General features: G+C 47.6%; 7 protein-coding genes and 1 non-coding gene across 32 annotated transcripts; 4 read left to right on the top strand and 4 right to left on the bottom strand.

Moving 5' to 3' along the window:
- Positions 1 to 4,446: 4,446 nt before the first annotated feature.
- On the top strand, positions 4,447 to 11,183 carry Trmt61a (tRNA methyltransferase 61A). 4 transcript variants are annotated; one of them, XM_026405560.2, is made up of 4 exons: positions 4,447 to 4,520; positions 5,024 to 5,380; positions 7,732 to 7,998; positions 9,814 to 11,183. In XM_026405560.2, exons 2-4 carry the CDS (start codon positions 5,050 to 5,052, stop codon positions 10,098 to 10,100), a joined length of 885 nt encoding a protein of 294 aa, XP_026261345.1. In that variant the 5' UTR covers positions 4,447 to 4,520; positions 5,024 to 5,049; the 3' UTR covers positions 10,101 to 11,183. The 4 variants fall into 4 exon arrangements, with proteins under 4 accessions (XP_026261345.1, XP_026261347.1, XP_077655796.1 ...); XM_026405562.2 differs by having other exon boundaries at positions 4,502 to 4,577; XM_077799670.1 differs by lacking the exon at positions 4,447 to 4,520 and adding an exon at positions 4,527 to 4,536.
- Positions 11,184 to 33,450: 22,267 nt separating this feature from the next.
- Bag5 (BAG cochaperone 5) lies at positions 33,451 to 38,776 on the bottom strand. 4 transcript variants are annotated; one of them, XM_026405499.2, is made up of 2 exons: positions 38,701 to 38,776; positions 33,451 to 37,313 (listed from the first exon to the last, which is right to left on the bottom strand). In XM_026405499.2, the coding sequence occupies exon 2, from the start codon at positions 37,283 to 37,285 to the stop codon at positions 35,942 to 35,944; it is 1,344 nt and encodes a 447-aa protein (XP_026261284.1). In that variant the 5' UTR covers positions 37,286 to 37,313; positions 38,701 to 38,776; the 3' UTR covers positions 33,451 to 35,941. The 4 variants fall into 4 exon arrangements, with proteins under 4 accessions (XP_026261284.1, XP_026261281.1, XP_026261282.1 ...); XM_026405496.2 differs by lacking the exon at positions 38,701 to 38,776 and adding an exon at positions 38,511 to 38,693; XM_026405497.2 differs by lacking the exon at positions 38,701 to 38,776 and adding an exon at positions 38,238 to 38,425.
- Positions 38,732 to 65,952, top strand: Coa8 (cytochrome c oxidase assembly factor 8). The gene is made up of 5 exons (XM_026405500.2): positions 38,732 to 38,908; positions 50,170 to 50,367; positions 51,326 to 51,389; positions 62,015 to 62,105; positions 65,693 to 65,952. Exons 1-5 carry the CDS (start codon positions 38,786 to 38,788, stop codon positions 65,796 to 65,798), a joined length of 582 nt encoding a protein of 193 aa, XP_026261285.1. The 5' UTR covers positions 38,732 to 38,785; the 3' UTR covers positions 65,799 to 65,952.
- Positions 60,403 to 60,473, bottom strand: Trnat-ugu (transfer RNA threonine (anticodon UGU)). Its single transcript has one exon. It is a non-coding gene; the product is annotated as a tRNA-Thr (tRNA).
- A 17,034-nt stretch (positions 65,953 to 82,986) lies between the features above and the next one.
- Klc1 (kinesin light chain 1) lies at positions 82,987 to 139,182 on the top strand. Of its 17 annotated transcripts, none has more exons than XM_026405475.2 (17): positions 82,987 to 83,164; positions 105,618 to 105,879; positions 108,323 to 108,553; positions 111,038 to 111,116; positions 111,588 to 111,813; positions 113,659 to 113,746; positions 114,320 to 114,421; positions 116,618 to 116,791; positions 117,123 to 117,222; positions 119,285 to 119,334; positions 119,410 to 119,477; positions 120,749 to 120,857; positions 123,785 to 123,946; positions 129,601 to 129,731; positions 132,730 to 132,796; positions 138,502 to 138,568; positions 138,812 to 139,182. In XM_026405475.2, the coding sequence occupies exons 2-16, from the start codon at positions 105,619 to 105,621 to the stop codon at positions 138,535 to 138,537; spliced, it is 1,884 nt and encodes a 627-aa protein (XP_026261260.1). In that variant the 5' UTR covers positions 82,987 to 83,164; position 105,618; the 3' UTR covers positions 138,538 to 138,568; positions 138,812 to 139,182. The 17 variants fall into 17 exon arrangements, with proteins under 17 accessions (XP_026261260.1, XP_026261259.1, XP_026261263.1 ...); XM_026405474.2 differs by having other exon boundaries at positions 138,788 to 139,182; XM_026405478.2 differs by lacking the exon at positions 132,730 to 132,796 and having other exon boundaries at positions 123,809 to 123,919.
- Xrcc3 (X-ray repair cross complementing 3) lies at positions 135,870 to 148,021 on the bottom strand. 2 transcript variants are annotated; one of them, XM_026405488.2, is made up of 8 exons: positions 147,944 to 148,021; positions 144,275 to 144,406; positions 142,874 to 143,011; positions 141,502 to 141,714; positions 139,826 to 139,980; positions 137,402 to 137,614; positions 137,190 to 137,236; positions 135,870 to 137,106 (listed from the first exon to the last, which is right to left on the bottom strand). In XM_026405488.2, the coding sequence occupies exons 2-8, from the start codon at positions 144,327 to 144,329 to the stop codon at positions 136,878 to 136,880; spliced, it is 1,050 nt and encodes a 349-aa protein (XP_026261273.2). In that variant the 5' UTR covers positions 144,330 to 144,406; positions 147,944 to 148,021; the 3' UTR covers positions 135,870 to 136,877. The 2 variants fall into 2 exon arrangements, with proteins under 2 accessions (XP_026261273.2, XP_026261272.2); XM_026405487.2 differs by lacking the exon at positions 147,944 to 148,021 and adding an exon at positions 147,515 to 147,934.
- Positions 148,022 to 148,284: 263 nt separating this feature from the next.
- On the top strand, positions 148,285 to 163,045 carry Zfyve21 (zinc finger FYVE-type containing 21). Of its 2 annotated transcripts, XM_026405543.2 has the most exons (8): positions 148,285 to 148,487; positions 158,268 to 158,318; positions 158,756 to 158,924; positions 159,510 to 159,585; positions 159,675 to 159,766; positions 160,210 to 160,260; positions 162,184 to 162,326; positions 162,492 to 163,045. In XM_026405543.2, exons 1-8 carry the CDS (start codon positions 148,350 to 148,352, stop codon positions 162,525 to 162,527), a joined length of 756 nt encoding a protein of 251 aa, XP_026261328.1. In that variant the 5' UTR covers positions 148,285 to 148,349; the 3' UTR covers positions 162,528 to 163,045. The 2 variants fall into 2 exon arrangements, with proteins under 2 accessions (XP_026261328.1, XP_026261329.1); XM_026405544.2 differs by lacking the exon at positions 160,210 to 160,260.
- A 104-nt stretch (positions 163,046 to 163,149) lies between these two features.
- Positions 163,150 to 250,489, bottom strand: Ppp1r13b (protein phosphatase 1 regulatory subunit 13B). The gene is made up of 17 exons (XM_077799405.1): positions 250,303 to 250,489; positions 222,586 to 222,733; positions 207,704 to 207,823; positions 201,478 to 201,554; positions 184,772 to 184,873; positions 181,480 to 181,654; positions 180,344 to 180,540; positions 177,378 to 177,518; positions 175,401 to 175,581; positions 171,692 to 171,861; positions 170,871 to 171,372; positions 169,022 to 169,791; positions 168,252 to 168,389; positions 168,043 to 168,176; positions 166,765 to 166,931; positions 164,984 to 165,183; positions 163,150 to 164,239 (listed from the first exon to the last, which is right to left on the bottom strand). The coding sequence occupies exons 1-17, from the start codon at positions 250,309 to 250,311 to the stop codon at positions 164,198 to 164,200; spliced, it is 3,273 nt and encodes a 1,090-aa protein (XP_077655531.1). The 5' UTR covers positions 250,312 to 250,489; the 3' UTR covers positions 163,150 to 164,197.
- Between the last annotated feature and the right edge of the window lie 8,730 nt (positions 250,490 to 259,219).

Here is a 259,219-nt window from a genome sequence, read left to right as displayed (position 1 = left end):
CAGGACCCTCTTCATCGAGGGGTAAATTCCTACAACCTCAGCCTCAAAGGTAGCCCTGAGACACTAGGCAAAGATGGGAAAAAACGTCATCAATAAGTACATGTGACATTTAAAAAATTATCTCACTAATCAGACTCATGCAAATTAAAACTGAGATGACTATATCTTCCCCCACCCCACACACTCAGATTGGCAAGAATTTAAAAGACTGACCCCTGCCAGTAGAGCAGAGTTGCAATGTGTGGAGACAGGCATTCACACCCTGCCTGCAGCTGAGTTGCTACATACTTTTTTGGAAAGTAATTTGGCAGTAACTATTAAAATTAAAAATGTTCAAACTCCTTGACCCAGCAATCCTACTTCTAGGAATCCAGCCTATAGAAAGAACAGTGTCCATTCTCTCTGCAAATAGACAAAGAGATGTGTACTGGAAAAAACAACAACAGGCAAATCCAGAAAGGAAAGGTCACTTGCCAATCACTGGGGGTGTGGCCATGAATAGAAAGCGATCTCCCTGTTGTGGAACATTATGCAGCCATTTAAAAGAGAGAAGAAGCTAGTGGTTAACTTCATCCACAGCCTCTGGTGTGGGTGAACAAAGCAAGGAGAAGAGAACCTTCATCCCTGCTAATATTCTAAAGAATCCCTCCAGCCATTATATAGGGTGTTCCTCCCAGGCACCAGGCTCTAGGGACATGAAGGAAATCAAGGGGGAAAAGGACCCCAGCCCAGCTGCTGGAGGGAGACAGCATGAGCAAGTGTCCAAGTGAACTAAATAATGGTAGGACATTGCCTCTAGTGGGCAGGGCCCTGAGGGGACAGGAATCCTAGCTTAAAGGGAACACTGTGCTGGTGCCTCTAAGAAGAGGGCACTAGGGCAAAGACCCGAAGGATGAAGCATGTTACCCTCTGCTGTGTTAGCATGGAAGGGTATGGGCCGCCCAGCGTCGTCCTGTCCCTGCGGCTACTGCCAAGGAGACTCTGCCTCTTTCCTCACTCACCTTGGCCTACTTCAACCTCCAAGTCAGCATGTCTTAGACCAATAAAACAAACCAATGTAAAAAAACAAATGGCTCATCCAGCTGGCCAGACGGCAGGTGTCCCTTAATCCTGGGATCCCTGCATTTTGCACTCCCTACAGCCCCTTCCCCCAAATTTAGAATATCTGCAACTGCCCCAGTCTCTAGCCCCAAAGGCTTGAAGTGCTCAAGTTTCTGTAGAAACATAGAGAAGACAGATTTGGCATCTGGGGGTGGGGGGCATTTCGGGGGGCAGGTGTGTGTGTGGGGTGGGCTTGCTCTTTGTCGCTAGCCCTTGAAGCTTCTCAGAGTCACCCCTACCCCAGGCCCCCCGAGGGAAAGGACTCCTTTCCCCCTCTCTCCACTGGCAAGGTCAGGATGGCAGAGGCAAGGTCCAGAGGGTACGGCTGCAGGGTTACCTACCCTTAGAGCACTCCAGGATGGTGCTCCTGCCCGGGGCCTGGGCAGGCCTCAGCCTTCAAAGACGGGTGTTTGGGGCCCCTTTCTCCAGATACACAAAGGAAGTCTGGCAGTCTGGTGACAGAGGTGCAGCCATTCCTCAATGATCCTGAGGCACCTGCCCTTGGGATGCAGGCATACTCCCTGGGCAGGGTGTCAGAAAGCTATGTTGGGGCATAAGCAGCACCAAGGAGGAAAGGGGGCAGGGCCTTTGGAGGCCCTCAGACCCAAGTGTCCAGCTGAGGCCCCCACCAGACAGGAGCTGCTTAGAGCCTTGACAGCCTGCTTCCGTGCCCTGTCCTCCTGGCAGCCTCCCCAGAGGTGCCCATCTGTTCTACCAGGTTGCCCAACCCTCAGCCAGAATCCTTAAGCAAAACCTGCTTCCCCTAGGCCTCAGCTGATTGCCAGGATGGGCCTCCCAAGAAGCCCCTGCCTGGTAGGGATCTCTGCCTGAGGACAAGGGGAGGGTCCTAGACCTCCCCCTTGACAGAAAAACTCTACTCTGTTGATCCAGGCTAGTCTTCCAATGTAGACCCTCTGCCATCCCTGGAGCCCACAGAATCTGGTTTGGCAGCTTCTGGGCAAGAATTTGAGTGACATCACTCTGCCAGTTCATGGTTCAAGTTCCTCAGAAATCACACCTGGTTACACATTAACCACAGGGCCTGGAAGGGGCCTCAAAGGAGTCCTGGGCAAGCGCAGGCGCAGACAGGCATAGGCGAGGCAGGAAGGGTCAGGCTCCAGGCCAGAACTGAGACTACCCTTAAGTCTGCACCCAGGGTGAAATGGCAGCAGGCAAGCTTCCTCCTACTGCTTTTTTTTTTTTTTTTTTAATATTTATTTTTTAGTTTTCGGCAGACACAACATCTTTGTTTGTATGTGGTGCTGAGGATCGAACCCAGGCCGCACGCATGCCAGGCGAGCGTGCTACCGCTTGAGCCACATCCCCAGCCCCCTCCTACTGCTCTTGCCCATGAACTCTGCAGAACCCAAAGGGGAAGTTGGTTAGGTTCAAGAGATAGGGAGGGGCTGCCCTGGGGCCACAGGACAGGACACAGGACACACAGCAGAAGGGTGTTATCCTGATTAGGGAAAGGGTTCCAACCTCCAGCACCAAGTCCCTGCCTGGGGTACAGGTGGAGCAACTTTCCCCAAAAGGCATCCTTAGTTTCCTAAGGGACTCCTCTCTGCCTGTTCCTTCATTTCTTCAAATGTGCCATTGGTTATCTGAAGCTAGGTATACTGGCTTTAATCCCAATTTCACTTTGACCACTTTGGCTATGTGACCTTAACCAAATTATCTAACCTCTAAGTCTATTTCCCCACCTGTAAAATGCCCCCTGCCTAGGATTGTGGGGAGGATTCAATGCACTGACACTTAGCTGGGCACAGATAAGCATCTGTTCTTGTTAGGCAAGTTCCAGTGTACAAACTCTGCTCTGAGAAAGGAGCCCATCCTGGCAATCAATCTGCTGAGGCCTATGGAAAGCTGGTTTTGCTTAAGGGCTCAGGCTGAGGGCTGGGCAGCCTGATGGAACAGATGGGCACCTATGTGGAGGTTACCTAGAGGAGGGGACACTGGAGAAGCTGGCCAGTCAGTACTGGACAGAAAGGAAAGTGGGAAGTTGGGACTGAGGGAAACCACCTCTGAGTCAGAGTCCTAATTCAGCCTTATACCAGGCCTCTCTCCAAGCCAAAGCTGAGAGGCTGGGGAAGAGGAACCCCCAGGGGAAGTGGAAAGTTTAAATCCCCCAGGGGAACAATTAGTGGGTGGTTCCTCCCTCAAGGGAGGGAGACAGAGGTTGCAGAGTTGATGGAGCTGGGTTGTCACAGAGGGACATGGGCCCACAGTGGGAAGTTACTGAAAACCCCTTACCATCTAACCTCTCAGGGCCCTCAGACCCAGGGGCAGCCAAGGCAGAGGTGTGGAGGTATGAGGTGCTGTCAGGCACCTGTGCTTCTATCTTCAACTCTGAGGGGTCATGGCAAAGGTCACACACATTTTGGCCTAGTGCATCCTCAGGAGAGTTCAGCGGTCCCCCACAGGCTGGCAGGACTCTGGGGAAGGGAACAGCCCACTCTATAGGGGCTACCCATCCACTTTTTGCCAGGATAGAGTAGACGGTGGGCTGAGGAGTGTAGCCCAGAGTCAGCTGGTCTGGGTTCCCAGCATAGCTGGGTAGGCTGGGAGGTCTCCAGTCCCCGGGGCTAACAGGATAAGGCCTGGTCCTGGGAGGGGGGGCTGGAGTAAAACACTCCATGCCTGCCCTCCCAGGCGCCCGCCCCTGCTCCAGAGGAACCGGCTCTGACTTCTGAGACAGAACACCACTCCCATTTCCCTTTTCTGCCCAGCCCTCCAGCCATCCCTCCCCTAGCCCCCTGCTCAGGCCCCCAAAGGAACCCAGTTCATCCAGCTTCACGGTGTCTGGGGTCTAACGAGGGGACTCGGACCCCTTTTCCCTCCTTGGAGCAGCCTTCCCCTCAAAGGAATGTGCGTCTGCAGGGTCTGGCCGGGGGCCACCAGACTCCTAATAAGGCACTTCGGGCTGATCCTAGCCAAAGCCTTTGGGGACCCTCTCTGCCCTGCAAAATGCTGGGAGGCCTTTGGGGCCCAGGCAACGTGTTCCCGAGTCGTTGGCCATGACAAGATGTCTGCGGCAGTTTCCTGGCATGCCCGGGTGGGGCCGCCGGGGATGACGGGCTGCGCAAGGGCGCTCCAGAGCCAGGAGGTCCCCCTGTAGGGGCCGCGGGTACGCGGCGAGTCTAAAGGCCTCGCGGAGGTGGCGGCTGGCGGGGAGGGGGACTTATTTAGTCCTGTGCTCGGATCTCTTAGGCAACGCACAAGTATGCAAGGGCGACCGCAGCCGGGAAGACGCCACAGCAAACGTCCTCTGGGAGGGCGCGAAGGGCAGCGCGGCGCTCCCAGCATCCCGCGCGCGGGGACGCGGCGCGACGTCATCCGCGCGCGCGGGCGCCGGAAGTGCGGTGTCGGCAGCTCTGCGCCGCAGGCGCACGTGTGGAGCCCGGTACCTGGTGCGGCGGGTGAGCTCCGCGCAGCGTGAGACTCCTTCCTCGCGTCCCGCATCCCTCCGGCGCCTGGTTGGCGAGCCCCCCCCCTCGCGCCCCGAGCCGCCTTGTAGGTGCTGGGTGTGGGGAGGGGGTGCTCGGAGTCAGGCCAGGCTTTACCCCACTGGTCGCTTTCCGCTCCCCGTCTGGTGGATGCCTTGCAAAGGCCGCCTGCTCATCTCACGGCGGGGGAATGGAGCCAGGTTCCTCCCGGAAAAGGGTGATGAGAAGGGCAGGTCCGTCTTCTGGGAATTCTGGGGTCCCGGCCATGGCTGAGCCTCAGTTTCTCCCGCTTTTTGGCCCTTCTCGTGCCCCAGACCAAGAAGGGCCTCAGATCTCAGTGCATCCCTCTTGAGCCAGCCACTTACCACCCCCATATCTCACTGCTCAGAACTTGGGTCTCATAGGCCTCATGTCCGGACCGCTTGTCCATATCCTGCCTCTTGGCCCTTTGTTCATGCCCATACTCCCCTCTCCAGGTCTAGCACTTGCAGACATCAACACAATGAGCTTCGTGGCCTATGAAGAGCTGATCAAAGAGGGTGACACAGCCATCCTGTCACTGGGTCATGGCTCAATGGTGGCAGTGCGTGTGCAGCGAGGGGCACAGACCCAGACCCGGCACGGTGTCTTGCGGCATTCAGTCGACCTCATTGGCCGTCCCTTTGGCTCCAAAGTGATCTGCAGCCGAGGTGGCTGGGTGTATGTGCTTCACCCCACACCTGAACTCTGGACTCTGAACTTACCACATCGCACACAAATCCTCTACTCCACTGACATCGCCCTGCTCACTATGATGCTGGAGCTGCGGCCTGGCTCTGTGGTCTGCGAGTCTGGTGAGTGCCTCAGGCTGCCTCAGTTCTGAGAAACTGATGGGGAAGTAGAGGTCAGAGCCAAGGTCCGGACATTCTGCAGCCTGCCCTTCGTGTGGACAGGCATGGCTGATCATTTTATTTTAGCAGCCCCTTTAGGGCGTGACTGCAGAGAGTGAGGATAGAAGCAGGGAAGCCTGTTTGGTTGTGTTGTCATCAGATTGAGAAGTGGTGAGGTCTGGACCTGGAAGATCAGGAGGAGTTGGTGTCCTTGAGGGTCCTGCTTGCCTTGGTGGGGCAGGGCTGGTGTTAATTGGCGCTGACCAAGGTGCTAACTGCCTATCTCTATTCCTTTTGCTGCCAGAGAGACAGTATTGCCCCTTCTTGGAGGGAGATGGGGGCTACTCCAGGATCTCATTGTAGTGGGGATCCTGCCCTGTGTTCATTTATAGCCAGGAATTTACCTACCTCCAGTGAAGGCTGGCACCACTGTCACTGAGCCAGGGCCTGGGGGTGATAGAGTGATTGAGAGATGTTATGTATGTGTGCATGTGCATGTTGGAACCACCTGGGGCGGTGATCAAGATATGCCAAGAACAACCCTGGGCCCAGATGCAGCTGGATTCCTGGTGGTATGCTACTCAGGGTCTGGAAGAATCTCTGCTGCTGGTGTTTTGAGGCACCTCTCTGGGGTGTCTGGGACGTGGGGAGCAGGATTCAGAGCCAACTCTGTCAGCTCTCCCTGTGTTTCCTGAGCCAGGCATCAGCCTCTCAGATGCTCATCCTATTTTGTCAGTCTACATACTTCTGCTCTTCTGTGAGGTTCCACAAGAAGGTGGAAATTGAGCCTGTATGACCACTTCAGAGCTGTTGATTGCGGGGAAGCTTGTAAGACAGGGTCTTGTGTTTGAGGGTAACTTAGAGGAACCCTCAGGCTAGAGTAGTCCTGGAAGATTTCTCTGAGGAGGGGATAAGTGAATCAAAAATGATGAGACCAGGCACGGTGGTACACGCCTGAAATCCCAGAGGCTCCGGAGGCTGAGGCAGGAGGATCACAAGTTCCAAGCCAGCCTCAGCAAAAGTAAGACGCTAAGCAACTCAGTGAGACCCTGTCTCTAAATACAAAACAGGGCTGGGGATGTGGCACAGTGGTCCAGTGCCCCTGAGTTCAGTGCCCAGTACCCAGGGAAAAAAAAATGATGAGCCAAGTGAGAACTGTGCAAAGGCCTGAGGTGGGCCTGAGGCGATAGTTGGCAAGGAGGCCAGTATGGTTGGAGCAGGGAGTGAGCTTAGGGAGGTAATGGGATACCTCTCGGAGGATTTTCAGGAGTCTGGCTTTCACCTGAGTGGGAGGGGAGCCCAACTGACTGTGCAGAGGGGAAGTAACTGGATGACTGTAGAAAACGCTGCTGGCTGTGTCAACATAGGACTGAAGGTAGCTGTTGCAGAGAGCTGAGGGCAGTGGGGCATAGGTGAGACATGTGGATGGCAAGTTGGGACTAGCTTCTGGAGAGATTTGGAAGGAGGTGGCAGGAGTCCCTGGTGATTTGCATGTGGGATGGGAGAAGTGGGTTGATGGTGCCACCGTGGCATCTGGCCCTAGCAGTGGGTGTTGTTGCCTGGGTCTGAGAAGCCTCACAGGGAATAGATCTGGGGTTGGATGGGGTCTAGCTTTGCACGTCAGTACTAATGTGGCTGTGTGTTGAGGGGGAGGTAGCAAGTGCAGTGGGTGCTACACCAGGAATCGATGTGTTGCCATCAAGTAGGCACTTGAAGCTGTGGTGGGCCGAAGGCCAGCACAGGCCCTGCAGGACAGAGTTGAGCAGAGGGCAGCTATGAAAGAGGCTGGAGAGGAGTTGGGGAGATGGATGATTTGGGGGGAAAATGTTGCTGTGGGGTAGGTTGACTGCTGTACCATGTACCCAAGGTCAGGGCAGGCTCGGGCAGAGCCACATGGGATGGATTTGGGCAGGGTTGGGGTCGGATGGACCTGAGTGGGCCAAAGAGCTCACAGGAGGGAGGTAGAAAGGAGGTGGGCAGCTATTAACAGAACCCTCAACTTGTGGAAGGTGCCAAGGCTGAAGGTGGGACAGGCCAGTGGGTTGAGGTTGCCACCATGGTATCTGAACCCTTTTTCTGTCAGCCCTGCTGAACCCAGGCCCTGGGCCTACACCTTGCTGGGACAGGGTAGCAGTGTCACTGCCCTCACCTGTACCTGAAACAGACATAGCCCATCTATTGTAGCCTCAGTGGCCCTGGGGTCAGCTGACCTCTTGGGCCCTCTGTAGGTCCCTCCAGGTGAGCATGAAGCTGTTTCCTGGGTGGCTGTGGGCTTTGAGCAACCCCCTGACACCTGTCTGGTCTTGTCTTGCCAGGCACTGGTAGTGGTTCTGTGTCCCATGCCATCATCCGCAGCATTGCCCCCACAGGCCACCTGCACACAGTGGAGTTTCATCAGCAGCGGGCAGACAAAGCCAGGGAGGAGTTCCAGGAGCATCGAGTGGGCCACTGGGTGACAGTGCGCACCCAGGATGTGTGCCGCAGTGGCTTTGGTGTGAGCCACGTGGCTGATGCTGTCTTCTTGGACATCCCATCACCCTGGGAGGCTGTGGGCCATGCCTGGGATGCCCTCAAGGTTGAAGGTGTGTAAGAGATTCTGGGAGGGCTGCAGCCCGTGGGGCTGAGAGTTTGGGGTAGAGCGCTGGGGCCGCCTCAGCTCTGAGTCAGCTGGAGCCCAGGAAAGTGCAGACACCTCCAGGCCATGTAGTGGCAGTGGCTAGGCAAGGGCTCCTTTTTGACCTGGCTAAGGAATCAGGTTGGGGAGGATAGGCCCCTCTCCACTCTTGCAGTGGACATGACAGACCTCTGGGGACTCTTGCAGCTCATCTGAGTGCAGGCAGGCTCTGCATGACAGGATGGGCCTGGCTCATGGGGCAGTCCGGCTGTTTCCTGTAGTCTACCCTCCCCCATGAGACAGAGCCAGGCAGCTGGCCCCTTTTAGGGAAGATGCCGGTGTGGAGGCGGAGCCCTGCAGGAGGCTAGGGAAGGAAGGTCGGGCCCCAAGCCAGGGAGGCGGCTGGTGAGTCCCAGGGATTTTGCCTTTTCTGGAAAAGGAGCTAGCCAGGAGCCAGGGCCACTCCCCTCACACCCCCAGCTAAGGGCTGCAGTGCAGAAGGTGGGGGCTGGACAGCCACTGCCTCCAAGACACAGGCCAAGGTCCTCCTGCTGGCTCAGGCTTGGCCTAGGACCCCTGTGTCCCTGGTCTCTGCTGAGCTGGCCTGGGCTTCAGGAAGGGGCAGCCTGTGGGAGTACATAGGCTCCTGGCATCCCCACACCTGCCCCCTATGGTGTGGCCCTGCCTACATAGGGGTCCTCTGCTTTGGGGTCCCTGGAGGGCCCAGGCCCAGGGATGCCTTCCTCAGGAGGAGCACTGAGGCACTGGTGCCTGTATGTTACCCCTTCCCATGTCCTGTTGAGCTCCTGGCCCCTGCCCTAGATCTGTGGGTTCTGGGTCCTGAAACTGCTCACTTTTTCATGGATCTGGTGTATGTTTTGTTTATTTTGTTTTGTTGTAATGCTGGGATAGAAGCCAGGGCCTCATGTGCTAAGGAAGCCTCCACCACTGAGCTGCACTGCCAGCCCCATTTCAGTTGCAGGCTTGTTTGTGGTGCCAGGCAGGGAAGCATATGGTCTACTCTGCCTCAGAGGTGACATTGCCTGTGGGTTGGTGTCAAGCTGCAGGCACAATGCCTATCCCCAGATCCCCCAGTGCAGGGGTGTGGCTGAGGGAACCCAGCCATGGGATGTTTGTAGACCTGCCTGGGCTTGACACACCTCTTCCCTGCCTCAGCTTCCCCATGACCCCTTGCCAGGATGGGGACCTGGGATGGACTCTCACATACTTCAGGTGGGCTGGGCAACACCCATGGGCTGCCCTGGTGGGAGGTGGTGGAGAGCTCAGACTATCTATCCTCAGGGTAGGCACCTCCTGTTCTCAGGAGCCAGCAACAGCCTCTAATTTCCTATGACAGCAGCAGCCCACATACCGCCCCAGTGCTGCCGTATATTTGGAGCTATTCCTGGCCCAGCTCTGACAGCTGTGCTGGCCTGGCCCCACCCCAACCCCAGCCTTGGCCCTTGGCTGCCTCCTAGAAGGCAGAATAAGCAGTCCCACTGGAGGCCAGTGAGATCCAGACAGTGGATTTGGCCTGGCTTCTAGGCACAGGAGGGGTTGGAGTGGTGGCCAAGCTGGACCAGTGGACTGTAGCTTCTTCCTCATGTTCCCAGGCTCCAGGATAGCTCCTGCCATAAGGCAGGCCAGCAGATGGGGGCTAGACTTCTGCAAGGTCCACGCACAGCCCTTTACCCAGGAGGTCCCTATTCTCTGTGGCCTGAGAGCTCAGAGGCTCTGTGGACTGCCTTAGGCCAATCTCTGACCCACCTCCTGCCTCCTGCAGGTGGGCGTTTCTGTTCCTTCTCACCGTGCATTGAGCAGGTGCAGCGCACATGCCAGGCGCTGGCAGCCCGCGGCTTCACGGAGCTGAGCACCCTGGAGGTGCTGCCACAGGTCTACAATGTGCGCACTGTCAGCCTGCCCCTGCCTGACCTAGGAGCCAACGACCCACAGGCCAGCACAGGCACTCCTGCCAATCCTGATGCCAGCCCCTTCCGCAGCGGCACACCCATGAAGGAGGCTGTCGGCCACACAGGCTACCTGACTTTCGCCACCAAGTCCCCAGGCTAACAGGTCCTGGGGGGAGCGCTAAGGAGCTGGGAGCATCCTGGGGCAAGCAGGAAGGCCAGGGGCCACCTTTTATGGCAGTGGATGCCTGCTGGGGTTTGTGTTTAGAAACGGATGGTGGGGTGGGGCTTGGGGTCTCCTGGGTGGCCAAAGGGGCAGGCAAGGAGGGATGGCCATTATCATCATCTGTGGAAGGAGTACTTCTGCCCGCATCTCTGCCGAGCCCAGGATCTGGTCTGACTGCTCTTTGTAGTCAGTGTGAAACCTCACTGCCATAGGTTCTCCTGGGTGTTGAGGCTAGGGAGTGACAGGGTCTAACTCCTTTCTAAGGTGGACCTATGGGAGAAAGGGGTGGAGGAGGGTCAGAGCTTGCAGTGTCTCATAGGGCTGGGGACCATCCCATCCCTGAGTCACTGGTGGTCCTGGGGCTTGGCCGGAAGCCATGGTGGAACTGACCTGGAGAATGCTGCCCTACCCTGCCCATCTCTGCCTCTCCGGTTGCTGAGAGGACCGTGCTTACCTAGGATGCTGGGGAGGTGACCCTGCTGTCTGGCCTCCAAGTACCCAGGCCTCAGGTTTTCTCACATCCAGGGGCAGGATCTCCTGCCACCAACCCCCAGGAGGTTCATTCTGTAGCCCTGGCCCAGCCAGAGCCCTTTATGAGTTATCTTTGGGGTCATGCCGCAGCCTGACCTGCAGAGGAATTGCCCAGTATGATGGTTATTTGCTTCTGGTGACCTGGTGGCTCCATGTAGGAGCCGGTGCAACCCCAAACCTCTGGTGACCGACCCTGAGCCTTCCTTGGCTTGTGGAGGAGGTCCTCCGTGGGGACAGTACTTCCAGTGGGGAGGAATCTCCAAAGAGGGCACCTTTATCACCACCTCTGGAAGACTTAGGGCATGTTTATCAAGGAAGGGGGGACATGAAGGGTGAGTCACCAGGGCTTTAGTCCCTGGTGGTCACCCCAGTGCATGGCCTTGGGCCTGTGTCCAGCGCTGAGGCCACTGGTGCAGAGCTAGCCGTCAGAGCCTCAGGTGCCAAGCCAGCATGGCTGGCTCCCATGTATGCCTAAAGAATAAATGTGCTCTCCCGCTATGCTGACTGGCCTCTCACTGCCTAATGGTCCACCCTTAGCTAGTTTCCAGGGCAATCTGCCCTGCACTTGGCCCTCCTGGCCCCTGGCCCCTGCCCCCTGCTTCTGCCTCTGTCCCAGGGTAGGCACTGTAGGGGCTCCAAACTCCGGGACAGTGGCATCCTGGGATTCAGTGGACAAATGGGCAAGTGTGTGGCCACCCCTCTCTAGCTGCAAGGGGGGCCCCTCATTTCTAGATCTGGGGGGAGCGTGAGGGTCCAAGAGTGCTAGTCCTCCATGGCCCATGTCCTGTGTGCCCTCCCTCCCCTAAAGAACCCACTGACCTTCCTGGTAGTGGTGTCCTGGCCCCTAGTCCCTGAAGTCTCTCACTGCAAGTCGCCTCTGGGTGGAGCTGACATAGCCCAAGAAGCCTGTGTCCCCTCAGAATTGTTCAGGGTCCCTAGCATGACTGGTCCTGCTCTAGGGATTTTATCCCTCTCTGGGACCTGGCCTGACCTCTAACCTCATGTCCAGCCTAGGGAACAGGCCAGGAGTTCCAGAGGGTCATGAACTGCTTGAGGGCACCCTGAAGATTTCATGCTGTCCCAAACCTGCTCCATTCTGCCTGAACTGGCTTGCTGGCCTTGAGGAAGAGCCTGTGGTGACCCTCAGGGCACAGTACTACACAGTCACAAGCACACAGATCTCAAGGACTGCAGGGCCCAGGTGACTGAGGCTGGCAGCCCAAACTGCTGCCCTGGTTAAGTCACCAAGCCTGCCCTCAGGTAAAAAGACTCAATACCTTTGAGGGGATGAGCAGCAGGAAAGCCAAGGCCACCCATGGTGCCCCATAGGACAGCTGCTGTTTGGATCTGGGCTACTTGTAGCCCTCCTGCCCCGACCAACCATGAATCCTGCCATTTCTTGTCTGGAGCTCCACCTCGTCCAGTGTCAAACTTGTGGGTCCTTCAAGACCCACATAAATGTCCCTTCTTGGTATTGCTTTTCTTTTCTTTCTTTTTTCTTTTCTTTTTTTTTTTTTTTTTAAGAGAGGGAGAAAGAGAGAATTTTTAGTATTTTTTTTTTTTTTTTAGTTTTCGGCGGACACAACATCTGTTTGTATGTGGTGCTGAGGATTGAACCCAGGCCACATGCATGCCAGGCAAGCACGCTACCGCTTGAGCCACATCCCCAGCCCTTGGTATTGCTTTTCTAGACTTGGTCACACCCAGCTGGAGCACCTCATACAGCCGTCTTCTGTCCCCATTTCACCCTGATCACCCTGCAGGGCTGCCTGCATAGCAGGGGAGCAGAGACCAAGTGATGCCCAGGTCTGTAGACCTGGAGCCTGACTCCCAGGGGGCAGTGACAGGCTCACAGCCAGTGAGTGACCAGTCAGCAGGTCCCTGATGTCACCTGAGTCAATAACACAGGGTTTGTCATGGGGCCAGTGTTGGAAACTCCCTGCTCAGCCTGATGCTTGCTCTCCTCAGGCCTCAGTTTTTCCTTGATGAACATCCATCTCCCACTATGTGGCCAAGGAAATGACACACTTGGCTTCCTGCCAGCCTGACTCCCAGCTCCAAGTCCCTCAAGGCCCTGAGCATGTCCCCAAGTCAGACCCTGGCTTACCTGTTCCGAGGCTCATAGATGAGGATCCCACCCTGGGGACAGGAGGAGTCTACCTGTGGGGGCCTGGCTCCAGGAAGCACTAGGGCCTCAAGATGTTCCACCCCTCAACCAGGAACCAGGGCTGGGTCTTGATGGGGCATGGGTGGCAAGAGGGACACTAGGTCACTGGGGGAGGTCATGCTGCCACACTGTCTGCCAGCCTATCAACTTGCCCTCCCCCCCCCTCTGCCTGGCACTCTGCAGAGGCCTCATTCTTTCCTGTGTGCTGGAGAGCTTGCCAGGCCAGGGAGACGATGCCACTGTCAACCCAGCATGGCCTGCTATACAGGTGAAGGGACAGGCCCAGAGTCTCACCTGCCTCTGCCCACCCCACCTCATTAGGGGCTCAAGGGGTTGGGCTGACCCACATCCTGCCGGGTCTGGAGAACTGCTCCAAGCACAGGCTGGGGGCTATGGGCTGCAGGCCAGCCTGGGGGTGCCCTGCCTCTTGGTAGGTAGAGTGGAGGGTCCTCTGGAAGGGGTCTGGCTCCAGGTCTGGGCCTGCAGTGCCCCAGGACAGCATGCAGGAGAGCTGCTTGTGTGTGGCCCTCGAGATTGTCTTCACAAACTTGGGGGGCCTTCATCCAGCAGGTGTGCCTTGGGCACCTGCCCTCTACCAGGCTTTCTAAATATGCTCAGGGTAGCCTGGATCTGCCTCCAGGGACTCCCAAGAACTAGGCACAGGTGGGCACATGGTTCAGGTGAAATGTGGCCAGTGGGCCAGTGGAGGTTGGAAACAGGAGGGTCCAAGGAGTCCCCACAAAGAAGGGGCAGAAATCTGTACTTGATCTTGTGGGCAGTGTAGCTCACATGGATAGCTGCTCTTATCAGGGATAGGCAGGCCTCTGGAGAATGTGGACACTGGGGGGCTCAGCCTTTGGGCTCCCTGGGAGAGCCACTTGGGCTCAAGGTGGGTAGCATCCTGTGGATGAGACAGTGCCTTCTCAGTGGGCTCCTGAGTGAGTCTTATCAGCAGTGGGAGCACAGCTCACGGCTTGCCACGGTTGCTCCTGCCCTAGTGAGACCACACTGCTGCTGCTGAGAAGTCCTCCTTTTTCCATCTGCTTCAGAATTCAAGGCCAGAATTTGGGTCCATGTGAGGTCTTTAGACACTTGCATATCTTTTGCACCTCAGGGCGTTTGCGTGGTTATCAGGATTACAGGAGAGATTTGCAATGGAGACTTATGGAAAATCCAGGTCATCTGCTTATGGGTGCTGTGGACTGGAGCTGGAAGCAATACTGCCTGGGCTGGGCACAGGCAGATGGCACCACATTTGACCTCTACAACCTTCCAGGCAGATGTATTCGTTAGTGGCCACCACACACATCCTGCACACAACCCCCAGAACTCTGCATGGTGTTGAGTTGTGCTCTTGGGCAGCCTCAGCAGGGCTCACTCTTGTGTTGTGCTCTGCTCTCCTCCTGCTGGGACTGGCAGCCAGCATCACATGTTCAGGCACGGCAGGGGCCAGCCCAGATACACAGGTCTTTGCAAGCCTTTGCTCACTCCCCTGTGCTGGTCATGCACATCTCATGCTGAACCCAAGCCCAAAGGTTGGAGAGACCCTGTGTTGCTAGGAGGAGGAGTTGCAGGATCACAGCTAGGCAGGAGGGCTGGAAGGTGAAGGAACAGGACCCTTCTGCCTTTGCTGACCCAAAAGCTGAGCTTCAAGAGATGACTTGGAGCAGGGTGTGTTGGCCCCAGAGCCTTTGTCAGTACAGCTGGCCTGGCCAGTCTGGGAAGCAGGCTTTGTACAGAGGGTCATCAGCAAGCAGGGACTGTGGTGTTGCTGCTGGCCCAGCCCTAGCGTTGGCCTGGACAGCCTACATAGAGTCTCTGTGCCCAGGGGCCTGTGGGTTTCAGCCCGGGACGAGGGCGTTTCAAAGTCAGGCTGCCTCTGAGGCGGGAGGGAATAACTCGGCTCCCACCAGGCTGAGAATAGCTCAGAATTGGGTCACGCTCACCGAGAGCTCCGGTCACAGCCTCCAGCCTTTGACAATAATCAGCTTTCTCCCGACATCTGTCCCTTCCAGGGGGAGGCAAGAGCTGGCATATTTGCTGAAGAAAGTGGTGGGGAGAGGAGGCTATTTTTAACAGGGAGTCTTGCCTCACCTGCACCCCAGTGGCTGGTCCCACACCCTCCATCCCAGAGGCCGGCAGCCTCCCCCTCCTGCCTACCCTGTGCCTCCCTCCACTTCCAGGATCAGCAACCTCCCATGTGAGCCAGGTGGTGAGAGCAAAGCACCTATGGGTGCCCTGAGGATGTCAGGTGGGGTCAGCCAGGAGGCTGGAACCTGGGCCACCCCTCCTGTGCCCTGGTTGGCCTGGTCCTGTCTTCTGAGGGTTGGGTGGCCACATGCTGCCGCCCAAAGTCCCCTATCCTCTGAGCCCTGCTGACCCATCCTGGGCTCTCCCCTCTACTATGGATAAAGGAGACCTTAAGCAGACACCCTCCTCAGACTCTAGGGGCTCAAGTTCCTCAGACCCAGGGTCCTTATCCAAGGTGGCACCTTGCCAGCCCACTCAACCCAAACTCCCTAAGCACATTTCCACAAAGGCTCCAGCTGAACGTGCTACCCTGCAGTAGCAAGCAAAGGCAGCCTTCGTCCCCACCTTGGGTCCTCCAGGGGCCAGGGCCCTCACCAGCCTGTTCTGGTTCCAAACCCTGTGCCCCTCCCCTGCCTCCCAGTCTGGCCCAAGCAGCCCAACTTGAACCTTGGTTTCCAATTGTCCTTCAATCCCTGGCCCTAGGGATGAACCCATGTGTCCCTCCCTGTCTGGACACAGGTATGTGTTTGGGGGGAGGAGTGACACTTCTTAAGAGCTCAGTTCCGGCTGGGGATGTGTCTCAAGCGGTAGCGAGCTCGCCCGGCAGCGAGCTCGCCCGGCATGCGTGCAGCCCGGGTTCGATCCTCAGCACCACATACCAACAAAGATGTTGTGTCCGCCGAGAACTAGAAAATAAATATTAAAAATTCTCTCTCTCTCCTCTCTCATTCTCTCTTTAAAAAATAAATAAATAAATAAATAAAAATTCTCTCTCTCTCCTCTCTCTTTAAAAAAAAAAAAAAAAGCTCAGTTCCTTCCACCTCTGGCACTAATGAGGTGTGTCATGCCCAGGTAGTCTTCAACCCTCCATCGGTGGCCACCCAGCCACCCAGGCTGGGCTCCTGCAGAGGAGGGAACTCTAGCTTTCTCTCCAGATGTGACTGAGTGCAGGTGTACCCAGGCAGCATCTGCATCTCCTGGGAGTTCTGAAGAGACGACTTCAGGTCCACCCCAGACCTCTTCATCTGAAGGTGCATTTCAGCCAGGCTTGGTGGTGTACACCTATAATCCCAGTGGCTCTGGAGGCTAAGGCAGGAGGATTGTGTGTTCAAATCCAGCCTTAGGGGCTGGGGATGTGGCTCAAGCGGTAGCGCGCTCGCCTGGCATGCGTGCGGCCTGGGTTTGATCCTCAGCACCACATTACAAACAAAGATGTTGTGTCCGCGAAAAACTAAAAAATAAATATTAAAAAAATTTTCTCTCTCTCTCTCTATCTATCTATCTATCTATCTTAAAAAAAAAAAAATCCAGCCTCAGCAACTTAGTGAGGCCCTAAGCAACTCAGCAAGACCCGTCTCTAAATAAAATATAAAAAAGGACAGGGGGTATGGTTTAGTAGTTAACCTGGGGTCAATCCCTGGTACCCCCCAAAAATAAAAAGGCACATTTCAGACAGGGTTCTGAGGGACTGGAATAGCATTGAAGTTTGAGAAACACTAGTTTAGGTAATCTTTGTCTTCTCTTTGCTGTAGCAACTAGGAAGCTCAGCCAAATTTGCTGCCCATCTAACAAGAATGAACAAAATTTTATCATTTCTTCTTCTCACCTAGTTTTGCCTGAGTCTTGCCCTCTTCCTCCCAGAGTATCCTTGAGAAGACTGAGATAGGTGATGTCACAGGCCTTCAGAGCCCATGTCCTTGCTGCCACTTGGGTACATGCCAGTGAGTAGTATATTAGGGTGCCAGGCACATTCTTGTGACATAGTAGATGCCCTTCCTAGGTAAATGTTCCTGCTACATGTCAGGCACATGTGTTTTGATTCTTTACAGACCACAAAGCAGTTCTCATGTTCCAGGTGTCTGAACCATTCCTAAGCTTCAGCCATTTCATGTTCAGGAAACATCCATGAACCTGAGGTTCTCAAATGTGGTCCTTGTACCACATTTGGGATTGCTGTCTCTCCAGGTGATTCCACCTCACAGCTGCCCTGGGACCTCCAAAGGCAGAAACTGGAGGCTCAGCACAGTGCTGTGCAAGGACCTCATGGAGTCTCATCGGCAAACCAAATGTTTCATTTTAAAAAATGAGGTAACTGGGAATTGAACCCAAAGCCCTCTTCCATCATTTCAAAGTAAAATAAAAAGGGCTGGGAGTGTGGCTTAGTGGCAGAGTTCAATCCCCAGCACCACAAACAACTTTTACAGATAACTCAGGTGGATGGATGCAGGGGAAGAGCAGAGTTGGTACGATGAAGGGAGGTGGGCCCTTATGCTGCTGGGAGATGGGTGCTGGGCTCCCCAGGCCTCTCTTTGTGTTTTGTTGACCTCTTCCATAATCAGATGTGCCCAGCACCACTGCTCCCAGCCTTGCTTTCACCAGGGTCCCTCCACATAGGTGAACTGTGGGGCTTCTCAGGTTCTCCAGCATTGGGATGGCATCAGAGCCTGGGGAGGAGAGAGCAGTGGGTCATGTACTGTAGAGCAGGTGGGGAGAGAGGGGGTGGCTCTGTCCCTAGCAAGGGTCACTGTGTGTCCATCCTCTGTTCCTCCAGGCGTGGCTGTCAGCCAGGAACAAGTTCACTGTGGGTTAGGATGTGTCTCCAGCATGGCCCAGCACTGGGGCAGGAGGAGAGCAGAAGCTGGAGGCTGAGCTGCCCCCACTTTTGCCCCTCAGGAGGTGCTGGCTTCTTCTGATCGCCCCAATGCCAGAGACCTCCTGTGTCCTCCTTCCAGACCCTCCTGGCAGTTCTGCTCTGCCTTCCCCAGCCCTGCTGTCACCCCAGAAGATAGCTCAGAACCATGTTTCCTTGCACCCTAATCTGTGGACAGTAGGATATGCCCATCTAACAATCCAAGAGTCTTGACCAGCATATACACCCACGAGACCACCTCAGCCCTGCCAACCCTCTCCCAGGCCTGCTTCCTGTTACATCAATCACATTTGCGCAGCGGCTGGTTTGGCACACTGGGGCAAGAGACGGAAATGTGCGGTTTCTGAACAGACTGGCCTGCCCGGAAAGCCCCTCTGTGGCAAGGAACTGGCTCATGGTAGTCAGCAGTGCCCAGCTGCCTGAACTGGTCTCCATGATCCTCAAGAGAACTGGACAGTGTGGGCTGCTGGACATGCAGGGTGAGTGAGGTCCCTGGCCTGGCTTCTGCCCAGAGGCCTGGGGCCTGTGAAGGCCTGGCCTGCTGAGGAATGCAGCCCAACTGTGGGTGGCGGGCAGCTGAGGGGCGGGGACAGTGGGGGCAACAGAGGCATGTTGCTAAGCTACAGGCACAGTGGACGCTCAGAGCACCAGGCAACAGGGAAGGAGGCATTTCTTGGTGGGGGAAAGCTTGACAACTCAGGCCACTGGTGTCCCCAGGAGGTCCAGGTGCACTGGCTGCCTGTCCCCTCAGGTGAAATGTGGTCTGCCTCTAGTGGGCCTTTGACCCAGACCCACCAGCTGGCCCTGCTATCCAGCCTGCTCTCTCACTCCTACCCTGACAAGGAGGCCTGTCCTCTGCCCCTCCTCCCTTCCTTTGACAACTGACCCTCCCACTTGCAGCATGTAGCCCCTCAGGGCAGGGTTTGGAGTTGTAGTGGAACTCAAATCCCCATCCCCAACTCTGGATTCAGTGCCCACCTGAGGCCCCAGGGCTGTCCCAGTGTCCTGCTGGCCACCGCTGGTCTGGGACAGAGACTGGGTTTGTTTTGCTCTGGTAGGGCTCCACTTCCTCCCTCCGTGGAGAGACTGTTAAGGAAGCTCCAGGGCTTTGGTGCTGCCAGCTGGCCCTGGGGGCAGTCATTGAGGGCCTGGAGCCTCCTACTGGCCCACCACAGTTGCTTCCTGAGTTCCTAGGTCCCACCCCCAGGCCTTTGCCCTCACGGTGTTCTGATGCACATCCTCCAGTGCCCCTGGGGACCTCCTGCATTGGGAGTTGGGCCTTCAAAAACCCTAATCCTTCCCCAAGACACCCATCTTGGCATGGTGGGGAGGTGCTGGGTCCCAGCTGAGCTGCATGTTCTTGGTGGTCCAGGATACTGGCCAATTCTAGGTCCTACAGTTGGCGCTCGGTATGGATACACTGTGGCGCATTCGAGGCCACATTCCATCCTCACATGCACATGCAATTGGAGTTCCTGCTACTGTTAGCACAGTTTTTACTACCTGATCTCTGCCACCAGTGCCTGTCCTGCTCCTCACTGACCTGCTGGCTGGGCTTGGGCCCCCCTCAGGGGTGTCAGTGCAGCCCAGGGCAGAGAGGTGACATTTGCTCCTCCACTGCAGACAATGTGGGAGCAGCAAGGCTGAAGAAGGTGGGGCTGGGAGCTTTGAGCCAAGTGCTCACCCTCCAGGAGCCTTAGTCCCCCTCAGTGCCCAGGAGCTGCCCGGAGAAGTGCCCAGGAACATCCCAGGCCCACTGCTCTTCACTCCACCCCTGATGCCCATGGGCACCAAGGGCCTTGGAGACATGGCTTTGACAACTGATCAACACTGTTGGGATGGTCACCTAGCGCCCACCCAGGCCAGGGGACACAAGCTGCCCAGTCCACGTCCTAATGCTTCAGTCCCCCTCTACTGGACCCTACCGTGTCCTGGGAACTTGCCTGCCTGCCTGCCTTGGGGACTGCCTTGGGGACCCAGGCAGACAGCTGGCCCAGCCCTCTGCCAGGCCTTTTGTGATGGGGGTCTGCTCGCAGCAGGTGCTGTCACTTAGGGGGAGGTAGCAGCTCTAGTGCCACTCTGCTTCCCAGGGAGGAAGTCCAGGCCCTCTACTGTTGAGCCGGGGGCCCCTCAGGGTCTCTCCTAGGCCAGGAGCTGGGGACAAAGAGGCAGCTGCCATTCAGGCAGGGTGGGGGCCCACAGTCTTTGTATGTGCCCAGCCCCTCTTGGTGACCTCACCACCGGCCAGAAAAGGGCCCTTTCTTCCCAAAGGCGGCAGTTGGGAATCCGCCTGGGGACAAAGCCGCTGCCAGGCGGGGAACCAGTGAGTGGCCGCCCCCCTTATGGCATAAATTAGGGGTGGGGGAGGGGAAGGCCGGTACAGCTGGTGCCTGAGGGAATTATACATGATCGTGTTTGGGAAGACACCCCTCAATTCATGTGGGGTGCAAGGGGCTGGCCTCTCCAGGCTCATTCATTCACGGCTTTTCCTTCATTCCTCAGATGGATGCCAGGCACTGGCCCCAGCACAAGGGGATGCAGTAGAGGTGATAAGTGGGGGGGCTTTCAGTCCAGAGGAGTTTGGGGACAAATGGATCACTGCTTCTCACTGCCCCAGTACTTGGGCCAGTTGGAGAGACCCTGTAGCCCTAGCAAGCACTGTCACCAGCAGGGAGGGGGGGATGTCACAGCCACCCAGCCTGAGGTCACACAGAGGCCTCTGAGGGGCTTCAGAGAGGCCAAGAAAATATTTGCTTTTCTATGTGTGGTGTCAAGTGACACCTCCACCCCTCATGTGGGGCCAAGGAGAGCTTCCTGTCCCCAGGGTGCTTCACAAAGCCGCCTCACAGTCCTGCTGGCCCTCAGCTTTTCCTGGCCTCTGTGGGGCACTGTCCCCACCCCTGCTGGAGACCCTGGAGGAATGGGCATCAAGGTGGCCAGCAGTGGACAGAACAGACAGGTGGCCTAGAGGGCTGACTGGCTGGGGTCATGCTGAACCCTCAGGCTGCCTCACAAGTGCCCATTTCTCTGTCCAGTGTCTAGTGGAGGCCCACTGCCCAGGATCCCTAAGCCTCTCTCCTCAGCCTCCCCAGGCACTGGACCCTTGTCCCAACCCTGAAGCTCTGAGTGCTGATGACTCAGCAGGAGGAGGCAGTGGGCCCTGGGGGTCAGGCCAGGCTGAGAGGCAGGCCCTGGTGTGCTGGGCCATCAGCTGATGCCCAGGAGGTCTCTCCACTGCCCTAAGCCAAGTTCAGCCCTGGTGTCCTGGCCACACTGAGGACAGAGAGTCAATTGGGTGCCCGGGGGCACGAAAGGTCCTGCCTACAAAAGAGGAAAGCTGCTGGCTCTGGGCTTGACTCAGTCCTGACCTGGGGTCTCAGATTGGCATGGCAGAGGCATTCCAGTCACCAGCAGCACAGAGACCCTGAGATTTCTGGGGCTGGGAGACTTTCAAAGCCCTGCTGGGTCTACAGCCACCCAGAGGCAGGGTGCACCTACTGGGCACTGGACCACCCCACACCCCATCTTTACCCCCGTTCATGGATTAACAGAGTGAGTCTCTGCAGATCTGACCCAGGCCAAGGCTCCCGGGGCACGAAGCCACCAAAGACTGGGGTGTGCAGCCCCACCAGGAGACAGAACAGCCCTCTGCCCCCTCCCCAGCCTAGCAAGCTGGCGGGGGCGGGGCGTAAGTAGGCCAGTGCTTTGTGCAGCCTGCGTTGCCATGGTGCCACTGCAGCCTGTGTGAGCTTCCTTTTGGACCTGTTCCCAGGACACCCCGAGCCAGCCGCAGGCCCTCCCAGCCCCTGCCAAGGCCCCATCCAGTCAGGGGCTGCTCACAGTCTTGGAGCCCTTGGCTGTCCCCAAGCTTCAGGGGCAGTGTCTGAGCCACCAAGCACACACACACACACACACACCTCTGTCACGCACACAATGCTGTCCACACTGGTGCCACATACTTGCAGACATTTGTATACCTCACGTGCACCCATGCATGCACACACGTGCCGCACAGCACACTCACACATCCACACTGCATACCTGCATACAGCTACACAGGCACACACTGAAGCTGTGAAGACCACAAGTCCCTAAGAGCTTGGGCTCTTCAGGTGGCCCTCCACAGAGCTGAGCCTCCAAAGACCCCCAGGGCCCAAGGGACAGCCCAACCCAGAGGCCCAGAGACCTTGGCCCAGACCACCTCACCACATCTGTCAGTTTGCTGAGACTCAGAAGTCATGGTTGAATCTGGGGAGGGGCCTAAGTGGGAGTGTGAGTGCAGGGCATTGCCACCATCAGCCTCAGGGACCCTTACTGAGAGGCATGGGACTTGCGGGGCTGAAGGGACACATATAGGCACCCCTTGCACAATGTTGTGTCACACCTGGCACTAGACATGAGTCACCTCATTTGATCCTCAACCCCACAATGCAGTGGGTGTTGTTGCCCCATTATAAGCAGGACACAGTGGCCCAGAGAGCACTGGTGGCAGGGTGGCAGGACTGTCCAAATGTGAGGGAGGGTGGTCTCTGGGCCTGGCAGAGTACTGGAGCTGAGGCACACAGAGGCCCTGGATGGCCCAACCCAACTTCGTTGTCAGCTGACATCAGTGGCTGGTTTGAGCGGTTGTGGAGGGAATTGGCCCTAAGTGTTCCTGGCCTCCCCAAATCCCTGCTAATGAGGCCCTCACTGAAGGTGGGTGAGGAGAGGGTGGCTTCCCTGTGGTTGGTGCCCTGGAAGGGGCAAGCTGGGGAGGCTAGGGCCCTTTCCTAGGGGGAGAACACACCCAGGTCCTCTTTGAAGACCCTGTCTGGAACCTTTGGTCTGCTGCCTCAGCCTCCCTGTCTGATCACACAGGGTGGATCTGAGGAGCAGGAATGCTCAGCAGGACAGGTGGGAAGAGGAGGGACAGACAGCCCCCACCAACAGTGGGCAGTGTGGTTCCCACCTGCACCTCTCCCCATGAACCTGTCCAGCATGGTCTTCAGGGTCAACACAGGTCTGCTAGACCCCAGGCCCCGGAAAAGTATGGGATTCCCAGACCTGTCAATCCTGTGGAGAGGCCTGAGCAAGGCTGCAGTGCCCAGGCTTTCAGGCATGGTCTCAGGTTGGTCTACCGCAGCACAGGAGGCAGGGCAGAGGAGCTCTTGCAAGGCATGCTGCCCCTGGGCAGGGCAGGGAGGGGCTGAGAGGCCCAGTGGGTTCTTTGGGCAGGGAAACCACTTAGGAGTGAGAAGCAGGAGAGGCTTCATGGACAGCCCATGCTACCTTGTGGTGAGTGGGTCAGTCAGAACTGGGCTTGGGTTCCTGGGTGACTAGGGAGAAAGGGTAAGGCAGGAGTTGGCCAGACTTGGGGATAGGAGATGGCCAGAGGAGGGCCTGGCCTGCTTTTGCAGCTGCAGTGCCTGGCACTAAGCCTTATTTTTGGCAGTAGTGTCTGCTCTGCAAGGCTGGGTTGGGAGACAGGTCAGTCTCCATCACTGTGCCTTGGGACACCCACCAGGCCCCACGGGAGAAAGCGAGGCTGCTGGGGCAATGCTTTTGTCCTATACACCCTGCAGCATCCAGTTGCCTTGGGCAGTGTAGTTGGCCTCACAGGCATGCTGTGGACATGACTCCTTGCCTGTGCACTCTCCCCTGAGCTGCCAAGCCCACTGTGTCATATGGGGACCATGCCTGCACAAAACAGGTCCTTCAAGGCCTGATTGTTCCACATCTGCTGCAGGGGAACTGAGGCCTGCCATACAACAGGGCTCTCTAGGGCCCCTGGAGACCCAGTAGCGCTGGGAGAGGCCTGTGCAGGGTGGAGACCATCCCTTCCTTTCCCTGTCACCTCAGGCAGCCTTCCTGATGCCAGGCTAGACCAGTTCCCAGTCCCTGTACCCCAGGTCTTCAGCCCCTTTCTTCCCTCCAGTTTCATGGACCCTCTCAGCCCTCCAGTTTCAACCCCCAACCCATGGTGCATGACGGGCTCCCTGCCCCAAGGACCCAGGATTGGATAGGATAGTCCAGCTCTGGGGCATCTGTCAGAGGCAGAGCATCACACAGTCGGGTGAGGCTGGCACACAGGGCCAGGGCTGGGGAGGTCATTGAAGTCTTCTTTCAGAGGTGGCATTTGGTTTGGGCAAAGAGCACAAATTACCCAGGAAGGAAAGTCAGAAGCCAGACAAGGGTCCAGCCTGTGCAGAGACGTGGGGCAGACAGGCCCCACCTGGGGAAGGATGTATTCTTGCCCCCCAGGCTTCAGGCCACTGCCACCTATAGCAGTGGTACACGTGGGCCTTCTGGAAGCTGGCGTGGCAGGCCTGAAGTGGTACCCTGTGGCCAAGTGAAGATAGTTCAAAGGGTCAGAACTGCGAGGTCTGTAGGGGCTCCATGCCAACATGAGATTGCAGCAGGTGGTCACCAGAAGCCCAGCTCAAGTGCTATCCACCTCCAGACACAGAAGCTGCAGCACAGGTGGTAACCATGGCCACCTGTCCTCACTAGCTAGGATAGGTGCACCTGGCGGTGGCCCAGGCATGACAGCTGCACCAGCCCTAGCCGTCTGGCTCTTCCAGTGCCCTGGCCTTAGCAAAGCATGGCCTCAGGCGCCACCTGGTGGCTTCCATGAAAGAATGAGGTAGGCAGGTAGGGGCTCAGAGGGGCTATGAGTGCCTTGTTGGGGGCGTTCCAAGGTCAAAGGGCCCCAAATTCTGTGCCAGTGAGCTATCCTGCAGGGCAGGCTGGTGGAGGGTGGTGTGTGGCTAGCTCTGTCTGGAGTCCTCTCTCCCACTGGCCTGACAGAGCTGACACTTGTCACTGCAGGTGCCAGTGGGCAGTGGGGCTCAGGCAGACAGAAGAGGCTGGACTATGGGCCCTACCCCTTACAGGCCCCGGTCCTTGCACCGTCACCTGGAAGGACCCCCTCTACAGGCAGCACTTGTATAAATATTCATGGCAAAAGTCACTGGGTCAGACTAGGAGTGATTTTCCTACCTAAGCCTCCCAAGTAGCTGAGGCCAGAGAGAACCCAGTGCCAGAGGGGTGCCTGTGCCTGGCTGTTCTTGGTAGGGAGCCTCTGGCCTGGGAGGTGACCCTGCCCACACTGTCCCCCCACGCAGAGGCCCCAGGAACCCCTCCCTACAGACTCACCTGACTGTCCACCTGGCTCTGGTCTCAGGATCTTTACAGTTTCTTCTGCTAACCCACTTCCGCTGGCCCTTTATTGGCCCCTGCCCTTCTTTGGGGTGACCTAATCAGGAGTGAGGGCTGGAAGATGCCCTTCCCCATGAAGGTGGAAACTGGAATCCTCAGAGGAAGTGGGGTACATGCACCCAGGGCCTGAGGGCCACTGCTCTGAGTGACCCATACACAGTGCTGAGAGCAGACCTCAGCCCAGGAGAAGGCAGCCAGGCAGCTCGCCGTCCCAGGACCAAGGGCTGCACCCGGATCTGTGCCTTGAGATTCTTTGCACCTTTTGTGTGCATGGGGTGGGGTACTTGGGTGGAAACCCAGGGCCTCACACATGCCAGGCAAGGGTTCTATCACTGAGCTACATCCCCAGCTCTTTATTTTATTTTTTTATTTTTGGGTGTGGCTTCTGAACTCAGGGGCACTTGACCACTGAGCCACATCCCCAGCCCTATTTTGTATTTTATTTAGAGACAGGGCCTCACTTAGTTCCACACTGTTGCTGAGGCTGGCTTTGAACTCAGGATCCTCCTACCTCAGCCTCCAGAGCTGCTGGGATGACAGGCGTGGGCCGCACACCTGGCTATTTTTTTTTAAGAGAGAGAGAAGAGAGAGAATTTTTTTTAATATTTATTTATTTGTTTATTTATTTTAAAAGAGAGACTGAGAGACAGAGGAGAGAAAGAGAGAATTGTTTTTTTTTTTTAATATTTATTTTCGGCAAGCACAACATCTTTGTTGGTATGTGGTGCTGAGGATCGAACCCGGGCCGCACGCATGCCAGGTGAGCGCGCTACCGCTGAGCCACATCCCCAGCCCTTTTTTTTAATATTTATGTTTCAGTTTTCAGTGGACACAACATCTTTATTTTTTTATTTTTATGTGGTGCTGAGGATCGAACCCAGTGCCCCGCGCATGCCAGGCGAGCGCTTTACCGCTTGAGCCACATCTCCAGCCCCAAGCTATTTTTAATTTTATTTTTAGATAGAGTCTCGCTAAGTTGCTGATGCTGACCTCAAATTTGTGATTTTCCTACCTAAGCCTCCCAAGTAGCTGTGATCACAAGTATGTGCCACCACACCTGGCACCCTTCACCTGCTAAGGTGTGACCCTGTCCCCATGACTAGACCCTGTCTGGAAGACCAGACCTTGGGAGGCCGGTCCCAAGGTTCTGTCCCAATGATCCCCAAATCCTCTCCCTTGGGTCTCTGTCCTGCCTCTTGCCACCCTGATCCCCTGGCCTGCTGCTGTGAGAGAAGCTGTGGACATAGTGACCAGTCCTTCCCAAATCCCTGCTGTTCACCGGGGGCAGCACCCTGGGGGCTCTGCCAGCTTCAGTATGCCCCTGCCCTGGGTTCTTCCAGGCCCTCCAGTGTGCTGGCCTGGCTCTTGGCCTTTGCATGGCAGCTACCCCAACTAGAAGGCCTCCCACCCTGCTGGCCTCTGTAGAGGGTCTGCCCCAGGAGGGGCCTTCTCTGACTCCTCTGGGCAGGTGGCCCCTTTGGAAGTCTGTGGCCCATTGCAGGGCACACCTTATCCTCTCCTCTGCACAGCACTTGCTGCACCTCCCTGTGTGGTCAGGACCATGCCTGCCTTGTCTCCAGGTCTGAGGCTGCCATTCCTGCTGGCCCCTGATATCTCCACAGGACAAAGGTCTGTGGGGGTTTGCTGAATGAATGCAGGAGGCTTCTGGTGGTCACCCAGCTCCTGCCCCGTCCCACAGCACTTCCTGTGTGCAGGCATGGGTTCATTCAACAGGTATTTGTTGAGTCAGGTGCTAGGGGTGCAGACAGAAACAAAGCAGTTTCATGTCCTCAGGGTCATGAGGTGACTTAGTCAGCAAAGCCCCACACTCCACCCAGCTGCATCCTCAGCTTCAGTTAATGACTGGCTGAAGCGACTAGCTGAAGTGACTAGCTGAAGCTGAGGATGCAGTGGGGTGGAGTGCAGGGCTCTGCTATCTGAGGCCAGGTGCAGTGGCTTGCTTGGCCTCTGGGCTGCTACTCTGAAGCCCCAACACAGGAGCTGCCCCTTTCAGGGTGTGTCGGCCAGGATCAAGCACCAGCTGTGCCACTTTTCACCCTCCATTGGTGACCAGAGTGTCTGGATACAGCAGTCGTGAGAGTGGCCTCAGGGACCTTTGCTGGCCCTTCATACCAGCCTCCACCCAGTGAGCAAGAGCATGGGGCCCTCACAGTGCAGCCTGCAGAACTGGGGAAAGGCCATGCAAGGAGCAGTGGGGCAGGTGCCTCCCTGTCCTTGCTTTTAGCTGGCCCCACTTGGCCTCTGCCACTTGCCATCTAGACCATGGACACCTTGCTGGGCACCTTCCCTACCTCGGGCTTGTCTGGAAAGAAGAGGTGACAGAGAAGGTCATAGTGTGCATCCCAGGGCTCCTTCCCTTCTCACCTGGCCTGACCCCCCTGACCTTGCCTAGCCCCAGAGTCAGCTCCAGCTCTGCTGGCCTCTTTCCCCAGCACAGCCTCTGTGGGAACAGAGTTGACTGGAGCCTCCATCCTGCCAGACATAGGCCTCCTTAGCTCCTGCTCCCTCTGGAGACTTCCTGACCCCTCCTTGGCCCTGGTGGCTTGGACCTACCTGCACCTGCCTCGCCCCAGACCTATCTCCCCCTCCAGCTCAGCAGTGGCCTCCTGTGTGTCCCACCCACTTGTCCACCAAGCTCAACTGAGCAGGGTGTGGGTGCCCATGTGGCAGCAGCATGGGGTGAACCTGGCCTACCTCCAGCTGTGTTCCATGGGGAAGGAGCTGGGAAGGCATCCCTGAGCCAGGGCATGAAGCTCACACAGGGAATGGCAGGCCCAGGCCAGTTCTGCGGAAACAGAGCAAAGGGACCCGTGGGCTGGTGTCCTGCACTCCTGGAGGAGAGGATGGGCAGCTGGTGTCTCCAGCACCTAGAAAACTGACTACTCATTCAGCAGCCCTTGTGCACTGCCCCCACCTCCAGACAGGTGCGCTGGGTCCTACCAGCTACAAGGGGTGGAGGAACCAACAGGGGGTGGTAAGGAAGACAGCCCAGCCCCCTGTCCTCCTGTCTGGCCACAGTGAGACAAAGGCCTCTCTGTCTCACCCTGGCCACCTGGAGCCTCAGTAAGCACAGCTCTGAGGTGGTTCTAGAGTGGGTGCAGGCAGCACGGTGGGGTATGCCAGGTGCCCTGAGGTGTGGGCGCTGGAGACGCAGGGCTTCTCTGACAGGCACATGCTCACTGGGTGGGGGAAATGATGGAGGTGGATTTGGGAGCAGGGAGCCGAGCACATGGCAGGTGCAGAGTGTGTAAACTTTTCATGAACTTAGTTATGAAAATGTCTTCTTTTCCTAAATTAAATAGAGATGGTTCCTTCTCTCACCAGGCTGGCTGGGAAAGTCAGCACCTAGGTGTTGCCAAAAGCTCAATCCTTGTCCCTGATGCAAATCCAATAATGAAGACATGGTTTTGAGAAAAAGAAAAAAGGTTTATTGCTTTGTTAGTAAAGGAAAAACACAGGGGACTGTCTCACAGGCTGCAATTCTGCCCATCAGCAGGAACAAGGGGTTTTAACAGATGTTTCATTCCATGTGCTCAGTCTGGAGTTGTGATTCACTTGTTTATTTGGGAGAGTCATTTCAGAGATCTTCTGGTGCCATCCCCATAGTCAGTTCCCTATGGTGGGTGCGTGCTCAGGGACAGATAGCTCTGCCTAGGATGGGAAAGAAAGGTAAGATGAGGGAGGGGAGATTAGGGAGGAGCAGGCAGAGAGGAAGAGAAGGAAACATGTCCACTTTAAAATAAGTTGCAGTGGCTGGGCTGGGGAAATGGCTGGGTAGCGGCTCGCCTGGCATGCGTGAGGCCCAGGTTCAATCCTCAGCACCACATACAAACAAAGATGTTGTGTCCGCCAAAAACTAAAAAATAAATATTAAAATTCTCTCTTTCTTTAAAAAAAAAAGTTGCAGTGGTAGAGGAGCAAGGGCTACCTTCAAAGCACAAGGTCACACTGCCACATAGGGATGGGCAGTCTCTGACTGTTATCACTGTCAAGCCACTGGACTCCTGAGACAGACACACTCCCTCCCTCCCTCCAGGCCTAGGGGGACACTGGTTTGTCTGATCCACAGAGCCACCACAGCCCCTCCATCCAGTTCTCAGCCTGGAGTCCTCAGGATGACAGCAAAAGAGGGGACAGGCAGACCCCAGGCCTTCTAGGAGGAAAGTCCAGTGGCAGAGACAGTGTGAGGCCTGGTGGGCTCTGAGGGAAGGAGAAGGGCAGCAGTGGGTTCCAGAGGGTAGGGCCTGGGGGGGGCACATGTCTGAGGCCACATCCTCATGCAGTAGGTGCTCAGCTTGCTGCTGGCTCTCTGCTCAGTCTGGGTTCTCAGGAGCCTGTCCACAGAGCTCACACCTTTCTCCCTCCCACTTGCAGGAGGGTTCTGAGTAAGTCATGTGCTCGCCCCTCCCAGTGGAAGCTCCTCGATCTGTGACTGCCACCTCCAGCCTCCCCCAAGGCAGCGCACGTAGGCGGCTGAGCTCAGCTCTCTGCAGCTGTGGGTGGAGTCGGGACTCCTGAGGACAAGAGCCCATCCACCTGGAGTGTTACACCAGGGCCAGCTGTCAGCCCCAGGCCTGTGGGACCAGCGGTGGGAGCAGTCCTTTGGGGGTTGGGGCTCCCGTGTCACCTGAAGCTGGCACCTGCAGCAAGGCTCAAGGGGTGGAGTGCCCCCTGCTGGTCTGGCTGCTATCATTTGGGAGCAGTGGGTGGGGACTGGGATGAGGCCAGTTGGGGGCATTGTTGATGCTCTTTGGTCCCAAGGGCAGTGTGGCCCCTTCACTCCCTGGGCTAAACCCACTGAGGGCTGCCCTGTCCTCACAGCTGGAGTTCAGCCCACTCTGTTCCCAGGCTCTCAAACCTATTCCTCACTCCATCTTCCCTCCCTCCCCCTAGCCCAGTGAGGAACCTGCTTTCTGTCCTTCTGATCTCTGGGCCTGGCCTTACCCCTGCCCTGGCAGCTCTCGGTGCTGGCTCCCCCTTCCTGGTCCCCAAGCACCCATACCACACAGCACTCTGGTAGCAGCCTTACTGTACCACCCGCTGCCCCTGTTGGGTTGGGCCCTTGGTCATGGACATACTGCCACAGCTGCCCCAGAGGCAGGAGGTGCCCTTATCAGCACCGGGTGGTCACCTCAGGGATGTGTGTGAATTTCGTCTTGACTGCACTGCAATGGACTTGGGGACGCCCTTCTGCAAGGAGTAGCCCTGCACTTTGCACAGTGGCCCACCGTCTGCCAGGAACCTCCCAGACTTCTCAATCAGATGTGGCCTGTGTGGTGGCCCTATGTGGGCATCGTTTGCGCCGTCCCTGCTACAGTGGGTGCGAGTGCTGGCTGTGCTCCCTCTGTGCCCGGCACCTGATGGGCAGACAGAAGGCATTTGTTTGAATGGGTGGAGTTGCCCCAAACTCGGCTGTGCTCCTGCGCTCTGCATTGTCATCTGCGCCACATCCTGTGCTGGGAAGCGTCTGAGTCCAGCAGAGAAAAGGCTCTCTGCATCCTGAGAGCAAAGGCCCTGACTGGAGACTAGGCAAAGCTGTCGGAGCATTGGAGATTCTTTTTTTTTTTTTTTTTTTTTAATATTTTTATTTTTTAGTTCTCGGCGGACACAACATCTTTGTTGGTATGTGGTGCTGAGGATCGAACCCGGGCCGCACGCATGCCAGGCGAGCGCGCTACCACTTGAGCCACATCCCCAGCCCTGGAGATTCTTATTGTCATTATTGTTCTGGGGATTGAACCCAGGGGTGTTCTACCACAGAATCACATTTCCAGCATTTTTTACTTTTGAGACAAGGTCTCACTAAGTTGCTTAGGGCCTCACTCAGCTGCCAAGGCTGGCCTTGAACTTGTGATCCTACCACTTCAGTGAGAATTTGCTGGCAGGGTGGTGCCTATCTGTAATCCCAGCAACTCTGGAGTCTGAGGCAGGAGGATCCCAAATCCAAGGTCTGCCTCAGCTATTTACTGAGACCCTCAGCAATTTAGCAAGAACCTGTCTCAAAAACAAACCAAAATGACAACAACAAAAGGGTTGGAAATGGGACTTGGTGGTTAAGTGCCCCTGGGTTTAATCCCCAGAAACCACAAAAAGAGTTCAGATTTCCACCCGTTTACTTGGCAATATCTTCTAAGTGCCTGTCACGTGCCAGGAGTGGAGGACACCATTTCTAAATGCAGCTCATCCACAGTCATGTGACTGGCCATTCCTGCAGGCCCTGAGGCTACAGGGCCTAGAGGTGAGCTTCTTGCCTTGAAAGGTAGAGAAAGGTGAAGCTCACAGAACACCTGGCCAAGGATGGGTGGGGGCTTGGGGAAAAGCAGTGGGACCCAGGAACAGGAAGGCAGCGGCGACCCTCCCCTCCGCTCACACTTAGGGCCACCAAGTTCCATGTCCTGAGATTCCCCCCCCCCCCCCCCCCAGGATTCAGAAGGAAAACCAGCAACATTCATTTGGAAAGAGGCTTCAGGAAACTACCAAGGAACTCACAGGATTTTTGCTTTTGGTCCCCCACTGCTCTCATACTGGGGTGCTCTGCCACTGAACTAAATCCCCAGCCTTTTTATTTTTTTGAGACAGGGTCTTGCTAAGTTGCCCAGGCTGATCATAACTTGTGCTCCTTCTGCTTCAGCCTCCTGAGTTGCTAGGATTATAGGCAGTGCCTGATCTCATGGGAGTTTTCATATGCCTGACATCCAGGTTGTACCCCAAGCCAATGAAATCACCTCTCTGGGGGGGGGGTGTACCAAGCCTCCCTCAGCTGCTGCGTTAGCCTCTCCATAGCCAGGAGACCTCAGGCAGGCAGTCCCTAGGAACAACTGACCTCCTGGGTCTTGGAATAACCCAGGAACAGAGACAAGACCAGAAAGGCTCTGAGAACTCATGTCTGACACTTCACCAGGCCTGGAAGACACTCAATGGACAAGAGCTTGAAAAAGAGGCGTCTGACCACAACACAGGGATAAATATGCTTCAGAGGCATCCTGACCACAAGGGAGACCTCAAGCCTACACCCAGGGGGCCTGGATTCAGGCCCACCAGGACCCCTCCTAGGCCATCCCCAACCAGCCTGTGGGAGCACTGATTTCTTGGAATTTTACCCACTCCCTTCTGCAACACCCAGAGCAGCCAGCTCCAAAGGACACTGCCATTTCTGTGGGGTATGACTCATGCTGTGGGAATCTCAGCACACTAGGCATAGCAGGTGCTATGACAGGAGCCTGCCCTGCTCCACTCACCTGCATGGCACTTACCAGGAATTCCAACCCCCTACTGGGGATTGAACCCAGGGGTACTAATCACTGGGCCCAACCCTTTTTATTTCATTTAGAGACAGGGCCTTGCTGAGTTGCTCAGGGCCACATTAGATTGCTAATGCTGGCCTTGAACTCAAGATCCCCCTCCTGCCTCAGCCTCTGGAGCTGCTGGGTGGTGCTGTTTGCCACCACACAGGGGTGTATGTGTGTGTGGGGGCAACATTCTTTTGTGCAACTTGCTTTTTAGTTTTGGTCTCTTAGCAATTGCAGGGCCAGACAGGCTGCCTCTGTTGTCTGGACAAGGAGGAAGATTGAGGCAAGGAGACAGAGGCACTGGCAGGAAAATGCTGGATACAGGATGTTCACACTCTCAAGTGAAGGCTCCTGGGAATCAGGCCACCACACAGAGGGACCTGAAAGGTCCTCAGTTCAGGCATGCAGGCACCAGAGTCCAACACTTCCACTTGGGTTGATGTAAGTGCCTTTAAAAGCACAGCTTAAGACTCTTCTTAGGGAGAGGATCTTTCCAGAACCACACTAGAGATGCTTTCTTCAAATACAGTTCATATTGTGCTAAGAATTTGGGCAGTGTTAGGGAGCGGGGAGCAGAGTATGAACCACACCGGCCATACACACACTTCCTGGGCTGTTGAGGTGGGCACCCAGGGACTCTCACCTCTGCCCAGCAGTGCCACCAACTATATGAAAGAACCTACTACCCCCATGCCTCACCCACCCAGGCATTAGAATTCCTCCCCCAGGAGCAACAGAGGTGACATATACAAGGACACGAGGCCAACAGAGAACAGAACACACCTTGGACTCGCATCCTTTCTCCACCACCAAGAGAAGCTAAGAGATTTGTTTTATTTCAGTAATAATTAAGGGAATACTAATTTGTCTATGTCAAGATAATACTGAACTATTTTAGATATACCAATACAACAGTCATACACAGTAACAGGGGCAAGACAGGAACCAGTATACGGGGAGACACACCTGTATACACATCAAAACCATGGGCAAACGTTTCTCCAATTATTAAGGGAAGAATATCCAATAGACAAAAAGCTGCAAAACTTAAAATTTTTCATGTACAGAAGCCTAGACCTTCAAAAACCAGGTAGAAATCTGCAAAATAAAACAAACGAGAAAAAGCGATTGAATTCCACTATAGCAAATATATAGGCATTTTAGCAAAATAAAGCATTGAACTGCACTTAGTAGACTCATTCATTACATTTATTGTAGTAACTGCTTTGTCATAGGGTTGACTTGAATCTATCTGGACAAAGATAATCTGAAAGCAAAGCTCACTGAGTTGGGCAAAGAAAGCAAACATTCCCAGCCGTTTTTTGCATGAACATGGATGACACTGTTTAATGCAGACCCAAGGCCACACATTTTGGGAGAGTAAATTTTACTGGTAGTACATAGTCTCTTCATGAAAGATCATAAAAATACAATACAATGTGATGAGTCCAAATTAAAAATGACATGCAGCAGCCCACATCAACACACATGCTCTTAAGAGAGACGAGAGAAGCTGTCTGGCATCTGCTAGGGCTTGTTATAGAAGATAATTGGGTATAAGGAACTAGAACAGAGTGACACAAAACAAAACCATGCCTGACTATCACACAAGGTCAAATGATCATCTCCATGACCAAAAGAACCCACGTGAAACAGATTCAGCCAGCCCAGGGAGGTGGTCAGCATCCTGTGCTCAGGCAGACTCCAAGCTCAGTGGCAGAAAACATCTCTGCACCTTACAGAACACATCCAAGGGATGGGGAATCTGCTTTCATAGGACCCTTCTAAAGGCTGGCATTTTGACTCTTTAAAATAAAATTAAAAATTAAGCAGAACCTAGTGAAGGATATGCCTGAAGTGATTATAGTATAACCTTGGTTTCCCAGTGGGTATAATCTAAAAACTCAAGATTTAAGAGCATTCCAAAATTATAATACAGAAGAGCAATCCTAAAACAACTTGGCCTAAATGAGAATTCCAATGGCTTGCACTGAGAGCCTGCTGCTGCCTGGAGCTGGCCTGCTGCGGGTGGAGCTCACAACCTGAAGACCCCCACTGCCCTTTGACCCCAGGCTCCAATGCTTCTAGAACACTTCCAGTAGGAAAGGTAAAGGGAGGGTTTCTAATGAGTCAAAGTGAAGATGACTGCTATGCTTCCATCACCTTCAAGGTATTCAAGGTCATTCCTTTTATCTGTCACACTTTAGCTATTTAAAGTGATAATTTCCCTACACAGTTACCCCATAGGGTTCAAAAGATGTGCCCTCACAGGATCATCTAGTTAAAGAAAAAGTGGTCTGTCAGTTATGACTGGGACCCACATTGTCGAGGCACTGCAGAATTTGGGGGGAATTCTTTTGCTCACATTAGCAAGTGACTATAAAACTGGATCCTCAGAAAGTATTTATGGAAATATATATTCCATTTGGCAAAAGAAAAAAACTTCATGCCTGACAGATTCTAATGGTTCTTTCAGGCAACAGAGAAATTCCCACACCAGTAACATGAGCTAAGGAGTCCAGCAGGTACCAGGGCAGCTGTTAAGTCCCACCAGGAGCAGATGGCACTGAGTGTGTTGGTAGCAGCAGTTAACTTCCTCTGACTAGCTACACACACTGGTCCCACTGGGCTACCGAGTTTCTGCTCTGATGTTCCAAGATGACTGGGTGTTTACCAGGTCTGTCTACTTTACAGCCTCAACCAACAGAAGAAATGTCTCATGTTCTACAGATGCTTCTGCTCAGTTTCAGTGTAACCTGATGTTGGTAAACTACTCCAGTTTCATTCTCTACAGGTGCGGGGGGTCGCCTTTTATTTAAAGGCCCACTAGTTTTATTTGTATGTTCCCCTCCTTTCTAATCACTAAGGAAAATTTTAAGTTCAGATCTTACAAACAGAATGACTTGAAGGCCATATGATGCTTTGTCCCTTCTCTGGTGCAGCCTCCAAAGGTTTTTTGGCTTTGGCTTTCATAATTTCCTTGTGCTACACACAAAAATAAGACCCATTCCCTCTAAAATACAGGGTACGGAGGAAAGCAGAGACACTGTTCTTTCAACAAAAATGTTCGTGAAAGGACAGACAATCCAAATAAAAAACCCCACTCCATTAAACTGGGTAGGACCAATCCTGCATTAAAAAACAAAAAACAAAACAAAACAACAACAACAAAAAACCCCTTTGGTTCATTTAGTATAATAAAAATTATTGTTGTACTGCTTTTGTGCTATGACTTTACTCCCACTTAACGAATTCCCCCTTCTCATAATTTCCCTAGTATTATGTAAGGTTCCATCTATTCCTAGATTGTGAAATTTCTGCATTCTATGCTTGTGCCACCCACCTAAAAACTCACAAATGCTGCCTCTATTTCATGTTCTGAGTGAAAACACACAAAACAAAATAAACACAAAAAACACAAACCAAACAAAACACACCACATCGTTTGGATAATGATCCAAATGGAAAAGTTAATGTGCTGTAATGACATTTGTTTTGCAACATCAAGAGCAGCAAAGATACTGAATATAATTTGCTTAAATCATAAATACTGAGATTGAGATATGCACGTATAAATCACATGTAGGCTCCATGAACTGAAAGCTCTCTATAAATACATAGAAGTCTATATAAAGTGCAAAACCAGCAAGATCAATGTGAGATCTCAGGAATTTTAGTACTCCCACTCATCAGATTTCAGGTCGAGATAGCTGAGGATGTTCTGGGCGAGCTTCACAGCCTGTTTCCTGGCAGCCTTACACTTCTCTTCTCCCTGTGGGTCCACAGCATCCAGGGCCAGCAACTGCTTGGTCAGCAGCTCCTCCAGCCTGATGTAGTTCTTATCGGATCGATTTCCATCAAAGGAGAGGACTTCCCCCTGGATCTCCGACAGGTTTCCAAGAACATTCCAGACCGCCTTATGTGATGGGTGCTCCTCACAAGCAAATAGCTTCCTTTTTTCAAGGGCTTCCTTTAGGTCAACATACGTAATCAGAGTTTGCACTTCAATCACCGCTCTTCTCCTGGCTTCCCGGATGCAGGGATTTTTTTCAAGACTCACCTCATCCAGCTGTCCAATCAAACCCTGCAGTTCTGTCTTGGAGCTCAGGTACAATTCAGGAGGACTCTGAGGTTGGAGAAGTTCATTTTTTATTTCTCTCATCCTCTTGAGGACCTTTTCTATTTTCAAAATGGAATGGTTCTGACCCAGGTCAAATGCATACGTAGTATCAGCTTCCTCTTCTAAATCCAAATACTTCAATAATTTGTTGATATCTTCGACTACCTCCCTCCGATAATTTCTGATTTCTGTACGCCCACACACATCTAAAGCATCCAGATCAGCAATCAAGCCTGAGAGCACACATGATAAGTGCCTGCAAGTCTCAGTACTGTCCACTCCCATCAGAAGTGCAATCAGAGTGCCTCTGGCCTTGTTCACTTCGCACATCACAGAGTTGATTTTGGCGACAGAAGGATGTGCATCCTCAGAAAGCGGCAGGGAAGGCTGCTTTTTCATGCAGTCTTCAATAATCTCTTGCACAGCACAGATTTTGGTTAGAGTATGATACCTTGCTTTCCGTAAAGAGATCTTCCCTCCAGTTTTAACATGTGTCAGCCTCAGAATGATATCCTGGAGGCCTTCCTCAAATTCATCAGTCACACAGTTGCCTCCGCTGTAAAAAGGCACGATCTTCTCTTTTACAAGGGCTTGGGCTTCCTTAAAGATGTTCTGTATTTCGATCCGGTGTGGGTGGTTTGCATTCTGCTCCAACTCTTTGAGAAGGCGTTCTGTCTCCTGTGCTGCCCTCTTCCTAGCCTGCTGAATGTCTCCTTTTCCTTCTGTATCCACAGAATCTATTTCAAAGAGTTGTTTTGTTAGAATCCTCTCCAGTTTCTTATAATTCTTGTCATCTGACAGACCACTGAAGCCGATTACTTGCTGTTCTATGCTTTTTACTTCCTTTTGGATTTCCTGAAGCCTAATAATAGAAGGATGTTGGTTTCCCATATCCATACTTTTGTTGTGTTCAGTTTCACAAGCACTAAAAGATAATAAGAAAAATAACATTATAGCACAAAGTCTCTGCAAAATGAAAATCATATTAATTCATTCCACAATTCTCATTTTTAAAGGACACACTTAAGTTGCCTGGTGTGGTGGCTCTTGCCTGTAAATTAAAAAAAGGTCTTGTCACTGCGATCCAATAGACACTCAAGTACAGAAGGGGAAATGACTTACCAAGTCCCTATCCTGAAAATATCTGGTGTGGTTTTGTTTTGGTACCAGGGATTGAACCCAGGGGTGCTTAACCACTGAGTCACCTCCTCAGCCCTTTTTTGTATTTTATTTAGAGACAGGGTCTCTTAAGTTGCTAAGGCTGGCCTTGAGTTTGTTATCCACCGATTTAAAGAACAGCAGTTACTCAGAGTCCAGTCTGAGCTGGGGCTCTGGGTCTGTGAATTTCGAGTTTCTTCAACCATAGAGGCTGCATTCGGACTTCATAAACTCAACTGTCGCCTTAGGACCAGCACAAAGTCTTCAGATCATAAGCTGTTTTGGGAAACGGCAGGGGCCTCCAAACCCCACAGGACCCACCCCGCCAGCCTGCACACGTTTCGGGAGTCACCGGGCAGGAGCAGGCCCAGCCCTGCGCCCTTCCGCGTGTCCAGCCCTCCCCTGGGCTCCTCACGCACCTCCCGCAGAGCGCCGGGCTGCACCGAGGGGCGGCCACGCCGAGCGCACGTCGCGGGCTCCCGGGCGGTCCTCCGGGCCGCGGCCACGCTCCCCCACCCGGCACTGCGCGCTACCGCCACTCGCCGCCCATCAAAAGTCCGCAAAGGCCGGGCGCATCTCCCCCGCTCTTGGTTTCGGCCAAACGACTCACTCGAGGAGGACGGGGAACCGAAGCCCGGCCCGGGGGCGCCGGGCCCGGGCAGCCCCCCCGCCCGTCCCCGCCGCGCTTTACCCCGAGGTCTGGGCGGCGGCGGTCTTGGCTGCCGCGGCGGGCGGCGAGGTGGCAGACGGCCCTTCACGGGGAGCGGCGCCGGAGCGCGGCCCCCAGCTGCATCCCCTCGCCCTTCCCGGCTAGGTCTGACCCGGGCGGCCGGTGAAGGGGCCGGCGGCGGCAGCTACTGGCCGCGGCGGCCGCTCCCCGCGTCTCGGCCGGGCCCGCCGCCCGCTGCCTGACCTCACAATAGGCGCAGCGCGGGAGGCCCGCGCGTCGCCGTACGGCGCTCACCTGTGCCGCCGGCGCCATAGCGCTCCGTCGCCTCCACTTCCGCAGCGCCGCCGCGGCCCGCCCCTCCCCCGGCAGAGCAGCACTCAACCAGAGGAAAGCCCGTGGCACCGCCCCTCAAGCTGCACCACCCTCGCAGCGGGTTCGGGTCTGTCCGCGGGGCGTGCGCATAGTCGGCCGCGCCGCTCCCTACCTAGAGCTCGGCTGACCTGCCGTAAGGCAGCCCCGCGCGCCGTCGCGACTCTGTCGTGCTGCGCGGGAGCCGGCAGGCACGCACCATGGCGGCCGCGCGACGCGCTGTGAGGGCCTTGGGTCCCCCTCTCTGCCGCGCTTTTGCGGGCCACGGCTGGCGGCTTGCCCCGGATCGCGGCGCCGAGCGCGGGGACGTGGCACCGAGCCGGGTAAGCGGGGCGGGGGCGCGAACGGCGCCGCCCGAGGGCCCCGGGCCTGAACCCGCAGCGTTTGTGAGGAGCGCCCCTTAGCGGGAGCCGGCCTGCAGGAGCCCGGTGCGCAGCGAACTAGGCGGGGCTCCTGCAGCTCGGTCACCCGCGGCCAGGGAGTCCGGAAGGCGTGGCCAAACAGTAACTAAGGAAGGACAAAAAGCCATTTAAGGGTTGCAAAACGTGTCCGCCTGGTAAATGGGCGGACTCTTAGCACGCCTTGAAGTTCCGCCCCGTCTGCAGTGGAACCTCGATCGCCAGGGCCACGCACCCCGGCCCCGCCCGGGCCTCTGGCTCCGTTCCCCCGACCGCGTCCAAAGTCGGCCGTCCTCAGGAGGCAGAACCCACCCAGCCCCTGCGCCGTGGCGCGGCCGGGTGCCCCAGCAGCCGGAGCGCGCGCTGGGAGGGCGCAGTGGATTCAGCCAAGAACCTGCCCAAGGTGAAGGTTTCCCTGGTGTCTGTGGTGAACCAGTGCTGGAAAAAACAGCACCCTGGCCGGCACTTGGCGCCCCATAATCCCAGGAGTTCCGGAGGCCGCGGCCGGAGGACCATTTCCAGGCCAGCCTTGCAATTTAGCGAGGCCCTGTCTCAAAATGAAAAATGTTTAAAAGGGCTGGGTGTGTAGCGCAGTGGTAAAGCGCCCCCGGGTTCATTCCCCAGTTTAAACAAACAGAAAGAGAACAGCACCCTAACAAGGATTTCTGCATGATCAGAATGCCCCTTTTAAAGTAAAATAGGTCTTACCAGGGTCTGGTTCTCTGGTAGTCGGATGTGCTGCTCACCTGTTGGACTGCCTGTTCTGTGGAAGGTGAGGGATCATGATGACGCTGGCTGGGGGGCGTCTGGCTGAGTCAGAACTTGCCTGGTTCTACGCTGAAGACTGGAGCCTTGTTTATTTAGGATCTAAATGCTCCATTATGTTGGACGACACTTAAGGGAACAGTTTTTGCCTCAGGGCAGTTTGTATTTCCTCTGTGTTACCAGCTTTGTTGCTTTCTGAGTAATTAAATTTCTGCAGTGCAGAGAGATTGTTGTCTTAGATACTTTGAGTATAAGTATCAAATCTTGAAAGTAACAGGTTGCTTATGTTTTAATCCCTATGTCTAGCTTACTCTGCATGGTTTTTAATTCTTTGCCCTCCACTGCAGTAAAGGAGACCGGCTTTCAGTTCCTACATAATTTACTCCCATCTCTGATCTCTGGACACCAGTTTCTTTCTTTCTTTCTTTTTTTTTTTTTTTTTTAGAAAGAGAGAATTTTTAATATTTATTTTTCAGTTTTTCGGTGGACACAACATCTTTGTTTGTATGTGGTGCTGAGGATCCAACGGGGGCCGCACGCATGCCAGGCTAGCGTATGCATGCCGGGAGAGCGCGCTATGGCTTGAGCCACATCCCCAGCCCCCAGTTTCTTTTTTTGATAGTAGGGATTGAACCCAGGGGTACTTAAACACCAAGCCACATCCCCTGCCCTTCTTAGATTTGAGACAGGATCTCTAGAAGTTGCTTAGAGCCCTAGAGCCTAGGGCCTCTCTAATTTGCTGAGGCTGGCTTTGAACTTGTGATCCCGCTGCCTCAGCCTGTCGAACAAATGGGATTACAAGTGTATGCCACTGTGCCTGGCTTAGGTACCAGTTTAAAAAGACTATAGATCTTAAGGATTAGGCACCACTCTTCCTTTCAAACCCAACTTAAAAACAGCTCTTAAATAAAGTGTTCTTTATTTACTCTGTGCCTGCTTATACTTTTATCCATGTAGTATCTATGTAGTAGTTCTTAAACTTGTCTGCACATTAAAATTAATCTGGAAGACTTTAAGAAGTACTCAGGGCTGCTGGGCAGGTGGTGCAGCCTGCAATCCCAGAGACTCGGGAGGCTGAGGCAGGAGGATTGCATGTTCAAAGTCAAGTGCCCCTGGGTTTAATTTCCAGTACCCAAAAGTAAGTACTTAGGCCTGGGGAGGTGGCTTGGTATTAGAGCGCTTTCCTGGCATGCTTGAGGCTCTGAGTTCCAACTCTAGTACTAAAAAAAAGTAATATTGTAGTATTGGGGCTTGATATGATGGCACACACCTGTGATCAGAGCCACTAGGCTCAAGTATCATGACTTCAAGGCCCTCTGGGCAACTTAATGAAATCCTGTCTCAAAATTTAAAAAAAGGATGGGGATGTGGCACATTGGTAGAGCATTCTAGTATGGGGGGGGAGTACTAGGGCCCACTCCCAGAAGATTCCGAGATGATTGTTCTGGAGTGTGGCCTGCTTATCAGCGTTCTCGAGGATGAGTCTTTTCAGTGGTGCAAGTTTGAGCACCACTGGTTTCATTATGTGCATCAACTGCTTATAGTTCTTTTTTTTAAAATTTTTTTTTAGTTGTAGATGGGCACAATACCTTTATTTCATTTTTATGTGGTGCTGAGGATGGAACCCAGTGCCTCACACATGCCAGGAGAGTGCTCTACCACTGAGCCATAGCCACAGCCCAATACTCGACCGAGTGTTTTCATGCTCTGTTTTAATACCCACAGTTTTATGAAGTAGGTGTTTTTATCATCCCCATTTTATAGATGTGGAAATTCAGGCTCAATAAAGCAGATTGATGTCTTCAGGCCATAGGCCTGTATGTAGAGAATGTGTGTATCCTATATGAGGAGGGTAATTTAAAATGTTCTTCTAGTAATTTTTGGTTGAAAATGAACAAAGAAATAGTCCTTTAGCATGGGGAGGCAGTATTTATAAACAACAGTAATGGAACCACAGTCTCACAAATTTGCTCATGTTTTCATTAAGGAGAATGTTTTTCAAACCCCTACATGCCAATTCAGAATAAGCATCATAGGAAGGAAATGGAACTCAGGATAAACTACTACAGAAATGGATTTTTTTGTGTGTGTGTGTGTGTGTGTGTGTGTGTGTATGTGAGGTGCTGGTGATTGAACCCAGGGCCTTGTGCATGAGAGGCAAGCACTTTGCCAACTTAGCTATATCCCCAGCCCCCTACAGGTATGGATATTCTGATGTTTAAAGACTTTTTTAGTAATAGAGAAAATAAAAGTGGGGTAGGACTGTAAGAAGCATGTAGTTCATAACTAAACTTCCCTCTTTGCCGTTTTCTGGCACCTTCTTTATTGTCATGTAAGCCAGGGTTCCTGCTGGTCCTGAGTCAATTCTTCCTCTCTCTGGAAACTCACTACCTCCTGCTCCGTATTTTTATTATTTTTTTTTTAAATTAAGAGATAGGGTCTGACTATGTTGCCCAGGCTGGTCTCGAACTCCTGGGCTCAAGTGATTTTCCCATCTCAGAATCCTGAGTAGCTGGGAATACAGGTGCATACTACCATGCCTATTGATGTTTTATGGTACTGGAAATTGAACCTCATGAAGCAAACCCTGTACCACTGAGCTGCATTCTCAGCCCTATTGTTGTTTTTTTTTTTTTTTTTTTTTTTTAGTTGTAGTTGAACACACCAGTTTAACATCAGAAAGTTTTATTTATTTTCATGTGGTGCTAAGGATTCAACCCAGGGCCTCGCAATGCTAGGCAAGTGCCCTACCTACTGTGGAACCACAACCCCAGCCCAGCCCTTTTATTTTATAGAAGAAGAAATTGAGGCTCAGAGGAGTAAAGTGACTTGTCTGGTATCACACAGCAGTATAAGCATCATAAAAAGTACTGTTAATCAACCTCCCAATAAATAGATTAAACAAAGAGAGATGACATTTTTTGGGGGGAAGGGGTACCATGGATTGAATCAAAGGGCACTCAACCACTGAGCCACATCCCCAGCCCTATTTTGTATTTTATTTATAGGCAGGACTAAAACATAGGTTTTCACACTCCTGGTCCAGTGTTCTGATGGGATCAAATATTATTTCTTCATTCATTGAATTAATTATATTGTATACCCTTTATTTTTGTTCATGGGGAGGAATACATTGATTTATTACAGTATTTTGTTGTTGTTGTTGTTGTTGTTGTTTAACTTTTGGGACATTGAAGATATGTTAAAACACATAAATAGGGCTGCCCAGCTGTAGAGCACTTGCCTAGTATGTGTGAGGCTCTGGGTTCCATCCCCAGCACCTTCAGGAGCAGGTGATTTTCTGATGTTAAACTGGTATTTCCCTCCAGGATAAACCCTACTTGGGTCTGATAGATCCTCCTTTTTATGTATTGCTGGGTTTGGTTTGCTGATTTGTCTACCATCTGTAATTCATAAGTGACACTGCCTTTACTTTTCCTTTCTGGTGTATCCCCCAACTTTTGCTATCAAATTCACTGTTAGCTTCAAAATGAGCTGCAGCCTGTGCTTTCTTCCTGTCCCAGGAGTTGTTCACTAAGGTTTCAGCTCTTCTGTGACTTGTGAAACCTTCTGGAGCCCTTTGGGCTTGAGCTTTTATAAGAATGGGCCATTTTTAGCCTCTTGATTTTGGATGGCGGTTTAGAATTACTAAATTGGCAGGTAAGGGTGAAGCTTTGCACACTGACTTAAGAAATCTGAGGAAGGGGATTGGGGTTTTGGCTAAGTGGCAGAGCGCTTGCCTAGTATGTGTGAGGCACTGGGTTCAATTCTCAGCACCACATACAAATAAATAAAGGTTCATCAACAAAATATTAAAAAAAAATCTGAGGAAGCCTTTTCTGCACTTCTGAAAACCACATCTGTAGTCTGTGGCTAAAACTTCATAGGAGACACTTGTCCAATGGTAGCTGGTGTTTCCTGCACAAGTTGTTCTTGAGGTTCAGGGGTATAGTCAAAAAATAAGTGCATGGTATCTCACAATTGGCTGTGCAGGCAGGACTGTCATCCTGCTGCCCTCCACCCCACCCATAGATGGCAGGAGGGAAAAGCAGGCTGGCACACGCTAAAGATATCTGAGCCTTTGTTGTGGTGCCAGGTACTGCAACTGAGCCTTTGCCAGGTACTACAACTCTGAGGATGCATTGGGAGCTCACTATGTCTGCAACTGAGACTGGGCCTCTAGCCTTGACCCGGCTCTGAGAGGAGTGGGATTTGGGCAAGCCCACAGGAATTGATGGAATGAAGTCATTGAACAGCTCTGGGGTGTGGGCCTTTAACTAGGACTTGGATCCAGAGCGGGTGGGAAAGAGACTGTTGAGTAGGTCCTTAAAGGTAATAAAAACAGTGAACAGAGTATCACCAGAGAGGACATGCTCCTGTTGTATAGGGTCGTTGCCATGAAGAAGGGAGGTGTTCCTCTGGCCTAGGTGGCTTTCCTTTGCAATTATGAATTGCTAAATTTGGTTTGCTGATTTTTTTCCCTAGAATAGGGAACTGAGGACCATCACCCCCACTGAGGGAAAAGCTTTGAGTTTCTGTCTCAGAGGAGTCTGGAATGATAGGGCAAGAAGTGAGGTAGGGTAGAGGAAATAAACAGATGGGAGACATAAAGGAAGAAGAAGGTAATATGATTTTAATTCAGGAGTTCCACATGCTTTTCCAGACCTGTTTCTCCCAAGTTCCTGAGAAATCTGTAAATTTACCTGTGTACTGTTAATCAACCTTTCAATAAATAGATTAAGCAAAAAGAGATGACATGTTTTTGGGGAAGGGGTACCATGGATTGAATCAAAGGGCACTCAACCACTGAGCCACATCCTCAGCCCTATTTTGTATTTTATTTAAAGACAGGGTCTCACTGAAGGCTTAGCAGCCTTGCTTTTGCTGAGGCTGGCTTTGAACTTGTGATCCTTCTCCCTCAGCCTCCCTAGCTGCTGGGATTACAGGTGTGCATCACAGTGCCCGGCAAGAGATGATAGTTTAAGAAATCGTAATTTAGGGAGTTTTCCTGTGTTATCTACTCATCAGATAGTGAAGACCACATCAGCTTAAGGATCCTGAGAATGACCATAAACCATTGTGAGATCAGACTTAGATAACATCCCTATGTGCCATTCCATACTGTACCCCCCACCCCAACCAAGTTTCACGTAAAAGAAAATCTGGTAACCCTCAAAATGCGCCTCTCACTCCCTAGATGGCCTACAAGAATATGCTTTTTCTAAACTTCCCTCTTTGCTATTTTCTGGCACTTTCTTTATTGTCATGTAAGCCAGGGTACCTGCTGGTCCTGAGTCATTTCTTCCTCTCTGAAAACTCACTACCTCCTGCTCCGAACCCTGGCTGGTAGAGGGAGAGATCCCTGGGTGGGAGTGCTCCTTGGTGGAGAGCCAGGCTGGGGCACAGAGGTGGGTCTGGGGAAGCCCATACCCAGTGTGTGTGGGTGGGAGGGCAATGTCTTGGGGTTGTCCAGCCCAGCAGGTCACTGGTAAAAAATCAAAATGATTCCAACATGGGCTGGGGTTGTGGCTCAGCGGGAGAGTGCTTACCTAGCATGTGCAAGGCCCTGAGTTCAATCCTTAGCACCACATAAAAATAAATAAATAAAATAAAGGTATTGTGTCCAACTACAACTAAAAAATAAATATTTTTTAAAAAAATGATTCCAACAACTGGAAGCTTAGTTTCCCCTCCCTCCCAGGGATGAAATTCAGCTTGACAGGCGAGGACATGTAGGTTCCGCCTCCCCCAAAGGGGCAGGATTGTAAGGCTGCCTGTCCCTGAAGGTCAGGTTCTAGCATGCCTCCCAGGGGCCCACCCACAGGGAGCCTGTCCTGCCCACACACAGCCCTCCTGCCCAAGTTCCAAGACCTGGCATTGTGGCTTATACTGTGCCAGCTGTAAATTACAGTCATTATCTTTGCTACCAGGGAGTCAGCCTTTTACAAAAGCCTCTTGCCTCCCTAATAGCAGCTGCCTGGTGAACAAAGAGATGTATTTATTTATGGGGAAAAATGGAGAAAGAGCCTGCCATGCTTGAAGTCAAAATCTCTCAAAGTACAATGGAAAAAAATGGAGACTGACTGGAAAAGTAAGAAGCAGTAGACAGATGTGACAAAGCACTGCTTGCTTTGTTACCGCAGGCAGCCTGGAAAGGCCCTTCCTGACAGGAGGAGGAGGAGAGGGAAGTAGTGGGAAGATGGGGGAACAGTCCTCTGGAGGGGAGGGCACTTGGTGACAGCACATAGTGGGGTGCTGGCTTGCCTGTCTGTTGGGACTCCTGTCTCTGCCAGTATCTACATACTATAACTGCAGAGGCTTTGGGGAAGTCCAGAAGCCTTTTTTTAAAATATATTTTTTGATTCCAGAAACTTTTTTTTTTTTTCAATGCTGGGGATCAAACCCATTGAGCTGCATCCCAGTTTTAAAATTAATGAAGTAGGGGCTGGGGATGTGGCTCAAGCGGTAGCGCGCTCGCCTGGCATGCATGCCCCCCGGGTTCCATCCTCAGCACCACATACAAACAAAGATGATGTGTCCGCCGAGAACTAAAATAAATAAATAAATAAATAAATTCTAAAAAAAATAAAATAAAATTAATGAAGTAGTTTGTGGAACTCAACTTAATTTCACAGTTCCCACAACCAGTTTGATATCTGCTTTCACACATTTTCTTTTCTGGTCTTCATCTGTAAATGTGTCAAAGCAAAATCCTCTTTTCCATTTGTTCTTATATCCACAGGAAGTTCAATGTTTTCAGTCTCTCCAAAGGCTCCAAAATATTCTTTTTGTTCTTCAGAAGTGTCTGGATCCACAAAAGCCTGCTAGGGCGTTTGTTTCCTTTTAAAGCTTTGTCCTTTTGAGGACTATCAATTTGCTCTCCAGATTTTAATTCCAAGACCTTATCAACATTAGCATTTGAAAAGGACAAATCCAAATCCTCTTGATTGTCCAGTGACTGCATCTGTTTTAATCTTGCACTACAACTTCCCCATATAGAGAGACATAGTCAGATCCTTCTTGCTTGTGTCCCAGCTGGAGCCTCTAATATTTTACTGTTCAATCCTCTTATGCGGGCTAGTGTTATTATTCTGGCCCCCTCTGTGAATTCCTTTCTGTGGGTAAACTCTTTTTCAGCCTCTCCAAGGTGTCGTTGCTGTGGGCACGGGGATCCTTCGGCAGGGGGCGCTGTGTGCACGGGGAGCTGTCAGTAGGGTGAGCTGTCGGTAGGGTCCGCTGTTGGGGTGCGGGTGGGGCTGTGTCCTGCAGCGCATTGTTAGTCCCAGCAATAGAATATGGTGCGTAGCTGGGTTGAAAATATAATTGTTTTGTTTGTTACTGAGGAATGAACCCAGGGGTGGTCTGCCACTGAGCCATACCCCCAGCCCTTTTTATTTTGAGGTAAGGTCTTGCCATATCATCCAGGTTGGCCTTGAACTTGATATTCTCTTACTTCATCCTTAGGAGGCACTGGGGTTACAGGTGCATACCATGCCCAGCTAAATTTTCCCATTTAAAAAATTTACTTTATAGACGGGCACAGTGGCACATGCCTGTATTCCCAGCGACTGGGGAGGCTGAGGCAGGAGGATCTCAAGTTCAAGACTCAGCAACCTAGAGGAGGCCCTAAACAACTTAGTGATACCCTGTCTCAAATACAAATAGGGCTGGGATGTGGTTCAGTGTTTAAGCCCCTCTGGGTTTAATCCCCAGTACCCACTCCTCAACTTTTTTTTTAAACTTTATTGAGGTCTGATTATATATAATAAAATGAATACACTCATTTTTAGTGTATGGTTCACTGACTTTTGAAAAAAGTTTTGATTTATTCAGTTATCTTCACAGAAAATTCCTAATGTTGTACAAGTGGAATCACACAATGTGTGTCTGTGTTGTGCAGTACATCCCTGTTGTATGCCCCAGTGGGTCACTCTTGTTGCTGAGTAGAGTTTAGTTGTTCATGGAGGAAGGGCTCGGAGTGCTCTGTTGGAGGTGGAAGTCACATTGTTGGAGACCAGTGGCATGCATTTGTGTCAAGATGCAGAAGGTTGTCATCACCCACACTCCTTGTTGCCCCTCCTCTCCTGCCACCAGCACCTGTCTGTTCCAAAACAACATCAACAGGATAGTAGAGTGGCTTCTTCGGTTAGTATGCTGTGTTTGCGATTCATCCTGTGGCATGTTGAGTGGTGGCTCCTGTGTGGACCCACTGTACTGGCTTTTCTCTTCACTAGGGGAAGGGTGTTTATGCTGTTTCCAGATTCTGGTCGTTATAAACACAGCCTCTTCCAACAGTTGCATGAAGGTTTTGTATGAACATGTGTGTATCCATTCCTTGGGTGAACACCTGGAAGTGGAGTATGGGGTTGCATGTTATGTATGTCTGTCTTTGTGCTGGCCTTGTTTCAAAAGGGGTTGTCATTTTGCGTACCGAATAGCATGGGATGGGAGCTGAATTGTTTCTAGTCCTTGATGATACTGGTATCACAGTTGTTTTGTTTTAACTATTCTGATAGATACAGGGTATGGCATTTTGGTTTTGGTCTGTATTTCCTTAATGAGTAATGATATTGAGCTTATTTCTTTTTTTGAGAGAGAGAGAATTTTTAATATTTATTTTTTAGTTTTCGGCGGACACAACATCTTTGTATGTGGTGCTGAGGATCGAACCCGGGCCGCATGCATGCCAGGCGAGCGCGCTGCGGCTTGAGCCACATCCCCAGCCCTGAGCTTATTTGTATGTGTTTGTCACCTCCATATCTTCTTTGGTGAAATAATTGTTCAAAAAAACTTTTTTTTTTTCAGTACTAGGGATTGGATCCAGGAGTGTTCTACCTCTGAGCTATAGCATAGCCCCCACCATTTTTATTTTGAGAGAGGGTCTCACTCAGTTGCCCAGGCTGGCCTCAAATTTGTGATGCCCCTGCCTCACCTCCTGAGTAGCTGGAATTATAGGTGTGTACCACCAAGCCCACCTTTACTCAAATATTTTGCCCACTTTAAAGTTGGGTTCTTTTTTTCATTTTTTTTTAATATTCTTTTTTTGTAGTTGGACACAATGCCTTTATTTTATTTACTTATTTTTATGTGGTGCTGAGGATAAAACCCAGTGCCTCTCATGTGCTAGGCGAGTGCTCTGTCACAACCCCAGCCTGGATTCTTTTTTTCTTACTGAGTTTTGAGAGATATTTAGGTATTCTGGGGACAATCCCTATTTCAGATGTGCATATGTTTTCATCCAGTTTATGGCTTATCTTCTCATTTTCTACACAGTGTTTTTAGAAATGCAAAATATCTTTTTAAAAAAATTTGTAGTTGTAGATGGACACAATAACATTATTTATGTATCTATATGTGGTACTGAGGCCTGAACCCAATGCCTCACACATGCTATGCGAGCACTCTACCACTGAGCCACAACCCCAACCCCAGAAAAACAAAATGTCTTAATATAATGAAGTCCAATTTTTGTTTTATGGATTGTGTTTTTGGTATATCTAAGAAGTCTTTGCCTAATCTAAGATTGCAAAATTTTTTTCCTATGATTTCTTTTAGAAGCTCTTATAATTTTAGATTTTACATCTAAGTCTATGAGTTAACTTTTTTCTTTCTTTTTTTTATATATTTTTTTAATATTTACTTAGTTGTAGATGAACACACAGTGGTGCTGAGGATTGAACTTAGTGCCTCATACATGCGAAACAAGCACTTTCCCACTGAGCTACAGTCTCAGTCCTCTTTCTTTTTTTGTGGTACTGGAGACTGAACTTGGGAGTATTCTGCCTCTGAGCTACATCCCCAGTCATTTTTAAATTATATTTTGAGACAGGGTCTCATTAAGTTGCTGAGGCTGACCTTGAACTTGCAGTCCTACTGCTTTAGTAGCCCAAATTGCTGAGATTATAGGTGTGCACCACCATGCCTGGGACTTGAGTTAATTTTTGTATATGGGGCAAGGTACAGGTTGTATAAGATTCTTCTCTTCCCATTCCTCCACTTCTCCCTCTTCCTTTTTTGCACCGGAAGCAGAATTATTCCAGCACCATATGCTGAACATGGTGTAATGATGTTATTATTCATTTTAGTTATTTAACTTCCATCAGGTTGATCACGCACGTCCATAGTCTAAACTATTCCAGAGGCTGAGGCAGGAAGATCTCAATTTCAAGGCCAGCCTAGACAAGTTAGAAAGACCTTGTCTCAAAATAAAAAATAAAAAGGACTGGGGATGTAGCTCAGTGGTAAAGCACCCCTGGGTTCAATTCTTAGTATGTAAATAAATAAATAAATTTGGAAATTCTCTGGGCATACTGTGGTTTTAAAACAAGAAAACCAGGGAGGGAGTTTAGTAAATATGGGTTGCTGATTTCATCATGTCTTGGGTTTGTCTGATTGTGTGTAATGCCATGCATTCTTTCAAGGTGTCAAGATTCTGCCCTCCAAGAAAATCTTGCCATGACTGGATAGGACCCCCAGATAAATATTCAAACCTTCGACCTGTTCACTTTTACGTCCCTGAAAACGAATCACCGTTGGAACAAAAGCTTAGAGAATTAAGACAAGAAACGCAGGAATGGAATCAGCAATTCTGGGCAAACCAGAATTTGACTTTTAGTAAGGTAAGTACAGGTTTCAAATGAGAATAGAGATGATACAGGAGGCCACTGGAGGGTGCTGATTCTTTCATGTCTGTTTAGTGTGTCTTAGTCCTGCCCCCTCCCATTTACTGTGTGTGTGTGTGTGTGTGTGTGTGTGTGTGTAGACCTTTTTATTTTAAATTTTACTTTTTACAATGCCGGGGGTCAAATCCAGGCCTCATACACACTAGGTGATACTCCACCCTGGGTAGACCTTTTAACTTGTAGCTGTACATGAGAAGCACTGGCCATTCATAGATCACAGATCTCAAGATTGAGGAAGGAAAGTTAGCAGTAAAGCCAGAACCAGAAGTACCTGTCTTACCTGTGTGTTCATGTTTATAAAAATTTAGTGTCTGTGACATATTATCATTATTCCTGATATTTCTTTTTTTTCTTTTTGCAGTACTAGGGATTGAATCCAGGGGTGCTCTACCTCTGAGCCATATCTCTAGCCCTTTTTATTTTATTTTATTTTCTGAGACAGGGTCTCCCTAAGTTGCTGAGACTGGACTTGAACTTATCATCTTCCTGCCTCAGCTTCTGAAGTAACTGGGATTATAAGTGTGGGCCACCACACCCAATGAGATTTCAAAATTCTTAACTGCTTACTCAGAAGTAAACTATATGAGAAAAAAGTATAAATATTCTAATTGAGAAGGAAAACATCTGTACTTCGTTTATCCATTTGGATGGACGAAGTCAAATGGAATCTATTCATCATGTTCTTTGGATTTATAAACAAGCTGCTTCCCAGAGTTTATTGAACATCTAGTTTTAAAATCCTGTTTCAAGCATGAAACTTTCAACCAAATTCAGGTGGTTTAAAACAGGCTTGAGGTGAGCCATTCCTCAGCAAACCCACGTCAGACTGCTTCAGAATGTGCTGTGGCCTGAGAGAAGTGGAGACGGAGGGGATTCTGACGGTGTCTTCTTTTAGGAAAAGGAGGAGTTCATTCATTCAAGACTGAAGGCCAAAGGCTTGGGCCTGTGCCCTGGATCAGGTCAGTACATCCGTGCTTCTGGCTGATGTGGTGATGGTATGAGCTGATGGAAAGCTGGGTGTGGAGGGCAGCAGGAGAATCCATGGTAGGCCTCCTACCCACCTCTGCAGCCTCAGGGTCATCTCCTCCCTTCTGTTGCCCCCAAGGGCTTCTTTCCCTTTGTTGCCTCTTACCACTGGGAGTTCCCTTCCAGACCATTGCTCCCTCTTCTCTCTTGGAGTACTGTGGCGCCCTCTCAGGGGACTTCCAGCCTGAGTTCCCAGGGCCTCTGCAACCCCCTCCCAACTCCAGCTCTTCCTCCTGGATTCTTGAGTCAGTTCATAAGTGGGAAAGCGAAAGGAAGAGAAGCTGTTCCTTGCCCTTCCTCTGGTTTCCAGGTTCACCTTTGGAGCATTTCTCAACATTTTTGCTGCTTTCTGCCCTTGAAACATTGCTGAAGTTCAGGTCCTTGTTAATTCTTTGCCTGTTGGAGTAATTTCCTAGTTTTTTTGCCCAACATCCAAGCTTTAAATCAGAGGCAAGGACACTTTTTCTGTAAAGACTAGACAGTGAATAGTTTACCTTTTGTGGGCTCTATGGGATATCCGCCGGAAATATTCCATGCTGCTGTTAAATGAAGTACTGTGTCCCAGTAAAACTTTATTCACACACACATACACACACACACACACACACACACACACACACACACACATATACACACAGCGTATGGGAGTGGATAGGACTAAGACACCCAGAATTTAGCCTGTAAGTGTTTCCCTTTAAGTCCATTTTATGCACCACAAGCAGACTTTCCACCCAATACAGGTATGACAGTTGCCCCCCAGCTTACGTTCCTGGTCTCTCTTCACCACAGCATGACAGCCCCATTTCTCTGAAGGAACCTGCCTAGCATGGCACCCTGTCCCTGCCTCTCTCACCTGTTTCCTGGCCTGTTGCCCCTAACCAGGCATTTTTTTGTGCCAGATTACCTCAGTTCCCTTTATCTACCAATACTGCCATTTTCTTTTTGGCCAAAAAGTCTAGTGCTCAAAATAAGCTTTGACATTTTCTCTAGGTTTTGATATCAGGCCTTAATAACATTTCATGCTGTTTTTTAAGTAGATGTCTACCGTCAAGACATTATGCTCTTGTCAGGCCCAGTGGCAAATACCTGTAATCCCAGAGGCTTGGGAGGCTGAAGCATAAGGATTGTGAATTCAAAGTCAGCCTTAGCAACTTAGCGAGGACTTAAACAATTTAGCGAGACCCTGTCACTAAAATATATATAGAAAAGGGCTGGGAGCCAGGTACGGTGGCCACACCTGCAATCTCAGAGGCTCGGGAGGCTGAGGCAGGAGGATCATGAGTTCAAAGTGAGACACTAAGCAACTCATTGAGAACCTGTCTCTAAATAAAATACAAAATAGGGCTGGGATGTGGCTCAGTGGTTGAGTGCCCCTGAGTTCAATCCCCAGTACCAAGGTGGGGAAAAGAGAGGGGGGGGGGAAGGAAGGAGGGAGGGAGGGAGGGAGGAAGGAAGGAAGGAAGGAAGGCATTATTCTCATGGAAAATCCAGAACCATTGACCCAAAAGCCAAGTCTGTCCTTGGGCTGAAGTACCATTGCCTTCTTGTTTATTCCTAGTCTGGCCAGGATTCATGCAGAAGAATGTGCTGGGGGAGGTGGGGGCAACCTTTCTGTCTCTCTCTTTTGGGCCGTGCTGGGGATTGAACCCAGGCCTCCTCCGTGCCTGCTGGGCAGGTTCTCCATCACTGAACTGCACCCCAGCCCAGCATGAGAAACCTGGCTTCCGCCTCACCTATCTTAGGTATACTGACAGGCCAGATCTGGGAGGGCAGCAGCAGGAAAGTGTACTGTGCCCTGTCAATAACACAAGAATGGCAGCTCAGACTTAATGGGGGTCCTGGCTCTGCAGGCACTGTGCTAAGTCCTTGCATGTATCATCCACAAAGACCAAATGAAGGAGGTGCTGATGATTTTACCATTTTACAGTTGAGGAGCCTGAAGCTTACTGATGGCAGAATCCCCACCCCAGATCCCACAGTGAGAAGGTAGAACCTAGATTCTGCCTGAAGGAGTCAGGTCTCCAGGGCCTGCTGGGTTTCAGCAGCCCTCAATTCATCTTCTTCTTTGTGTATTTGGTGTGTGTGTGTGGTGAGGAGGGGGGTCTGTATCAGGTGGTAGCAGGCTGGCTCCTGCTGCAGAAGTGGGTTGGGAACTAGCTACTCTCCTAGCAGATGGGAGAGGTTGTTTTCAGTCTTATTAATAGCACAGCATCCTATTGATGTTCTGCTAAATGTTGAAAGGCTGGCCTTAAGTGAGATTTTAAAATTAATTTGGTAACAAAACAACAGCATGTATTAGGGAAAGGGAGCATGAACCAAGGCATCCATTTTGGCAGCTGTTCAGTCGTGGGGAGGGAAGCTGCTTGTCAGAGGACAGGAAGTCCCAGCGAGAGGGTGGGTTGAGTACATTCAGCAACCCATTGCACATCATGGTGATTGCAATTAGTAGTGTGCTGTTCCTAAAGGGTGTTGAGAGTAGATGTAGTGTTATTACCACAAAAACAACAGCTCTTTAGGGTGGTGTGTGTCAGCTAGTCATTCTGAAATGTATAATTAAAAGCGTAATGTTGATGAACTGAGGGTGCAGCTGGGTTGAAGAGCACCAAAAAAAAAAACCAGAAGAGAGGGGGCCTGCTCGGCTCACGTTCTGCAGGTTCTAGCTCCAGGTTGGGTGGACCTGTTGCTTCAGGCCTCTGCTTGTATGGTAGTGGCTGGAGCATGTGGCAGAACACACTGCTCATTTCATGCCCAGGAAACAGGAGTGAGAGAAAGTGGCCCTCAGTCCCCTCTGAGAGCATGCCCCTGTGATCCAATGACCTCCCATGGGCCCCACTTCCTAAAGGTTTCTCTGCCTCCTCTTGTGCCACTCTGAGGACCATGTCTTCAACACATGGCCTTTGGGGACATTCTAGAGCCAAACTGTAGCAACATGGGAAGTGAAAACATCCTGTGTCCTTAGGACTCCTGTGATGTCTCCCGTGATGTTGCAGGAGGCTCAGCACCCAGGAGCTGGTGGAGCAGAGCCTCTACCGTGGCCTGTCTTTATTGGAATCAGCAATGCTTGGATTCCTTCCTTTTTCCTTTTCATTTTTAAATTTTTGTCTCCTACTCTTTTACCCTTCTGTAAACTGGCTTCCCATGCCTCCCCCCACCCCGGTTTGTCCTCCCCACAGTCAGTGAAGCCAGCCTGAGGCTGGCCTTTCCCCAGGCAGACTTCCAGCTGCTGAGTCCTGTTAGCCAGGCAGAGGCAGGCTTGTGTTGAATGAACTGGGCTGCTGCCATGGAAATGCAGGATGGAGGCAGCCTGGGGGGCTGGGCAGACAAAGGGGTCAGTGTCCAGACATGTACAGTTAGCCATGAACAGTAGATGGGTGAGCACTGGTGGCAGAGATGACACGGCCCATTTGGACTTTTGAAAAAGCTGCACCAAGTTTTTGTTAGTAACAAAGTGATTGTGAGGAGAAAAAGCTGTCAGACTCCAAACTTTGTAGTGTATCTGAAACAACAAGGTATGGTTTTGTGTTTTCTGCATTCACAGGATGGTTTTCCTGCTGAGAGACTGTGCTGGTGGAGTGAGCTTGATGGTTGGTGCAGCATGAAGTTCACATGAGGGTCTAGCTGCACATGTCACACACATGCCAGAAAGTAGGAGAGTAAAGGCCAGAACTGTCTCGCCAACATCTGTCTCACTGTGGGGAATATACAAGTTTAGCGGGGTGTCCCTTGCAGAATTATCTTTAATTGCAAAGGGCAGAAAGTGTCTCTGAATCCAAAAATAGTGAGATAGATAGGGCTTGGGTGGCCCATTCACTCACTGCATGTTTACTGGATGACTAGCCATGGGGGAAACTCTAGGTCTTCTCCAGGTACAGAAAGCAAAATACGTTGACTTCCATTCTGTTGTCCCTAAATTAAATGTCACTGTAAGGTGGGCAGCACAGTGGGCGAGAGGGTTCCTTCTTGTTTCTTTTATCACTTATGTACTTGTTCTTCAGGAGCTGGGTTCCCTATTAGCTGGTGTCTGAAGCACCCGGTCGGCGCCCCGTCAATGGTGATGGGATGGATTGCTTCCCCTTCCCCACTCCCACTTATGTTCAGTAACAAGCTGCAATGCTGGCAGCTATGGAGATGAGCCATTTGCAAAGATTCCTGGTACCCCTGCTTTCTACAGAGCATCTGCCTAGGGGTGTTGGCACTGAGGTGCCCGCAGGCCTATCCTGAGAGCCCCTTGGGAGTCCTTGGGCATGGCAGTGCTGCTTAGTCTGCGTTCAGTGTCCCTCCTGCCTCGATGACCAGTGCCAGGTCTCAGAGCTGCCTGTGAGGGTGTGCTTTTATGATCACATGCTGGAGATGAGGGAACAGGCACAGGAAGTCATCGTTCAAGGCCACACAGCTAGTTGGGGACAGAAACTGGCTCTGTCAATTCAGTGGAACAGTTCCACTGCTGCTGCTGGGAGGAGCTGCTTTTCCCACCTCTTCAGTTCCTCACGTGGCCATGGAAGGCTAAGAGAGGCCTCAGAAGCTGACTTGGGGGCCACAATTAATTCTCTCTCTTACTCTCTCTCTTTTGGTAATGAGGATTGAATCCAGGGGCACTTAACCACTGAGCCACATTCCAGCTCTTTTTTATTTTCCATTTTGAGATAAGGTCTTGCTAAGTTGCTTAGGGTTTTGCTAAGTTGCTGAGGCTGGCCTCAAACTTGTGATCCTTGTGAGCTGCTGGGATTACAGGCATGTGCTACTACTGCACCCAACTATTGGGAGGCACACAGCTCTAAGGACCATGAAGGCCACCTCCCTCAAAGCTGCTGCTGCTGCTTGCCCTCATCCACCCTGTGCCTACCTCTGGACTCCGCTCTGGTATTCTTCAGCCTGGCACCACTGTCCCTCATTCAGAGCGCCTCCTTGCACCTCCACCTGCCCTCCTGCCTGGCCTGGTCCTTGGCCTGGAATGACCCCCTCTACCCTGCAGGGCCCTGTTCATCTTTCACACCAGCCCACAAGTCATCTTTCCTGCAAGCCTTTGTCACCTCTTGCCCCTCAGTTAACTACTTGCTCCCATCTTTGTTCAAGTAGCTTCCATCCTCCTAGTCAGTCATGGTCCTTGAGTCCCAGCATGGTCCTCCTCACTGGGGACAGGTTGGAGGGGGCAGAGCTGTGAACATGCCAGTGGGGTAGGAGGGGAGTCTGCAGACAGAGGGTACTGGGACACTGCACTGCCAGGTGTGTAGATCCGAGAAAACTAGCAGGAAAGTAGGGAGGAAGTAAGAGGAGAGGGTGCTGAGCAGGAGGGCAGCAGGGGAAGACAGGGTCATAGGAAGACTGGCCAGGAGAGGACTTGTGAATAAACTGCCTTGTGTGCATTGCATAGTAGATAACTGCTGAGCCGTGACCAGAATCTGACACTCACCTTGCTCTGTGTCAGCAGTAGTGCATGGGACGCCGTGGCCATTGCCTGCATTGTGCAATTGAGTAAACAGAGGCACAGATAGGAAGTCACCTGCACTGCCTAGTGAGTGGCAGAGCCGAGGCTGGATACAGCAGTGCTGCGGAGCTGAGCCACCATCTGCTCCAGCCACACACACTACTGCTTGGGCCTGGCGGGTGCCAGAGCAGTATGGCTCCTGGCCTCTGTTGTGAGGGGACAGTGTGCTTGTTTCTGTCTTGGAACATGCACTTGGTCAGCTCCCAGCTGACTGACCTGAGCATCCCAGTGGGCTGTGGCCTCAGCATAGCCATGCTGCCAGGCCATGGCTCTGCTGGAGGTGGATGGCAGGGGATTAGAGCATAACACCCCTACAGGGTGGGAGCAGCAGGCCTGGCTGCTTCTCTGCCCCAGCCCTGAGTGTAGTGCCCAGACTCTTACAGGAGATGGTAGTTCTTGTTCAGGACTTGGGCCTGGAAGCCAGGGTGCACTCTCTCACCCTTTCCCCACCACACAATCTCATTCTCTCACCCACCACTGCTGGTGCAAGAGCCTGGGCCTGAGCTGCTCTGCGGATTTCCGCCAGGGCCTTCTTGGGGCTCATGAATGGGTGATTCCGAGAGTGGCACCACCCAACCATGGGGATGGGCTGTGTCTGTCCCTGCACCAGCCCCCTGCCCAGCACCCTCACTCAGTGTTCTGAGCCCACTGAGCAGGCAGGCTCCTGCCTTTCCCGGGCTGGGAGGCTCCTCACTGCCCCGTCACAGCTCCTTGGTGAGGGTCTGTGCACACTGGCCCAGCATGGCAAGGCAGGCACGTGCCATGGCCTGCATGGGGTGTGGAGTCTCCTGTAATTAGTAGGTCTGATGATACAGCATCTAACTTTTTGGCCCTTAGTCTTTTTTTCCTTTCTGAGTTATAATCCACATACCTTAAAATTGACCCTTTGAGAGTGTGTAATTCTGGGTTTTTAGGGTTCACAGATCATCCGCACATCACTGTCTAATCCCAGGACATTTCCATCTGCAAAGAGGGAAACCTCTACCTGTTAACAGTCAGTTTCAGTTCCCCCCAGACCCCGAAGGCACCAGTCTGCTGTCTATTTCTGGAGTTACCTGTTCTGCACATGGCAGATGATGGATCATGCAGCGTGTATCTGCCTGCTGCCTCCACCTGGGCTTACCCTGCGTCCAGTTCATCCATGTTACAGTGCTTCCGAGACCCTTCCTTATGACCAAATGCTGTTCCATGCTATGGATGGAGTGCGTTTTCTCTGTCCTCAGTTGAAGGATGTTTGTTGTTCCTTCTTTGACTATGACTCATGCAGCTGTGAGCAGATGTGTGCTGTGTAGTATACCTACAGGTGAACTACTGGATCCACAGGTCTCTTCCTCCTGACACCAAGTTCATGGTATTGGTATTGTTTTGTTGTTGTTGTTTTGGTTGTTTCTTTTTCTTTCTTTCTTTTTTGCCTTATAGGGGATGGAACCTGGGGCCTCCATGCTAGATAAGTACTCTTATCATTGAGCCACACCCCATACCCCAGCCCTTTTATTTTATTTTGATAAAGGATCTCACTGATCCCAAGTTGATCTTAAACTTTTGATCCTCCTGCCTCAGCCTCACTAGTAGCTGAGATTACAGGTGTGCCCAGCTACATGGTTATATTTTTCAACCCTATTTGTCCAGTTCTCCATACCAACTAGGTGTCTAGCAATTCAATTCAATTCTGATACATTCTTTCTGGAGTTGCTGTCAAATCCCACAGGTTAAAGGGCTCAGTCCCCAAGACTGCTCCCACTTCAAAGGCCAGTCCCACCTCCCAGACTTGTGACTGATAAGCTATAAGTCAGGGTCTCCCTGACCCCCTTTGAAGGCTTCTGTAATTTGCTGGAACAGAATTTTTAGAAGTGACTTACTTACTGCTACTGGTTTATTACAAAGAATACCAATCAGGAAAAGCTAGAAGAGAGATACTTGGGGGCTAGGTATGGGGCACAGACTACCATGCCTCTTCCTCATGCCACCTCCCAGCACCTGAAGAGTGTGCCAGCCTGGAAGCCCTCTGAACCCCAAGGTGTAAGGGCTTCCTGGAGATTTCATTAGGCAGGCATTGTGGACTAAGTCATTGGGCATCTGTGATCAGCTCCATCTCCAGTCCTGCCCTGCCCTGGAGATTGAGTTAGACTTCTAATCAAGGCTTGGTCTTTTTTTTTTTTTTTTTTTTTTTTTCCTTAATTAGTTATACATGATGGTAGAATGCATCATCATACATAAATGGAGTATAACTTCTCATTCTTCTGATTATACATGATGTGTACATGTAATGTGGAATTATTATTTTTTTAAGAGAGAGAGAGAATTTTTTAATATTTATTTTTTTAGTTTTTGGCGGACACAACATCTTTGTTTGTGTGTGGTGCTGAGGATCAAACCCGGGCCGCACGCATGCCAGGCAAGCGCGCTACCACTTGAGCCACATCCCCAGCCCCTGTAATGTGGAATTAAACCAGTCGCAAAATCATATATGCACGTAGGGTAATAAATTTCGATTCATTCTACTAACCTTCCTACCTCCACACCCCCTCCCCTCCCTTCACTCCCCTTTGTCTAATCTAAAGTACTTCTATTCTTCCCTAGCCCCTTCCCCTTATTGTGAATTAGCATCTGCATTTCAGAGATAACATTCGGCCTTTGCTTCTTTGCAATTGACTTATTTCGCTTAGCCTGATATTCTCCAGCTCCATTCATTTACCAACAAACATGAAAATTTCATTCTTCTTAAAGGTTGGGTAATTTTCTGTTGTGTATATATACCATATTTTCTTTATCCACTCATCTGTTGTAGGGCATCTAGTTTGGTTCCATAGTTTAGGTATTGTGAGTTGAGCTGCTATAAACATTGATGTGGCTGCATCACTGTAGTATGCTGATTTTATGTCCTTCGGATATAAACCACAGAGTGGGATAGTGGTTTTATTCCAAGTTTTCTGAAGAATTTTCACACTGTTTTCCACAATAGTTGCAGTCCCCACAACAGTGTATGAGTGAACCTTTTTCCCCACATCCTCACCAAGACTTGGTCTTTGTGGCACCCAGGCTCCATCCTAAAGTTGTCCAGGAGCCCACCAAAAGTTGCCTCATCTGAGCAGAAGAAGCCATAGTTTGACCAAGATTGCGTTATTATGCATGCTTCTTGCCCCACTTCAGCTCTCCCTTAGTTTAAACCTAGAGCTTCTTGTCAGGGCCACAAAAGGCAGGGCTGTGGACCAGGGTCCCTTGCCTTCCAGTGTAGCTATACTGATTCAAATTTCTTTCCTGCCTTCACACTCGTATTTTCAGTTGGCATCTTGGTTTTCTTTCTTACCATTCTTTTTAATATTTATTTTTTAGTTTTCGCCCGGGCCCCAGTGCCAGGCGAGCATACTACTGCTTGAGCCACATCCCCAGCCCAGTTTTCTTTCTTTCTTTCTTTTCTTTTCTTTCTTTTTTTTTTTTTTTTTTTTTTTTGTGTGTGTGTGTGGTGATGCTGGGGATTGAACCCAGGGCCTTGTGTGTACAAGACAAGCACTCTACCAACCGAGCTACATCCTCGGCCCCAGTGGAGTGTATTTTGACATAGTATACATACATGGAGTATTACTTATTCCAATTTGGATCCCATTCTTGTGGTTGTACACAATGAGCAGTTTCACTGGTCGTGTATTCATATATGAGCAAAGCAAAGTTATGACTGATTCATTCTACTGTCTTTCCTATTTCCATCCCCCCTCCTTCCTTTCATTCCTCTTTGTCTAATCTGGTGAACTTCTATTCTTCCCTCCCAACCCCCTCTTGTTGTGTGTTAGTATCTGCATATCGGAGAGAACCTTTAGCCTTTGGTTTTTTGGGATGGACTTATTTCACTTAGCATGATAGTCTCTAGCTTCATTCATGTCTGTCTTTTTGTGTGTGTGGTACTGGGGGTTGAACCCAGTGTGGTGTGCATGCTAGACAAGTGTTCTTACTCTCTGAACTGCCAAACTACATCCATAGTAATTTTTATTTTTTTTTTTAATTTTTAAATTTTTTTTTAAAGAGAGAGTGAGAGAGGAGAGAGAGTGAGAGAGAGAGAGAGAGAGAATTTTTAATATTTATTTTTTAGTTCTCGGCGGACACAACATCTTTGTTGGTATGTGGTGCTGAGGATCGAACCCGGGCCGCATACATGCCAGGCGAGTGCGCTACCACTTGAGCCACATCCCCAGCCCCCATAGTAATTTTTAAATTTTTACTTTTTGGCAGTACTGGAGATGGAAGCTAGGGCACACTACCCCTGAGCTACATCTCCCAGCCTTTTTTGTTTTTAATTATTATCATGAGACAAGGTCTCACTAAGTTGCCCACTTTGGCCTTGAATTTGCAATCCTTCTGTCTCAGCTTCCTGAGAAGCAGGGATTACAGGTGTGCCCTATCAAGTCTGGTTTTAAGTCTATTATTTTTGATGTTATAGTGAGTGGAGTTGTTTTCTTAATTTTATTTCAGATTATTCATTGCAGTCAGGTGAGTGGCATATGTCTATAATTCCAGCTACTCAGGAGGCTGAGGCAAGAGGATCACAAGATGAAGCCAGCCTGGGCAACTTAGTGAGACACTATGTTTAAGTGAAATTTAAAAAAGGCTGGGAATGTAGCTCAGTGGTAGAATGTTTGCCTAGTGTGTATGAGGCCTGGGTTTAATCCCAAGTGCTACAAAAAACAAACAAAAGGAAATCAACACCAGATTGTTTATTGCTAGTGTGTAGAAATAAAATTGATATTTGTGTGTTGATCTTGTATCCTGTAAGCTTGCTGAATTTGTTTATTAGCTCTAATAGGTTTTTTGGATATCTATTGTCCTGAAGTCTTTTTTTTTTTTTTTTTTTTTGGTGCTAGAGATTGAAGATAGGGAAACTTCCACTGAGCTATATCCCCAGCCTTTTTATTTTTTATTTTGAGGCAGAGTCTTATAAGTTGCTTAGGTCTTTGCTAAGTTGTTAAGGCTGGCTTTGAACTTGCGATCTTCCCGCCTCAGCCTTCTGAGTGACTGGTATTATAGGCAAGCACCACTGTGCCTGACTTGTCCTGAAGTCTTAATGTTGAATTTTACTTTCAGGTCAAAAAGCAACCTTGAATGCAGAAGAAATGGCTGACTTTTATAAGGAATTTTTAAGTAAAAATTTTCAGAAGCACATGTATTATAATAGGTAAGTGTTTCTTTCCTTCCTAAAAGTTGGATTGGGCAAAATTATTTTCTGACCTGAATTTAGCAGTTTTGAGATTTATATCAGAGGTAGAAGTGCATGATTTTGTCCACTTCACTTGCACTTTAAAATAAAATGGCCAGCCACGGATTATTGGCATGATGCCATGGCAGTTCTTGTTCCTAGTCCTTGGACACTAGTTCATTGTGCTTCCTCGAGAAGCCTGTGCAGGGTAGGAAGGGTGCAGGCTGAGTGCAGACATTGACTGGCTGGAAGCAAGGAGGCTGTCAGTCAGCTTCCCAAAGGTGGTGGCATACCTTTGCATTCCAGATGACTGGTCAAAGCTTACAGGTCACCTCAGTATGGCCACACTACCAAGTCGTTAGTCTGGAAATTGATAAACAGAAGGAAAGATTCCAAAGAATGCCCCACTTTTCTGCCTTTCCTGCACCAGCAGTGTATCATGGTGACCACACAAAGCAGCACTGCCTCTGTAGGAGAAAGACAACCAGTACAGAGAGATGACTTAGCAAGTTCCCATTTTCCTAATGAAGTAACAGACCTACGCAACAGTTACCCTGGCAGCCAACACCCCTGGCTGGAAGACTGGTGGGGATGGAATAATTAAGGGTCAGAATGACACACCTGCAGCCCCAGCACACACACCATGGAGCAGGGCAGCCTCTGTGACAGGACGGAAGCACAGACAATGCCCTGTGTAGGGTTCTTACAGAAGATGGAGTTACAATGTGGTTGGGCCTTCAAACAAAATGCTGGTTTGCAAGGAAATACTAAAGGGGCAACGTAGAAGACAGTGTTTGAGGTGAAGCTCGAAGATGCCCAACACTGAGGATTCTGCAAGCCAGTGTGTCAGGCTCTTCAACAAGTAGCCAGGAAGACAACAAAAAAAGGGGCTAGGGTGGTAGAGCATTCCAGCATACTCAAGGGCCTTAGTGTCATCTCTGGCATCAAAAAAGAGGCAGGGAAAGGGGGCAGCTATTGTAGACTAAAAGAAGCTTCATGCAATGTCTAGGCTTGTTTAGGCCCTGATTGACACACAGCAGCTGTAAAGAAATGTTTGGATGAAAGAGAGATTTGGGCAGATGGAGGAGGTTGGGCAGGGACTATATATTAGTTATGGATCATCTTAGATGCAGTGATGGTATGGTGATTATGGGTTTTTTAAAAATATTTTAGTGAGTTATAGATAACATGTAAAACAGGGACACAGTCATATCAATATTTATAGCAGCATAATTCACAATAGCTAAATAGCTAATAATAACCAACCTAGATGCCCTTCAATAGATGAATGGTTAGGGAAACTGTGGTATATATACACACAATGGAACATTACTCAGCATTAAGAGAATAAAATCATGGCATTTGCAGATGATGAAGTTGGAGAATATAAAGCTAAGTGAAGCAAGCCAGTCTCAAAAAAACCAAAGGCCAAATGTTTTCTTTGATATGAGGATGCAGTCACATAATAGTGATTGGGAGGGATCATGGGAGGAATGGAAGAACTTTAGATAGGGCAAGGGGAAGGAGGGGAAAGGAGGGGGCAAAGGGGTAGGAATGATGGTGGAATGAGTGAGATATCATTACCCTAAGGACATGTATAAGACACAAATACTTTGTATACAATCAGTGACTTGAAAAATTGTGCTCTATATGTGTAATATAAAGTGAATTGCAATTCTGCCATCATATATTACAAATCAGAATAAATTTTTAAAAAAGGAAAAAATAATACATGTACATTTAGAGAGGCTAAACACGCATACACCCCCCCACACACACACACCCACACAAACCCCAAAAACCACAACAACAATCAGGTAGGGAGATTACAGAATGTCAAGACATGAGAATGTGTAACAATCTAATATGATCTCAACAGTTAATCCTAAGGACATTAAACAGAAAGAAGGAAACTGAGAAAACAAAGTAAATAAAAACAAAACAGTATATTAATAAATATCAAATCAAAATACTGACATGTATACCAAGATGGAATAAAAAAAAAAAAAACATGTAAAATACCAGTGTATCCAGGTGAAATGATAGATTGGTAGTTTAGATTTGCTTTAAAATATAACAGTGACAGGGGCTGGGGCTGGGGCTCAGTGGTAGCGCATGTGCCTGGTATGTGTGAGGCACTGGGTTCGATTCTCAGCACCACATATTAAAAAAAATAATAAAGATCTATCAGCAACTAAAAAAGTATTTTAAAAATTTTTTAAAGGGCTGGGGATGTGGCTCAAGCTGTAGCGTACTTGTCTGGCATGCGTGCGGCCTGGGTTTGATCCTCAGCATCACATACAAACAAAGATGTTGTGTCGGCCGAAAACTAAAAAATAAATATTAAAATTCTCTCTTTAAAAAAAAAAGGCTTTGTTTAAAAAAAAATTAAAAAATATAAAACAGTGACAGAGTCAGATGGGCAAGTGAGGGAAGACCAAGAGGACACTGATGATAGTTGAAGCTGAATGAGCTCCTGAAAGGAGCCTTGATCAAAGATTAGTCCTGAAACATCTGGGTCCTGCTCCTAAGACTGTGGAGCGTCTCTCTGTACTGGTTAAGCTTTTAGCCAAGTGAGTGTAAGGGCCAAGAGCCTGTCTGCACCAGACCTGCTCCCCACAGGCTTGATGTGGATGGCACAGGGCACCCTTCCCACCCATACATCAGGCAGGTGTCTGCACTAGTGACAAGGGAGTCTGGCTTTTCCTGAACCCCAGACCTTGGTCCTCACGGAACTCCGGTTTTGCCTTCCCCGAGCCATTTGTCTTAAGCACTGTTCCTCACTGCAGCCTCACATCAGCAGGTGGAAACAGATGTCCTCGGTCAGGGAGTGTGGAGGTGGCTCACCTCTTGTGGCTGCCTTAGCATCCTGGGTTGTTCTCCTTCCTTCACACAGAGGTCCCGAAATCACTTGTGTAACTCTGAAATAGAAGCTGCACAGACATGTGTCGTCCTTGTGGCAGCCCCAGCTTGACCCAAGCTTTTGTTGTGCACCTCCCCTCACGTGAGCTCTCCAGGCTCCTCCCATGTATAGGCTTCTGTCAGCTTCTGTCCAGTAACTGTCAGGCAGTGCAGACTCCCCCAGCACAGTATGAACTGTTTCCTTAGAATCAGCTTACGCAGAAGCACAGGTCCCCCACAAGAGGAGCACATGGAACATCACGATGTCAGGCTCGCCAGGAGTTAGCTTCTCACACTGCAGTGCTTCTGCTGTGTGCTGTCATGCAAATAAGGGCCACATCAAGACTGACCCACGATTCCTGCAGAGCCTGCTGGCTGTGGCTCTTTGGTCCTCTTGCTTCCTTCCTCAGTTATCTCTCCAAGAAGGCCACTAGACAGAGGGCAGGCTCTTAGGAGTCCTTTAGCAAGACCAAAGGATGGGGGCAGATGCTTCACCTGCACCTGTCCTGATGGGAGGGCAGGAAAGATGCCTTCTGTGGAGATACAGCTTGGGGCAGGGGAAGACCTGGGGAGGAGGGCAGAGCAAAATTCACCTCTGCTGGAGCTGCTTGCTTGTCAGGCCCCATCCCTGGGGCTCATCCTGGATGCCTCCTGTTTCCCTGCAGAGACTGGTACAAGCGTAATTTTGCCATCACCTTCTTCATGGGGAAGGTGGCCCTGGAGAGGATTTGGAACAGGCTGAGATGGAAACAAGAGAAGAGGAGCAGTTAGGAGCCCATCCTGATGCTGGCCCACCAGAGCCTGGGTTCCACTTACGAGAGCCCTGGGCCTCCGTCTCCTGGCAGGACCACCTGCTCCCTCCTGACCTCGGTCCCAAGCTGGCTTGTCATCACAGAGGCAATGTTAAATAAAGCCTAGCACAGCATGTCTGTTTTCTGAGTCTTGAATTTCACCAATTTAGGATAGAACAGTGTACAAATGTTAATAAAACTCACTTGAAAAAAGTGACTCAGTGATGGGAATATATTTGGAAGCTAGTGGCTGCCAAGTGAAGTGTCCACTGGCTGCAGTGTTACTACCTGAAACCTGTGAGTTAGTAGTGCGTCATTGAGTGTGCAGGGCCCAGGCCCTGACTATAGCATGGTTATCTTGAAACATGAGCAGGTGAGGCAATCTCTGTCCAAGAGACTAGCGATGACAGAGAAATGCCCTCGAGCTCTCCTGCCCTGTCTTAGGGAGGTAGGACCTCAGCTTCCATCCTCATAGTCTGGTGAGGAGAATTGCTGGGTACCTGTAAGGGTAGAGGGGGACACAGTGTTTGTTGTGACCGTGGGACTCTTGGATGACGTATGTTAAGGTTTGGGTCTGGAGTGATTCCCAGCTGATGGTGCTGTTGAGAGAAGGTAGGTCACTGGAGGTGTGCCCTTCAAGGGGCTCTTGGGGCCCACCCCTTCCTCTCTGCTACCTGGCCAGCATAGGGTGAGCAGCTTTGCTCCACCACGTGCTCCTTGCCATGATGCTTTGCCTGACCACAGGTAAAGGAAATGGAGCCCAGCCGGCCATGGATGAAGCCCTGAAGCCAAAATAAACCTTCTTTCCTCAGGTAGTTCCTGTTGTCACAGCAATAGGAAGCTGGCTAGCACACTCCTGGGTAGTGCTTCTGCTGAGGGTCCTCTCAGACCCTGAGTGGTCTGCCTGGTGCAAAGACAGTACAGTCATGAGCAAATGGGCTGTGCCCTTTAGCTCAGCTAGTGGCTGGAGGCTGGTGGCCAGGGCAAATGTTCATATGGTGCAAGGACTGTTGTAACATAGCTTATCTCATCACCAGCTCACCTCCCTAAGGTCCTCAGGGATCCTGGGTCTTTCTTCCTGGGGTTTCCAGAAAGAAAGGTCAAAGAGCTCTGGTCAGAGGTGGGCAGGGAGTGTCAAGACTAGAGTTCTCTGGGGTTTGAACCAAGGCTTGGTGGCTGCTGGGCAAGCACTGTACCACTGAGTTACACTCCCAACCTGAATTGTCCGTCCTCACAGTGAGCAAAGCCCCAAAATAGTGTCAATCCCAGGGACCACCTGCAGAGACACTGGCTTCCAGCCAATGGGTGACTGGTGGGTAGAGCCAGTCCCCATCCAGTAGCAGTGGCTGCAAGCACAAAGTGGAAAGCAGAGCTGTGGGCCAAGCAGAACTCTCACTTGTGCCTCTGGAGCCCCTCAGATCTCAGGCCAAGAGTGCTGTATTCAAGGGTGGCTCACAAGTGAGCCAGAGACGAGCACAGCTGTGTGAAGACAAAGCTGAATTGCTAAGTGCCTCGTTAAGTTGCTGAGGCTAGCATTGAACTTGCATTTTTCTTGCCTCAGCCTCCTGAGCCACAGGGATTAGAGGTGTGTGCCACCGCACCCAGCTCAGAAGTATCCATTCTGTACAGACCCTGTGCATCTCCTGCACTTGTCATCTGACATGAGCCATGTGGTAAATTGGGGTCCAGCATTGGCAGAATAGTTCCGGCTGAAGACCTGCGAGTAGTAGTCGCAGTTACCTGAGTGGTGTTCTGTCTTTGGTGCCAAGAGGTTCGACTTGATTCTTGGTGTTCAGTGTGCTGCTGGATTTTAAGTGCTGTATGCAGAGTGTCAAGAAATGCTTCACTGTGCTACCTTTTTGGATTCTTCAACCTTTTTTATTATTTATTTATTTTTTTATGGTACTTCAGATAGAAGCCAGGGCCTTGGGCTTGCTGGGCTGGTGCAGAACCACCAAGCTGCCCCCAGCCCTTCAGTGGGATTTTATCGTCACTTTACATGTTTGCGCTTGAGATCATGAGGACAAAATTTAACCAGTAATTTACCATGGCAGTGCTTCGTGGCAGTGCTTTTTAAAAAATAAAAAGTACAGTCTTTTTATTTTTTTTTTTTCTGTCAGTACTGGGGATTGAACCCAGGGCTTGGTGCTGCTAAGCAAACACTGTACCACTGAGATATATTCCCAACCTGGATTTTTAAACATTTAAGATTAAATGGCACACCTGTAATCCCAGCAGCTCAGGAGGCTGAGGCAGGAGGATCACAAATTAAAAGCCAGCTTCAGCAACAGTGAGGCACTAAGCAACTCAATGAGACCCTGTCTCTAAAGGAAAAGTCCAAAATAGGACTGGGGGCTGGGGATGTGGCTCAAGCGGTAGCGCGCTCGCCTGGCATGCGTGCGGCCCGGGTTCGATCCTCAGCACCACATACCAACAAAGATGTTGTGTCCGCCGAGAACTAAAATAAATAAATAAATTCTCTCTCTCTCTCTCTCTCTCTCTCTCTCTCTCTCTCTCTCTCTCTCTCTCTCCTCTCTCTCTCCTCTCTCACTGTCTCTTTAAAAAAAAAAAAAATAGGACTGGGGATGTGGCTCAGTGATTGAGTGCCCCTGAGTTCAATTCCCAGTACAAAAAAAAAAAAAAAAAAAAAGAAAGAAAAAGAAAAGAAAGAAAGAAAGAAAAAAAAAAAGGATTAAATGAAGACAGGGGGATGGTAGAGTGGTTGGTGGTGCTTGCCTGTACACATAAGACCCTCGGTTTGATCCCTAGTACCAAAAAAAAAAAAAAAAAAAGTTAATGACTGCAGGTCATAAATAAATGTAGCTAAATTGTAGTTGAGGTTACTTTGATTCTAAACTTTTTACTCTTTTATTTATTTATTTTTTTTGGTTAAGATAATTCTGTCCACAGCCAGAATAGTTCAAATAAAGTGTTTCTGAGAATTTTTTCACTTTGGTACTGGGGATTGAACCCAGAGGCTCTTCACTACTGAGCCATATATCCCTAGCCCTTTTTATTTATTTAAAAATATTTTTATTTATTTACTTATTATTTATTTTTTAAAAAATATTTTTAGGGGCCTGGGATGTGGCTCAAGTGGTAGTGCGCTCCTCTGGCATGTGTGGGGCGCTGGGTTCAATCCTCAGCACCACATAAAAATAAAATAAAGATGTTGTATCCACCAAAAACTAAAAAAATAAATATTGAAAAAATTATCTCTCTCTCTCTTTATGGACTTTTTAATTTATTTTTATGCAGTGCTGAGAATCAAACCCAGTGCCTTACACATGCTAGGCAAGTGCTCTACCACTGAGCTACAACCCCAGCCCTTTATTTTTTATTTTGAGACAGAGTCTCGCTAAGTCACATAGGGCCTCACTAAATTGCTAAAGGCTGGCTTTGAACTTGTGATTCTCCTGCCTCAGCCTCCTAGGTTGCTCTCTGAGCTTTTTAAAATATCTACAAAATAAAGGCTATCTCAGTAATGTATTTTATACCGACTTTTCCACAAAATGTTTGCTTGATAAAATATTTTTTGATATTTATTTTTTTAATTTTTTTTATTGTTGGTTGTTCAAAACATTACATAGTTCTTGATATATCATATTTCACACTTTGATTCAAGTGGGTTATGAACTGCCCTTTTTACCCCGTATACAGATTGCAGAATCACATCAGTTACACTTCCATTGATTTACATATTGCCATACTCATGTCTGTTGTATTCTGCTGCCTTTCCTATCCTCTACTATCCCCCCTCCCCTCCCCTCCCCTCCCCTCTTCTCTCTACATTTTTTGATATTTAGACTATGACTAAAAATGTCTTAAAATGTGGGGCTGAGGCTGTGACTCAGTGGCAGAGCACTTGCAAGTGTGAGGCACTGGGTTCGATCCTTAGCACCGCATAAAAATAAATAAATAAATAAAGGCATGCTGCCTACAACTACCAAAAAAAAAAAAAAAATTAAAAAGGTCTTAAAATTGGCTCTCTGCCCCCCTCTGTGTTGGGTGCTGTCTGTGGACAGTGTCATTCATTTATAGTGTGGCCCTCCAAAGCACCAAGGTCAATAGCAGTAGGGCGTGTGGTCTCCCCCTTGTCCTGATGCTGGGGCAGGAGCCAGTCTGCCCCAGGCCTTGGTATTAACAATGCCCAGTGGAGATGAGACTTCCTGCTTCTGGCAGCAGGGTCCCTGCTCAGAACACCCCCAATGTTTTTCCCTTAGGCCTGGTAAGATTCCTTTTTATACCTATATTTATTTTACACCTATATTTTATTTCTAAGTAATTGCTTTTTCACATATATCTTCTGAATTTGTGCTGGAATGCCTGGGTTTCTCTTCAGAGACTTTTTTTTTTTTTTTTTTTTTTTTAGAGAGAGAGAATTTTAATATTTTTTTTTTAGCTTTTGGCGGACACAATGTTTTTGTATGGGGTGCTGAGGATCGAACCCAGGCCGCATGCATGCCAGGCAAGCGCGCTACTGCTTGAGCCACATCCCCAGCCCTCTTCAAAGACTTTTCATGGTGAGATCCATGTTTTCTGAGGGTCATTATGTCTACCTTCAACTTGAACAGCTGTGCTGTCTGGCTGCATAGACCTGCTCTTGACTGCCACTCTGGCATCTCCCAGGATCCATCCAGGCTCCGGCATTGAAGAGATAGGAGAGGGAACATCTAGAAGCTTGTCCCTTGATCCAGCAAGCACCCAGCCCTGTTCTGTGCTGGATGAGGCTCTGCACCACATCAGTTTATTGCTGCTCCCTGACACACTCAGACCAACAGAGTCTTGGTCGAAAGAAGAGTGTGATGATGGGGAGACTGTGTGGAGTTGGGGGTTGGAGTACATGGGAGCTCTCTATCTTCCGCTCAGTCTTGCTGGGAGCTGAAAACTTCTCTAAAACAGAAAGTTTGTTTAAGAAACAAAACCAGTCATGCTCACTGCCAAGCAGTTCCTCCACCAGGACTGCCCCGGCACCCCTACTTTCCGCCTGAGCCCTCAGCCTCCCCTCCCTGCAAAGACCTCCCTTGGTCCCGTCCTGCACAGCAGAACCCTTCTTCCCTGTTGCCCTATCCCTGTCCACCAACTTTCAGAGGATGAGCTGCTGCCACTGCTGCTGCAGTCCCTATGCCACACAGCTGGTTCCCATTCTCTTCAGGGACTGTCCTCTCCCTACTCCACCCACTGCCATCTGGGTCATCTCTTCTTGTCCTTTTCTTTCTGCTATTTCTAATTACAAATGAAGAAATCTGGATTTTTTCCCTAATGGTTTTTTTTTTTAAGAGAGAGGGAGAGAGGAAGAGAGAGAGAGAGAGAGAGAGAATTTTTAATATTTATTTTTTAGTTATCGTTTGAGCCACATCCCCAGCCCTCCCTAATGGTTTTAACAAGTGTTTCACAAGTGCCAGGCCCCATACTCAACACCATGCTACATAACACTATGGAGGGTGCAGCTGAGGCTTATAGCAGGTCACAGCCAGGAGGGCCTGGCCTAAACTACCCCTGTCAGCCACCAACCTTATCAAGAGCCAGATGGCAGCAGTTACTGTCTCCATCCCTGCTGGACCATTACCCACTTGTGCCTTCCCTCCTCCTGCCCCAAATTGGGACCTGTTCTGCCTCCAAGTCACACTTGGTGGTGAAGTAACCTGTAAAGGAGTCACCAGTTACCTGCAGGGCCAGCTCCTGCACCTTTCCAGCTGCTGAAATCAGCCCCAGTGCCATACTCAAGCTGTATAGGGCAGTCCTGGGGTTTTTGATGCCCAGATGACCCCTTTTCCTGGAGGTTCTCTGTTCCCTGCTCAGGACCCTGCTGTCTGCCTCCTGTGCAAAGTCCTCCTCAGGACCTTGGGCAGCTCAACTGGCCCTACAACTAGGAGAACTCCAGTGGACATCAGGACCAGCACCTTGAAGGCAGGACCCAGCTGGCTGGAGGTGTCTGCTGAAGCCTCCAGAGGCCTGGAGGGTGCCTGGAGGAGTGGCCAAAGCTCCTAGTCCAGGGGGGCAGCCTAACCCTTGGAGAGAGCAAAGGAGAGCAGGTGCTGTGCCCAGCACACCTTGCTGGGAGGTGGGGTGCATCCCTCTTAGGAATCCCTTCCTGACCCTCCTTGGAGGTGTCCCTTCCTCTGAGTCTCCCTTCCTTCCCTCACTGCAGAAAGGCCAAATGAAGACAGCGTCTTTTGGGCAGAGAAACACCACTCTAGCCATCCTCAGCAGCGTGAGGCATGCGCACACTGGTGCAGCCATCGCTGCCCTTTGCAGAACTCTCTCATCTTCCCCAACGGAAACTCTTCCCATTGAACCTGGACTCCCATCCCCCATCCCCTAGTGTCCCACTCTGCCTCCTACCTCTATGAATGTGACTGCTGTGGGGACCTCACCTAAGTGGAATCCTACAGGACTTCTCTGTGACTGGCTGACGTCATGCAGTACAGCGTCTTCAAGGCCACTCTGTTGTAGCCAGGGAATATGTGTTTGCAGCCAGTCACTACACACAAGAGCAGTAGGTCCTCACAGCAGGGTGTGCCTGAAGGCTCTATCAGAACGTGCTTACCCAGCAGGTGCTCAGCAGCACTGATGCCTGCCCCACCTGTCACTGCCCTGGGAATCCAGCTGTGCACTTGACCACCTGGCTCTCAAAGGCCCCTCCCTTCTGGTCCTTTGCCCACCCACTGGATGGCACCCTCCTCATAGGGCAGACACTGCTCACCAGGCTGCCAGGAAAGTTATCTCTTCGCTTTTATACTGTTGAAAATGAATTGATCCATCTCCCAGAAACGTTCCAGCTGCTTCCAGCTGCATTCTGAGCCACTTGCTACTGATCCTCATAATGTTTCCACTTTGTCCTGAGTCAACCCATTGGTGGAAAAGTACAGGGGGAGGAGGGTGAGTTGGGGGAAGGAGGTGAATGGCTGGCCAGAGCAGCTTCCATCCCTGGTTGACTGCACTACTGCCCCAAGCTCCCACTCATCCCCAAGGACAAGTTTGTCATTGAGTGAGGCCCAAGGCTTGGTGCTGGTGGAAAGCCACAGTGGTAGGCAGACAGCCCCAGAGAGGATTGACGGTTCCTTTGCTTTTGCCCCCAGCCCTAGCCATATCTAGCAGAGCAGCACAGCGGCCCAGGCTGGCTGTGAAAGACAGGCAGCAGCTTGGGAACAGTACTGGGCCAACAAACATCTGATTTTATTTATTTATTTTATTTTTTTAATTTTATTTTTTTTTAAAGAGAGAGTGAGAGAGGGGGAGAGAGAGAGAGAGAATTTTTAATATTTATTTTTTAGTTTTCGGCAGATACAACATCTTTTTAGTTTGTATGTGGTGCTGAGGATCGAACCCGGGCGGCACGCATGCCAGGCGAGTGCGCTACCTCTTGAGCCACATCCCCAGCCCACAAACATCTGATTTTAAAAAGTAGTGTCCAGAATGGAGTTGGAAGCTCCTCAAGCGTGGCCTTGTGGTCAGGAAATCCAGCAGCCCTGGCCTGGCTTGGTGTCCCAGGTGGAGGAATGTGGCACGCTACCTGCAAAGACCCAGCCCCATTTGGGAAGATGAAAGAGTTCTCTGGTGATGATTTGAGGGTCGCACAACAGTATGACTGTACATAATGTCACCAACTGCCCAATTAAAGTGGCCAAAGTGAAAATGTTATGTTATTTTGCCACAATTAAATTTTTATTAATTAATTTTGGTACTGGGGATTAAACCCAGGGCACTTAACCACTGAGCCACATCCCCAGACCTTTTTGTTTATTTTTTTATTTTGAGACAGGGTCTCATTAAGTTGCTTAGGGCCTCATTAAGTTGCTGAGGCTGGCCTTGAACTTATGATCCTCTTGCCTCAGCCTACCAAGCTGCTGAGATTACACGCGTGTGCCATTACACCTGGATTAATATTTGTTTTTATTTTTGGTGCTAGGGATGGAACTCAGGGCCTTGTGCATGCAAGACACACACACTACACTGAGCTACACTCCCAGTCTAATTTTGGGAATGTAATACTTATAAAATTAAAATTTCTAATACTTATAACATTTTTTGATGAACAATATATGTGGGTGTGCATATCCATATGATTATATGTACATATATGCATATTAAAGTTAATGACACCTGCTTTTTTTCTTTATTGTTTTTCTTTCTTGCCGTGTGTGTGTGTGATACTGGGGATGGAACCCAGGACTTTGCAGGTTAGGCAAGCACTCTAACACTGAGCCACATCCCCCACTCCCTTTTTAAAATTTTTTCAATTTTGAGTCAGTTGCTTAGGCTGGTCTCAAACTTGCCATCCTCCTGCCTCAGCTTCCCAAGTCCGAGTGGCTGGGATTAGGGGTGTGTGCCATAGTGCCTGTCTTGTTTTTTTTTTTAATTGTGGCTTTCAGGAAATTTCCAGTGACACTAGGGTTCACAGTGTGACTTCCTTAGGCAGTGCTTCTGTAGTGATAGGCCGAGAACATTTCAGCTTGCAGAGAGCCCTCACAGAGGCCAGGACTTGCTGACAGATAAGCTTGTCTCACAGAGGGCTGATGGTCAAGCTGGGCCTCAGTGGGCAAGTTCATTTGTCTCTTAGATATTCAGGTCAAGGAGCATTTTCTGCCCAGGGCACTTGCCAGGCACAAGAGGTGGCCCATGGCCCCAAAAAGCATCTGCCAGGACAAGCTGAAAACAATTGTCTTCCTCCTCCTTCTCCTTGAAGAGGCTCTGTGCTCACATGTATAGAAACAGCTCATGACACCTTATAAATACATACAATTTTTACGTTGCTATATATCAACTGAAAATTAATTTAATGCAAGTCAGTGGTAAAGTGCCTCTGGGTTCAATCCTCAGTACCAAATAAAAAATAAATAGATTTAATTAAAAGCAAAAAAAGAACAGGCCCTGGGATGGAGCTGCACTGAGAACAGATCAGCAGTCGACCCTCAGGAGATGTACTTGCCTCCTCCATCTAGGAGGACTGTGGCCTCCCGACCAGCTTGCCTGTGGAGAGGCCTCTGACCGCTGAGAGGGCCTCCAAAACTTGCATCCACATCTTATCCCTCTCCTGAGTGTAACCTCACTTGGAATCAGGTCCTTGTGGGTGTCAAGGATCTCAGGAGGTCACCCAGGATTTAGGGAAGCCCTACATCCAAAGGACAGTGTCCTTGAAGAGGAGGAGAAATTTTACACATGGAGACACAAAAAAGAAGAGCATGTTGCCACAAAGACGGAGACCAGAGAGGTGTGTCTGCGGACCAAGCAGCATCAAGGGCCATGAGGAGCCTCCAGGAGCAAGACAGGGGTATGGAACAGGATCCCTGAGCCTCCAGAGAACCAGCCTGTCCACTGGTTGATGCTGGGCCTTTGCCTCCAGAACTGTGAGGATGGATTCCTGTTGTTCTTGGCTCCCAGGTCATGGTAATTTGTCACGACAGCCACAGGACCACACTTCCAGAATCAGAGCTGAGGAGGGGACCAGCAGGACTCCACAGCATTTGAAAGAGACCTGGCTGATATGTGGTCCTGGGAAAGGAGAGGAGCTTCCTGTGTGCCAGGGACTTGGCCTCCTGCGCAGCAGCTTCTAGAGTATTGATTGAGGATGCTGCCAAGGCATGGCTAATGGTCTCCCTGAGGAGCCAGCTCCCAAAGTGTGCCACACTAAATGCTTCAGACTTACTTCCTGCAGCCTACAGTGGGTCCGATGGCCAGACTGGAGTCAAGCCCTTGCCACCAGTTCTCCCCACTCTGATAGCCTCAGTTTCTCCATCTGTACAAGGAAGGTGCTCTCTGCCCTGGGTGGTATTCATGAGAAATAGGAGAAATGGTGTTCTGGGCCTGCATTGGGGGACATAAGCCATACCTGGTTAATGAAGTTCTGTAGATAAGGAAGTCATGGGGACTGGATGCAATGGACCTCCCCTGAACCCAGTGGCTCACCACCAGGTCTCCCTCTGAAGCCTAGCATGTCCTCTTCAGTATCTTCCAGCTTATCCCACAGCAGAGCCATCTCCTTTGCTTGGTTTCTTGCTCAGTGTCTGCTATATTCTCCCAGGCCCAGGCCCCATCAGGATCTGTCCTGCAGGCCTAAGCAGATGGCGCCATTAGGGCTTATTCACAGAACTTAACTGCAACCCACCCCCTGTGGGTGGGGACTGGCTCTGTCCCCGCTGCGGATGCTAGCATTCCCTCTGTGTGGTGGCTGCAGCTGCATGTGCTGCTGCTGAGCCTCAGCCCCACTGTGGCCAGTGTCCCATCCCAACCTCTGGCTTTTGATGCTGCCGGAGGCCTGTGGTCCCTGCTGGGCCCACTTGTGAGTCCAGCAGGAAAAGATGCATGGCTCTCTTCTGCCAACATGGCTGTTAATCCACCAGTTTACACTCACCCCAGAGCTTATCCCAGGAAGCTCTGCTAGAAGCCTGACTGGGTAAGCTGGACCATCGTAAGAACGGACCGCCTGAGGACAGGGGTGCTGCCTAGGGAACAGGACTCCTGGACTCAGAGATAGAGGCAGCCCTGCTGCGTTTCCTGTTTCCATCCTGCACAGCCTGTCCCCAAGGTGGGTCCCCCTAGGCCTAAGACCGACTGTAGAGATGGCTCTAGGGTGGCCTGTGACCTGAGGACCAAGGGAAGCCTGGGAAATTTCTTTTTTCTTTTTTTTTTGGGGGGGGGCATACCAGGGATTGAACTCAGGGGTCCTTGACCACTGAGTCACATTCCCCAGCCCTATTTTGTATTTGATTTAGAGATAGGGTCTCACTGAGTTGCTTAGTGCCTCGCTGTTGCTGAAGCTAGCTTTGAACTTGCGATCCTCCTGCCTCAGCCTCCTGAGCCACTGGGATTACAGCGAATTTCTTTCTTTCTTTCTTTTTTTTTTTTTTTTAATTACTTTAAAAAGTTTTCCTTGGTGCTGGCAATGCTCCCCCGCTGAGCTACAAACAGCCCCTGAAGTTCCAGTGTTTAAAGCTTGGTCTCCAGGGTGATGCTGTAGGGAGGTGGTGGAGTCTTTGAGAGGTGGTTGGGGGCATGCCCTTAAAGGGGATTGTGAGGGCTAGGGTTGTGGCTCAGTGATAGAGCACACGCCTAGCACGGGTGAGGCACTGGGTTCGGTCCTCAACATCACATAAAGATAAATAAATAAAGGTATTATGTCCATCTGCAACTAAAAAAAAATTTAAAAGGTGAGATTGTGGAACCCTAATCTCTTCCTCTCTTTCTTTTTTGCTTCCTGATTATGAGGTGAGTGGCTTTGCTGTGCCATGTGTTACTGCCATGATGTACCACCACAGGCCCCCAAAACTGGGTCCACCAATAAAACCTGCAAAATTTTTGGTTCTCGGCGGACACAACATCTTTGTTGGTATGTGGTGCTGAGGATCGAACCAGGGTCGCACGCACGCCAGGCGAGCGCGCTACCGCTTGAGCCACATCCCCAGCCCCGAAACCTGCAAAATTGTGAGCCAAAATAAACCTCCTTTCTTTTAAGTTGTCATCTCAAGCATTTAGTTATAGTGATGAGAAGATGGCTGACAGAGGAAGAGGATTTGGGAACCAACCAGGGATGTCAGGTGGGTGAGGAAGCTCCTGGGCCTGCCTGGTGACAGCAGCAGACTGAAGGGACAGATACCCCCCTCTCTTGGAGATGTAGCACCTAGGGGAGTAGAGAAGAGGGCAGGAGGAGAGGAGTGGGGTAACTGGGGAACTGTGCTGGCCACCCTATGCTCCGCCCTGACCTCTGCTGTGTTTCTTTAGGGCTGAGCTGTGTCCCCCCAAATCTATTTATTGAAATCCTATCTCCATGACTCAGAACATGATCATACTTGGAATAGTTACACTACAGATGAAATTGATTGAGATGAGGTCATACTGGAGGAGGGGGGCTTCTCATCTGCAGGCTCTGAACTGTGGTGGAAATGTCCCATTGCTTGGTAGGGTTTCCAATACACAGATGAATGTTTTCTCAAAACTCTTCAAATCACTGTGCATGTGTCAAAACCTACAGAATTCACAATACAATGTGCAGTACAGAGTGAGCTTCAGGTCAACTCTGGAGCTTGGTTAATGTATCAGTATGGATCTATCAATTTTAACAAACCCACTACACTAGTAGTGTGATAATGGGAAGGGGAAGTATGGGGGAACTCTTTGTACTTTTTGCTCAAATTTTCTGTGAAAGTGTGAATGGCTCTATGGCTGGGATTGGTGTAGTTTAGTGATAGAGCCCTTGCCTAGCACATGCAAGGCCTTGGGTTTAATTCCCAGCATCACAAAAAATAAAAAACAATAAAATGGCTTTAAAAAAGAAACTAACCGGGTGTGACAGCACACACCTGTAATCCCAGCCATATGGGAAGCTTTAGCAGGAGGATTGTCAGTTTGAGGCCAACTTGGGAAATGCAGCAAGATCCTTTCTCAAAATTAAAGGACTGGGATGTAGCTCAATGATAGAGCACTTGCCTAGCATTCATGAGGCCTGGGTTCCATTCCAAATGCTGAAAGGAGAGAAAAAAAAAAAAGCTCTTCAGTTTCTGAAATAAAGGCACATATAATGTAAAACAAAATTCTTTGAATGACATCCTTAAGATGTGTGTATTCCACATATGTAAATGTTCTCTGAAATTACAAATATTGAACTTAAGGATATGAACTTAAGGATATGAATTGCTGAAGAAATTAGGGGTGAAGTGTACTGATGTTTGTTTGCAAATTAATTTGAAATGCACATGTAAAGGAAGAGCTGATGGACACAGATAGGAAGAGAGACCCTTGATAAGCAAATAGGGCAAAATGGTAGACTCTCTGTGATGAGTAAGTGGGGGTTTGCTGCACACATTTCAATGCTTCTGTCCATGTGTATTATGGTAACATGTCACAGAGAATGCTGATGCAGAATCTCAGTTCCCAGGACCTGGGCCCAGCACCAGCTCCAGTGTTTGTCTATTATGGTGTTTGTCAAGCCATGTTGGAACTGTTGGGATCACCTTGACTCCTGACTCTCTCCCAGCTTTTAGCAGGGCCCTTTCTAGATACCCACATATAGTGGTCAAGTTTCCATGCCAGAGGCACACAAGGCTCAGCACTTCCCAAGCACATCTCATGATTCAGAAGCGAAGTAGGATAAATATTCTCCTGGCCACTTGAAGGGTGAGCCTTCCAGCACCCAGCTCAGGTCCAGAGACATATTTGGGTTCAGTAAGTGTGAGGTGACTCTACAAATGTGCATGCAGCCAGGACCACCTTTGTGTGGCAGAGAAGTCCTTCCTGTCCACCTTTATGCATCTGTCCTCATTTATAGACCTCTGTGCTCAGGGTATGTGGCTGGGCATGTACCCTCTTTCTTTTCTTTTCTTTCTTTCTTTCTTTTTTTTTTTTTTTTTTTTTTTATACTGGGAATTGAATCCAGGGTACATAACCACTGAGTTACAATCCCAGTCCTTTTTATTTTTTATTTTGAGACAGGATCTTGCTAAGTTGCTTAAGGCCTCAGTTGCTGAGGCTGGCTTTGAACTCATGATCCTCCTGCCTCAGCCTCCCAAGCTGCTGGGATTACAGGTGTGTGCCACTGCACCTGGTTTGCGCAGCCATCCTTTTTGTTTTTTTCTTCTTCTTTTCTTTGCATTTAGTCATATCATGACTAAGCTACATCCCAGCCCTGGGCAGCGGCCCTCTTGAGGTGTACAGTCTGCCCAGCATGTGAGTGTGCATTCAAGGCATGACTGCAGGGACCTGGGCTCTAGTACACTGAAGAACCCAGCTGCCACCAACCTGGGCTTCAAAACATGGAGGAATGGCCATGGTGGCCTGCCAGCATCTGGAGAATCTCAGGCCCCATTCCCTCAGAAGACCTGGGCTCTCCATCGGGACCCAGGCTTCACCCCCAGCCTTCCAGAGGAACAGGTTGGGGCAGGGACAGTGAGGGTCGGTGGGAGCCCCTTCCTCATCCATGTGCTGCTACTGATTTTTGCTTTGTTCTGAAGGAAGCCGTCCCTGGAGCTTTGTGTTGGGCAACTCTAGCTCTGTGAAGAAAAAAAAAATGTGGAAACCACACAAGTTCCATTTTTAGAATTGAAGCCTGAGACCAGAAAGGGTGTGACCTGCTGGCAGCAAGGCAGGACTGAGCCCAGATTAGCCAAGGTCCGGATGCCAAGCCGGCACACCCTGTGATTCGTCCTCATCCCCAAGCCTCCTGCTAGGCCAGGAGGGGCCATGGAAGGGGAAGGTGGAGAAACAGGCAGGACAGAGGTGGCAGTGCCCACCACACAGACTGCCTTTGTCAAATGGGAGAGTAATTTCAAGGAGCAAGGGGACAGCTTGCTTCTCTCTCTGTCTGCTGGAGGAACCCTTACTCCTGCTTTGTGGGGTGGGTGCAGGGCCAGGGTCCCTTGCTGCTTCCTTAGGGCACAGCCTTTTCTGCAAACCTCCAGTCATTTGCTTGCCCCAGAGATGATCAGAGGTACCAACATCTGCATAAATAAGGGTTTAGGCTTCGTCCTGGTAACCTCCAGTTTTTGTCCTCAGGGCCCTGTTCCTCCAGGCTTACTGGGAGGGGCGGATTAATGGGTTTGCTGCCTTGCAGTAGCCCTGCTGAGCTCCCACTGGGCACCAACTTCTTGGCCCTTCGGGTACCTGCATGGGAAGCATGGAGGGTTTTTGTCTTCATTCTGAAATGTGGATGCCTCCAGAGGACAACAAGCAAATGCTGGAACTTGCAGTCCCCTGCAGCATCTGTAAAATGGGGACAGTGGGCCATGCATTGTGGCACATGCCTGCAATCCTAGTGGTTTGGGAGGCTGAGGCAGGAGGATCACGAGTTCAAAGCTAGCCTCAGCAACAGTGAGGCACTAAGCAAATCAGTGAGATGCTGTTTCTAAACCAAATACAAAATAGGGCTGAGGATGTGGCTCAGTAGTCCAGTGCCCCTGAGTTCAATCCCCAGTGCCAAAAAAAAAAAAAAAAACAAAAAACCCAAACCCCAAAAAACAAAAAATGGGGATGGTGGTGTGTTGCCCTGCTGAGTTGCTGTGAGGGTCAAAGCACAGGTAGGTGGTTCAGTGAGTGGGGTGCTCCTCATCTCAGAGAGGGACCCCAGTTGAGGATGAGTTGGAAACTCATGCGCTTCAGCCCCCTGCTGGGCAGACATCCTGAGAGGCTCCATTAGAACTGCTGGATATTCAGGAGAGTAGAGCAGAATGTCCATGTCTTTTGGTCCTAGACAGTACTTGGGGAGGGAAGGGGGGACTTCAGACATTAATGGCTCCAAGGACTGGCAGGACTCTTGAGGACCACCACAGAACTCAGGGACTCAAAAGGATCTTTCATGTCTATTTCATCAGAGGAGGCTGAGCCAGGCAAAGAAGACCTGGAGAAGGGACTGTCTGATCTTCCCGTCTTACATTTGCCTTCATAGCCTCTGTGTAGTCTGTGGCAGGAGCTGGGCAGGGCTTGGGGTTGATGAGGACACAGGTGCTTCCTGTTCTACTGCCTGTAGGCTGAAGGGGAGGCGGTCCTGTAAACTGACCACAGTACACTTCAGGGGAAGGGACAGGTAGGAACTCAGAGGAAGGATTGTTCAGGCTGGCATGGGCAGGGAAGGCTTCTTGAAAGAAATGACTCTTGGCTGAGTCCTAGAGTACCTGGGGGAACATTCTAGACAGAGAGGACACCACCGTAGGGGTGAGATGTTGGGGAAGGGCAGGGTGAACTCAGGGACAGGTGAGGGTGTCCAGGGGACAGGGGAACAGAAGTTGAAAGCATTAGGTTTTGTGGGCCCTGTAGACCAAGCTAAGGAGTTTGGACTTGGTGCTAAGAGCAGCATGGCAGGACTGGTGTATGTGTTGGATGACTTGGCCTCTTCTTCTTCCCCAACACTCCAGGCTCTTCCTGCCCAAAGACGTGCTGGAGTGCTCTATGCCGGCCTTGTGGGGGCTTCTTCCTATCCTCTGGGTCTCAGATCTCAGAAAGGTCAGTTATTTCCCTCTCTTTACCACTGGTCTCTCCCCACTAGAACTGAACTCCTGGAGAGCAGGGATTTTATCTGCCTGGTTCATCAGTGCATCCTGTTCTTCTTCCCAGAAGGACCACAGAAAATGAACAGACACTGGTTGAGGGGACAGAGGAACAAGAAAAATAAAATGGTGGCAATGGGGATAGAAGGAAAGGAATGTCAAAGAGATAGAGTCTTGGCTACCCATACAGAGTGCAATCAGAGAGAAGAAATGTCATCAAGGGATCTTGCTGGGGTGACAGGAAGCAATGGGCCCAGAGGCCCAGAAAAATAAAGGGCTCCTATTCAGCTGGCTCTTCTCTTTCCAGGGGAACTTGGCCATGAACCGGTGGATGCTTTGCAGGTGCCATTTATGGCGACTATTGTGCATTGTCCAACCGGCCCTATGGCAATGGTTGAGGAGCAGGTGACATCTAACCTGCAGCTTATCTGGAATCACGGAGGGCAGTGTGGAGAGGGTTTGATACAGGCCCTATCTATGCCTTTCCCTGCTCGGATCCGAGCTTGTCTGCTACCCATAGGAGCTACCACCCTTGTTCGCCCATCTTTGCATTTATAAAACAGACCAAAGTAACGGGGCTCCCTGGGAAAACCCAGGTGCCTCTGTCTCCTTATTGCTGCAGGCGTAACTGCAGGATGACCAGGGCTGCAGGCGCTGCTGGTACTATCTAGGAGGGCAGCAGTTCCCACGGCGGGGCGGGGGCTGGTACCTGCACCCCTCCGGGTGAAAAGCGCCTGGAAGGTTTTCCAGCTCCGGCAGGCTAGCAGAGCCTTGCCGCTGACTCAGCCCTCCAGCCGGCTGCTGAGTCAGGCCTGCAGCTGGGGTGCCTGCGGCAGTGGGAGCGCTGGGGCTTCCTGGCCAGTGGGCACGCCCTGCAGGCCGGGCGGGGGCCGAGCGCTCGGCCAGGCCCCGAGCCTCCTCCCTTCCCTTAGGAGGCGCGGACCGAGTGCCGGGCGACCACCGGAGCTCGACCCCTAGCGTCTCAAGGCCCCGGGCAGGGTCTCGCGGAAGACTGGCGTCGTTGCGGACTCGCAGGCTTGGCTCCCCAGCAGGAGCCGAGCGCGCCGCCCCGCGCAACCCGCCGGGACCAGCCGCCGCCCAGCCCCGCACGCGCCTCAGTTTCCCCGGCCGCGCCCCGCCCGGCGGCGCGAGGGCGGGTGACGTCACGGCGCGCGGCATTGTGGGCGGGCGGCGCCGGGACGCCATTTTCGGCGGCGGAGCGGGCGCTGGGAGTGTACGGGGTTCGCGGGCCGGCGGCCAGGGATGCAGCGGGACGGCCGCGGAGGCGCTCCTCGCTGGTGACCGCGGCGCCGCATCTCGGGCGGCCGCTCCCAGCCGACAGCGCGAGCGAGCGCGGCCCTCCGAACGGACGGTGAGTGCGCGGCACGGACACGGGCCCGGCCCTGCCCACCGCGGCCCTGGAGGCCCGCTCCCGTCCCTTCCTCACCGCGTCCCTCCGGCCTCGGTCCCGTGACCTCGTCACCCGCGCCCCTCCAGGCTCGGGTACCTGTCCCCTTCTTGTCCGCGCCCCTCTGGCCTCAGGTCCCGTCACCTCGTCACCCGTGCCCTTCCAGGCTCGGGTCCATGTCCCCTCCTCGTCCGCGCCCCTACGGCCTTGGGTCCCTGTCCCCTCCTCCTCCGCGTCCTTCCTGCCGCGGGTTCCAGTTCCCTCCTCGTCCGCACCCTTCTGGGCGCGGGTCCCTGTCCCCTCTCCGCCCGCGTCGGTGCAGACTCGGGTGCCTGTCCATCTTCATTCGCTCCGGTCAGGGCTCGGTTTCTGCCTGACCCCTCCCCATTCGCGTGCCTCAGGTCCCTCTCCCCTCTCCATCCGTGTTCCTCGGGACTGGGGTTCCCTGCGGGCGCTGCCGCGACAGCTGTGGGCCAGGAGCCGGGCGGCTGGACTGTGGCTGCCGGGGCAGGCGGCGAGGGGCGTCGGGCTGCTTTGTCCATGGTTCCCTTCCTGCCGTCCACGCCTTTCCGCGGCACCGCCCTGGGCGACACTGTCATCCGCGCTGTCAGGCGGGCCTTTTCTTTCACTGACCGGGTTCAGAACGTCCCGGGCCATCGTGGCTTCTGAACGTGCAGCAGCCCCAGTCCTGGAGTGCTTTTCTGTGTCGCACGTGGCGTTCCCTTTTCCTTAAAACATTAAAGCATAAAAAAAATAAAATTAACGCGTAATGGAGTGGTTGGTTTTATAACAAGGGTTTTAGACCATTCCAGGTCTATTGTGTTAGAATTATTTCAACCTGCTATTTTATTTAAATGTGTTAATAATATGCATATTAAGTGACAACAAGGAGCACCTGCGAAAATGGTATCTTTAAAAAGTGTGAGAACAAAGTATTTGAGATATACCCTTTAAAACTACTGTGTAAAAGGCCGGTTGCATCTTTGATTCTTTTTGTTAAATTCCAAGGCTGTTTGTTTGTTTTTCCCCTGGCAGCATGACTAAGCCTTTGATCAGAATCAACTCTGAATACATTGTAATAGGTCAGTGAAAAACCCATTAGGAAATTGGTACGACCTTAAGTCTTCTTAATCATATTACAGCTAAGGATTTACTTCTTTGGTGGACTGATTGTAAGCTTCAGTTATGGTGGGACATTTGACTCATTGCTGTTTCTTAAACATTTGTAAGGGTAAAGTGGTACTAAATATTTAAACTTTCACATTATATGTGTGAAGACAGGCACTCTGCAAACCATCAAAGAATGCAACATCATCTTGCAGTTGAGCCTGGCAGCCCTGTGATGGTCCCCATTGGTGTGAGACTGGGCGGTAGCTTCACTGCAGCTCCTGTTACTCTCCTGTCTTGGCAGTGTCTCCTGAAAGCACAGCGCATGAGAAGAGTATAAAGGATGGAGATTTTCTTTAGCAAGGAGGGAGGAAACTTTCCTGGGGAGAGGGACATAGTATCCTAAGTATTTCACAATTAGCACTTACTTTAGTTATCTAAATGTTTTCATTTTTTTTAAATGGATAGCATGACTTTATTTGTTTCATTTTATGTGGTGCTCAGGATCGAACCCAGGGCCGCACACACGCTAGGCAAGTGCCCTACCACTGAGCTGCTGCCCCAGCCCCATGTTTTCATTTTTAAAAAGATACATTCTTAAGCATGTTCATCATGTTGGGAAAAGGTGTATAACTTTCTAAAAGGTATAAAGAATTTTGAAATGTGAAGGTTTAAACAGAAAATGAGAAATAGAAATTTGAAAGTTGAGTTAATGTAGGATTAATTTTCCCCCCCTGATACTGGGGATTGAACCCAGGGACACTCTACCACTGAGCTATACCCCCAATTTAAAAAAAAAAAAAATTCTAAATTTCGAGGCAGGGTCTTTCTTTAGCAAGCTAGCTTTCTTTCTTCTCTCTCTCTTTCTCTCTATCACTGGTAATTAACCCATCGAACACTCTACTGCTGAGCTGTAACCCCAGTATTCCTCTTTTTTTTAAATATATTTTTAAATTGTAGTTGTAAATGGATCTTTTTTTTTTTTTTTTTTTTTAATGCGGTGCTGAGGATCGAACCCAGGACCTCACACAGGCAAGTGTGCTACCACCAAGCCACAACTCCAGCCCCAGTACTCCTCTTTTTTTCAAAAAATTTATTTCCAGACTGGGAATCACTACTAAGTTGCCAAGACTTGAACTTGCGGTCTGGAGCCGATAGGATTATAGGTGTGGTACCATGCTTGGCTAGGAGCTCAAATACTCCTGCCTCAGCCTTCTAAGTCACTGAGATTACAGGAGTGGGCCACTACACGTAGCTAAGATTAGTTCTTAGTAGATGAGTGAAATATCAGAAACCAAGATTTTATGTTACAAAGACAGGATTATTAAAAGCCTGAGCAATAGGACCTGGTGAGTTTTAAAAATTTTTTTATTTAAATTTTTTTTCTCTTAGTTGTAGTTGGACACAATACCTTTATTTTATTTATTTATTAAAAAATCTTTTTGTTTTGTTTTGTTTTTTGTAGTTGTAGATGGACAGCACACCTTTATTTTATTTGTTTATTTTTATATGGTGCTGAGGATCGAACATGTTCTAGGCAAGCGCTCTGCCACTGAGCTACAGCCCCAGCCCTTATTTATTTATTTTTATGTGATGCTGAGGATCAAACCCAGCACCTTGCACATGCTAGGCGAGTGCTCTACCACTGAACCACAACCTCAGCGCCCCCTGGTAAGTTTTTGACAGGTTACAGGGAAGGCATGGCTTTAAATGACTTGAGAATGTCCTGAATGTCAGGCACTGCTAAGTGGCCAGAGATTTGGAGAAGAAAGCTGACAGTCAATCTGGCAGGGCAGAGCCATAGAGGTTAGAGACAGTTGATAGGCAGCTATTCCTCAGAGACACTAGAAGGAAAGTGTCAATTATCAGGGTGGCCTGGAGCTATGGGCTGAGTGGAGGAAACAGGCCCAAGGGCAGTCTGCTGTGGAGGACCTGTGGAGGACCTCAGAGGCTGCTCTTCTCCTGGGGCTGCAAGGAGGATTGGAGGACTAAGGAGCTAGGTGGCATTTAGAATGGACAGGGCCTGGGTCTGTGGCTTAACGTGTGAGGCAGGTGGTGTGGCTGGGGCTGGTGGCTGGGATGAGCAAGTGAGGCAGCTATTCACCTGAAGTGAGGCCTTGAGTCTGGAATTAGGGCAGTGGCAGGAGGTGCAGAGGAGCAGTTTCATCCAGGGAAATGATTTAGGGTACTGTGGGCTGCCTTGGTGCCGGGGAGAGGCTGCAGGTCGAGGTAGAGGGATGGCAAGGACGCCCCATCCTTGTATCAGAGCAGGCCTGTGCAAGCACCAGTGGGCCATGTCACTTCTCTGCTAAGATTCTCAACAGTGCCCTCTTGGACCTGGTATTGTCTGGCCTCCCTCTGGCCACTCTGGCCCCACTCAGGTACCATACCATACCCAGCTGTGGAGTTTTGAGCAACATGCACCACTCTGTAGTCTCTGCTTTGCCTGACTTTTCTTCTCCTCCTCACTACCTAAATGCTGCATTGTTTTGCTCTATTGTTTTCTTGTTTTGTTTACTGTCTTGTGCAGTCCTCATCTCAGGAAGGGGCAGGGCTTGGCACCCAGTAGGCACTTCATAGGTGTTTGCTGAAGGAATGCATCTACAATGACTTCTTCATCTCTAACTTGGTGACTCATTGGTTGGTGACACCCATCACAATAGGGAAAGTGAGAGGAGGACAAGATTGTCTGACTTCTGGATATGATAAATCTGGGGTGCTTGTGGGCAGCTGGACATGCAGTTCTGGAATTAGACAAGGGTTGAGGCTGGTGGTCTAGATTACTCCATGTTGAGGGCCAGGTAAAGTGACCTTCTGGTATATAGACAGTGAAACAGCCCTAAGGAGAAGAACACTTTGGGACACTGGGGAAAGAGGTCACCATTCAGTAGCTGAGAGGTCGAGGAGGAGTAGGACTGAAAACATCTGTTGGGTCTGGCCTCTAGACAAGTTACCAGCAATCTTCCAGGTTTCCCTGGAAGTAGGAGCCCAAGCCAGAGCCCTATGTCCTAACCAGGGTATCCTTATGTCTTTCCACCCAGGTAGCAAACTCGTGACTCAGAAATGAATTATTGTTTGTTTTGGTTTTAACATATGTTTGGAGGCAGATGAAAGCATTTTGGATCTGTATTTTTTAAATATTCTTGATGTGCTATCCACACTTATACAAAATGGATAAATGAATGGATAAATGAATACAACAAAATTTTTTTTCCCCTACTACTGGGGATTGAGCCCAGGAATATCCTACCATTCAGCTATACCTCCAGCCCTGTTTTAAATTTTACTTTGGGACAGGGTTTCACCAAGTTGACCAGGCTGACCTGGAACTTGCTATCCTCCTGCCTTGGCCTACTGACTTGCTGGGGTTACAGGTGTGTGCCACCACATCTGGCAGCAAAACCAACATTTTAGGCAGAGCTGCGCACGTGGATAAAGTAGAAGTCACTTCCTTGGTTCTAAAATATCCCAGTTAGCTCAGCTGAGATTGTGGGCTGTTCTTGACTTCCACTGCACATCATGGGTGTTTGTGTCCAGGCACCTCTGGAGATCACTGCACTACTATCACTAAAATGTCACAGTGATGCCAGCACTGTTCCAGTAAGATCAGAGCTGTGTCTACCTCCATCTTCCTGGTGAGGAGTGGGAGGTGAGAGGGCATGTTAGTGCTGCGAGGTTAGGATGCTAACCCATGCATCTGCTTCCACAGTCAAGCTTGGAAGCACCTTGCAGTACTTGAAGCTTCACCCTCAAGTGAATCCTGTAATTGTCTTTATCAGGGAAAGCTTTGCCTCCACTTTCACTTTTTTTTTTTTTTTAAAGAGTTACATTTTAACCACTTATACATGCACTGTTTAATAGTGTTAAAGATCTTTGCATGTTTGCAGCCTCTCTGCAACTCAGTTTAATCTCATGGCACTGAGATTCTGAGTCCACTAAACACTAGGCTTCCTCCCTCCAGCTGCCTGGTAACCACCTTTCTGCTTCTGTTTCTGTGGTTCTGGCTGCCTAGATAAATGCATGGAGTCCTACAGTAATTGCCCTTCTGCAACCAGAGTGTTTCACTCCTCATAGGGTTTACAAGGTTCATCCATAACTTTGGTCCTTTTAACTGAAACGTCATAAAGTCCTAAGGACTTTTGGTATGCTTTTCATATTAATTTCCCATGGGAACCCTGCTCAGTTCTCACGTGCTAGTTGTGTGTCCTTGCTGTTCTCTTCCGGAGCTAGGGTACTCTGCTGAGCTCTTGAGTTGTGACGGAATTCACTAATTTTGGTGGTAGGACCAGGGAACTCCTTTCTTTGCTGAATGGCTGTCAGCAGGGAACTGCTCTTGGTCCTAGAGCTGCTGTCCCTGCTCCCTGGCCGCCTCCATTCTTCAAAGCCATCAGTGGAGATGCTTCCTATTCTGAATTCCTCTCCAACTTTTTGAGTGTCTGCCTTCCTGCCTCTGACCACTAGAGCCACTCTTAAAGGGCTCACGTGATTAGGTCAGGCCTGCCTAGATAATCTCCCTGTCTTAAGGTCATCTGTAAAGTCTCTTTATAGAGGTTCCTAACCCAGTGCTTGATGGAGTGTGTGTAAGAGAATCTTGGGGAGAAGTGTCTTCTAAACAGTTTGTAACCATCTTCCATTTAACATCTGAGTAACTTCTGAAAAATACAGCATTAAATATTGAAAAACATTTTTTACAAATTTAAAATATAATTTATATATAGTAAAATGTCAACATTTTACATATACCAGTCAGTTGGTGATTAATTTGTATCAAGATACAGCCCAGAAATTTTTTTATGATTCTTTGTCAGCCACCAGGCATTCCCCCTCCAAGTAGCACCCACTGGATTCTATCACCATAGGTTAGTTTTCCTACGCTCCAGTTTAAAATACATAAGGCTATATATTATATGTTTTCCCATCCAGCCCCTTACCTCCCTCCTTCTCTCCCCTTCTTTTTCATGGTACTGTGATTGAACCCGGGATATGGCTCTACCACTGAGCCACATCCCCAGCCCTTTTTATTTTTTGTCTTGAGACAGGGTCTCACTAAGATGCTGAGGGCCTCACTAAGTTACCTAGGTTGGCTTTGATCTTGCAATGATACTGTCTTGGCCCCCTGAGTTGCTGGGATTACAGGCGTGGGCACCATATCTGGCTCCATGCAGCCTCTTTTTTTTTTTTAGCATACTATTTTTGAAATTCATTCATGTTGGGGCATGTGTCTCTGTGGTATTCCTTTCTACTCCTGAGTACTGTTCTATTGTTTGACTAGGCCATGATAGTTGTCTTGGTGTGCATCTGGGGGGCTATTCCTCTTTGTACAGACTGTGAAACATATATTTTAATTTATTTTGGGTAAATACCCAGGGATGCAATTGCTCCACGGTAGATGTATGATTAACTTTTAGAGATGCTTCCTATTTTCCGAAGTGGCTGTGTCTCCTTGTGCTCTATCCAGCTGTGTGTGGTTCTGGTGGTTTCCATCCTCTCCAGCATTTGATACCACCTGTCTGTCAAATCTTAGGTACTGGGGGCTGGGGATGTGGCTCAAGCGGTAGCGCGCTTGCCTGGCATGCGTGCGGCCCGGGTTCGATCCTCAGCACCACATACCAACAAAGATGTTGTGTCTGCGGAGAACTAAAAAATAAATATTAAAAAAATCTCTAAAAAAAAAAAAAAATCTTAGGTACTCTAGAGGTGTGTGGCAGGTCCTGATGGCGGCTTCTGTGTGTCTTGGCCTTTTGTAACCTGATTTTGTCAAGTGCCTACTCAAGGCTTTTGCTTCTCTAAAAAGCTGGGCTGGCTGAGTGGCACTGTCTGCATATTAGGATGCAGCATGAAGCCACGTCAGATGAGGCTGCCCACATTGGAGTTCTTCAGCTGCAAAATCACGACCAAAATAAATCTCTTAGGACTGGGGGTGTAGCTCAGCGGTAAAGCACAAGCCTAATGTTCTTGATGCACTGGGTTCAATCTCCATCACCACAGAGAAAATAGACAAAACATAGGACAAGATAAATCTCTGTAAAGTGAAAGAGAGAAAAATAAAAAATATAAATTGGGTTTTTAAAATATTGAGTATAGAAGTTCTTTACATATTTTGGATAGAGGTCCTTTGCCAGATACATGTGCTTTAAATATTTTTGCCCATTCTGTCACTTAACTAGTTGTGCCTTTTAATAAATCAATAGTTTTTTTTTTTTTTTTTTTTTTTTTTTTTGCTGGTACTGGGAATTGAACTGCTGAGCTATATGAGCTGTGAGTTGGCCTGGAACTTGTAATCCTCCTGCCTCAGCCACCCAAGTGGTTGGGATTAAACTCACTGTGTGCAGGAAGAAATATTTTTTCTTTGCCTGTTTTTTTTTTCTTTTTGGTACTAGAGATTGAACTCGGGGGTCCTTTTATCACTGAGCCACAGGGTCTCAAAATTACTAGTTGTTTAGAGTTTGCTAAATTGGTGAGGCTGGCCTCAAACTTAGATTCTCCTTCCTTCGCCTCCTGAGTTGCTGGGATTACATCACCGTGCCTGGTAAGAACTGCTTTTTAAAAACATTTTCTGGGGCTGGGGTTGTAGCTCAGTGTAGAGTGCTTGCCTAGCATGTGAGGCACTGGGTTCAATTCTCAGCACCACATAAAAATAAATAAAAACATAAAGGTATTGTGACCATTTATAACTAAAAATTTAAAAAAATCAAATAACTTCATAATTTCTTTTAGAACATGGAAAATAAAACATTTTGAGAAATGTTTTCTGTATTTTTCTTTAGAAAAGAAAATTATTCCATTCATTAGCACTTAAATGCATAAACTAGTTTTGTGGCATTAGGTTAATCTGCTGACATTTTTCCTGTTCAATCAAGAACTACTTTCCCTGCCTAGAATTAAAACTGCCCACACTAGTGTCTTCTTCCCAGATTCCTATGACACCCTGCTCTTCATCCTCTTAGTCATATAGTTAGTTGAAGCTGTTCATTCTTTCCTGCTTGCTCAACCAGGGACATTTTGATCATTAGGACTCACTCATTCGTGTTTTAGGAAGAAACATGTTCTATATTTTCATATAGTCCTTCTCCCTATAGAGTGTTGTGTTTAAAATTTGCTCCTAGGTGATGGACCTGTGGTCTAGCAGATCAGTGATCTTGCTTCAGGAGTCCCTTGACTTGCATAGGGGTCAGCACCTGACAGCTGGGCTAGAGATACAAACATCTTTTCACCCATGTGCAGCCACAGTTCTAGACAGTCCTCTGTGAATTTCTAAAAGAGCAAGTAAGCTCTTGCAGGGTTATGTGCACACCTTGAAACTGGTGGTGAGTCTGGGTTATTGCAGAGCTGGAGGGTCTAGCACAGAGGTGGCGGATTTCCAAACAACCCCCCTGGCTCTGTGAGCAGGCTCAGGGGAAGTGCCTCATTTTCCTGGTTCTGAAAGTCTGTCTACAACAAAATCCCCCAAAGGCAAACAAATGTTTTTTTTTTTTTTTTTTTTCCCTCTATACAGTAGTTCGAGGTGTTTCAGAATTGCTGCACGTATTGCTGTCTGTCTTTTGAATATGTTTTACTTTCTGTGGTTACTTGGCCATCATGGATACCTCTATTTGGTTCATTCTTGTGATTCAAGTTTGAAGAGGGGATAAAAGGGTTAGGTTAAGTTAGATTAGAGGAAAGGAGTAGCAGAGGACAAGTAAGAAACCATGAGTCAGAACACTTTCAGGTGTAGGGGCTCTTTTGGGAAGCTCTGGAGATGAGCTTCCTGCCTAGGAGGTAGTGCTGGAGGAGCCCTGCTCTCAGGCAGAATGTGTACATCCGTTTCCTTCCTGCTTCCCTTTCTCTGCTGAGGAAGGGACCTAGGGCCTGGCAGGTTAAGCAAGTGCTCTACCACTGTGCCACACCCCCAGCACTACAGTGATTCTTCATTGGGAAAGGGTAGGTCATGGGAAAATGGGTAGCTATATAGAACTTATTTATTGTTCTTTTTTTTTTTTTTGGTGTGTGTGCTGGGGATTGAACCCAGGGCCTTGTGCATGTAAGGCTAGCACTCTACCAACTGAGCTATATCCCCAGCCCTTTTATATACATTTTTTTTCCATTTAGAAAAATACAGACTACAGAGGAGTGCCTTATTGTATGTTTTTTTTTTTTTTTTTTTTGGTGCTGGGGATCGAACCCAGGGCCTTGTACATGCAAGGCAAGCACTCTGTGCTATATCCTCAGCCCCATATTTTCATGTTTATCTAAAGATATCGTGGTTTGAAAAAAGTTGAGACTCTCCAGAAGACCTTTTGGGGTTTTGCTGGAAAATGAACCTTGACTTTATGTTTAAACTGTTAGATCTTCCTCACTCATTCCCTCTCCTCTACCTCCACTGGACCTACAATATGAGTATGTTTCACTACTTTCAAGTCGTATTCCCCCTTTGACTCTTTACTATATAATTTTTGTTCTGAAATTTTAGAACAATATATATGTAATTTTTACTACTGGTATTATCATTGCTTTGGCTCAGTGATGATGGTAGTATATTTGGAAATTTCTAAATATATTAAAGACAACATAATATATTTTGTTGATGTTCTTTATTTAAATGGGATTGTAGAATAAACTAAGGATTTGAGAAGTGAAGCTTTCTTCAACTCCTTGACAAAGCTAAAAAAGATTAGATCACAAAATGGGTTGTTTTGTTTGATCTTCATTTAATTGAAGTTCTGGAGTTAGAGTGCTTACCTAGCATGCAGGAGGCCTTGGGTTTGATTCCCAGCACTGCAGAAACAAAAACAAACACACAGAACCTGTACATGTTTTTATTGTGGTATAAATCAGGTATGATAAAATTCATAGAGCTTTGCAACCATCAGCACTAATTTAAGAATGTTTTCATTATCTCCCCCCAAACCCTATATCTTTTATCAGTTACTCACCATCCCCCTTGGAAACTACTAGCCCATTTTCTGTCTTCATGGACATTTCATACAAGTGGAATTATATAATATATGGCCACTTGTATCTGGTTCTTCCAGGTGGCATACTATCCTTATTGTTGCGTGTGTCAGTACTTTGTTCTCTGTGTGTTTGTATGCATATGTGTGGTGTGGTGTGGTGTGTTAGGGTAGAATCCAGGGCTCTCCCAGGCTGGGCAAGCATTCTATCATTGAGCCACATTCCTAGCCCTTTTTATTTTTATTTTTTATTTTGAGACAGCATTTCATTAAATTGTCCAGGCTGGCCTTGAACCTGTGATCCTCCTGCCTCACCTAGTTGCTGGCATTACAGGCATGTGTTACCTTGTCTGGTCAGTTCAGTGATTTTTAGTATGTTCTCTGTTTCGTGCTGCCACCCACCTCCATCTAATTCCACACATTCCTTGGGAGCACTTGGTTTTTCTAACTTATTTTTACCATGGGAGTTTCACCTACTGGCTGAATGGCACTTGATAAAACCAGAGTTGGTTCCCTTTTCCTTCTCTGACCTTTGATTTATTTTCACTCATTTTTGAGAAAGGTTGTGGTAAAATTTACCAGACTATTGAAAATTGTGTTGCCTGAGGATGAGCAGAGTGAGATGTGGTGTGCGCTCATTGGGCCTGGTTTGAAAGGAGTCTAAGTAGATCAGTGTCCAGGCTCTGGAGATGGGAAATGTCATCGCATGAAATGATGGCCTCTAGGCTCCGCTGCTCAGCTGTGACAGATTAAGCCTTTATAGATATAGAGTAGTTTTTGAAGATTCTGTCCAGCTGTAGATTCCAGTTTTTAGAGTCCAACCAGTTCTGCTTTCATCTATCTGTTTGATAAAGAATTCAGTGCATTCAGCAGTTCTGTTCTTGGCTCCGTGTTGGGTTGTTTTATTTATTGTGGCAGAATGTCAAGTCCTTTCTGAATTTGAGGGTTTAAGAAAAGCCCACGGGCCTAGACTGGCAGTTAGGTGCTTTTCCATCATGGAAAACTTCAGAATTGTGGAGCGTGTGCACATACACATGAGAGCAGTGTGTTCCTGAAGTGGAGGGATGTGCTATTCCTAGTCTGGCAGTGTGAGTGTCAATCATTGCATTGGTCAGTTTCCTCAGTGTAAGTGGGAATTATGGTGCCAGTTGACTGAACCACCTGCAGACTTTGTTGTTGTTCAGTAAAATAATACCCATATGACAATGTATAAAAATGAAAATGCTGGACAGATGTGAATTCTTTATTTTTTAATTTTTTGGTACTCTACCACTGTGCTACTCCTCCACCCACTTTTTAGATTTTATTTAAAGACAGGGTCTCATTAAGTTGCTCAGGCTGGCCTTGAACTTGGGATCCTCTTGCTTTAGTCTCCTGAGTTGCTGGGATTATAGGTGTGTGCCACCATGCCTAGTATGAATTTTTTTCTTTGTTTCTGTCTGTCTGTCTAACAATCATCTTTTTGTTGCTTTGCAGTACTGGGGATTGAACCCAAGGATGCTTTACTACTGAGTTATTTCCCAAGCCCTTTTTATTTTTTATTACACTAAATTGCTCAGGTAGGCCTTAAACTTGTGATCCTCCTGCCTCAGACTCCCAAATTGCTGGGATTACAGGTATGTGCCACCACATGTGGGCCTGGCATGATTTTTTTTTTTTTTTTGTATGAGGCATTGAACCCAGGGGTGCTTAGCCACTGGCCTTTTTAATATTGTATTTAGAGACAGAGTCTCACTGAGTTGCTTAGGGTCTTGCTTAGTTGCTGAAGTTGGCTTTGAATACTTGATCCTCCTGCCTTAGCTTCTCGAGCTGCTGGGATTACAGGTGTGTGCCACCATGCCTAGCATGAATTCTTAATATACGTACTACATATATACTTTTCAGTTTTGCTTTTATCAAATTATGCATTCTTTGGTTTTCTCTTTGTTTTAGAATGGCATTAGATTTTGGCGAGATTTTTAAGATCGAGTTTCTGTATGCCTTTTACCCAGCTTCTCAAGTGCTGATGCCTTGCATCGATGGGTGCATTTGTGGCAATAGTGCAATAAACATGAGGATGTTATTAACTAAATCTACTTTATTTGTGGTCACTAGGTCTTCCCTCACATCCTCGCTCTGTCTTGGGATCCTATCCAGGACACATATCCACTTGGTCATCTTAACTTCAGATCCTTAGACTTAGACCTCCCTTGTTTTTGATGACTGTCTTAGTTTGTTGGGGCTTTTATGATAAAATACCCAAGACTGAGTGGCTTATGAACAACAGAAATGTGTCTCTTACAGTTCTGTATGCGGGGAGTCCATGAGGTCAGGTGCCCAGCATGGTTTTGGCAAGAGCCCTCTTCCAGGTTGTGGGTAGCCACTGCCTCCTTGTGTCCTTATAGGGTGGAAAGGAGGTGAGAGAGCTCTCTGGTCCCTTTTATAAGAGTACTAATTCTATCATGAAGATTCTTCTCGTCATCCATTCACCTCCCAAAGGCCCTAGCTCCTAACACTATCACATTGGGAGTTAAAAATGTCAACATGAATTTGAGGGTGTGTTAGCTTTCTGTTACTGTAACAAATACCCATGATAATTAACTTATAGATAGAAATGGTTTATTTTAGCTCACAGCTTTGGAGGTTTCAGACCATGGTCTGTTGATTTTTAGGCCTATGACAAGGCAGCATGTGTGTTGTAGAGCAAAGCCATTAACCTTTTGGCCAGGACTGGGGCGGTGGTAGAAAAGAGGGGAAGAGACTAGGATCCCAAAGTCTTTTCAAGGACATGCCCCCCCCCCCCCCCCCCCCGCCACTGTCATTCTTTCCCCTCCCCCCTCTATTGCCCAGGCTGGCCCTAAACTCCTGTGCTCAAGTAATCTTCCCACCTCAGCCTCCTGATTAGCTGGGATTACATGTGTGTGCCCCTGTGCCCAGATTAGGCCTCATCTCTTAAGTTTTCTATCACCTCCCAGTAGTGCCAAGTCTTTTACACATGAACCTTTGGGGGACATTTAAGTTCCAAACTATAGTAGGGGGATCACACATTCAGTCTGTTGTGGTGACGTTGACAGTTTTGAGAAGTGCTGGTCAGGCATTTGGTACAATGTCTTTCAGGTTTGGTTTGCCTTTTTCTCATCACTAGACCAGTGTTACAGTCTGCCAGAACTCCTTGGTGAAGTGAGTGATTCTGGGCTGGGGCAGGGGAGATACAAGATGATACAAGATGAGCCTGAACCTTGTAGCACCAGGAAGTAAGTAGCACTCAAGACCCACAGGGGATAGGCGTGAGTCGAAGGACACAGACTGGGGTACCCCATACCTAAGAGGCTGAGCACTTACCTAGCATGCACAAGGCCCTGGCTGCAGCAACAACAACAACAAAAGAAAAAAGAAAAGAAAGAAAAAAGATACTGGAGCCAGTTTGAGAGCTCCCAGTGGCTAGAGCCAGAACAGTTTGAGCAACGCACTAAGTAATGTGGTTTCCTTTCTTTCTTTCTTTTTTTTTTTTTTTTTTTTCTTGGTACTGGGGATTAAACCCAGGGATGCCTTAACCACTGAGTGGCCTCCCTAGCCTTTTTTATTTTTTATTTTGAGATAGGGTCTCACTAAGTTGCTTAGGACCTTGCTAAGTTGCCCAGGCTGGCTTTGAATTTGCAGTTCTCAAATTACTGGGATTACCACTTTGTGTAACTGTGCCTGACTTAAATAATGTACTTTTAATAATTGGCAGATGGGTATAACCTAAACTAAAATAATATCCTTAAGTCCATACTGATATAAATGATGAAATACATCGCCAGGGCAGAGGCAGTAGACAGACAGATCTGTCCTAGACACTTCTCATGAATTGCAGCTGCTCCACTCTCCTATAGCAATAGAGCCCAGTTGAACTTCATTCCTGCCCTTGCTTCTTGACTGCGCTGAGTAGTCTTCCTCAGTAAGGTGCGGGTATGGCAGTCCTACAGGGGCAGGCTGCATGCACCACTTGAGCTAGTTGCCAAGGCGAGAACAGCACATGCGCCTTGTTTGGGGCAATTTGCCTTCTCTTCTATTTCCCAGAAGTGGTTGCTCACTTGGTTGCTCACTAGAAGTGAGCGTTGATTTTTGCATGCTTGCCACTGTTTCTAAATATCACATGTATCTTACTTCCTGAGTCTTTCTCATTAGTGACCTCTCATGTTGATCCTTGGAGTCTGCCTCTTTGCTCCTCCTCTCCACACCTGATTTCTGTGGGCTTCTCCACAGCCTCCCGCAGATCAGCTTGTTGTTTGGTTGGCTCAGTCTTAACATTTCTAAGTCAATGGTGATTCCTTTTCCTCTTCACCTTTCTGCCTTCTTTGGAGCTCCTTCTTTTGTAGAGTTGGCACTCATTCAGCCCTAGGTATAGCCTTGGATCCTTCCTCCCCTGCTGAGGATCTTTTGTGTGGGATGCTTGTGTCCTCTGTTCCCTCTCTTGATTCATCCCTTTGTTCTGCTTGAGCACACTTCAGTAGCCTGAGAAGGGTGCTCTGGAGGTAAAAGTTTTTGAGCTTTGGTCTGTCTGAAAATGTTCTTTTACAGTTATAGTTGATTGAAAGTGTGGTCCTAGGATTTTAATTTAGAAACAGTTTCTCTTCAGAAATTTGGAGGCATTTGTTTAATTGCCTTCGGCATCCAGTGTTGCTCTCAAAAAGTGCCAACCAAGCCAGGTGCAGTGAGTGGCACATGCCTGTGATCCCAGCAACTTGGGAGGCTGAGGATTGAATGTTCAAGGCCAGCCTCAGCAACTTAGCAAGGCCCTTAGCAACTTAGTATGACCCTGTCTCAAAATTAAAAGGGCTGGGGGGCTGGGGATGTGGCTCAAGCGGTAGTGCGCTCGCCTGGCGTGCGTGCGGCCCGGGTTCGATCCTCAGCACCACATACCAACAAAGATGTTGTGTCCGCCGAGAACTAAAAAATAAATATTGAAAATTCTCTCTCTCTCTCCTCTCTCACTCTCTCTTAAAAAAAAAAAAATAAAATTAAAAGGGCTGGGATGTAGTTCAGTGGTTAAACGCCCCTGGGTTCAATGTTCAATTCCCCATTCCCCCCCCCCCCCAAAAAAAAGTGTGAACCCTTTTTTTTGTTTTGAATTTTTTGGGGGATTGGTTGTTCTTTCTTTCTTTCTTTCTTTTTTTTTTTTTTTTTTTTTGGTGCTGGGGTTTGAACCCAAGGCTTTGTACATGCAAGATAAGCACTCTACCAACGGGCTGTATCCCCAGCCCTTTTTGGGGATTGAATCCAGGGTTTCAGACATGCTAGACAAATTCTCTACCATTGAGCTACATTCCCCAGCCCTTTATTTTTTGTTTTGAAATAGGGTCTTGCTAAGTTGCCCAGGCTGGCCTTGAACTTCACTCCTCCTACCTTAGCTTCCTCAGTCACTGGGGTCCCAGGCATGTGCCACTTTGCCTGACATTTGTCAGTTTAATTAAGCATAGCTTGATGCTGGATATGGGTTCACCCCAAACTTGTCAATTCTCATTGTTCCTTTTGGGAAGAAAGGCAGCTGTCAGTCAAGGCTTTCTCTTCTAGTCACCAGAAGAAGGTGTTAAAAAAAAAAAAATTGCTCGTCTCAAGTCAGAAGGGCAGTTTTAGTACATGTAAGAGCTATTTTCTGTTTTGTATATTATCTCTGCTTGGATTACTTCAAAGTAGAAGTAAATCAACTGAATGTGCAAATTTTTTTTTTTTTTTTTTTTTTTTCACAACAACCAATATTTATTTTTTATTAGTTCATGCTTACAACCATTTTCCCACTATAAAATTAGCAAAAAAAATTTTAAAAACTCAATATATAAAGTTGATAAAGACATTATGAGATAAACATTCTCATCTCACTGATGCTGTTAATTTAAATTAGGACAAGTTTCTTCAAAATGATTTGGGAAAATGTGTCAAGAGTTTAAAATGTCTATTCCACTTGTCTAAATTATATGAATGTGCAAATTAATATTTATGTCTGTTGCTTTTTGTTGAAATAGAATTGTGGTGCTTTAGTTGTGGGTCTGGATATTGGATGTTATTCCTTTTTGTTTGCTCTAAAGGTACACATCACACTGTCAAGTAAGATACTGAATTCCTAATGCAAAGATGGTACAATTAATTCGTTACCTTGTCTGCCTGAACTGTTAGATCTTATCATAAGTGCAGGCACCGGTTTATTGTTTTTTGTTTTTTGGTACCAGGAACGGAACCCAAGGGTGGTTTACCAATGAGACACATCCCCAGCCCTTTTTAATTTTTATTTTGAGACAGGGTCTCATTAGGTTGCTTATAGCTTCACTAAGATGCTGAAGCTGGCTTTGAAACTGCAAGCCTCCTGCCTTAGCCTCCTGAGCCCCAGGGATTACAGGCATGTGCTACCATGTCCGGTGCAGACATGGGTTTTAATTATTATTTTTTATGAAGGTTTTCTAAAAATTTGTTTCCTATGATTTCAAAGGACAAGTGAGCCCTTTGAAAGAAGAACATTGGACTTTCCCATTGGATTAGTGTTTAAAGACTGTTTATTTTTTTTTTCAAGTGGTATTTAGAAGAATCAAATTGTTTTATTTCTAGGTTTTAGACTGCTACAGGTGGGATTTAATTAGAGGGCTGAATGTGGAGCCAGGCAAGATAGGTTTTTGTCATTCTCAGTCCACATCCTTATAGTGTGGGTGGTGAGGTGAGTCCATGGACAGGAAAACCATGTACATTAAAATAAACCTTCCAGGCATGTGGTGCAGGCCTGTGGTCCTAGCTGCTTAGGAAGCTGAGGCTTGAGGATCACTTGAGCCCAGGAGTTCGAGGCCACTCTGGGAAATTCAGTGAGACCCTGTCTCAAAACTAAACAAAACAAAAACAAGGACTGGGCTTGTGGCTTAGTGGTAGAGCGCTTGCCTAGCATGTGCAAGGCGCCGGGTTCGATCCTCAGCACCACATATCAATAAATAAAGTAAAGGCATTGTGTCCAACTATAACTAAAAAAATATTAAAAAACAAAAACAAAAACAGGCCTGATGTGTTTCAGTGGTAGATTGCTTGCCTATGCAAGGGGCCCTGGCTTCAGTTCCAGTTCTGCAAAAATCAGTCGCAGTAAACATTGCAGAGATTGAGTCACTGTTCAAATAATGAAGACAAATGAGTTCTAAAATGAGATAAAAGGGGCTGGGGATGTGGCTCAAGCAGTAACGCGCTCACCTGGCATGCATGAGGTGCTGGGTTCGATCCTCACCACCATATACAAATAAAATACAGATGTTGTGTCCACCGAAAACTGAAAAATAAATATTGAAAAAATTCTCTCTCTCTTTCTCTCTCTCTTCTCTCTCTTAAAAAAAATAAAATGAGATAAAAGTAATAATTGTTTCAGGTGTATTTTCACCTTCATTATTTTAAGTGTGATCTACTGACACCGTATGCAATTCCTTGACCTCATGGAGCCAGGGCTTTAATTTGTCCCAGATCTTAGCCTGTTGAACAATGGCTTTTAGAGGTTTGATTCATATAGTTTCTCAGATTCTACACTGGACATTTTGCATTAAATTCTTTTGCTCTCACAGAGCAAATAATTGACTTTAAGGAGTTTGTTTATCTTTGGGAATAAAAAGACAATAAAAAAATTCATGGTGGGCTAGGGTTGTGGCTCAGTGGTAGAGTGCTTGCCTAGAACAGGTGAGGCCCTGGGTCTGATCCCTACCACCACATAAAAATAATCAGAGGGAGGGCTGGGGTTGTGGCTCAGAGGTAGAGTGCTCGCCTAGTATGTGCAAGACGCTGGGTTTGATCCTCAGCATCACATAAAAATAAATAAAATAAAGGTATTATATCCAACTACAGCTAAAAAAATATTAAAAAAATAAATCAGAGGGATAAAGATATTGTGCCCAACTACAACTAAAAAATAAATATTAAAAAAATTCACCATGGTTAATTAATAACTCGGGACTAGATATTTTCTACTTTACTTGGAGAAGAGGGCGTGGGAATATTTTAAGCCTATAGTATATTGCAGATCAGGGGGAGCATCAATGCCACCTAATATCCAGGAGGTGAAAGCTCTGCAGTCATGTGGGAGGTGGACACATAGCCTCTGAAGCAGCTTTCCTTGTTCACTAAACATCTCTTTATGGCATGGCTCTGGTTGCTTCTTTGTCTTACCGAATTGTCTGGAGGCATACACATCAGAAGTTGAAAACAGGTACAGGATTGTGTGGTTTGTAGATCAGGAAAGCAGGCAGGCTATGTGAGTGTGACGAAGGCTTCTGGGGAGCTTTCAGAGGTCAGCCAGCTGTGCCTCAGCCTTGAGTCACAGTCTGTGCAGTTTTGGACTCTTCACTGTGATGGGCTGCAAAATAGTGTTCTCTCAGAAACAGGTTTCGTTTCTATATTAAATTTGAGTAGACTCTCATCAGTCTTTCAGTTTTTTGCTGTTGCTTTTATTCACAGAATGTGCTTTACTTTTTTTTTTTTTTTTTTTTGTATCAAGGATTGAACCCAGGAGCGCTTAAGCACTGAGCTATATCCCCAGACCTTTTTTACATTTTATTTAGAGACAGGGTCTCGATAAGTTGCAGCTGCTGGGATTATAGCATGTGCCACCATGCCCGGCAAATGTGATGTACTTTGGCCTATGTGCATATAGACCTTTGCCTGTATTTTCTTCTAGTTTCTTGTGTGTTTTTAGAAAAAGCACATTTAGGGCTGGGAGTATAGCTCAGTGGTGGAGTGCTTGCCTAGCACGTATAAGGCCTTGGGTCAGTCTGTACTGCAAACAAACTCCCACATTTAATTTTTTTAATCAAAAATTTGGAGTTTAATTTAGTGTATAGGGAGGGTAAAATATTTTTTCTCTTTTTTTATTAAAAAAGTTTTTGTGTGTGATTGTAGATGGACACAATACCTTTATTTATTTTTATGTGGTGCTGAGGATTGAACCCAGTGCCCCATGCATGCTAGACAAGCGCTTTGCCACAGAGCTATAGCTTTAGCCCTTTTTTCTTTCTTTCTTTTTATATAGTTTTTAGTTGTTGATGGATGGATCTATCTATCTATCGCTGAGAATTGAACCCAGTGCCTCACACAAGCTAGGCAAGCACTCTACCACCGAGCCACAACCCCAACCCTCTTTATTCTTTTTTTTTTCCTAAAGAGAGAGTAAGAGAGGGGAGAGAGAGAGAGAGAGAGAGAGAGAGAGAGAGAGAGAGAGAGAGAGAGAGAGAGAGAGAGAGAATGAGAATTTTTAATATTTATTTTTAGTTCTCTGCGGACACAACATCTTTGTTGGTATGTGGTGCTGAGGATCGAACCCGGGCCGCACGCATGCCAGGCATGGCGCGCTACCACTTGAGCCACATCCCCAGCCCCCAGCCCTCTTTATTCTTGAGATGGGGTCTTGCTATATTGTTTTGCTGGCCTCATACTGGTGAGCTGAAGCAGTCTTCCCTTCTCAGCCTCTCATGGCTGGGACTACAGCTGCATGCCCAGCTCCCTTAATTTTATTCTAATAGCTAATTGCCTTAGTATTATTTATCATTGTTATGGGTTGGATATGGATGTCTCTCACAATCTCTTGTGTTGAAGACTTAGTCCCTAGTATGGTAGTGTCCAGAGTAGGACTTTTAGGAAATAATTGGATCGTAAGGGCTTTGGTTTCTTCAGTGAATTAATTCATTTAATGGGTGGTTAAATGTTGTTGTTGTTGTTATTTTGCAGTACTGGGCATTGTGCCCAGGGGTATTTATACCTCTGAACTATACCTCCAACCCTTTTCTAATATATTAATTTTAGACAGGGTCTTGTTAAGTTGCGTGTTTGCCTAGAATTTGTAATCAGCGTCCTGAGTTGCTGGGATTACAGGGGTGCACTATAGTCCCCAGCTGGATTAATAATTTGAATAATAACTGGGAGGAGGTGAAAACTGGGCAGGTGGGACATGGTTGGAGGAAGTAGGTCACTGGGGGCATACCTTTGGGGACTATATCTTGTTCGTGTTCCCTTCTTCAGTGTCTGTCTAGCTTTCTGTCTCTGCTTTGTGGCTGCCATGAACTGAGCAGCTTTCTTCTGCCGTGCCCTTCTGTCTGGATGTTTCTGCCTTGGAGCCAGCTGACCATGGACTAAAACTTCTGAAACCCTGAGCCAAAATAAATCTTTTCTAAGTTGTTTTTCTTAGATACTTGTCACAGTCACAAAAAGCTGATTAACAATCATGTGACCTACCTTTGGTTATAATGGCTCAGAAACAAGAGATATCAAGCAGTATAAATGTATATGCCACTGTCTTCCTCCCATAAACGTAGCATGAATGTATGTTTGCATCATGGTGATTGGATGAAAGATATGGAAATGGTTCTGACCTGAGGGTGGTAAGAGGTGTGAGCTTGGGAGATGGAAGGCTTGGTAATATCTGTTTCTGCAATGTAATACTTGAAATGTTATATGGATGAGGCAGAAAATGTTTTGTATTTATTTTAGAGGGAAGAAGTTGGCTCAATGGACAGAAGTTACAAGGAGGGATATTGTAATTCAGGAAAAGGAATAACTTTATAACTAAATATTGGATCAGTTCAACAAGCTCAGTTGTAGCAAGTATGTCTACAGAAATCCAGCTGTTTTTCACCAGGGATGTGCTGCCAAGGATAGAGAAAGGCGGAGAAGGCGGACTTGATTTTTATTTTTCTTCTTCATGGACATGAATCCTGGAGACCCCTTCCTTTCAATATAAGGAACCTTAGAGATAAGCATTTTATTAATCTAGTGCAGTGTGATTTCATTGAAAACTGATCCTAACTGGGTGCTATGCCACTTGCTTGTGATCCCAGTGATTTGGAAGGCCGAGGCAGGAGGATCACAAGTTCAAGGCCAGCCTGGGCAATTTAGTAAAATTTTTAAAAGGGCCAGAGATGTAGCTCAGTGGTAGGGTGCCCCTGGGTTTAATCCCCAGCACCCAAACCAAACCAAAACAAAACAAACAAAAAGCCCAACAATTCTAAACTGTCTCCTGCAGTCATTTAGCACAGGCATGCCATGTGGCAGGCTGATAATGTATATTGCATAGGACAGACAGGCCCCTGTTCCGCGAGCTGTAGCACTGCCCAGCAGTGTGCTGTAGTCCATCCTGGTACTTGGCTACAGTGAAGTAGGAAAACCATATGCTGAGTAGCTATACACTAAAAATAATAACAGATGATGCGCTGCTAGGGAGAAGGCTTGCCCTTGTTCCTTCTTTGTTCTGTGGGCTCTTGTTAATGTGGAGGAGATAGATTTCTGAATAGTCCTGCAGGTAGCCTCCCAGTGTCAAAGGAATTGTCTTATTAATTTAAAAAAATCATTTTTCCAGTGTGAAATAAATTGGTGATGCAGAGGCTCACATGGTCCTGTTCTCAAACACCTTCAGCTTGCACCCCAAACTTGTGCATGTGTGGTCTGAACCCACTACTTCCCCTTCTTTTCTTCATTCAACTTACGTCTGTCCATTTTCCTGATGATGCCTGGGCCAGGAGCTGTCCTAGGTGCTGTGCATTCTGTAGGGTATAAGGTTCACACCTAGCAAGCATTGTTCCCTGAGCCAAATCCCAGCCTCCTCTCCTCATTTGTAACAGTGTCTGTTCTGGGGCTGTAAGATAGTTTGTGAAGACACTGACATCTCAGAAATTGGCAGGTGGCACAAAGGACCTGTTTTGGATGGATAACCTGACCTCTGTGCCCCTTGCTACTGTGCAGAAATGGTCTTAATGTGACCCAGTTTTTAAGCTTTATTATGAGATTGAAGACAGAACTAGAGAAGACTGTAAAAGGCACTGTTGCTTAGTGCCAGTAGTTACCAGCACTTGGCTGATTCCATTTCAGTGCCCTTTCCTTCCTTCCTTCTTTCTTTCTCACAGTGATGGTGTCATGGCAGCCCCAACATGGAGTCACTTTAGCCCCTGGACTTTGTCCTCCTTGGTCATGGCCACATGGACTGTTCTGCTGCATCACTGGGTCTTAGGCCTCATGGTCTAGTCCTCTCCAGCCCCTCTAACTCCCCCTTGTGCCTCTGCTGGGTTTTCTTCTTGGACTGCATTTCATTGAGAAAATAAAGCATGCAAATATTCAGATAAAATGTTCACTGAAATTGTATGTTTTGGAAATGACCTTTGGATGTTTTGCTGCTTTTAATCTTTGGTGTTAATTTTAGTTATCCATAAAAAAGAATTCAGGCATTAAACCAGAAAAGTAATTTAATGGGCCTGCAAAGGCAAAACAGATACAATATAGAACATAGTATTCAAAATCATAAATTGCACAGGTATTATTTACCTATAAAATGTAATTTAAAAGTTTTCACAAGTGTTTCTGTTTAATGCTATCACAGGAGGGAAGCCTGTAACAAGGTATTTGATTCTCCTGTTTTCCTCTAGAATGTATGACAACATGTCCACAATGGTGTACATAAAGGAAGACAAGTTGGAGAAGCTTACACAGGATGAGATCATCTCCAAGACCAAGCAAGTAATTCAGGGCCTGGAGGCTTTGAAGAATGAGCACAACTCCATTTTGCAGAGTTTGCTGGAGACACTGAAGTGTCTGAAGAAAGATGATGAGAGCAACCTGGTGGAGGAGAAATCCAACATGATACGGAAATCACTGGAGATGCTAGAGCTCGGCCTGAGTGAGGCGCAGGTAAGTGGAAGAGCCATTTGTTGTGAAAGTGGACTTGATGGTTTGGAAAAGTGGAGTCTTGAAATAGGCAGTTTAACTCAAGTAGAGAGAAGATGCCTGTAGAATATTAGAGATCTACTTGTGTTGAGGTGTGTCTATCATATAAATGAAAACTCACTTTAGCATACTTGAATTTTACATGGCGGTATCCCTGTGTATCATTTAGGGTTTGATTTGGTATCCTGTGTCAAACAACAAAAACAATAGCTTAAGCAACAAAGACATGGATGAAATGAGCACCAGGTAGGCTGTCCTAGGTGGTCTTTGCCGCTGCCCTGTCATCAGGGATGCTCAGGCTGCTGCCACCTGCTGCACTACAAGCTGGCAGCCATCTCAGGGACTAGGTGGAACTCCAGTGGCAGCCACATGATCTTGTTCGAAGATAGCAGAAGTGAGAGAAGGGACGTGCTACCTCCTTCAAGGCCGCCCCTTAAAGCATGTGCAACACTGCTCACCGTGCATTGGCCAGATCCTCTCTCTGTGGCTGCCCTGGCTGTGAGGGACTGGGGAATGTTGTCTTGCTCACAGTTCCAGGTGCATGAGCCCAAGAAGCTGGGGGAGAGTGGATGCTGGTCAACAGCCAGTAGGCTCTGCAGTAGCCAGGCCAGATTGCTTTATGTATCTGATTAAAGGTCTGTTTCTGTCATGTGCCACACAGACATGAAAACACTGGAAATGTCTTGGTCGCTTCCCCACCCCTGAAAGCTTCTGGCTTTGTCAGCAGATCTGAGGTTAAAGTCAGTACACTGAAACTTGGCTCTCTCTCGGCTTTTTGTGTTTATAATGAAGGAATGGTGCAGAAGAGTAGCTGCTGAGTCACCGGTTCTTCAGTGACCATCTAGGCCCCAATTTTAGAGTTCTTCATTCCCACCCTGTACAAATGCTGGTTGTAGATCATGAACTTTGGATTTTGTGATCCTGTTATTTCCCAACTTCTGTTATTGAAAGATAGTGTGAACATGAGCTTCCTTTTTTTCAGTTTGGCAGATGGTAGGTTTAAAAAAATAGGCAGGAAGAAGCTGGGCACAGTGGCTCACACCTGTAATCCCAGCAATTCAGGAGGCTGAGGGGGAGAGATCACAATTTTGAGGCCAGACTCAGCAACTTAGTGAGATCCTGTCTCAAAAAATAAAAAGGGCTGAGGATGTGGCTCATTGATAGAGTGCCGCTGGGTTCAGTCCTCAGTACTAGGATGGCTGGAAGGGGAGGAACTAAAAGCCCACCTCCTGGAGTTTTGAGTGGATAAATGAATTTACTGGGAATTGAATTCGGGGTACTTTACTACTAAGCTGCATCCCCAGTCCTTTTTACTTATTTTTAAATTTTGGAATAGGGTCTCACCAATTGCTGAGGCTGACTTCACACTTGGGATACTCCCACCTCAGCTTCCCCCTTTGAGTTTCAAGTTGTAGACCTAGAAGTAACGTAGTTTCTGTGCTGGCACAGGAGAGGGGCACGATCTGCAGAGGGACTAGGCTGAGGCCAGTTGACTCCCTGCTTTTTTTTTTTTTTTTTCTTTCTTTCTTTTCCCTTGGTACTGGGGATTGAACCCAGGGGTGCTCTACCCTTGAGCTATATTCCCAGCCCATTTAGTTGTTTTTTTTTTTTTTTAATATTTATTTTTTTTAGTTTTAGGCGAACACAACATCTTTGTTCGTATGTGGTGCTGAGGATCGAACCTGGGCCGCACGCATGCCAGGCGAGCGCGCTACCGCTTGAGCCACATCCCCAGCCCCCCTTTTAGTTTTTGAGACGGGGTCTTGCTGAGTTGCCCAGGCTGGCCTTGAACTTGCAATCCTCCTGTCTCAGCCTCCCATGTGACTGGGATCATAGGTGTGCACTGCTGTGCCTGGCTCCTCACCCCTTTTTTGCCTTTATGTTCCTTGCAGCTTGCTCAGAACAGCTTTAGGTAGGTCTGCCCCCAGGTGCCAGTGAGTACACAGCTGGCAGAGATCTGGAGCAGCCAGCAGATTGTGCAGCAAACATAAGCTAGTGAACATGCTGGTGCCTTCTGATGCTCTGTGGTGGCTAGAAACTCCTCCCGTATGTGGAAGGAGGTCTAATGCCCCCCTTCCTGATTCTACCACCAGCCCCTCACTTACCTGTGCTTGGGACACCCGCTTTCATGTGGAAAGTGCCCATATGGAGGTAGATTGCAGCTGTGTCAAGAGAGTAGATGTGTGCCTATTGATAATCACCTTGAGGTGCTCTCATGTAAAAAGAATTGGTGTATTTTGTAAATGTGAGCACGTGATAACTTTCCATAGACCCCGGAGTGTTGTCTGTGGCTGAATTGCATGTGAATTGAAGGAGATACCTGCAGGTGTCAGAGCTGCTCTCAGGTGCTCAAGTGGATAGGAGGGGCTCTTGTTGGCTATTGTCCGATAGTATTTCTTCTGTCCAGGTTATGATGGCCTTGTCAAATCACCTAAATGCTGTTGAGTCAGAGAAACAGAAACTACGTGCGCAGGTTCGTCGCCTGTGCCAGGAGAATCAGTGGCTGCGGGATGAGCTGGCCAACACACAACAGAAGTTACAGAAGAGTGAGCAGTCCGTGGCTCAGCTGGAGGAAGAAAAGAAACACCTGGAATTTATGAACCAGCTCAAAAAGTATGACGATGACATTTCCCCCTCGGTGAGTGAGTGGCTCCTTCATGAGATGGTGCTGATATGCAGTATAGCTGGGGGCTGCGAATGGAGTCTCAGCAAGGGGTAGATGTCCTATCGTGTCTTTCTTGTGTGTTTTTAGAACAGTGATCAGAAGGTGTAAAGGACGTTTTGTCAATACCAGGCCTTGAATCACCAAGTTCTGCTCCACTGCTCCTGACATTCCCTGCCCTCATGGGCTGGCTTCCATACCCACTGGCTGCTGGGTCAGCAGGGCCAATACCACTATCTGAAGTCCAACTCTGGGCTTGTCCTTGACCTCGTCTTTGACCTCATCCTTGATGCCCGCCTAGGACACTGCCAGGTCTTCCTGCTGCCTCTCTTGTGGCTCCTAGGCCTCCCTAGCCAGCTCACATTTCCCTTCCTGGAATGTCAGGGTGCCTCAGAGGTCTTGTTTCTTTTTATGTTGGCTCTCTTTGAGTATTCATCCTACTCTCAATTATTTTTCTTCCACCATTTATTTCTGATTCAGTTAGCTTCTTTTTTATTTTGGAATAATATGTTAGATTGGGAGAAAAGTTGAAAAGACAGTGAAGAGAATTCCCAAATCCCCTTTACTTAGTTCTCTCCAACCTTGACATTTTACATCAGCATACGTTTTTCTTTTTCTTTTTCTTTTTTTAAAATATTTATCTAGTTGTAGATGAATATACAATAGCTTTATTTATTTTTATTTGGTGCTGAGGATCGAATCCAGTGCCTCATACATGTGAGGCAAGCGCTTTATCACTGAGCTCCAGCTCCAGCCCCAGCATTCGTTTTTCAAAACCAAGAAATTACCATTGATATGCTACTTTTGACAAAACTGTAGACTTTATTGGAATGTTGTCAGTCCTTCCAGTAGTGGACCCTCTCTGTTCCAGGATCCTACCTCTAGGACTTTATAGAGTATTTGGAACTGGATTTTATTTTATGCCTCTCTGGGTGCCAGACATAGTCACATGCATGATCAGTGTACAGTGAGTTCCACATTGGTGTCCCTAGTTGGAACCTTGTCCTAAGACCCCTGGAGCATCCTTGTGTGGAACACCAGCAAACCTGCACTTGCCTTCTACTTGGGTCACCATGACAAAATACCACAGGAGGTGGGAATCTGAGATCAGGGCTCTCTTCCTGGCTCGCAATTACCTTCTTGCTTGCCCTTGCATGGTGGGGTGGAAAGAATACATATAAACCAACTCACTGGGTCCTCTTCTCATGAGGACACGCGTTGTATCATGAGCCTCACACTTTGGCTCATCTAGCTCTAGTCCCCAGGGGAAATAGTTGAGGTGATATCATTCTGATTTGTTAGACTTACTCTATCCCCCTTAGACTGCTATGGGAATAAGAGTTCATGGTGTCAGCCAGTGATTTACCTGCAACACTGAAGAGTGTTGAGAATGAGGCTTCTCAAAGATTTTTAAGCTCTTTATTTTGAAAAAAATTCAGACTTGGAGAAGACAGGTTTAGAGCTGACTCTCATGAGCTATTGTTCCTTCTGAACCTTTGGAGTAGGAGGCAGGCACCTCATGCGCTGCCCCTTGCTGCTTCTGGGTGTAGTTCCCTAGTGAGGCTGTTCTCCCGTAGAAGCCCAGGGACAGGGCTGGTTCAGGTACTCGAACACGACTGGGCACTTTTTCTCCTCTGCAGCCTGGATTCCTCTCTGCTAACTGTCTCAGCAGTGTCCTTCCCGGCGTATTGTCACTGCATCCTGGATCCAGTTTGGGACTGTGTGTTGCACACTGTTGTCCCCACTTTTTAGCCCTCTTTCATTTGCAGCAGCCCTCAGTCATTTTTGTCTCTAGTGACCTTGGTGTCTTAGTGCGGCCCAGCCACTTTAGCCAGTTTGGGTCTGTGTCATGTTTGGATTCTGTACTCCCAGAGGTACACTCTAAAAGTACGTGAATTTACCAGGTTTCACCTCCCAGCAGCAGTGTCTGCTGCCCCATGACTGCTAACACCTTACCTGGGCCAGCCGCGTCTGTTCCCTCATCCAGGATGCACTACCAGCAGTCTGTGGGGAGGCGGGATCACAGAGCAGAGACCGATAGCTCCCACCTGCTCTCTGGGCTCTTGCAGTGGAGCAGTGGTGGGTAAAAACAGAGAGTTCAAGCTGTGGCGATCAGAGGTGTTCCATAGTAGTCTGTTTGCAAATAAGACTTTATTTCAAATAAGCCTTGCTCTGCTTTGCTGGAGCCTTCTTAGAGCACAGGTGAAGAATTGGAGGCAGAGAAGTATAGCCGTCTGTCTTATCAAACCCTGGCCTGTATTTACGTGTTCTGGTGTCTACTCTCGCGAGCACTTCATTGTTCTGTTGAACTGATAGGTGAGCCACATGGCTGGTGACTCTGTGAGCTTAAACACTGCCAATCTTTCCTAAGATTTTTAGTTAAATGAATTTTATGTTATAGATTTTCAGGCAGGATGTGTACTGCTGTAGAATAAGAGATGCTTTGGGTCTCTTTTGTAGGAGGACAAGGACACCGATTCTGCCAAAGAGCCCCTAGATGATCTCTTCCCAAATGACGAGGATGAGCCAGGCCAAGGAAGTGAGTGGCGAGTAGTGTGGTTCATCATGCAGTCTACTGGAGTCCACTTTCTCTCTGAGGATGCTCCTGACAGTCAGTGGGAGCCGTAGCACAAAAGCCTCAGCACACACGATTGTCTTTGTCCCCTAAAGGTGTTTGGGGCTATGGTGGTGTGAAGGCTGGACCTAAGAACCAAATGTACACTCATGGTACAGGTGTGGCCTGCAGGTCTTGCAGGTAGAAGAGGTTGGAGTTACTTCTTCCTATCAGTTCCTTCCTATCAGTTTTACAGCCAGGAAGTCTGATGCAATTAGCAGCGGACAGGGCACCGTCCCTGTCAGGCTGAGGTTCTTTCCCATCTTGCCCAGGGGATATTTGCAGGTTGAATTGGCATAGAGCTAACTTGAATCAGAGGTAGTGGAAAAATGTCAAACTAACTGCCTTCTGTGTAGCTGTCCTGCCAGCCCTCTGAACTGTGCTTTCTCTGTGCAGTCCAGCAGCAGCATAGCAGTGCTGCCGCTGCTGCCCAGCAAGGCGGCTACGAGATCCCGGCGCGGCTACGCACACTCCACAACCTGGTGATCCAGTATGCCTCGCAGGGGCGCTACGAGGTGGCTGTGCCGCTCTGCAAACAGGCCCTGGAGGATCTGGAGAAGACTTCAGGCCATGACCACCCTGATGTGGCCACCATGCTCAACATCCTGGCCCTGGTGTACAGGCTAGTCCTTAGGTTTCTATGCTGAATTGTACCTGGAGATGACTTTTTTGGTACTGGGGATTGAACCCAGAGGCATTTAACCACTGAGTCACATCCCTAGCCCTTTCTATTTTTCATTTTGAGACAAGGTCTAAGTTGCTTAGGGCCTCACTAAGTTGCTGAGGCTGATCTCAAACTTGTGATCCTCCTGCCTTAGCCTCCCAAGCTGCAGGGATTATAGACATGTGCCTCCCTGCCTATCTGGAGATAACTTTTTAATCAGCTTGCCCCTTAAAATATGTTTTATAAATTTGTGTGAGCTACTTTCCAATCTTTTCATCTGCTTCTCTTCAAATAGCCAGGGGTTACATACAAAATATTTAGCGAACTCTGTGGCAAGGGTCTCACTAAGCTGGAGTAGGCATTGCCAGTATCTACCAGTATCTATCCACCTGGGTCAGCCTTGGTTTTTTTTGTTTTTTGTTTTTTTTTTTGGTAGTGCTGAGGATGGAACCCAGGGACTGGTGCATGGTGTGTGCTGGGCAAACATTCAACCACTGTGCCACACCCCAGTTCTTTTTTTTTTTTTTTAATATTTCTTTTAATTGTAGATGGACACAATATTTTTATTTGTTCATTTATTTTTTTGTGGTGTTGAGGATTGAATCCAGGGCCTCACACCTGCAAGGCAAGCGCTCTACCACTGAGCTACAGCCCCAGCCCAATCCCAGCCCTTTTTTAATTTTTATTTTGAGACAGATCTCACCAAACTTCCCAGCTTGGCCTTGAATATACTATCCCCCTGTTTTTTGCCTCCCTGAGTAGCTGGGATTGCATTGGGATGCCCCTGGCTTTTAGAGTGAATACCTAAGATGAGCCATTGTGTAAATCATACTGCTGAACTACTTTTCAGGGGACAGTGCTGTTTGTCCTCCTGCTGCAGTATCTCCTATCTGGGTGGTGTTAGTCGACTATCTTTTTGTTTTAATTGGTATTTCTTTGAGTCATGCATATTCTCCTGTGAATTTCTGTGTGACTTGCCCATTTCTTCTCTTAGAATTTTAATGCTTATAGTTCTGCCTTTGTTTTCATTTTGCATCTGAATTTCTGGTGGGCTCTTCAAGTCCCAGTATGCTGGGCCCTGCTCCTAAAGCTCCTGGCCAGGTGGGTCTGGGTGGGTCTGGCCTTTGGACAAGCAAGCTCCAGCTGTGTTGATGCTGCTGGCTGGCCTGGCTTGGATGTTGAAGTCCATTCCTACTCATGCCAAATGTGGGCTCCATCCTTTTTAGACTGCCTCCGGTATTCTGTGTGGAGCTGCTGGCCCACGTAGTGCAGGTAGCAGTGTTGTCTCCATGGTCTAGAGGAGAGGCCAAGTTCAGAAGCTGGTCAGGTGTGACCCAGAGCTTACCTTGCCCCAGTCCATGAACTTTTCTCTTTTTCTGTCACAACTAGATTAAAAACAACAACAATAACAATAAAACACACACACACACACATATATCTATATCTATCCATCTATATATATACACACACACACACACACACACCTGCACACACACATACATACACATGTACATATATGTTTTTCTATATATTGAATTATGTATTTGGAGCTTAACTTTAATTTCTATAGTTCTGAAATTACATTTAAAAGGAGTTAGGAGACTGGCTGTAGCTAGTGTTAGAACATGTACATGTGTGGCATGCACCAGGCCCTGGGTCTAGTGCCAGCACCATTAGGTAGGTAGGTAGATGGGTGGATGGGTAGGTAGGTGGGTAAGGATGTTGGTAGGTAGGTGGGTGGGTAGGTAGTTGGGTGGGTTTAGTAACCCACATCAGGACACTTATGATGTGTTTTTGATTCAGGGATCAGAACAAATACAAAGATGCAGCGAATCTGCTGAATGATGCCTTGGCCATCCGTGAGAAGACGCTGGGCAAGGATCACCCTGCGGTTTGTATATCTGGTTCTTTTGATCTTTTTACACTTTTTTTTTTTGCCCAGTGTGATTTTTGTCCGGCTCACCCAGTGTCACACTCAACAGCGAGGGCTGAGAGCCGCTTCCCAGGTGCACAGGTAGGGCTCTGCCTGGCAGCAGGCAAGCTCTGGTGCTCATGTACCAGTCACTCCTGATTTGTGGATCACTACCCCTCACCTGGCTCACCAGACATACTCTCTGACCCTAAATCAAATTGCATGTCCTCTTCTAGATTTGTTTCTCAAGAATCTCTGTGTTTTTTTTATTAAAATCTGGTCAGATTTGCAGAGATCTATTTGTGGCTTTTGGAGAAATTGAAAAAAATCAAGGTTAATTTGATGTTGATTTATTTAATCTTAGAACTGTGTTCTGCTGTGCTGTGTGTTGTGAGTGGTGTGAGCAAATCACTGTTCTGTGTTCCTGAAATCACATTCCCATCAGTGATGAGTGCTTTGCTGCAGTGTGGAGCATGCCCGGGTCTGCTGGGTGTGTGGCTGCTGCTCCTGACGTCTCTTACCTACGGTCCTTGTGTCCTCCTATGTTGGCAGGTGGCTGCGACCCTGAATAACCTCGCTGTCCTGTATGGTAAACGAGGGAAGTACAAAGAGGCCGAGCCATTGTGTAAGAGAGCCCTGGAGATCAGAGAAAAGGTGCGGAATAATGAAGAACTCGTGTTCTCTGAGATTCAGTTTTTTTGTGTTTTGAAAAGATTTTTGTTTTAAATTTTGAGAAATGAGCACTGTGATGAGTCATTGCTGATCATTTACTGAAAATAACTCATTTATAAAGGTTGATAAGCTGGGCATGGTGGGCATGGTGGTTCAGATATTTACTCTATAGTCCAACACTTGGGAGGCTGGGGCAGGAGGATCCCTTGAACCCAGGATTTCAAGACCTGCCTGGGCAATATAGCGAGTCCCCCTCTGATAAAAATAAAAAGATAGCTTCCCAACAGAGCCTAGTTGGCCCAGTCAGAGTGTGAGGCCCATTTAGGGGAGTGTTCAGGATGGCACAGTCCCAAGTGGCCCAGAGACAAGGGGCTCCTGAGCTGCACTGAACAGTGTTTGTGTTTCTCAGTAAGTTCACTCCATATTCCTCTTACAGCTTAAAAAGTAGAGTGATTATGTTAGGACTGAAGACTAACTCAGAGCTCTAGGCCAGGTCATTGCCATGGGTATTTATTAGTGGCTGCTCCAGTTCATGGTGCTTGATATTGAACTGTGCTGGGTGTGATGGTGCACACTATAATCCCAGCAACTCAGGAGGCTGAGGCAGGAGGTTTTCAAGTTCGAGTCCATCCTGGGCAAGTCCTTTTCTCAAAATAAAAAGGACTGGCAATGTAGCTCAGTGGTAGCATGCCCCTGGCTTCAGTCTCTACCACGACACACACATAAAAAAACCCCGAAACCAAAAACAAACAAACAAATAGAAACTAAAACTAGAAACTACTGTGGTGGTGTCTGCAGCACTGTATGAGTGCGTCCAGATGGCGTGGAACCTGGTGTCAGGCCTGTCCTGGGTGCCTAAGAGTAAGTAATAGCTTAACTTGGCATTTTTTGTGATTGTTTCAGTCATGCTGAAAGATTAATCACTTAATTTTGAGTCATGGCAAGGACTTTGGGGAGAAAGTGAAAGGGAGCTCGTGGCTTGTGTAGGTAATATTTTGTCGTCATCACATGATACCTTATAAAAGAAAATGGACAGTTGAGTTGGCTGAGGTCCAGATCAGAGCACACAAAGGTAGCAAGGATCATGAGCTCTATAAGATCATCTGCCAGTTGAGCTGGGTGTGGCAGTGCACACCCATAGTCTCAGCTGCACAGGAGGCTAAGATGGGAGGCTCTGGGCAACACAGTGAGACCCTGTCTCAAAGAAGAAATAAAAGTTCTTCCAAGTTTATTCAGATGTTTACTCTTCAATTTATTCAGAGCCCCTTGCTTGGTTAGAGTCCCTGCCTCGTTGCACCGTCCACTAGTCAGACCTGGGGACCAGGGGCCCATCATCTGCAGATCAAGCAGTGGGAGAGGAGTGGGAGGCTTAGGGCATGGCTGGGCACTGGGCATGGCTTTCCAGAGGAGGTCAGTGTTTGAACTGCATTTTGGATAGCTGAGTTCAGTTTCCTGAGCAGGGAGAAGTGGGGGTGTGAAGGGTGCAGGGTTGTGTGCTGTCTGGGGGCTGTGTGCGAGAGGCACAGAGCTGAGGACTATGCTGTCAAGGTTCAGGGAGCCTCAGGGCATGTCTTCACTCTTCTGCACCTGGCACCTCTCTAGCCAGGGTCCTGTGACAGGATTGATGGACAGGGTGGATGGTATGGTGGGCTGTCTCTTCCTGGGTGGGTCTGGCAGTAAAGGATGAGGAGAGGGTTTGGGTCATGAGACTCCCCAGAGAGAACAGAACAGCCAGGTGACGTGCTCCTGAGGCAGTGGGGATGGGGCGAAGGCTCCCTGGCCTTGGATGTGGGGTCTCCTCTCCGGGGCTGAAGAGGGCCCTGCAGGGTGAGCCTTGAGAGCAGGGAGGCTAGAGAAGAGGGCCCAAGCAGCTGGGAGAGCATTTGGGCTCAGGTAAAGCAAGCCTTTGTGAAGCCCAGCTCTCTGTTTTCTCTGTGTAGTGGGCAGTAATTTGCCTGCGGGAGGCTTGTCACAGGAAGTGAGCACTTAAAAGCAGCCAAGGAAAATCAGCACAGTCCTTCCTGCCCTCTGGTTATCTTTGTTTTGTGGCATGGGAGCCATTTAAGGATTTTTAAGTCTGGATGTGGAACTCAGCCATGTTTATGATTTAGAAGGATCCTTCCTACAGGAGGGTGGTGACACGGCTAATGTTTCCATTTTACCATTCTCTATTCCCAGGTTCTAGGAAAGGATCACCCTGATGTTGCTAAGCAGTTAAATAACCTGGCCTTACTGTGCCAGAACCAGGGCAAATATGAAGAAGTAGAATATTATTACCAGAGAGCCCTGGAGATCTACCAGACAAAATTGGGACCCGACGACCCCAATGTGGCCAAGACGAAAAACAACCTGGTATGTTACAGATGTGGTTGGGCATGTTCTGCACACCTGTAATCCCAGCTGCTTGGAGGCTGAGGCAGGAGGATTGCAAATCCAAGGCCGGCCTGGGGAATTTAGCAAAACCCTGTCTCAAAATAAGGATAAATTAAAATTAAAAAAAGAAAAAAGAAAAAAAATGGGTTGGGGTATAGCTCAGTGGTGGATTTCTTGCTTAGCATGCTCAGAGACCTTGGTTCAATCCCAGAACTGAAAATAAAACAATACAAATGTTTTGTTATTTCACCTGTAGATGAAAATGTTTGCTTTATTTACATGTGAAAGACACTAAATATTTTATTTTAAGGCATCCTGCTACCTGAAACAAGGAAAATTCAAGCAAGCAGAAACATTGTACAAAGAGATTCTCACTCGTGCACATGAGCGGGAGTTTGGTTCTGTGGATGGTAAGAAGGCTTTCATGTATTAAAAAGTGTGATTTCCAACTATGCAGTACCCAGTTCTCACAGTGTTTTCTAGATAGAAGTTGCTTTGAATCTCATGGTTTTCTAAATGAGAAGAGAGCATGGTCAATCAAGTGTCCATTCACGTGTTTGCTTGTTCAAGTGTCCATTGCTCAGTAAGTGTGGTGAGAGCCCTGCGTGTGCTTTGCTGGGTTTCCTTGGTAGCTCTGAGAAGACCTTCCTTGCTGAGGAACTTAGGGCCACTTACTTCTTAAGTCTTTCCTTGCTGCTGCTTAAGTTTGCTTTCTTTATCCACAGCCTGTACATATTAGCTTAGAGCACCTAGCTGCAGCCTCCACTCTGCCTAGGGTACTTCTGTGACCCTAGCAGCCCAGCCTGTTGGCAATGTAACCTGCCATTTGTCTGTCTCAAAGAGCCAGGCCATATCCCCTTTAGATCCGTCAAGTGTTGCAAGTGCTTAAGACACAGTTGTGGATTAAATATTTTACTGAATTTAAACTGCTCAGTTAAATAATAATTGTGTTAGTTTTCCCTCACTGGGTGTTACCCAGGCTTCAGGATAGGGCCAGTTGGTGGTATGGCATGCAGGGACCGCAGAATGTGGGTCACTGATGCACATGGAGTGTTTTTTTTTTTTTTTTTTTGTTTTGTTTTGTTTTTACTGCTAAGGCACTTTATTGTGTTGCATCCTAGAAAAAGAATTTCAGTATTTTCCTTCTTCACGGCATGGAAATAGGTGGTTCTGCCATTTCCTGGGTCTCTGTGTCACATCTGGAACTGGTCATTCCATGGTGTAACTTGGACTTCCCCAGCAGTTCCCCAGCTCTACTGGTGTCTTGTGTGAGACTTGTGAGTGTAACCTGCCTCTTGGCCACAGTGAGACGTGGGCTGATGGTGCTGGAGTGTGGGCCTGAGCGCTGCTCTAGGGGCATCAGCAGCACGTGTCTGTGCTTCATCAAAGCTGTGTGGGACAGCTGCCAGAAGCATGTTACTTTTTCCTTTTACAGATTTTCTAGAAACCACTTTGGAAACATTTTTCAAGAATGTACTTTGTAGCCAAGTGCCATGGTGCAGGCCTGTAATCCCAGAGGCTCCAGTGGCTGAGGCAGGAGGAGCAAGAGTTCAAAGCCAGCCTCAGCAAAACTCAGTGAGACTGTCTCTAAATACAAAATAGGGCTGGGAATTCGGCTCAGTGGTTGAGTACTCCTGAGTTCAATCCTCAGTCACCCCCACCCCCCCAAAAAAAAGAAGGAAAAAACCCCCACAAAAAACGTACTTTGTTTCTCTGCTAGTGAGTGGAGTGGTCAGTCCGCTGCAGAGGCTGCAGTAGGCCCTGGATTTGCCAGGCCAGGAGGTCTGGTGTAGCCATGTGGCAGGGTTGACTGTCCCGCTTGCTTGGAGTGTCACAGTTCATAGGGAGCATTCTGACTTACCAGCCACAGAGGTGCCAGGTCATCTCTCCTGATGCTCCTTTTCAAAAGTTCCCCTGGAGTTAAGTGATTTCTTGGATTTGCTGTCTGCTGCTGCTCAGGGTAGTAATGGGCAGTTTAGTTAGTCGGGCTCAAGTTTAAAGCAGTTATCTTTACCGAATTTATTCTCCGTGCAAATCCTAAAACACAGGACAGAAAGGCCTTTTCATAAGCCTCATTTTTAAGATTCTTTTTTTCTTTTGTGGCGTGGGTTCATTGTCTAGTGGGAGGTATTCATGTTCTGAGCAGTTGAGACTTCGAAGGAATATTGATTTATATCTTTTCTGCTTTTGCTCCCCAAATCTTCTACTTTTTCTCAGACTTAGGTTTAATGTGAGGTGCTCAACTTCTGAGTGCTTCCAGTATGACATGAGCCTGCATCTGTTGGGTTGTTTGGCCAGGCACTTGCCTGGAATGCTTCTGCATCTCCTCCAGCATGAACTTGATCTGTCCAAGTTATAAGGAGTAATACTGAAGAAGTGTTGTCCACAAACCTTGCAGTCACCGAGACCTAACAATTTCTGCTCACTGGGCTCTTGCTCTGCGGCTTACCGAATGTTGTTATTCTTCCCCAGATGAAAACAAGCCCATCTGGATGCACGCTGAGGAAAGGGAAGAGTGCAAAGTAAGGCTGGTTGAGCGGAGGGGTGTGGGTGCTCGGCCCTCACAGCCTTCATGTTAACTCTCTGTTACGGTTTAGGGAAAGCAGAAGGACGGGTCGTCTTTTGGAGAGTACGGAGGCTGGTACAAAGCCTGCAAAGTTGACAGGTGGGTCTGGTCAGCCAAAGACCTGCACTATAGAGAGGTGCTGCAGGGCTGTAGGAGCAGCTTGGGAAGGTCAGATGTGGGGATGTCCCCAGTGTTGGGTAGTCCCAGATTTCCCCCAGTTCCATTCATGAAATCCCACCATCTCTGCTAGTGGATTATTTGTATGCACACAGCCCACTATTAAAGAGTGGGTCTGCCCACTGCTGCTCTGTCAAAGAAAACCACCCAGTGGAAGGAAGCGTGGGACTTAAATGAGGAGAACAGCACTGAGGCAGCCTTGCAGCTCCCAGGGCGGATGTGCAGAAGATCTCAGAAGGCCAGCACTTGGAAAGCCTTCCCCAGCTGCTCGGGGCATGCTTTGCCCTTTTGGCTCTGGGGGTGAGTCTCCCAAGCCTGTGGTCACCTGCACTCACATGCAGTAGGGCTGCCAAGGCCCATCAGAGCAGTGCCCCTTGTCTGCTTCTATCTCCCTGTCTCAACTTCCTCCTTCTCGAAGACTCGGCTCCCCTCTTGTCTATTTCAGGAAAATAGACAGTACATGACAAGCACATCTCTTCTTCCTACCCTCTGAGCACTGGTCTTACAGATATGGGAGTGTACTGGAAAGGCCCGACATTGATGAGGGAAAACAGCTCTCACAGTACTCATCCGTACTGCAATGCTGCGGGGTTTGCTGACATAATAGACCTTCCTGTTAGGAGTCCAACTTGTCTGCAGTCTCCTCTTGCTTCTTCAACTCATACCTGTCATTAGCTGATGAGCCTCTAATGAGACAGGAGGTTATGACTGCAACATGGCAACCTGCCCTCAATCCTGCCCAGCACAGGCTGAGCTCTGTTTCCAGGAGCATGTGCTGACCCCTGAGTAGGCCAGCTACATGCCTCTGTGGTGGCCAGAGGACCATCAGCAGCCAGGCCCTGGATGGCTTCAGTGTCTGCCTGCTGTGAGCTTTGCTGGAAGCAGCAGGGTCTGACGGCGTTGGCAGCAGGCCTTTTTGGGCTGGGAGTGCTCTTCAGAACATTGCAGTTGAAGGAAGAACATGTCCCATGGCGTCCCCTGCCAGCAGACTGTGAGTGACTCCTGCTTGCCCTCTGTGCCCAAGGCACTGACAGTAAAGCAGGCTGTGCAGCGCAAAGGGAAGCAAGGGCCGGGAATATGGCAGTACTCATCCGTACTTCAGTGCTGCGGGGTTTTTCTAGGCAAACCTGTGATGGTGGCCACCTAAGCCATGTCCCTAACAGTGCTGCATGTCGTATGCTTTTTTTTTACAGCCCGACTGTTACAACTACTTTGAAAAACCTTGGAGCACTTTACCGACGTCAAGGGAAATTTGAAGCTGCAGAGACATTAGAAGAAGCCGCCATGAGGTCTCGTAAACAGGTGGGTTATCCTGCTATCTAAAGGAATGGAGTACTGACAGCTGTGGCAGTGAGCTGTGAGACCTTCAGCCCTGAAGGACAGATGTAGGGTTCTGTCCTGGTGAAGCGAGGCATTCAGAGCAGGCAAATACTCAGAGGCAGAAAGCAGAGCTGGGGAGAGGAGTGGAGCAGTTGCAGTGGTAAAAGGCCCCTTTTGGGGTGGGGAAAGTTCCTGAACGAGATAGCACAAAGCTGACAGTCACTGGCACTTGCCTACCTCTGGGTTACATACATTGCGTCTCTTTTTAAAGGAGTTAGATGAAAAAGATGTCTGCTTCATAGTTTTCTTTTTTAACCTGTTATGAAATCCCCTAACTGTGCACACTAGAGATGCCTATGGAGAGCAGCCCCTGTGTGTGCCCTGCACAGATTGGGCCATACACAGACTCCAGGGAGGGCATCCTTTTGAACTGTCCGCTCTGTGGCATGGCTGCTGTGGAGGCTGGCTGTCCTCCAGTGGCAGCTGGCCATTGTCAGGTGGCCATTGTCAGAAGGCTAATAGCTTGGTTGGACCTTTTGCTACCTGATTAGTGGGGATTCTGTAAAGAAGCCCTTTTTTCCTCATCTAGGATAAAACAACAGTGCTGAGACAGGAAAGATGCTTGTTCGTGCCTTTTAGCCACCAGTTCAGGAGTAAGGAGTTATTTTTATGCAGAGGTGTGTGTGTATACGTATGACCGTGGCAGTTTCTGTTTTGTATTTTTAGGGTTGGGGGACAGGTGTAGGTATTTTTTCTCTGACTGGAATACCTGTAGGCTATTTTTATAGTTGTGGGTTTACAGCCACTATTTTGCTGAGTGACGTGTCCTATAGAGTAGTCTCACAGGTGAGGAGAGAGGACAACATACTTGTGAGTGTGGGCAGAAGCCTTTTTTCCCTGCCCTGCCCTAACCATGCTCCTCTTCCTGGGCCCTCTCCATTTGCAGCTGGTGTGCAGAACGCTTCCCTGTGTGAGGAGGGGTCCCAGGTGGGGCCTGGGGCAGGGTTGATATTAGTCCTGTGACAGGTGGTGGCACTGGGGTTAGGCGACATGTGGTGTGTTTGGAGTGTGGAGCTGGGGGCTGAAGCAGTGCAGAGAAAGGACCTGGGAATGCTTCAAGTCCCTGTCTCTTCTGGGCTTGTGCCTCAGAGGGAAGAAGCCACAGAAGGCAGGGAAGGGGCAATGTCCACAGCAGGACGTCAGACTTGCTCACTGTGACCCAGGCTGCGGGGGGGGGGGGGGGGGCGCATAGGGGTCTCCTGCTGGGACTCCCGTGCACTGGGCCTCATACAGACACCAAGGAGGGGCCATGGACAGGAGAGGATGCGTGTTCGTTCCGCTGGTGACTCCCTTTTCTTATTTTGGTACTGGGGCTGGAGCCCAGTGCACCACCACTGATCTGTGCCCCCAGCCCTTCCTATTTTGTATTTGAAGACAGTGTCTTGCCGCGTTCCCCAGCTTGGCCTCCAACTTGCGATCCTCTTGACTCAACCTCCTGAGTTGCTCATCACTTCCTAAGCTGTGAAAAAGTGCTTGTAAAATATACCTTTTGAGAGTTAGTGGCTGGTTGAAAAAAATTTCTATCAAGGGGCTGGGGATGTGGCTCAAATGGTAGTGCGCTCGCCTGGCATGTGTGCGGCCTGGGTTCGATCCTCAGCACCACATACAAAGATGTTGTGTCCGCTGAAAAACTAAAAAAAATAAATATTAAAATTCTCTCTCTCTCTTAAAAAAGAAAAATTTAGGGGGAGGGGCTGGGATTGTGGCTTAGTGGTAGAGCGCTTGCCTAGCATATGTGAGGCACTGGGTTCGATTCTCAGCACCACATATAAATAAATAAAATAAAATTCATCAACAACTAAAAGAAAAATAAAAGTAGGGGCTGGGGTTGTAGCCCAGTGGTAGAGTGCTTGCTTAGCATGTGAAGGTCATTGGGTTCCATCTTCAGTACCACATATGAATAAATAAAATAAAGGTATTGTGTCATCTACAACTGAAAAAAAAAAAAGAATAGAAGTAAAGCCAGGCACAATGGCACACACCTATGACACCAAGGACTCTGGAGGTTGAGGCAGAAGGGTCACAAGTTTCAGGCCAGCCTCAGCAACTTAGTGAGACCCTGTCTCAAAATAAAAAATAAAAAGGGTTGGGATAGAGCTCAGTGGTAAAGTTCTCCTGGGTTCAATCCCTGGTTTTTTAAAAAAAAACACATTAGTTTTCAAGCATGTACCTGAGACACCAGGTGTCTCCTAGCATCCCGTGAAACTCCTCACACCTGAGGAAGTATAGGGCTCGCCCTAGTTCTCCACTGGATTGTGTCATGTTTCAGACACTTGACCCCATCTCTCTCAGCCATCCTTCCATCCTTTTGAAGCATTTCAGATAATTTGTAGGTATCCGTACACTTCCTACTGAATATTTCAGTATAAATCATTACCTAGAGCTCAGTATCTGTTTATAGCTTTCTGCCTCTTTTTTTTTTTTTTCTTTTGAACCAGGGATTGAATCCAGGGTGCTCTACCACTGAGCCACATCCCCAGCCCTTTTTATTTTGTATTTTGAGACGGAGTCCCCCTAAATTGCTGAGGCTGGCTTTGAATTCACAATCTTCCTGCCTCAGCCTCCTGAGCTGCTGGGATTACAGGTGTGTGCCACGACACCCAGCCTCTTTACAGCTTTTAATTTGAAGTGGACACTCAGAGAGTGTACCGCAGTCCTGAGTTGTGGCATTGTGGACACTGTGTAATCCCGACCTGTCATTATCATTAGGAAGCCCTCCCCTGTGCCCTTTCCTGACTTTTTTTTTCCTCCTGATAATTTACCAGCTGGTCTTTTCTTGAAGTATCTGAGAAACCCCTGCTCAGACTTGCCTGCTAATGGGTCCCACGTTTCCCCTGCCTGGCTCACAGGGTCTTGACACTGTTCACAAACAGAGAGTGGCTGAAGTGCTAAATGACCCTGAGAACATGGAGAAGCGGAGGAGCCGGGAGAGTCTCAATGTGGACGTGGTCAAGTACGAGAGTGGCCCTGACGGAGGGGAGGAAGTGAGTATGAGCGTAGAGTGGAACGGGGTAAGTACAGCGCACAGCCAGCTGCGCGGAGCTGGCGGGCGTGCTCGCGGCCCTCGTCCATCTCCTTGCTAGGCCTTTTCCTCTCCTAAATCAAGTGCCTGCAGCGTCCCACAGCCTCACTGCTGCTCATACTCCAGGCTCCCGCTTGCTTGCTGTGTAGCCTCTTCTTGGGAGCCCACGAGAGCTGCTTGACTTACCCCTGAGCTCTCCATGCTGACTGAGTGTCCTGGCGACTCAAAGCATTGGCCATATTCAGGTCTCGTGTCACCCAAGGAGTCGGTAGACGACTAACTGGCTTCTCTAACTTGCCTGTTTCACTGCTAACTCAGTGCTCCCGACTTCACTGAGCTGGCTGTTCTGGATGTGTTAGAATTAACCAGGTCATCTTCAGAGAGATGTTGGAACTTGTTTTTAGAGAAGAACAGCTCATGGACAAAAGCATCAGGGTGGCCACTCCTCCCACTGACCCACCTTAGTCCTGCCTGCCAAGTCTTCACTCTTGGGGCGTCTGGCGATCCCACTCTTCACTGTTGCCTGTCCAGCTTCTCAGGTGGAGACTGCTTGTGTTTGAAACAAGCAGACCCCCGAGAGCTGCACTGGCTGGCTCTGGGGAAGTCCACTGCCCAGTCAACCCAGTGTTGCAGGGAGCATGTGACCCCAGCTACTTTTCTGTACATGGAACTGGTGTCCTCGTCAGCAAGGATTTGCCATCCATGTGCACCATCGAGTTTTTGAAGCTGCAGCAGTGGTTTGATTAGCTGCCATTGTGCAGTTTTGTTAAACTGCAGTTTGGGGCTTCTTATGTCTGTCTTATAAAGAATCCATTTGTTCTTCAGGATTTTCTTTAGCTGTAGCAGATTGGTAGGAGCTTGCATCCCAACTGAGCAGTCTGGAAAGTGGAGCAGCCAGAGTTTCAGGGAGAATATTCTATCCATTGTCCTAACCTGGCAGCTTCCTTGCTTTGGATCTTTCTGTGCCAAGACAACCAATCAGCATCTGCTTTGACTGCTGAAGCCCAGCTGGGCAGTGGTCCCAAACTGCAGTGAGGACAGGGAGTCCTCCTGCCTATGTCTGCCCTGTTGGAGCTGTGTACTGTACTCTTCTCAGCTGCTCTGTGCCTGCATGCTTTTCCAAAGAGGGGCCTGCCTGCTTGGTCTACAACGCCTGCGTGCAGAGTTTGACTCTCTTGTATGAAGTTCTGGAGGAGTTTCTCTTGAGACAGTATTTCTAGGTCCATGTCTATATGACTTTTGTGGCAGTGAGACTGTGACAGCCCAGGGCTCCACCATGTCTTCAGGACGTGCTGGGGAAGGAAGGGGGGCTTCTCTTGTCCACCTGGGAAGGGGCTTGGGCACTTTCCCAGTTGGATGTGGCTGGAGGTGGCCACGTGGTGGGCAGCAGCTCCCCCCACTCTCTCTTGTCCTGTTTCCTTTCTCACTTTGGATACATTATCACATAGGACATACCTGTGTGGTGACTTGGGGCTTTACTTTCTAAGTAGCACACTTGACTTCCAGACAGTGGTGCCTCAGGGCGCCTTGGCTGCAGGGTTGAGTTATTGAAACCATCTGTGAACCATAGGTCACCCAGTTCAGAGGTTCCTGAATGGGGCAGGGTGCCCTTCTTCCTATGGAGTGGCCAAGGCCTTGAGTCCTGGGATGGCTGTGGCCTTCAGACTGCTCTTTGCAGCATTGAGCTCCCCTCCCCGGGCTTTTGATTTGCATTTTATTTTCAAATTGTACTTCCATTATTTTAAAGAGGCAGTGGAGGCCATGTGCACACTCAGGCATTTATTTTGTCAGCTGTGAGAGGTGTGGTTACACGAGGAAGGGAGTCCACTTCGTTCAGACGTGAGCATGCTGCAGCCCAGTGTGTTCGTCTGTCTGCACCAACGATCAAATGGTCTCTCCTGCCGGCTGTAAGTGAAGGCTTCCTCGAGGTCACACATTTGAAAATCTGGCAACCACTGTGTGTCTCAAGATTTTTTTTCAGGATTATGCATTTGAGATAAAACAAACAAACTGGGTGTTGAGGCAGATGTCAAGAGTGCACCTGTCACCTCTTACCTCAGATTTCAAGACTGCACCAGTCACCTCTAACCTCAGATTTCAAGTTTTTATTTTAAATTGTGGTTTTGCATAAATTTTTTTAATTTTTAGAAAAAGAATTTCTGTATCTGATAATGGGTGGGGTTGCTGGGGAAGGAACCCAGGCTTGGCACATGCCGGGCCAGCGCCCCAACACTGGGCTTCACCCAGCTCCTCAGTGCTCTTCAAAACCTCGGAACCCGCCACGTGGGGGAAACCATCTGTCACTCTCTTGGGTTGTGGCAGCTTCAGCAGAGCCAGTGCAAGGCCTTTTGCTTAAGTGACAGTGGCCATTTCCACAGGACCTTAGTTTTTTCAGAATTCAGAAGTGGCATAGAACAAAGGGTGCCATGGTCAGAGACAAGGCAGACGGTCCTGGTCATTGCCCCTGCCCCTTAAGCAGGGTCATGTGAACAAAGGAGAAGGCCAGCAAGGTCACTGGCATGCTGAGGACTTGGGGAGCGTGGGTGTCAGGTCTGAACAGTGGGGTCACTTGCTGAGGAGGCACAGCTCTCTTCTCTTGCCTGTGCCCTGCCAAGACTGCGACTCCCTGGGGCTCCGCAGGCAGCTGGGGCTCCTGAGCCCCCTGGAGTGAGCACAGCTGCCCCCGTCTGGGAACCCTTTTCTGGGTGAAACAGCTTCCTTGGCCTCTGTCCAGGGGCTTTATGTCCTGTGAAGTGGGTGCTTCAGTCACAGGCACCATGGGGCCCTTCTGGGCTGTCCTGGGTCGAGGTCTACTAAGCCAGTGTCAGGATGCGCTTCCAGCCCCCTGTGCCCAGGGAGCCTCCATCCCCGGCCTCTGCTGGTTCTGCTGCCAGCTCAGAAGCTGCCCTGGCTGTCTCCCGTCTCCCAGGCTGCTCTTTGCTGAGATTTCACTAAGTTTGTAATATACTGAATTCCTCTTACCCAGGATTATTGGGGAAGGTGATAATGGTTAACTAGAAGTAGATTTTTATTTTTGAAAAATTACACTAGGAAGACAACTAGATTATACCAAAAGGGAAATTTAAAAACTGCAGCACCTGCAGCCTCCCTGCTCAGAGGCCCCTGTGCGACATGAATGTCTTCATGGCATGTAAAGAAGTGTCAGCATGCAGGGGCCTCCTAGTTCCCAGTCCGTCCGGTGGAGTTCTGCCCAGTCTCTGGGTGGTCATGTCCTTAGGTGGCACATGCAGAGTGGGGACCAACCCTAAGGGGGCAGATGTGCCCACCTCTGGCCCAGCCCAGCCCTGAGTACTAGCTTCAGACCTGGTTGCAGGGCTCATAGGAAGTGGTAGCTGGCCTGCACGAGTGTCACCTTCCTCCCCAGCAGCTGCAAGCGTGTGTGTGCGTGTGCATGTGAGTGCGTACCCATACCTTGAGATCCTTTGGACCCTGTGGTTAGCCTAGGGTCAAGCTTGGGGAAGGTGAGCACCTGCTGTGGGCACAGTGGATGGCAGGCACAGAGCACCAGCCTCCTTTCTGTGAAAGAGCAGTGGGAACTTCTGATTTATTTCCTCCCAGCATTCTTGAGGCTTTGGTAACAAGTTTTATTTTTCCATTTTAAAGATGAGAAAGATGAAGCTCGGGCTGGTTAAGTGACTTGCTCAGCGTGAGCCCCATGGTGAGTCAAGTGGCTGGGGACAGGCCTGCATCTGGGCTCCTGTCAGATGTGGTTGTCCTCGGGCCAGACCCAGGAGGCCTTGCTGCCCGTGGAAACTCATTTTATTTAGGATGTCAACTGCATGTTTAAAATGTGCTGTCGACTTTTAAAATCAGTGGTTCTTAAGTTCTGAAATGTCTAAGATGTTAGTGTTTTTAAGAGAGTGGGAGTCCTGCCTGACTTGGGGAGCAGTCACAGTGTGGGGTACCAGGAGAGGCTTAAGAGGGAGAACTTCCCAGGAGAGGTCCAGGTGGCCAACGTTTTGGTCCCAGCAGATGCCTTCCAGTGCCAAGTCTGCTCGACGTAGTTACTTGTGAGAAATTTCACAGTGGGCCTCAAGGAAATTTCTGACTTGCCAGCCCACACTCCCAGAATGCTCCCTTTACTCTGACGACCATCAGGAGTACCCACCGATATTCTGTAGGGTGCCCTGGGGCTGGGCACCTGCTCTCTGCAGGGCTGGTAGAAGCAGGTGGCAGAGGCAGTGCCCATTGCTGAGGCTGCACAGTGCTGTGAGAGCCGTGACCTAGAAGTACTGTAACCAAGCTGTGTGGAGCGTGATCTGCTGCCCTGTCCTCACCGCGGGTTCACGTGGCTCTCTCTCCTTTCTGTCTGACAGGCCTAGCCGCCCGTGTGCCTCTCACACTGCTCCTGCATGACGGGTGGCGCCTTCTCCGGCTTCCCTCTCTCTTCAGTGCTGCCCGCTGTGTCTAGCAGCCCCTAGGAGCTTGTCAGAGCTGCACCTCTGTGACTGGCCATTCCTCTCGGTGCTGCTGTCCTCTTGGGGGCTCCTGATTTCTGTATACATGTAGCTTTGCCAGATATGTATTTAGTAATAAGAACTGTATTAATAAAATCCATTTACTGTGTAATACACAAGTTCAAAAATTAAGAGCGATTAGCTGTTCACTCTGATTCCAGGTAGTTAGAAGTGTCGCACAGGAGTTACCATGGTGGCATGACGGTGACCTGTGGACAGTGGCGAGCTGTAGGAGTAGGGCATGTGCTGCACGTCCCCCTTGTGCTAGAGGCCTGGCGGGGCCCTGCAGGGCCTCCAGGACACGCTGCAGTAGTTTGCTGTGTAGTCTTGTGTGAAGTTTAGCGATTCTGCTCTGCTCTACTAATCCTCAAGTGCTCAGTGACGTGTGTATTTGTGTCTTTCTAACTTCTAATAAACTCACTCCGGCTGACCTGTGTCCTGCGTCTGTCTGCTGGGTCCATGAGCGCCGTGCTGCAGAGCCCCTGAGCCACGGGTCCCTTGGGTCCCACCGAGGGGCTGTTCTCAGAATAAACGTCGCTGTTCACACACATTTCCTTCTGTGTCTGATTTCTGTTGGGTTCTGTCAGGAGTTCATTCCTAGTGTCTGAGCTGGTCACGGTGCCAGGTGGTCCCTCTTTACTTGCTTTCTTCAGGGTGTCTGAGGATGTTTAGTTATTTGTAGAAAATGAACATTGCACCTAATTTTCTCACTACATTGATACCGACATTGAAGGAGACCCTTCTGTTTGCTGGGTGCTGCCTGTAGCTGGAAGGGTCCAGAGGATTCACTGTCTAGACCAGATGTTCACCTGTTTATTGAACACGGGATTTGATTTTGGTGACATTCCTCAAAGCTGCCCTAGTTTCCTAAAGTGTGTGTTGTCCTTCTCTCAGGGCAGCAATCTAATTGACTTGCCTTGGGGAATGTGATGGCTTGGTTTCTGTGAGCTGCTCCATACTCAAGGGGTCTCACCACCATTGGCTCATCTGTAATGAAACTGCACGTGGATGGATTTCTGTGCCCACGGCCAGTTGGTGGCTTCTCAGGACTAGAATGGCTGGGCTGAGCTGGGTGGGCTGGGCGGGCTGGGCGTCCTGGTCTGCCCCCAGCTGGGCCTGGGGGGGGGTCCTCCTGCAGCTTCACATTTGTTCACATTTTTTTCAGGATGGCACTGGATCTTTAAAACGCAGTGGTTCCTTTAGCAAACTCCGGGCCTCCATTAGACGCAGCAGTGAGAAGCTGGTTAGGAAGCTGAAGGGAGGAAGTTCACGAGAGAGTGAGCCGAGGAACCCCGGGTAACTATCTCCCCAGCCCTCCTGCCCACCCAGGCCCTTGCTCCTCACTAGGCCCCCTGAGGCACCTCCTGCATGGGCCCAGATTCAGCAACGGGGAGGGGTTTAGTAGGTTCCATCTTTGTCCAAGATGGAAATAATTGTAAAACTTCCTGTTAGAGGCCCAAAGGGTTGATGCCTTCAAAAGAAATTTGTAGACTTCGATTTTGTTACATGTTTAAAGAAAGCCTTTGCCGGGAAAAGTGGGTATATTGAATACTACAACACTGCGAGTTTGGAACTTGTTTACCCTTGATAGGCATTACTTTTTTTTTTTTTTAATTAGCATTAGTTCAAATCCTTTAAAATTTTAATCTTTCAAAATCACGTTAGCTATGACTACTTTAACTCTCATGCAGATATCATTATCAGGAGCAAAAAGGGTTTTGAAAGAAGGGCTGTAGTTTTATGGCTTTTATAAAAAGAGTTTGTATTTTCATACTTTCAGTTTCTATGTGTTTGAAGAAAGGCCTAAGTCATGGGTCTTGGAGTCTTCTCTACAGTCATATCCACACTGCCAGTTTTCAGCGGGGTGTAGCGACATACACCTGTAATCCCAGGAGCTCAGGAGGCTGAGGCAGGAGGATCGCAAGTTGGAGGCACTTAGCAAGATCCTGTCTTAAAATAAAATATAAAAAGGGCTGGGCATATGCTCAGTGGTAGAGCACCCCGGGTTCAATGCCCACCACTGTGGCGGGGAGGCGATCCCACGTGAAACCTTCTGTGGTCGAAATTCTGGTCAGCTCAGGGCTGTCAGTCTACCACGGACCTGTGAGAAATGCCAAGTCCTGACCTTTTCAGCTGTTTGTTATTTTGCCCTTTAAAACCATGTCCAGTCTGATCGCCTCAGTGGCATTCAGGACCTATGCCCGAGACCCTGCCATCACCCACACCTGGTGCCTCAGTAGCCAGTAGAGGGTCTGGCCAGAGGGTCCACAGTGGCCACCACTCTGTGCTTGGCCTTCTTGGCCACTCTGTCCCTCTAGGAGTCACTCCACTTGAGGGTGAAAACTTCTGGTGGCTTTTGGGAGCTGGGTGTCCCTGGGCAGAAGCAGTGCTATGCTGCTGTGGGCCCCTCAGGAACACCTGTCGGGGAGGTCAGGGTCCCTGCAGCTGGTGGAAACCGCCTGGGCCCTGGCACAACGCCCCCGGCTGGCCAGGTGCAGTGCTGCCGTGCTCTCTCACTTGGAAGGTGGCCCTGGACTGCCGTGGGGTGAGGTGTCTGATTGTTCCCAGACCTGGAGTGACAGGTCACACAGAGTGACAGGTACACTGAGTGACTCTGGAACAGCTGGATGCTTGCCTTTTTACGACGTTGGGAGGGGCCGACAGTGCCCCACGGCTGCTAGGTCTGCCCCTGCAGGGGGACCTTTCTGAGCAGAACAATTTGTGCATCAGAACACCCTATCCAGGGTTTTAGTTCCTCAGAGGGAGGCACCCTGGCGGCTTGAGGCTGTGGACATTTTGAAGGCCTTGGTGTGCACACCCTAGTTCTGACTCTGAGCCCTGGGACACGGCCACACTTCCCACGTGGGAGCAGTCAGCATCTTTCTGTTGTTTCCAAGACCTGGCTTCTGACATGCAGAGTGTGGCCGCCCTGCACTGTGTCCAGTACTGCTGCAGGGTTAGCCTGAGGATGGCAGTGGTGTCTGTGCTCACACAGCCCAGTGCGTCCTCAGTGGCCTTGGGGCTCCCATCCCATGAGACCACAAGGCCAGTGTTCTCGGGCACTCCCATGGGCTGCCTGGCCCTCCCTGGTGTCCTGCTGTTGGCTTCCAGGGGCCCCAGCACCTGCTTTTCTAGCCAGTGCTTGGGTGGGGCTGAGCCTATTGGCCTGGGGCTGCCACAGGAGTTGCTGACTGGACGTTCCAGGAGCAGGCTTTGGTGGCCCACTGCTGAGCTGGACTTGCGTGCCATCGTCCTGATGCCCCAGAGTGAAAGACAGAGTCACTGTGAGGGGTCCCGCCGCTGCTTTCATCCTGCAGAGTTGAGGGAGAAGGCTGCATTGCCTTCTTAGAAGAAACCAGCTGGCCGCAGGGAGAAGAGAACAGTCGAGCCGTGGACAGGGCTGAGCTGATGTGGCTGCACTTGGTCTGTAGTGGCCTAGGTAGAGGAGAACTAGTGGGGGCCTCTGGCAGCATCCGGGCGGCTGCTGGACAGTCCGTCCTGTTGGACACCCTGGGTGGGTTCTGCTTTGGGAAAGGTAAGCTGTGGTCTGCGTGTCACTGTGTCAGCGAGAGCTGGCCCACAGCTGTTGGCTGGGCACCCTTGTCCTCCGTGTCCCCGTGCTCACTGGTGTGCAGCCACATTTAGAACCAGGGTCCCACGGGAGCACTCCAGTGACCTCAGCACCGCATCACTGTGTGAAAGTGGAAGTGGCTTCGTGTCCAGAGGTGTCCGTGAAGGAGGTGAACAGTGCAGTGATTTTTGTAGCCTCCGTGATCTAAACCCAGGCTACAGGTCATTCCTAGGCCAGCTCAAGTACTGTAGTCATCAAACGGTGGGGGAAAGTGAATGTATATATAAATGGCTGTGTTTTTTTACACGTAAAGCCATAAAATTTGTTTTAAATGTTGGTTTTCTAAAGTAAGAAATACTGCCTTCAGAGTTTTTCTTACTGATGATAAAATTGCTTTTCCTAATATATAAAAAGTATGAAATACAGAACATACTCATGTGTCTCATGGATGTTCACAGTGAGCTCCGTGTTTGGCCTGGGTGGGTTGAGCCCTGCATGAGGCCCTCAGGCCTCCAGAGCCCCAGGGCAGACATGGCAGAGGGGCTTGGTGTGTCCGAGAACCATGGGCTCTTTGTTGGGAGATGCAGGAAACTGGGCTTTTGTCTGGGGCATAAAACAGCAAGGGACTTCCAGGGAAGGCCCAGTCCCCAGGGACCCCAGTGTCCTGCTGGCTGGTTGACATGCTGATCCATTTATCCTTGCATGTCCGCGTCGGTGTCGCAGCATGAAGCATGCCAGTTCTCTGAATGCTCTTAACGTGGGTGGCGAGGCTGCAGAAGATCATTCCCAAGTAAGGAGCCTTCCCTGTCCTGCCCTGGCCGCGCAGCGCCGAGCCGTTCTGCCTATGCGGCAGGGATGTGAGTCGATGGCCGGCTGTGCCAGCCCGCCCTTCCTGCTCGCCACGTTGGTTGTGTGAGCCAGGGATGCTCAAGCTGCGAACACCCACGGGAGAGGGGTTAACCCAGTGATCTTGCACGTGGCTTGACCTAGTTCAAGCAATTTGTTCTGATAGAGTAATGTCAAAGCTCGACCGATTCTCATGTGAGGAATCATGATTTCAGTCTCTAACTGGTCCTTTGCCTAGTTGAGCTGTAACCCAGTCCTCTAAATGGCCAGCACCAGGTGGCACACGGCTGGTGTGTGTTTGGACACTAAGATGTCAGTGCCTGGCCGCGGTCTACACCGCACACGTGCAGTGCACTTTGTTTTCATCTTGGCCTCTGTCTGCATCAGAAGTGGCCTTTTTGTTTTTGTTTTTTGTTTCTCTAGAACATCTGGTGTGGCCATCCGTTGGGGGCTTCAGAAACTGGCCCTGTTGCTCAGGTCCCCAAGTAGACCTGGCAGCCCCAGTGGCCTTGACTCCCTCTGCTCAGAGCTCACCCACAGTTGCTGGTTCCCAGATACCACACCTGGAGAGCTGGCAGCCTTTCAGTGGTCACTGACAGGAGGGCCTGGCAGCACCTGGGAGGCACTGCCCAGAGCTTCCCCAGGGCTCCAGGCAGTCACTGGAGGACACTGAGCACTCCTAGCAGTGAGATGGAGAGGTCTCGATGCTGGGGACCACCCCACAACTGCACACTGCTGTGGCCGAGCCCAAAGGCTGTGGTTGATGCAGACCTCTAGCCTCCAGGTCTGAGCACTGGAGCTGAAGAGCTGAGGAGTAGGCCAGGCCTGGGACCCCACGGAGCTGGCACCATTGGGGTTGCTGGTTAAGCATGACGTTTTGTTTTCTTCATGCAGGAACGAAGTAACTGTTTGGCAGACTCGAGAGCTCTGAGTGCCAGCCACACTGACCTGGCCACTGAGGGTCAGGACAGAGCTAAATAGAATCCCCGAGACTAACAGAGCACTGAGACCCTCGCAGCCCTGGTGGTGGCCGAGCTTTCTTTCCTAGATAGTGACGGCCAACCTCAGAAAAGAGGTTGCCTTTAGAAAAGAGTGGGCAGCCATGCCCCAGAATTCTGCATCTGGCGCCCGAGAGCCACCAACATGAGAGCCGGACATGCCTGCATCTGTCTCCCTCTTGCCCTGATCCCAGGCCTCTTTTAGACTTTGATACTGTGACAAGTCTGTAATGAACCAGAGACACAGAGAATGTCCTCTCAGAAGGGAGCTCAAGGTATCTGTTAGAGAAACCAGGGCAGGAGAGATGGCGTGGCAGGGAGGAGGCTCGTCAGGCTCTACCTTGCGGTGTTCCCTCAGGGCCTCTGCAGGGCCAGCGTGGTGACTGACAGGGTATGGTCCCAGCCCTTGCCTGCTGGCCCCTTCAGCTAAGCACCTTGACACGTGTCTTTCATTTTTGAAAAGCTTTTGATGGGTGGATTTTTCACGAGAACCATTCAGATCCACCTCAAAAGCTTGCTGCTTCAGGCAGCGTGCGAGCCACAGGAGGCTGTGAACCCAGCAGGTTCAGGGAGCTGGGTGCCGGGTGCATCCTTTGCCGGGACGTGGGGTTTCAGTGCTCACCTCGCAGCAGCCATGGCCCTACCTTGTTTGCTTCCAGCTACCTTGAAGCATCCCTTTGCATGCTGCTGGGCGAGGGGCTGTATGCTGGATGTGGGCTGCTGGGGCCCATGTGCTGTTCTTGAGCCAAGGGCCGGAGGTGACAGCAATGGGGGTTTTTGCAGCAGCTGGACTTGAGATGTCTTCATGTGCCCTGTGACTGGGTATCAGTTCTGGTTGCCAACTGTGGCATTGGGAAGGGTGTCTGCTCCTGGCAGGCCTGCGTGTGCCTCAGGGCTCTGGCCAGCCTTCCTTCTGTACTGCCGCTTGGAGGCTGTTGTCTAGGCTTGCACTGCAGCTTCTGAGGGGTCGGGAACTAATTTACTAAATGCTGTCTAGTGAGGTTTAGGACATTCCACAGTGTGACAAGCTGCTCCCTACACAGCTACCCAAGAAAAAGGGAAGCTGCAGGCCCAGCTCCCTCCACTCCAGGCTGTGAGCACCCAGAGCTAGGCCCCTGCGGATGCACTGCTGCACACCTGGCCCAGCCCAGATGGCCTTGGGCTGTCTCTGTGGGAACACAGGTGGGGGGCAAAACCTGTGGCACCCAAGGAGCCACACTTCAGTCACAGGGGGAGCTGCATGGGACCTGGGGCAGCGGGTAGCCTGTCTCCAGTGTGGTCGTCTGCATCTTAATGCTCTTAGGAAAGAAGTGGCCACGTCCCCACTCCTCAGTGTCCTCGCTGGTGGAGAGGGGACCCTAGGTGAGAGTGGCACTTGTCTCTTCAGTCTTTGTCAGTCCCAAGTTAAAAGCCAATCTAAGCCAGGTGGTGCACACTGGGGACGCTGTGGCAGGAGGATCACAAGTTCAAGGCTACCCTGGGCAGTTTAGTGGGACTGTGCCTCACAAAGGCTGGGTGTTGCTCAGTGGTAGAGCGCTTGCCTTGCCTGCCCTGGGTTCTACCCTCACCACCACCTAACAGTGGCAGGAAGGTGGAGCAGCTGCTGCCCAGGGCCAAGTGTGCTAGTCACTGCAGGGACCATCCATAGATGTCACAGGAGAGCTCCCAGGTGGGCAGCACAGGGAGGCAGAAGCCAGACCTGGGGCTGGGCTGGGCTGGGCACTGCATGGACTTCCTCCCAAGTGGTCCTGGTGTTGACAGGGTTGGAGGAGATTAAACCTGTACCTTACTTTTTTCTTAAAAGAATTAAAAAAAATAAACCCCTGCATCTGGTGTGAAAGCTGTGAGGGGTACCATGCCACCAGGAACTCTTGGGTTCACGGAACACAGGCAGCTGCAGAGGCTGTCTGTGCCTCGGGGTCCAGGTGTCCTGGGTTCTGGGGCTCACGTTTGCATTCTGCAGCAGCACAGACCCTGTGCAGACCACAAGCCAGGCAGGTGCATTCGTCCTCGGCTGAGTGGAGGAGAGCTGTAGTTTATTTTCTAATTGATAGATTTTGCCTCGAAAATCACTTGGAATTCTCTGGTTACACAAAGACAGTGTTTGACTTGCTGCTGTGGAGCCCCTGCACTTCTGCAGGAAGGCCGTTCGGGGAAAGTCCAGCCCCAGAACAGCTTGGTGATAGTGAGTCTTGGCCTGTTGGGGCCATGGTGCTCTGGGGAGCTGGTGATGTGACGCCCACACATGGACTGTCTCACCTGGAGGAACGCACAGCCTCCCATCTTTAGTGGGGGCTCTCCTTGCAGGGGCCCTGGGGTCTGTCTTAGGGCTGCAGGACGCCTGTGCCTCAGTCTCCCCACTGGAGAGCAGCAGCAGGAATGGCTCAGGTCACAGGTGCAGTACCTAGCAGACAGTAGCTTCTTAATGAGAAGCCCACTGTTAACTCGCAGCCCTGCCTGTGAAGAGGCCATGTCCCTCAGGTCATGGCCAGGTGGTCAGATTCCACAGCCAGATGAGCTGCCAGGAGGCTCCACCCTTCTAGCCAGAAGGGAGGCTAGGCTGGCCTGTGCAGGTGGTCCTGGCGAACATCTGGCTGCATCCCCCAAGGTGCATGTTGCTGGTTCCTTGTGTCCTTTCATCAGCTTCCCCAGTTGCCTACACCACAGGGGGTGGTTGAGGTGACCAGAGGTCCAGGGCAGTGTGTGCAGGTAGCTTTAGCAGGGTTGAGGACCACTCTGCAGGACACAGGCTCCCAGGTCGAGGGGAGGCTGGCAACTCTGACCAGCAGGGTGTGGGTGGGGCAAACTGAGGACAGGCCCAGAGCAGCCCCTGTGAGTCTCCTGTCTGTCAAGGGCCAGCAAGCTGGTGGGTGAGGTGGGAGAGGGGGTGCAGCCTCAGCTCACTGTTCACCTCTGTCTGAGGAGGACCGATGGTGTGCTGACCCTGGTGGACTGCAGTGCTGTGCGTCTGTACTGGCCACTTCCAGGGTTCAGCCAGACTCTGGGCTTCTTGGGACCTGGTCCACATTAGCAGGACTCGGCCCTCAGTGCCCCTCGCACCCCTTCCACTTCAATTGTGTAGAAGCAGGAGGAGGGGGGCAGGTGAGGGGCGGAGAGTACCCGAAGGATCCGGGCCGGGTGGCCAGGGGGGCCCTGGGCGGCCTCCTCCTCGCGGAGCCGGTGGGCCATCAGCCTCACGAGGAGCTGGTTGGCCCAGGTTATGCCAAGGGCTGGGGAAATGTGCTCGTCCCAGGGCCTGCAACACGGAGAACAGGCCGTTGCTGCTGTGGAAACAGTGTCCCCCTCCTGCGCTCAGTGCCAGGAGGTGCCAGCACTTACCCTGGTGGTCCAAGTACTGCGCGCTGCTCCTCCACAGCCTCTGTCACCTGGAAAAGCCCAGTGGGGTCAGCTGTGGTGGCTAAAGGTCTCTGGGAAGTTTCTGTGTCAACACAGAAAGGTGCACGGCCACTCCCGCGCCACTGCCCCACTCCTGGTGTGCTGCCCACCCTGCCTTCCCTGGCTCACGGCAAGTAGCTCTGGCCTTGGCCCACCTGGTTGATGCAGAGCACAGGGCTCCGGAAGGTGCTGCTCAGCCGGCGCAGTGTGGCCCCTAGGGACTGCAGGTGCCTGGCCCGGGTGGCCGAGGCCTGACCATCAAATTCACAGCGGAAGGGGCCTGCCACGGAGTCTACCACCACCAGGCGGGCCATGCCCCGTGACAGGAGGACGGGGACCTTGGTGCTCACACACTCCAGCAAGGTGTCCTGTGGGAGTTAGGGACGGCATCGTGGCCCCTCCAGGTGCCCAGGTCCCCTGGCACTGCCCTATTGTCTGTGTCCTCCCCAGACACTGCACCAGAGCCTTGCATTCCACCTCTGTGTCTCTCCAAAGGCTCCTGTTTGATAAGCTCGAGGCCTACCCAGCTCTCCCCTGGCACTGTGCCCTCCGCTGGCCCTCCGAGCAGGGGTCCTCTGCAGCATTATCCCACCCCCGCACACAGCCTTCCCTGAACTGCCTGTGTTCACACCAGACTCGGGCAGCCCTTCTCTGCCCTGGGGCTGTCATCTCACCTCCCATCAGAGACCAGCCCACCTCCTTCAATGGCTCCAGACCACCTGGTCCCAGACGCATCTGCAAAGGCCAGAGCTGGTGGCCACCTGATCACCAGGTGTGCCCATCAAGCAGGTCTGAGCAGGGGTCCCAGAGTCTATCCTTCATAAGGCAGGCACTGCCCCAAATTTAACTGTGTCAAGTGCCAGGACCATATGCAGGGGCTGCACCCTGGGAGACCATGCAGGTGGGGGCCAGCCCTTCCACCACCCTGTGCTCACACAGCCCTGGCCAGGGGTGGAAATGAGCCCCTTCCAAGGCAGACCCTCCTCAGGGCTCCATTTGGGGACCTTTCTGGCCCCAGGGCTAGGTGGGCTGTGATGCAGTAGGTGGCTAATGATGGCAGAGGTCTGCATGGTGGAGGGGACGAGGCAGGAACATATGGGTGAGCAGGCCCGAGGACACAGGCACCAGTTCCAGGTCTGCAGATCATCCCAGCCAGCTGTGCCGTGCCACACAGGCTGTGGCACCTGCAGCTCCAAAGAGCTGCAAGGGCCTGGAGTCCAGCCCAGCGTGATACCAGGTCTGTGCTTCTCCCCAGGGCATCCCCAGCGGAGCCTCTTTGTGTGGAGAATGACAGCAGCAGCCTGGAGGATGCCAACTCTAACGTGAGTTCCATACACTGGCCTCCGCCAAGGCCACAGAGGAGGTGGAGGGGGACAGGCATGGCCTAAGGCCCTGCTTCTACAAAAGGGGGCTCCTTTTACAGAGATGAACAGGTCCCCTACGTCCCCCAGCCCTAAGCCACCTGTTTCCAGGCAAGAGTGGGGAGTCCCTGAGCTGTCTCCAGAATAGGGCCTGGCCTGACCTGCTGCCTTCTCTTGCAGTGATACTGGCCTGCTCTGCTCTAGGGTACCAGGACGCTGCCCTGTGCAGCCCCGGAGCTGGCCCTGGGACCAGCAGGCTGAGGCTGGGAGGGCCCTTGGCTGGGGCTGCAGCGCTAACTTAGTTCTCCTGACCACGACCGTGGAGCGCCATACTAATAATGAACCACCCCACTGGCAAGGCCTTGGAGAGGCAATCGGCTGGCTGGGCAGGTGCCACCCAGGCAGCCCTGAGGAGACGGCAGGCAGGTGCAGTCTGCCCCTCCCTGGAAGGCTCTCAGGGACAGGGTATCCATGTCCTATGCCTGCCTGACCTCCCTGTGCTCTTTGCTAGCTCCTGCACTGTGTGATAATGTATTTTATTGTAAATTTAAAAAATTAAAAGTCTATACACCTCATCCTTTACTTGAAAGCGTCTTTCCATAGCAATTCTCAAAGGTGGGCTCTGCCTTCCGTGTTCATGTCTGGTGCAGCCCTGCTGGCCGGGAGGGGCAGTGCCACACTCATCAGGACAGACACCATCAGAAGCAGAAGGGGATGGCAGAGGTTCCCTGCACCAGGGGTCCTGGGCCCAGAGGATGCCCTGGTGCCACCTGGGCTTCTCTCCCACTCTTTCCTCCTGGGGGCGCTGGCGAATGAACATCCAGCCCAGTTAAGTCTGGGTCAGATGGCACAGTGCTGCTCAAAGAATGCTCAGTGGGCAGTGCCCTGCCTGCAGGGCCACAGGCATATTCAGGCCCAGACCCTCTGCTTGGCCCAAGTCACCAGGTTCCCGAGTCCTCTCCAGTCCCACCTGGGCTCATGCGGGTGAAACCTGGTGTCAACGAGGCTCCTGCTCAGTCAGGGCAGCAAGAATCCCACTCTCCACATCCAGTCCCCACGTCCCACCAGGCTCCTCATCCTCCATCACCCAGGTGTGGGCTGGTCCCCTGACCACTGACATCTCCTCTTGGTAACTTTCTATCCTCTGACCCCACCTGGCCACGTGTCCCCACCTGTCCCCCACTGTCCTGGCTGCTGCAGCACCACAGAGACACTCACCGCATCGGCTGCGTGCTCCACGAAGATCTGGCTGCCGAAGCGGATGCTCTGGACCACATCCTGTGGCACGTCTGCCCGCAGGTGCTGCTGCTGCTGCACGAGCTGCTGCAGCCGACGGCTGGGGAAGGCATCCTCCGTGCAGATGTAAACGGCCCCTGGGAAGCCACGTGCCACGCTTCAGAGGGCCACACCACAGACATCTTCCTGCTCCCACCTCTGCTGCTCCGCATCCTCACCTCCAGCCTGAGCTGGCGGACCAGAGCCAATTCCGGTCCTACCTGCAGCCACCTCCCTTGGGAACGCGGCTGGACTTCAGCTCTGATACCCAGGTGCATACACCTGCTGCCCTGAGCCCGGGGCCAGAATGGCTACAGGTGGGCTCCTGTTCTGCCCATTCCTGCTCCCTCCACCCCCTGGCTGGGCAGGGCCAAGGGGCTTTTGAAGATGTCCCTCCCTTGGACCTACAGAGACCCTCTGCTCCACTCTCTGGGCTCCTGACACTGCACCTCAGTGGTGATTAGAACAAGTGGTGAGAACAGGGTCATTGGCCCTGCACAGCCCCTGGCAGCCGCCTGGGCCTAGACTCTGTGCTCAGGGCATGCTGAGAGCCTGCACTGAGAGCCAGGGCCGTCCAGGCAAACCCTGTGTTGGTGGACATCTCACTTTGATCAGAGAGGCCAGAGGGCTCAGGGGGAGGAAGAACCTCTGCACAGATGGCGCCAGGATGACCAAATGACGTACACCTGCAAAGGACCGAAGCTGGACTTCACACTAGGTGCAAGAATGCACTCAGAATGGCCCACACGTGGGCACCAAGACTCTTAGGAGAAAACCCGAATAAATCTTTATGACCTTAACTGACACCAAGCACAAGCAACCAAAGAGGACCCACAGGAGAACACGTGGTCAGGCTGTGTGCCCAGGGCACAGAGTTCTTAAAACTCGATAAAAAGGAAGTTCCAATATGGCAAGGACCCCAAGAGATGTGTCTGCAAGGCCATCAGGCACAGGAAATGCCCAACATCCCTATGGACCAGGGGATAGGAGCCCAGATCACAAGGGTTGCTGCCCCGTGCCTCTAGAGATGGAGAGGATCAGGGAGCATGGACCTGGTGTGTGACTGCTGGGGACATGGGTGATGCTGGGGGGCAGTCAGGTGTGGGACTGAAGGGACACCAGCCCAGCTCTGGGAATTGGTCATGTCGGCCACTCATGGTGCAGGTTACTGAGCGTGCGCAAGGTGTGGCAGCTGGTGTCTCGGTTGTCCTGGGCTCCTGACCATCCCTCCGGAGGCTCTAGACACTGACTGTCACCCAGGGGTAGATGTGTCACGTGCCCTGGCCCTGCACTCTGGCTGTGGCCACATACTCTGCAGGGGACATTGGCAGGTGGGTGTGATATGTTGCAGGGATGACACTGGGTGGCAACCTCGAGGGCTGGCCAGTGACCCTGGCGACCAGATGCCGGAGGGTTCAGGTCTGTGGAGGCTGCCTCTGAAGGTAGCCAGGCCCCAGCTCTTCTTCCCCTTATTCTTCTGCAAGAGGAAGATGGGAATCCTGGGAAACGCCTGAGGCGGCCACTAGCCCACTTACTGGGAAGCCGCTGAAAGTAGAGCCAGGATCCCAGAGCCACCAGATTAGGACCCTCCCTGCCCCAGGAGGAGGGTGGACACTCACCAGCCTCCAGGCCTCCGTGCTGTGGTGGGAACTGCACAGCCAGGCAGAGCTGCAGTGCCAGCTGGGTCTTCCCAGCTGAGCTGCGGCCAGCCAGTTCTGTGATGCCCTCCAGGGGCAGGCCGCCGCCCAGGAGCCCGTCCAGGATGGGGCAGCCCAGGCTCAGGCGCTGGTGCTGCGCGGGGAAGCGCTCCCTCTGCTGGTACAGGTGCAGCGCTGCAGGGAGGGGTGGGGTCATGCGGCTTCCTGCCCAGTGCCCCACCCCTGTCCACACCGCAGGTGTGAGAAGACTGGCAAGGGGGTCACATTGGGTGGGCAGAGGGGAGGTGGCCTGGCCACGTGGCTGTGTGCCAGATAGAACCCAGGAGAACCTGCCCCTGCTAGACTTCCCAGTTCTTAGCCAAACAAAGCAGCTAGACATTCTCAGAGAGACTGCTGCCCCCAGTGACAGGGCACCAGGCTGAAGCCGGGCCGGCCTTGGGCCTTGAGTGGTGCTGGATAACACAGCTGGCTGTTGCCAGAGATCTCCTGAAATTAAGATGCGCCTCAAACCCCAACAGTCCCCAGGGTTGCACAGAGATCTGATTAGGCTTGAAGTCGGCTAAAAACCAACGAGGCACAACTAACAATCATTCTGAAGCATGTCCCACAGCAGGAGGCTTCGTGCAGCATCCCACAATGGTCTCAGTAGCCAAGGCCACTCAGACCCCAGGATCGTCCTCCTTGTGAGGGCAGCTCTGTGGGAGGGGCTGTGCAGTCCCTGGCCCCTCTCTGGGCCCCACTGGGACCACAGGTGTGTTCACATAAGCACGCACACGTACACACATGTGGCAGCCATCTGCTGGTCACGCTGACACCCTGGGGTGAGGTGAGGACCCAGGGAAAGGTTCAGAGCCAGTGGGGCCAGGAGCAGCAGCCCCCTGTGCCCAGCCTGGGCAGGTCAGCACTGAGGCAGGCTCTAGTCCCAGCCGCAGCAGTGTGCTGAGTGGGTGCCCAGGACCACTGAGTGTCTGCAAGGGAGGGCACGGTGGACCCCTGCCTGGCCAGGCACCAGATCACAGGGAGCTGGCAGCCCTGCACACTGATAATAGGAGCCTGGCTCTGTGGGCACTTGGTTCCCACTCTTGTGGCGGTGGCCCTGGGCAGGTCCCTCTGCCGCCCCAATTGGGCACTGCTGCACCATCTGCTCCACCCCCACCCCACCCCATACCTGCAGCCTCAGCTCTTCTCTGACCCAAGAAAGCAGCCCCAGGTGCCCCTCCCTCCCCCAGCGCAGGGCGTCTTGTGGCAGGTCCTGGCCCTGGGACCCCATGGCTCTGGGGACCCCCATGGCTCCTGGCACGGACCCCAGGTATCTGCCACACTCTCCACCCACCTGTGAGGATGGGGTCCCCACGCAGGTGTGAGGAGGCCGCTGTCAGCAGGTGCTGGACGTCAGGGCTGGACAGGCCGGTCAGTCTCTGCAGGTCAGCTCCAGAGAAGTGCAGGACCTCCTTCACGGCCTTCAGCCTGGCTGACACCAGGAAAGACCAGGAGTCGGACGGCGCTCACGGGAGGCAAGGCAAGGCGGCACCGCCTGGCAGGGCCCTGCCTCAGGTCAGGGACCACCTGCAGCCAGCCCTGGGCAGTCGGGTGGAGTGGGCAGGGCAGTGGGGGAGGAGGCTCAGGGACAGTGCCCTCACTGCACCTTCCTGTGCCCCCAGTGCAGTTGGAGACAGGCGGGCAAGTTCTGGGTGCTGTGAGGTGGCCTCGGTCACAAATGTCCACCCCCTAGAAATGTCTCCAGAGGGCAGTGCTGCCTGGCAAGTGGTATGTGCCCCTGGTGTCAGCTCCTAAGAGGCTGCAACAGGGGCTCTAGGTGACACAGCGAGACTTAAACAGTCAGTGGACGGTCACCTGCCTAGGTGTGCAAGGCCCTGGGGTCAAAATCAGAAAGGGGAGGAGGGGAGGCGGGAGGGGCCACTGGCAGGTGGGCTGCGGGCGGCCTCCATGGCTCTGGGCTGGGCAGGCATGGCTCTCCACTTCTGCACTAGTGGAAAGAAAAACAATGTTGCACACACGCCCAGGTGATGGGGGAGTGGACAGAACACCAGAGAGGAGGACAAAGGCCTCACAGGGAGAGGGCTTTGGAGCCAGATACCACCACCAGCCACCGACAGGAGGCTCCAGTCCCAACAGGTGGGACTGACCACAGGAACGGAACTCCTGAAGCACACTCTGAAGGAGATCTGCAGAGGACAGGAGGGGTCAGGGGAAGATGGCTTCCCAGCAAGCAATGCTGCCTGAGGGAGGCTCTGGGGACAGCCAGCAGATGGCAGATGTCCCAGACTGCAAGTGTGGTGTCTGCAGCCACCGCAGCCACCCTACGATCATGAGGCCACCACCAGGAGGACAAGAGGCCAACAGGCAGCAGAGCAAGGCCTTAAGTGTGCCAAGTGTCCTGAGGCTCCAGGGGACAGGAAAGGCGAGGGGATCAGGAACAGTGCCTGGAGACAGCTTGTGCAGACTGCAGAGCAGCTGAGGAGCCACAGCGAACAGGTGACCCGCTCTCCTTCCTAGGCCACACCCACGTGTGCAGTGATGGGAAGGACCTCAAAAGTCCCTTCCATCAATGCACATGGAGAAGCCCCAGCATGTCCCAATGCTGAGGCCACAGTCGGGGTCGGGGTCTCGGGAACACGGTGGAAAGTCGATGTTCTGTGACCTTGTTCTACATCAAGTTGCTCACACACCCACGTATCCACGTGACACTTCAGTCTTAGGCAAGTTAAAATACCTTTCTTAATTGCAGCAATAATCCTGGGGTTCAGGTCCAGCTGATCCAAATCCATGTCCTCAATGGCTGGCCACCAGGATGAACACTTCTGGGGGCCGCAGATTAGAGGTGCTGACTCCCAGCCCAGGTAGTCTGTGGGAGTGAGTGTGAGAGGGTGTGCTCAACATCTGTGCAGCCAGAGGGAATGTCGCTGTCCTGGACACTGTCCAGTTAAGTCCAGAGCATCTACCTCCAGGAGTGATGTGGCAGTAGGAAGCCTGGGGTGCTGAGGACACCTGGCCCAAGAGAAGCATGTCCTTGCCAGCACTCTGCTCTCCTCAGCTCAGCTCTCTTGGTGTCGGGGACCAGATAGAGAAGCAGGGTAGGGACACGAGGTGAGAGAGGGACTCTGTGGACCACCAAGGGTGCTGACCCCCACGGGCTTTCTTTTCCAAGAAGCCATTTACCTGCAGCCCGGCCTGGTCTGGTGACAGGCTAAGTCACATTCCTCAGCAAACTACCTGTTAGCTGCAGGAGAAATGCAGACCTGAGATACTGTCCAGGGAAGAACCCAGGGGACGTTTGTGACCAGTTCCTGAAACTAAGGGAGACAAGAACATTTCCTCCTAACCATAAAATCTGCAAGAATGTACGGTGAAGAATCCAGTTAGAAATGGTCAGCATGGGCCAGGTGACCTAGAGTGGCCATGGCAGTGAAGACTTCAAAGTCTGATGTCATCCTGCTGTCAGTCAAAAGTCAAGGGAGGACCTAGGCAGGACTCTGGAAACTTCCCTGGGATCCCCAGTAAAGCTGGAGTGCAAGAAAGGCACGTTGTCCTCTCCTTCCTGAGGACCCCCTCTCTCCCTTGGGACTGTCCTTTTCCCCCTTCCCCATCCCTTCAATAAATCATTCCTCTTCCTCTGAGTGACTGAAATCTTTGGCCTGGTTGCAAAAATCGGGGTTAAGAGAGGGTCTTCATGCTGCCTCAGTTTCTTGCAAGGCTCCGGCCCTGTACCATCGGGATGATATCCAGCCCCCAGATTCCCTTTTATGGGGATCACATGACTTCAGAGTCTTTGGCAATCTCTGGCTTAATTTCCCTCAAATGTGTGTCCCTCCCCATTCAGAAAGTGTAGAGGAAGTGTGCTTAGGATATTGCAGGAGCCTGAGGACCTCGGTAGAGTCAAGGAAGCCTGGCCAGGCAAAGGTAAGGGGCCGCAGGGCAAGGCTGCTGCCCACCTCACCCATCAACACGTGGGTGCCCTCCAAAGAAGGAGCACCAGTGGCCCTTCTGTGGCCTGTGAGGCCACAGAAGGCTTTCCTGCCCTCCGGCGTGGGATGGCTGCGCAGGGACTCAGCCCTTTCCAACAAGCTGCTGCCCTCCCCGGTGGCCTCCCCACAGCAAGGTCAGGAATGTACATGGGGTGCTGGGAAGTGTTTGGTCTTACAGACTTGAGGCCAGTGACCTGGATGAGCCCAGCATTTGGGGGTTAGGTCTACCAGGGGAAGTGGGCAGCAGTGGGCGAGGCTTCCCTCATGGACTCAGGGTGTGGCCTTCTGCATCCTCCCAGGCTGGAGCAGGGCCAAGAAGCCAAGAACAGCCACAGTTCAGACTCAGCTCCAGCCTGGGCGAAGACCCAGGCACGGCTGCTCCTCGCCCACCACAGCACCTGGGAGGCAGCTGCTGGGCAGCAGGAAGCAGTGGCTGGAGGACACACTTCCTGATGGGGTCACAAGGCTCCTGGGGCCCAGAACCTGTGGGCCTTCCAAGTCAGCTCCTGACCGTTCCCTACTGTGGCCTGGGGCAACACACGGGGAGGCTCTTGGCGCTGGGCTGATAGTACTGCCCAGCTGGACAGCAGACACACAGAGCTCCCAGGCCCACTCAGGGTGGTCAAGAGACAATGGACGTGGATCTGAGCAGAAGCTGGCTTAGCAGCTACAGAGAACCACAGCATTAATACTGGGATACATGTTCTAAAGGAAGCAGCCGAGAAGGGGGTGATGGGGGTTCAAAGCAGTTCAAGGGCTGCTGACAGAGCTGGTAGCTGGCACGGGGGAGTTAGACTCCCAAGCAGAGAACAGTGGAGGAGGGACATCTCCAGAAGGCACCTGGTCATCAGAAACCTAGCTGGGCCTCATGTGGCAAGGCAGGAGCATCCCTTTGAGAATATGGGAATTTGAGAGCCCTGAAGTTGGGAGGAGGGTTAGGGTGTGAACCAAAGTGGGGTGCGAGCTGGCAGGGACCCCAGGGCATACACCAGAGGTAAAGACAGCCTCCAGAACAACAGCCAATCTGTCTTACTGCCAGAGCTCCGAGGGTCTATGTGTGGAAAGCTCCTGGGACACTGGCCTGGGGCTGGCAGGAGGCTGCTGCCTCAGGCTGGGCTGGACACCAGGCAGCACAGAAAGGCCCACAGAGGACCCTGCACCTGGAGCCTTCAAGGGGGCAGGGCATCTGGAAGCAGGCTGGTTAGACCCTCCACTTGGTCTTTTTTCTTTGCTGTGCCTGGATATCAAACCCAGGGCCACTAGCATGCGAGGCAACCAAGTCACACCTGGCCCCACTTGGCTAATCTTCCCAGGTTCCTGAGTCCTCTCCAGCCCCACCTGGACTCATGCTGGTGAAACCAGGTGTCAGTGAGGTACCTGCTCAGTGCAGTGGGAACCCCACTCTCCACATCCAGTCCCCACGGCCCACCAGGTTCCTCATCCTCCACCACCCAGGTGGGGGCTCCCGGGTCCCCTGACACCTCCTCTTGGTAACTTTCCACCCTCTGACCCCACCTGCCCATGTGTTCCAGATGAGCCTTGTCTGTCTCTCTCACTACAAACCCACTACTCTGGTTCCTGGATAGACAGTGATGGTCCTTGGGCTTTAACAAGTGCCATTGAAAAACATTTTTAATGCCGAACATCTGCTGTGTCTGACAGCCCCACTTTTGTCTTCCAGAGTGTCCAGCTGAGCTTTAATCTCCAGGGTAAGTACTGCACAGGAGGTACTGTTACCCAAAGAAACCAGAGAGTGTGCATGGAGGGGTGCCACCATGCTCGGTCACACTTGCCGGGGCAGCACGACCTTCAAGACTGGAACTGTTATTTTTCTTTCTATTGTTAAGTTCAGAGCTAAATTCAGGTAAGGCAAGTCCACTGACATCTCCATAAAACCCACCAAGGGTAACAAAGCTGAGCGCTCACATTTATCCAACACTTGGGATGTTCCCAGGGCAACTGGAAGCCCCGGGCCCGGGTCAACTTACACAAGCCTCACAACAAGGATGGAGGCTCTCCGTTTCGATGAAGAGGAAACGAGAGCGCAGAGGGGTCCAGTCATACGGTTAGCTCACACAGCCACAGTCACGCTGCGGCTGGCCTGGGAGTCAGGCTCCCGGGTCCGTTCCGAGCGCGGGAGCTGCAGCAACCCGGGCCTGGCCTCCGGCTCCTGCGATCTCCGCCCGTCCGTAACACACCCGGCCGCGGAAACCCTCCCCCCGGCAGGTCCTGAGAACCGCGGAGCGGGCCCCGGGGCCCCTTCTCTCCTCAGCCCCAGGACTCCGCGCGCCCACTCGACAACCAACTCCGGAAATCGCGGAGGCCTGCCCGGCACCTCTCAGGTCACCTCGGCCGCGGGGCAGCGGCCCACCCGCTGGCCCGGTGCCGCGATCGCAGCCCACTGCCCCTGCTCTCACCAATCGCGCGCTCCTCACGCCTCTTCGCGCCGGGCCGCCCCCTCAGCCTTCTCTTCCAATGAGCGCAGAGCTCTTTGAGCCGGCCACACCAATCAGACACGAAGACGCGCCTATGTGACCGACCAGTCAAAAGTCTCAATCGCCCGGAGAAGGGCGGAGCGATCCAGGGTCGGCCCTCGTCGTCGATTGGTGGCCGCCCGCAGGGTGGCAGAGGTGGGGCCCTTGCGCGGACTGGAGAGAATTGCTATGGGCGGATCCCTGACTCCGATTGGCCTGCGCTCTGGGCCAGGCTTAGCGATTGGGCGCCAGCGTTGTCAGCCCGCGCGGGCGGGGCGGTGCTGCCCAGCTCTGCCCAGCTGGTGCGGGGCCGAGCGCAAGCCGCGGCGCTAGGATCCAAGTTGGAGACATGTCCTCCGGGGTGGCCGCGCGCCACGACGCCAAGAAGCTGGTGCGCTCCCCAAGCGGCCTGCGCATGGTGCCCGAGCACCGCGCCTTCGGAAGCCCGTTCGGCCTGGAGGAACCGCAGTGGGTCCCAGACAAGGAGGTGCGTCCCCGCCCGGCCTGGTCCTGGCCCCTCGGACCTGCCCGCGCGCGACAACCCCCCCGCCCCCCTTCCTCCCGGCCACTGCCCTGACACGCTTGGCCTCGCGGCCGCGGCTCCCTTTCCGGGGTTCCCGCACTCTTGTCTTCCCACTCTCGAAGTCCGTTTCCTCTCGCCTGCGATTCCGCGGCGGTCCTGGGCCGAGCCGCTGCCCCCGCACCGCTGCGGGAGCGGGCGGCGAGGACTAGAGACGCGCCTGCCGCGTGCACTTCAGCGAGTGGCAGGGGCGAGTCTCGGTCTCCAGGAAGCGAGGCCGGCCCGCACTTGTGCCGGCGGGAGGACGGGGGCGCCATGAGGTCTCCTGCCTGGGGTGGGTGCGGCCCTCTGGAGACCTCGGAGTTTGCACTCTTCAGAAGTTCTGGAATCTGCAAAGCCAGGCCACTTCTAAGAAAACGGAGGCATTCCAGGCATTTATTATAATTTCTTATTCCAGAGAAAATAAAAAATGCCTAAAAAAGTCAAAGTACTGGTGACTTTTGGAAATGCTCTAAGTTACAAGCCCTGAACAAATTCTGATAACTGATTTTCCTCCCTCCCATTGGGGGGAATCTGCTACAGACCGCAGAGGAGTGAAATCAGGTGTTCTTAGTGCAGCCAGCTGGCAGGCCCCTTGCGAAGCCACCTGTGCGCCCAGAAGCTGGGGAAGATAGCCACCTTCCACCTCTGAAGTTAGATCAGAGCCTTTTAGAAAGATGGCGCAGATCAGCACTCTGCTCCCAGAAGCCCAGAGAGGGTGCCCAGGCCACTCCTGGATGTTTTGGGTTGGGTCACACCCTTGACCCTCTGAACAGGTCTCTGTGTACCTGGGGTTCCTGCCCTTCCCCTTCAGCACTTTACCCTTGGTGCTTCTCCACCCCCCACTCCCCCAGAGCTCACAGTGCCTCTTTGCCTCCACCTGGCTGCTTGGCTAGTGCCCTAAAGCTGATTAAGCAGTAAAACAGAGTGCATCCCTGAAGAGTGTGTGCAGAAACGAGGCAGGTGACAAGTTTGTTATGTGTGTTGTATCACAATAAAAAAAAAATGAGGAAAAAGATGATTTTTAAAGGTAATGTGACTCTCCTGTGGATAGAAGTAAACATGTGCTTTGGCTCATTGGTTCACTCAGGAACCCTGCAGGCCTTACAACCTGTTCAACGGCAGGCTGGTAGCATAAACTGACAGATCAAATAGGGAAGAGCTGGGACCAGAACTCCGAAGTGGGTGGTGAAGTGCTGCCCTTAGCATGGCTAGACCAGCAAGTCTAGACTGGAATTTTTCACCTTTGTCCTGTTGCCCCTTAAGAATTTAACTTTTTAGACTGTTCTTTCCCTAACTAGCCCCCAATGAAACATTTGCACATGACCTTAAGCCAAAGGCTAAGAAGCAATCCCTGATGAAATCTTTTTTTTTTTTTTTTTGGTGGTGCTGGGGATTGAACAGAGGGTCTCGTGTATATAAGGCAAGCAATCTACCAACTGAGCTATATCCCCTGCCCTCCTGATGATATCTTTGAATAATAAGAGTTTTTAAGGTGACAAGTGAAACTATATATTTGTGGTGTGCCCCTATAATGTCTTAGTAGCAAATGCACAATGCTCACATTCATGTGGACCTTGTGGATGATGTGAGAACATGTGGTCTGGACAAGGTGTTTTCTACCGAAGCATATTTTCCTAATTTTAGTTTCCACAGTTATGCCTGTGAGCCCTTCTGGAATTACCTGTAATAACTGTTTCACCTCTTTCTCTAAGCAAGGTGCCTTTCTTTGCAGCTGGCCTCTTATAAAGGTGCTGGGTGGTGAGGTGGGACTGGGCTCTGCCCAGGCTGTCTTAGGAATGCTGGCATGGCTAACAAGCTGGGTTGAAATGCTGATGGTATGGTGTCTCTCATAATAAGCTTGGTTCCCACCCTGGAGGGCAGGCGGGATTTCCCAGGACCATCCTCACCCCAGTGCATCTGAATTACGACTCACCAATCTGAGTAGCCCAAGAAGCCCCAAGAATCTGAGGGACCTAAAGCTCTGACTTTCAGAAAGTGTATTTCAAGGGCTGGGATGTAGCTCAGTGATAGAGCGCTCACCTAGCATGCATGAGGCCCTGGGCTCCAGCCCTAGCACTGAAATGAAAAAATCTCTTCAATTTTATTGGAGCATGGTCCTGGAGTCTAGAACCTGCCAGAGTTTTCTGGAGGAGCCTTGAAGAAGAGCAGGTTGGACTGGTTGGGATAGTCCCCAGGGCACTTCCTGTACTGGTTGCTGGCCCTTGGCGGAACAGGATGCACCCACCTTGCTCTGAAGGCCACGTGCTGTGCTTACCTGTGCTGGGAGGTGACCCAAGCACAGAGGTAGCCAGCTGTGGAGAACTGGCTTTTTGGTGGTTTGGAATGAGTGGAGAATGCAGTAGGACAGAGTAGCAGGGTCACTCCTGGCCACTTATCTCCTCCCCTACCTCCTATCACCCGCACCTGGAGACTGCACCTACATCGCTGACTGTTCTCTCTGGCCTTTCTTCAGCTGGGTCAATCTAAGTCCAGCCCACCCCGCATCTGCTGGGTTTTTGCCAGGTGATCACTGTGGCCCACAAAGGTTATGGCTTAGAGATGCTGCAAATTGAGGGGAGTATGCATGTGTCCTTCCAGTGGGGGGCCTGAATCTCTCTGGCTCTCAGTGAGATCATGACCCAGAGCTGAGAGTTTTCTCTGGGTAAAGAAGGCTGTGCTCCCAGGAGCCTGTGGGGCCTCATGCAACGCAAGTTTGGAAGGTGCTTTGGGAGCTGGAGGCTAGGCTGGGGCCGGGCTGCTGGGCATGCTGCCATAAAGACTTGAGTTTGATCCTTGAAACCCATCCTGCCCTTCCTTCCCATCTGTGGCACTGCCTACAGCTGTGGCTGCCCATGCTGTCATTTCCACACATGGGTCCTATAGATGAAGAACCAGTGGGGATCCAGGTACTGGGCTTGGGAGGGGCTGTATTCAATAGGACAGCAGCCTGAGAGGAACTGAGTAGTGTGATGGGGCAGCTGGACCGGGAGTTCTGCAAGTGTCTCACAGGTCAGGCCAGAAAGGCTTTTCTCTTGTGAGAGCAGTGGCTCAGGATGGAAGTATGGCAGCTCCACAGTAAATCAATAGGTCGAAGGCCTGAACCCAGAAGCCAGGCGGGCCGGGGCTGCTGGTAGAGAAGTTTCTCTCCAGTCAATCATGTATCTGGGCCTTTGCCCCACTTGGTCAGTAGCGACCCAAGTTGAGCCAGTGCTTTGTGGGCAGAGAGTAGGGATTTGGATGGCCTGCCAAGCATGGCCCAGTGGAGGGGGGTCAAGGACACTGGTAACCTTCTGTAGGTCGTGCAGGGAAGGGGAGTGCTTGGCCAGTGCTGAAGGCAGGGATTTCATAATTATTCTCCAGGACCACAGGTAAGGTTCACCCTGTGAGGTGCCAAGGGCTGCCACAGCCTCCCCAGCTGTGGCAGGACGCTGCCTGGGGCACAGAGCTTCCTGAAACCCTGTGGCTGGCTGAGCTTTTGATAATGTTAGGAGAAGCTGGCTGACACTTCGAGGCAGGGGATCCTGGATGTGTCCTCCTCCTGGGACAGTCCCCACCTTTCACTGGCTGAGTTGCCTGACAACCCTGTAAACTGAAAACCGGAGAGCAAGGCAGAAGGTTCTAGTGCACGAGGTGCGGATGATGCCTGCCCCTTCTGCAGTGTCCTCTCAGCTTTGCCCTGTGAAGGAAGCCCGCTTCACAGCTTCATCACATGCACTTCTTCACGGGTGGTCAGGTGTGGGCCTGCTCTTCAGAATTTCACATCTGGTTGGTTCCCGTGCTAAGCAAGGAGTTAGGTCTTTGATATGGGCTCATTTTAAACTGGTAGCAGCTGTGCTCTCGCCCTGAAGAGTGGTCTTTAACTGATGGCACGTTGAAACTCATATAAAACACTCATTAATAACTGAATTTTGAAGAACCCCTGAGTGCTGTTCGAGAGCCCAGCTGACGGTGTTTTCACAGTGGCCCGCAAGAGAACAGTGGGGAAGAGGGCAGACCTGCCCTGTGTCTCTCCAGCCTCCAAGGGAGGGAGGTTATGTGTCCTAAAGCTTGTCCTTTTTATAGGAACTTTCTCTGAACATCCATTTAAGCCCTCCACACGACATTTTCAGATTATGTCCACCTTTTGGTCTCCCACCTGCTGTCAGGTGGACTCTGGCTAGTCTTGAAGAGCCACTCGTGAGCCTTGCCTTTGGGGACTGCCCCTTACTGCGTGAGGGTGTGGCCCCAGGAGCCTCTGGTTGTTAGAAAGGCAGAGTACTGACTCATCAGCTCTCTATCTGGCCTGAGTTTGCCCTCAGCCTCTGCGGTTACTTCTTTTGTGCCCATGGCCATCTCACTTTTCAGCAGGACACTTAGTGTAGGTACTGACCAGGTGGCAGGAGTCAGTGTCAGTGACTGATCAGCAAGGAGCTGGCAGGTGCCTTCAGGGGCCTGGCTGCAGGGAAGTGGGTTCTGAGGTGGGGATTTTACTGGGAGCCCCACCTCTTCCTCCCTTTTTCATCTGGTGGTCCTCTGGGCAGCTCCTCATAGCTCATCCTGCCCAGTCTTTGCTGGGCTTCTAAAGAAGGTGACAGTGGGCTCCCTGTTCTCCCTCTGCTGTTGGTGGGCAGTCTGTCCTGGGTGGGTTATCTGTTTATCCCTGTCCAGAGGATCAAATCGCAGATGGGTCTCATCAGGCCACTGCCCAAGTTGACTCTCTGCCCCTCTTTTCCTCCTGGGCTTCCCCGTCCCTTAGCACTTGTTACAATCTGTACCTCGTACCCGGTGGCTCTTCTTGCTGGTGTCCTCCTGCTGGGACATGTGACTGTGTGGGCTGACAGGCTGGTGTTGCCAGTACCCTTTGCTGCACTTGGTGGAGGCAGATGAGTCAGGCAGGTTTCTGGGCTTTGGTGTGTCCTCTCAGCCTCCTGAAGTAGCTGTGTTGCCCCTTGCAGAGCCCACAAGCCTAGCTCTGGAAGCAGCAGGCAAGAGCTGGCAGCCTCTGGCATGTTGCCCTTTTTCCCTTCTGGAGAAGTTTGTTACTGACCTGGGGTTGGTATCTGGCAGGATTTCATTATTACTATTATCATTGTTAATTTTTTTGTCTGGGTACTGAGTACTGGGGATCAAACCCAGGGCCTCACATGTGCTAGGCAAGCACTCTACCACTGAGCCACATCCCTAGTCCTTTCTATTTTATTTTGAGGCAGGGTTTCCCAAGTTTCCCAGGCTGACCTTGCCCTTGATATCCTCCTGCCTCAGCCTCTGGAGTCTGGTGGGCATGTGTTGCTGCATCTGGCTTTTGGCAGGAATTTTGTTCTCATAGCTTCACCTGCTTTATTTCCTTGTTCTCTTTTCATATAAATTGCTCTGTTTGAAATTTAAAAATTTTATTTTAACTAATGAAATCAACTTGTTTTTTTTGGCTGTGATCGCAGTGTCTTAGGAGGCTGAAGTAGGAAGATTTCAAGTTCAAGGTCAGCCTCAGCAACTTAGTGAGACTGTTTCGAAAAATTAAAAAACCAAAGGGCTGGAAATGTAGCTCAGTGGTTATCTAGCTTGTGCAAGGCCCTGAGTTGGATCCCTAGTACCAAAAAGAACCCCAGCCCTCAAAAGAAACCACTGTTCATTTTCTGAATAAGTTCATCGTTATTTAGAGTAATAAGAACCTGTGAATCATTTTATATTTTTAAGGGAGCAGATTTAAGACCTAGATGGGGTCTCCAGTAGCACAGCTCAGCAAAGTGCTGTGGTACTGGAGGCCCTCAGGTCGGCCGTGGAGAGGTGGGAACAGAGCTGCTCTCGCCACAGCTGGTGGGGTCACGGCTGCCTCATTTAACTCTAGGCACACACTGTAAGACCTCCTCCAGGGTATGCTAGTAGTTTCTGTGATTGACAGACAATTGGGGTTGAGGAGGAAGCCAAGAGGACTGTGCCCAGCACACAGAGCCTTCTAGAACCTACAGGCATTTGAGGGTGAAGGCAGCCCACGACAGAGCTGCTGACTGGCCTCTGCGGTGCTCAGAAGCTGTGGTGGGTCAGGCCTGGTCTCCAAGTCCAGATGCCAGCTTGGCAGTAGAGGGAAAGAGCATTAGTCATGGAGGCTCAGAGTTGGAAGCCGTGTACAGTGCCATGTGGAATGTGGCAGAGTGGTGTTGTGATGCGCTTGTCTTTGCAGTGCAGCGATGTCCTAAAAGGCTCCTGGCATTCCAAATGAGGACACATTTGCAGCTATGGGTCTCCGAGGACTTCCTCCTGAGGCGTGCAGAGTCCCAGCACCACTGGCTTCTGCACTGGACCAGTACTACAGCAGGCCCTCAGGACCTGATGGAACTTCCTCAAGGCTGCCTGTTCACATGCATAGCTTTTGCAGAGTACCTGTGCACCAGCCTGTTGCTGGAAACACCATTTACAGGGGTCCATGGACTGGAGGGAAGCCCCTGCCTTTGGGAAACATGCAGAGCTCATAGAGTTGAGGCAGGGCAGTAGGTGATGGTAGTTCTATGTCCTTGACAGTGCTCCTTGCCATTGTCTTCCAGGTCTGCATGTGAAGAGGCTGAGGCCTGGAGGGGCGTGTAGAGCAGGGGGAATGTTCATGATCCTGCTAGTTAGGGCAGCAGAGAGGACAGTGAAGAGCCTCTGGGACTTGTAGCGGCAGCCAGTGTATGATTTATTGTTTCTGACTGACCAGAGTGAATATGGCTGGTGACAATTGAGGCAGATATCTGGGACAAGTGGTCCCTGCACTGTGCAGACTTGATGTCGCCGGTTATAGAAGATGCCCAGTGGCCATAGTGAGCCCATGTTCCTCCTCTGGATTGAGGCAAGGGCAGATGGGCCACGCCACATTTGTCAGTTTTTCAGCCCCAGGAGCAGGCTGTCAGAGCTGCAGATCTGTGTTGAGGAGCTGACGTCTCAACTGGATGCTGAGCGCCAGGATGACAGTGTAACATTGCCCTTTGTCCTTAGTTGTAAGATATGGAGCCACTCATGTTAGATAGTCAGTGTGAGAGTCAGCTTTTTTTTTTTTTTTTTAGCTCTGTTATAATGTGGTCATTTCCAATCCTGCCTCCTCTTTGAGTTCTTCAAGCCATCTCTGGTCTTCCTGACCACTGGAATGGGAAAGGAGGCTCTCCGTGGAGGAGTCTCTGCTCATGTCTTGAATGCAGACAATTCCGGATGAATATTCAACCGAGTCCTTAGTCACTGAGGGCAAAGTGGCCTTCATCTCTCTCTCGGGTTCCTCTTGGGATCTACTGCTGAAGAACCTGTTCATTGTGCACTTGTGTCCAGGTTGCCACTGGCTGCCCAGGCCCATGTCCTGACCTGGGGTCTCTGGCAAGTCTAATCACAGGGATGCATCTATCACACCAAGAGGCCACCCCAGCCCACCTTCCAGCCTTCCTGGCACATTTTTAGTTAGGTCCACACAGAGGCTGTGAGGCTTCCAGGGCTATAGGTCTTGGCCTGGGGAGCCCAGCGAGCGGGACATGGGGAAAAGTAAGTACAGCTCGTGGCATGAGAGTCTCCATTTTCATGCTGATAGTTTCCTTTGCTTTGTTAGAGGGATGTGTGGTGGAACTTCTTACTAGCCAGGGTCCTAGTGTCTACCACCTGGGTGTCAGGCAGGGAATTAATGGGAACAGCTCTGTATTGGCTTAGCCAACATGTCTCCTACCAGCAGGAGGCCATTTCAGGACAGAACCTTCCCAGCTGGGGATGAACAAGTTCCCAGAAACCACCCTGTGGCCACAGGGGTTTGTGCCAGGACACCTACCTGAATTTGAGTGTGTCCTGGTTGTGTTCTGAGTGGGAACTGTACACAAAGCTAGGACCTCTGGTTCCAGAAGCAACCGAGGGCTGCATGTGCACAAGTGGAAGCTCAAGGCAGCGCTGTCACCTAGGTAGTGACATGAGGACTGGGTTGTGACTTGTTCCAAGGTCTCTGTTGCCTGCAAGGAGACCTTGCAGACTTGGCTAGTCTTCTAGCTGAGGCTACACACAGTGCAACATGACCTTGGGCTTGCGGGCTGTCCAGCGAGGGCTGCGAGCTCAGCGCTGGCAGGGGTCCAGCAGCAGGAATTGGACAGGCCTCAGTCCACAGGGTCTTGGGTAGAGGGCTACCACCACCACCCATGAATGACTGTGGGGTGTTGGGTCAACATGCTGGGCATTGTAGTGAGCCTTTTAATTTGCTTTCTAAGTGGATTGATCCATTTCAGTTCTGACTGCTGAAGACCAGATGGTCTGAAACAAGCTTGGAAGCAGGTTTCTGTGGTTTGTAGCCTCTCAGCCTCCCTTCCTGCAGTGCTTCCTCAGTGTCAGGACATCCCTGTCCCATGTCTGTGAAGGCTCAGGCCTCCCCTGGGTGCCCGCATCCCATCTGCCCCAGCTGGGGTCATGCACTGTGTGTGCAAGGCTATCCAGGGCATGGGGTTCTTTTAGACAATTCAGAAAGAAGGTGATGATCAAGCCCTGTTGGGAGTGAGCAGACTCCCCATGGTCAGGAGCCACAGAGCCTCCCGTGCTGTGCTCTGTTCTGGAATAGTGAAGAGAATGTACTTCCTCAGGGTCATAGTGACCCTGGTGGTGCCCAGCCACAGAACCTGAGGTCCTAGAGTACTGGGAGACATTCTTGTTCTCTGGATTTCACTGGCACCAGGCCACCTAGAGAGAACATTTGTTTTCTGCTCTGGGCGTTGCTATGAAACGGCTTCTCTGAACTGGGGCTATTTAATTTGATTCTGAGGTTCTGCCTTGAAGAAAATTCAAGTGTGAGCCAAACGCAGCACACACAGCGCTCTGGCTGCTGCTGTGGGAGGGACTGCAGCACAGGCGGGAGGGAGTGCAGCAGAGGAGGCAAGCACTGCGAGGGGCTCTGTTCAGCCCTGTTCACCATGTGGCCTGGCCCTGTATGCTAACCACGTGGCAGGTGTGCATCCAATCCCATGACCAGCCATTCTGTCTGCATGTGCAAATGCTGAATGCATAGAAGAAGTCTAATTGCCAGAAGGTGTAGCTTCTAGAGTCCTGGGCTGTGGGCAACAGTCCCCTCCTTGTGCCTGTTCGAGGAAGCAGTGTCAGGGCATCTCCAGGCCAGGTACCTATCCACATTGAAACCCCTTGTCCCAGATATTCCCTTACAGGCCCTGGTTAGGTCCCAAACCCAGAATCCACTCTCGAGTGTGTAGACTTTCATCACTTGGAGTTCCGCTGCTCGAGCAGGTTCCCTGGACTTTCTTCCTTTGTAAATTAGAGTGGTAACATGTCCTTTCCTGGTCTAGGTTAATCCTTGCTGTGAAGTGTCATGGTCTTTTCATCATGCCAGCCTTTGGCTGTAACAGCACGAGGGCTGGACAGAAGCCACTAGCATGCGCTGTCACTGGATCTGGGGTCAAAATGACCCAAGGCACTGTGATGCAGACAGCTAGTCCCATGCCCTGGGGACCCTGCAAGACTCTGGCCACTAGGCATTCAGGCCAAGTCCCAGCTGGTGCTCCTGCAGGTCTTGGAATCATCTGTCTCATCTGAGGCCTTGGGGCTGGGCCCACTGAACCTGGCTTCTGAGCTGGGTCCTGAGTTAAGGCAAGCTGCCCTGCTGCTGGCTGTCTCCAGGTGCAGGACGGGAGACTAGCTTTCTGGACAGTCTCGGTCCCTCTTGTCCCTGCCTCAGCAGATTAGCTAAGTAACGGTTGGATTTTAATACTCTGTTGCATTCTCTCCTAGTGTCCGAGATGTATGCAATGTGATGCCAAGTTTGACTTTATCACAAGAAAGGTGAGCTGAGGCCATCCAGTGGGTGGTGGTAGGCGCATTCACCAGGCAGGGACCCAGTGTGGGACAGTAAGCCTCTTTCTGGGAGGGGATGATACTGTAGGATCCTTTGGATTCAAGTGATGCCTTGTTCTGGTGGGTCCTGATGTGTCACATGCTGCTTCTGCACTGGTGGGGCTCCTGCAGGGACAGGCCCCACAGGCTGCCCTCGGGAGCACCCTTCCTGCCTCGGCAGCACACAGAAGGGTGTCCTGGGCAGCAAGATTTGAAAGTTGAAAAAAGTTGGAAAGTGGCCTTTTTGATTAGTTTTTAAAAAGACCCAAGCCAAGCAGAGCCCAGCCTGTGAGGAAGACCCTTGTTGGGCTCCCACAGAAGTGGCACAGAGCCTCAGGTGCAGGGCAGGCTCAGGACATGTGCTCACTGCCTGCCTCTGCCGCTAGCACCACTGCCGCCGCTGCGGGAAGTGCTTCTGTGACAGGTGCTGCAGCCAGAAGGTGCCGCTGCGACGCATGTGCTTTGTGGACCCCGTGCGGCAGTGCGCGGAGTGCGCCCTTGTGTCCCACCGCGAGGCAGAGTTCTATGACAGGCAGCTCAAGGTGCTTCTGAGTGGTAAGCACAGCGGGTAGGCGCCCCTCACTCCACCTCTGTCTCGCCCTCTGGATTCGTTTAGGAGCAGTCCTAGAGCCTGCTCTGCTCTTTAGAGGTGGAAATGTCTACAGTGTGGTTCTGACTTCCCTGGGCATAGCCTTCAGGTGGCTGTCATTTGTGACTGTGGCCCTCAGAGAAGTGGTCCAGAGACAGCAGCCTCAGCAGGTGCAGCCCTGGCTCTGAGGCTGTCCTGGGATAGGGTGGGAGAACCCCAGGGGCCGTGTCTGCCTTAGAGCCTCTGGGGCATGAGCAGCCCCCCTGGCCACAGGCCTACTGCTGCTCTGGTCTGGGCCTTGTGTCCTTTCCTTAAAGGATGTTAAGAAAAAAAAAAATAAATAAATCCCAGGTGCTCTACAGGCAGCAAGACCGATTCCCTGTTTGATTTCTTGGCCTCCTCTTGGCCTCCACTCACTGCTGCCTTTTGCTCCATGGGGCTTACCCTGCCTCAGCTTGTCTCTGTGGGAGGCGAGGGTGAGCATGCGCAGCCTGGGGAGGGCAAGTGGAAGCAGCACATGGAATTTGCTCATTTGGTTTTTGTCTCCCAAGGAGCCACCTTCACTGTGACTTTTGGAAACTCAGAAAAATCTGAAACCATGGTTTGTCGTCTTTCCAACAACCAGAGGTAAGAGCCAGAACCCCACTTGGTGCTGGATGGTGCTGTCACGTGTTGTGGGCCTCAGTCATGTAGTTGGAACCCTTTTGTTTGGGTAGATGCTTGATTCTGGACGGGGACAGCCATTGTGAAATTGAGGTCGCACACATCTCCACTGTGCAGGTTCTCACGGAAGGCTTTGCTCCTGGAGGTATGTGCTTGGTGGCCTTCCTGAGCAGGAGGGTATGGTCACATGAGGGGGACAGCAGGCATGAGCATTCGGGCCCAAGAGGCCTGCCTTTCTCTTCTGTGAGGCTTGTCTTCAGTCAGTGGATTTAGAATGTGCCAGGTGAGCGGGGACTTAAATCCTTAAGGAGGAAGCTCTGCATGCCTGTCGCGATGGTGTCCCACTGTCACTATTGGACAGTGCTCCTAGTGCTATAACTGGTGGAGTTATAGCAGAAAAGTGCTGGCAGAAAAGCGGCACTCGCATGCTCCCACTGCCTCCTCCTGAGGTGGCTGACCTGCACGTGTCCCTGTTCCAAACCTGAAGATGGTGCTGAAGAAACCACCTGACCTAACCTCTTGCTCTCCGTTTTCTGAGTGGCTCTTGATTGTTCTTCTCTCCACTGCCTGCCTACCTTCTTGACGTAGAAAAAGACACACACACTTACAGCGTCCTGGAGAGCCAGCCCGCCTCCAAAGGTCAGCCTCGTTTTCTGTTGGCCACTCCCTCCAGCATGCAGTGGGCCCTGTTTCTCCTCTGGCCACTTTGCTTCTGTCTGGGATGGATGGTTCATGCCAAGGTTCCTTGTAAAACTCACTTCTTTTGGCTGATTTGTGTAAACAGTGGGCCCAGTACATGGGTCTACAGAGTATAAATGAAAATGTCCCAGAAAAAAATATATTTGCTTAGTTCTTCTATCTCAGGGAAGAAGCATTACCACATAGTTGCTGGCTTTTTGTCAGTGTCTGCCAGCCCTGAGCAGCTGAGGCCAGGGCTGTGGGTAGCCATGGAAGCCCAGAGGCACTGGGCCTGTGGAGAGGGCAGCAGCTTGCTGCCCTGTGGCCTGGCAGCTGTGCCCACTGTGACTTCCTGGCTCCTAGCATCTTAGTGCTGCTTCAGGGGCTGAGACAGAGTATATCAGGCCTATGCTGTGCTACCTGTGTTCCCTGAATGTAGGGACACACATGGGGCAACGAGCTGGCTGAAGAAACCCTGGTGCCAAGGGTAGTATTTGCCTTCACCTAGAGAGCCCAAGGCCAGGAATACAATTCACCACAACCCCTCCCAAGGCCAAGGGGAAGGTGGCCAGGACAGGGATGGCCTCTGGCAGGTCCTGTGAGTGTAGGTAGACCTTCCTCAGATCCTGTGAGTATAGGTAGACTTTCTGCTGGGCAGGTCATAGGACTACTGGCACCACATGTCCTCATAAGGTTTTGGGAGTAATGACCCCTGTACTGCCCAGCATTTTCTTAGAACCCTTAAAGTCCCATAACCCTTCTTCCTGTGGAGGGTGGGAGTAGGGATAGTGTGAACCACTTCCTGAGCTGTAGCAGCCCAGGCTATTAGAGCAGGATGACACTTGTTGCCAGAAAGGAAGGGTTTTCTGGTCAAAGGGCAAAAACCCTCATAGACAACAGGGGCCCATGGCCATGTTCCAGTATTTACAGGTGGTGGGCAGAGCTAAGGTCTGCCTGCTGCAGAGTCTCGGGGAGCAGCTCAGCCTGAAATTTTCGGCAGGAGCCCTGGGCTTGTGCAGGAGCAGCTCAGGAAGCTCTGGACACAGTTCTGCAGCTGACACGGTGCTCTTGTGTTGGTCAGGCCCCTTCCTAAAGACCACTGGCCTTATAGTCAGTGCACTCACCTGCTAACCAGTGGGAATCAGCTATGACTGATCTCCATGGTGACTCATCGTGAATGTGGGGCTTCCTCCTGTTACCAGGTAGGCGGCTACAGGTGCAGCTGCACAGGGGCCCTTTGAGACCTGTGGTCTTTTCTCCAGTGCTTGCTTTGTTGAGCAGGTGCTAGAGTCAAGTCACAGTGTTTGGGGCAGCTGATCACAGCCCAGGAACGGGAGACTGGGTCTTTGCCACCCAGCTCCGAAACCAGACCTTAATGGCATCCCATCAGGTCTGAGGGAACAGCACGTGATAGGATGGTGTGGCGTCTCTCTGACATCAACGGTCTGCTCAGCTGAGGTCCTGGTCTCAGTAGAGGATGGCTATAGCCTCTGACCTCTAGGTATGAAACCAGCTATGAAGTGACTGTCCAGTTGGCCTGTCTGATGACCAGTGCTCTTGAGGTGGCTTCAGCACTCCTGCAGCCCTGGCTGTGGACAGGTATTATCTGGGAGTTCTCTGGAGGCAGGAACGGGCTCCATGGGACTCAGGAGGTGCAGCAGTTTCTGGATTTTCCCAAGAACAATTTTCTTGGTGATGCAGCTCCACGAGTTTGTCCCTGGAGGCACCAGACCAGGTTGAACTTGTGTTCTCCACAGAGACAGGGGCTCTCATCACCTCATGGTCCCAACAGGGCTGCTTCCTGAGTAGCACAGAGTGGGTCAGCACTGGCCACCACTTCATCAGGGCCCCTTTTGGCCACCTCACATCGTCCCCTTCTTCCAGGAGGTAATGCTCGGGCCACAGGCATGTTCCTGCAGTACACGGTGCCAGGGACAGAGGGCGAGGCCCAGCTGAAGCTGACCGCAGGGGAGGATGCAAATACCAGCAGGAGGCAGGCAACAGCATGGCTGGTAGCCATGCATAAGGTACCATGGGTGTGGGCGGACAGCTTGTGGGCTCAGGGGAGAGCCCGCTTTTCCCAGAGAAGGACCTGCCAAAGCAGTGCCTTTGGAAGGCACAGGGCTTGGCTTGGTGCAGCTGGGTGCGGGGCTGGGTGTGCTTCCTGGTGTTTATTTTTGGTCACCCTGCAGGCCGCCAAGCTCCTCTATGAATCTCGGGACCAGTGACCGTGAGCTGAAGGAGTGCAACTGTCTCCAGGGCTAAGCCACTTGCCCCTGGCCAGGCACCACAGGGCCTCACCTTGCTATGTTGAGAAATACAATCCACCTATTTAGAGCAGCAAAGTGTTCACTTACCTAGTGCCGTATGCACGCAGCTTCAGAGTCTTGGAGGCTGAGCTACTACTGCTGAGCTAATTTTACCATAACCTGTATGACGTGTCCAGGCCCATCAGTGCTCACTTCACTAGTTCTCCCACAGAAACAAAGTGAGTGGTGGTAACTAGGGCCTCTGGTTTGCACTGGAGCCTGCCCATTTCCAGTAGCCAATTTACAATGTTGCCTTAGCCTGTTTATAGACTCTCCATTGACCTTGTCACTAATTTGGGGCAATGAACAATCCTTTGATACTTCATAAAGCACACAGCATCAGCCTTGTTTTCTACTTTTCACTTATTCTTTCATCTTATTAAAATGACTGTACAGCAATCTGTATATAAAGCATATGATTAAAACCTATTTTGGAAGTACAGAGAAGTCTCTGGTCTTACTGTGTCCCTCTAACCTGAGTGTGTGGCCTAGCTCAATCCTGCCTCCAGAACACAAGACACAGCTGGGTGTGAGACAGCAGTTTATTGTGCACATTTACACAGCGTCAGCAGTGTTGGGGACAGCAGAGCTGTTCCCAGTGGTGTCACTCAGTGCCACACCCCGTGCAGTCAGCCATCAACTGCAGCTCTGCCTCTGAGTCCATACACATATTTACACACAGATCATACACAAGATGCACATGGAAAATAAAGCCTAAGGGCCTGTGTGTTAATGAGAAAGAACATTTCCAACATAGTTCTGGTAGTTTTGAATGATCTAGTTGAAAAATAATCTTGGTGTATAAAAAGCCTGTCCACACAATTCAGGGTCTGCCTTGTGTGGAACCAGGGATCAGGGCCAGCACTGCTGCCTTCCAGCTGGCTTTGTCTGGACTGGTCCCTGCCCTGCTGCTGCTGCCTCAGAGGCCTTGACCTGTCCTTGCCCAGACTTGTGTCTGACTATACTCAGAACAAAAACGGATTCAAGGTGTGCAGCCAGAGGCTATAGGAATCCGAACCATGTGTGCCCAGAAATGGAAGTCCAGCCCCAGCACAGGGCCAGCAAGAAGCTGGACACTCCACTCATCTGTGCAGAAAGATCCCTGGGGATATCCACAGCGGCTCCTCTGGTAGTAAAAGGAACAACTGTGGGGAGGTAAGGAAGGGTGGGTTCTGGGGCTCTCAGAGGTGGGCTGCAGTGGGGGCATCTGGCAGCAGCTTGGCTTCACGGTGGGGGTACAAGAGGTGGCCTCAGGGCCAGGTCAGAGCTCAGTCTTCACTGGCAACCAACAGGGGACCTAATAATTACAGGGCTTCTTATTGGCAACAGGGGTGGGAGTTCTGAAAGCTGGGTGTTTATTTGGATTTACAGTAATTGGCAAAACTCGGTCCTCTTGGAAGCAAAAGTACCTCTCCCAGCTGCGGTGGACTGGAGAAGGCCTCACCTGGGAAGTGCAGGAATTCACATTGTGGGTGGTGTCTGCTAAAGTGAGCACCATGAAGCCATCCTAGCGTCAGCTTTCCCCGGACAGCTGATCCTCTCCAGCAGCTCCTGGGAGCCAGCAAGACCGTGGTGCTCCAGGGGGAAGCTTAGGCAAGTGTTCGCTGCCTGGGCTTGATCCGTGGATACAACTGGGAAGAAATGGACACAGCTGGGGTGACCAGGAACTGGCCTCCAGGGGCCTTTCACATCTGCCTCTGCATGCCCCAGGAAAGCTTGGCCTCCTTGGCCCAAACACAGCTGCCCCTCTCCTCTGAGACTCTCCCAAACTACTATTTCAAAGGATCCCACCCCAGAGTGATCTGTTCCTATCTTTCTGGCAGCACTTCATGTCACCCTAAAATGCATCACTGTCCACTAGGCCCTTGACAGCATAAGCTCCCTCAGGGCAGGCGCCTGCCAGTGGATGAGGAACACCTGACAGTCCTGTTGCAGCACATGGGAGAAGTAAGCAGGGTGGCCCTCTGCCATGAAGGAGACAGCTGGCAACCTACAGAATTTGCCCCAGCCTGCCACCTGTCAAGATGCGGAAGGTCTAGGTGGGTGGCCTAGCTGCTTGCCAAAGTGTGCCATGAGCAGAGCACACTGGGCAGCAGCTGGCCAGTGCTCCTGGCCTCCACATGGCCCAGCTGCTCCAGGGGTGGGTGCAGGCCAGTCATCTCCAAGAGCTCTGCCTGAATCCCAGCACCTCAACTCTGCAGAGCAGGGGCTTGTCCATGTGCAGAGAAGGCTGCTGAGGCTTTAAGAAAGGTGCCCCCTGCCCTGGTCCCCAATAGAACCAGAACCCATGCCAAGAGGGGGATCCTATGACTTTGGCCAAGTACACAAAACCAGCCGACTTTCCAACATAACCTTCTAGCATACCACGTGCTTACCCCCAGCAGGTTTTTGGGCACATAGCCCTCCCGGTCCCCGAGCCGAGCCCACCACCAGTCAGTCTCGCTTTCGTCCTTGCGCCTCAGGATGGTGATGGCATCGCCTTCGTGGAAGGACAGCTCATCGCTGTTCTGGGCCTCGTAGTCCCACAGGGCGTAGACTGCACCTTTGTTCATCACTCCCAGCTTCTCCTGTACCCCTGGGACCAGAAAGCCACAGTAAGGCCTCAGCAAGGGCAGTCCAGAGAAAGCAGCCCACCAAGGAACAAGGTGACACTCTGCTGCTCAAGGTGGCTCACACGGGCCGCAGGCCAGTGAGGTTAGAAACCAGGGTCATTCCACCTGACACTTACCAGGCCTAGCTGAGCCCTTCAGCTTACTGCACACAACCCTCTCTCCATCCCTACAAGATAATACACTTTCCCTCTGTGTCCATGAGGTGTGGTTCCAGAAACCCTGCAGATACCAAGATCCTCAGGTGCCCGAGTCCTCCTTGCCAAATTGGCAGTGGTGTCCACATATAACCTACATGTGTCCTTGTGTACATCATCTCTAGATTACTTACTATACCTGAGGCAAGGTAAGTGGGTTTAGAGAATAATGACAAGAAAAGGGAATCTATACATTCAGTGCAGATGTCACTGTTTTTCAGATATTTTCTTTCTCTTTTTTGTACTGGGGATGAACCCAGGAGCACTTTGTCACTGAACTACTTCCCCAGTCCTTTTTATTTTAAAATTTTGAGATAGGACCTTGCTAAGTTGCTATCCTCCTGTCTCAGTCTCCTGAGCTGCTGGGATTACAAGCATGTGCCACCATGCCTGGCTTTTCAGATTTTGATCCATGGTATAGGTTGAATCCAGATGTGGAACTCCTGGTTATGAAGTTCTACTGAAATGCTGGTTCCAGAGGTAGAGGTATGTTGTTCTAAAGGGCATTTTTTAAGATAAAACTTAGAACAAACTTTCAGAAGTTGGTGGCTAAGCAGCAGCAACTGCTCACGACCCTGTGCTGTGGCTGCAGAGTGAACACATGGCCAAGCACTACATGGAGTGCCCCGAGAAAGGAGAAAGGATCTTCTGTGGGACATTTCATTTCTAGAGGCAGCAGAGTCACACTGGGGAGCATCTTCCCTCAGTAGGTGCTGCTGTGATGGCAGCCTCTGTGCTTGCTGAGTCCCACTACAATGCAGGAACCTGTCAGCTGGCTCTATGTCACTCTCCCAGGGCCTACCACAGGGCTTGGCATATATAGAATGAATGCCTGTGACTGCCTAACCCTTGGAACAGAGAAAACATCCAAGCTCTGGGGAAACCTGACCCTGGCTACAACAGCTTGATCAGGGGAAGAGCTTCACCCATCAAATGGTTCAGGGGATACGTGGCCAACCCCAGGCCAGCACAGGGATGGAGTGGCCCCACTGCAAGTGCTGGTGCGCCACAGCAGCCAGTGAACAGATGAGTGCTGCCCAGCCATCCACACACCCAGCCCCTGTGCCCCAAGGGGAACCTCTGTGCAAAGCACAGTGAGGTCACTTTTACTTTTCAGCAACAGCACAGAATCCTTCTGACAATGTGGATATTCAAATGTGTTTGCAGGAGTGAGTGGGCAGCGAACCCAGGAGCACTCAAGCACACTCTCTGGCCATTGGGATTACTGTGGCAGCACCAGGAGCACTCAAGCACACTCTCTGGCCATTGGGATTACTGTGGCAGCACCTCTGCACACAATGCTGCCCTGCCTGGGTGAAGAAGCCAAGATGCACCAGACACCCTACATACCATACAGAAACTGGGAACACTGGATGTAGCCTTCCTCCATCTCCTCACACTTGTCCGCGGCAGTCTCGATGTCACTGATGGTTGAGGCAAAGATGGCAGCTCCACTCTCCACCAGCTGCTTGCAGAGGTGCACGCTGTTGCAAGAGGCTGCACAGTGTAGTGGTGTCCTAGAACCAGAGGGGCAAGGGTGTGGGTCTGGTGCTGTCCAGGGCTACCTGGCTCCTGTGTGATGCTACCCTCAAAGGAATCCTTACAAAGGTGCCATGCCTTCGTACTGGGCAAGTTTCTCCATGTGTTTTTAAAGGTCTGACCTCCACTGATGGATTGTGGACCATATATCAATTTTCTTTTTTTTTTTGTTTTTGGTACCAGGGATTGAACTCAGGGACACTTAACCACTGACCTCCATCCCCAGCCCTTTTTTGTATTTTATTTAGAGACAGAGTCACATTGAATTGCTTAGCGCCCCGCTGCTGTTGAGGTTGGCTTTGAATTCATGATCCTCCTGCTTCAGCCTCCCAAGCTGTTGGGATTATAGGCATGTGCCACTGTGCCTGGCCACATATCAGTTTTTGAGAAGGGGACAGGCAGAGAACAGTTTAAGGACTGGCTTATAAATATGCTCACTTCACAGAAATGTCAATGCACTTAACATGCTGAGTGGACCTTTACAAACAGCTAAGATGACAAATCTTATGTGTATTTTATAATAATTTTTTTTTAAAAAGACAAACAGCACAGTGAGAGCTATAAGTTCAAAATACCCCCAATGAGACCACAGGCCCTGCACAGCAGCCAAGTCCTGATCCTGAAGGCAAATGGAAACAAGAACACATACACCTAAACCAATAACAAAGGGGGCTTTCTGGATTTACTGTTCACATATTCATACATGTGAATTCGTATTTCATACAAAATGTCTGAATAAAGGAAGAGTGAATAATTAGAAGAAAGATATGCAACAAAATGCTGGCAACAGCTGTCTTTTGGGGAATTAACTGATGGGTATTCTTGCCATACATACTTCCCAATTTTCTTTTTTTATTATTTAAAAATTTTTTTTAATATTTATTTTTAGTTTTCGGTGGACACAACATCTTTATTTTTTTATGGGTGCTGAGGATCGAACCCAGCGCCCCCAGCACCCCACGCATGCCAGGCGAGCACGCTACCGCTTGAGCCACATCCCTAGCCCCCCCAATTTTCTTGACCATGTGCTTTTTCCTTTTGTAAGGTAGGAGAAAGTGAGCCTCAACCTAACCCGCTGGGGGCCCTCACCATCCATCACTATCAGCAGCATTCACATTGACCCCGAAGTCCAGCAGGAACTTCACAATATGATGATGGCCGGCACAGACCGCATTGTGTAGTGGGGTGATCCCTTCATCATTGGGCTTGCTGGGGTCCTCCACCTAGGACAAGGACATGGGACACATTAGAGCCAGTCCTCCATCCCCTGCAGCACCCATGGGGTGGGTGTGGCTCACCTCATAGATTATCCTCTGCACCAGATCAAACTCTCCTTCCAGAGAAGCATCTAGCAGCAGTGCCAGGGGGTTGAAGCGTACTCTCAGCCCATGCCCTGTCCGCTCGGAGTTGGGCTTCTTCAGGTTGGTCCGCTTGCTCTGTGGAAAGGAAGCATGCTTCAATGTCCAGCTGACCTACGAAGTGTGGGCTAGTCCAAGACCTAAACCCATAGGAAGGAACAGCAGGAACTAAACCCTAAGGCAGTGGCTCTCCAAGAGCAGCCCAGGGGCTACCTGAGGAGGGCAGTGGCATGGGCCTGAGCTCCTGACTATTCTCACAGAGGGCAATGGCTGGTGTGAGTTGCTAGCCTACTTTTTTGGAAGACCCTGTGGGAAGGAATGGGGTCTATCACAGACAACTGCTAGGCAGATGCAGCTCCCAGGGAGCTGGCAGTTCATCCTTAGGACACCTAACATAGCTGTCAGCAGTAGCACTGAGATTGCAGGTGAAAGGACTACTGGATCCTGAGAGGACACCCAACTGCTCTCTGGTCCACCAAAATTGACTCACTCAGGGGCCTCTGTCCAGAAGGTTCTTCCCTCCTTCTGCCCATTTCCCAGGTCCCAAAGGCAGCCTCCAAGGGGCACTGTGCACCCCTCCTTTGGACCCCTTGGTCTCTCCTTACCCCGACAGCCCTCTCAGACCTAACTGTGGGTGGCAGGGACACGCCTGGCCCCTAACAAGGTGAGTGCTGAGGGGAGTCCAGCTTTCGTCTCACAAGGACACCCACCATTGAGGCTGCCAGTGGGTGGATGGCAGGGGGAAGAGGTGCTGGAGGGACTTGTTCTTCTCCCGGAGATGGGGCTTCAGCCACAGGGCTTGGGATCTGTTCTGTGGAGGGGACTGGGGCCACATTGTTGTTGTTATCCTCTGCGGGCTCAGCAGTTTGGTGGGTGGTTTGGGGACGGATGAGTTCCTCAGGTTCAGGGGAAGGTAGCTCATTATCGTTGGCATCTGAGGATGGGGCAGGCTCCTCAGGGAGTGGGGCCGTGGGCTGGGCAGAAGTAGACTCATCCAGGTTGCCATTGGTGTTGGTGTTTCCATTGTCCACGTCAGCCAAGGTGCCCACAAAGTCCTGTGAGGGGCTGGGCTGGTAGAAAGGGGTGCCTTCCATGCCACCAGCCAGGGTGTTGAAGCGCTGGTACAGCAGCTTTTGGATGTTGGGTCCACTGGGGCCCTCTGGCTCTGTGATGGAGCTGCGCTTCTTCAGGGGCCGGGGTGCATTGGCCAGCTTCCTGCGCAGGGCCTCCAGGTCCGCATCACTCTGGTAGCGCAGCGGTGAGTGCACGATGGGTGTGAGCTTGGTGGGGCTGAGTGGCCGAGGCAGGCTCTCCACCGAGCTGCCCTCTCCAGGTGCAGCAGGGCCCTCCTGCTCTGGCTCTTTCTCAGCACATTCTGAAGATGGCTGAGGCTGTGAGGTGCTTATGCCCAGTGACCCATGAAGGAAGGGTAAGGGCGATGGAGATGTTGACCCGGATGGTAGGACAGGCTTGCCATACACTGGAAGAGAGACAGAGGATAGGGCACAATTTCAACTTGGCTGCTGGGTCTTGGGGCTAGTCCCTAAGCACCTACTCCATCAGAGATGGGTTCCTACTGCTGTTGAGGATTCTGATTTTAAACCCCATGGAAATCTTCTCTTACAAGAACCTCCTCTGGCTCCTTCTGCAAGATGAATCTCTCTCCAGTGTAGTGGCTTTTATATTGAGGTTCCTAGAAATGAGTTTTTTCAAAGGCAAAAAAGGCTGCTGATCTGACTTGCTGCCTTCAACAAGCCTGCTTTGTTTTCCAGCTAAGGGAAAGAATAAAGTTGCTACACTCATGTGTGAGCCTTAGACAAGACAACATGAGGACACTGGCTCCTGGAGCAGGAAGGTGGGACCTGGTAGCCTAGGAGCTTCCCCAGGAGCCAGAATCCTGCCCACTGATAACACTGTATGCCACCTGGGAGGTCCTGGGCACACCCAGGAACCCAAGAACTATGAGTCTGCACACTGCAGTCAGAGCCTGAGAACACCTGAGGCAGCCCAACCCAGATCTGGCCCAAAGGACCCTCTTGTGAGGGTCAGAGGCACTTTCAGCTCAGGGTGTATGGCACTGAACTACATTCTTTCATTTGCTTTCCTAGAAGGGCCTCACCCACCCCCACAGCTTTTCTCCCCCATGGGCTGGGGGGGCTCCAAAGAAGTAACACCCTCCTCAACTCACCCACACCCAGGTCTGGCTTAGTCACAGAGAGGAAGCCCAGAAGGCATTGGTCAAGGCTTACCCCTGGTCTCTGCTCACCAGATAGCTTCTAGCACAAGTTTCTACAAAGCAGGAAGAAAAACAAAATTCCTAGAATCTCACCCTTCTAGAAGCTGGATTTCCACGTAGTGTGGGAGGGTGGTCAGAAAGGTAGTCAGAGCAGCAAAGCGCCCACTCATCCACCCGACACCCACGGAGAGATGTATGTAAGAAATGTAAGCTTTTGCTTTAACCTAAACAGCAAGTGGCTCCAATGTCAGGATGTGAATCTGTACTTTCTTAATTAGAGTATAACTTCCTAGCCCCCCGAGGAGGGGATAAACTCATCATACCTGCTTTAACTGACTTGTTTAAGGTGCCATGCACTGCTGGTTGGTAATTCTTAGGTGGTGTGGCTTGCTGGAGGTACACAGAGTATATGGAACTTGAATTCACCGTCTGGGGTCCTTTCCTGGGAGATTGTGGCCTTGATCCTTTATCAGCCAGGAAGGGCCTAATGGCCACCGTCAGTGGGAGTTCGGGTTTACCATCTCCAGCTGGAAAGGCAGGGGGCCCTGCTGGCGGGTATGTAGGACTTGGAGGCACAGAAATCCTCTGCTGGATCTGCTGTGAGGAGCCTGGCTGTGGGACACTGGCTGTAGGGGGCAGCGGGGCAGGCTTCGGCCGGCTGGGTGGGCCTGCACTGGGTCTGGGTGAGCTGCCTTCTTTCCTCCTCTCCAGGGAACTTGCTGATCCTGGGCCCAGGGGTGCAGGACTTGGGTATGTTCCATAGCTTGGAGGCAGCGGCTTGCCTGCACCAGGGATGGGAGGTGGTCCTTTACCAATATCCACACCCTAAATTTAGGTGTTGAGAAGAAAAACAAAGTCACCCTTTGAAAAGTGAAGTACATTTATACCCATACTTGCAAAAGAATACACAGTAAGATCTGAAATCCTTCAAATCAGCTTGTGATTATGACACAGGGAACACTGTTGGGCTCATCATTTGCAAAACTGAGGCAAAAGTCATGTGCACTTGTGTTCTGTCTGCACAGGCCCTAAAGGTGTAGTGACTCTAGGATTCTGGGGGTAATGTGGATTAATTTGCCTCAAATTCTGAGTATGACTAAGGCAGAAGGGGCTGGTCCTTCAACTCCTAGTACAGATGGCCTACCATCTTCTCTGTGGCTCCCAGTGCAGACAAGGGCAGAGGCTGGCTTGAGATCGCACCCTGCTTTAGAGCCCCCTCCACGCCTGGGTCCTTCCAATCCACATTGGCCATCTGCGCCGGCTTCATCGAAGAGCCAGAATTCTGCTTTAATGTTGGCCAGCTTCCATCATTAGCTTGAAAAGAGCACAGAATTTAAGTGAAATTTTTCTTGATATTAGTTGAACCAACCTAAAAGTACACCTTGCCAGAAATAAAAATAGCACTGGGACTTCACATTCTGAGGGAGCTCTGTTAACCAAGTGGACAACCACCATCTGGCACATGGAGCTGTTGATCCGCACAGACCCCCACAGGCCTGTGAACAAGCCCAGGGGCATCCTCTGTGGGTAACTCCTGGCCAGTGTGGCCAGCAAGGCTAGCAACTCAAAGACCATGCTAAACTAAGGTTGGTGTAGGACAGGCTACACCCACTGTAGTACAGGTCAAGTCCATTAAACCCACAGAATAAAGCAAGAACCAGCACTTAGCTTTTGAACACTGTTTATAAATACAATTGCATTCAGCAATAAAAAAAATAAAAAAAAAGATCTTTTTTTTTTTTAATTCTTAAAGATTTATCTTTTGATTTCCTAACAGGTTTGACCTATACTAGTAGCATGATCAATCAAGTTTCTCCTTTAGTGAGGAAGTCTTTTCTGCTAAAATAATTTGCAATCACAAGAGGCCAGCACAGTTCCCACTGAGTGCTGCAGTGATTAGAAAGCCGTCATCATCCCCAAGTTTCCAGGAAAGCCACTGAAAAGATTTATGTTTTTATAGAGCATTTTCCAAACTGAAAAAGGGTGCAGAGGTGCTCCCTAGTCATGTAGGGCCACACACCATGACCTGTGTGTGTCATGGCATCTATGGATCACAGATGTGTACCCTGAGTGGATACCTACTTCGCTTCAACAGGCAAGGTGCTGAACTGCTCTGACGCGGAGACTGCTCTAGCCACCAGCAGTTTGGGATGGGCAGAAATCAGCATAAGTAGGAGGGGTAACTAAGAAGCACAGGCAACTATTTGTCTTCATGCCAAAAATGAGCCAAAACATGAAGAGTAAGCTTCCCAAATGTGCTCTGGCACAGTCTGAGTGCAGCAAGCCACACACAGGCTGCTCTGGAGCCAGCCTGACCCACAGTGGTGCTGCTGAATGATTCCTACAGGGCTGAGGGCACCAGCCAAGCCACCAGGCCTCAGCCAGCATCTGGGCCAGCACAAGCTGTCAGCCTCCTGCAGACCACACATGCGTGTGCCTCCATCCTCTCAGTGTCCTCTGAGAGGAGCATTCTGTGCTGGCGGGGAAAAGCAGAGCCCACTTGAGACCCTGTGAGTCAAGCAGAAGGGGCAGGTGCCAGCCAAGGGACCTGGATTTCTATCCTTTCAGGGTCACTGAGGGCACGTGGATGTTCAGTGGCTTCTGAAAGCCCACAGCAATGGAAGTTTTTATGAAATTATGAAGTAATCTCCTTTCCTGAGGACAGAGCTGGAGGCACAAAAGGCCAGATGCTGCTTCTTATTACTGTAATACTTTTCATTGTGATGGGAGATTCTTGCACTGAACATAAAACTGAAAGCCTCATCATGAACTCAAAATCATGTTAACTTTTTTTTTTTTTTTGGGTGGTGCTGGGTATTGAACCCAGGGCCTTGTGCACACTCTACCAACTCAGTGATATCCCATGTCCTCATATTAACTTTTGAAAAAGAAGCAAACAAACACTCTCCATAACCAAAACCCTGTGTGGCAGGGCCTATAACTTGGTGTCCAACTCTCCTGGCCAGTGATTGGGCCTGGGGCCTAACTCCACACCTGCCTGGGAAGAGACACCTATTTGCACAGTGCTGTTTCTATGTCCAGATGTGATGAACATGGAGCCAGCCTGACCCATAGTCATGCCCGTTGTCAGTTTGGAAAAACAAATGATTGTTGATTCAGTCTGTGTGAAAGGAGATCAAAAGTACCCCGCTAAGCCCGTCAGCCCACATACGCTTTACGAGTGGGCTTGCAGAGTGCCCCAAGGAGCTGCAGTCAAGCCTGACGTCCAGGTCTGACACTGTCCACGCGCTGGTCACTCTGGATCTACTGTGGCCATCTGTGCGACACAGAACCAGGACAGCCAACAGCAAGGGGTTAGAGTCCCCACACGGAGATTTCATGTCCCAGCTCCATGTGTGAAATTCTGCCCCCAGCTTGGGTGGACTCAGGTTTCCTGGGTCCAGTCGCTTTACACCACAGTGGAAGGACTGAGGCCAGGGCTCTGTAAGGCTGTCTTCTTCCAGCAAGCTGGTAAGGCAGCACAACACAGAGAGGGGAGGGCATGGGAGCCTTTCTCAGCTGGAAGGAGCTGGCTGTGCTCATTACCTGCACTGACACAGACAGCCACTCCTCCCACAGACAGGGTGGCTCAAACCATAAGCAAAAGCTCATCAAAGAACACCACTGTGATCAGGGCTTCGGAGGGATTTGAGCAGGGGCTGTGGCGCCCAAGGACTTGCTGGTTCAGATGGAGCCCTGAGCCTCCCAGTGGGAGCAGCAGATGTATCACTGTATCACTATTAGGTGCCAAGTAGGAGCAAGTGTCACAAACAAAAAACCAGCACATATCAGTCACCAATCCTGAAAACAGGACACAACAGCAAACAAGCAGCAGCACTGCTTTCATAAATGAAGAGATGTCCCAGTGTGTCAGGACTTGACCTCCTGACATTGTGTTATAGGAAGACGAGTCAACCTGAGTCATAAAGAAAGTTCTACTGTAAAAGAGCCCCAACTTCTTTCTCTTATTTTTGTATTGGGGACTGAGCCAAGAGTGTTCTACTGCTTAGCTACATCCCCAGCCACCACCACCCTTTTCTAATACTGGGGTTTGAACCCAGGGACACTTAACCACTGAGCTATATTTCCAGACCTTTTTCGGGGTCTCGCTAAGTTGCTTTGGACCTAAGCTGCTGAGGCTGGCTTTGAAATTGTGATCCTCCTGCCTCAGCCTCCTGAGCTGCTGAAATTAAGGTATGTATCACGTGGTTCATTTCTAGCCTTTTTAATTTTGAGACAGGGTTTCATAGAGTTGCTGAGGCTGGTACTGAACATGTATTCTTCCTACCTTACCCTCTAGAGTTGCCAGAATTATAGGTGTGCACCATGGTGCCTGGCTAGAAGCTCCAAATTTTTAATGTGGTGGATTTAAAAGACAGACTGTCAATGCAGAACCCACCTGGTGCCCAGCTATGCTGCATGGTGCTCTCTACACAAGCCTGCCTGGGCTCATGACACAGCACTACTGTGCCAAGATGAGAGTAATGGCTTGTGGACTTTCTGATCAAGGAAGACCTATTAGCTGAGTAGGGAAAGTAAAGACAAGCTAAAACACTGTCTAAAGGGCAGTGGTCTCTACCTGGCCACAGCTGTGCTTGGAGCCCTCAGGGCACACAAAGCAGTGTTTTATTCAACCATTTGTTTTGAAATGTCAATGAAGACCTCAGATGAATAAGAGTAACTCACTTTTGTTTTGGGAGCATCATTATCACAATGACACACAACTAACTGCTCAAACACTGTCCAGAAGACCAAGCCCCTCAGGGGACAGCCTGGGGTCTGGTGTGGAGGCAGGGCTTCAGGGCCTTACCCTACTCCAGCACTTCCCCCAATAGAGGGCCTGGGCCACTCACCAGATTTAGATCTCCCATGGGCAGCACTTGAGGCAATAGTTAGAGATTGGGGCTTTATAGGGTCCCCTTGGACAGGATAGCTTCCAGCACTTGGAACTTGGATGTAAGGCCCCACAGCGGCAACCCTGCCAGATGTGCTCAGGGGAGACTGCGGTGATGATGTGCCATTCACACGGTTCAACTGTAAATCAGGAGAAAATGGAAGAGTTAAGATACTGCAAAATAAAAAAAACACTAATCCTTCAGTTCACTGGACCCCAAGTGTGGGAGTCATTCTTTCCAGTAATAGCCACCCTGGAGAGCTACAAAAGCAGGGACCAATGTGATGACAGCATAGCTTCCAAGGACCACAATGACCTCCCTCGTCCTGGGGACATGTTCTCTCCCCTGGGTGGGCAGAGGCACTTGTCAAAGCCTGTGCTCCAAGCATTGTTTCAAATCCTGCTCCCCACTTACTGTGCTGCCCTGGGCTAGTGACTGAGCCTCTGCCTATAAATTCAGAATGAGAGGTGCCCTAGGACAAGAGGCAAGGTGCCCAGGTGAGGCTGATGGTGAGTCTGGTTCTCTGAGGGCAGCTGTGCCTTTCTAAGCAAGGACAGACAGAGGATACTGGCTACAAAATACTGCACAAGAACAAAAAGGCCCGAATCCTTAGGGTCCCTAGGTACACCTTCTTTGGAGGTCCACAACCTCCTACTACCGTCTGCATGTGTCACTATGGTGAGAGGATTCAAGACTCTCATAACTGCTCAGAATACTTAGGACCTTCAGGGGGAGGCACATCTCTGCAGAAGCACTGACTGGCTTCTCAGAGATCTGCTGGAGCAGCAGATAAAAGGAATAAGGACATTTTTGGTTTTTGGGTTTTTTTTTTAAATATTTATTTTTTAGTTGTAGATGGACACAATGTCTTTTATTTATTTACTTATTCTTACATGGTGCTGAGGACCAAACTCAGGACCTTGCCCATGCTAGGTGAGCACTCTACCCTGAACCACAACCCCAGCCCAGATAAGGACATTTTGATGGTTAATTTTATGCTTTAACTTGGTTGGCTCCGGTGCCCAGAGACTTGGCTAAATAGGAGTCTGGATGTTATCAGAGTTTTGGTTTTTAGAGGAGATTAACATTCATATCAATGCACTCTGAGTAACGTAGATGATTCTCCATGGGAAGGTGGACCACACCCAGTCAGTGGAAGGCCTTAAAAGAAGATTGGGGATCCCCCAGAAGAAGGGGGTGCTAGAATAGACTGCCTTGAACGTGAGCTGCAACACCAACTCCCCCTGGGCCTGCAGGCTGCAGGCCTAGCATGCAGATTTTGGAATTGCTAGACTCCATGTTCACATGACCAACTCCTGGAGATAAATCCCTCTCTCTACACACACGCACACAGTCACACACACATGCATGCACACTACGGATTCTACTTCTCTGAGAAACCCTGAACATCACACCATTACTAAAGTTCTGCCATGTAACTCAGTGTGGAGCAATGCATGAATCCTCTCACCTATGGCCTGAGCTATTGGTAAGAGAGAAAAAGGAAAACTATCATCTGAAATCATAGTTACACAAATTACTGACTTTCAAGCTTGGGTTGAAAGAAGGGTAGAAGTGTAAGTAAAAGATGGATTCTGCTGTGGAACGGCAGCTCCCCTCTTCCTCTACCATCTTCCACACCCATCCGCCCAGGGAAGGCCCTGACATCCATGCCTGCCTCCTCACAGCATCCTTCAGTATAGCAGAGGCTGACAAGAAGACATTGCCACCATACCACAAAAGCATCAATCACTTAGTATACGTATGGGAACTCTAGGAAGACATCCTTGCTATCAGCACCTGCTCTGCTCTCATGGGCTTATAGCCAGTTTTGTCTGATCAGCTGTGGCAAGTAAGGGCCATTTAGTGAGATTAGCATTTGTAGATGAGCTACTTTTTCAGGTTTATCTCACAGACATTTTCTCTTTCACATGCCTGGATTTTTTTGCCATAAAGACGTTCACGCAATTCATTGATTCGCTTGTCCATCATGGCCACCTCCATGTTGCGCTTATTTAAGAGTTCCTTCTGCTGCTGGAGTTTTGAATTCTGTTCCTGGTTAAGCTGGTTACGAATCTGCAAAACAGAAAGAACAACTTTTAAGACCTGTATTAACGAAGAGGTCAAATTCTCACTGCAGGGAGAAAAAGAAAAGAAAGAAAAAAGAAAAAGTAGAATTAAATTTGGATGTGTTTAGACAAATGTACTGCCTTCCATGTGCTACATGTTCTGTAAATCAGCACAGGCAGAGCCAGAACAGAGTTCTTATGGAACAAAAAGAGACCAAATGCATGGAACTACAAGTTCTCTTCAAAGTAGACACAGGGACTAGGGCCAAAAGGAACTCTAGGAGACCATCCTGGAGCCTTGGGGACAACCACCTAGGGCTCCATTTAGGAGTAAATCACATACATTTATCATACCTCACCAAAACCCAAAAAAGTCTGCATGCTTAGCAATTGCTTCAAACATAAAAGAATGTTAAAGAACTTAACAGCAAGCCCGAGTCATTTTATTTCTCAACACCTTCATTTCATAAAATGATATAGTATTTTTCTTAGCAAGTGCTAATAAAATCACAAAACTTGTTTCCGGCTTGAAAATTCACCTGAATGATAACTTATGAGAAATAGAAATCTAGAGGTTATGGACTGAATGTTGGTGCCCTCCTAACCTCATACCTTGAAGCCCTCAATGTGATGCTGTTTGGAGGTGGGGCCTGTGGGTGGTAATGAGGTTTGGAGGAGGTCAGAGGGCAAGCCCAAACAATGTGTTGATTATGTGTCCTTCTAAGAAGAGAGCCAGGCACAGTGATGTACATCTGTCATCAGTTGTAAATCACTGGGGAGGCTGAGGCAGGATTCCAAGTTCTAGGCAAGCCCAAGCAACTTAGAACCTCAGCAACTCAGTGAGAACCTGTCTCAAAGTAAAAAAAAAAAGTGCTGGGTTCACTTGCAAAAAAAAGTGCAGCAGCCAGTGATATATGTCTACGGAGATGTATATCACACAAAGTATGTATGTCACACAGAGAATGAGCAGAATTCAGGGATCCAATCAGATGCAGAGCCTGTGGACAAGGACAGAACCAAAAGCCTGGTGGGTTTTGAATGAGCAGAATTCAGGGATCCAGATGCAGAGCCTTTGGACAAGAACAGAACCAAAAGCCTGGTGGGTTTTGATGTGATGGAATGTGGGAATTAGAGGAGTGGTACTTGGATTCATTTGTGGTTGAATTTAACCCGTGAATGTTCCTTACTGCTGTGTGATTTTTGGTTTAATACACGTGTCTTATGACTATAATCATACACTCATGATTCCATTTTTACCTCATTTTAGAAACCAGATTATATTTAGGTATCTATTATTACTTTGTACAAAAAGATTTTGTTTAAGTATATGACTTTTAATTTACTTTTATTGTATTATATAATCTGACACAAAATGAAGGTTAAAATAAAAAAGTTTTGAATTAAAAAAAGAGAAGAGAGACTGGAGCTCACTCCCCACTGTGGGAGGACATAGTAAAAAAGGCAGCCATCAGAAGTAGACTCTCACTAGGAATCTACTCTGCCAGCACCTTGATCCTGGACTTCCAACTCTGTGGTATTTTGTTACAGCAGCTGAGCCTCAAAAGACAAGGAGCTAACAAAGGGAATCCAGCTCATCAGAAGGCAACCCACAGACCTGTCAGAGTGTGACCTTCCACTGCAGACACAGAGTGCAAGCAGCCAGGCACAAAGGCCTGCGTGTTCCATGGCCACGATGGTGAAATGTCCAGAACAACCAAACCCAGAGATGGAGGGCAGATGTGTGGTTGCTAGGTTCCAGGGGAGAGGTGGTTAAAGGTGATGGCTGAGGGGTGCAGGTCTTCTTTTTGGGGTGGTGAAAACATTCTAAAATGTTCTAAAGTGGTTGAGGATGCACAACTCTGCTAACACACACACCTTAAACAGGTGAATTGCACGCTGATGCATCATACTTCATAAAGCCTTTTAAAACATTGTTTTGGAGGGGAAGTTTATCAGTGCTGCATAGGTACTAACAGAAGACACCCAGGATGCTCCACCCCCAAAGCAAAAGCCAGTGATATATGTCTACGGAGATGTATATCACACAAGTATGTATGTCACACAGAGAATGAGCAGAATTCAGGGATCCAATCAGATGCAGAGCCTGTGGACAAGGACAGAACCAAAAGCCTGGTGGGTTTTGAATGAGCAGAATTCAGGGATCCAATCAGATGCAGAGCCTGTGGACAAGAACAGAACCAAAAGCCTGGTGGGTTTTGATGTGATGGAATGTGGGAATTAGAGGAGTGGTACTTGGATTCATTTGTGGTTGAATTCAACCCGTGAATGTTCCTTACTGCTGTGTGAGTTTTGGTTTAATACACGTGTCTTAGGACTACAACCATACACTCATGATTCCATTTTACCTCATTTTACAAACCAGATTATATTTAGGTATCTATTATTACTTTGTACAAAAAGATTTTGTTTAAGTATATGACTTTTAATTTACTTTTATTGTATTATATAATCTGACACAAAATGAAGGTTAAAATTTCTTCCCCAGACCCTACTTTTAATCAAAGTCTTGTTAAAAATGCAAGTTTCTAGAGTCCTCTACATGTCTTATTGAAGAAGTTCTTTGGAAACCAAATATATATATTTATACCACACCTGCTTTTTACTTTTTTTTGGGGGGGGCAGTTACTGGGAGTTGAACCCAGGTGTGCTCTACTGCTGCACTACATCTCAGCCCTTTTTATTTTTATTTTGATTCAGGACCTCACTAAGTTGCTTAGGGCCTTGCTGAAGTTATATCCATCCTCTACTCAGGAGAAAGCCAGAAAGAGGAGAAAGTTTTATATAAATATTCCCCAGACCCAGGTGTATCACCTGCAGTTCTTGGTAAAGTCTCTTCAATTCCACCGCTGCTGGTCCTGTCAGCTTGCCGTTATGAGACTGGAACCCATTCAGTTTTCCTTTCTTTAAATCTTCCAATTGCTGACTAAGCTGATCAACTCTTAAAATTGCAGTCTGTACTTCCTGCTTCTTTTCCTGGAACATGGCGCTGAACCTTTCTATTTCAGCAGCTATAATTGCCCACCAAAAAAGAAAAAAACTCATTTAAACTGACATCCTGTCTTTTTAATATCTATATGCTGCACTCAACTCTGGTATTATTTAGTGCCAGACCATGGATTAAGTGTTGCGTCATCAAGTCTTTGAAACAGGTGACATGACATGACTTACAGAGCAAACCATTTTCTCTGTAACTACTGAATGTTCCTGAAGGCAACTGATTCAGAAGCTAGCTTGGCCACACTACTCAGGAGTTTCAGGTACCAACAGAACAAAGGCATGGTGAAGGTCTTGCTAATCACTGTAACCTAATGTATGCGATCACTGAAAAAACCAGAGAGCCCACACAGAAACAAAAAACAGCAATCTCGTGGTGAAGCTTAAAATTTCAGCCATTTCATGACAACGGATACTAATTATGAGTGAGTCCTGGAGCAGCCCTGGCCAACCAAAGAACTCCAGTCACCAGTGTACAAGAGGTGACTGCATCATCAGGGTTGGACTAAAATAGACCGTTCCCATGAATATGCACAATTGCTACTGTTAATAAAAATTTTCAAAGAAGAAATTACCTTGATTTGATCAATATACAATGTATACCTGTATCAAATTATCTCACTGTATCCCCAAAATATGTATAATTAAAATTATATTTAAAAAACCAAATCCAGAAAATTGATGTTAACACTACATTATGAATTCAAATACAACCTAATTTGGATTTCACTAGTTTTATATTTACTTCTTTGTGGGCTGGGGGAATGTATAGTTAAAAAAAAAAAAATCACTTAACCTAACCAACCCAGTTTTCTTAGGTGTAGAAAACAGTAAAGCTTTAGTGCACTTGCTATAGCAAAATTCCACATGAATTCATGCCTGAACCATCAGCAACCAGCCTCTGACTTATCTAGGCCTGGAGCGTATGGACACAGTGGGCCGCGGGAACCTACATAGATTGCCGTTCATGATTTTGCTGTAATCAACTTGTCCTCTCATGGCACGAATTTTCTTCAGCTTGTTTTCCTGGGCTTCAACTCGTTCTTTCAGTTTCTGAAGCTTTTCGTTTTCAGAAATAGACTGCTGCTGGCGGCGTTCCTGTTGCTTTAGAAAATGTAAACGTTGTTCCTGACAAAGAAGGGAAAAAATCTTAACTTTGCAAATTAAAACTTACAATTACATGTATATACTTTTAAACTGAGTGTATTCCATTCCTACTTTAACAAATATTTAAGAAACACTAAAAGAATTTTTTTTAATTCTTTAAAAAAAATCTTTAAAAAAATTTCTTTAAAAAAATTCTTTAAGGTGCACTTAACCACTGAGCCACATCCCCAGGCCCCCTTTTATATTTTGTTAGAATGGGTCTTCGCAGAGTAGATAAATTGCTGAAGCTGGCTTTGAACTCACGATCTTCCTGCCTCAGCCTTCTGAGCCATTGGGATTACAAATGGGTGCCACCACACCCAGCACTAAAGGAATCTTGTACAGAGTAATTCACAAAAGCCTGAAATTACTGGATATTAATGTGAGATGAGTCTGGGGATTTTCAAGAGGATCTGACTAAGCGCAATGCTCTGCATCACTTGGTCGATATCAGCACCACTATGGAAGATGCAGATAGGCCCACTGCAGAGAGCATGTGCCCAATGCCAAATCTCCTCTGCACTCCACCACACCTGTCAAGTCTCTGTCAAACTTGTTTCCACCAGAGTATAGGCTTTCTGCTGCTACAACACTTTAACCACTCCTTAACTTCCCAAAGGAAATGAGCGTGAGCAGCAGAGTTTTACATGAAAACAGAAAAGGCCATCAGTCAGGAGATGAGCCTCCAATTTCCAGGGACACTGAACAATCAAGGAAGTGTTTGCTTTTTTAAGTATTAATGATAAAACATTTTTAAAAAGGATACTTCTAAAATAAAAATTATATGTAATGCTTTTCAGTAGTTTTTCCCTTATTAATGTGAAAACATACCTTAAGGATAACAGTCAAAATTAAATATTCATGCCCACATGTATGCATGAAATATACCCAAACAAAGAGAGGCTTAGGTAAGATTTAGCAGGCATTACATACCACTTTCTGAAGGAAAGGAAAGATGTTAGGGTTAGAATATTTAAGATCTGGCATTCACTGTGGTCTGTATCACTGAATCAATATATCTATAATTTTTTTTTTTTTTTTGTGGTACTCGGGATTTAACCCAGGGTCTCACATGTGCTAGCCAAGCTATCTATTACTGAGCTACACCCCAGCCCTTATTTTGTGTATTATTATTACTTCTTGTGGTTCTGGGATTGAACCCAAGATATCACACATGCAAGGCAAGTACTCTGCCACTGAGGTATATATCCAGCCCTTTTTATTAATTATTATTTTTTTTAACTTTGAGACAAGATCTTGTTAAGTTGCCCAGGCTGGCCTGGAACTTGTGATCCTCTTACTTCAACCTCCTGAGTAGCTGGGATTTTAGGCACGTGATAATACATCTGGCTATAAAGTTGATTTTGTTTTACCCAGTACTGGAAATTGGGGCACTTTATCACTAAGCTATACTCAACCCCAATCCTTTCCATTATTTTTTACATTTTGAGACAGGGTCCTGCTAAGTGACCCAGGCTGTCCTCAAACTTCCTGCTTCAGCCTCTCTAGTAGCCAGAATTCCAGGTATGTGTCACCTCACCTAGCCTATTTATTGTTCTTTTTGCTGTTTTTTAATAGCAATATTCTTGGATCAATATATTGAAAGGAAATATGCAGAATTAGAAAATTTATAATTACATAATACTATGTATATTTCATCTTAGAAATTATCAAGAGGGTGAAATAATTTCTAATTTTAATTGTTTTTATTCTTATAAATCCAATAAAATTTATGAGACAATGTTTTAAACAAATTATTATTTACATAAAAGTAGACAGATAGTACAATGAACTGTATATCCAATGCATGAAAAAAATCAATTGGTCATTTCCTGGGGGCCATCTGTGAATTGTATGTGAACTAAAGTGCTGTTGAAGCCATTAGGCAGGAAAGCCTGGTGGTATCAGGAACTCCCAGCATCAAACCCAGTGGTTTGAGAATGCCTGGTTCATGTGGCTTCATACCCAGCTCCATCTCAAGTTCAGCACAGCACCAGAGAGGAGGTGACCCACTGGAGCCACACTGCCTGTTGGAGATGGGTCTGGCTTGCTAAAATGCCAATCAACCTGTTTACTGCAAGACCTCTGCCACACCAAGAAGCAAGCACCAACCAAGACTCCTCCAGCTGAAACCTTATTTCTGCCTTTGATGTATTTCCCCTTAAATAAAGAATCTGAGCCCTTTTTCAGTTGTTCAGTTCCAGCTCCTACCAGGACTGGAAGACCTATCAGATGCTCCCCTTTTTAAAACCAATTTCTGGCTCTGTCTCTATTTCTTACTAATTATTTCAGACTTTTTGTTTCCCGGGCAGCTCACACCTCCTGAGCAGGAACCTATCCTGGTAGGGTGCTGGTCATCCTGCAATAGTCATTTATTCAACTAAGTAAATCTCTCTACAGAAGAAGGCAATAAGAACTTAGCTGGTAAGGTTTAAAGGTTCTCCCTAGAGCAGTTTCAGAGCATTTTAAGGCCATTTACAACATGAGTCAGTTCCAGGAGGCATGGACAACAGGTCTGATTTTTTAGTCTATCAAGTATGACTAAAATATGATTTAGAAAAATTCCAAATCCAGCTTTACAGAATCCAATCACAATTGCAGAACGCAGTGAATAGACTAAGTCCAAATGCCATCAACCAGATAGGTCCAGCACAGAGCAGCACACCAGGCAGCCTTTCACCAGCTGTCTACCTCCAGGGCCCAGCCAGACCTTCCAGCACAGACTGTGGGGCTCCTCTACAATACCAACACCAACCCCTGGCAGAAAACATGCCAGAGGAAAGCAGAGGTAACAGCAGAAAGCATCCTTTCCAAATTCTGTCCTTCATTTGAAAAGGGCCAACTATCTCCTGTTTAGAGTGCCTGCATGGCAAGGGTCAGGGACTCTTGCTGGGATGCCTCCCCACCATCACGATGCTAAGGAGCATCCATTAACACAGAAGGGATCACACAGAGAAAAGGACACTGTGTTAACACTTGCCTGGGGGGGCCCCATCTGGCAAGTGTGACCCGTGCAAAATAGATGAATTCTAATCGGAAAGACTGTTGAGGCACACACATTTTGAATAATACTTCCATAATTCTGTATTTGTAACTTACCTTGGCAACCAACATTTGCTGCTGATTTTCAATTTGCTGCTGTTGCCTAGCTGCCATATCTTGGAGCTCTGAGAGGGTAAGTTCAACACGTGGATTCCCAACCTGCCAAGAATGAAAGGTATTCATTGATATCTATGTTCACCTGCAAAATCATTTTTCTGTGGTGCCAGAATTCACACAAATCCAGATTTTAGATAGAAGTTAAGAGGATGCAAATTATTTTCTCTTAAGACTTTTTCCTAATTGTTGACTATTTTTATTAACTATGAATGACAGGTTTGAATTTTTTTTCCCGAAATAACAGCTTTCCTAATGCATAAAAACCAGACACTATAATAATACAGGGATAAACAATAGGAAAATGTGTTTTGGGGCTGGGGATATAGCTCAGTTGGTAGAGTGCTTGCCTCACATGCACAAGGCCCTGGATTCAATCCCCAGCACCCCCCCACACACACACACACCTGTAAAAAAAACGTTTTATAAGTAAATTATTTAGTATGGACTGGAGGTTTAATAAATGTATTTGAACAGATGGGGCTGTCAAAATATTTAAGGACACATAACCACAATTGTATGGATGATACCCAAGGGCATCAACTTACTGTCATCTGCTTTTTATTTATTTATTTATTTTTTAGTTGTACTTGGACACAATACCTTTATTTTTATTTATTGTTATTTGGTGCTGAGGATTGAACCCAGTGTCTCGCACGTGCTAAGCAAGCGCTCTACCACTGAGCCACAGCCTCAGCCCCTGTCATCTGCTTTTGAGAAAATGAAATACATAACAGTTTCTAAAATACAAGTGCTTCAATAAGGATTAGAATGGCCTACAGGAAAAAGTGACACATGATCTGACAGAATCAAGTATGTGAGATGAATACAAAAAGGTGATACCTTGGAGTGGCAGCTGGCCACACACCTTCTTCTGTAGCAATGCCCTATAAGCCAGTGGACTCCAGAGGCAGGTGCTATAAAATCCCCGTTTCACAGAAAAGGAAAGAAGCAGAGGCAGGCGCTCTTCATCCAGCACTCTCCCTACATCCCACTGTGTGCACTGCACTGTGCCCAGTGTTTTGGGCACCATGCCACACATTCTCCAAGACAAGCCTCTCTGCAAGGCATGAGACCACTCAGTGAAGGGTATGCCAGAGGAGGCAGCTTACAAAACAGCAGAGCCTTGCTCTGATCAAACTGCCTTCCTGCGCCCCTCTAGTTCCAACCATGGCGGCCACATCAACTCTCAAGACCCTTTGCCTTCTACCACCCTTAAATCTCTCATGATTCTTGAGTCAGTTCCAATCCCTGTCCCTCTGGCTCCATGTCTTCCCAAATTTTTATGGTATTAGAGTACATTCTTTACTCCAGAAGAATGGAATAGGTATTAGTCCAGCGGTCTTACCTGGAGCTCCCATTCTATGTATCTAAATTAGCTCCTAAGGAGTAATGTGAAGCTCACCTCTCTTAAACTAAGTTTTTGTTTTGTTTTGTTTTTGTTTTTTGTGGTGCTGGGGATTGAACTCATGGCCTTGTGCATGCAAGGCAAGCACTCTACCAACTGAGCTATAACCCCAGCCCCAAAATTAGTTTTTTTTTTTTTTTTAAACTTCCATTATTTTGAGACAGGGTCCCGCTAAGTGACCCAGGCTGGCCTCAAACTTGTAATCTTCCTGCTTCCATCAATGCTTAGAATATCAGTCAAAAGGATAGAAGTGAAACTTTTAACTGCTTGTATTCTGGCACTTAACATAAAAAAATGTAGAGCTTATAAAATATTTTATTTTTGTTTAAACTGCAACATTTTATTCACCATCATAAACATTTATACTCTTTGCAGAGGTTGCATGTGTTTTTCTAATGACAAAATTAAATTATACCATGTTGTCAGAAAGCATTCTGGTGTTGTGTATATACACTAATATACAGCATTAATATTTTAGTGAAGTAGATCTTATGTGCAGAAAAGTGTGGTAAACCATAATATACAACTGAATCAATTATTTCAAAGTGAATCATTCACTTTGTGTTATTCAATTGTACTTAAATGGGTTATAAAAACATACAGCCAACCAACATGAAGCAATTTATATTTTAGTATATATTCCCGTAACTATTCACTGTGAACATTTAGCAACACAAAGCACTTTTTCAGTTTTTAAAAAATATTTTTTAGTGTTGATGGACCTTTATTTTATTCATTTATTTATATGTGGTACTGAGAATTGAACCCAGTGCCTCACACATGTGAGGCAAGCACTCTACCATTGAGCCACAACCCTAGCCCCACTTTTTCAGTTTTTTAAGAAAACAAAAATGCTTCAGTGAAAATTTGATCCTTTTATAACAGGGATATATCACTGTACTACATTAAACAATCCCAGCTTACAATTTTAAAATTCCCCTTTGATCTCAAGTTATTCAAACAAACTTATGCCCTAACTTGTTCTTATTTGTCTTCACTGCAGGATGAGATTAGATCTTGCACCAGGCCCTTCAAGGACCCTGGTGATGGCAGAATCACTCAATGAATATGGCCCCAGTGCAGACCAGGACAGCCACCTCCATCACTGAGTGAAATGGCTAGAAAGTCCTCTCAGCCAGCCAGGCAAGCATGGCAACATGGCCAGAACCCAAAGGAAAGGGCTGGCAGCCTTCTGTCTGCTCCTGGGATCCTCCTTGAGAACAGCTGCCTGCACCCAGGGCTCAGGGACCTTGCTAATGTCCCTCTTCACTATCTGAGCTCTGGATTCTGGGAAAGCAGTTATGTTCCTAATGAACCTGGTTCATTCTCCGGCTAATGCGGGCATCCTCACTCCCCATGGTCAATGCAGCTCAGCCCACTCAGGTGTGACTACACACACATACAGTAGCACCGGCAGAGTGGCCAAAGACAGTTTTTCTGATTGCTCATCTGATCACCCTTTTCTCCTAACTCTCATAAATCTATTGTGGAAAATGGGAACTCAAGAGACTAACTTCTGCTGTGCAACATTTTTATATACACAGTATTAGCTGATGTTAGCCTATTAGCTAACATGAAGCTTCATGAAGCTATAAGCTATAGGAGCAATAAGTCCTGTCCTGGCCCTGGCCACAGCCACCAGGGACCAGAATTTTCTAAGTGACTCAATCCTTTTTCTCCCTCCACCAGATCCCTGTCATAGTCTGCCATGGATGACCTCTTTTCAAACTCAAACACCCAGACTTCTTTCATTCCATCCTCCTTGAGGAGTCTACATCCTCCTGTCATTATGGTTTCCCTACAGATCTCTCCCAATCCCTCATTAACCCAAATGGCTTCGGGCCCTTATCACCTCCTTCTGACCATGTCCCCCAATCCCTGCCTGTCCGCAATGGCCATACGCTGTGGTGCCATGGCAGTTCATAAACAAAAAAGCTAAACGATGTGCTTGAGACTTGGTACCCAAAGAAGCACTGGTTGCAGTCCCCCACTCCACACACAAGGCTGAGAAGGCACGAGCAATGCTTGTTTCCTGGTCCTAAACTATCCACACACAGCACAATACTGTAATAATCCATTCACTTCCCATGTGCCAGACACACAATCTTAGACCCTGAGGACCACACAAAGGTAAAATTGCTCTCCTGTTATTTTCCATGACACTCTCTTCTGATGAAAGAAAAGAGAATCTCATGTGGGAAGCAACTAGATTACTCCATCATATTCAACTATGACCATGAGAAACTGAGCTCAGGTTTTCTTTTGTATTTCTACTGCAAAATAAAAGTAGCATTTCCCTAACAGTGAGAACCTAGATCATCACCATGCACTCTGGGAGAAGTGCACTGCTCAAGCTAAGCAGCCATCCCAAAAAGCTCATGAGAAGCACATAAAAGCAGACATTCCACCGAGCACAGTGCATACACCTGGAATCCCAGTAGCTCGGGAGGCTGAGGCAGGAGGATAGTGAGTTCAAAGCCAGTCTCAGCAAAAGTGTTCATTTATTTAGATGGAGGTTATCAGTGATTTATTCCTTTGTATTGTTGACTAGTTTCCCAACACATGGACACATCCTGTTTTGTTCACCTATTCTTCTATAGATGGATAGCAGAGGACTATTTTCATTTTGTGGCTATGATAAATAAAAGGTACGACGAGCAATCATGCACTGATATTTACATGGACAAAGGTTTCTACTTCTCTTGGGTGACCAATATCAAGAGGTGGACCAGGTGTGTGGTATGGCAGGTATATGTCTAATTGAAGTAACTGTTAGACTGTTTTTGACAAAGAAGGGATTACAAATAAATGGTATTTAAGGATCAGACTTTCAATAAAGAAGCTAGCCTGTGATTTGCCAAAAGTTAGATAAGAAAAGGAGGCTTATTTTCCATGTTAATTTCTCATCTTTGTTAATGTGTGTATAAATCATAACTTGAGAAGCTACCAAAATAAATAATGTTTGAAAACTAGGCTACCAGAATGAGATTTTTATAGATATTACAAACAGCTACAACTCACTTAATAACTATAGTTGTGGCTTTTGATCACAGGTCAGTTGGTGACATAGCTTTAATCAAGCACATTTTTAAAAAAATATTTATTTATTTATTTTTTAGTTTTCGGCGGACTCAACATCTTTGTTTGTATGTGGTGCTGAGGATTGAACCCGGGCCGCACGCGTGCCATGTGAGCGCGCTACCACTTGAGCCACATCCCCAGCCCCTCAAGCACATTTTGTGTCACTCCAGGCAATGTTTTAAATGTTACTTTAAATTGGTAGTACAACAACCCAGGTATTAAAGATATACTGTCATGATCAACAATTCTGCAATATAAAATACACATCTTCTACCATAATAACATGTTTTTTGTAGATTTTTTAGTCTCTTCAAACATTATAAAGAAGACAGTTTACATTCTGTTTAACAGGAAAACAATCTGCCAATATGTACCAAAAGTAATAGCTTTATCAAAGACTGTAATTTCATCCAGAAAACAGAAGGGTCGTCACATTATGGACTTTAACTCTTAACACTGCAGACTTTTTTTTTTAAACTACACCATTCTTCATATATTTTTTTGGGGTGGGCATAAGGACTCTTTCATCCAAAAATGCACTAACTAAATACTGTATAAGAAGTGATACTTGCAGGGCTGGGGTTGTGGCTTAGTGGTAGAGCGCTTGCCTAGCATGTATGAGGCACTGGGTTCAATTGCAGTTAGCACCGCATATAAATAAAGGTCCATCAACAATTAATAAAAAAAATTTTTTTTTAAAAAGAAATGATACTTGGATATTACAGTTTCAGGCAAAAAGACACACTCACCATCTTACTCAACCCATCCTTCTACTCACAGACCATGGTACAACTTGAAATTGTACAGCACAGATGAATCCAACAGGCAGCTTCTGCGCTCTCCATGCTTCTCTATTTATATGCATGTGTGGCTCTCAAGTGCTCCTGTTCATGCTACCCTAAAGGTGCTTTCTTGTCCTGTGACTATTCAGCCAGTGCAATCTTCCAAAAGTTGAAAATTTGGTGAAGAATAATATGCAGAAGGGAATCACACTTTGAAGTCATTCCAAAGAGTGGTTCCCTTGTATCCTGCCTCCACTAATCACACCTATGTGAAACCCTCCGTCCTTCCTCTGGGAGGCACCGCACTTTCATTACACAGCACTTTATGTGTCGACGAATCTGTATGTTATTTAGGTTTGGGAAAATTACTAGTGTATCAAGAGGCTCTTTTTTTTTTTTTTTTTTTTTTTTTTGAGATGGGGTCTTGCTATGTGCAATGCTGCCTAGGCTGGCCTAGAACTTGTGGGAGGACTCAAGTGCTTCTCCTGTCTCAGCCTATGAAATAGCTGGGACTACAGGCATGTGCCACCACATCTGACAACAATCCATCTTTCTTCATGCCTTCATTGGTCATACATTTTTGTATTTGTGAAAATAATTTGGGAATCAACAGTCCATCTTTACCCATTCCACAGGTACCATGTATTAACTGTTTACTGCTGAGGAACAGGTCACCCCAAAACTTAGTGGCCTAAAACAACAAAAAATATTCTTAGGGCTTAGTGTCTGTAGGCAAGGGATTGGAAGCAGCTTGGCAGGGTGATTAAGGTTTCTCCCAAGGTTGAGTCCCATGTCAGCCAGGGCTGCAGTCATTTCAAGGCTTGATTGGGGATCAAGGATCTGATTCCAAGAGGGCTCACATGCATGGCTAGTGAGTTGGTACTGGCTGCTGTTGGAGGCCATGGTTTGTTCCCTAAGTGGGCCTCTTCATAGAACTGCTTGAGCATCCTCTTGACATGATGGCTGGTTTCCCCCAGAGCAAGCAATCAAGAAGGAGCACCAGGAGGAAATTATCTTTTTGAATTTTTTGTAAATGAACTAGCCTCAGAAGGAGAAGCAAGTCACCAAGTCTGTGAGAAGAGGGAAATTAAACTCCTTTGAAAGGAGGTATGTCAAAAAATCTGCAGATGTTCTTAAAAACCACCTCAGCCATTTACTGTAAACTCCTACAATAACTCTATGTACCTAAACTTATTTCTTAATTATTCCCTACTTACAGGAGTTCAGATGTTATTCCAAACAGCACTATCACAATCCAAAGAAAGAGTATGCCTATCTTTTTTCCCTTTCTATACCCAATGTCTTAATGTACCTATCTTCAAGGGAGCTACTACCACCAACAGAGGTTTTAAACATAAATGGTACTTTTATCCCTCAAAGCCCATCATAGAGTCCTTGGCAATCAGTTGATAGAAAAGACCAGTAGATTTTGTTAGCAATTAAACACCTACTAGTAAATGGGTCACTTCAGATTTCTCTAATTTTAATACTCAACCAACCTACCTCCCCTTTGGTTATAATAAATAAGAAATTCACTGCTACATTATTTGGGAAAAAAAAAAAAGATGAATTCAGTAAGATACCACAGAACAGCTCCACATCTGTCCTGCCTGCTGCAGCACTCGGGTCATACTGGAAAGCACACTTCCACTACAGTCCAGCCTCTCTCCAGCCAAACTCCTCTCATTCTTCCCAGGACTGGCTTCCTCCCTAAATTCCCTATTGTGACCCCAGCATGGCCACTGATTTGAACCTCCCTTGCCTGACATTCAAACTGTTGCTTAAGTGCTGTTTACCTTCTCATGCCTGGGCTTGCCTCTTCCCGTTCCTCCCCACATGGGTATTTGCTTCCTGATGTCTATAATTCCCATGCCCCTAATTTCTAAACTTTGCCTATCCTTAAAGAAAGACCTAGCGGCAAGACCATCTGCTTCCTGAAATTGTTCCTGATTCACAAAGGAACTGCCCATACAATTGTTCTGAATTCAGGATGTTTATTCACTTTCAGAGACGGGAAGAACTCAGTACTTTTAAATTAATTCTGAATTCTAGAGAGTCCACAATTAATGCATAATGAGGGTCTACTGCATGTCAGCACATATGCAGATTGTATAAACATTTTTATATACCTTAATTAAGCTTACAGAAGTCCTAGGTAAACAGTTCTTAAGCTTATTTTAGGGATAAGAAAGCTACAGCTCTGGGCAGCTGGTGACTGGCTGCTCTAACCTTCTGGGGTGGGTCTATAGCAGACCAGGACCCTAGCTAAACCCCCTGATAGCTGGCAGATGATCTTTCCATCACACAGAGGACACTGCCACCTGTCTATGTGCCAGGCTGCAGCACAGGCACTCTTGACTGCTCCTGACCAAGAGCATTTATCACATCAGAGGGTAAACACTCTAAACACCATGGAAAGTTACTACCTTAATCACATGAAAATACTGCTTTTATATGGCCATATACATCAACAATTTCATACAGTTCAACCTAACAGGAAAAGATTAATCCTCCCCCTTGAAAATTAGGAATGCTAAAGATAACTTGATTGAGAATAAAATAAAGAGAGAATGATGAGTGCGTTGGAAATGAAGTTCAATGGTAGAACATTTGCCCACCATTCATGAGGCCCTGGGCTCCATCCTCAGCAAAGCAAAAAAAAAAAAAAAAAAAAAAAAAAAAAAAAAAATTGAGTGTGAATGAGATAAGAGGAAAGAGTAATGAAATAAGAGTGACAGTTTTTGGAAGATTTTGAGAAATAACAAAATAGATTAAATGTCTCCTGCCTAGAGGCATTGAAGGGCTTTGGAGGGTAGTGATGGCTGGGGTGACATTGCCAGGGCACTCCAGAGGAAGCCTAACCTCATCCTCATCTTTCTAAGGGTAACTTCACTGAAGCAGTCATGAATCGATTATAAGAGCTAATGAACTGATTTTTTTTTTTTTTTGTACTGGGGATTGAACCTAGGGGTACGTTATCATGAGCCACATTTCCTGCCCCTTTTACTTTTTTATTTAGGGTTTGGCTAAGTTGCTGAAGCTGGCCTCAAACTCCCCATCCTCTTGCCTCAGGAGTAGCTAGGATTACACTACATCATGCCCAGCAGAAATACAGGCTCGAGGCCAGCCTGGGCAATTTGGTGGGATTCTGTCTCAAAACAAAAAATAAAAAAGGACTGGGCACAGCTCAGTGGGAGAGCAGTACTGGGTTCAATCCCCCATGTGCAAAAACACAGACAAAAAGATTTCTATAATGATCATTTTGTTAGCTGATAATGTTTCTGGTTTAAGATATCATCTCAAGACATATTTTTTCTAAATTGTAATTTGTAGATAGCTGTACACCTTTTGTGATTATATCACCATCGCTTTGTAAATTTTACTTTCCAATATTTTTCTTTGAAAATGATTCTCTCCCCAGGATTCAAGTAGTGATGACTGCTCTTGGAGCACCACAGACCAGGGCCTCCTGGGGCTGGGCCTCCTGGCAGCTTCCTATCCCCAGCTCCCCGTCCATCCTTCACTGCTGCAGACTGTACCAGGACCCCTCTGAAACAGCTCACTTAAAATCTGTAGAATTTAGTTGAAGCATTTAGTAAATGAAGACCCAGCACCTCCCAGGTAGTACTCTGTTTGCCCCCTCTTTCAGGGTCTCCTTCCTTCCTGACCCACCCAGTTTACAGCTACTACCAAAAAATCTCCTGCTTCTTCTCTGCCTCTGCAGAAGCCTCTGATTGCTCTCTCTGGGACATCTTTCCGGATAGCCTCCTCGATGCAGCTGATCAAACATGCCTTACTACTGTGGTGCTTGTTCTACTTTCTCTACACTTTTCAGACAATTTATTTGTTTACAAACCTATCTCCAGGGCCCGGTTGTGGCTCAGTGGTAGAGTGCATGTCTAGCATGTGTGAGGCATTAGATTCAATACTCTGCACCACAAATAAATAAAAAAAATAAATAAAAATCCCATCAACAACTTAAAAAATATACACACACACACACATATGTGTATATATGTAACATACATATATACATATCTCTAAAAACAGCTTTTCTTTATCAAATCAGAGCAGAGACTCCAATTGGCCTCTACCACACATCTTTTATAATTTCTTTGGTCTCTCTGAAATTAAAATAAATTGGATAGAACAGTTTAAAAAAAATAAAAGAGAAATTCTAAGCCTGGGTTTAATCCCCTAAGTAACCCTTAGTAATTCTTTATACTGACATGTTTTATAGGTTCTTCTTCTATGTGAATCTCTTACTATAAAAAAGAATTAGACAGAATGTCCAGTATCCTATATTATTTGTAATTACCCTGTAATTTAATTGTCATAATATTTTTTAAAAAGCTATAATTATTTTTTTTAAATATAAGTGGCTTCTCAAGCATAATGTCATTTCAAAACTAACAAACATTCTTAAAACACAACTCATGCAAAATCATTAGGATAAAATCTACTTATGCTCATGAAATATTCTAGAATATTAAGTCATTCCTCTTTTTCCCTACCTTTTCAAGGTTATAAATTTTCAGGTTTGAAGAGTATTTTTACTTGTCTGTTAAGCAAATAAAAAAGTGATAATAACATCAATATATAAGAAATGTTTAGTAAAACTAAGGCTCTTGCTTCTTTAACATATCACTGTATTCTGGAAATTGAATATTTCATATTCCAATAAGCACTAAACCTCACAAATTAGAAAGAGCCCATTGGGGCTGAGGTCATGGCTCATGGTACAGCACATACTTAGCATGTGCAAGGCCCTGGGTTCCACCCCCAGCACTAAGAAACAAACAAAAACCCCCAGGACCCAATTAGATATCTAAAGCATATATATCTTACATAACCCTACCCCATGCAGTACTACTACAAAATGTCATTTTGTTTTGTAAGTGTAAACTATATATACTATAAGTGTAAATTATATATATGTGGGTGATCAAAACTCACCCACATCAATTCAGTTCAGTTCAATACACATTTATACCTAAGGCAAGATGCTAGGAACAGCCAGGGCTAAGGGATCAGTAGGAAAATAGAGCTATCAACAGAATAAGAAAAACACCATACCCCATTGCTAGACAACTGCAAGCAAGACAGCGGGGGGACTACTTTCAGCAGCATGGTGGACAGGACACTCTAAATTGCACCTGCAATAACAGCATCTAAAACACAACATAAGCCTAGGTGGTACACGCCTGGAATCCCAGTGCTTTGGGAGGCTAAGGCAAGAGGATCTCAAGTTTGAGGCCAACCTTAGCAACTTAGCAAGATCCTGTCTCAAAAAAAAAAAAAAAAAAAGAATCTGGGGAGAAGTTCGCTGGTAAGCGCTACCCAGAGCCAAAAAATAAATAAAAGACAGGGACTGGGGTTGTAGCTCAGTAGTAGACTGCTTGCCTCTCATGTGGAGGGCCCTAGATTCGAGCCTCAGCACCATATAAAAAATAAAATAAAGGCATTGTATCCATCTACAACTAAAAAAAACCCCCCACATACATAAATAAATAAATAAAAGACAATACAAAACATAAGAAAGATATTTTTAAAAGCATTACCAAGTTGACACAATAATAAACAACTAGGGTTGTGGCTCAGTGGTAGAGTGCTCACCTAGCATGTGTGAGGCGCTGGGTTCAATCCTCAGCACCACATAAACATAAATAAATATGTAAAGGTATTGTGTCCATCTACAACTAAAATATTAATATTTTTTTAAAAAATAAGAAAGCAGATACTCTGAGCACTGAAGGAACACCAAAGCTGGCTCTGCCCTGAGGCCTCTGCCCACGTGGACACTCGAACTCCAAAAGCTGGAGTGAACATTTGATGCACAAGTTGGCACAGACATCTGCTTTCATTTCACTCCAGCAGATGTTTAGGAGGAGAATTTCTGGGTTGTGTAACTGATTAAATCTAGCGAAATAGCCAAACCGTTTTGTAGATCATGGAGTCTTACCTTCCTAGCAGCGATGCCCAAGAGTTCCCACTCTCTCCTTCCTCACCAGCACTTGCTATGATCAGTCTTTTAACGTCAGACATCCTAGTGCTTCGTGCTTTCCCAAAGGCAAGGGATGATGTTGAATACCTTCCCATGAGCTTGACACTCATATATCCTCTTTAGTCAAGGGACTGTTGAATCTCTCGTCCATCTCTTTTTAAAATCAGGATGTGTATTTTCTGGTTGAATTTTAAGAGTTCCTTATATATTATGGATAACATTCATCGAGTATAAGATTTGTAAGTACAGGAGGAACTCTCTTGTCTTTTTATTTTTATTTATTTATTTTTAAAAGATTTATTTAATTTTTTTAGCTGTAGTTGGACACAATACCTTTATTCCATTCACTTATTTTTATGGGTGCAGAGGATTGAACCTGGGGCCCCACGCATGCCAGGCAAGCTTTCTACTGCTGAGCCACAATCCCAGCCCCTGTCTTGTCTTTTTACAATAAATATTAAAAAGCACTTTATGTGAACTAAACAGCCAAATGGACATGGCTGAGGACAAAGGTAATCACCTTTGATATATTTACAAATATCCTGAATACAATACAAAATGAAAATAATAAAAGAAATTCAGAGAAATTAAAAGAAATCTGTACCTAGTTTTGCTCCAAGTGGAGGATTATTTGATTCTAATTTAATTAGTTCCCCAAACCAAGAAGTAGGACTCTAGGAGCACAGACAACAACCAGGCCAGAAGCAGCAGGGTAGGATGAGCTGTGCCCTAGTACATCTGAGACAACCCTTCGCCAGAAGTGAAACTGGATTAGCAGTCCAGTCATATCACAGATGGTCATGGCCACAGAAACTGGCAACACCTCTGTAAAGGCAAATAAAATGGAGAGCACTGAGGTAAGGCAGACTGAGTAAAAGACAGCAGGTAAACCCCTAGATCTCCTCCCCTTCTAGACTTCCTACCCTGGCAGAAGTCTATAAGTTTTTTTCTAGACAATTAAAATGTTATCTGACAGGTATGGCTAAGTCCTGGATACCATAATGTAAAAGGGGGGTTGAGTGACTATAATAACAAAAGCTTCCAAAAATAACAGACATTTATGGTCAATTGATTTGACAAAGGTGTTAAGAAAATTCAGTGAGATAAAGAACAGTCTTTTCACCAAATGGTGCTGGAATAATGAGATATTTACATGCAAAAGAATGAATACAGATCCCTACCTCATACCATACACCAAAGTTAACTCAAAACAGATGACAGAAATGCAAGAGATAAAACTATAAAACTCTCTTAGAAGAAAACATGGAAGGCAAGATTAACTGGTCCTGGGAACTTGTATAGTATATAGGAATAAAGCAGAAACCAATTTATTTTAAGCTAGATTGGTTAAGAAAACAGGACAGTATTTCCAGGACACTAAGCAGAATGTGTTTTCTCCTTTGTTGATTGGGCTATGCCCTTTTGCTATAGTACATCATCCTATGAGTCCTCCTAGCAAATTGGAATTTGGGGGTATTCTTGGGAACCTCAATACAGGAACATACAATGAGAATAAAGCAGTATGCCTTTATAAGGAAAAAAAAAAAAAAGCCGCCACACAGATTAGCCTGCAATTTTCAGAGACTAGAACTTCCCAGCCTCTTGCCTCAGCAGCTGCTAATGGCCATGAATCATACTTACTCAGCATCCTGCCTTTTGCTTCCAACCCACCCTTTCCTCATAGCTGCCACTTGATCTGCTCTGAGTTGCCTCAGCCCCAAGTGCTGAAGCAATTCAGTAGTACCATTATTCTATACCAAGGATATAGGATATATATATATATATATATACACACACACACACACTCACACACACACACCAAAAAAAACAAAAATTTTTTGGGAAAGATGTTTTTAACATAGTATTAATTTAAAAATGCATGTAAAAGTGCTTTGTAGACAAGGAAGTATTTTACAAGGGAATGTGTTACTAGGCTTAAAAGGCAGGTGTGTGTACTATAAAAGACAGCAACATCTTTGATGTGATGCTTCCAGCACAAGGTTATTCCTCTAGACCAGGTCTCATATCTTCCTCTATTATAAACTCACATAAAGTGTATATACATATTTCAATTTTTGATTTCAGGTTTCAGTTTTGTTGCTCTTAAAATGTATACATTATTTCCAAATTAACAAATCAATTTCATCAAGTGAGAAAAGATCATAGACCCATCACATCAAAACATCAAAATCGGCCTTCGTATTTTATTGTACCACTGGAATCCTTTCCTTTTTTTTTTTTTTTAAACTGTCTTTTTTTAAATATTTATTTTTTTTTTTAGTATTTGGCAGACACAACATCTTTGTTTGTATGTGGTGCTGAGGATCGAACCCGGGCCACACGCATGCCAGGCCCGCTTGAGCCACATCCCCAGCCCCATGAATCCTTTCCTTCTGAGTCCCCTCAATGTATCATATAAACACAGTCACTCCACCTTAACACACTACCTACCCAATGTATTTTGTCACCATCTCAAATTCAGGTCATGATAAATTTTGAGACTCAAAAAGATCTTCAAACCTCTGTTAGATAAGTAAATTTTGAATGCTTACAATAGTGTGTACCTGTGACCTGGAGGTTCTCAAACCTGGCAGGACAACACAGTCACATGGGAGTGTTCTAGACTCCATCCAATTTACTGAAACATAATTTCCATCAATGCCTCTACTCTTTAAGACTCCTAAAGTAGAGAAGGTTGGCAGACTGCTACAGGGCTGTAGAGCTGGGCTGCACAAATAAGTCAGATGGCACGAGTAAGAGGAGGACTTGTGCAATGATTTTTATATTCTGGAATGTAGAAAAGGAGAATCCACCACAATCTTGATATCAAGGATGTTTCTTCCTTGACCACAAAAGGACTATGACATTGAAACCAAAAAGAAATTAAAATATAATCTAGTATAACACATGGCTCTGAAGTACATATCTGCAAAATGTATAATAACAAAACTACTAAACAACTTGTAAAAGTTATTACTAAAATTTCCTACTTGCTCTTTCTTTCAATGCACATCCTTAAAAAGGCTCTCATTTCTTGTTCTTTTTTTCCTTTCTTGTTCTTGTATAGTACTGGGAATTGAACCCAGGGGTGGTCTATCCCAGGGGCTATGCCCCCACCGCTTTTTATTTTTTTTATTTTGAGACAGGGTCTCATTAAGTTGCATAAGATGACCAGGAATTTAAGATCCTCCTTGCCTCAGTCTTCTGAGTAGCTAGGGTTACAGGCAAGCACCACCGAGCCTGGCTAACTCTCCATTTTCTTCCTCACCAATAACCAACATTTACCCTGCTCATCACCTCTGTACCAGAGTGACAAAGGAAGACACCTCTCTCTGAGCCAGCTGTTCAGAAGACTTCACTCACTACCCATCTTGTCAACATTGAAGACATGAAGTAAGAATGCCACTTGACAACTAATTCAGAAACCCCTCTGCTTCTCTATATACATCATGCACATGTCTACTGCTCTAAGATGGGGAGTGGGTAACATGTGGAAGGAAGACAGAGGGTTCTGCTCTGGTGGAGACTCTGTCTGCATTATGAACCAGTGTAGACAGGCAAAAATCACTTAGGGACTGCTTCTTTATAATTTCATAAAATATTTTTTTATTGGTTGTTCAAAACATTACAGAGCTCATGATATATCATTTTTCATACATTTGACTCAATTGGGTTTTGAACTCCCATTTTTACCCCAAATACAGATTGCAGAATCACATCTGTTACATACTCACTTTTTTACATAATGGCATATTAGTGACTGTTGTATTCTGCTACCATTCCTATCCCCTACTATCCCCCCTCCCCTCCCCTCCCCTCCCATCTTCCCTCTCTACCTCCTCTGCTGTTGTTCAATTCTCTCCCCTTTTTTTCCCCTCCCCCTTGCCCCTCACAACCTCTTATAATTTTGTGTATCATTGAAGGTCTCCTACCATTTCCATATGCTTTCCCTTCTCTCTCCCTTTCTCTCCCCCATTAGTTTTTGTTTACTGTTAATCTTTTCCTCATGCTCTTCCTTCCTGTTCTGTTCTTAGTTGCTCTCTTTATATCAAAGAAGACATTTGGCATTTGTTTTTTAGGGCTTGGCTAGCTTCACTTAGCATAATCTGCTCTAATGCCATCCATTTCCCTGCAAATTCTATGATTTTGTCATTTCTTAGTGCTGCATAATACTCCATTGTGTATAGATGCCACATTTTTTTTATCCATTCATCTATTGAAGAGCATCTAGGTTGGTTCCACAGTCTAGCTATTGTGAATTGTGCCGCTATAATCATTGATGTGGCTGTATCCCTATAGTGCGCTCTTTTAAGGTCCTCAGGGAATAGTCCGAGAAGGTCGATAGCTGGGTCAAATGTTGGATCCATTCCCAGCTTTCCCAGGAATCTCCATACTGCTTTCCAAATTGGCCTCACCAATTTGCAGTCCCACCAGCAGTGTACAAGTGTACCCTTTTCCCCACATCCTCGCCAGCACTTGTTGTTGTTTGACTTCATAATGGCTGCCAATCTTACTGGAGTGAGATGGTATCTTAGGGTGGTTTTGATTTGCATTTCTCTGATTGCTAGAGATGGTGAGCATTTTTTCATGTACTTGTTGATTGATTATATGTCCTCCTCTGAGAAGTGTCTGTTCAGGTCCTTGGCCCATTTGTTGATTGGGTTATTTGTTATCTTATTGTTTAATTTTTTGAGTTCTTTGTATATTCTGGATATTAGGGCTCTATCTGAGGTGTGAGGGGTATCATAAAATATTTTTAAATCCTTAATGGAAATGAGAATTTCTATTCCCTCAAATAATTCTTTAAAAATAAATTATAGGGGCTGGGGTTGTGGTTCAGAGGCAGAGCACTTGCCTAGCACACGTAAGGCACTGAGTTCGATCCTCAGTACCACATAAAAATGAAATAAAGATATTGTGTCCACCTACAACTAAAAAATAAATATTAAAAAATAAAATAAAATAATAAAAATCAATTACAACCTAAATTCATTAGTTGCTGGGGTTAGGAATACAGTCAGTGGTAGACAGCTTGTCTAGACATGTGAGGCCCTGAGTTTCATCCCAGCACCCTCCAAAAGGAAAAAAAAATCCATTAGTTTCTATAGTAGCCACTTTAAAAAAATTTAATTCAGTGGAGTGCAGTGGGATATACATATAATTCCAGTGGCTTGGGAGGCTGAGGCAGAAGAATTGCAAGTTTAAAGCCAGCCTCAGCAAATTAGTGAGATCCTAAGCAACTCAGTGAGTAACCCTATCTTGAAATAAAATACAAAAAAGGGCTGGGATGTGGCTTGGTAGTTGAGTGCCCGTGGGACAATCCCCAGTACCAAAAAAAACAAAAAAAACAAAAAACCAGTTCACCATGACTTACCCCATTTTCAGTGCGTTTTTCTCCAGGTACATTTATTACATTTCTCTGAGTTCTTTGCTCTTGGGTCTGACGGCTACCTAAAAGAAATGAAAGAACCAGATTTACTAACATGCATATAAGAAAAAAAAACAATATTCTCCCATTTCTCTATTTAAATACTTATTGAACACAAATCTAAAATGCCAAGTTGAGAAAGTCAAGACTTAGTTCAGTTGAGCCAGGCACAGTGGTGCATGCCTGTAATCCAGGCCACTCTGGATGCTGAGACAGAAGAATCGCAAATTCAAAGCCTATCTCAGCAACTTAAGGAGCCCCTATCTCAAAATAAAAATAAATAAACAAAAAGCACTAGTGATATAGCTCAGTGGTAAAACAATCTGGGTTCAATGCCGAGTACCCATCCCCAAAAAAAGCACAGCTAAAAACTGTTCCACATTCATCTTTCATAAAATTGTTTAGCTAGGTACAATGGTGCATGCCTATAATCTCAGCAACTCCGGAGGCCAAGGCAGGAGAATCTTGAGTTCAAGGTAAGCCTCAGCAACTTATTGAGACCCTTATAAACAACTCAGTAAAACCTTGTCTCAAAATAAAAAATAAAAAGGGCTAAGGATGTGGCTCAGTGGTTAAGTCCTCAGTACCAAACAAAAACAACAACAACAACAACAAAAAAAAAAAAACATAAAATTGTTAAATGGAGGGCTGGGGATGTGGCTCAAGCGGTAGCGCGCTCGCCTGGCATGCGTGCGGCCCGGGTTCGATCCTCAGCACCACATACCAACAAAGATGTTGTGTCCGCCGAGAACTAAGTAAATAAATATTAAAAAAAAATAATAAAATTGTTAAATGGAATCCTTTCTTTTTACATTGTATCTCAATCTTGAAAATGACTTGTCAAAAGGTTTCTAACACTTAATATGGCAAAGATAGTAAATTTGGGGTTAAGAATATTTTACCACAGTATAAAATAAATTTTCAAAAAAGGGTTTTATATTTCAGAAGACACTAAAACAGAATTTATTATCCACTAATGAAAAAATGGATGTAAAAAAACTCACCTACACTTATTGGGTTAAAACTGAGATGGTATACCCTCGCCAATCTGACAATGTCATGAATCTCCCTTTGTTCTGTAAAAATTAAATTTTTTTGTTTAAAAAAAGGCATCAATTTAAACTGGAAAAATTCCCTATTTGTTCTGGAACCTTCTTGAAAAAGGTAAAGCATAGTGAGGATGCAGCAGTATGTGGCTCTGCAGAGCAGGCCCTGGGTCTCTGAGGTGCTGCAGGGCTGCTCCTGCCTGACCACCTGGTTTGCAGTTGGTGCCATAAAGAAGAGTCAAGCCCAGAGCTATTTTAATACCCAAGAACACATGACCTAAGGGTCATGCCTAATGTTTAAAAATGTTTTCCTTTTATTCCTTGCCTACTTTGAAAAGTGTAAACAAAATTCACATTTTGGATGCATGGTTTCATTAAACCATGTATTCTCAAAATGGTGATGACAGTGCCCCATAGGGCAGAAGCTGGTGCTTAAGGGGTTAAAAAAACCCTCACTCTTTATGTAAAAAGCAAAGATATATAGTACATAAATGTATAAACAGTATAGCTAATGGAGGGAGAAGGAAGGACAAGTAAGAACCCAACATCCACATATCTAATCATAGAAATTGGAGAGTCACACAGGAGAACTGGAATCTTATGGATTCCAAATATTAGAGGATTCCTTATGTTTATCAGATGTTTTTATTTTAAATGACTCCTTAATTTCGTATCTCTGAACAAATTATAAAAATGATTAAAAAAGAATATAATATCCAAAAAATCTTCCTTGGGGGACAACAATGATAAGCGATTACAAAAGCTACGGTGTTTATCAGTTTACACTTTAAATTTTTATTTTTCTTAGTATTTTTTTTTTTAAAGAGAGAGTGAGAGGGACAGAGAGAGAGAGAGAGAGAGAGAGAATTTTAACATTTATTCATTTTTTCTTAGTTCTCGGCGGACACAACATCTTTGTTGGTATGTGGTGCTGCTGAGGATCGAACCCGGGCCGCACGCATGCTAGGCGAGCGCCCTACCGCTTGAGCCACATCCACAGCCCCCCTTTTCTTAGTATTTTTAAGGAACAAGAAATTCAGGGTAATTTAATACTATTCCTCTTCCAAAGAGTAAACTAACAAGAAATTAGAACACTATAAATATACAGCATTAAACTATACCAAGTGCCACTTAATCTTTGATGGTAAAACAGAAACTTAATATAATCTTACATTTCAGAGTCAGAAAATAATAACAAGCTGACATTTAGTGAGTGCTTCACCATGCTCCCAGCCCTCTATGCACTCACAGTACCTCTCTTAACCTGTGCACTCTACAGATGAGGAAACTGAGGCATAGGGGTGAGAAATCATCTGTCAAGGTCCCACCAGGAGGTCCAGGCGGAAACCCACGTGCTCTCGATCCTACCTCCATCACACACCTCCTGGCTCTGGTTGGCTGGACAGGTGGCCCTCACTTCACCGCTCTGTGCTTCTGCTTCCCAAGTGTAAAGGGGACTTGAAGTAAAGTCCTCTACATTCTCCTCTGACTTCTAAACAGAGAGTCCCCAACCTTCAAGTTAAGAGTTATCTCTTACTTCTTTTGATTCCTATAGTTCTATGCAACATTCACTTGAGATTTTTCTTAATTGACACCAATCAGAGACAACTGCCTTGCCCTCAGCAGGAAGCACAAGTCTTGAGTCCCAAATGTGGCTTTAGAACATAAGCTGGGGAGACAAGTCATGAGCACAGCAGAGTGGGCCAGGGCAGAGGCAACATGGTGTGTGAGCTATTCTCCCTGCCAGATGCTCCTCAGCTGAGGGGTGGAACACATCTTGGCACCGACAGAGGAACAAGACCTAGGATGGAGCCTGGCAGGGTCAGGTGGTTGGGACTCTGAGTCAGGGTACACAAGACAATGAATGAGCAAGACAGCCTGACTGGAGGAGAGAAAGGGACAGCGAGGGTGGGTATCTGGGTAGGTCACATTAGAAATGCCAGTGAAGCCGATCTGAAGGGCACTGACAAAGGGACAGGCACTCTACTGAATGATCCAGGTAGTGCAGTGTGAAGGATAAGTACTAAATTCAGTTTTTCCAGTGCTGACCAAACTCCTGATCTAGCCTGGATGGAGAAGGGGTGCTCCCCACCACCCAAGTCTTGCTTGGCCCCTCAGGGACCCTCCACATAATCCCTGCCTGGCATGCAACAGCCTTCGCTCTGCCCTCATGCCCCACTCTTCCTCAAGGCCCACATCCTTCTCAATGCTCTGTCTGACTCGATGGCACACGGATCTCAGTACCTCGGGGCCCAGTCCCCGCACATACCTATAATCAAATTAAGTTGTCCAGCATCGGTTTGAAGATCTTTTTGTGTCTCAAGATTTATCATGACCTGAACTTGAGATGGTGACAAAATACATTGGGTAGGGCCCTTCTCTAGAGTGTACTATCATCTCTACACCTAGACTGAGCAGCAGAGGGAGTGAAAAAATAACCCTTTTCTGGGGCATTAAGGTTTACATACAGAAATTACACATCAATAAAAGTGAGAAATAAAACTTTTTATTTAAGTATAGCTAAGGAAGGGAGGGTACAGATACCTAGAAAGCTCAAGTAGAATTAAAATAAACCCTTAGTGCTAGAGCAGCCCTTCCACTGTGAGCTAGCAAAGCTTCTCAGGGCAACTTTCCCACAGAGGAAGGCCCTTGTCCAGAGCCTTGGGGGCCTGACTCCAGATGACCAGAGGCAGTGGAGGAAAATACAGAAGTGACAGTGTTCTGTAAAGTCAGCAATGCTTACAGCCACAGGGAGATTATTTTAAAGCAGAGATCAGCTAGACCGAGGGGCACAATTTCCTTTTATATAGATATAGAAAAGGCACTTTATACATCCACACGCAATCACAAAGCTGTTCTTTTCAAGGTTACAGAAAAGGCAACACGGGTTTTGCACCATACTCTGGTCCCTGAGCACATCTCCAGGAGGGCCCAAGCCAGGGCACAGGGTTTCTCTGTATGCAGTGCTGCAGAGCATTGCTGTGCCCCAGCACTGCTGAACAGGGCCTGTTTCTCAGCACCATCAACATGTGCTAGCTAGCAACCGTGCTGAGCCTTGCCACCATGACAGGTAAAACAAGAGCATCTCAGTACAGCTGTCCCTGCATTTTTAAATTAGGAGTATGGCATCTTTTCATACATTCTAGGGCAATGTGTATTTCCTTTTCTGTGAACTCTGTGTGTATTTTCCCCATTCTTTTCAGTTTTTTTCTCCCTTGATTCTTGGGATTGAACTCAAGGCCTTACACATGTTAGGCAAGTGCTCTACCACAGAGCCATATTCCCACTCCTTTTTATTTTGAGACAATCACGCTAAATTGCCCAGGCTGGCCTGGAATTTGGGATCATCCTGCCTGAGTCTCCCCAGTAACTGGGGATTTAGGCATGTTATCAATTTTTAGGAACTCTTTTTTTTTTAATAAATTTTAGTTGTAGATGGACATAATACCTTTATTTTTTTAAAAAAATTTGTTTGTTTTAATTAGTTATATATAACACTAGAATGCATTTATGCACTTTGATATATCATACAGAGATGAAATATAATTTCTCATTTTTCTGAGTGCACATGTAGCAGGATCATATTGGTCATTGCAGTCACATATATACACAGAGTAATAATGTCTGTTTCATTCTACTACCTTTCCTATCGCCACATCCTCTCCTTTCCCCTCTCATCACTTCTCTCTACCTAATCTAAGATAACACTATTCCTCCCTAGTGCCCCCCCCACACTTTATTTAATAGCATCCACATATTAGAGAAAACATTCAGCCTTTGGTTTTGTGGGATTGGTTTATTTCACTTAGCATGATATTCTCCAACTCCAAACATTTACTGGCAGATGCCATAATTTCACTCTTCTTTAAAGCCAGTAATATTCCATTGAGTACATATACCACGTTTTCTTTATCAATTCATCTATTAAGGGACACCTAGGTTGGTTTCATAGTCTAGCTATTGTGAATTGAGCTGCTATAAACATTGATGTGGCTGTGTCACTATAGTATGCTGATTTTAAGTCCTTTGGGTATAAACCAAGGAGTGGGACAGCTAAGTCAAATGGTGGTTCCATTCCCAGTTTTCTGAGGAATCTCCATACTGCTTTCCAGAGTGGTTGCACCAATTTACAGTCCCACCAGCAATGTAGGACTGTAATTTTTTCTTCACATCTTTGCCAACATTTATTGTTGCCTGTATTCTTGATGATTACCATTCTAACAAAAATAAGATGAAATCTTAGAGTAGTTTTGATTTGCATTTCTCTAATTACTAGAGAGATTGAACAGTTTTTCATATATTTGTTGATCAATTGACAATACCTTTATTTTATGTATTATTTTTATGTGGTGCTGAGAATTGAACCCAGTGCCTCACATGTGCTAGGTGAGAGCATTACCACTAAGCCACAACCCTAGCCCCCTATTTTTAGGAATTCTTTACAAGAAAAGGAAAGCAGACCTCTGCAATATGAGGTACACATGCTGTTTCCCAGCTCCTAAATTGTCTTCTGACTTTGCTCAAGATGGTTATGGTTGGGCAGTCTTTTTTGTTTTGTTTTAAATAATTCATTTCTCAGTCTTGTCTTTATGGTTTAATGCTACACTTAGGCTTAATTCAATCTAAAAATAAAAATTTTCCTCAGAACTTTTTCTACTCATTTCATGGCTTTATTTTTTTTTAAATATTTATTTTTTAGTTTTTAGGTGGACACAATATCTTTATTTTATTTTTATGTGGTGCTGAGAATCGAACCCAGTGCCTCACGCATGCTAGGTGTGCACGCTACCACTTGAGCCACATCCCCAGCCCTCATGGCTTTATTTTAAAATCTAGCTATTTTGGCCCATTTGGTACTTATTAAAAATAATTCCATTATACATTACGTCCTTTTATATATTTGAGTGCATTATCTGACCAATTTAGAGTCCTGAGAAGGAAATTGGTTTTAACCTGCAATAACAGAATTTTAAAAAACATGAAATACTAACTCTCCCTCTCACCACCCTTGTAAGTGAAAGGGTCAAAAAAAAGTGTGAATGACTTACTTTAGCATTTATTCCAATTTTTCTGAAATTAACTTATATGGCAAAAGTTAGCAAATGAGGAAGAAAGTATTTATCTACCTTGTTCACTGTTCTCGGCTGGGGAGTCCTCATGTCGAAGAAAAAATTTCACTTCTTCCCTGCGAGGACCCCACTTCTGCAAGTGCTCATACATCATGTGGTCAAAAGGTATAGGACGCTCTAGGAGAGAGACCACACTTTACTTACTCCAGAAACACCACTCTAGCCAAAAGTAAAAAGAAACTTAAACAGAGTTATACATGTACACACATACACATATATGATAGAATCCAGGACATTCTAAGCACTGAACTTTAATGAGTAACAACAGGAGTATGAATGGGAAAGTAGTAGTAACATGTATACATAAGAAGGATACATAAAAGTAATTTTGCAACATTAAATAGTGAACAATAAAAACAGGCTTTTCAGCATATTTACTTATCACAAAGCAAGTGTGCCTCCCATTCTTCAAAGAAATGCAGCAAATTGCCTTTACCATGGTATTCATTAAAATGTTACACAGGGCACTTATACAAAGGCTGACCAGGGCATTTCCTGGCAACATTATTGTGAATGTTTGCCAGTACTTGTAGAGTCTAAAATTTACCAAGTTAATAATAAAAATCAAATTCTACAGAACTTCAAAGTATTTCAAACATTTCTTTTAAAAAAGGAAGGCTCATATCCAGTGTGGTAGCACATGCCTGTAATTCCAGCTACACAGCAGGCTGAGGCAGGAGGCTCTCAATCTTGAGGCTAGTCTCAGCAACTCAGCAAGACTCTGTCTCAAAATAAAATTTAAAAGGGCCTGGGGTTGTAGCTCAGTTTTTCCCTAGGATGTGTGAGGCCCTGGTTTCTGGGTTCAATTTCTAATACTGTTCACAGAATCACTCTCTGTGTTAAAGACTCAAGAAGAGCACACACATAGCTGTTAAATTTTAAAGCACCACTTTCATGTTTACAATGCACTCCACTGTTCTCTGTGAACTGTCTCAGGTACTCTGAGTCAGTTAAAAAAAAAATCTGGGTGGTCTGCCTCTTTCTTAGCCATTTGAAGTACTTCTTTATGTTCTGGAAACTAATCCTGGGCTTGTTACACATATTGACAATAAACTTTCACTTTGATTTTTGTTGAGATTTTTATGTGTATGTGTGTATGTATGTGTGTGTGTGTGTGTGTGTGTATAACAAGGATTGAACTCAGGGATTGAACTCACTGAGCCACATCCCCAACCTTATTTTCCTTTTTTCTTTTTTTGTTTTTTTTTTTTTTTTTTTTTTTTTTTTTTTAGAGAAAGCATCTCACTGAGTTGCTTAGTGCCTCACTTTTACTGAGGCTGGCTTTGAACTCATGATCCTCCTGCCTTAGCCCCATGAGACACTGGGATTGTAGGTGTGTATCACTACACCTGGCCCTTTCTTTCTTTTATTTTCTTTTAGCAGTGCTGGGATTAAACCTATGCTCTCTCTTATTTTGGACTTCCCAGCCTCCAGAATTTTGAGCAAAAAATTTGCTGTTTATAAATTACCCAATCTCAGGCATTTTGCTATAGCAGCCTAAAAGGACTAAGATACAATCAAAATACCCAGTAACTTATGAATGGATAAACAAAGTACAACAAACAATGGAATATGATTCAGCCATAAAAAGAATGAAGTACTGATATATATGCTACTACGTGGATGAACCTTGAAAACTTGCTAAGTTAAAGAAGCCAGACCAAAAAGGCCACATATTATATGATTCCACTTATATTCAGTACCCGGAATGGTCAAACACATACTGTTAGTACAGGACAGTGTTGCCAGAGAGTGGGGGAGGAGGATGTGGAGGCACAGAGTTTGATGATGTTTGTACAACATAGTGACTGCACTGAAAACTGCTAAATTATATATGTTCACACAGTCATGTTCGCATATGTGACTTTTATCTTAAAGATATAAAAAGGAATTCAAGGCACATCACCACTTATGCTTATGCTTAAAAGTGAGGAAGCACTTTAAAGCTCAGCAGCCCTGAGGCTTAGGAAACCACCTGGGAGAGCTTAAGCACAAAGGACAGTGCTTCCTTCCTTTCAACACAAGTGTGTGGTTGAGCAAGAGACCCTTCCTCTAAATCTTTGGGTCATTCTGAGAACTTGATGTGTAGAGAAGAGAAAAAACTTATCAGCTGCAATCTACTCACACATTCAAGGTGTGCCTTCCTGCTCTATTCCTAGGTCCAGTCTAATTCCCATAAGGAAAGCCTTGCCATTTGCAGACATGCAACACGCACTGTGAATATGGCTGCTGCTGTGGTCTTACAAATGCAGGCAGGCTGTGTCGCTAAAGCAACAGTCTGGCTGAACCCATGTGTGCTCAGCTCAAGTTCAACTCAGAATTGAGTATTTGTACAGAAAACAAAAATAAAAACAAAACAAGCATGAGATGAAATATTCAGGAGGTGAATTTCATTCTATATATTTAGTTTCAAAAGTAATACAATTCATATATATAGGCCTATAAAATGATTTTTAAAATACATGTGTATTTACCTTTTTTTTTTTTTTTAGGACGCTTGCTTTTTCTTTTTTTTTTTTCTTTTTTTTTTATTGGTCGTTCATAACATTACATAGTTCTTAATACATCATATTACATGGTTTGATTCAAGTGGATTATGAACTCCCGCTTTTACCCCGTATACAAATTGCTGTATCACATCAGTTACCCTTCCATTGATTGACATAATGCCTTTCTAGTGTCTGATGTATTCTGCTGTCTGTCCTATTCTCTACTATCCCCCCTCCCCTCCCCTCCCCTCCCCTTTTCTCTCTCTACCCCTTCTACTGTAAATCATTTCTTCCATTTGTATTATCTTGTCTTACCCCTCCTTTCCTCTTATATGACATTTTGTATAACCCTGAGGATCGCCTTCCATTTCCATGCAATTTCCCTTCTCACTCCCTTTCCCTCCCACCTCTCATCCCTGTTTAATGTAAATATTCTTCTCAAGCTCTTCGTCCCTACCCTGTCCTTGTTTACTCCCCTTATATCAAAGGAGTCATTTGGTATTTGTTTTTTAAAGATTGACTAGCTTCACTTAGCATAATCTGCTCTAATGCCATCCATTTCCCTCCAAATTCTATGATTTTGTCATTTTTTAATGCAGAGTAATACTCCATAGTGTATAAATGCCACATTTTTTTTATCCATTCATCTATTGAAGGGCATCTAGGCTGGTTCCACAGTCTTGCTATCGTGAATTGAGCTGCTATGAATATCGATGTAGCAGTGTCCCTGTAGCATGCTCTTGTTAGGGCTTTAGGGAATAGACCGAGAAGGGGAATAGCTGGGTCAAATGGTGGTTCCATTCCCAGCTTTCCGAGAAATCTCCATACTGCTTTCCAAATTGGCTGCACCAATTTGCAGTCCCACCAGCAATGAACAAGAGTGCCCTTTTCCCCGCATCCTCTCCAGCACTTATTGTTGTTTGACTTCCTAATGGCTGCCAGTCTTACTGGAGTGAGATGGTATCTTAGGGTAGTTTTGATTTGCATTTCTCTGACTGCTAGCGATGGTGAGCATTTTTTCATGTACTTGTTGATTGATTGTATGTCCTCCTCTGAGAAGTGTCTGTTCAGGTCCTTGGCCCATTTATTGATTGGGTTATTTGTTATCTTATTGTCTAATTTTTTGAGTTCTTTGTATATTCTGGTTATTAGGGCTCTATCTGAAGTGTGTGGAGTAAAGATTTGTTCCCAGGATGTAGGCTCCCTGTTTATCTCTCTTATTGTTTCTTTTGCTGAGAAAAAACTTTTTAGTTTGAGTAAGTCCCATTTGTTGATTCTATTTGTTAACTCTAGCGCTATGGGTGTCCTATTGAGGAATTTGGAGCCCGATCCCACAGCGTGTAGATCATAACCAACTTTTTCTTCTATCAGATGCCGTGTCTCTGATTTAATATCAAGCTCCTTGATCCATTTTGAGTTAACTTTTGTGCACAGCGAGAGATAGGGATTCAGATTCATTTTGGTGCAAATGGATTTCCAGTTTTCCCAGCACCATTTGTTGAAGATGCTATCTTTCCTCCATTGCATGCTTTTAGCCCCTTTATCAAATATAAGACAGTTGTAGTTTTGTGGATTGGTTACTGTGTCCTCTATTCTGTACCATTGGTCCACCCGCCTGTTTTGATACCAATACCATGCTGTTTTTGTTACTATTGCTCTGTAGTATAGTTTGAAGTCTGGTATCGCTATACCGCCTGATTCACACTTCCTGCTTAGTATTGTTTTTGCTATTCTGGGTCTTTTATTATTCCATATGAATTTCATGATTCTTTTATCTATTTCTACAAGATATGCTGTTGGGATTTTGATTGGCATTGCATTGAACTTATAGAGAACTTTTGGTAATATCGCCATTTTGATGATGTTAGTTCTGCCTATCCATGAGCAGGGTATATTTTTCCATCTTCTAAGGTCTTCTTCTATGTCTTTCTTTAGGGTTCTGTAATTTTCATTGTATAAATCTTTCACCTCTTTTGTTAGGTTGATTCCCAAGTATTTTATTTTTTTGGGGGATATTGTGAATGGAGTAGTTGTCCTCATTTCCGTTTCAGAGGATTTGTCGCTGATATACAGGAATGCCTTTGATTTATGCGTGTTGATCTTATATCCTGCCACTTTGCTGAATTCATTTATTAGCTCTAATAGCTTCTTTGTAGACCCTTTTGGGTCTGCTAGGTATAGAATCATATCATCTGCAAATAGTGATAATTTAAGTTCTTCTTTTCCTATTTTTATGCCTTTAATTTCTTTTGTCTGTCTAATTGCTCTGGCCAGTGTTTCGAGGACTATGTTGAACAGAAGTGGTGAGAGAGGGCATCCCTGTCTTGTACCAGATCTTAGAGGGAATGCCTTCAATTTTTCTCCATTCAGAATGATGCTGGCCTGTGGCTTATCATAGATTGCTTTTACAATGTTGAGGTATGATCCTGTTATCCCTAATTTTTCTAGCGTTTTGAACATAAAGGGATGCTGTACTTTGTCGAATGCTTTTTCTGCATCTATTGAGATGATCATATGGTTCTTATTTTTAAGTCTATTGATGTGGTGAATAACATTTATTGATTTCCGTATATTAAACCAGCCTTGCATCCCAGGGATGAATCCTACTTGATCATGATGTATAATTTTTTTGATATGTATTTGAATCCGATTCGCCAGAATTTTATTGAGGATTTTCGCGTCAAGGTTCATTAGAGATATTGGTCTGTAGTTTTCCTTCTTTGAAGTGTCTTTGTCTGGTTTCGGAATCAGGGTGATGTTGGCCTCGTAGAATGAATTTGGAAGTTCTCCCTCTTTTTCTATTTCCTGAAATAGCTTGAAAAGTATTGGTGTTAGTTCCTCTTTAAAGGTTTTGTAAAACTCTGCTGTATACCCATCCGGTCCTGGGCTTTTCTTAGTTGGTAGTCTTTTGATGGTTTCTTCTATTTCCTCTATTGTTATTGGTCTGTTTAGGTTGTCTATATCCTCCTGGCTCAATCTGGGCAGATCATAGGACTCAAGGAATTTATCTATGCCTTCACTATCTTCTATTTTATTGGAGTATAAGGATTGAAAGTAATTTCTGATTATCTTCTGTATTTCTGAAGTGTCTGTTGTGATATTGCCTTTTTCATCCCGTATGTTAGTAATTTGGGTTCTCTCTCTTCTTCTCTTCGTTAGCATGGCTAAGGGTCTGTCAATTTTATTTATTTTTTCAAAGAACCAGCTTTTAGTTTTGTCAATTTTTTCAATTGTTTCTTTTGTTTCAATTTCATTAATTTCAGCTCTGATTTTAATTATTTCTTGCCTTCTACTTCTTTTGCTGTTGTTTTGCTCTTCTTTTTCTAGGATTTTGAGATGAAGTATGAGATCATTTATTTGTTGGTTTTTTCTTTTTTTGAGGAATGAACTCCAAGGAATGAATTTTCCTCTTAGAACTGCTTTCAATGTGTCCCATAGATTCCGATATGTTGTGTCTGTGTTTTCATTTAACTCTAGGAATTTTTTAATTTCCTCCTTGATGTCTTCTAAAACCCATTGATCACTCAGCAACCTATTGTTCATTCTCCAGGTGATGCTTGATTTTTCCTTTCTTCTTTTATCATTGATTTTCAGTTTCATTCCATTATGATCAGATAAGATGCATGGTATTATCTCTACCCCTTTGTATTGTCTAAGAGTTGCCCTGTGACATAGTATATGGTCTATTTTTGAGAAGGTTCCATGTGCTGCTGAGAAAAAAGTGTAGCTACTTGATGTTGGGTGGTATAGTCTATATATGTCAATTAAGTCTAGGTTGTTAATTGTGTTATTGAGTTCTAAAGTTTCCTTATTTAACTTTTGTTTGGAAGATCTGTCCAGTGGTGAGAGAGGTGTGTTGAAGTCTCCCATGATTATTGTATGGTGGTCTATTAGACTCTTGAACTTGAGAAGAGTTTGCTTGATGAACACAGCTGCACCATTATTTGGGGCATATATATTTATGATTGTTATGTCTTGTTGGTGTATGGTTCCCTTGAGCAGTATGAAGTGTCCTTCTATATCCCTTTTGATTAGCTTTGGCTTGAAACCTATTTTATTAGATATGAGTATGGACACTCCTGCTTGTTTCCGCGGTCCATATGAGTGATATGTTTTTTCCCAACCTTTCACCTTCAGTCTATGTATATCTTTTCCTATCAAATGCGTCTCCTGTAGACAGCATATTGTTGGGTCTTGTTTTTTGATCCATTCTACTAGCCTGTGTCTCTTAATTGGTGAGTTTAAGCCATTAACATTTAGGGTTATTATTGAGATATGGTTTGTTCTTCTATCCATATTTGTTTATTGATGTTACTAAACCTGATTTGTTATCCTCTTTGACTACTTTCCCCCCTTTACTGTCCTACCTCCCATTGTTGGTTTTCAATGTTATTTTCCATTTCCTCTTCCTGTAATGTTTTGCCAAGGATTTTTTGAAGAGATGGTTTTCTAGCTGCGAATTCTTTTAACTTTTGTTTATTGTGGAAGGTTTTAATTTCATCTTCTAACCTGAAGCTTAATTTCGCCGGATACACGATTCTTGGTTGGAGCCCATTGTCTTTCAGTGTTTGAAATATGTTATTCCAGGATCTTCTAGCTTTCAGAGTCTGTGTTGAGAGATCAGCTGTTATCCTGATTGGTTTACCCCTGAATGTAATCTGCTTTCTTTCTCTTGCAGCTTTTAAAATTCTCTCCTTATTCTGTATGTTGGACATCTTCATTATAATGTGTCTAGGTGTGGATCTCTTATGATTTTGCACATTCGGCGTCCTGTAGGCTTCTAGGATTTGGGATTCTGTCTCATTCTTCAATTCTGGGAAGTTTTCTCGTATTATTTCACTGAATAGACAGTTTATTCCTTTGGAATGGAGCTCTGTGCCTTCCTATATCCCAATGACTCTTAAATTTGGTCTTTTGATATTGTCCCATAATTCTTGGATGTTCTGCTCATGGTTTCTTAGCAGACTTGCTGAGCTGTCTATGTTCTTTTCCAGTTGAAATACTTTGTCTTCATTGTCTGATGTTCTCTCTTCTAAGTGATCTACTCTGCTGGTAGTATTCTCAATTGAGTTTTTAAGTTGGTTTATTGTTTCCTGCATTTCTAGAATTTCTAATTGTTTGTTTTTTATTACCTCTATCTCCCTGTGAAATTGATCTTTTACTTCCTGGATTTGTTTGTCAATGTGATCTTTCATTGTCTGATTTTGCTGTCTCATGTCTTCCTTGAGACTCCAGATCATCTGAAGCATATATATCCTGAACTCTTTATCTGATATTCCATCTGTTGCAGCTATTACCTCTTCTAAAGTTGAGTTGACCTGCATTGCTTGTGGTCCTTTCTTTCCTTGTCTTTTCATACTGCTCGGGTTTCTTTCTGCTTGGTGCAACTGTTGTGTTTTTGAAATTTACCCCCTATTTATTTATGTTGCTCTTGTATACTTGAAAAGTCTCCCTTGCAGGTGCGGGCGGCGGCTGTGCCCCTACTCCAATTGGAGTGACGTGTCTACCACGCTGGCGGCTCTCTGGGCCTGTTCAGGGAGTGGAAGGCGGCTCTGCTCTGTCCCTATTCCAATTGGGGTGTCGTGACTACCATGCTGGCAGGTCGCTGGGCCTGTTCCGGGCGTGGGCGGTGGGCTTGGCTGGCGGGATTCCACCTAATGGCAGTCCCTAACCTCCCTGCTTGCTAATTAATGGCTTCTCTGAGGCGCCACGCCTTCTGTAGCTGCGGGGCAGGCCGCGCGAATCAGATGGCCTGGATCTCCGGGGTCCTGCTGCTGGCTGTTTTGATGTTGCAAGCTGTTGGAGAGTGGTGGTGTATCTTTCAGCTTTCCTGGATGGTGGCCGCTGACTGCCTGGATGGAGTGTCTGCTGTTTTGATGTTGCACTCTGAAGGAGAGTGGCGGTGTATCCTTCAGCTTTCCCGGATGGTGGCCGCTGACTGCCTCGGTGGAGTGTCCGCTGTGGGGGATGGGACTGTACTGCTTCCTTCCCCTTCTGAGATCCCGTGCTCGGCCCAAGGGTCCGTGTGGGCTTGGCTGGCGGGATTCCACCTAATGGCAGTCCCTAACCTCCCTGCTTGCTAATTAATGGCTTCACTGAGGCGCCACGCCTTCTGTAGCCGCAGGGCAGGCCGCGCGAATCAGTTGGCCTGGATCTCCCGGGCCCTGCTGCAGGCTGTTGGGATCCCTGGCACTCTATCACTTTGATTTTTCCTGCTTGCCCCTCCCCCAGCGCTGGCTAGCCAGGTTTCCTTTTGGCTGCTACTGGGAGGAGGGGTTGGAGGTCAGGTGTCTCTAGTTTCCCCTTAGCCTTTATGGAGGCTCAGCTTGATACTCCCTCTCCCGGCAAGCCTAGGAGAGATTTTATGCAAATTCCCGCTGTCTGGGGGGTGAGCTGAATGACACCGACCTGTTTTGATGTTGCACTCTGGAGGAGAGTGGCGGTGTATCCTTCAGCTTTCCCGGATGGTGGCCGCTGACTGCCTCGGTGGAGTGTCCGCTGTGGGGGATGGGACTGTACCGCTTCCTTCCCCTTCTGAGATCCCGTGCTCGACCCAAGGGTCCGTGTGGGCTTGGCTGGCGGAATTCCACCTAATGGCAGTCCCTAACCTCCCTGCTTGCTAATTAATGGCTTCACTGAGGCGCCACGCCTTCTGTAGCCGCAGGGCAGGCCGCGCGAATCAGTTGGCCTGGATCTCCCGGGTCCTGCTGCAGGCTGTTGGGGTCCCTGGCACTCTATCACTTTGATTTTTCCTGCTTGCCCCTCCCCCAGCGCTGGCTAGCCATGTATTTACCTTTTTCAACAGCATGGCCTGTATTTAATCTAACCATGTCCCTTAGTTTAGCATAAAATTGTGTCTGAGGCCATATTTTTATTATTATTGCTTTGAATTATGGTTTTAGGTTTATTTTTGGTTGCTTTACTAATTGACATTATCAATAGGGGCTGGGGAATATAGCTTAGTTCATAGAGTGTTTGCCTCGCATACACAAGTCCCTGGGTTCAATCCCCAACACTACACACACACACACACACACACACACACACACAAAATCTATATACAAGTTTTATTTAAATCCACCAAGTTGAACATAACTTAATAAAAATTAAATTCCATTTTGTCTTAACCCAGTTATTTAAGTGAAATTTATTGTCTCACTTTATGAATTTATAAAATTTTTAGAAGGAAAGATTAATTTCTTAAAAGTAAACTAAGCTTCACTATTTTTTAAATTATAAGAATGGTAGAACACTTGCCTAGCCTATGTGAGGCACCAGGTTTGATCCTCAGCACTACATAAATATAAATAAATAAAATAAAGGTATTGTGCCCATCTACAGCTAAACATATTTTTTAAAAAATGGATGTCTAAGGGCTGGGATTGTGGCTCAGCGGTAGAGCACTCGCCTAGCATGGGCGGAACCCAGGTTCGATTCTCAGCACCACATAAAAATAAAGGCATTGTGTTGTGTCCATCTACACCTAAAAAATAAATATTAAAAAAGGTTGTCTAATTAATTAACATTATTTTCATTTTAAAGTGAAAAAATCTACCTTATACATACCATAATATATAAAATATTCTTCATTAACATCTTGTAAAGTGGGAATCTATGATAAAATTTTTAGGCATTCTTGTATAAGGTGAAAAAAAATCAAGGAGGAAATGTAACAAATGAGAAGACAAAAGGTTCTATCACATCACAGATCTGCATTGGGGTTGACACCTATGTAGGGCAGGGAACCACAGAAAGAGTAGGATGATAAACTGGCCAAATTAACACTGTTACAGGCTAAGCTGTATCCCTCCTAAATCCAGATGTTGAGGTCCTACCCTCCAGTACCTCAGAATGTGACTGCATTTACTGATAAGGTCTTTATAAGAGGTAATAAGTTAAATAAGGTCATCTGGGTGAACCCTAATCCAATCTAACCCAACATCACTAGTGTCCTTTAGAGATGAAAAGAAACCACTTGAGGACACAGGGAGGAGGAGACACACCTACAAGTCAAGGAGAAAAGCCTCAGAAGAAACTAAGCCTGCTAAAACCTTGATTTCAGACTCCTAGCCTCTGAAATTGTAAAAAAAAAAAAATTTGTTGTGTAAGCTATGCAGCCTATGGTACTTTGATATGGCAGCCTTAGTAAACAAACACAAGATTTACAGAGAAATGTTCTCTACTCAAAAGCAGTGATGGGCTAGACATGGGGTGCATGACTATAATCCCAGTGGTTTAGGAGACTAGACAAGAGAATCACAAGTTCAATGCCAGCCTTGGCAATTTAGTGAGCTCCTGTCTCAAAATAAAACAAATAAAAAGGACTGGGAATATGGCTCAGTAGTAAAGTACCCCTGGATTCAATTCCCAATACTCAAGAAAACCACGGATGGGGACTGGGGTTGTGGCTCTGTGGTAGAGCACTTGCCTAGCATGTAGGGGGCCCCGAGTTCAATCCTCAGCACCACATAAGAATAAATAAACAAAATAAAGGTATTTGTCCATCTACAACTAAAAAAAAAAATATTAAAAAAACAAAAACAAAAACACCACCAATGGGCTGGGGATATAGCTCAGTGGTAGAGGACTTGCCTAGCATGCAACCCCCAGCACCAAAAAACAGACAAGTACACAGGTGCACTGTTTCTCACTACGTGATGCCCTGCACTGTCTCAGGTCTCTCCATCAAGTTACAGTCCCTCGATCTTGGACCTCCAGAATCATGAGCCAAGACAAAGCTCTTAAAAAAAAAAAATACTGGACTACTATGACATATTGATCATATGAAGCCTGAAAATTACTTTTAGGGTTCCTCCAAGTTAAAATTGAGAAAGGCTGATAGAGCTTTCCCCTCCCTTTGAATTGTACTCATTAGAAAATCTTTTTTTTCCTCATTTCACTCAATGACTCAAGTATTTCCTAATGCCTATTATGAGCACTAGGCTGGGCACTGGGGATATGACGGTGAACAGAGAAGTTCCTGCCTTCAAGAATTTTAGTTCAACAAAAGATCAGGTTTAATTTATAAATAATTGTTTAATAAATACCATGACAGTATTGGAGCACAGGGGAAAGATAACTAACATCCTCTGAAAGTCAAAGAAGAGATGAGAAGCAAAGAATGAACAGAAGTTAGTCAAGCTCCTAGGAAATGTTATACACAATGTAAAGAGCATAGCCAATAGATGTGCAGTGACCCTTGGTACTTCAGATAGCAGTCCTTATCCCTGCTGCAGTAAAACCAAGGGTTTGAGATAGGCTTGGAGATAAGAATGGCACCAATCAAAGGGTTTGCATCAGGGAGATGAGCATTCCTGGGTAGCCATGGACCACTGGAGGCTATGATACCTTTGCAAAATTTTACTTCTTTTCAAGCTAAGTAAGAGAGAAGAGGGAGACAGATAAAAAGAATCTGAAGTGACAGAGTGCTAAGAGTCCAGAGGATGGAATAATCAGGTTCTAACACTGGTCTCCTAGAAAACACTAGTTCTACTTACTATCTTCCTTCCTGTGGCTATCATCAGGTTGACAATTGAGGACCTGTCCTCTTCCTTATATAATGGACATTTATCCTTATAGTTAAGAATCCAATGTTTACTGAAGTCAACTTTCACTCAATCTATCCTTGAAGATTTTACTCTGATTTCTAAGGATAACATTAAAAGCACAAGACTTTGGGAGAAAATAGTTCCATGTCATATTCCTTATAAGGGACTGGTATCTAGAATATATAAAGAGCTCATACAATTTAATAACAAAAAAAAAATACCCTACCTGTAATCCTAGCTACTTGGGAGGCTAGGTCAGGAGGATCCAAGTTCCAGGCCAGCCTTGGCAACTTAGCAAGAATCTATCTATCTCAAAATTAAAACTAAAAAGGGTTGGGGATATAACACAGTGATAGAGCATCCCTGGGTTCAATACCCAATACCACAAAAAGTAAGTAAGTATGTAAGTAAGTAAGAAAAAAGAAAAGAAAAAAAGGATAAATACCCCAACTTAAAAAGAGACAAAAGTTTCCAGGTATGATGCGCAGCTACTTGGAAGACTGAGGCCAGAAAACAGCAAATAAGGGGCCAGCTTAGTGAGACCCTTTCTCAAAATAATAAAAAATTAAAAGGTTGGGCTGGGGCTGTGACTCAGTTGTAGAGCACTTGCCTCACATGTATGAGGCACTGGGTTCGATACTCAGCACTACATAAAAATAATAAAGGCATTTTGTCTATCTACACACACACACACACACACACACGCACACATGCATGCAAAAGGTATGAATGGACATTTATCCAGAGAAGATGTGGAATGACCAATACAACATGAAAGATGTTCAACATCATTCATCATTAAGGAAATGCAAACCAAAACCACAAGGATACCACTTATTTTTTTTTTTATTTTCTTTTTTTAAAAAATATTTATTTATTTTTTAGGTGTAGACGGACACAACACAATGCCTTTATTTTAATGTGGTGCTGAGGATCGAACCCAGGTCCCACCCATGCGAGGTGAGCACTCTACTGCTGAGCCACAATCTCAACCTATGATACCACTTCTTATCCAGTCAGATAGCTGAAATCTAATAGACAATATGAAGTGTTGACAAAAATGTGGAAAAATTAGAATCCTCATACACTGATGCTGGAATAAAATAGTACAGTTGCTTCGGAAAACAGTTTGTCAGTTCCTGAAAAGGTTAAACACTGAATTACCGTAAGCCCTAGCAAGGTGACTTCGGCCTAGGTATGTACTTAAGAGATGTGATAAAATATCCACACAAAAACTTGCGTTTTGTCACAGAGCAGCCAGGCATGGTGGCGCATGGCTATAATCCCAGAGGCTGAGACATTAGGATCGTGAGTTCTAAACCAAGCAACTCAGTGAGACCCTATCTCTAAATAAAATACAAAATAGGGCTGAGGATGTGGGTAAGTGGTTGAATGCCCCTGAATATTCAATTCCCAGTACCAAAAAAAAAAAAAAAAAGTTCACAGAGCATCGTTCATAGAACACGCCCCTGAAAAGGAAATAACTCCAACGTCTATCAACCGAATAAGTAACTCCCCATCCGATAGATAAGGAAAATGTAATATATCTATACAGTGGAACATTCAGCCATAAGAAGAAATGAATTACTGATATGTGCTTCAACATGAATGAACCTCAAAAACACTAAGCTGAGTAAATAGCCAATCTAAAAAGGATTGTATTATATGATTCTTTTTGTATGAAAGGTCTAGAATAGGCAAATCTACAGAAAGTACATTAGTGTTTACCGACAGATGAGGGGGTCAAAAGGAAAGGGAGTCAGTCACTGCTAATGGGTAAGGAGTTTCTTTTTTTCTTTTGGTGGCAAGGATAATAATCTAGAAATAACTGTGATGATGGTTGCACACTCTGTAAATATAATAAAACCTCTGAACTGTATGCTTTAAATGGGTGAACTGTATGGTAGGTGAATTACATCTCAAAAAGGCTGTTGAAAAAAATGCTAAGACTTGATTATCTCTAAGTGTCCATTAGACACTTTCATTTTATACATCTCTCATCACCTTAAACTCAGCATGTTCCAGTTGATCACTCTCTCGCTGTCTAACACAGACCCATGTGCATGGTACTTTTTTCAGGCTCATTGTTTATTGACCAACATTATTTTTAGAATGTCATTCCTTAATTAAAATCCATACGAATTCCTTCTGCTGAGAAAAAGCCACACCACTCTGCAGTGCTGAAGGTCTGGTATAACGAGCTGCTCCAGCCTCTGCCTGCTGCCAACCTTCCTGGTCTTAGCTGTCTTGGCAGCACACCATATTCTGTTCCCCTCTTCATTTGCATTACTTCTGCTATCTGGGATAGACTATCCTATCCAAATTCAACCCCTTCATTACAGTGCAAACTATTTTGCAGAATTTCTGGTGCTTGCTAATCATATTACCTACATGGATCTTCTCTGCCCTGCTTGTTGACAATTTCTTTCAACATGAATCAGGATTTTACCTTTCTCAATTTAGTAATACTTATGGAAGACACACCATTTACAAAGTTCCTCAAGTGAGGAAACACAAAGCTAGTGCCTCCATGACATTACCAGAAGAGAAAAGAAGAGTCACTGACCAACCTGACATGTGTTATGACAATGAAGGCTCAAGAGGACCAGGGTCTAGTTTTTGGGGAAAGGAAAAGACATCTTACAAAAAGCTAGATCTACCCTCCCTGCTTATCTTAAATGGTTATGGTAAGAGTCAATTCACACCTTGCTTTTTAACAAATACCATTTTATAAAACCCTACCCTCATGTAATATAACTGTTTCTATATTAATTACTCAACTCCTTATCACCTCATACAACCAAGTGACAACATTCTCATTCTTATAAAACATAATACATACCATTTCCCCTCCACACTTCAGCTAAATGACAACTGCCTTCTCCAGGCTCCTTGCAAAATTCTACAACATCTCGACAGGTTGTTTCTGGTGTTACAGGAACTTCTGTTAAAATCTGTTCATTGTTGCTCAAGAACACGGTTAATATCATCTGTAAGAAAAGAGATCAAAACTCCAATTTAGCTTACTTGTTATGAAGAGATTAAGTAAATTTAAAATGATCCCTCAAACACCTCCCTTACCAAATGCCTACAGGATTACTTTCTGGAAATAGATAAATTGACTTTAAAGTTCATGTAAAAAATTTAAGAAAGTAAGATAAATCAGGAAAATGCCAAAAAAGAATAACATTAGCAAAGAACTAGTATTGCCAGGTATTATACAGCCTCAAAGCCATATCACAGTAGCACACAAATAGATCAATGGGACAAACTGATGTCCCACAGACACAATTCCATACGGAAAAAAATGACAAAAGACGAAGGAGGTGCCTCAAAATCAAGGGGAAAAGATGATACAATGAATGATGTTTGAACAACTAAAATATCCACATGGGAAAAAAATGAATTCATACTATACTTCATACACTAACATAAGTTCCTGCTTGCTCAAGTACTTAGATATAATCACAAAATCATAAAAATTCCATAATGAAACCGAGGTAAATCCCTTTTTATAACTTCAGAATATAGACACTCTTCCTAGCCAGGTGCAGTGATGCATGCCTGTAATCTGAGCCACTTAAGCTAAGGCAGAAGGATCTTAAGTTTAATGCCAGGCTCAGCAACTCAGAGACTGCCTCAAAATAAACACTTTTTTAGAAAGAGCTGAGAGTGTAGTTCAGTGGTAGAGTGAGTGCCCCTGGGTTTAATCCCTAATATAGGGGGGGAAAAGAAACCCTTTTTACTATAATTTAAAGTCCAATACCACAGATAAAGATTGATATATTCAAATATATTAAATATAAGAGTCTGATAAAGAGATAAACTAGGGAAGAAAATATTGTAAATAAGTGGCTCATATTACAAATAAGTGGCTAATCTCAATAAATAAAGAGCTCCTAAAAATTGATAAAAAGACTAAAAATCCAATCCATTAAAAAACTTTCCAAAGATATAAATTAATACAGTAAAGGAAAAATAAATGGTCTCAAACATAAAAATAAATTACAATGCATTTTAAAAAATTAAAAAATAAAAATTGCCAGGTCAATTTTATAAAAATCTCAAAATTCTACTACTTTGATCTAAGACCTCAAGATATCATATTGGAAGGGATTTTTTTAAAAACAATATCCTAGATGTTCAATTTAAACCAAAATTTTCTTTAAAAGAAAATCAGAAAGTATTGCAGAGTATTTGTATTTATTCTTTGACCAAAGATCAGGTGTCCCAAAACTCTCCTCCCTTAAAATATATGTCAACTAAATGTAATTTCAGTTCATTGTTAAATTTTTTTTCTTAGAAATGCTCCAATGTTTTGGAGCATTTTAGATTAAACATGTTTGTATCAATGGTGGGATTTTATGTAACAGTTCTAAGCTGGTTTCCTTGACACCGGTTTCTGGGACCCCAGCCCATCCTCTATCACCAAAGGGCCATTTTTTTTTTACTTTGGTTTTTATTAATTGTTCATTTTAGTTATACATGACAGTATAATGTTTTTTGATATATCATACAACCATGGAGTATAACTACCCATTCTTGTGGTTGTACATGTTGTGGTGTTACAATGGTCGTGTATTTGTATATGGACATAGGAAGGTTATGTCCAATTCATTTTACTATCTATTCTATTCCCCTCCCCACTCCCTTCCCTTCATTCCCCGGTCCAATTCAGTGAACCTTCACTCCTTGTTCCCAGATGCTCCATGCCTATTGTGAGTCCACATCCACATATCAGAGAGAACATTTTGGCCTTTGGTTTGTGGAGATTGGCTTATTTCACTTAGCACGTTAGTCTCCAGTTCCATCCATTTTTCCAGCAAATGCAATAATTTTGTTCTTCTTTTAGCTGAGTAATATTCCATTGTGTATATGTGCCACATTTTCTTCATTCATTCATCTGTTGAAGTGTGCCTAGGTTGCTTGCATAGCTTAGCTACTGTGAACTGAGCTGCTATAAACATTAATGTGGCTGCATCAAAGGGTCATTTTCTAAATGTAAAAATCAGCAATGTTATTCACTTGCTTAAAACATTCAGGTCTTCTGTTCCCAAACATTTGGTATATAAACAGGAAATGGTATATAAACAGGAAACAGGTTTTTTTTCTTCTTGAGTCTAATGTGATATTTGTGTGAATCTCTAACTTCCCCTCAGAGAATCTCATAGGGCTCAAGATATCCACTCTGAGAAAACCCAGAGGAAGGGACAAACTGCAGAGTCCTAGCCTTCCAGGTCTTACTCCTCTCAACATGGAACTTCACTCTTAGCTCCAAAGGAGTGAGTCAGGTTTCACTGGTCATGGTCCCTCTACCCATTTCCCTTTTGCTGTAAACTCCTAATCACTCTTCAAAACTCAGCTCACAGCAACCAACTGCAAAACTTCATGTATCTCCTCTTCTCTCCAGGGAAGCCACAAGCTCCTTACTCTGTGATCTGTAACTCTTCCCAATCATTCTTCACTTCAGTGAGCATTACCATGTCTCCCTTCCCTCTCTAGACCATGCCTTCCTGGCAATTTGCTGTCTCATCTTTAGTTTCCTGTTGCTTAGTCAGTACCTGACACATGATACGCACACTAAAATCTAGCTAATTTCATGAATGACACAAAAGTCAGAACCCCACCATGCCTGAGAAATTCGTATACACTAGCAGAGCATGATGTACCCAGTCTACTCAATAAACCTGCATTATCCATCCTCCTTAAATACGTTTTCTGTGTGCTGGGGCTCTCTACCTTAATGAACTAAAGAATCTTCAATACAAATGTCTGTACTGTGCAAATTCTAGAAGCCTTTGTTCATATTTAAACATCTTTGAAATCACAATGTATTTCACAATTGATGGCATGTCACAATTTAATGGATAAATGTAACTTTTTCTTTAATAATATGAACAGAACAGAGAAGAAACACAATAGGATTAGGGAACTGAGGAAAACAATTAAAGGAAAAAAGAAGTTAATATGTTATCCTTCCTAAAAGATTAATATGTTATAAATAGAGATTTGGTTAGCTACAGCAGGAAAGCAGAGCTGGGCGACCACGTTGTAAGGAACACAGCATGCTGACGGGGTGCTCTTTACTCTTTTTGGAAACTATTCCTCTGCCCACATCACATGAACACACCTGTTCACGACCACCACTGTCCACCCACCTGACCCAACCTGGGAAGGAGCCTCCTCTGTGGCACAGCACTATTATATTACATAACCAGCACTTTTCTTGACCTCATCCTCTACTCAGTGTTTTGAGACTCCCAAGAGTGAGTTGTGACCTATTACCTCATGTTGAAATCACCTAAGTGTGTCTCATCCTGTGTATTCCCCCCTACCCCCGTTTTTTTTTTTAAATTGGAAAAAAAAAGCTTGAAAAACTCAGAACTAGATCCTAAGTCTACAGAGGACAGGCCTTCTGTTCTCTAACTTGGCACCTGAGCAGAACACTAGACACACAGAGATTCTCAGAAATGAAGGACAGGAGCCTATTGTCAACCCTAACTTCAAAACATACCCAGAATCTGCCACATGTACCCACTGCTGCCACCCTAGCTCAAGCCTCTACCACCTCTCAGACAGGATGTGTGCAAGAGTTTCTGTTTTGATGCTTGCCCTTTAGATACATCACTTCCTTGGAAACCTTCCTGTGGTTTACTCTCGTCTGAGAAAATTCCCAAGTCCTAAGTGCTGTCTACAAGGCCCACATGACCTGCAACACATACATTCACACTTCTTGGACACCTCCAGTTGCCACTTTTCATTTCCAGCCACCTAACCTTTTCGCACCTCCTCCAACAGAGCAAGCCAATGCCCACTTCAGGGCCTGTGCACCGGCTGTTCTGTTGGATAGCTGCTCACATGGCTAGATTACCTCTTCCTTCAACACCTGGTCAAGCAAGTGTTCCCTAACAATCCATCTAAAATGGCAATGTTCCACCTCTCAGTCCTTTTAGCCTCCATACTCACCACCATATACTCATCTGCTTATCCCTGTCTCCTGCCACTAGAGCATAATCTCCCCAAGATCAGAAATTCTAGTTAATCCACCACTGTATCATTAATGCCAGCACATAGTGTGCACTCAATCAACTCCCCTAATTATATACAAAATACCTTTTCATATTATGTTTTTTGAATTATGGAACATAGAGGCTTGTCTGCCTTTTCATACACAAAAAACTAGTCAATATTTTACCCCTTTGATTACTTAGTCCACATCAGAGAAAGAAAAATCCTGAAAAAAAAAAAACTGTCAGTGTGAAAGTCAGGTGCCCTGAACAAATCAAGGACATGATATTCAGCAGATTTCACTCATACCTAGATATTCCTTCCCAAAGCCTTTCCTCTTTCCACAAGGTGGCACTGCAGGGTAACGGGGTGGGGTGTGATTCCCACCTGCTACAAACTCTGAAGACCCTAAACCCTAAAATATAACCCTAACCTTCACACTATACCTCATACTTCATACCGTAACCCCTCACACATAACCTCACCATAAACCTTTACCCTAATCCATAATCCTAACCCTTACTGTATATCCTAACCATATACCCTTATAAATCTTAATTATTCTATCCCCATTGCTACCCATCTCATCCTGCCCCTCACTCCTCCCCAAGCCTGATCCAAACCATGTGCCCCTAAACACATACACACATACACACACACACACACACACACCCCTACCCCGCCCCCTCTCTCTCAGAGGTAGGATCAAATTAAATACAAATTCCAATCATGGAATTCTTTTTTGGAAAAAAAGCAGAACTGACCTTAGGAAAGTGATGAAAAAAAATTTTTTAAATAGTACCTATTTTTTAAATGTATCTTTTTATTTATTTTTAAAATATTTACCCTTTAATTATAGTTGGATATAATACCTTTATTTCACTTATTTATTTTTATGTGGTGCTGAGGATTGAACCCAGGGTCTCGCACGTGGGCGGTGAGCACTCTACCGCTGAGCCACAATCCCAGCCCCTAAATTTATTTTTTAGTTATAGGTGGACACAGTATATTTATTTTATTTTTAATGTGGTGCTGAGGATTGAACCCAGTGCCTCATGCATGCTAGGCAAGCGCTCTACCTCTGAGCCACAACCTTAGCCCTGAAAAAACTTTTTTTTTTTTAAAAGAGAAGCATAAGAATGCAGAGGTACATATTTAACCCTCTCAAGAGGACATGTGTACTTAAATATTTCAGAAGTATCTAGTCTAAGTTAAATGGCCATTAAATTAGACCCCCAATAACCACATCAGTTTAGTTCAAGTCACTATTTACTTTAGTAATTTAACATTTAACATAAATTCATTCCATAATATAAAAATTTCCTCTCGCCAATTTGAACTGGCACTATTGCTGAGAATAGAAAGACATCTCGTTTCCCTTTATCTTATTCACATAATTCTACCATTATCTAAAAAACGTATTTTGAGTCCAGGCACAGTGGCACACACCTGTAATCCCTGTGGCTCATGAGAGGAAGCAGGAGTAGTACACATGCAAGGCCAGCCTCAGAAACTTAGCAAGGCCCTAAGAAACTTGGCAAGACCCTGTCTCAAAATAAAAAATAAAAAGGGCTGGGGATGTGGCTCAGTGGTTAAGTGACCCTGGGTTCAATCCTTGGTATGTATGTATGTATGCATGCATGTATGAATAAATAAACAAATAAAAAAGAGCAGCCTCTATTCTGACACCAAGGCTCCGCAGTACTGGAAATCTCTGCTTGCGGTGACACTTGCTTTACTGGCATCCCTACAAATGTTACAAAAGCAGAACAAGCACTGAACTTCCAATTGCAGCAATGACCCACCAGTGGACTACAAAATCAATCGTGGATCAGCACCAGTTTGCTGAGAGAAAATATTTGGAAAATATACATTTAGTAAAGGACTTGTATCATAAATAAACAAGAAAAAAACTCTTAAAAGTCAGAAACACCCTAAGCCAATTTTTGAAATGGGAGTGATCTGAACAGACATATAACTAAAGATGACACACAGCAAATATGCATATGTAAAGATGCCCAATATCACAGGCCACCAGGAACTACTATCAGAACAAAGAGACATCATGCTCAGTATTAGAAGGGTCAAAGTCCTCAACACTGCCACGCCAAAGGTGAGAGTAGCGCGGGGCAAAAGGACACATGGGCATGGATATAAACTGCCATGGCCACTTTGGAAGACAGTTTGATGGTTTCTTGCAAAACAAAAAGGACTTTTACCATGTGATCCAGCAATAGTGCTCCCTAGTGTTTACCCAAAGAATCTGAAAACTTATGTCTACACAAAAACCTGCACACTAGGGTTGGGCTGGCTGTAGCTCAGTGGTAGAGCGCTTGCCTAGCATGATGACATACTGGGTTCGATTCTCAGCATCATAAATAGATAGATAGATAGATAGATAGACAGATAGATAGACAGACAGACAGACAGATAGATAGATAGATGTCTGTCAACAACTAAAAAAAATTAACATCCTGCACACTAATGTTTATAACAGCTTCATTCATAACTGCCAAAACACGGAAGCAGCCAAGATATCTTCCAGTAGGTGCATAACAAACTGGAACATGCAGACAACAGGATAATATTCAGCAGTAAAAAAGAAATGAACTGTCAAACCACAAAAGACACAAGGACCCTTAAATATATATTGCTAAGTGAAAGGAACTAAGCTGAAAAAGTACTGTAGGATTCCAACTATAAGACTCTAGAAAAGCAAAACTATGGAGGCAGTAAAAGGATCATTGGCTTCCTGGGTTAGGAGGGAGGGACAGCAGCACAGGTAGACCTTAAGAGACTGTTAGGGCAGTGATACTATTCTGTATGACACTACAATGGCAACTACATCTCCTTACACATCTGTCAAAATCCACAGAATTCTACAAAACCAAAAGTGAACCATGGTATGAGCTATAGACTTCAGTCAACAAAAATGTACCAATATTGGTCCATCAACTGTAATAAATATCTCACACTAATTCAACATTAGTAATAGGGGGCTGGGGTTGTGGCTCAGGGGTAGAGCGCTTGCCTCACATATGCGAGGCACTGGGTTTGAGCCTCAGCACCACATAAAAATAAAATAAATAAAATAAAGGTATTGTGTCCAACTAATATATATATACACACACACATATATGCATACATATATTTAATAGGGAAAGCTGTGGGAGGAGGCAGTAGTTGGAAAACTGTTCTTTCTATCCCATTTTTCTGTATGTAGCTGGGGGGAGGAGTGTAAGTAGAGTCACTTACATTCTTAGTGGGGGTCATGGTCCAACACATTTGAAAAATAAAAAAACACGAAGTTCTCACGAAACCTAATAAAACTTTCACAAAAACAAAACACTAATGAAAAGTCACTGAATTTTAAAAAAAGTCCATTCCCATCATTATTTTTTGGTGCTCATTTTTGGGCACTGAGGTATATGTACCTTACATATTCTCAATTTCCATACCAACTTTGTGAGATAAGGTATTACTGTTCATTTTATAGATCAGGGAAACAGGCTTGGAGAGTTTAAATAACTTGTCCAAGGTCAGTCACTGAGCTAATACATACCAGAGCCAGGATATAACCCAGTCTATGACTCCGAAGCTTAGGCTCTGAACTACTACTCTGAACTGCTTCAAAATAAAATAAGAGCCAGATGTTCTGGTACATGCTTATAATCCCAGTTACTGGGGATGTTGAGGCAGAGGATCAAAGTTTGAGGCCAGCCTGGGCAACTTAGCCAAGTCCTGTCTTAAAATAATAAGAGCTGGGATGTAGCTCAGTGGTAGAGCACTTATCTAGCAACAGGCAAGGCCCTGAGTTCAATCACCAGAACCACAAAATGAAGAAGTTAATTTAATAAAAGGTTGGGGGTATAGTTCAAAGCACATACCTGGTATGTCTGGGTTCAATCCCCAGCACTTACAAGAAAAGAAAAGGAAAAAAGTTTCAACAAATGCCTTCCAAATATACTCCCCCATTATTTAATAACTTCTGTACTAATCAAGTTTTACCTAGTGTTTACATGTAAAACTATCAAATACAAGGTGAGAATTTTTTAAATATAATCATTACAAGAGGACCAGAACAAAGAATCATGGCATTTTTTCTAATTAATCAACTATAAAATTAACTAAAACTACATTAATACTCTAATCAAATCTTCTTGATTTTTCCAAAAATTTATATCAGGTACATCAACAATTCTCAGAATAAGAATTCCTCTTTCTTCCATTGCTTTGTAAAATATAATTCTGTTCTGGGGAGGAAGGAGATTGAGATGGGGCTTTGCGATGTTGCCCATGCTGTTTCAAATTCTTTGACTCAGTAATCCTCACCCAACTAGCTGAAACTACAAATGTGCACAACCAGGCCCAGCCCTATATGTATTTTTTTAAATATATGTAAATATCCACTCCTGCTTATATACCCAAGAGAGTTAAAAACATGTTCACACAAAATCTTGTACACAAATTTTTACAGTAACATTATTCATAATAGCCATTCAATCCAAACTGCTGAATGGCTGAACAAAATGTGGTATACCCATAACAATGGAATATTACTTGCCCATAAAACGAAAGGAGGGCTGGGGTTGTAGCTCAGGGGTAGAATGCTCACCTTGAATGTGTGAGACCCTGGGTTTGGTCCTCAGCACCACATAAAAATAAACAAACAAAATAAAGATATTTTAAAAAGAAAAAGAAAAGAAAGGAAATGGGGCTGGGATTGTGGCTCAGTGGTAGAACACTTGCCTGGCACATGTGAGGCACTGGGTTTGATCCTCAGCACCACATAAAAATGAGTAAATAAAAATAAAGGTATTGTGTCCATTTACAATTAAAAATTCAAAAAAAAAAGGAAGAAAATGAAAGTTGCAACACAGATGAACCTTGGAAACATTATACCAAATGGAAGAAGTCAGGCACAAAAATACTGTACAGAACAGGAAGCTTAGTGGTTATCAAGAGCTGGAGGGGATGAGAGAGAGGGAGTGAAAGCCCATGGGACAGGATTTCTTTCTGGGGTGATAATAATACTTTACAATTAGATAGTGGTGATGGTTACACAACTCTGTGAATATATAAAAAACACCAAATTGTACACTTTGAAAAGGGGTTAAATTTATGACATATAAATTACGTATCAAAAAACATATCTAGCTATGCCAGTTATTCAACTATATAATCAGTATTTTTTCCTCACTGAAAACAACTTTAAATAAAACATTGTATTATTTCCTTCTGTACAACTGTCAATGTTTACTTCTCTAGTAGTAAACATTTACAGTTGTGCAAATCCCATTTTTTCATGATGCAAATGCCACAAATTCACTAATAATCCTTTTGTCAGCAAGAAAATGGGGCTTAAAACAAATTAGCAAAATAATATCCTCAAAGAGCACTTTTATATAATCATGTGTACAGATACACCAAAATCAGAATACAATTTCCAAGAGAAAAGTAAATCCAGCAGCCCCTTGTCTTTTTATAAATGTCTCTATCCACTTTCTCTTTCAGATGGTAGTAAGCTTTTAAAAGTGATGATGCTACTTTGAATTTGCTCCATAGAGCTTCAAGCTACTGTTCTCAAAATGTTTCTCATATTTAGAAAACTAAGCAAAAGTGAAATGTGGAAAACAAAGGGCCAATGCCTGAAGATTCTCTATGCCATTTACAAAGAGAAAATACTTACACGAATGTCCCTAGGCCTTGTGGAATCTCTACTCAGGCACCAGTGACAGGAGCCATGATAAGGCACCTAATGGAACAAGACAGATCCCCACTGTTACAGCAGAGCAACCTGGGGGTTAAGTCACACCTAATGAGGTGAGTTCCAGGAGAGAAAGGGCTCAGAGTCTGCACTGTTCAAAAACTGCAAGCAGGACCTAGAAATCACTATCAAAATGAAGACTATAATTTGCTAATTTCTATATCAAGTATTATATTAAAAAGTCTGTCTAAACTTGCTTTTCAACTTTAAAGTAAGGCCTAAAAGTTTTAAAATAAGTCTCTACAATAAATATTTTATAATCATTAAAATTATTTGAGTGTTTGGAGTAAGGTATATACATAACTACAAATTCTATTTTTCTAAATTCTGCTAGAATTGACATATTTTAGGTGCTTAAAGTCAGAATGAAACTTATAAGATACATAATGTCAAAAGACTTTCACCAATCATTAATTTATATAAATAAATAACAGGTCCCCATCCCCTGTGTGTGTGTGTGTGTGTGTGTGTGTGGTGCTAGTGATTGAATCCAGGGCTTGTGCATGTGAAACAGGTCCCCTTTTATATCCAAACTATATCATTTAATTCTCCCAACAGACCTATGGTTCAGATACTGGGATGATCCCAGCCTGAGGACAGAACAGACTGTCCAAGGTCACAAGAACCTAACCCAAAAGCATCTGCTCCAGACTCACATTTCGGCTTCAAGTAGAGTTCAGGAACAAAACATGAACACTGGCTCATGGAGACCAACTAGCCTCGTTCTTCATCTTTTTTTTTTTTTAAAGAGAGAGTGAGAGAGGAGAGAGAGAGAGAGAGAGAGAATTTTTTTTTTTAATATTTATTTTTTAGTTCTCGGCGGACACAACATCTTTGTTGGTATGTGGTGCTGAGGATCGAACCCGGGCCGCACGCATGCCAGGCGAGCGCGCTACCGCTGAGCCACATCTCCAGCCCTCGTTCTTCATCTTGACAAAACTGCAGAAAATACGCTTTATCCAGAAGTGACCAGATAGAAACACAAAAATCAAACCATGAACTCACTTCATAACATATAATGTACATGTACCTGTGGAAATCAAAACATATGACAACAAGAGAGTAAACTGGTAGATATTCATTAAAATCGAAAGATAATGTACTCGGCAGCACAGACTGTTTCCAGGCAAGAAACTTCCTAGGAAGAAAAGAGCTGCATGGTGAGTAACACCTGTTTTCCCAATAACTCACAAGGCTGACACAAGAGAGCCACAGTTGAGGCTGGCCTCAGCAACTTAGCAAGACTCTGTTTCAAAATAGAAATAAAATAAAATAAAAGGATGGGGATGAAGTGCAGTGGTGGAGTGCCCCTGGGTTCAATCTCCAGTAACAACAACAACAAAAAAAAAAAAAAAAAAAAAAAGAAGAGGGGGAGGAGGAGGGGGAGGAGGAGGAGGAGGAAACAAGAAATAAAAACTTCAGTGTCTTCCCCCTTTATACACTCACCTCTTTATAAACATGGCCTGGGTGCTGAGGTTTGGGTCTACTTTGGTATCAAAGGGCCCTTATAAAAACTCATATATAGGACTGGGGTTGTAGCTCAGTAGTTGAGCACTTGCTTAGCATGTGTGAGGCACTGGGTTTGATCCTAAGCACCACATGAAAAAACAAAATAAAGTTTAAAAAAAAAAAACTCAAGTATAATCTGCAGAATTTTATCACTATTCTTTTTGAAGAGAAAATTACGTATTCCACAACTTAGTAAAATATGAGGCTGAAAATTAGGTTTCATATATCACGTAGCCATAATTTCTATCTTCCACACAAGCTGTCTTGTGAATGGTTGAATTTCTGAATGCTAACAGGTGTGATTTTCACAGAGGGAGAATAATGAGCATTTTTCCACACCTATGAGACCATCATACACCACTGATTCAGTCCTCACAGCAACATCAACCAGGACACCCTTCACATGAGGACTCTCCTCCCTCACTGGGACTCAGTTCCCAGGGGTCATTCTTATTTTACTTGCCTTGTCTCCCTTACCACTGCTGGCTCAACTAAGACACAATGAAAAACACTCATCATTCCTCAAGTATTCTGAGTGCCTACCATGTGCTGGAGAAACCGCACGGACAAAGCAGACAAAGTTTCCTGCCCTTTTAGAGTTTTTATTACAGACCGGGGAAAGCCACAAAGCAAATAAAACATGTAGTATAGTGGATGATGACACAGACTGTGAAGAGGACGCAGGCAAAGACAGCAAGTGCAAAGGCCCTGGGGCAGAATGAATGCCTGACAAAACCGGTGAGCCCAGTTTTGCCCAGGGAGAGGAAAAAAGGGAAGGAGGACAGGAGATGAGATAAGCAACCAGTTAGGCTTTTTCCTGGAAGGAAATTAGAAGACCATGGCCTATTTTGACATGAGGATTTTCAGGATCACTTTGGCTGCTCTGCTGAGAACAGACTGAGGGGGAACAAGCACAAATTATGAAGATACCTCAGTAGCTAAGAATTCAGGACAGAGAGAGTCTTAGGAGACTCTGAAGGTAGCTCGGACAAGGCCCACTGATGGCACATGTGAACTACAAGAGAAAAGAGCCATGTCCTAGCCCTACAACCCTGCTGACAAGGTCCCCAAAGCTGCCTATTCCTGCCCCCATCTGAAGGTCTAGTTGTCCAGCTCTCCCTCCGGTATCTTTCTAATGAATCTCTCTTTTCTAAGGTTATAAAATAAGAGCTGGTTTCTGTCACTTGGAACCAAGATGAACTTCATCACAATTATCACTTTATGAAAAGAAACATCAGGTGAGAAAGGCCCAGTCCTCACCCCAGGCACCTCAGACACTCAGGAAGGTGTTGAGATATGGACAGCATGACCAGCTCCAAAGCTGTGCTCGGGGCATTAGGGCAGCTGCCCTGGAGACCTTGACTGGTCCTCTACCTGCCCACAGGTACGGAGCTTAACAACGAGGGGCAGGGCAAACAGACATCCCACAGCCCCCAGAGCTCCTGGGCAGGCCTGGGAAGTGGGTGCATCCTGTCATGGAGAATGCCCTTCCTTCCTGGCCACCATGCCAGGCTCAGGCCTCAGCTCCTCTGCTCAGCAAACACAGGGAAGCCCAGCTCCACCCAGTTTAAGGCTTTGGTTGTTTCTATACAAAGAGGAAAAAATGGGGCAGATAGCCTTTGCTTATATGATCCTCTTCCTACACATTACAAACAGTTTTCTCTCCTCTATGGTCTCAAAATAGCCCACGTTAGTATTGGCTCAGCACATAAAATGTTCTCACAAGAATCCATATTTTAACTCAAAACAAAATGTTTTGTCCACCAAGGTAACATTCATACCAGGCCTATTAAAAGAAAAACATACACTTTAAACTGAAAATTTGAGACAACTGTTTATAGGTGTCTCAATTCTTTTTTTTTTTAATTTTTTTTTTTTAAAGAGAGAGAGGGAGGGAGGGAGAGAGGGAGAGAGAGGGGGAGAGAGGAGGGAGGGAGGGAGGGAGGGAGGGAGGGAGGGAGGGAGGGAGAGAGAGAGAGAGAGAGAGAGAGAGAGAATTTTTAATATTTATTTTTTCAGTTTTCGGCGGACACAACATCTTTGGTTGTGTGTGGTGCTGAGGATCAAACCCGGGCCGCATTCATGCCAGGCGAGCGCGCTACCGCTTGAGCCACATCCCCAGCCCCGGTGCCTCAATTCTTTTCAAACTAAAGTTTTTTGGGAAAGAAGTGATAAAAAATACTTTTTGGAATTTTGAGTTAGTGATCAGATGAGTGGCACTTGCTTCTTAATCCTCTGTAAAGCATTCAATTCAGTTCAATTCAAAGGGCTATACTGAGAATTTCAAACAAGCTATCAAAAAGATCAGTCATAAAATCTTGAAGCCAGACTAGAACCCAATCCAACACCCTTTCCCCATTTTACAGAGGAGTCAGCTGAAGCACAGAGATACAAGCTGTCAAGATTAATAAACCTCATCAGCAACAGAACCAAGAATGGAAGCAGGGTCTCTGGACTCAGCAGAGCAGGCTCCCTACCATGGGTACTAGCTATGCTTCTTATCACATCAGATAGTCTCTGAAGCCTAGCACAACCTGGCCTGTGATGTTCTCTCAAATCTCATCCCCCCTCCCTTTTTTTATTTCAGTATCTGACAATAATTTGGGGCACTAAAAAATAGGGAAAACCCATCAATACTTTATAAATTGTAAATTAAGAAATTAAGTTACCAGAGAACCATAAAACAAAATTAACATAAGAAACATGATCAAATACAAATTACAAAGAAAGGGTAGCCGGTCACAAAAATATCTAAGATATGCACTGAAAATATAAGAGGGTTCCATAAATACCAGTGGGATCCTAGAAAATACAAGCTAAGTGACAATAATTTGTTAAATGAATAAGTCAAAGGCACCCGATTTAGGGGCATAATTGAAGTGACCATATAATTAAGAACCAAATATGCCACTTTTGAGTGAGGAAAAAAAGAGCTAACAGGACAGCTTTCCAGGACAACTGATCAAACCAAGACTTTCCCTTGTACATCTGGAGGGAGGGCCACCCGATATGAATCATGCCTATGGATATCTGCCTTATTTCACCTATTAAATCTCCCCTCACACACACACACTCTTAAGAGATGAGTATCACAAAGCAACACATATTTAATAAGCCAATGCTAAGAAAAAAATACCAAAAACCCACAGAATAAATTTACCTTTTCATGACATTTCATTCCAATTATCTACTTCACCAGCAGATAAAAGGCCAACCTTATAAAAAGATTCATCAATTCCTCCTGGAAAAAAAAAAAAAAAACTCTCCTTATCTTGCCTTAATTGACAAGAACAAGAAACAGAACCGCTGATGACCTGGGAGCAGATGCAGCAGCAGCATGCCCATCTCACTGATGGAGAAGTGGGTTCAAGAAAAGCTGAAGCCCTGGCTCCACACCAGGATCCAACCAGAGATGACTCAACAGTGTGCCTGCAAAAGCACATTGCTACAAGGGTCCCTAGGCCTCTTTTAGGACAGCACAATTTGGCAAGCCACTCTCCCCCTCTTCAAGGAGAGATGGACGGTGATGTTCTCTCAAAAAAGAGCCAGGGGTGGGTGGACAGAGAGGAAGAAAAGGGCAGTGTCCACATGTGCTTGGCACACTCATCCTCTCTGGTCTTGGCTGGCTTCTTCTCAAGAGGCCAGCCAAACTCATGGACTCTGGTCTGCACCTGACAATAAAGATCCTATACCTGGGAAATCAACTGACCTTGGGGATTCAAATCCCCAGAACCCAATTTCAACCATCAAAGGCTTCGCAGTCTACCAGTCTTCCTCCTCAGCTGCCCCCTCTGACAACCGTAGCCCTGTACCAAAGACCGTGTTCTCAAGCACTCCTTCCCTATGAAGTAGCTGCTTTGCATGTTTTCACCAATTAGACTACAAACACCTAGAAGACGGGACCTACCATTGTGTGGGAAATAAATATATAAATATATATTAATAAATATATGCTGTATGCCACATTAAAGGTACTACATTTATCTTCCCTATTGAGCCCTATCTTTCTCAATGCCGTCTCAGATAACCGGAGCACAGAGTTGAAAGCACTGATTCCAGCATAGAACCACCTCCCACTCTGCTGGGGCCTGTTGGCCTTCCAGGTTCCCAGGATCATTTGCAACTCAAGACTCAGACCCCTGCTTCAGTAGGAGCTTCTCCAGCAAAGGCTTTCACATGGGGCTGGGGATGTGGCTCAAGCGGTAGCGCGCCTGCCTGGCATGCGTGCGGCCCGGGTTCGATCCTCAGCACCACATACCAACAAAGATGTTGTGTCCGTGGAGAACTAAAAATAAATAAATAAATAAATAAATAAAAAAAAGGAAGTCAGGGCCTAATCCAACGTGACGAAGATTTGGCCCTACTAAAAAAAAAAAAAGGCTTTCACATGGAGAGCCCTCTGCTCCATTCATATACTCCAAGAATTAAGCACTTCTAAGAGTTTTAGCAGTCCTCTGCATCCCTCCTCATTTTGGAGAGACACAGGTCATAAACTACTGCTTCATGGCAAACGAATAAGGCTGCAGACCACAAGAAATACAATGAAAATTTCTAAATAAAAGTATGAAGCAATGAAGCTAGATCATGCTAGGTACTACTCTCGGGGTTGGGTAGTGAGTTTGCATAGATTCAAATGTCTATTTGAGCCTCCAAAAACTACAAACCCCACTTTATGCCTTGTCATGCCATCTTGGTATTACTAAAGAATTCTGATTTGTTTTGTTTTTTAAAATATTTTTTTAGTTGTAGATGGACACAATACCTTTATTTTATTTTTATGTGGTGCTGAGGATTGAACCCAGTGCCTTCCACATGCGAGGCAATTCTGGTTTTGATAATTTATAGCACCACACTTCTTTTAAGTAATGGCCAATACCTCATAAACTTTTAGAAACAGGTTCTTATATTGTATCATTAACCATAAAGCTCAGACACTTAATAACAGCTGTCACATGGTAAAACATGCAGGCAAAACACAAAAGTTCACTTTTCCATTAAGTTCAGTCCTCGAATTTAACTACTTTTGACTTTATCATCAAAAGCATGAGCATCTACTATTGCTATTATTAAAAAATCCCATTCTCCCTCTCCACACAAGTATCTAATTACTAGCAACTCTCAAAAAGAGTTGATCCTCACTGAATTTGGAGCAAAGAGAGGAGAGATACCAGAAACCCACAGTGCAGAGCACCATGAGATCACACATGGTGTGATCTGCTCCAGACTTCAGGGTCAAGAAAGATTTCCCAAAGGAAGCAACGTGCAGGCTGGTTCAGAAAAGGAGTTGGCCTTGAACGGAACAGGGTTGGGAGGTGAGCAGACGTATTGTAGCAGCCAGAAAAAGAGAAAAAAACTGGAGAGCAGGGCCCAACTCGATGGCCCTATTAGGGGGCTATCTTCTGTGGCAAACACTGGACAGTGGAGCAACCACAGGACCCTGTGGCCAGACATCTAGCCTGTGTCACTCTGCATGGTGATACAGGACCCGCTCACAGCTTCATCCAGTGCTAAACAGTAACCTTTTTACCCACTGATTTTATTTTTGCTATGCTTTTCTAGTCTACTTACGAAAAATAGAAGAAGGCAAAACTCAAAATAATCCAGTGTGCTAGAATATACTGATGGCAAAATTAAGCTAGAACTAAAGTCTCCCTAGACATAGTGAGGCTAATAAAGTATTTCAGAGAAAAAGAGTAGCTTAATTATAACAGTACTAGCAATTAAATGTTGATTAAAATCACCTCTTCAAAATTTTCCTATTTTTAATTATAATCTTAAATCTTTAATTATTAATTGCACTATTTCTGTTGTTGTCAGGCAGAATCAAATGTTGTAGCAAACAATTAGTTACCCAAAGACAATTTGAATGCATTCTCACAAAATAACAATTTAACATTTTTCTTCACCTGTGAAAATTTGTTTTATAAATGCTTATCTGAAATTAATCAGTCTTCAAACCAAGAATAGCTTTGAAATGTACTGAATCGAAACCACTTAACACTCTGAGGAAAAACATATTGGGTTAACACACTAGGTCTTGCTGTAAGTCCCTTCCACAATGACAACTCATTTAATCTTCACAAAACTCAATGAGAGAGGAAACTGAAACAAAAGAAAAGTAAGTCACTTACCCAAGAAATAACAAGAATTGAGATTCAAACCCTACACCACCGGCTCCAAAATCTGTACTCCTTGACTATATTGCCTCTTAATAGTTTTACAAACTTAAAAGTAAAGATTAGCAAGTGAGGACTACTATATTAAAGCCCCAGCCATTTATAATCCTCATGGAATTAATTCTTAGGACAAACAGCATTCTCTGCACGGCTGGGGGTTTAACCCCCTTCTCTGAGCCAAACTCTGAAACTGCACTGGCCATCTGATGGCCACTAGCCACATGTGGCTACTGAGAACCTGAAATACAGTCAACACAAATTGAGATGGAATCGATGTATAAAATGTTCCAGAATATAAGAGACTTCATACAAGGGAAAAAATGCAAAATACACCAATGATAGTTTAGTATTAAGTATATTTTGAAATATCTTAGATAAAATAGGTTTAAACATATATGTACGTATATATACATATAGATATATATATATATATATTTTTTTTTTTTTAGTTATAGACAGACCTTTATTTATTTATATGTGGTGCTGAGAATCGAACCCAGTGCCTCACACATGCTAGGCAAGCAGTCTACCACTGAGCTACAATCCCAGCCTAGTTTATATATATGTTAAAACTAATTTCACCTGTATCTTTTTTTCTTACTTTTCAGTTGTAGGTGAACACAATAGCTTTATTTTATTTTATTTCATGTGGTGTTGAGGATTGAATCCAGTGCCTCACACATGCTAGGCACCCCAGCCCTCACCTACATCTTTTTACTTTACTATGTAACTCCTAGAATTTATTTATTTATTTATTTTGCACTAAGGATTGAACCCAAGGGCACTTTACTGCTGATCTACATTCCTAGCACACACACACCTTTTTGAGAAAAAGATTAAGTTGCTTGGGGCCTCGCCAAGTTGCTAAGGCTGGCCTTGAACTTGAGATCCTTCTGCCTCAGCCTTCTGAGTCGCCAGGATTACAGGTATGTGCCAATGTGCCCAGAAACTCCTAGAAATTTTTGACTTGCATTTGTGGCCAGTTATGATTCCACTGAGTACAGCTCATCTACAATGCACCGAGCAGCTGTCTATGTCACCGATATTATTTACTCCTTTCTGATGACTCAGGCATCACAGAAACTTAAACTACACCCTGTGTGTGATCTCTAATTGTGATGCCTCAGGTGCTGACAGGTCAGGCTCCCCTACCACAGTCTCTGGGCATGCTGGAAGCTGTGTCTCTGTATGACTTCCAGCCCACAGCTACGCTCTCCAGCATCCGTCTGCTACAGCTACCGCCCTTCAGCACCCTCACATGTAGCAGCCAGGCAACTAGAACTTCATGACATGGAATAATCAAGGTTCTGTGAGGGTGGAGGAGTCTGCAGCAAGCTCAACTCTGCTTCAGTGCTCAGTTCCTTGACAACTATTTTGACTGCTAAGAAACCCTGCTCTGCTCTGCCAGCCAGGGGGACTCTTCCACTCCACATGCTAACCCCAGCTACATCTCTAACCCCAGCAATGTAAAACTCGATTTAAACTTATCAATGGTGTTTTCAATTTGAGAAGATGATGAAAGATGGAGATGGCTGCTGAACAACATGAATGAACCCAATGCCACTGAATCACACACTTGAATGTAACATTTTATGTCATGTATATTTTGCAAATATTAAAAAAAAAAAAAAAAAACCTCACCAGTTTCACTCTCCTAGGGATCACAACCACACTCTTATGCAGGTCACTTGTGACCCCCCAGATTCTGACCTCCACTGATTTTTCTAACATCATCCTTCCCTCAGGCCTCATGCCAGCCACCTTCCCCCCACACTGAGACGGCAGTGCTCTGCACATGTCAACCTCTCTACCTGCCAGCCCTTCCCCATCCTCTCTACCCCCAGCTTCCTCCTCAAACACACTCCATGTCACTTCTGAAACTTTCTCTACTTTTCAAGGTTGTGAACACCATTCTCACCACTGTGCTTTGCTGTACCCGGTACTCTATCACTTTGATCTTTGGCATTTTTTGTTTACATCCCACATGTGAGATCACTGAGAGTTGGGACAGACACAGTGTGTAATTAATGCATCCTAAATGCCTGTTGAGCTCATTCAGTAAACAAGCACTTACTGAATGCCAACCAGGGGTATGATATCCTCAGCACCAGGATTCATTGGGAGAAGAAAACAAAACTGCTTTCAAGGGGCAGCCACAGACAACTGTCAGGCAGACACAGCACTATACAGAGAAAAAAAAAAAAAAATCACTGAGAGGGGAGGGGTGTTTCCTACAAGGTGGCCTGGGAGGAGCCATCTAGGTACTAATCAGAAAAAAGGGAGTGAGCTTCAGATTTCAGTTCATGGGGAGTGAACACTGGGTGAAGTGCATCATATTCTGCTTCTAGCTGGATTTGAATAACACAAGTACTGGACAGGGAAGGTAAACTCTAATTTCTAAGAAAAGCAAACCATCCCTCTCTGTCCTATCAACTTGATATATTTTGCAATTACACTCATGTTTTCCTCACAAGGAAGGGCATAAACATGCTCCAAATGCAATAAAGACCTTTTCTGACTGAATGCTGTCTGCCATGAAGCCCTACTGTCAATGGAGAAAATATAAGAGAAGCCAAGTTTACCAAAAGCTCGTTAGGCAGGTTAACACTCTAAGCACCTGACAACCTCACAACCTTACCAAAGACATTGCCACTAAACCCATTTTAAAGAAGATAAGACATAAAAAAGCTAAATAATTTGTCCACAGCCTCACAGAGCTCTAAGTGCAAAGCCAGAAGCAGATACCCACCTTGGTCTGGGGCTGTGCTGGTGAGCGTATGCTGTGCATATTCTCGTCTGTCTTTCCATCACAAGGCACTTTGCTCCAATTGTTATTTTTCCCCTTATTAATCCTAAAGTTGCCAAATTTTACTTCATCTTTCTTTACATTATAATGAAACTTTACTTTTTACTTCTAGTTCTATCCCAAAAATCTCTGTCTATACTTTGGCCACTTGTGATGTGAACTATTGTTTACCAATACTATTTTCAAGGTTGTCATTAGATAAAAATGTAAATATGCAATAGAGCAAAAGGAAGAACACAAACTACCCTGCAGACACAAATTACACCTCTATAAAAAAAAGTACACAGGAAACTCTGCCAGGTTCTTGCAGCACCAAGATGGAAGAGCCTGTCAAGCCACTTCCTGGGAAGCCTGCTGGGTCAGTGGGTCTGGGAGTTGGCTGACCAGGCAAACTAGTCCAAGGTGATGTTGTGTGGTGTGCTGCAGATGCCCAGACAGCAACCTATCATGCCCAAAACACACATAAATCCACTTAGTGTAAGGCAAAGATTTTTTAAAACTTGGTATATTGTAGCTTAAGATTTAAGAGCAATACGTTTCGGGATATAACCAGTATCTCAAGCTCCCACACAGCCAAAACAAAGCTCATTCTTCCCATAGCTCTTTAAACCTATTCCTTCTCAATTATTCTCTAACTTAAAGGAAAAACAAGCCTAGACACTGAAGCAATAAACTTGTTATCCTCAGCTCCAGCCCCTCTACTTCCTTCCTTCCCCTCTCCCACACACACTCACAGGCACTCATGTTCACTCCAACAGACCTATCAACTGGAACTTCCACCTCGCCTCAGATCCTCTAGTCAGGCCTGTACCAACTGGTCTCCCAACTGCTCTTCCCTGTTTCTTTTAATCTCCCTTTCGCCACAGACCCTCTATCCTCCACTGGCTCCAGAATTACCTTCCTTCTGTACAAATTTGACTGAAGCACTTCATTTTCTAAAATCATTGGTGGTTTATGATCACTCACAGGACAAATTCCAAATCCTGTTATAGTAGGCATGCACACACATACCTACACACCCCTTTACACAGGGCCAATTCTACTTTGCATGTCATTTCTCCCTTCATTCAAATATTTATTGAGCACCAACTATGTGCCAGTAATTAGGTTGGGTGAAGGGGGTAGAATGATGAATAAAAAGACAGAACTCCTGTTCTCATGACATTTATAGGCAAAAAAAGAAACAGAAATTTATCAGTCACACACACAAATGTTTAAGATTACAACTACAACTACAGGCTGAATACCCCTAGCCCAAAAATCTGAAATGCAAAATGCTCCAAAACCCAAAGCTTTGAGCATTCACACAAGGTCACAAGTGAAAAATTCCACTTGATTCATGTGATGGGAGTAGTCAAAATGCAGTACGTTGCAAATATTGTACAGAACTATCTCCAGGGTATGTTTATAAGGTATATATGAAATAATAAATGAATTCTACAATTAGATTTGAGAACCACCACCAAAATATCTTCTCTCCGCCTCTCTCTATATATATGCAAATATTCTAAAATCAAAAATAGTCTGAAATCATACTTTCAAATGTCACTTTTGGTCACAAGCAATTCAGATGAGGGACAGGGTTAGGTTATGAGGGATAGGGTTATTGCAAAGATATACCAGGGAAAATATTCTCAAGTTAAATAGTGGCAATAGTTGTACAACCTTGTATAAACACTAAAACCACTAAACTCGTACATGTTAAAAGGTGAATTTGGGGTTGGGACATAGCTCAGTAGTAAAGCACTTGCCCTAGTGTGTGTGAGGCCTAGGTTCCACCCCCAGCACCACCAAAAAAAGATGAATTTCTATCATATGTAAATTATTTTCCCTCTCACCTTGCCACTGGGCCTTTGCATCTGCCTGAGCTATGATGATGATGACAATCACAACATATGGTACAAATCATTATTGCCCAAAATTCAGTTAAACTTTTCTCTAAGCATACCAACAATGCCACCAATAAGATCCTGCTCTGAACTGCACACCAATATTTCAAATGCCACATTAATTTTAATGAAACCTGCCTCATCTTTCCAGGCCTTTTACTGTTCTGCATAATATCACCATGCAAAGGTTTATATTTTCTAAAAGAAGCACCAGCAGCTGTTGCTTTCCAGTTAGTATGAACAACAATTGTAAAGCCATCTTTGCAATAAAATAAAGCAAAGCTATTAAGCCAAGAAAGTGTCGCAATAGACTCAGTTTAGCCCTAGAGCCACTGTTTGTGAAATAACTATGGCAACAGCACTTCAAGGCCCCCAAATCCCACCACACTTTAGTTGAGAAACTATTCCCCAGCTGGGCAAACACACACAAAGATGCACACTGACAATCCCTTATATAAGTTCAACACAATGACCTGGTGGTTTCTGAGTTCTTATGATGCTAAAAATCCTGTTAATCACTTATACTGTCATGGAGTGTTCAAAGCATGATGCTAAAAAAGGAAAGAAGACTTATTTAAATGTAAACACAAGATGAAGAAAGCTATCACTTCTGGGGTTCACCCTGGGATTCTTTTAAATATTAAGCTCCATTTAACATAAATAAAGGGAAAAACTTCTAGCAAATTCAATATACCAGTATCTCTAGCAATGTAACTACAGCTGATTCTCCCAGTGACTAGTACAAAGCCTAGGAGCAAGGCATCTGAATCAGACTGCTTGTTTTCCAATCTTGTCTTGCCACTCACTAGCTAGGAGATAATGGTCAAGTTTCTTTACCTTTTCAGCATCAGCTCTCCATGCAGAGGCATCACAACAAAGTCTATGACCACAGTACCTTAGCACACAAGGACAAATGCCATTTACTAAGCACTCACTGCTACCAAACAGAACTGTAACAAGTAGCTACAAAACTTTTTCATTGAGAAAAAAAGAAAAAATAAATTTAAAAAAAATTCTGATTGAACTATAGTTTTATGGAGAGTTATCCATTTAGATATTTTAAGTTGAGAAGCACTGTAATAAAGGCTTTTTTAACCCATCTTTGAATCATTGAGACTTTGCTTCATTTTAGAAATCTCTGGGTATTCCAAGGTCAGAAACAGATTATCTTAAATGGTAATATATATAATTTTTATTTTAAAGAAATCAGATTTTTGGTATGTATGAAGTACTAGGGATCAAATCCAGGACCTCATGCATACTAGGCAAGCATTCTATCACTGAGCTACATCCATAACCCCCCTCCCCCAAAAACTGGAAATTGAAAAAAAAAATCTTGTCCAGTCTTCAGTGTCTGTTTACTTAATTAAGTTGATAAGTCAAGTTCATCAAGTGGCTGAATTATTAATTAACAATAATAGCCAACATTTCTTGAGTTCTTACTATCTGCCCTACCATACAAAGATCCTTAGGCAGTAGGTTTACCAAAAGACTGCCAAAACAAGAATCAGGTAAGCCTCAACTTGTATGACACCAATATGAATGTTGGAGTTTCATGAAAATATCCACTATAAATCAACTAGCCCAGCCACAGACACTTGGAAATCGCCAGGTCCACATCTTTTGCAGATGAGAAACTGAGGTCCAAAGAGATAAAAATCCAAAGGTTACCAAACAAGTCTCACTAATTCCCATTCAGTGTTGTCAACTATATGACAGATGGTTTAAAAAGAGAAAGGCCCAGTATGTAGAACATGTCAAAATACGTTCTACTGTCATGATGTATGTCTAAAAAGAATAAATAAAAAAGAAAATTCAGGAGAGAGACAGAGAGACAGAGAGACAGAGAGACAGAGAGAGAGAGAGAGAGAGAGAGAGAGAGAGAGAGACATCTACACCTCAAAATGTTTCTACATTGTTGGGGGAAAAAATCCATTCAGTTATCTGGGTGCAGTCGTGCATTCTTATAATCCCAGCCACTCAAGAAGGTTGAGACAGAAGGATCAAAAGCACAAGGCCAACTGGCAACTTAGGAAAACCCATCTCCAAATCAAAAATAAAAGGCTAGGGGTACAGCTCAGTGGTAAAGCACCCCAGGGTTTAATCCCCATCACCACCAAAAAAGGAAAGATCATTCATTTAAATACCTGAAATAAGTATTTCCTTAGTATTAAGTATTTAGAAAGTCAAATATCAGTCACAAATGAATGTTATCTATACCCCACAGTAAAAAAAGCTGAAAGGGCTCCTAGGACAGAAGTGAGTGGAACCAGGAAGTCACATGGCATGGTGTGTCTGTCCACCAGAATCCTTCATTGGGAATAAAACACTTCAGAAATACTGGACTTCCCCCATTCAAATCAACTCCTTTGGAAAGGAGTAAAGTATCCTTAGACCCATCCTACCGACAACCCTACCTCCTCATGAAGTTTTACCAGCTTCTGAACATCTTTCAAAAAGAATGATGCTGAATCTAGGAAGTTTTCATCCTTTCCAACTTTATGTAAAAGTTTTTTGAGTTTTTTTGGTGGTACTAGGTATTGTACCCCATGATGCTAGGTAGCACTCTATATCCCCAGACCTTTTTATTTTGTTTACAGAGTCTCATTAAATTGTCCAGGTTGCCCTCAAACTTGCAATCCTTCTGCTTCAGCATCCTGAGAAGCTGGGATTACCAGTGTGCCACCAAGACTAGCTAAGTAAACATTTTTAAAATGTTTACTTAGTAGTCCCCTGACAGAAAGGGGACTACAGATAACAGAATGCAATACTATTTTCATAAAGGAAAATTCCAAAATATAATTTTGCTTAAAAGAAGACAGGGAACTTTGTATAACAAGCAAATAAACTTTTACAAAGACTTTATTGTGGCAGACGAGAACTTAGCCAGATATACTCATTTATTTCCAGTAACTGAGACTGGGTGCTTTACTGAACTAACTGATCAATTAAAAGTTAACACAGATATTACACATGAATTACCAATTTTCAAATAAAATATATTCTAAATCTATAACCCAATATGGTAGCCACCAACTAACTATTAAGCACTTAAGATGTGCCAGTCTGAATGGAAATAAGATGTAAATATAAAATTTCACTGGAGTTCGCACAAGCTTTCAAAGACTTAGTTAAAAAAAAAGTGAAATAGCACATTAGTGATTTTTTCATATCAGTTACATGTTAAAATAATAAGTTTGGATATACTGAGTTAATAAAGACACAAAGATTCATATCTTAATCTTTTACTTTAATGTAATTACTAAAAATTTTAATTGAATTGTTAGCTTGCATTACATTTCTATCAAACAGAGCTGCTTTATACAAACCACAAAATATGACCCAATTTTCCTTTTATGATTCATCATAATGATGAATACCAAATATATAATAAAGCAAGAAAAATCTTATTTACATTTTGGATACATTCTTTAAGATATTCTCAAGTAAGAATGGCATGTTCTTGAAACTTCTATTAAATTTACAACCATCTCTACCTATGTTAATAAAGGAAAGATTCAATCCTACAAGTAGTATTTTTAGGGATCAAGAAGGAAATACAAAAGTAAAAGGCCTCAAAGCAGGATTAAGAGAAATACCATCTGTTTTGAAAAGGCATTTTAAAACAAAAGCAGTGCTTTTAATAGCTGATAATAGACATTTAAAAAAATACTATTTGATTATTTTGAATAATGGGATGAAATTTTCCAACTGCCAGCTAAACAAACTTGTTAAAAAGGAAACCTGTTAAAGTAGACTGGAAACTGATCACGTTGAAGAGAGGGATAACGCCTGAATGTACCATATGGAAAATACAAGTCAAGCTTCTTGTCAGGGCATTACTAAGTAAACACTACACTACGATGAAACCAGCCAAACTTTTGATATCCTTCAATATTACTATAGCAGTGCATCAATCAACTATTATAGGATCTAACTAAAACTGCTTTTCAAAATTCCAAAACACCACAATGTTTTTTCAAAATCTAGCCAGCAAGAATTACAGAGAGCATAGTTTCCAAATGCCTGGTCTCTAGAGGTTGAAATTAGAAATTGAAAATTTAAAGCCATATTTGCATGCCATTCTGCTTTACAAACACTTTTGGACACATCAACTTATCTGATCCTTAAGCTAGCCCTTACATATTGGTGTGCTTTTATTTCTACTTTAGAGGTAATCCCAAGTTCAGAGACTTTGACTTATTCAAGGTCACACAGCTAAAAAGTAGCAGAACCAGCATTTGACCCCAGATCTTCTGATGCTAGTTGATTCCCGTTCTAAAACAATCATTCATTTAAAACCATGTTTTGAATCCCAACAAGCTTAATGCCAAAGAAGGATCAAAGGAGGATGGACTAGGTCAAATCTTAAGACTTTGAAAAACACCAGGCATTTTAATCAATTCAAAAAAGGGAAAAGAAATTACCAAGAGTCAGGCAATGACTTGAAAGATCCGGTGGGAAAATATACAATCTAAATGTCCTTGGGTGCAGACCAATAGTATTCTAGTAGAAAATGTACCTTCCCCTGAAATGTGATTTTTCAATGTAATAGCTGTAGATTTTTTTTAAAAAAATTGTATTGTCACTTTATATTGTTTGAGAATTTTACTTAATTTACTGGGTACAACCGGTCCCATAATTTTTCATAAGTCATGATGCTTACTTAACAAAAAGCAAATTGTAAAAATGAGAATTCAGTGACCACTACTATTTAGATCGCAGGTAAAGGAAAAGGCTGGGTAGGAGGATGGCAACTCCAAAGGCCAGCATCTTTCTCGCCGAAGGCATCCCAGAGAGCTGGACAAAGGCGCTAGCAGCACCAAGGACCCTGCTCAACCTTCAGGACACAGGGACAGCACACCAGTTTGAGCACAACGTGCCCATGGGGAAGACGGGGGAAAGGGGACTCCTAAGATGGCTCTCCGATTCCGTGCACTAAGCGCATTCCTCATTACAACCGAATTCCAAAATCCGGAAGGGGAAATGTAGATTCCGAGCGCCGAGCAGCACCCGAGGTGCCCACGCTGGGATGCCCACGCTGCCGGGTCCGGGCGCCCCGAGGAAATCGAGGTCGGGGTCGCAGATACTCCGCGAGACCCACACCTGGTCTGACCGCTCGCCAGGACACATTGGACCCCGCGCTACCTCCCATTTGGTCTCCGCGGCCCCGGCGACCAGCCTCGAGCCCCCGGCCGCCGACCCCCGGGACCCCGGCCCCCGCCCGGCCCGCTGACAGCCCGGCGCCGCCCCCACCTGCCCGCCCTGGGGCCGTGAGGCCGGGCGCGCCAGCCAGGCCACTTCCTTCCCGGCTCGGCCCGCCTGGCGCGGGCCCGCGGGGGCGGGGAGCCGCGGGGGAAGGAGGCGCGGCCGTGGAGGAAGCGCCGTCGCCGCCCGCACCCACCGGCATCATCGCGGCGCGGTCCGCGGCGCCCTCCGCCGCCTGACAGGACGCTGGCGCCGCGCCGCGCCCGCCGCTCTAGCCGCCCTCACAGGCCGCGCGCCCGCCGCGACGTCCTCCAACTGGGCCGCGGCGAGGCGGCGGCTGCGGCGGGCTGCGGAGCCCTCGCCCGCACTGTCGCGCCGCTCGCGTGCTGCGCAGCCGTCCCGGACCGGCTGCCGCCGCCGCCGCCTCCGCCGAAGCCGGCCGCCTCCCGCCGCCCGCCGGGCTCGCCCAGCAGGCCGCGCAGGCCCCGCCCCGAGCGTCGCCCCCGCGGACCTACGCCGATCTTGATTGGCCGTGCCTCCACGGGGGCGGGGAGGGGAGGGGCTTCCCCGGCGGCGGCCAGGTGCGAGCGCGCCCGTGCGCGTCCGCGCTCCCGCGGCGGGGGAGGGGCGCGCTGCGGCTGCCGAGCTCCCGCCCCTCCTGCGTGGGGGCGGGTGACAGAGGGGCAGTGCTAGGGCTCTGTGCCCGGCTCCGGGAGACCTCGGGCATCCTGGACCAAGGGAATATGGGCAGGAAAGGGAAGGCCAGCCCTAGTCCCGCAGCGAGCCCCAGCAGGCGGGGACTCGAACCGCAGGCCCCCGGGCCGGCGGGTGGGCGGGGCGCATCCCTGCTCTGACCGCAGCCTGACCCCCGGGTGCTAGCGCCCCGCAGGTCTGCAGACTCCAGCCTGGGGGATGGATGCGGAGTGCCCCCGACGGTCCGCGTGACCGGCTTCGCATTGCTCAGGACGAACTCGGGATCCCTCCTGGCGCAGTCGGGCCCAAGACACCTGATCCCGCCGCGCGACTCACGAGGGCCACGTTGGCCTTGCTGGACTCTTGTCGACTCTCAGCGTAGGCCAGCGAACCCCCGCCTAAAATGCCTGTGCCCACCTGTACCAGCATCCTTCGAGGTCCGCCTTCAAAGTCCCAGGGAAAGGTCCAGTCCCCATTTCCAGTGTCCAGGTCTCTCTTTACAGTCCTGCCTCCTGTGTCACCTCGCCGTCTGGCCTCGGAGCCTGATTGACACAGGTCAGAACAGGACCCAGAGCATACCCTCAGTAAAGGCTGCCGAACTGGCAGGCACCCTTTCTGTACGTTCCACATTGTGCTATAACCCTGAACCTTCACAGACGAGGAAGCCAAGTGGCTAATGGACTTCCCTCTGCAGCACTTAAACTTCCATGAGCACCCAGAACACGGAGGCCTACGGATAGCCGCAAACACCGAAGCTGGAAACCACCTTGGGAAGCGCCCAGCTTCCCGTAGAGAGCGGCTTGTGTTGACCAGGGGCGGTCTGTAGCTTGTCTGGTCCTCTGAGAGGCCGCTGCCAAGTTAGGGGCAGAGAGGGAGGAGGCCAGGGAGTTACCACCAGCCCCCTTGGTGAGGAGCCAGGCCTGTGCTTGGGAGGCCACGGGGGTTAGTGGTTGAGAGCGTGGACTTTCCAGTTGGACAGATTTAGTTCAGCACCACCTCTGCCACGCCCTTGCTGTGTGATCTTAGGCAAGTCGCATCTTTCTGCATCTCAGGTGACTCTGCAATAGGAGATTGTAGGGATAATCCTGCTCAGATATGATGCTTGAAAAGCACCTACCACAATCTGCCACACAGGGTAGCTACCCTCTAAATTGAATTCCTATAGTTATGTTTATCATTAGCAAGCCAGGCTTAGAGTACAGATGTTGCTGGGATTTTTAAACTTACTCCGGGACATAAATGGCTAGTGACACAACTTTTCTGGGAGCAGTGTTTGGAGATAAGAGGAAGCTCTGGGCAATGAGTGATCCTCGGTTGGATGGCAGAGGCCAAAGCTCCAATTCCAGCTCTGCTTCTGACTCCCTGTGGAGCGCCTCAATCTACCCATCTGTAACAGGAAAAGGGTTAGATCTTTGAGTGCCTTCCAACTCAGACATACTAATGTCCATGAGTTGTGAATGGATTGGTGCTGGCCCACTAAGCCAAACAAAGCCAGGCTCTGCTAGGGCATTGCAGAGAGGTGCCACCTGAAGTAAGGTGATCCAAATGAGCCCATTCTCTTAAGATGGAGACCCTTGACCACAAGGGTCCTACTCTTGACTGCAGGACCCCAGAGCACAGATGGTGGCAGCTGCCTGGCCCTCAAACCAAGGTTGGATGGCAGAGGCCAAAGCTCCAATTCCAGCTTCCAGGATAGCCTACAGGCAGGTGTCCATTCAAGGCAGGCATCCAATGGCTCCTCTTCAGCTAGTCCTCCTCCTGTCCATCCTGCCAGACACAGCAGGCATCAGGCCCCATCAGCTTGAACTCATCTCTCCCTGCTATAAACTCCTCCAGCCCCAGCCACCTCCCACATACTCCTGCACTCAACCTTCCTGGAGCACAGACAGAATTTGTGCACGCGCACGCACACACACACACACCATAAAACCCTAGGTGTCTCCCTGGCCCAGGCCAAAGTTCACAAGAGGCCTGTCAGGAAGCACCTGTAATGGTACAATGCAGGTATTAGGGTTACATAAAATTTCCATATTGTTCAGAGATGCATCTTAGTATATGTGAAAGGTCTGGAATTTGTTTAAAAACAGCTCAGCAGAGGGAAAGACAGCAAGACAGTCAGGAATAGCTGAGGCCTAAGTGGCAAATTCTCCATAATTGTTGAACCTGGGCAACAGTTCTATGGGGTGCGTTGCACCTTTCTCTCTACTTTGCATGTTTGAAGTATATTAAAAATGACTAAGTATTCTTCAAAACAAAGAAAAAGGACCTTTGGAGAGAAAATCAGTATATATTCATATTTGCCTAATGAAATTCTGAAAGGATCCACAGAACACTGATAAAGTAATGATTTCAGGTGAAAGTGGGAACTGTGTAGATAAGGAACAGAAATGAGAGTGAGGCTTTTCAGTATTACTTTTTTAAAAAAATGAACTTCATTTTAAAAATGGCTTTAGATTTATAGAATAATGCAAAGATAACAGAGAATTACCATATGCAGATCACCTTGACTTATGATGGGGTTTTCCCAATAAACCCATCATAGATGAAAATACCCTAAGTGGAAGATGCAGTTAACGCCCTAACCTACCCAAAGCCCTACCTTGGCAGCACAGCACATTGCAGAATACCCCTGGTGGTCTCCCCTGGTGAGGGCCTGGCTGCCTGGAAGCTCTGGCTCACTGCCACTGCCCAGCATCACAACAGAGTGTCAGGCTGAATGGAGCTAGCCTGGGAAAAGATCAGAACTCAATATCTGAGAAAGTTTTCTGCTAAATGTGTATCACTTTCACACCATTGTAAAGTAAAAAAAATCTGAAGTAGAGACATCATAAGTTGGGGACCTTCTGTATAGCTTTCCCTATTAACATCTTATATAAGTATGGCACATCAGCTACAATTAATGAACCAATATCAAAACACTGCTATTAACTAAAGCCCATACTTCTTTCAGATTTCTAGTTTTTACCCAATGACCTTTGTTTCAGGACCCCACCTCATATTTGGTCGGCAGGTTTCCTTAGACTCCTCTTAGCTGTGACAGTTTATCAGACTTTGCTTGTTATTTATAACTTTGGCAGTTTTGAGGAGTGCTGGTCGGGTATTTTGTAGAATATCCCTCAACTGAGATTTATGTCTGTGGTACTCATGACTGCACTGAGGTTAGAGGGTTCTGGGAAGAAGATTACAGAGGTGAAGGCCATTCTTATCACATCATGTCAAGGGCATGTGCTATCAATGCGAATCTCACTGTTAAAGCCAACTTTTATCCTATCACTATTGCATTTTATGCTTGGCATGTTAATCAGGTGAATATTACCACTGTATTAAAATGTAAAAAGCTTAAGACCTATGTTAGTTTACCAGGCCTATGATAGCAACATGTGGCAAACCGAGGGGCTCAGATAACCAAAATGTGTTTTTTCACAGTTCTGGAGGCTGGAGGTCCCTGGTGGAGGGGCTGGCAGGGGGTCTTCTGCAGCCCCTCTCCTCAGCTTGAAGGTGGCTGCCTGACTCTCCACATAGTTTTCTTCCAGCGGGCGCACATCCTGGTGTCTCACTTTTCATAGGGCCCCAGTCATGTTGGGTTAGGACCCAGCCACAGGACCTCCTTGGGCCTTCATTTCCTCTCAAAAGGCCCTGTCTGCAAGTGTAGTCACTCTCTGAGGTGTACAGAGGTTAGATTCCAACATATAAATTTTGGTGGACACAATACAGTCCATAACAGGACCTTTCACAGTATGACTCTTCCCTCCCTTTTCAAGTTCATCTCCCATTCCCCAGCAGCCCACACCTCATCCTTGCCCTAGCCACAGAGAACCCCACCACTCTCTCCTTAAAGTCTTTGCTTATCCACCTCCTGTGTGTGAGAAAGCGTTCGCCCATGTCCCTGTTGTGATCACAATTCAAATCCTCCTTCTGCAACATTTCCCCTGACCCCTCAGGAGAACCTTCCCCCCACCTTCTCCTGGTCTGTTCAGTCCTGGGGCCCCTGTCACGACATGCAGCTTTAGAGCTGTCAGTGTTTGTGTCTCCCCAAGGGCCAGTGAGCCCTCAGTTAACAAGTGTCCACTGGGTTTCCCCTATGTGCTAGGCCCTAGTGACACAATCTCAAGCAACACAGAAGAGCTGCCTGTCCTCATGGGGTTTGTATTCTGGTCAAGGGAGAAGATGAGAAATAAGAACATAATGCTGACATTAAAAATGATATTGTGGTGCACGCCTGTAATCCCAGCAGCTCTGCAGGCGGAGGCAGGAGGATTGTGAGTTTGAGACCAGCTTTAGCAACTTAGTGGCTCAGTAGTAAAGCGCCTCTGGGTTCTATCCTCAGTACAAAAAAAGAAGAAGAAAAAGAAAGAAATGGACAGATAGATAATGTGACAGAGATAGAAGCTGTTACCAGTAGAAGGTGGCATTTGAGTTGGGACCTGAATTCTGAGGAGGCAGTCTGTGGGGGCTACGGAGGAGGGGGAAGGGCAGGTGAGAGAGATGCATTGTTGGGGTCTGTCCTGTGTTAGAGGCTTGATGGGGTGGGGTGGGGGTGGGGAAATGAGGTTAAGTTCAGCTTATATACTATGGCCAGTCTACATTTTGACCTGGAGGGCTTCCAAAGGATTAAAGAGGTCTCACTGATGTTTTTCAGTGGCCAGTGTGGGAAGGCTGGCTGGCCTTCAGAGAGTGGAGAAGGGAGGCCCTTTAGGAAGACTAAGGCCGAGGCATGGAAATGGGGGAGTCCTATTTGTGGTATGGCTTGAACCATGGACTTGGGAGGTGCAAAGAAAGGACTCAGATGGCTCCTGCCTACTGCTGGAACCGAATTCAGTTTACCAGGTGGGTGACAGTAGGTTCAGGGCTGAAGTCAGTACTGCCTGCTGTCCCGGGAAGCCTGTATTTCAGCACTCCTCTTCTTATTCAGCCCGGACCTCACCCCACCCCAGGCTGTCCACCTGCAGCCAGAAACCAGTATGGCACTGCCCCACCCCCACCCCCTCCCCTAACTGCTTCCTACCCGCACTCTTTCTCCAGCCCCGTCCCCCACGCCCTGTGCTCACCTCGCAGCTTTATCTCTGGCCCCCAATCTAGCCTCCCAGAGGCGAGAAGGGGGTTTCTAAAGCGGAAACAGACCCAGCACTCCTAGCTGGGCCCCCTGGGGGGCCTCCCACCGCCCACCCGCGCAGGGCGTAGTTAAGCCCCACCCCCACCGCACCTAGGTCACCGGCTCGCCAGCTTCAGCCCCTCCCTCTGCCGACCCCCACCCCACTCGCACCCAGCCAACTCCTACACCTCCCACGTCTGGCAGCCCCTCCCTCGGTGTGGGGGTGGGGCAGAAGGACAATGGGGACGTTCCGCCCCCACGGCTCCCGGGAGACCTGTTTCTACAACTGCCGGCCGTGAGGCCGCGCGGTTCCACCCCTCCTCTGAGGCATTAAGGGATTCCTTTCGTCACCGAGGCTGGAAGTGCCGGCACTGCACGCCCAGCGAGGGGCCCGAGCGGCGCGTTTTGTGCAGGGCTGCGCGGGTGTCCGCGCCGATTCCAAAGCCGGCTCGGGGCAGGCGCCCGGTGACGGAGCGGAGCGCACTGCCGCGGGCACCCGGGGCAACACGACGGCGGCCCACGACCCCAGGCTGCGGGGTTAGCAGGGCGTGATCCCGTGGGAGCTGCCGCTCGAGTCCTGGGCCTCGGGGACAGTCCGGGAGCCGGCCCGCCCCTCTCGGTGCCTACAAGCAAGCCGCCTGGGGTGGGCGGGGGACGGATCGCCGGTGTCGTCCCCGGGAGGTCACCCTTCGCCAGGCCCGGAGCCGAGGTCTACTGGGAAGTGGGCTCGAACCCACGGCCAGATCGCGGGTCCGGCCTGGCCCCAGCTTCCCGGGCTCCCGCAGCTCCGCCCTGGGGCGGGGCCTCCAGCCTTTTTGCGGTAGCTGGGAGTCTCCATCCCGCACGCACAGAGGTCAGTCCTCTCGGGGCTGAACCCCATTCTTCCCTCCTCTTGGGAAACGGGGAATTGTATGAAGGAAAGGGGCCCATGGTGGACCCGGACACTACATCCATTCATTCGTTCCTTCCTGACCTTTCCTGTGTCCCATGCTAGACTGGAGGACCCAGGGTGTCGCAGTCCCTACCCCACAGACAGCTTTCCATTGGGAGGTTGTGAGTGCACAGTTTAGTCTCCCTTCTTTCTTTCTTTTTATTTTTTGTAGTTGTAACCGCCAGAATGCCTTTATTTATTTTATGTGGTGCTGAGGATCGAACCCAGTGCCCCACACATGCCAGGCAAGCGCTCTATCACTGAGCCACAGCCTCAACCATCCCCTAGTCTCCCCGTCTTTTACTTTTCACGAGGCATCCCCCCTCCGCCCCAATTTCGCGGGGCTTTTTTAAATATATTTTTTTTTAGTTGTAGTTGGACACATCCCCTTATTTTATTTATTTTTATATGGTGCGGAGGATCGAACCCAGGGCCTCACACATGGTAGGTGAGCACTCAACCACTGAGCCACAATCCCAGCCCTATTTGGCGTTTTTGATGACATTCTTTTCACCTTCCACCCAACAACTAGCTGTGGAGTCTCCCCGCGCTGTCAGCTGCCTCAGGTGCTTCCAGTATCCGCTGTTATTCTCCAGGATGTCACATCAGTCAGGGTCCCCTGGGAAACAGATGGCTTCCGCAAATTAGGGAAATTCCAGGATGGTTATTTACAAAGGGCAACTGCTTACAGAAGTGGGGGACCACAGGGAGAGTGTGGGGCTCTGAAGCCAGCATTATGGGGACTGTTTTCACCCCCTGGGTTGAAGTGAGAGGGAGGGGACATTTCCAACCAGTGGCAGAGGAGTGTTATCCAGAAGAGGCCTGACCTTGAAGCAAGTACATTTGCTCCAATGAAACAGCCTGTCAGAGGTGACCCCACAGGGAGAAGTCAGATTGATTTTTACTGACCTCCTGCTGGGGTAACTCTTTGGGCCTGGGTTTGAAGGTCGCACTGTCCTGGAGAACAGGGAGAAGGGGGGAGCTGGAATCTGCGGGGAGGAGAGCCAGACCCCCAGCATAGGGGTTGCAGGAGTTACCGGTGCAAGTTTTTTTGTTTTTAGGGGATTTCTGTAGGATAAGCTCCCACAAATGAATTCCCAAGCCAGAACCATCTTAGGCCATAAAAGCAACTGCATTTTAACAAGACTCAAAAGTATGGCTTTGCTCCTTTGTTAAGACCCTACCATGGTCCCATCAGTGCCCACTATGGAGCAGCCATACCTGGTAGCCTTATCTGCCAGACCCCTACAGTTGGCTCCACTGTGCCCCACACCTGGCAAGCTGGACTGCAAGCTCTATCTATCTGCCCTGGGCTGTGGTTTTCAGTGGCCCCTCTCTTCCCTTCTAGGTGTATCTACTGAACCCCAGCCTATCCATCAGGCCCTGTTCTGAAGCTCAAATACATTTAACATCACCGTTTGTCATGAACTGAATGTGTCTCCAAAATTCGTGTGTTGAAATCCTAACCTGTGGGGCTGGGGTTATGGCTCAGCAGTAGAGGGCTTGCCTCACATGGCAAGGCCCAGGGTTCGATCGTCAGCACCAAATACAAATAAATAAAGTTATTGTGTCCAACTACAACTCCAAAAAGAAAGTATTAAAAAAGAAAGAGAAAGAAAGAAAGAAAGAAAGAAATCCTAACCCGTAAGGTGATGGTACTTTGGGTGGGCCCTTGGGAGGTGAGTAGGTCATGAGACCTCGTGTATGGCCTTTGTGGGTTGTTGTTGTTTTGTTTTTTTTTTCTGGTAGGGGGGTACCAGGGATTGAACTCAGGGGTACTTAACCTCTGAGCCACATCCCCAGACTTATTTTGATTTTTATTTAGATTTTTACTTATTTTGGTCTCACTGAGTTGCTTAGTGCCTCTCTTTTCCTGAGGCTGGCTTTGAACTTGTGATCCTCCTGCCTCAGCCTCCGAGCCACTGTAGGTTTACATGTGTGTGTCTCCACACCTGGCAGCTTACTGACTTTGTAAAAGAGGTTGGAAAGAAAATTCTCCTCCCTTCTGTCAAAAGAGGACGTCTGTGAGCCACAAAGCAGGCTCTCATGGACCCAGTTCTGCTGGGGTCTCATGTTTAGACTTCCTGGACTCGAGAACAGAAAGTGAGAAATTCCTGTTGCGTCACCCAGTTTACGGTATTTTGTTACAGCCACTTCCCACCCCACACTACAACACCCCAAAACCTACACAGTAGGCACGAGTGGTACCTCTTTACCCCAAAAGCCAGTGCTTCTCCATCTGCAGAATTCAGAAGTACTGGGAGGCAGAGTGCCAGCACCTGTGGCTAATTCAAGAGGGCCCAGCCTGAGACTCTGCATTTCTCACTAGGACCAGGTGACCCAGGGACTGTACTTTAGGAAACACTGTCATCACCCCATCCATCTGGCAGCCCCTGA

This window comes from Urocitellus parryii, chromosome 6 (genome assembly GCF_045843805.1).
Source record: "Urocitellus parryii isolate mUroPar1 chromosome 6, mUroPar1.hap1, whole genome shotgun sequence".
Taxonomy (NCBI): domain Eukaryota; kingdom Metazoa; phylum Chordata; class Mammalia; order Rodentia; family Sciuridae; genus Urocitellus; species Urocitellus parryii.
This window is presented reverse-complemented; position numbering and strand designations above follow the sequence as displayed.

Bases quoted from the DNA above. Each gene is read 5' to 3' on its own strand.
- Trmt61a (XM_026405560.2), top strand. From the start codon at position 5,050: ATGAGCTTCGTGGCCTATGAAGAGCTGATCAAAGAGGGTGACACAGCC. The intron at 5,381-7,731 runs GTGAGTGCCTCA...TTGTCTTGCCAG, and splicing joins CTCTGTGGTCTGCGAGTCTG to GCACTGGTAGTGGTTCTGTG. The intron at 7,999-9,813 runs GTGTGTAAGAGA...TGCCTCCTGCAG, and splicing joins GGATGCCCTCAAGGTTGAAG to GTGGGCGTTTCTGTTCCTTC.
- Bag5 (XM_026405499.2), bottom strand. From the start codon at position 37,285: ATGGATATGGGAAACCAACATCCTTCTATTATTAGGCTTCAGGAAATC.
- Coa8 (XM_026405500.2), top strand. From the start codon at position 38,786: ATGGCGGCCGCGCGACGCGCTGTGAGGGCCTTGGGTCCCCCTCTCTGC. The intron at 50,368-51,325 runs GTAAGTACAGGT...GTCTTCTTTTAG, and splicing joins AGAATTTGACTTTTAGTAAG to GAAAAGGAGGAGTTCATTCA. The intron at 62,106-65,692 runs GTAAGTGTTTCT...GTTTCCCTGCAG, and splicing joins AAGCACATGTATTATAATAG to AGACTGGTACAAGCGTAATT.
- Klc1 (XM_026405470.2), top strand. From the start codon at position 105,619: ATGTATGACAACATGTCCACAATGGTGTACATAAAGGAAGACAAGTTG. The intron at 108,554-111,037 runs GTGAGTGAGTGG...TCTCTTTTGTAG, and splicing joins ACGATGACATTTCCCCCTCG to GAGGACAAGGACACCGATTC. The intron at 129,732-132,729 runs GTAACTATCTCC...TCGGTGTCGCAG, and splicing joins AGTGAGCCGAGGAACCCCGG to CATGAAGCATGCCAGTTCTC.
- Xrcc3 (XM_026405488.2), bottom strand. From the start codon at position 144,329: ATGGATTTGGATCAGCTGGACCTGAACCCCAGGATTATTGCTGCAATT. The intron at 141,715-142,873 runs GTGGGTGGAGAG...CCCTCCCTGCAG, and splicing joins TGGGGACCCCATCCTCACAG to CGCTGCACCTGTACCAGCAG. The intron at 137,107-137,189 runs GTAAGTGCTGGC...TCCGTGTTGCAG, and splicing joins GCAGTACTTGGACCACCAGG to GCCCTGGGACGAGCACATTT.
- Zfyve21 (XM_026405543.2), top strand. From the start codon at position 148,350: ATGTCCTCCGGGGTGGCCGCGCGCCACGACGCCAAGAAGCTGGTGCGC. The intron at 158,319-158,755 runs GTGAGCTGAGGC...CTCTGCCGCTAG, and splicing joins TTGACTTTATCACAAGAAAG to CACCACTGCCGCCGCTGCGG. The intron at 160,261-162,183 runs GTCAGCCTCGTT...CCCTTCTTCCAG, and splicing joins GAGCCAGCCCGCCTCCAAAG to GAGGTAATGCTCGGGCCACA.
- Ppp1r13b (XM_077799405.1), bottom strand. The intron at 166,932-168,042 runs GTGAGGGCCCCC...CTCTGGTTCTAG, and splicing joins GCTGCTGATAGTGATGGATG to GACACCACTACACTGTGCAG. The intron at 164,240-164,983 runs GTAAGCACGTGG...ATTTCTTCCCAG, and splicing joins TGCCCAAAAACCTGCTGGGG to TTGTATCCACGGATCAAGCC.